This window comes from Pleuronectes platessa, chromosome 15 (assembly GCF_947347685.1).
Source record: "Pleuronectes platessa chromosome 15, fPlePla1.1, whole genome shotgun sequence".
Lineage (NCBI taxonomy): Eukaryota > Metazoa > Chordata > Actinopteri > Pleuronectiformes > Pleuronectidae > Pleuronectes > Pleuronectes platessa.
Genome location: NC_070640.1, coordinates 24,321,970 through 24,610,327, shown reverse-complemented (window position 1 = coordinate 24,610,327; position 288,358 = coordinate 24,321,970). Strand labels below are relative to the sequence as shown.

The 288,358-nt window shown below is 41.7% G+C and overlaps 6 protein-coding genes and 1 pseudogene across 11 annotated transcripts; 2 read left to right on the top strand and 5 right to left on the bottom strand.

Moving 5' to 3' along the window:
* Window positions 1-811: 811 nt before the first annotated feature.
* On the bottom strand, window positions 812-3,983 carry LOC128456657 (uncharacterized; annotated as a pseudogene).
* A 28,910-nt stretch (window positions 3,984-32,893) lies between these two features.
* Window positions 32,894-74,236, bottom strand: LOC128456687 (RAC-beta serine/threonine-protein kinase). 3 transcript variants are annotated; one of them, XM_053440963.1, is made up of 14 exons: window positions 74,092-74,236; window positions 71,911-72,075; window positions 70,858-70,986; window positions 70,023-70,134; window positions 69,667-69,817; window positions 68,541-68,672; window positions 66,604-66,669; window positions 57,307-57,375; window positions 57,056-57,178; window positions 45,869-45,997; window positions 44,576-44,790; window positions 44,405-44,492; window positions 35,714-35,816; window positions 32,894-35,606 (listed from the first exon to the last, which is right to left on the bottom strand). In XM_053440963.1, exons 2-14 carry the CDS (start codon window positions 71,954-71,956, stop codon window positions 35,527-35,529), a joined length of 1,443 nt encoding a protein of 480 aa, XP_053296938.1. In that variant the 5' UTR covers window positions 71,957-72,075; window positions 74,092-74,236; the 3' UTR covers window positions 32,894-35,526. The 3 variants fall into 3 exon arrangements, 2 of the variants coding, with proteins under 2 accessions (XP_053296938.1, XP_053296939.1); XM_053440964.1 differs by having other exon boundaries at window positions 71,911-72,072; XR_008341879.1 differs by lacking the exon at window positions 32,894-35,606 and adding an exon at window positions 37,514-38,954 and having other exon boundaries at window positions 35,710-35,816.
* A 40,448-nt stretch (window positions 74,237-114,684) lies between these two features.
* Window positions 114,685-117,499, bottom strand: zgc:171929 (uncharacterized protein LOC100124596 homolog). Its single transcript, XM_053442118.1, has 4 exons — window positions 117,400-117,499; window positions 117,025-117,251; window positions 115,310-115,493; window positions 114,685-115,007 (listed from the first exon to the last, which is right to left on the bottom strand). The coding sequence occupies exons 1-4, from the start codon at window positions 117,497-117,499 to the stop codon at window positions 114,685-114,687; spliced, it is 834 nt and encodes a 277-aa protein (XP_053298093.1).
* A 9,321-nt stretch (window positions 117,500-126,820) lies between these two features.
* LOC128456656 (myotonin-protein kinase) lies at window positions 126,821-170,090 on the bottom strand. Its single transcript, XM_053440912.1, has 14 exons — window positions 169,349-170,090; window positions 145,260-145,351; window positions 139,322-139,405; window positions 139,046-139,141; window positions 138,757-138,905; window positions 138,409-138,499; window positions 138,066-138,263; window positions 134,019-134,267; window positions 133,450-133,535; window positions 133,263-133,353; window positions 132,934-133,094; window positions 130,022-130,094; window positions 129,297-129,371; window positions 126,821-128,737 (listed from the first exon to the last, which is right to left on the bottom strand). The coding sequence occupies exons 1-14, from the start codon at window positions 169,512-169,514 to the stop codon at window positions 128,636-128,638; spliced, it is 1,713 nt and encodes a 570-aa protein (XP_053296887.1). The 5' UTR covers window positions 169,515-170,090; the 3' UTR covers window positions 126,821-128,635.
* A 2,921-nt stretch (window positions 170,091-173,011) lies between these two features.
* On the top strand, window positions 173,012-178,958 carry LOC128457220 (protein LBH). The gene is made up of 4 exons (XM_053441818.1): window positions 173,012-173,166; window positions 175,819-175,897; window positions 177,378-177,631; window positions 177,922-178,958. Exons 1-4 carry the CDS (start codon window positions 173,141-173,143, stop codon window positions 178,037-178,039), a joined length of 477 nt encoding a protein of 158 aa, XP_053297793.1. The 5' UTR covers window positions 173,012-173,140; the 3' UTR covers window positions 178,040-178,958.
* A 9,459-nt stretch (window positions 178,959-188,417) lies between these two features.
* Window positions 188,418-194,214, top strand: LOC128457216 (protein LBH). The gene is made up of 4 exons (XM_053441815.1): window positions 188,418-188,572; window positions 191,069-191,147; window positions 192,634-192,887; window positions 193,178-194,214. The coding sequence occupies exons 1-4, from the start codon at window positions 188,547-188,549 to the stop codon at window positions 193,293-193,295; spliced, it is 477 nt and encodes a 158-aa protein (XP_053297790.1). The 5' UTR covers window positions 188,418-188,546; the 3' UTR covers window positions 193,296-194,214.
* Window positions 194,215-201,174: 6,960 nt separating this feature from the next.
* Window positions 201,175-283,848, bottom strand: LOC128456600 (dapper homolog 3). 4 transcript variants are annotated; one of them, XM_053440819.1, is made up of 9 exons: window positions 283,749-283,848; window positions 283,504-283,557; window positions 282,856-283,086; window positions 280,337-282,234; window positions 228,481-228,516; window positions 228,313-228,380; window positions 226,886-227,000; window positions 206,538-206,661; window positions 201,175-204,879 (listed from the first exon to the last, which is right to left on the bottom strand). In XM_053440819.1, exons 2-9 carry the CDS (start codon window positions 283,526-283,528, stop codon window positions 203,237-203,239), a joined length of 4,140 nt encoding a protein of 1,379 aa, XP_053296794.1. In that variant the 5' UTR covers window positions 283,529-283,557; window positions 283,749-283,848; the 3' UTR covers window positions 201,175-203,236. The 4 variants fall into 4 exon arrangements, with proteins under 4 accessions (XP_053296794.1, XP_053296796.1, XP_053296798.1 ...); XM_053440821.1 differs by lacking the exon at window positions 228,481-228,516; XM_053440823.1 differs by lacking the exons at window positions 226,886-227,000; window positions 228,313-228,380; window positions 228,481-228,516; ... (2 more) ...; window positions 283,504-283,557; window positions 283,749-283,848 and adding exons at window positions 225,053-225,357; window positions 225,470-225,752.
* Between the last annotated feature and the right edge of the window lie 4,510 nt (window positions 283,849-288,358).

Sequence of the window (288,358 nt, the reverse complement as noted above, 5' to 3'; positions counted from 1 at the left end):
TTTGTTGCACTTTTTTGTTTGATGGAATGTGTGGTGGGAGGCTTTGAATAATGAAAAATATTTCTCCCTAACTAATCTTGTCATTTTTTGCTGAACATAAATCATTAACTGCTCTTAAGAATACAAGTATTAACAATATAGGTTAGGTTTAAGTTAAGAATTAGTTGAATACCATTGTAATCAAAATTTCAATCCACCTACCTAGGTCAAATCTTAAACACAGGTCTATTAGTTAGGCTATATTGTGGTACATAGACAGTCATTGAGGCACAACAATAGTTTTCTGGGTGAATGTTCAGCTTAAGTCTAGAAGGCCCTACAAGTCATGATCAGATGAACATGAATCAGAATCAATTCAGGTATTGCACATCTTTAGCATACTACCCAAAAATCCCAGAATGCAGGAAATAACAACTACTTAAACCAAAATTTCCTGGCGCCGCGCATTGCGGCCACGGTGTTGCGCTCTCTCGTTCTTTTCATGTTTTTGTCTATTTGTACGGTCTTCAGCACTCCCTCTACGATTACTTTTTCTAGAGAAGAACTTATGAATGTCCGACGTTCCATTCCGCGGACCCTTTCACCGGACTTTACATACCCAGACACTTTTTTGGAGATTTTGGTCGGAGGAGCCGCAGCTCTCTGTGGAGCTTGGAGGAGACGTAGGCGAGGGAAGCGCGCTGGAGTGCTGATTAGACTGCGAAAGCGGGGGTTCCAGACTCCGCTCCCGGCTTTACACCTGGCAAACGTCCGCTCTCTGCCCAACAAAATGGATGAACTGCTGCTCCTAAAGAAGATAAACAGGGATTTTTCAGGACTTTCTGCCCTGTGCTTCACTGAAACCTGGCTTGGTGAGTGCATCCCTGACAGCATCCTTCATCTGCCGGGCTTCCAACTCCACCGCGCGGACCGCGTTACGGAACTAACGGGGAAAACGAGGGGAGGAGGAATCTGCTTTTTCATCAACGAAAGTTGGTGTATGGATGCCACAGTGCTATGGAAAATATGCACTCCTCAGCTAGAAGCCATTTCCATAAACTGCAAACCATTTTACTCACCGCGGGAGTTTTCCTCCTTTATTCTGGTCGGCGTGTACATACCACCTCAAGCCTGCGTTAGTGAGGCACAGTGGCACCTGGCTGACCAGATAACCAGCACGGAGAGAAAACACCCGGACTCTATTCTGATTATTCTTTGGAATTTCAACCAAGCAAATCTCAGCCTTGAACTGCCAAAATACAGGCAGCACATTAAGTGTCCCACCAGGGAAAAAAACACACTGGACCATTGCTACACAATACTGAAGAATGCATATCGCTGTGTCACCCGTGCAGCTTTGGGACTCTCCGATCACTGCCTGCTTCATCTCCTTCCAAGCTACAGGCAGAAGTTAAAATCTGCAAAGCCTGTGGTGAAAACTGTGAGGAAATGGACCAATGAGTCAAAGCTGAAGCTACAGGCCTGCTTTGACTGCACAGACTGTTTTTGAGGCTGCATCTACATCACTGGACGAACTCACGGACACTGTGACGTCATATAACAGTTTTTGTGAAGGCATGTGCATACCCACCAAAACGTACTGCATCTTTAATAACAATAAACCGTGGTTCTCAGCAAAGCTCAAGCGGCTTCGTCAAGCCAAAGAGGAGGCCTTCAGGAGCGGGGACAGGATCCTGTTCAGCCAGGCCAGAAACACACTGACTAAGGAGATCAGATTGGCAAAGAGGAACTTGAGGTTAAGGAGTTAACCCCCGTTCTCTGAAACATGAGTGAGGTATCTCTCTATGGGACACGCCCTCCGCGCTGTCCCCCAGAAGCAATTTTACACTCCGCCAGTCGTAACTGGCAGGCGGACGTGACGTCTGTCACTAGAGGAGGGACCTCCTACTCTATATAAGACCGGATGTCACGTCATCGCCTTTAGTCTAAAAAATAAGCACACCTCTTCCTCGCTCCAGGCAAGGAGGGTGATCTGGTGAGATACCTCACTCATGTTTCAGAGAACGGGGGTTAACTCCTTAACCTCAAGTTCTCTTTCAACATTCGTTTCGGTATCTCACTATGGGATATAGCGACTCCCGTATTGCCAGATAAGCTTATCTCAAAGACCAATAACCAACGAAACAATCCGTCAGTCAGACAGGGACATTTGAGACTGACCCCACGCTCAGAACTGTATGAGACCATGTAGGTACAGTGACATCCAGATTATAGAATCTGGTGAAGGTATGAGGTGTTGCCCAGTTGGCCGCCTCACATATCTCTTCAACAGGCACACCCTGGAACAGTGCCCATGACGCAGCCATTCCCCGAGTGGAATGAGCGCGCAGACCTATGGGGGGCTGTAATCCCCTGCAATGATAGGCTGTGGCAATTGCCTCCACAATCCAGCATGACAAACGCTGCTTCGTAAGAGGCTTCCCCAAGTGTGACGTAGCCCAGGACACAAACAGCTGCTCTGATTTCCTGAAGCCAGATGTGTGGTCCACATAAGCGCGTAATGCGCGCACCGGGCAGAGCGCATTCAGCCGTCCCTGCTCCAGTGTGGAGAACGGTGGAGGATGGAACGCCGACAGTTCAATAGGGCGATATGCTAACCTTTGGCACAAACGCGGGATTTGGTTTGAGAAAAACCTTTAAATCCCCCCTAAAAAAACGCATGCATGACGGATTCACTGACAGTGCATGAATGTCGCTTATGCGCTTTGCAGATGTCAGCGCCAGTAAGAGAGCCATTTTAAACAAGAGCATTTTAAGCTCTACCTGCTGCAGTGGCTCGAAAGGTGCGCCAGATAGCGCTTCGAGCACTAGTGTGAAATCCCACGGTGGGGTTAAGCTCCTTGACACCGGCCGCTTCCGCCGTGCGCCCTTCATGAACTGGCAAACGAGAGGATGCTGTCCTGCCGTTTGGCCACCAAAGCCTATGTGACATGCTGAAATAGCGGCTAAGTACACTTTGACCGTGGAGAAAGCCAGACCCTTGTCCAAAAGTTCCTGTAGGAATGTCAAAATGCCAGCCGTAGGGCTCTGAAAAGCCTCCACACCTGCTTTTGTGCACCAATCCTCAAATGCACGCCATTTGCCATCATATGCAATGCGTGTAGAAGGGGCCCTGGCGCTCTGAATGGTTTTGATGACACTCTGTGGAAGTCCAGCTGTGGTCAGATTCAGCCTCTCACGGCCCAAGCCCATAGAGCCATGCGCTCTGGATGAGGGTGAAAAATCTCCCCGTGAGCCTGTGACAGGAGATCCCTCCGTAGAGGCAGCGGCCACGGCCGAGCGCACAACAGCTGGTATATCTCCGCTAGCCAGTATTTTCCCTGCCAGCGGGGAGCTATAAGGATTAAGGCATGACCCCTCTCCCGCATTCTGGCCAGAGTAGGTGTGATCAGCTCTAACGGGGGGAAAGCGTACAGTAGAACCTGTGGCCACTCGTGAGCTATCGCATCCCCCCCCACCGGGGCGTTCTGGCCGGTCAGGGAGTAGAACATGGGACACTGTGCGTTTTCTTCTGATGCGAAGAGATCTACCTGAGCCCGGCCAAATTTTCTCCATATCTGCGTTACCACCTCACCGTGGAGTTTCCAAACCTTGTAGCGAGGGCTGACCCTGGAGAGCAAATCCGCTCCCCAGTTCCGTGTGCCCGGCACATGTGTTGCCCTGAGGGACAACAGGTGAGAACTGCTCCACACTATCAGTCTGTGTGCCAATGTGTGAAGATGACGCGAGCGCAGCCCCCCCTGTCTGTTGATATATGCCACCACCGTGGTATTGTCCGTTCTGACCAGAACATGTTGCCCTCTGAGAAGGGGCAGAAAATGTGTCAGTGCCAAAGATACAGCCAACAGTTCCAGACAATTTATGTGCGCAAACTGCATTAGTAAACTCCAAGTTCCGCTCACTGTTCTCCCCTCGTGCGTGGCCCCCGAGCCCGCAAGAGAGGCATCTGTTGTAATCACCCTCCGTGCAATGACCGTTCCCATGGCAACGCCCTTGGTCAGAAAACCTTGTGCATCTCCATGGGTGCAGGGCGTGGACGCAGGCCATGGATACTAGTCTCATGTGTAAACGACCTAGTGAAATGACCACCAGAGCTGAGGCCATCAGCCCTAAAAGTCTGAGGCATGACCTGAATTTTAGCAACGCCCCCCTGCAAAAAAGTGCCAGACAAGCTTGGAAAGCTTTTATCCTTTCCGCGGACAGACGCGCTCTGAACGTGACTGAATCGAGGAACAGTCCTATGAATGTGATTCTCTGAGTTGGAATCAGAACACTCTTTTCCCAATTTATCGCAAAACCCAGTGCCGCCAGATGCGATATAAGCTGACTGGTGTGGGCCTGAGTTTGCTGGGGCGACTGTGCCGCTATGAGCCAGTCGTCTATATACAGTGCCTTGCATAAGTATTCACCCCCCTTGGACTTTTTCCCATTATGTACTGTTACTAACTGGAATTCAAATAGACTTAAATAAACTTTTTCCCATTTGATCAACAAAACATGCATAGTACTTTGGAGGTGCAAAATAAATTTTATTGTGACACAAACAATAATGAGAACAAAAAAGTTGACATCTGTTGGGTGCATGAGTATTCACCCCCCTGTGTCAATACTTGGTAGAACCCCCTTTCGCTGCAATTACAGCTGCAAGTCTTTTGGGGTATGTCTCTACCAGCTTTGCACATCTAGAGATGGAAAGGTTTGTCCATTCTTCTTGGCAAAAAAGATGAAGCTCAGTCAGATTGGATGGAGACCGTCTGTGAACCGCAATCTTCAAGTCTTGCCATAGATTCTCTATTTGATTGAGATCTGGGCTTTGACTGGGCCATTTTAAGACATTAACATTCTTTAATCCAAACCATTCCTTTGTAGCTCTGGCTGTATGTTTAGGGTCATTGTCCTGCTGGAAGATGAACCTCTGCCCCAGTCTCAAGTCTTTTGCAGACTGCATCAGATTTTCTTCAAGGATTTCCCTGTATTTGGCTCCATCCATCTTTCCCTCTATTCTGACCAGTTTCCCTGTACCTGCTGAAGAGAAGCATCCCCACAGCATGATGCTACCACCACCATGTTTCACTGTTGGGATGGTGTGCTCAGGGTGATGGGCAGTGTTGGGTTTTCGCCACACATAGCGTTTTGCATTGAGGCCAAAAAGTTAAATTTTGGTCTTATTTGACCAGAGCACCTTCTTCCACATGTTTGCTGTGTCTCCCACATGGCTTCTGGCAAACTCCAAACGGGATTTTTTATGGATCCCTTTCAACAATGGCTTTCTTCTTGCCACTCTTCCATAAAGGCCAGATTTGTGGAGTAGACGACTAATAGTTGTCCTGTGGACAGATTCTCCCACCTCAGCTGTGGATCTCTGCAACTCCTCCAGAGTAACCATGGGCCTCCTGGTTGCTTCTCTGATTAATTTTCTCCTTGTCCGACTCTTCAGTTTGGGTGGACGGCCTCCTCTTGGTAGGTTTGCGGTTGTGCCATATTCTTTCCATTTTTCTTATGATGGATTTTATGGTGCTCAGAGAGATTTTCAAAGCTCTGGATATTTTTTTATAACCTAACCCTGCTTCATATTTCTCCACAACTTTATCCCTGACCTGTTTGGTGAGCTCCTTGGTCTTCATGATGCTGTTTGTTCAGTAATGATCTCCAACAAACTCTGAGTCCGTCACAGAACAGGTGTATTTATACTGAGATTAAATTGCAGACAGGTGGACCCTATTTACTAATTATGTGACTTGCAAATGTGACTTGTGAATGCAATTGGTCGCACCAGATCTTTGTTAGGGGTTTCACAGTAAAGGGGGTGAATACATATGCACTCAACACTTTTCAGATTTTTATTTGTAAATAATTGTGAAATCCATGTAATATTTCCCCCCACTTCCAAATTATGCACTATTTTGTGTTGTTCCATTACATAAACTCACGATGAAATAAATTTTAATCTGTGGTTATACCATGACAAAATGTAGAAAAGTCCAAAGGGGGTGAATACTTATGCAAGGCACTGTACATCGCTATACATATACCCCCCTCCCTCAGGGGCGCCACCGCTGCCTCGGTGCATTTCACAAACACCCGTGGGCTTAATGAAAGACCGAACGGGAGCACTCGGTATTCGTATGTAATGCCCTGGAAGGCAAACCTGAGATATATCCTGTGAGGAGGGTAAATAGGGATGTGAAAATATGCGTATTTTAGACAAGCTGTAGAGTCTTTAACGACTTACTGCTGGAGCCTGATAATAATGAATTACAATAGTCCAGTCTCGATGTAACAAAGGCGTGGACTAGTTTTTCTGCATCTTTTTGTGAAAGGACATGTCTAATTTTTGAAATATTACGCAAGTGGAAAAAAGCGGTCCTAGAAATTTGTTTTAAGTGACTATTAAAGGATAAATCAGGATCGAAGATCACTCCCAAGTTCCTGACTGTTTCATTGGAAGCAAGGGCAATGTCGTCTAGTGCAGCTATATCATTAGATAGTGTATCTCTAAGGTGTTTGGGTCCATGCTGGAAGCCGGTGGGCCGCATGAACCATCCTCGGACGCCAGCCTCGCGGCTGGTGGGGTGAACACGGATTCCACGTCCACCTCGTCGTCCTTGGAGACGAGGCTGATAGACTGCAGTGAGTCGGAGTCACCTCAGATAGCTCCGCCCTGACCAGACATTAGGTCGATCTCGGGCTCGTCGGAGTCATGTAGCGGTGCCACAGCCTCAAGCTGATCGCCCCAGCTGGCACCCACGGGAAAGGTGTTTCCCTGGGTGTCCTCCGCACTATCCTGTGTACTGGGGACGGTTACCCCAATCACATGATCCACCTCTGACAGACTAGCTTGGCGCGCTAGCCTGCGTCGGCGGGTTTTCATTGATAGGCGTGCACAGTGCTCACAGGTTACCGGGGATGTTAGCGATTCTCGGGCGTGTTCCAGCCCGAGGCACGCCGAACATACAGAGTGGGTATCTGCCCCCGCTATCTTGCTTCCACACGTGCACAACCTAGGTGGTACCTTGCTCTTGCCCATGGTGAGGACAGGAGCCGGGTCCATGGTTGCCGTCTCTTCCTTTAAATTGGAAGCGGCGAGTAGATAATATGGTGACAATCTACTAGCCCCAGCCAGCTATAGTGTTTAAGGTAGCGCTCGTCGACCGAGTCGTTAGCTCACCCTGTGAACAATTTTGTTAGCCTTTTCAGCTACACCGTCTGAGGTAATGCTTTCTAGGAGTGAGAAGAGTTTTTAGACTAAAGGCGATGACGTGACATCCGGTCTTATATAGAGTATGAGGTCCCTCCTCTAGTGACAGACGTCACGTCCACCGGCCAGTAACGACTGGCGGAGTGTAAAATTGCTTCTGGGGGACAGCGCGGAGGGCGTGTCCCATAGTGAGATACTACTCTGAAAAGCTGAAAAACAGGTTTTCAGCTAACGAGCCTGCATCAGTGTGGAGAGGCCTGCAGGACATCACTGACTACAGGAAAACCTCCCCCCGCCCCATGGAGAACCCTAAACTGGCTGAGGATCTGAATGTGTTCTACTGCAGGTTTGATCACCCAACATTAACACCTCTCACCCGCTCCAACTCAGACTTCACACATTCATCTTCACCCCCTGTTATCACCTCCCCCCTCCCCCCTGACTCCCCATCAGCACTGACGGTCCTTGAAGAGGATGTGTGCCAGCTCTTTCAGAGACAGAAGACAAGGAAGGCACCAGGCCCAGACGGTGTGTCGCCCTCCTGTCTGAAAGCCTGCGCAGATCAGCTCCCATCTTCACACGGATATTCAACAGATCTCTGGAGCTGTGTGAAGTCCCCTCCTGCTTCAAACGCTCCACCATCCTCCCAGTCCCTAAGAAACACTGCATCACTGGACTGAATGACTACAGACCCGTCGCCCTGACGTCTGTGGTCATGAAATCATTTGAAAGACTCGTGTTGACCCATCTGAAGGACATCACAGCCCCCCTGCTGTACCCCATGCAGTTTGCCTACCGGGCTAACAGGTCAGTGGATGATGCTGTCAACATGGGGCTGCACTTCATCCTGCAACACCTCGACTCCTCAGGGACCTATGCAAGGATGCTGTTCGTGGACTTCAGCTCGGCGTTCAACACCATCATCCCAGAAGTCCTCCTCACCAAACTCATTCAGCTCACTGTGCCTGCCTCCACCCGTCAGTGGATCAAAAACTTCCTGACAGACAGGAAGCAGCAGGTGAGGCTGGGTGAAATAACATCAAGCACCCGGTCAGTCAGCACTGGTGCACCTCAGGGATGCGTGCTCTCCCCACTGCTCTTCTCCCTCTACACCAACGACTGCACCTCAGGAGACCCATCTGTTAAAATCCTCAAATTTGCAGACGACACATCAGTCATCGGCCTCATCCAGGATAATGATGAGTCTGCATATAGGCGGGAGGTCAAACAGCTGGTCCTGTGGTGCGGTCGCAACAACCTAGAGCTGAACACGCTTAAAACCGTGGAGATGACAGTGGACTTCAGGAGGAGCCCCCCAGCACTGAACCCCCTCACCATACTCAACAGTACTGTGTTGGCTGTGGAATCATTCAGGTTTCTGGGATCCACAATCTCCCGGAACCTGAAGTGGGAACCCAACAAAAAATACAGTCATCAAGAAGGCCCAGCAGAGGTTGTACTTCCTGCGCCAGCTTAGGAAGCACAACCTGCCTCAGGAGCTGCTGATCCTGTTTTACACTGCAGTCATCGAGTCTGTTCTCTGCACATCAATAACTGTCTGGTTTGGATCGGCCACTGAATTGGATAAAAATAGACTCCAACGGACAGTCAGGTCTGCAGGAAAGATCATCGGTGCCAACCTGCCCACCATCCAGGACCTGTACACATCCAGAGTCAGGAAACGGGCAGGAAAGATCACTGCAGACCCCTCTCACCCTGGACACAACCTTTTCCAACTCCTCCCCTCTGGTAGGCGCTACAGATCTCTGTTCACCAAAACCACCAGACACAAAAACAGTTTTGTCCCCCTCGCCGTCTCACTACTGAACAGCCAACCTACTCTGGCACTGTGCAATAACTCTGGATCCTTATAATAACCAACAGTTACTCCCGAAATTATATTATATTATATATAATATATATTATAATTATATTTAATTATGTTGACTTATTTCACCCTCACTGGAGAATTGTAATATGCACACCTGCACTTCTTTACTTAGACCGTCGCACTGTTCGGACTGTTTGTATTGTTTTGATTTGCTTTGTTTTGTTTTGTTATGTTTGTTTTTGTGATGTGTATTCTGTGTAAGCACCTGAGAGCCAATTTAAGTCAAATTCCCTGTTTGTGCAAACTTACTTGGCCAATAAACCTGATTCTGATTCTGATTTATGTCTTTGCTTCACAGAATGTAACCGATGTCGTCCATCCACGGTAGGCCGCCCCTATCAACGACTTTGGGCCCCATAAACCACCAGAATGCAGGGCATAAAATGGGTACAACGCCAAATTCATTCCAATTCCCTGATATTTGAGCCATCAACGTGTGTGGCTGCGTTCGCGGCAAAATTGTGGTCACCCCCGACAGAACTCACTCCAAGGTTTTTTTCTGCTGCATCGTGGAGGGATACAAGGAAGAAATTGTTCCATGCACATTCCTTCTAAGAACGTTACTGTTCGAGACCAGCGGTTACGCACTATTTTTCTTCTGATGTGCCGTGTCGGTGTGCTATAGGTGCTCTGACGATATACCTCCTCACACCCCCATCGCAAAAACTCTGGCTCATTTGGCCATCCCGCCAAATGACTATTCAAATTGCAGAAATCTGTTCTTGGTGGCTTAAATCTCAGGTGCAATATAACATGATTGAGGAGGATTTAGCTGCTTTGATTTCGGTCACAATTTATTAAGATTTGATCATGGCCACGATACGACTGAGAAAGCTCCTCCAATGCCTCTTTTCAGGCTCTACTAGTGACATTTCCTGCCTGTCTATAGTCTCCCCCTTTCTGAGACACAATCACTTTGATCAAATTATAATCTTTTAGAGAAAACTATTTGCAGCAAAAACAAAACACTCCTCCAAAGCTAGCACCACCGCCAGTAGCTCTCGTTCTCTAGTTACCTTTATCCTAATTCTGTTCAGCTAGAGATAGAAAATTTGAAAAACAGGCGCAGGGGTGTAACTTGCCATCTCCCGAAGAGAGTATAGAGAGGATGGCCCCCAACCCGGTATCCGAGGCATCAACCTCCTCCACGAACTGTAGAGGATGGTCTCGGTGAACAAGAACTGGAGCAGTGGAGAACAGAGTTTTGAGTCTTTTAAAAGCTTTATCAGTGTCAGGAAACCAGGTGAAAGGTACCGTAGAGGAGGTGAGTCTTTTGAGAGGTGTGGCCACCTTACTGTTATCTCTGATGATTCTACTGTAGAAGTTTCTAAATCCCAGGAAACATTGTAAATGTTTCCTGGTCTCGGGAATGGGCCATCACAGCCTGCACCTTGGTGGGGTCTACTCTGACTTGACCCCCTTCCAAGCTGTAGCAAAGAAAAGTGACAGACAGAGCATTTTTCGGCATTGACACACTTGGTTTTCCAACAGTTGCAACAAAAGCATTAACCTGGCGTGTTGTTGATGTTCTTGCACACTCCTGGAGAAGATGCGGATATCATCTTAGTACACAAATCCAGGATAATGTTCTCTACCGTCGGCGTGATGAACAGGCGGAACGTCGAGGCTATGTCACTGGCGCGTGCATCGTGGGACCGGGCTAGAGCCGCATCAAGGGTGGAGGAGGAGCAGCGGCTCCCCTATCGGCCGTGCGCCTGCAATGCCCATATTATTTCCCCGTTTCTTGACTGGAAGGTGTCTCTTTCCACGAGTCCAGTGGGGGTGGCGGTGCGGCCGTGGTCTTGTCCCTCTTCTTCTTCGTCCAAGGATGACAAATCAGCAGAAGCATCACCCACTGGGTCGTAGTCCTTGTTGTCTCTGTTGTCTTTTACCTCATCATCATAGTTGTCCTCCATGTCGTCCTCAAAGTCGTCTCTGTCTTCCTCCCGGTCTGCTACTCCATCTGGTTGTCCGTCTGGCTCTTTTGCGTCCTTTCGGGCTCAGAGGAGGAATCCTTGGAGAATAGTTGTTTCAATGGTGCAAACGCGCCGACGTGATATCGTGGCATGGTCAGGGAGGGCTGGCACACGGTGAATGTGGCATCTAGCAAAGCTCTGGACATAAGGTCGGACATAATTCGATTTGTGGAAGAAGAAGTGACGAGATGCAGGAAGGGTTGATAGAAGGTGAAAAGTTGGATGATGGTGACTTCTTTGATGATCAAGGTGTTGTATTGATGCTCCTTGCCTTGCAGTGGAATGCCACAAATTTGAATTCCATTTGGCAGGAATTCAAAAGATTTGTTTGGGACAACGAAAATAAGCCAGATCTTATGTGTTCAAGAAACTTGGGTGAAACCATGTTTGGATAATGGAATTCCAGGATGTGTTTGAGTACGAAATGATAGATCTGACAGACCAGGTGGTGGATATGCAACTTTTATTTGATCAGAAACTCAGTGTAGAATAGTAACAGCTGATGATCATCTAGAATGTTTGGTCATTGAGGGTGGGAGTTCTCAAGGGAGAATATCTTTCATGAACTTCTTCCCTGTTGTGGGGTAAACCAGATGAGGGATAGTAATGGATCTGTTTTTGAGGAAATGTTAGATTGATGGAACATTGTAGTCATAAATGATGCTCATTCATGATGGTGATGCTGAGGCAGAATTGAATAAGGAAATAGCTTTTTAAAGATTATTGTCAACGTGTGAAAGGAGTTCCATACCCTAAATCTCAGGGGAGAAGGCAAATGGTTTTAAGAGATGAGCAAGGAAATTATGCCATGAGGAGGTAAATAACTGTTAACCCCAAGCCCAAGATGGAATAAAGTATGAATTAATCAAACATTTAGATCACATTGTTTAAGAAGAATTGTGACCTTGTTTAATTACAGTTAGGACAAGGGTAAGTTACAGATAAAATTGAAACATCCAGTCGTGATTGTGAAGCCAAGAAAAGATGCAGTTGTACCATTTTCCTATCGCCCAATAGCTTTGACATCAGTAATGTGTAAAAAAATGGAAAGGTTTCAGATGGTTTCTTGAAACAAATGTTTTTTTGTTCAGTACCAAAAGGGATGTAGGAACGGAAGTAGCACTATGGATTCTGTTACCATAAAAGACCAGGTAATTAAGAAGGCCATGATTTGTACGGAGGTAGTAATAGGGGTGTTTTTAGTAATAGAAAAGGATATGACAGTGTGCACGGATGGACTTCTTATTAAACTCTATGATGCAGGTATTAGAGGGAGAAAGTTTATTGGATTAAGGATTTTTTAAATAATTGATCCATTCAGGTCAAGGTAGTCTCTTCTAATGCTCATGTTCAAATTGAAAATGGTACCCCTCCAGGATCAGTTATTAGTTCTATCTTGTTTGATATAATGGTAAATTACATATTTAGTAATTGTCACCATGGATACGGATTGTCTTTATTTGCAGATCATGGTCATTTGGAGGAGGGGTAAAACTATTTCTAAACTGGCTGTACAAATTCAAAGGGCTTTGTATCTTGTGGTGGACTAGGGAAAGCCATAGACTATGGCTGTGTTGTGTGCTGTGACAGCTAAATCTGTCCTCTGTTAACTGGATAGGATTCAGGCTAAGGCCATTATATTGTGTGGAGATGCTTTCAGAATGACTCCCAACCCTGCTTTTCTGGTGGAAATGGGAGAACCCCCCTTAAGAATATGGAGAATTAGATTGGGTCAACATTATTGGTTTAAGTTAAGCAGTTTCGAGCCTGTGCATGGCGCGTGGCTCTCAGTCTCTCTGGCCAGACTGGGTGCATGCTCCAACGAGTGGACACTGAGAATATATGATCATAGATAACGATGTTACACATTAGTATCCCTGCGGACAGAGTGGTTGTGACAACGACAAGTTTGCCGTGTGTGGCGCTGCTGGCGGCAGTGAACTTTTTCATTCATCACAAGTACGGATATTGATATATTTTACTCAGACAGTACTCATGCTTGTAAAAGTTCATTATCCCTACATGATACTAATTTCATCCAAGTATTCGGCTCAACCCTAGTAGGTATCAGTTCAAAGTGTAAATTTGTTACTTCGAACTTGAAGTTCAGTCCTGCTCCATCTCTCCACCAGTTTGGGGGTCCTTGGCCTAAACAACGTTGAAGACCCCTGGTTTAGAAGATAATCCTCTCACCATAATTATCAACAACCCTGCCAGCAAATTGATCATGTCAGCCTATCATGTCAGTGAATGCAGCCCTGCTGTCATCTTTGTGACCCTTGACCAAGGGCAAGTTTTGGTTGGTTGCGTGACAAGGCAGTGACAGTAGTCTGACTAAGTCTGCTGCTGCAATGGGGAGACTGCAACGGTGATGTTCACAGTGATGATGTCAATTTGACACCGACATGTCACAGCTGTCCTCATTAAAACCTTCTGAATTTTAAGCAGACCTTACAGCTGGCTCTGCTGCGTGATCACATCATTAAATAAGGGATGCATCATTTCAATACAAGGGGTCGCAGAAACAGAGATCAGTGTTCAGGAACACTGATGACGACACTATGCAAATACAAAAGGAACAATATTAGCTTGCCAGTAGTAACAAAGGAAATATTACCAATCACTATTTTTGAATATTGTATGATGTATACAGAGAAAATGGAACAAAAATAAACTCAAACTCACCTGTACTTAAAATTTAGGTCTCCAATGACCCGTTCTATTAGGTCCTCGCTATCGCTACTCTGTGCGACTGGTGTCTTAGGGCAGCTGGGAATGAGCGCCTCTGCACTCGCCGATGAAGTTGAATCTATGCTACTCTGCAAGGCCACAGGACTATGAAATTGTAAGGATTATTCTGAGCATAGTGAATGGGCTTTTTGAGGGCTTCAACGTGCTCAAAAAGTTTCTAAACTTTGCAGTAAATTAGAGAGTGGTGAAAATGTATGTATTCTTGAGTATTTGGAAATGGGCGTGGCAAAATGGCTCAACAGCCCTTAGGTTTCCCCTTGACCGATCCTCACCAAAATCTGGACAATCGCACTGTGTGAAGAGGCACCAGCTCTGAAGGTGTAGTGGTAGAAGTCTGGCCTTATTCGACGGTGTAGTGAATATTGAAGGTGATGAAAGCCTCAACATTGAGGTAACAACATATTTGTTTGCCTCTTCCACCAAAACCTCCAATTCCATGGCATTACATTTTGTGGTCACTCTGCTCTCCATAAGGCTCCATGGCAGAAAACATTACTACTTAAATACTTCTGCCTCTAACATGTTTGCAACTGCCATTATTTACGCAATTATTTTTAGTAGATCACCTGCAAAGGGCCACAAACCAAACGTGCAATCTGTTATAATGCAAACGCAATTAAGCACTCTTTATTTGGAATCTTAGTAGATCAGGCCCTTATTGTATAATTTCAGGTAATGGTCGCTCCAGTATTGAAGCACCTAGTATTGAAGCACCTAGTATTGAAGAAAAAAATCGTATAATCCTGATTTAGGAGGCTCCCAGGCCTGTAATTAAACTTTGCAGTAAATTAGAGAGTGGTGAAAATGTATGTATTCTGGAGTATTTGGAAATGGGCGTGGCAAAATGGCTCAACAGCCCTTAGGTTTCCCCTTGACCGATCTTCACCAAAATCTGGACAAAGGTGTATCGTGACCAGTCATGAAAAAAAGTTTATGAAAAAGGCAACAGGAAGCCCGCCATTTTGGATTTAGTGGTCATTTTGGCCATTTTGGCGTTTTTTACTTTGACGTACTTGTCCCAGGGCTTTCATCAGATCAACTTCAAATTCTTCTGAGTGTCATCACAACAAGATGGTGTGACCGTGGCTTGGCATCACAGTTTGATTAAACGCCATCAAAACACGAGGTTCTGTATCTCGGACATACAGTGGATATAAAAAGTCTACACACCGTTGTTAAAATGCAGGGTTTTTGTTATGTAAACAAATGAGACAAAGATAAATCCTGTCTGAACTTTTTCCATCTTTAATGTGACCTATAACGTGAACAATTCGATTGAAAAAAACAAACTGAAATCTTTTAGGGGGGAAACTAAAAATAAAAAAATAAAATAATGTGGTTGCGTAAGTGTGCACACCCTCTTATAACTGGGGATGTGTCTGTATTCAAAATTAACCAATCACATTCAAACTCATGTTAAATAGTAGTCACTACACACCTGCCATCATTTAAGATTAAGATTAAGATACATTTATTTGTCCCAAACACATGCACAGACATGCACAGGCACACTCATGCAGGTAGGGAAATTTAACCTCTGCTTTTAACCCATTTGGTGAAGGACACAGAGCAGTGAGCAGCCATATACGGCACACGGGGAGCAGATGTTGGGGGAGTAAGGTGCCTTGCTCAGGGGCACTAGACAGGGTAGGGAGAATCCTCTTAGATTTTTGGAAAGATCAATCCAGGTTCGTCTTTCTGTTGTTTCTCCGTGGAGTCCAACCAGAGACCTTTTCTGCCCATAGTCCAAGTTTCTGCCACTAGTCCACCGCCGCTCCCCTTTTGTGTCTTGTTCAGTGGTGATCGGGTTTCAACCTTCCTCACCTTTGCCATGTCTCTGAACACTGAGCACCTTGTACTTCTTTTTTTCTCAACACATTTCAAATACACATCACCTCATATACTTAAATCCAATAGGCCTTCAAGTTTATACAGCTTGGAGTTGGAAAATATGCATAAAAATTATAATATGGTAAAAATACTCACTTGCCTAATAATTGTGCACACAGTGTATACATCTCAAAAGAGCTCAGTCAAGTCATTGGATCATGGTCAGAATTGTGACATTTCCTCAAACCATGTAATAATTGAGGTGCGCCAAAGGATCATCCTTCGCCAAAGGACACGATGTTGTAGTGACTCCACTATGCATTGTCCTATCACTACTGAACTTCTGTCTCATGATCAGAGTACAAGCCTGAACAGCTCTGTGTCAATATTTCCTCAGTGTCATAGCATGTAAATCCACTGCACTCTTCACTCTATATAAAAATACTAGTTCAGGGTCATAGCGCCACCTACTGTGTGAAAATTAAGTTGTGATAACAGTGTCCAATTGACACAATATTGCTCATGCTACATCATAGCGCCTACGTGAACAGATCTATATGTCTGTGCATAATAATAGTGATGGCGCCACCTACAGGCAACAGGAAGTAAGCTTTGTTTTACAACTATCATTTGATTTACATAAAATTTCCCCAGTGTGATGTGCAATTGATAGCGTGGACCTTAATGAGCAATAAGCAGGCAAGAATCGCCATCGCGTGACGGACCCTGGAACTGAAGCGTTTATCCTCGCCGCAGAGCGCAAAACGCATGCAACGTGGAGACGTGCGCTTGGTCATCGATCGCTCTCTCCACCGACTGCTACAGCCTTCAACATGCGGGTGCTCGGGCCCGCCAGTGCTACAAGGTAGCCCTAGTTTAATCTAGGCAAATGGAACTTTACTTTTTAATGTGCATTATTACAAAGAAATAAATTATTTGATCTATTTCCGGTTTCAAAATGAAATTACTATGGCTTACACGTCTGTGTTAAACCTGACCTTTTTTTTTTTTACTGTGAATAACTGAATAGCTGCTACAACAGGTCACAAATCTATCAGTTAATCATTTAAATATTACAATTCATCAATAAATAATTAACAGCAACCCCAGAAGGCCATAAACGCAACAGATAGGTGACAAAGAAAGAAAATCTACCAATGCTTGTTTTTAGATCCATTTTCAGAAGTTTTTAATTTTTAAAATTGTTAGTTTAAACTTTTATTCAATTTATAGTCATAAGAGATGTGTTTTTAGTTTGCGGTGGAAGATATACAGACTTTCTGCTGTCCTGATGTCCATGGGGAGCTCGTGAAGGTAGCGGAGGAGCGGAGTAGTGTGAGTGGATTTAGGTTGGTTAAAGACTAGTCGATCTGCTGCATTCTGAATGAGCTGCAGAGGTCGGATGGCACTAGCAGGTAGACCTGTCAGGAGGGAGTTACAATAGTATAGGCGTGAGATGACCAGAGCCTGGACCAGAACCTGCACCGTACGTCACAAACACACACACACACACACACACTTCTCCTGAAGAAGAAAACCAAAACTTCTCATTCACTATTATCTAAATGGTGTCATGAAATGCTGTACTTTTTGTTTACCAGTCTACAAAAAGCTGAAGCATTCATTTTTTCTGTGGGGAAAAACAATAGATTAATGAAAATTGCTGTCTATGAGAAATTCAAGTAGCCAGTGACAAAGAAAGAAGGCTAAAAGCTAACATACTTTCCTTGTCTCCAGCTAAGTTGTATAAACATCACATGCGATAGTGTATGTGTTCTATGGATGTGACTTAAGTCCAAGATCTACTTTAATATAACCGAATTTCACTTTATCTCAAGTGTTAGCAGTAACCTTTCCATTTCCCATTGTTGGTAAATGTGTATTTAATCTGGTTCGGGAACTCTGTGAAGTCATACAACCAAATTATCATTCCAGGGAGGATGCAGAGGCTCCCAAAGCTGGTTAAGCCCAACTCTCGGTCCTCATCCCGCACTGGCAGCTCTCGCTCTTCCCAGTCTATGATACGCAACATGGGGCCCCGAGGCCCACATCGCTGTGTTCCTGCTGTGGCGGCCATCAAGGAAGATTGCCAAACCTCCACCTTCCCTCACTCTCCACCTGGCTACAATCTGACAGTTCACAAGACTCCTGAATCCTGTACACCGACCTCTATTTCAACCTTCAACTCCAACCCCAACAATCCCCCTAAACTGCACAGGGGACAACTCCAACCCCAACAATCCCCCTAAACTGCACAGGGGAGCTGACCCACAAGGGGGCCCAAGCTGTTAATGTCCTTCTTCAAACCAAGGCCTACCAAACTGTGTAGAAGTTGCAGACATTAAACTGTATTCACACAGAGGTAAAGCCTGCTGCTGCCTCAGGACATGGCAACCACCTAAACTATTCACTCTTTGTTTCATTGCAGCCATTTGCTAAAATCAAAAAATGTATTAAAAAAGAAAAACTTAAATATCACATGGTCATAAGTATTCAGACCCTTTGCTCTGTATTGAGTAGAAGCACTCTTTTGAGCTAGTACAGCCATGAGTCTTCTTGGGAATGATTCAACAAGTTTTTCACACCTGGATTTGTGGATCCTCTGCCATTTTTCCTTGCAGATCCTCTCCAGTTCCGTCAGGTTGGATGGTGAACGTTGGTGGACAGCCATTTTCAGGTCTCTCCAGGGATGCTCAATTGGGTTTAGGTCAGGGCTCTGGCTGGGCCAGTCAAGAATGGTCACAGAGTTGTTCCGAAGCCACTCCTTTGTTATTTTTTAGGTCCAGAGCACTCTGGAAGAGGTTTTCTTCCAGGATATCTCTGTACTTGGCAGCATCTTTCCTTCAATTGCAACCAGTCGTTCTGTCCCTGCAGCTGAAAAAGACCCCCATAGCATGATGCTGCCACCACCATGTTTCACTGTTGGGATTGCAAAGGGCAGGTGATGAGCAGTGCCTGGTTTTCTCCACACATACCGCTTAGAATTAACGGCAAAAAGTTCAATCTTGGTCTCATCAGACCAGATAATCTTATTTCTCATAGTCTGGGAGTCCTTCATGTGTTTTTTGGCAAACTCTATGCAGGCTTTCATATGTCTTTCACTGAGGAGAGGCTTCCGTCGGGCAACTCTGCCATAAAGCCCTGACTGGTTGAGGGCTGCAGTGATAGTTGACTTTGTGGAACTTTCTCCCATCAAACCAAATCAAATCAAAGTTTATTGTCACATGCACCAATGACAGCGTCATCGGAGCAGTGAAATTCTTGTGACATGGCAGGCAACATCTACGCAGTAGACGACTTTACAAAATAGAAAAATAACATACTATATAACATACAACATATAACATATAACATTGTAACATTGTAACATCTTACATAGTCAAATGAAGCAGCAGTTTATAGAGTGAAGGAGTGGGGAATATTAAATTAAATAATATGAATATATGTATAACATAGTCAAATGAAGCAGCAGTTTACAGGGTGAAGGAGTGGGGAATATTAAATTAAATAATATGAATATATGTGAAGTAAGTGTATCTGTATGAGTGGGGGAGCAGAATGTACATGGTGACTGTTCAGAGGGTCAGTGTTGATTGTTCAGAAGCCTTACGGCCTGGGGGAAGAAGCTGTTTTTGAGTCTGGTAGTCCGTGCTCAGATGCTCCGGAAACGTCTGCCAGACGGCAGCACTGTGAGAAGTCCACAGCTTGGGTGGCTGTGGTCCTTGATGATCTTCCGTGCTTTTCTCAGGCATCTTGTGTTGTAGATGCCTTGCACGGAAGGAAGATGGCAGCCGATAATGCGCCCCGCTGTCTTCACCACCCTCGGCAGGGCCTTGCGATCAGCAGCGGAGCAGCTACCATACCAGGCAGTAAGGGAGCCTGAGAGGATGCTCTCGATGGTGGACCTGTAAAAGTTTGTAAAGGTTTTTGCAGCAATGCCAAACTTGTTGAGTCTCCTCAGGAAGTATAGGCGCTTTTGTGCAGTTTTTACCACAGAGTGCGCTTGTTTGGACCAGGTCAGGTCATCTGTGATGAACACGAGGAACTTGAACTCGGAGACTCTCTCCACTACAGCTCCATCGATTTGTATCGGACCGTGACCCCCCCTCTGCAGCTTCCTGAAGTCCACGATCATCTCCTTGGTCTTGCAGACATTAAGAGACAGGTTGTTCTCTTGGCACCATGTTTCCAAGCCTCTAACCTCATCTCTATAGGCGGTCTCATCGTTGTTAGAGATGAGGCCCAGGATGGTAGTGTCGTCTCCAAATTTCAGGATGGTGTTTGAACCGTGTGTTGCCACACAGTCCTGCGTGTAGAGGGAGTACAGGGAGTACGCAGCACTGAGGGGCCCCGGTACTCAGGGTCAGTGAGGAGGAGGTGTGGTTACCCATTCTCACCACCTGGGGTCTGCACTTTAGGAAGTCCAAGATCCAGTTGCACATGGGGATTTTAAGACCCAGGCTCCTAAGCTTGGGGACAAACTTGGCAGGCACAATAGTGTTGAACGCGGAGCTGTAGTCCACAAACAGCATCCTCACATATGTGTTGGCCTTTTCCACGTGGGAGAGGGTAGTGTGTGTTGTCAGGGCGATGGCATTGTCCGTGGATCGGTTAGGGTGGTATGCAAACTGAAAGGGAACAAGGGTGTTCGGAAGGGTCGAGCAGATGTGGGTTTTGACCAGCCGCTCGAAGAACTTCATGATGGTGGATATGAGTGCTATAGGGCGGAAGTCGTTTAAGCAGGTGATGGATGATTTTTTAGGTATGGGGATGATGGTGGCCTGCTTGAAGCAGGTGGGGACTGTTGAAAGATGTAGGGAGAGGTTGAATATGGAGGTGAAGACCTCCGCTAGCTGGTCGGCGCACCCCCTGAGGACGCAGCCTGGAACTGACTTCACTTCGAGGCTTCACTTTTTGAAGCTCTCGCCTCACGTCAGCCACGGTCAGGGACAGAGTGCAGAAGGTGTTGAGGTCATCAGGTAGGGAGGCGGCATGCTGAGCATCACTGCTATTTCTCCCTTTATAGCCAGTGATGTGTTGCAGGCCACCCCACAAGCGTCAGGGGTGAGAGCTGAGGTAGTTGGATTCCTGCTTGTCCCTGAAGTCTCTTTTTCCATCTCTGATGGCCCTCCGCATGTCACATCTTGACTTCCTCAAAGCCTCCGGGTCACCAGAGTTATAGGCAGAGGACTGTGCTCTGAGCTTAGCACGAACAGTACCATTTACCCAGGGCTTTTGGTTAGGGAAAGTCCTGACACTGACCCTAGGGACGACATCATCGATGCATTTGGAGATATATGAAGAGACAGTGTCTGTGTATTCGTTTATGTCCCCATCAGCTGCAACACAGAACATCCGCCAATCTGTTGTTTCAAAGCAGTCCTGGAGAGTGCTAACGGATTCAGCACTCCAGCGTTGAACTGCCCGAAAAACCGATTTTTCCTGTTTTAGGTCTGTAGGTTGGGATGAGCATATTGGAAGCGTGATCCGACTTCCCAAAAGCAAGGTGGGGGAGGGGTTTGTAGCTGTTCAGTATTTGCGACTAACAATGGTCAAAGGTCTGGTCACCCCGGGTGGGAAAGTTTATGTGTTGCTGATATTTCGGCAAAACTTTCCTCATATTAGCCCTTTTGATGTCACCAACAACAATAGAGACTGCATCAGGGTTTGCATCCTCAAGTCCATTAATAACTCCGTACAGATCGTCTAACGCACACGTTTTGTCTGCCTGTGGCGGAATGTACACATCTCTGGAGCTCAGCCACAGTGATCTTTGGGTTCTTCTCACCAAGGCTCTTCTCACTGTGAGCTGTAAGGTATTATATAGACAGGTGTGTGCCTTTCCTAATCAAGTCCAATCAGTTTAATTAAACACAGCTGGACTGTTAAATATGAGTTTCACAGCAAAGGGTACTTAAGACATGATATTTCAGTTTTTCTTTTTTAATAAATTTGCAAACATTTCTACATTTCAGTTTTTTTTCTGTCAAGATGGGGTGCTGAGTGTAAAATAATGAGAAATAAAATGAACTTTTTTGATTTTAGCAAATGGCTGCAATGAAACAATGAGTGAAAAATGTAAAGGGGTCTGAATACTTTCCGTACCCACTGTATATATTAGGGCTGTCAATAGATTTAGAAAAATTAACTGATTTATCTCACATTTTGGAACTCATTAATCTAGATTAATCGCGATTAAAGTTGTTTTTCTTGTTAACATTAAATCTTGTAAATTAACGAGTAATCACTTCAGAAAGCGTTTATTTAGCCACTGTTGTTTAATTATATATTTTTTTAAATATAAAACTACATACATAGCTGGGTTTTCAAAGAGGCTAAGGCCTATAAATCATACCTCTAAAGTGGCGGCCAGGTATTAAAATATCATGTGTGATAATTGTGTAAAAAAAATATATGCCCAATGTCCTTCGAAACAAAAACACTGCTTCATTCTTCAGTGAAACATCCAGATTAGTAAAAAAAAAAGGTGTATTTGAGACACCATTGGTACTGTCATCTTTAACATTGAACAACACATGGCCTTGGTAAACTGAACTGACATTCAAATCTGTCGAGTTAAGGTGCAAAAACTTAAAGTGCAAACAAACATGAAAATTAAAACAGGAAGACCTCTGCTACTTTAACTGAATTGTGCCTAATCATCTTTGACTTTCAGCCAATTGTGAGTGTGAGAACAGCTGCTTACAGGGTACTGTGGTAGCTGTTTTTTTGCTATTCCTGCAAGCTTCTCACGTGTGTGCTGCCTTCCTGACCACCAATGTAGTGTACAATCCCCCATCTGCAATTTTAGCTCCGCTTTGTAAAGGTCCAGAGCTTTGTCAATGGACTCTTCCTCTTCTTCCTCTGAATCTGCATCAGAGGAGGCCAACAAGAAGGAAGACATCCTCTGCTTTTTTTGATCCTCTGTCTCTCTTCTCACAGTTGTAGAACGCATCCCATCTTTGTCCTCTAGCATCAGGTTGCGCAGTAAAGCCCACACCTCACCTCTTTCCTCTTTCAGGAGGCACTTCAAGTCCTTAAACCTGGGGTCACACAGTGTCGCAATCTTCAACATCTTCAGATTGGATGGGATCATCATCAGATGACTCCGTCATCCTGGACAGGTGGCACAAGGCTGGTAAGACCAATGAACAGGAAACATACTGCTCTCCACCCAGTAGTTCAGTCACATGTCTGCAATAAAAGTTGCAGGCATGTTTTAATTAGGGCCTTAAAACAATCACTCTCACACACATGCACACACACACAGTACGGGGAAATAGAAAAAAAGGAAATACTAGCAGAGTGGAAGCATAAGTGGAGAGAAGAGAGGGAGCATAGAGTAGAATATAGGCCTCATTCAAAGACACACACACGAAGAGGCTTCATGAACTTGCCTGCATGGTTCAAGTAGCTGCTCCAACTTCTACAGTTTAGCCAGCTCTGGTTCAGTCAACATCGAGATGTTGGTCTTGTGCTGAGCCAGGGTGGCAGCAAGAGGACCCTTGTTTCCAAGGCAGAATTCCACCGGGTGGCAACATCTTGAACTAGCGACTCTTCCTACTGTCCTTCTGCAGTTTGCTGTGCTCTCAACTCTCGATCATTTGACGGGCTGTGTTGTGCCCAACAATCTTCCGACATTGTGCCACTGTCCTTTCGGGCAACAGTGATGGTCCTTTGCAGACTGTGTCGGCAACCCAAAACTGCTAAAGCGTTGGTAACCTTTTCACGGACTGGTCTAGTTATTTTTCTAGAGAAGTCGTGGACTGTGGGTTTGGCGACCATCTAACCTGGGCCTGCTTTCTGTAGGGTGCTTTGCATTAAGGTGATACGTTAAAGAGCTGCTTCTGTGATAGCTAAATTCAGCTTGACAAATACTATATACAACTTTTGTTTAGACGATTGTTCTGTCATTTTGCCTCTTAAATAGAAACTTTCCGCCCAACAATCCCTCAGCTCGCTCCATATTCAACTCGGTCTCTCCAAGCTAACTGACTGCAGGCAAGCGGCGGGGTCAACGCACACCGGAAGTAAACAAAGTTGTGTTAACTGCGTTTAAAATATTTTATTGCATTAATCTCGGCCACAATAACCGAATAGATTAACGTGTTTACTTTGACAGCCCTAAATATTAGGGCCTGAGCACTGAATGGTGAGAGGCCGTATTGAAATTGAAAGGATTATTAGGGCCCGAGCACCGAATGGTGAGAGGCCCTATTGAAATTGAAAGGATTATTTCTCTCTTAAATGAATTGGCTTTTTGAGGGCTTTAACATGCTCAAAAAGTTTCTAAACTTTGCAGTAAATTAGAAAGTGGTGAAAATGTACGTATTCTGGAGTATTTGGAAATGGCTCAACAGCGCCACCTACGGAAAAGCCCCTCATTTAGCATTCACGGATCCTCTAGAAAATGAGGACAATTGTGTATCATGACCAGATGCACAAAAAAGCCTCAAGGAGCATTATGAAAAATGCAACAGGAAGCCCGCCATTTTGGATTTAATGGCCATTTTGGTCATATTCAATATTTTTACTTTGATGGACGAGTCGTAGAGCTTTCATCAGATCAACTTAAAATTTAGACGAGTGTGATCACAACAAACTGGAGATAACAATGATTTAGGGATTTATTTTTCGTCACTCTGTGTGACCGTGGCGTGGCGTCAAAGTTTGGTTACACGCCATCTAAACACGAGCATCTGTATCTCGAACATACATGGTCCAATCAAGTCCAAACTAGACATGTAAGACAAGAGTCCCGGCCTGATGACATCTACACAGAAATTATGACTTGAAATCACAGCGCCCCCTGGTGGCACCAGGACATGTCTTGTTTTTTGTTTGTCTTACACTTGGATGTATTCCTCCTCATCCACTGACCTCAACCATGTCAAACTGTATCAAATGGGTCTCAAGACATTGATAATGAAGGCATAAGATAACTGTGACTTTTCGTCAAACGCCATATTAATGGCGTGGCATTAAAGTTCATCAACTCGCCGCGAAACACGAAATTGCTGTAACTTCAGTGTTCATGGTTCTATCTCACTCAAACTACATGTGTGTAGCAACATCCCCCCCCCCTGAAGATATTCATATGGTTTTAAGGAATGGACGTGGCAAAATAATCAATCAATCAATCAATCAAATTTTATTTGTATAGCCCATATTCACAAATTACAATTCGTCTCATAGGGCTTTAACAGGATGTGACATCCTCTGTCCTTAACCCTCAGCAAGAGTAAGGAAAAACTACTAAAAACCCTTTTAACAGGGTAAAAATACGTAGAAACCTCAGAGAGAGCCCCATGTGAGGGATCCCTCTCCCAGGACGGACAGAAGTGCAATAGATGCCACGTGCAGGAAAACATCATCAAGATTAAAGTCTTCCAGATTAAAGATTAAAGTCTCTAGCAGCCTTTGATGAGGGTAAGCATCCCGAAGGACAACCCCAACATGACATGCCAAGCAGTCCCGCTGCAATCACAGTCCATGGTCAGCAACCAGCAGGACCACGATCCACCATCCAGACCAGATCGCCACTCCAGTCCTCAGTCACCGTCCACCGCCACCCACCACGAGCCGCCGCTGCGGTCCTGGTCCAATGCCCGTACCCGATGCCAACGCGACACAGGGTCCGCCACCACCACCACGATCAGCCCACACAACACAGAATCCGCCCCACTGGATCCACCCTCGTGACCCCCGGTGCGCGATCAACAAACCGCAATCCATGGTGCGGCCACAGAGGCCCTGGATCTGCGGGTGATAAAGCAAAGGGATTCCGGGGAAGGGGGATAGGGATGGAGAAGAGGAAGGAGAAGCTGGAAAAAGAAGCTCCATGTGTCATGTGTCATAAAATAGAACAAGTAACGTTCTGCCGCACTAATTAGCTCTAACTATAAGCTTTATCAAAAAGGAAGGTTTTGAGCCTACTCTTAAACGAACAGATGGTGTCTGCCTCCCGAACTGAAAGTGGTAGTTTATTCCACAGCAGAGGAGCTTGATGGCTAAAAGCTCTGGCTCCTACTCTACTTTTAAAGACTTTAGGGACGACAAGTAGACCTAAATTCTGGGAGCGGAGTGCTCTAGTGGGTTTATAAGGTACTAACAGCTCTTTAAGGTAAAATGGTGCCATATTATTAAGGGCCTTGAAGGTGAGGAGGAGAATTTTAAATTCTATTCTAGATTTAACTGGAAGCCAGTGTAGCGATGATACCGGAGAAATGTGCTCTCTTTTCTTTGTTCTCGTCAGGACACGTGCTGCGGCATTTTGGACAAGCTGTAGAGTCTTTAACGACTTACTGCTGGAGCCTAATAATAATGAATTACAATAGTCCAGTCTCGATGTAACAAAGGCGTGGACTAGTTTTTCTGCATCTTTTTGCGAAAGGACATGTCTGATTTTTGAGATATTATGCAAGTGGAAAAAGGCGGTTCTAGAAATTTGTTTTAAGTGACTATTAAAGGAGAAATCTGGATCGAAGATCACTCCCAAGTTCCTGACGGTTTTGTTGGAAGTAAGGGCATTGTCGTCTAGCGCAGCTATATCATTAGATATTGTATCTCTAAGGTGTTTGGGGCCAAGTATTATAACCTCTGTTTTGTCTGAGTTTAATAAGAGAAAATTGCGGGTCATCCAGGTTTTTATGTCCTTGAGACATGCTCGAAGTTTAGTTAATTGATTACTTTGTTCAGGTTTTATTGATAAGTATAACTGGGTGTCATCCGCATAGCAGTGGAAATTTACCGAGTGTGTCCTGATAATGTTTCCTAGTGGAAGCATATATAATGAGAATAAAATTGGGCCGAGCACAGAGCCCTGTGGAGCACCATGGTTAACGTTGGTGCGCACAGATGACTCATCATTCATTTGCACGAATTGGGAGCGATCAGAAAAGTACGATTTAAACCAGTTAAGGGCGGTTCCATTAATGTTAATTAACTGTTTGAGTCTTTGTAATAGAATTTGATGGTCAATTGTGTCGAATGCTGCACTGAGATCTAACAGAACGACGACAGACACAAGTCCCTGATCTGAGGCTATTAAAAGGCCATTAGTGACTTTTGCCAAGGCTGTCTCTGTACTGTGATTGGCTCTAAACCCCGACTGAAAGTTTTCATATATATTATTTTCCTGGAGAAATTCACACAGCTGATTGGCTACCACTTTTTCTAAGATTTTAGACATGAAGGGGAGATTAGATATTGGTCTGTAATTGGCTAAAACCTCTGGGTCTAGAGTGGGTTTTTTGAGAAGGGGTTTGATAACTGCTATTTTAAAAGACTGTGGTACATAACCTGATGATAATGACAGATTGATTGTATTAAGTAACGAACTATCAATTAGGGGCAGAATTTCTTTAAGTAATTTTGTAGGAATGGGATCTAAGATACAGGTTGTTGGTTTAGAACCTGAGATTAATTTGGTAAGCTGATCACAGGTGATCAGAGAGAAGCTGTCTAAGTAATTGGTAGGATTCTCAGCCGTTTCTGAGATCTCTGTTGTTGGGAGGGTATTAGTGCCAATTGAGGGCACGAGATGGTTGATTTTATTTCTAATAGTTAGAATTTTATCATTAAAAAAGGTCATAAAGATATTGCTATTTAGGGATCGAGGAATACTGGGTTCGGTGGAGGTGTGACTCTCTGTCAGCCTGGCTAAAGTGCTGAAGAGAAACCTGGGGTTGTTTTTATTCTCTTCTATTAGTTTTGAATAGCGGCTCTTGCTTTGTGGAGAGCCTTTTTATATTCTTTAACACTATTCTTCCAGTCTGAGGTTTTCAACATGGTTGCTGGAGCGCCACTTCCTTTCTAGTTTTCTTGATAATTGTTTTAACTCATTTGTCTGGGAATTATACCACGGAGCTAATTTACTATGTTTGGCATTTTTCTTTTTTAGAGGCGCTATTGAATCTAATGTTAATCGTAATGAGTCTGCAGAGCTATCGACGAGGTGGTCGATCTCAATGGAGCTTGGCTTTTTAAAGAATTTGTTCTTTATATCTACGGATAATACGGGTTTAAATGTAATTGGAATTATTTCCTTAAATTTAGCTACAGCACTATCAGGTAGACATCTAGAAAATGAGTTTTTTATTATTGGGATATATTCAGTTATTGAAAAATCGAAGGTTATTAAATTATGGTCTGATAGAGCTGGATTGAGCGGAAGTACTGTTAAATGTTCGATTCCGACACCGTACGATAATATAAGGTCAATTGTGTGGTTACAACAATGAGTAGGTTGGTGTACACACTGACTGAAACCAATTGAGTCTAGTATTGAACTAAATGCTACGGCAATCTTTATTATTGTCAACATGTATATTAAAGTCACCAACAATAATAATTTTATCGGTCTTTAGGACTAAGTTTGATAAAAACTCAGGGAATTCCGTTAAGAATTCAGTATAAGCCCTGGGAGCACGGTAAACTACAGCAAATATGATTGGCTGTTGGTGTTTCCTGGATTGGCGTGGAAGACTAAGAACCAGACATTCAAATGATTTGTAGCTGGGTTTAGGATTAATTGATAGACTGGAGTTAAAAATAGCAGCAACTCCACCTCCTCGTCCAAATTCTCTGGGAACCTGTGAATTTATATGACTGGGGGGAGTAGATTAATTTAGACTGACATATTCATCAGGATGCAGCCACGTCTCAGTGAGGGATAATAAATCTATGTTGTAATCGGAGACTATTTCATCTCATCGTCATCCGCTTATCCGGGGTCGGGTCGCGGGGGGAGCAGCTCAAGCAGGGGGCCCCAGACTTCCCTTTCCCGGGCCACATTGACCAGCTCTGACGGGGGGATCCCGAGGCGTTCCCAGGCCAGTGTTGAGATATAATCTCTCCACCTAGTCCTGGGTCTTCCCCGAGGTCTCCTCCCCACTGGACGTGCCTGAAACACCTCCCAAGGGAGGCGCCCAGTGGGCATCCTTACCAGATGCCCGAACCACCTCAGCTGACTCCTTTCTAAGTAAAGGAGCAGCGGCTCTAATCCGAGTCCCTCACGGATGACTGAGCTTCTCACCCTATCTCTAAGGGAGACGCCAGCCACCCTTCTGAGAAAACTCATCTCGGCCGCTTGTACCCGCGATCTCGTCCTTTCGGTCATCACCCAGCACTCATGACCATAGGTGAGGATAGGAACGAAGATCGACCGGTAGATCGAGAGCTTTGCCTTGCGGCTCAGCTCTCTTTTCGTTACAACGGTGCGGTAAAGCGAACGCAATACCGCCCCCGCTGCTCCGATTCTCCGGCCAATCTCACGCTCCATAGTACCCTCACTCGCGAACAAGACCCCGAGGTACTTGAACTCCTTCACTTGGGCTAAGGACTCATTTCCTACCCGGAGTAAGCAATCCATCGGTTTCCTGCTAAGAGTCATGGCCTCAGATTTAGCGGTGCTGATCCTCATCCCAGCCGCTTCACACTCGGCCGCCAGCCGATCCAGTGAGTGCTGAAGGTCACAAGCCGATGATCCAATGAGGACCACATCATCCGCAAAAAGCAGTGACGAGATCCTCAGACCACCGAACTGCAACCCCTCCCCACCACGACTACGCCTCGATATCCTGTCCATGTATATCACAAACAGGATTGGTGACAAGGCGCAGCCCTGGCGGAGACCAGCACCCACTGAGAACGAAACTGACTGGCTGCCGAGGACCCGAACACAGCTCTCGCTTTGGGAGTACAGGGATTGGATGGCCCTGAGGAGAGACCCCCTTACCCCATACTCCCGCAGCACCTCCCACAGTTTCTCCCGGGGGACCCGGTCATACGCCTTCTCCAGATCCACAAAACACAAGTGGACCGGATGGGCATACTCCCAGGCCCCCTCCAGGATCCTTGCGAGAGTGAAGAGCTGGTCCGTAGTTCCACGTCCGGGGCGAAAACCGCATTGTTCCTCTTCAATCTGAGGTTCGACGATCAGCCGAACCCTCCTTTCCAGCACCTTGGAGTAGACTTTACCAGGGAGGCTGGTAAAGTCTACTAATGAAATAAGTAATGACTATTTCATTAACTAAAATAGCTTTTGATGACAGTGATCTAATGTTTAAAAGACCAATTTAAAAGTTTTAGTTCCCTGTGTTGTTTCAGAGGTTGTTTTAATTTGAATTAGATTATTGTGTGGAGTTCTCGCTCTGTTATTGTTTAATTTCAATAATTTAATCGGACGGTGGACAGACACTATCTCTATGGGGTTTTGTGACTGATCCAGAGGGAGCGCAGAGAAGTGTTTAGCACTGCAGCTCTGCTTCCTGGTCCCAACTATGGGTTGTCATGTTATAGACTTAGTAATATTCCTAGATAAGAGAGCTGCTCCAACCCAAGTGGGATGAACGCCGTCTCTCATAACAAGACCAGGTTTTCTCAAAAAAGTTAGCCAATTATCTACAAAGCCCATGCCGTTTACAGGACACCACCTCGACAGCCAGCGGTTAAAAGACAACATGCGGCTAAACATGTCATCACCTGTTGTATTAGGGAGCGCCCCCTAAAGTGCAGCCCCGGCACTACGATTGGCCGACATGTACAAAAATCGATTTGGGCATGTGTCTTTTCATGACAAACAAATAAGTCTCTTGGATACATACAGTGGATATAAAAAGTCTACACACCCCTGTTCAATTTCAAGGTTTTTTTTATGTAAACAAATGAGACAAAGATAAATCCTGTCCAAACTTTTTCCACCTTTAACGTGACCTATAACGTTAACAATTCAGCTGAAAAACAATCTGAAACCTTTTAGGAGGAAAAATTAAAAATTAAAAAATTAGAATAACCTGGTTGCATAAGTGTGGACACCCTTGACCTAACACTTTGTTGAAGCACCTTTTGATTTTATTACAGCACTCAGTCTTTTGGGGTAGGAGTCTAATAGCATGGCACATCTTGACTTGGCAATATTTTCCTTCTCCTCTTTGCAAAAGGCTCCAAATCTTTCATCTTGCGAGGGCATCTCCTGTGCACAGCCCTCTTCAGATCACCCCACAGATGTTCAATTGGAATCAGGTCTGGGGTCTGGCTGGACCATTCCAAAACATGAATCTTCTTCTGGTGAAGCTATGCTTTTGTTGATTTGGATGTATGCTTTGGGTCGTTATCATGCTGATAGGTGAAATTCCTCTTCATCTTCAGCTTTCTAACGGAAGCCTGAAGATTATGTGCCAAAACTGACTGGTGTTTTTTAACTGTTCATAATTCCCTCCACCTTGACTGAGGCCCCTGTTCCAGCTGAAGTAAAACAGCCCCAAAGCATGATGCTGCCACCACCACGCTTCACTGTGGTTATGGTGTTCTTTGGGTGAATGTGCAGTGTTGTTTTTGTGCCAAACATATCTTTTGGAATTATGGCCAAAAAGTTCAACCTCGGATTCATCAGACCATAACACATTTTCCCACATGCTTTTTGGAGACTTCATGTATGTTTTTGCAAAATGTAGCCGAGCTTGGATGTTTTTCTTGGTAAGAAAAGGCTTCTGTATGCCACCCTACCCCATAGCCCAAACATACGAATAATACGGAAGATTGTTGTCACATGTAGTACACAGCCAGTCCTTACCAGTAATTCCTCCAGCTCATTTAATGTTGCTGTCGGCCTCTCGGAAGCCTCCCTGACCAGTTTTCTTCTTGTCTTTTCATCAATTTTGGAGGGATGTCCAGTTCTTTGTAATGTCACAGTTGTGCCATATTTTCTCCACTTGATGATGGCTGTCTTCACTGTGGTCCGTGGTATATCTAATACCTTGGAAATTATTTTGTACCCTTCTCCTGACCGATACCTTTCAACAATGACATCCCTCTGATGCTTAGGAAGCTCTCTGCGGATCATGGCTCTTGCTGTAAGTTGCAACTAAGAGAATGTCAGGAAAATCCTACTAGAACAGCTGAACTTTATTTAGGATTAATCAGAGTCACTGTAAATGATGGCAGGTGTGTACTGACTACTTTTTAACATGAGTTTGAATGTGATTGGTTAACTTTGAATACAGCCACATCCACAGTTATAAGAGGGTGTGCACACTTATGCAACCACATTGTTTTATTTTTTTATTTTTATTTTTCCCTCTAAAAGATTTCAGTTTGTTTTTTCAATTGAATTGTTCACGTTAAAGGTCACATTAAAGGTGGAAAAAGTTCAGACAGGATTTATCTTGTCTCATTTGTTTACATCACAAAAACCTTGCATTTTAACAGGGGTGTGTAGACTTTTTATATCCACTGTATGCTAGACCAAACAAGAAGCCCGCCATTCTGGATTTAGAGGCCATTTTAGCCATATTCCACATTTTTACTTTGATGTACTTGTCGTAGAGCTTTCATCAGATCAACTTCAAATTCAGATGAGTGTCATCACAAACAGATTGAGATAAAAATTGATTTAGGGATTTATTTTCCGTCACACTGTGGCGTGACGTCAAAGTTTGGTTACACGCCATCAAAACACGAGCATCTGTATCTCGTACATACATGGTTCAATCAAGTCAAAACTAGACATGTAAGACACGAGTTCCGGCCTGATGACATCTACTGAGAAATTATGACTTGAAATCACAGCGCCCCCTGGTGGCAACATGAAGTGATATGTTTTATATTTTGATGAACTGCTCCTGGCTGCTTCACGATATACAGCTCAAATGAGCTCAGTCAAGTCATTGGATCAAGGTGAGATTTGTGACATTTCCTCAAACCATATAAACATTGAGGTGCGGCGAAGGATTATCCTTCGCCAAAGGGCACGATGTTGTCATAACTCCACTGTGCATTGTCCTATCACTACCAAACTTCTGTCACATGATTAGAGTACAAGGCTGAACAGCTCTATGTGTCAATATTTCCTCAGTGTCATAGCGCCCCCTACTGATTCGCCAGGACCCAGGAAGTACTTTGCTAATCCACTCTGCATTATCCGACCGGCTCCAAACCACTGACCTATGATCACAATCCTGATCTGAATAGCTCCATGTATAAATATTAGTTCAGAGTCATAGCGCCACCTACTGAGCAGTGTGAAAATGAAGTTGTGGTAACATTGGCCAATTGACACAAAATTGCTCACGCTACATCAGAGCAGCTACTTGAACAGATCTATATGTCTATATATCAGAAACCTTCCTGTTTGAAGGTGAACTGCTGTTAAACTGACACCACTCTGATAAACTGTAAACTGACTAGTGCTTGGTACCTGTTTTGCTAATGACACCAAGTGGAGAAACAGAGCAGAGATGAGAAGAATCAAAACACAAACACAAGGGTTTATTAAGACAGTTAAACAGGTGTATTGGATCCTTGTCTTTCAGAATTACATTCATAGACAAATAGTAAATAACTGTTTGATACAATAATGTCACTGAAAAACATACATTTGTGACAATGATTATCAACTTCCTTAAAGGGATAGTTCACAAAAAAATGTAAATTCACTCATCTACTGACCGCTATGATAATGGTTGGGTGGGTGAAGTGTTTGAGTCCACAAAACACTTAATTAGTTTCCGGGTTAAACAGCGTTGCAGCCAAATCCAAAACAATTGAAGTAAATGGTGATCCATTTTTCAAACGCCCCAAAAAATACACAATAGTGGGTGACACCACACGAACAGTACAGTGGCATCCATACTGCTTGTGTTGTGTCATCCAAGTGTCAGGAAGCCCCAACATACAAATTTGACTGGAAACAAGGAGATATACACCATGTTTTTAGCCCAAATGTCCTCTGATATTTACCAGAAACATCACACATACTGCTCACAAGCTTTCGCCAAAGGGCATGCGGGGGTGCACGTTTACATCACTACATTTGCTTGCATCGCTACTTCCCGTAGCAGGCATGGTGCCGTTTCAAGTCAGATTTGAATGTTTGAATTTGAATTCTATTGTTTTATTACGTTTGAAGGAGTCATGATAGACTTCAATTGTATCGGACTTGGCTGCAAAATTGTTTATCCCTGAAACTCTAAAAGTGTTTTGTGGACTCAACACACTCCTCCATCGGCATAGTGATGAGTAGATTAGTAAATTAAAACATTTCTGTGAACTATCCCTTTAATATGAGTAGGCTCAGGGAAGAGGGAGGATGAGGGAGAACAGCAAGTGGACAAGTAAAACGAGAAGATAAGAAACAAAAATAACGGATATGATGCCAGAACAGCTTGTGTTGGTAGAAGGCTCTGAGAGTAACAGGAAGCTGAGCAGGTTTTCTGCCCCAGCCTTTTATCATGACTGACACATAAACTGTACATGAAAATGAATCTAACATTGTGTAACACCCAATATTGCAAATCTCTGCCAGCCTCCTGATAACCACTTCATGTTGTTAATAACACATGGGAAGAACTGAAAAACACAAAAGACGTCCCCTGCAAGTCCACATTGCACTAAAAAACGAAATCTCACCATGGACCATGTTCATGTTCATATCAACAGCTCACTGATATCACTGGATGTTTTTTTATAGCCCTCAAGTTATTACAAGTCCAATCCAATCTAGTGGCACATTCATGTCTGAACAATAGCAGCAGCAGTTCGGATGCACTGGAAAAATTTTAAATATATCTAATTTAGACATGACTGAGAATGTTACAGCGCAAGCTTTGGAAGCCAAGAGATAATGATGTTCCAATTATGAACATGTATTCTGAAAGTGCTAATAATTCAGTTTGGTGCTGGGGTTGGTTATACTATACATATATATATATAAAGAAGGTTGTTGAAATGAAATAATCTAAAAAAGGCCAAATGCAAAAACCTCATGCATACTAAAGTAAATGGGACAATTTGATGCCAACTCTCAGTATCTGACAGTTTTTGACATTTATGATACATAGGTGATATAGGCAAGCATAGAATCCACTAAGCTGTCAGCTTACTTATGAACATAGCACATCAGACAGAAATAATGTCTTCTTTAAACCAGTAAGTGCTTAATGAGCCTCTTAAATAACATGGCTGCTATGTATTTATCCGATCAATAAAGATCAAAAATGTGTCCAAAAAACAAAAACGTTTAAATAACATATACACCTTGTGCATTAAGTTATCCCAATTCCCAACAATTTTGGTGCCACTGACAGACCTTCTACCAAAGATCACGTCTGAGGTGAGAGCGAACTCATGTGCGAGTTATTTCTTTCCATTGCATACAATATATAAATTACCGTCCCTGTTATTTTTCACTTTGTCAAAACTGTTCTCCATGTCACTTTGATCCTTGTTTGTTTTCCATTCACATGTTGCTCCTTATACACAGTGGGCAAGTGTTCTAAAAAAACACACAATCTGTATTTGAAGCCCTTATTTTCTCAAAAACAAAACAGACACCCGAACAGACGGACAGACTGAGACCAAACAAACAGCCACACTTTTTCCTCCCTCAAAGATGCACCTGACTTATCACCAGTGGTAGGAGCTAGTTGTGAAGAGCACTTTGAAACATCACAAAAGAGCTGTATGACTTCTCATCACACCACAGAACAGAGAGCGTTAAAAAAAAAAAAGACATTTCGGCCCGAAAAGCATCAGCAGTTGTTTACAGGCCATCCGAAGGTGCTACAGACTGAGTCTTGAGTGTGTTGTTGACTTGTGCTGACGACTATGTGAGGTACTGAAGTTACAGTGCTGCCAGTGTGGCCAGGGTTTGTCGTGTTGATAGAGAAGGTTCTACAGAGCAATAAGGCTGCCAGCTGAGGCAATAACATGTAGATCTAGCTGAGACCAAAAGATGGAGGTTCTGGTCATTTTATAGCTGTAAGTGATATGGCAAAGGTGTTCATGACTCTTCTGTGGTTGTGTGTGTGTGGTTGTGTGTGTGTGTGTGTGTGTGTGTGTGTGTGTGTGTGTGTGTGTGTGTGTGTGTGTCAGAGATGCTATCACTCTCTTATGCTAGCAGAATAGGAGAACTGGGGGAAGTGTGCTTGTTGGCCCGGATCCTCACAGTCCAGACTGTTATCTGTAAGAAGACAGAAGTCCATCGTCACATTCGAACCATGAAACCAGAAGATGATCATGAATCAGATTGTGTAGATGCACTGCACCCCTGAGGCTAAGGATACTTACACTTGTCTGGAGGAGTGAGTGTGATGGTCTGTGCCGTGAATTCTTCATCAAAATACCGGGTGTCTGTCTCTGACGTCACTTGTGGTCTGAAGAGTGGGGTAAGCTGAAGCAGAAAGGGGAGAAGAGTAAACAGTTGGCTACATGCTGGATTTTAAACAATGGTCATCTGAACTGCATTGTTCATAGAGTACATCAACTAGGGGGATATGTACCATACTATCTCTTACAAACTGAAATATCTTGCTTGAGAACTTTTTCATATGACAACGTCATGGAATTAAATACAGTTTGTATTTAATAAGTATGTTGAGCATTCATTCAAAGTTGAGCACGTAGAAGAATAGCAGGTGAACAGCGTTTCTCATTAACGCAAGTGAATCAAACATACAAAAAGTAAACTTAAGGTAAACTGTTCAGGTTCTCAAACTGTTTGATTAGGGTTCGTGTATATTGTGAGTAAGGGTAAGTGAGAAGGCTAGCAGGGGAGTGGAGAGGGAGGACAACATGACAGCTCTTATCCTGAAGCAGCAGCAGTAACAATGAACGGGATGGCAACCCTGTATTCCCAATTTTTTTTGCCACTGTTCCAAAACAAATTCGACATACTACCTTGTTCATGAACTGCGCTCTCCTTTCTCATCTCGTTTAAACCCAGTGTTTTCACTTTATCTCATCTCTGGATCATTTGCTGTTTGGCCCGATCACAAGGATGGGAAAAATCAGATTTATTGAGTGACTCAAAGAGACAAAGAGAGAGAGAAAGAGCGACAGAGGTAGAGATTACTATTAATTGCAGGGGTCACTAATAGGTGGACTGTGGCTCGGGTCCAGACCCAGTCGCTGTAGAATCCAGAGCCTGACCGGGAGCAGGATGAATGGGCAGTGAGAACTAAGAAATATAACCTTACATGGTGCACTCTCAAAAGAGAAAAGACAGCGAAAAGAGAGTTTTCAAATCTCTCAAATGTTCAGCTAAAATACAGTGTAACTGTTTTCAGATATGAACTCCATAGGCACAAAGCAGCGGGACATTCTCTGCTCAGATGTGTTCACAACAACAGAGCATTGAGGTTAGGGGTGGTGCACCATGCATAGGTAGGACGTAATCTATATTTCTGCTGCAGAGCACGTTGATCCCCATCACCAAAGGCTCTCTTGACATCTTTGGTGGTGATGTCATCGTGGTCATCAACACCCCCACTTGCCTGTGGTGAACCCTGTGAAGGATCTCCTGCTATTTTCTCACATCAGCTCTTCCAGACTTTCTGCAGACTTTAAACTAGGGGGCCAGAAGGAGAAAGGCTGCAGAAACACCAGTGGCTCTCACTGGCACATGTGCATTCACACATACAGCCCCTGCAGAGAGGGTTTAGAGGATCTCCGGAGTTCGGTGCATGTCTCATATGTTTAGTATTCCAGCTAAGATTTAAAATCCTGACAGGCCAAGCTAGAAGTCACTTCTCTCTTTAAACAAGAGAAGTGGGGGTTGGATATAAGAGATGAAAAGCAAGTGTTGAAGCTGTTCAATTAAGATGTGTAGAAATTTATTCAGACAGTTTTATATTTCTTTTAAGTGGGAAACTTATCTAAAATGGCGCCGCGGACGGCTGCCTCGGCGATTTGGTGCGCGATGTTTTGTCCTGTATTTTTAGTTAATTCAGTTTTCTGCTTAAAAAAAGGGAGCTCTTTCACAAGAGAGATGCTCATGAACATCAGGGACATAACTCCGGATAATTTATATCTGAGTTTCATTGCCTCATCTGTCGAAATTTTGGACATTCTGGTCAAAGGTGCGCTCACCTTTGTTCAGACGGTGAAGCGGTGGAGGAGAGGTAATCGAGCTGGTTCGCTTGTGCGTCTTCACCGGCGGGGACTTCGCACACCGCTTCCATGAATATTCCTCTCCAACGTGCGCTCATTGTGCAACAAACTTGACGAACTCCAGCTACTAGCTAGTGGAAACAGAGACTTCTCCTCTTCTTCCGTTCTGTGCAGTTTACCAAAATAATCTCAGGTTCTAAATCTTAGATCCCATTCCTACAAAATTACTTAAAGAAATTCTGCCCCTAATTAATAGTTCGTTACTTAACACAATCAATCTGTCATTATCATCAGGTCATGTACCACATTCTTTTAAAATAGCACTAATCAAACCCCTTCTCAAAAAACCCACCCTAGACCCAGAGGTTCTAGCCAATTACAGACCAATATCTAATCTCCCCTTCATGTCTAAAATCTTAGAAAAAGTTGTAGTCAATCAGCTGTGTGAGTTTCTCCAGGAAAATAATATATATAAAGACTTTCAGTCTGGGTTCAGAGCCAATCACAGCACAGAGACAGCCTTGGCAATAGTCACTAATGACCTTTTAATAGCCTCAGATCAGGGACTTGTGTCTGTCCTCGTTCTGTTAGATCTCAGTGCAGCATTCGACACAATTGACCATCAAATTTTATTACAAAGACTTAAACAGTTAATTAACATTAATGGAACCGCCCTTAACTGGTTTACATCTTATTTTTCTGATCGCTCCCAATTCGTGCAAATTAATCATGAGTCATCTGTGCGCAGCAAAGTTAACCATGGTGTTCCTTGACAAGACTGAAATACTTTTCCTTCCAGGGAAAGACTCTCCCATCCACGACTTGACTATTTACTTTGACAACTCTGTGTTAACCCCCACTCAGACTGCTAGGAACCTGGGTGTGACACTCGATAGCCAACTCTCCCTTACTGCCAACATTAATGCAACAACACGGTCCTGTAGATTCATACTGTACAACATCAGGAGAATACGCCCCCTTGTCACTCAGAAGGCAGTGCAGGTTCTGGTCCAGGCTCTGGTCATCTCACGCCTAGATTACTGTAACTCCCTCCTGGCAGGTCTACCTGCTACTGCCATCCGACCTTTGCAGCTCATCCAGAATGCAGCAGCTCGACTGGTTTTTAACCAACCGAAATTCACTCACACTACTCCGCTCCTCCGCTCCCTTCACTGGTTACCAGTGGCCGCTCGCATCCGGTTCAAAACACTAGTACTTGCGTACCATGCTGTGAATGGATCAGGTCCAGTCTACATCCAGGACATGGTCAAACGTTACACCCCAGCTCGTTCACTCCGCTCTGCTTCGGCTAATCGGCTCGTTGCTCCCTCACTGCAAGCTAAACACTTATCAAAATCACGACTGTTTGCAGTCCTGGCTCCTAGATGGTGGAATGAGCTCCCCATCGACATCCGGACATCTGTCAAACAAACAAAAAAACAAAAAAAACTAACAACTCTTTGAAACTAACACTTTTAGTAGCACTTAAATGGCACTTACTTATAGCACTTTGTAGTTTTGTCTTATTTTGAAGAAATTGTACTTTCTTGATTCTTGTTGTTCTGGGTCTGTACCCTCGGAGTTGATGCACTTATTGTAAGTCGCTTTGGATAAAAGCGTCAGCTAAATGAAATGTAATGTAATGTAATGTTCCACAGGGCTCTGTGCTCGGCCCAATTTTATTCTCATTATATATGCTTCCACTAGGAATCATTATCAGGACACACTCTGTAAATTTCCACTGCTATGCGGATGACACCCAGTTATACTTTTCAATAAAACCTGAACAAAGTAATCAATTAACTAAACGCCGAGCATGTCTCAAGGACATAAAAACCTGGATGACATGCAATTTTCTCTTATTAAACTTCTCTAGATAAAACAGAGGTTATAATACTTGGCCCTAAACACCTTAGAGATACAATATCTAATGATATAGCTGCGCTAGACGACATTGCCCCTGCTTCCAATGAAACAGTCAGGAACTTGGGAGTGATCTTCGATCCTGATTTATCCTTTAATATTCACTTAAAACAAATTTCTAGGACCGCCTTTTTCCACTTGCGTAACATCTCAAAAATCAGACATGTCCTTTCGCAAAAAGAAGCAGAAAAACTAGTCCACGCCTTTGTTACATCGAGACTGGACTATTGTAATTCATTATTATCAGGCTCCAGCAGTAAGTCGTCAAAGACTCTACAGCTTGTCCAAAATGCCGCAGCACGTTTCCTGACGTGAACCAAGAAAAGAGAGCACATTTCTCCAGTATTAGCATCGCTACACTGGCTTCCAGTTAAATCTAGAATAGAATTTAAAATTCTCCTCCTCACATTCAAGGCCCTTAATAATATAGCGCCTTTTTACCTTAAAGAGCTGTTAGTACCTTATCAACCCACTAGAGCACTCCACTCCCAGAATTCAGGCCTACTTGTCGTCCCTTAAGTCTCTAAAAGTAGAGTAGGAGCCAGAGCTTTTAGCCATCAAGCCCCTCTGCTGTGGAATAATCTACCACTTTCAATTCCTGGAGAGGGACGTCAACAGACTCTTCAGGAGACAGAACCACTGTGCTGATCAGCTGTCTCCGGTGTTTACTGAAATTTTTAACACCTCACTGGAGACATGTCACGTACCAGCCTGCTTCAAGACCTCCACCATCATCCCTGTCCCCAAAAAAACAAAGATCGCTGGATTCAATGATTACAGACCCGTCGCCCTGACCTCTGTGGTGATGAAGGCTTTATTTTTATGTCTAAATAAAGGTTACAAATAATATAAAAAGTGAGTAAATAAGAAGTAAATAGTGAGTAAATATGTATTGTTTATTTTTATTGCTTTTCTTATGTGTGCTGTATTTATTGTGTTTTTATGTTTCTATGTTCATTCTATGCACCAATAACCAGAGCAAACTCCTTGTAGGTGTAAACCTACTTGGCAATAAATACTTTCTGATTCTGATTAAAAAGAACGATGAAAACTTTATATTCACCTTTATTTAATTTATTTTCAAAAATTAAGAACTTTTAAAAGATTAACATTAAAAAAAGCTTTGATAAGTATTTTAGATTTTACTTGACTTAAAATCATTGTTTATTAGTTTAGATTATTTATAACCCCTTCACTTAAATGTGAAAACTGAAAATAAATATTATTTTTGTGTGAAAGGAAGAGGTATGGGCCAGGGAACGACATTTTGGTGCAGATCTGGACCATGGGGTGGATCCAGGATTGTTTCCCCATTTTCCCTTTCTTCTTTCTACTCTCCCCTTCATTGAAAAAAAATTGAACACTGTAGAGTACTGATATCTATTAACAGTTTTTTGTGCATTTTGTGCAGCTCTGGATGATAATCATGATTTTGTTAATAAAAATGTGTACTTTTAGGGGGTTATCTTTATTCAGTGTCTGTACACCAACAAATTAAATCAATCACATTAAAATTATATCAGATAAAGGATATTTTTCCTGCTTTTATGTTATTAGTTTGAAGAAAACTGCGGTGTAGACGGTACATGATGAAATACATTTAAATGCAATATGGTCATTAAGTGGCCCATCACTTTGCACTCTCAGAGTTCCCTTCTCCTTGCATTGATTTGATCAGTTTTTGTTTACCTCAGATTTAGGTTTTAGAATATAGGACTAAATGGTGAATGTCCCTTGTACGGTTGAAGATCATCTATACAATTGAAGTTACCTACTAAAAGTAGATGTTAGCAGGTGTCTGCGGCTACCAGCGAATGTTAGGGACATAACTTAAGTTGTGTGCCAAAGCGTCATCAAGGTTTTTGGCATTGTAATCAATTATACCTTGAGACTAGGGATGGGCGTTCGATTAAATTGTCTTCGTCGATCGTCGGGACAGTTAATGACGAATTTTAGATTAATCATTAATATTTTCAAGTTAAAAAATTCACTATTTATAAGCTACATTAAAATGCAGTGGAAAAAAAAAGCGTGTTTCCCCATTGAGATCTTTATTACAAGATGAACAAAATATGCGCTGCCGTAATCTTAAGCAGCGGAGCCGACAGCTAGAAGCCGGTGCTACTAAACACAACTGACCCTCGTTTTTTTTTCCTCCAAAATAAAATAATAATAATATAAAAAAACATAATGTTAAACAACAACTACAAATATATAATACTTAGGTCTGACAGGTTTTGCAAAATGTAACTCAAAACTATCAAACAAGGTACTGAGTCGAGACAGCTTCATAAAAATAACCAGTAACTCACATACAACTTCAGCACCAGCCTACGGATTTGTGTTGAGAAAGATGAGCATGTTAAACTGCTCTGGGGTCAGACGCGAACGCAGCCTGGTGACCGTCAGTCCAGCCGCCGAAAAACCGGCTCTGAGGGGACTGATGTCGCCGTGATACACAGGTAGCTCCGTGCTAACTTAGCTAGCCTGGCCGCGGCTCCGGTGTTTGCGTTCCCCTCGTCCGTGTCAGACAATGCAGGCTCCTCGTCTCCCCCAGTCTCTGGGATAGCTTCGCAGTGTTGGCAGTGAACCAAGTCATTTTTTAACTCAAAATGGTCCCATGCAACACTTCGCCGTGACCTCTTCATGTTTACTCTGGAAATGGAACTACAAGGTAACTCGCAGCCAGTCGCAGGTAACTGAGAAGGACTGTGGCTTTTTTTTCAAACACTGCCCCCCGTGGTCAAATTTGTAATTAGCGAATTCCTCGATGAAAAAATTATTTCATCGAGGAAATTCTTAATGATCAATTAATCGATCGTCGATTAATTATGCCCATCCCTACTTGAGACAGACTTATTTTACAACCTGAGAGGATGTGCCTGAGAGTAGCTGAAGTTGAGCATAGTGGGCAGGATGGATCTTCGTTCAGCCACTTCAGCAGGTTTTTGGCTGAGGGAAGGACATCATAGGTAACTCTCAGCAGTAAGCTTATCCTGCTTGCTTCCGTTCCCCACATGTTCTTCCAGCTTATCTACCTTTTGCTATAATCTCCCATTTCAACCACTGCCCCTTGAACCTCTTGCTGCCTTTTTCAGAGACCAGATTTAAAGGACTTCCAATTCTTGCCGCTCTGCAGGATTTGCATGGTTCCATGTAGGGCTGTGCTCAAAAAATCGATATGGCGATATATCGTGACGTCGTCATGCCGATGCACGCATCGATGCAGATGCTACTGTATCAATACGGCATCAAATGCTTTGACGGCCTTCTTGAAAACGAAACTTCACCTATGGTGCAGTGCACAATAATGCCAAAGGGGGCAGCATAAGCAAAAACAGCACACGTTTCAACTCAAAACAAGCAAGGAGGAAACACCGGAAAAACTGGCAGAGTTACTGCTCGTGAAATGCTTTGCACGCAGTCTGAATTTGGCCGCTCAACGTGGGTTCGAGACGCCCACTGTTTCTTACCTATTCTCCACTGAGGTGTGGAAGAATGCCAAGGAGCTGTGGACCTTAACTGAAGCGGACCTGGCCTGTAGTGAAGATGAGGCTAAAGCCCTGAAGCCGCTAAAAGCTGCAACACTCGTAATGTCCGAAGAACATTATAGCCACGCTGCATGCCCAGATGTGCAACTGCGCTCATGTTCAAGCAACAGACTCTGCACTTACGAGGGAAATTAAAAACATCGTATCCGGGGATCTTGGGAGGAGATGCGTGAGCGACAGATCCTTTCTGTGCACTGCCTTTTTTTGGGGAGGGATTAGAATGATAATTATTTTATTTTACTTTTAAGATCTTTTAATGGCCAGAATTTTAAGTATTTTGAGTGATGCGATCCCTAAGACTTCGCCTTTGCTGTTATATGGAATAATAAAGAACAACTGTTGTAGTCAATTTTGTGCAGGACATGGTCATTATTCAAAAGCAACGTGTATCGTGATAGTATCGTATCGTGGCCTCTGTATCGTGATACGTATCGTATCGTGAGGTTGTAGGCAATACCCAGCCCTAGTTCCATGGGAACTGACCCAGGCCTAAACCTCTTCTTCCCTGCTGAAAGTGGCCCACAATGTCAGCATGATGGGATGCTGCTTTTCTCTGTTGAGTAGCTTCTTTTGTTGTCCATTTCCGTCCTGTTGTCAGTGATGGCCCAGCAACCCGTATAGATATGTCTAGGACTTTGAGAGGGTCATCTCCAGTCTTGTCTCGGTGCATTTAAACTCCTCTAAATCAATTACCTGCCCAAACTGATGTTATTTGGGCATAGGGTTGCAAAGGGGCAGAACATTTTCTGAAACTTTCCATGGGAAGTTAAGCTTGGGAAATTTGGGGGAAAAAAGAAAAAAAAATACGCAAATGAAACGCTGAGCAATAAAAACATCATTCAAAACTCTATTTTAAAGATGTATGGAATGCAGCACACGCTGCACGTTGAATTCCAACACTGCACTGTGCATTCTTTCATCACATGCACAGATAATTCCCAGCATCCTGCACACAACAGCAGGGCTTTTGAGGCCTGGCATATTTTTGTCTTATTGCATTGCTATCCAACCCAGAAAACCAATAGCATTTTCCAATGTAATTGTGGCTCAATTGGCTGGCTATAACTACTTACTCTTGAGAATGCAGTATTTTTTGGGAAGCGGTAATGCAAATGGCACACATCTATTGAGAAGCCTGTATACTGGGTAAGCTTTCCTAGTGGTGATATATCATAACAAATCTGTGCATTTACTCATTCAATACTGATTGAGTAACGGGAAAAAATTCAATCAAAGAATTTTAGCCACATGTGACTGAGTGAAAGATAGAGTTGATAATGTTTTAACCCCGGTGAAAGAGTCGGAAATCAGAGTCAATGATGACTAAACAGGAGTTTGTGTCTGTGACAAAGAAAAAAACATTAGTTCCACTCCCTCCAGCTACAGAGTCTCGTACCTTCTTCTGCACTGCATCTTGCCAGTTGATGGAGCTGAAAAATTTGTGACTCATTACTTCTTTGGCATCATTAGGACCTCCACCTAACCTGTCAGTCCAAACAAGATCATGTAAGAATTAAGAGGGTATATCCAGAAGGAATGAACACACAGGATGAGTGTGGTAAGACACCTCTGTTTGGGGTCCTTCTTGAGCAGTCCAGCCAGTAGGGACTTGGCCTCAGGCGACAGGTTCCTGGGGAAGCGAATCTCCTCCATGAGGATAAGCTCAAACAAACGTTCATGGTCCTGGTTGTAGAAAGGCAGACGTCCACACATCATCTCATACATGACTACACCAAGACCCCACCAGTCAACTGCCCGGCCGTAGTCATTATCCTCTAGGACCTGAGGGAGAACAGACATTAGCCACAATAATGTTCACATCAAGGATTTGTTGCGGATGCTAACAGTTCTTAGCGGACAGTCGCACCGCTGCGGTGTTCTTGTGTGAAAGGCAACCTCTGGAGAAAGTCCAGACTCAATTCTCCAAATTTCCTCAACAGGTCCTGTCCTAAAAATGCCTTGTATAATTTCATCATATCCAACAAAATAAAAACTTAAGATCATATCTGCGTCTTCAGTATTTGATGTGATATTGAAGTGGAGGGCTATCCATCCAATTTTGCTTGAGATTTCCAGGATTAACACAAAATTAATATTTAACAGATTTTTTCCTAAGTGCATGTCTAGGCGTTTTCCACAAAGGCCCCTTTGTAACCATGGTAACCATCCAGGCTAAAAAGGCAAATTTTACACTCAAAATCATACTTTTATATAAAGGAGACAAAACCGGTCATATTGGCTCATTGGCTATTGTAGGCTGTGGACAGCCCATGCCAGCTCCGATTGGGTCAAGTTTAGATTGACAACTCACTTAACCCGATAGGAGCTGCTAGTCACCATTTTGAGATCTTTGTTTACATGCACACAGAGTTAGGAGTGAGAGTACGTCACAGTTTACACGGAGGAGGTGGCTGCGCTGAGATTACGCAACAGCTGACAGTGGCCACTCTTTGATGTAATACGGTGTTTTGGACTGATTATGTTACTGGATTGGATCGTCTGGACCTTTGGCAATGTACCAAGACCGTTTTTGTTGGAATGTTATCAATGTTATCGGATTAATATGAAGCTTCTTAGGTGAGTGACTTCGACTTTGTTAAACTTTTTTCTATCGGCTGTGGTGATCGGATCTTGAAAAAGGTTTACATCAGTGGAATCAGAAGAATCTTAGCTTTCTAACGATATGTTTCATTAGTACCTAGCTGTACGATACAGTTCTGTAAATAACAATGTTTGACGCTGATCTGTAAAACGGAGCACCTGGACGGCGCCCCCGGGGGGGGGGGGGGTTTGCGATCAGGATAAAATATCACAATATTTGATATCTTTGTCTTACTGTTTATCATTTTCAGTGTCCTACCTCAGGTGCAAGATATTCAGGAGTTCCACAGAAGGTTTTCATGGTAGCATCTGGAGTAATACCCTCCTTACAAAGGCCAAAATCAGTGATTTTGATGTGGCCGTCTTTGTCCAGCATCAGATTCTCCAGCTGAGACAGAACAAAATAAAAAACATTAAAAATCAAGCTGTAGAAAACCTAATGCTCAAATCACATTCATAATTTCATAATTTTATTAGACTGTGTTGTTGTTTCTACTGTAAACAAAAATACCTGAATTTAACGATCGTAAACATGATAGATTCATTTAATTATTTTGGAACAACAGTCTACATGTGCTGACTCAGGTGCTGTTTCACAAAAAGTGAAGTGGGTGGTGAGAAGTTACATTCATTGCATTACATGTACTTCACTTTAGTTTTATTGTAGCATAATATTTTACGAAAATGTGTTCCAGATTTTAAAGAATTCCCTGGAGATTTTTCCTGAGCTATTACATTCACAAGAGTGAGAGGTCACAGTGACCTTTGACCATAAAATTCTATTCAGGTTACGAAACATTCAGTCCAAGTGAATGTTCGTGCAAGATGTAATACAATTTCCTTCTGCCATTCCTGATATATTGCATTCAAAATAAAGTAAGGTCACATGACCTTGACCTTTGTCAACCAAAATCCAATCAGCACATACGCAAATGGGACGGATAGACAGAAGAACAACCCAGAAACACATTATGCCTTCAGCCATTGACTGTCGTTGTGGCAGAAACATTTTACAGTTTTAAATTTATAATCATTCATCATGATGCATAAAGTCAGACTACTTGTTTGATCTAAAGTTTATTTATTTTTTACAGTTTTGAGCTGTCAGTAATTTATTGCTCCTCTCTGTGCCTCTATTATTCGCGCACCCCGACATCTCAATACATTGAATAAGTTAACAGTTGTTTTTACCCAGACTGAGTTTACACATGTGTCTGATCACACTGTGAGTGTGTGTGTGTGTGTGTGAGAGAGAGACAGAGAGAGAACGAGAGGGAAAAAGCTTGAACAGGCTAATGAGTGCGCTGCTCTGAATAAAGATTTAACTCATTAGGAAAAGTATATTATGTGATGATCAGGGTTGATATTCTGACGTCATTTCAAAACTATAGCGATTCAGAGACGTCAGCGGAGTCTGAGAGAGAGAGACAGAGACACAAACACAAAGAGAGAGCAGTGGAGCGTTGATGTGTGTGTATTACATTTCCCTCCAATTGTGAGAATATAATAAATAAGCTACTAAATAATTTTATATAATCAACCTCACAGTGATGAATTTGATCCGGGACAAAAGTGATCACTAGGAGTTTCCATATTAGAATTTAGTTGGAGAAGGAGGATTAAGATTTGTTTTCTCTCTTTTCTCTTCTTATTGTCTTGCTTTCTAACAATGATTCATTGATGGAAAAACCTGTAAAGATCTGAATATCTTAAATGTTGTGTCTAGGTCAGGATGGCGCCATCTTATTAGTCATATACACTCACCGGCCACTTTATTAGGTACACCTTGCTGATACCGTGTTGGACCCCCTTTGCATTCAGAACTGCCTTAATTCGTCGTAGCATAAGATTCAACAAGCTGTAGCGTTTAAACAATGCTCAATTGGTACTAAGGGGCCCAAAGTGTGCCAAGAAAATATCCCCCACACCATTATACCACCACCAGCAGCCTGAACCGTTGATACAAGGTGGGTTGGATACAATCCATGCTTTCATGTTGTTTACGCCAAATTCTGACCCTACTGTGGTCTTCTGCTGCTCTAGCCCATCTGCTTCAAGGTTCGATGTGTTGTGCGTTCAGAGATGGTATTCTGCATACCTCGGTTATTTGAGTTACTATTGCTTTTCTATCATCTCAAACCACTCTGCCAATTCTCCTCGGACCTCTGACATCAACAAGGCATTTTCGTCCACACAACTGCCACTCACTGGATATTTTCTCTTTTTTGGAACATTCTCTGTAAACCCTAGAGATGATTGTGCGTGAAAATCCAAGTAGATCAGCAGTTTTTGAAATAGTCAGACCAACCCGTCTTGCACCAACAACCATGCCACTGTAGTGAATAGGGGACTTACATAATTCACCCTCGGCACACTGTGGTTTACTTAATGTGTCGGCGTCAGTCTCCTACGAGGGCGATGACGTCGACCCCGGGGCATGCCGGGTGACGTGATGACGTCAGGATCCCAAATGCATGATGGGAACGTAATGACGTCTGAGACCCCAGGGCATGCTGGGATGTTAAAAGCCATCTTGTTTGTTATTGTTTTGATGCTAATAAACGGAGCACAAATTGTGTGTCCAACTTGATGGAAGTTGCCTTTTGTGTTTCATCGCAATTTCCACACTGGTGACCTTGACGTTCGTTTGTTGACGTGTTTAACGAACGGGACCCGACCATGGCCGTGCACGCTGTGGCCCTCAAACTCCCCGAATTCTGTGAATCTTCAGCGGCGGCGTGGTTTGCCCAGACGGAGGCGCAGTTCGCATTGCGGGACATAACAGCTGATACGACTCGGTACTACTACGTTGTGTCAGCTCTGGGAAGCTCAACAGCGTCGCGGGTGGTGAGTCTCCTGAAATACCCTCCAGCTACGGACAAGTATGCAGCACTCAAAGCCCACCTGTTGAAGACTTTTGAACTGTCAGACGCTGAGAGAGCCAGCAGGCTGTTCTCCCTCCAAGGACTGGGTGATAGCAAACCGTCTGAGCTCATGGACCATATCGTGGATCTCCTGGGGGAGCACAGCCCCCATTTTCTTTTCACCCAGCTTTTCCTGCCTCAGCTGCCTTCCCAAGTCAGAGCTGCGTTGGCCAACACCACAATCACCGACTTTTGACAACTGGCTGAAGAGGCTGATCAATTTTTTTTGGCAAGTCAAGAGCGCTATGGCATGGCCGCGTTGCTGGCCACGCACGGCGCTCCGGTGACAATGGAGGATTCCACACTCATCGCGGCAACCTCTTCTCGTCGGCAGCAGTCTTCAGGTCGGCAGCAACCTTCAGGCCCCCAGCAGTCTTCTTCAGGCTTGTGCTTTTACCACGATAAGTTTGGACTGAAGGCTTATAAATGTCGGCCGCCCTGCAGTTTCGGCGGGTTGGGAAACGCCAGGGCCGGCGCTCAGTAGTGGCCATGAGTGTCGGCCACGTCGGCAGGCTGCTGTTTATCCGGGACAACATCTCCGGACGACGTTTCCTATGCGACACGGGGGCACAGAGGAGCGTCCTGCCTGCCTCCCGTTTGGATATGGTGACCGACAGCCACGGGCCCCCTATGGAAGCGGCTAATGGGACGCCCATCCGCACGTATGGACTGAGGTATGTTGAGTTGTGTTTCGGAGAACATCGGTTTGGCTGGGATTTTGTCACGGCAAAAGTCGCCGTTCCCCTCCTGGGCAGTGGCGTCACTAGGCTGTTTTATTCGGGGCTAAAGCCCCGGATCTAATTTGATTAGCCCCGAATCTAATTTTTTGGTAAAAAAAAAAAAAAAAAAAAAAAATCGACTTTCCGACGGTCCTTGAACGCCCCTCATTTACCGCACGAGAACAGAGCAACAAGTGCGTCAGTACACTTCAGCAGCCAGTCTCTCACTGTTTACAACAGGTGAGTAGTGAGCACAAGCCCTAGATTTCACAATGTCTTTATTATATGTCAGTAATTAAAATGTCTGTAAACGTTTTGAAAACCTTACTTATGGTAAATGTATATAATGTTATAATTGAATGCAAATGTATATCATGTACTTTGTCTGCAGCTAGAATGCTCTAGCTAGCTAACGTTAATGACTAGTAGTGTGATGGACCAGAGGCATTAAGCCTGCTACTATATCTATTATTTTCGTCTGTAGTCTAAATGACCGCTTTGTACATGAAAGTTGATGACAATAATATGAAGATATGATATGAAATTAAAAGAATAACAGTTAGAAATATTTATGTTAATACATGATTCTCATGGCAACAGGGAATGAGACCGGCTGCATAAGTGTACTGACTCATTTATGTTTGTTAACAGAGAATTATAACGACATCTGCTGTAGAGTCCCAACCCCCTGGGACCTGCAAACAACAATGTCACAAAGAAGGATTTCAATGTTTTTTGCTCCAAAAGTGGTTGGCAGCCAGGAGGTAATGGGAATAGAAGGTTTTTTTGTTGTTCTTGTTGAACTCTTTAAGCATATAATGGCACATCCTTCATTTTCAGGTATGATAGCAGATAAGGATGCAGTCAGGGTTCATGCAGGAGACCAAAGGGAGGAGAGTGCAAGTTCAGGTACCTGTAGGCTATGTTAAGAGTGTCTATGTAACAAAGTCGACCTGGTGAATTCCCTCTCAGTATAAAAAGAGGTAAAGACCTCCCACTTGCTCCAAAAAATAGGTCGTTTTGTCCTTGGCATAACTAATAGCACACACGTTTATTTGGTGGTCAATTGTGGTCGCAAATCAGAGGACCTGGTTTCGAGACCAATGAAGGCAAACTAGCAGGAGGAAGCAATACTGACGAGCAACACAATGACACCACTTACATGTAGTATTTAACATATTTTAGTAACCTAATTATAATGTTTGAAATTAAAATTTCTAAATGCAATAATTTGATAGAATATTGATCTTAAGTTTACAGTAGGCTACAGCTTAACTTTTTTTTATTTATTCTTTTATACATTTTCAGAGATAAGGGCAGAGTCAGCATACATAGATGCAGCTGCCAGTGATGCTGCTGACCAGAGTGAGGACAGTGCAAGTGCAAGTGCAGGTACCTGTAGGCTATGTGAGGAGTATCTATACCAATATCTCTAGTCCAGAATTGTATAATATTCAGCAGTGTATCCCAGTATACATCCTTGCCAGTGCCCATTAATTGCAAGTTGTGGATAGCAGAGTTTTATTTAATCATGTTTAAAAAAGGGGGGAGAAGGAGGCCATAGCTTTATTTCGCTTTTTTCCCCTTTTTGGAAATACAGGTGGCTCAGGGTCAGGGAGCACAGGGAACCTGTTAGGAAAGAATGATTTAGGGACACGAGAAACAGGCCCAAAGCAACCCAGACGGGACCAGTACCCCTCCACTAGTTTTGGAAAGCAGCAACGGTCTTTCCAGTACAAATGGTTTGAATCTTTTGACTGGCTGGAGTATTCTTTGAGCAGAAACTCTTCACACTGTTTCTCATGCAAGCTCTTTGGGAAACACAACCCTACAGCCAGCAAAGATGCCCTCCTCAGCACTGAGGGCTTTAATAACTGGAAAAGGGCCTTGGATAGCTACCGAGAGCATGAGGCAAGTGCTGTCCACAAGTCATCTATCCTGGCCTGGAAGAATTACAGAGCTACGCTAACAGAAGGCGATGTTGTCGACCAAATGAATGTTGGAAATTCCAGTCAGATTAGTGAAAGGAGAGAATACCTGCGGCGCATTGTGGCCGTCACTAGCCTTTTAGGGAAACAAGGCATTGCTTTCCGTGGTCATGATGAAACCAGCTCCTCCCTGAATCAGGGAAACTTGTAATGAAGCTCCTTGAAACCTTTGACCCCTTCCTCCAGAACTACCAGGCCCCTTCTCATTCAACATATCTATCTCCTGCCTCGCAGAACAGCATGATCGAATGTTGTGCTGATGAAGTGACTGCAACCATCGTAGAAGAGATCAAGGCATCGGAAATGTATGCAGTGATGGCTGATGAGGCAAGAGATGGCCACGTTGAACAGCTTGCTGTTTGTGTGCGCTATGTTACAGCTGACGGCGGAGTCAAAGAGCGTCTCCTTGAACTTGTCACCCTTAAGGGATTGAATTCACAGTGCATCACTGACGCAATTGAAAATGTATTGGAGTCGAATGGCCTTAATGATCTCCTGTGTGTCGCTCAGGCTTATGATGGAGCTTCCGTTATGAGTGGTTCAGTAAGTGGAGTTCAAGCTCGCTTTCGTGAGAAACACCCAGAAGCAGTGTACGTACACTGCTATGCTCATGAGCTGAACCTGGTTCTCTGCCAGACGTGCAGGGCTGTTCCAGAAGCCAGTGACCTGTTTGAGACATTGGAGAGTGTCTACTGTTTCTTCAGTGTATCAATCGTAAACCATCAGAGATTCTCTGATGTCCAGATGCTCCTGGGCTTGAAGAAGAGTGAGCTTGTCCAGCTGTCAAAAACCCGATGGGCATGTCAGGTGAAGTCTGTGAGAGCAATGCTCAACAATCTGCCAGCTGTTTTAAAGTGCCTGGAAGAGAGTGCAACACCTCTGGCAGTCGGATTACTGTCAAAGCTGTCCAGGTTTTCAAATGTCTACCTGCTGGTCATGTTCCGGAGTATGCTGTCAACTACAGAGGGGCTGCACCTGTACCTTCAGAAGGATTCTGTGGACTTGGCCCAAGCAACACTCTTTAAAGATGCAGTCCTTGACACACTGAAATCCATCCGAACCAATGAAATGGCAGACAAGCTTTACAATGAAGCAAAACACATCTATGATGCCAACAACATATGTGAGAGTCACAGTGGTCGCAGGCACAAGCAGAGGGTGATGGAGGACTTTACAATAGAGTCCACCTTGGGTACAAGGGCTCATCTGGGCACAGAAGACCAGCTGAAACAAACTCTGTTGTACCCATGTCTTGACCGTATGGTAACTGAGCTAAACAGCAGATTTTCTGATGTGGGGGCAGAGCTAATGCGAGGCATTCAAGCTTGCAACCCAGCGGCCGTTGATTTCTTCTGTGAGGATTCCCTAGAGCTGATTGCAACACATTATAAAATGTCATTGAAAAAAGAGGAGATCCTGGTGGCAAAGCAGTTCCTTTCTAGAAGAAAGAGAGAAGGTGCCGTTTCTGACATGGGCAGTGTTTACAAGCTACTTCACCCAGACATGTTCCCAACCTTGAGCTCAGTTGTCCAAGCAGCCTTGACAATACCTGTCAGCAGTTGCACGTGTGAGCGGTCGTTCAGTGTACTGCGCCGTGTCCACACCTGGCTGAGGAGAACCATGGGCCAGGAGAGGCTACATCATTTGGCTATTATGGCAGTGGAGAAGGATGCGCTTTGTGGCTTAGACCATGGTGAAGTCATTGACCGGTTCGCCCAAGTCAAACCGAGGAGATACCCACTTGTGCTCAAAGGACAAAGGTCCAAAGAAAGGAGCAAGAAACAGTGAAACGAGTGAAAATAAAAAGTTCACTACAAACAAGAAATGAACAAAGAAAGACAATACATGTAGAGTAACAGTTAATAATACACAGACAAATGTACAAGTATACACAATATGGAAAGTGTAAAGTAAAGACAGATATACTGTAGAAGAAAAGAAATGAACAAAGACAAACGCATGACTACAGAAAGATAAGATGTTTAAAAGGCTCTTGCCTTTTAAACATCTTATCTTTCTGCATTTCTGCATTGTATACTTTTTCAGACATTGTTTACTATTGTGAAACTAATAAAAATATGTGAAGAATACATATATGACTATGTGACTCATTTATTATCTAAATGTTTAATGTTGGTGCTTATGAATGAGGCACTTTTTTGTTAAGACAAAGGGAAGTTTGTGAAAATCTATATTTTTACCATTGGTATTAATAAACTGCATACATAGTTTATTTTGTTATTTGTTATTATTTTCAAAAATTGCATGCGCAGTTACGTTTTGGCCCTGGGCTAAGCCCCGGATCTTTCAGAAACCTAGAAACGCCCCTGCTCCTGGGTGCAGATTTTTTGTGTGCGCATGGACTGTTGGTGGATATAAAGAACCACCGTTTGATCGACGCCATCACGTTCTGTTCTTATACGTGCACATTCAGCGGGTTTGACTCCATACGACTGTCTAGCATGCTGTCCACATCGGATGACTTCCACCGGTTACTGGCTAGTTTTCCAGCACTCACTCAGCCCATTTTCTCCGCGTCGGCCGTGAAACATGGTGTGGAGCACCACATCGCCACCACTGGTCCACCTGTCTACGCCCGTGCTCGACGCCTCGACCCGACCAAACTTGCCGTTGCTAAGGCAGAGTTTTCCAACATGGAACGCCTGGGAATAATCCGCCGATCTGACAGCCCGTGGGCGTCACCCCTTCACATCGTCCACAAACCTGGTGGCGGCTGGCGCCCATGTGGCGACTACAGGCGACTTAATGAGGCAACGACACCTGACCGATACCCAGTCCCGAACATACAGGATTTTTCAGCACACTAGACATTCCAAAAACAGCGGTGATTACGCCGTTCGGTCTTTTTGAATTCTTAAGGATGCCGTTCGGACTTAAAAACTTTTCAACGCCTCATGGACTTTGTTTTACGTGACCTGCCTTTTCTTTTTGTATATTTGGAAGACATTCTGGTAGCAAGCACGTCCGAATCTCAGCACCTGTCGCACCTCCGAACACTTTTCAAGCGGCTCAACCAACATGGCCTGATTGTAAACCCTGCCAAGTGCCAGTTTGGTCGCTCCACCATAGATTTCCTGGGACACAGAGTCACTAAGGACGGCGCAGTCCCTCTCCCATCAAAGGTGGAGGCGGTCACACGTTTTCCACGCCCACTCACCGTGAAAGCCCTGCAGGAATTCCTTGGCATGGAGAACTTTTATCATCGTTTCATCCCTCGAGCCGCTCAGCTCATGCAGCCCCTGCACAAGGCTTTGAAAGGTAAGCCCACGCACGCTGTGGACTGGACTGAGGGCAGGGACAAAGCTTTTGCTGAGACTAAGGCAGCCCTTGCGCACGCCGCTATGCTGGCACATCCTTCTGCCATAGCCTCCATCGCCATCACCTCAGACGCCTCGGATTACGCTGTCGGTGCCGTCTACGAGCAGTGGGTGGGCGGGGCCTGGCAGCCGCTTGCTTTCTTCAGCCGCCAACTGCGACCCAACGAGCGGAAATACAGTACTTTCGACCGGGAGCTGCTGGGTCTCTACCTCGCCATCAGACACTTCCGTTTCCTGCTGGAAGGTCGACACTTCACCGCTTTTGTCGACCTCAAGCCGCTGGTTTTCGCCATGGCCAAGGTGGCCGAGCCGTGGTCCGCCCGCCAGCAACGTCATCTGTCCTACATCTCCGAGTTCACCACGGATTTACAGCATGTGGCCGGTAAGGACAACCAGGTGGCGGACTGCCTGTCATGGGCTGTGGCAGGAGCAGTCCATCTTGGCCTGGATTACGGCAGCATGGCAGTGGACCAGACCACAGACCCAGACGTACACGGCCTGAGGACCTCGACTACAGGTTTGAGGATAGAGGACGTCGTGTTTGGGGAGGCTGACACCACGCTCCTGTGTGACGTCTCCACAGGCAGTCCTCGGCCGCTCATGCCCAAGGGATGGAGACGCCGCGTTTTTGATGCCATCCATGGCCTCTCCCATCCTGGTTCAAAAGCGTTGCAGAGGCTGGTGGCGGCTAAGTTTGTTTGGCACGGCCTCAAAAAGGACGTTAGAGACTGGGCTACCACTTGTCTGGAGTGCCAACGTGCCAAGGTACATCGACACACTAAAGCCCCGTTAGAGTTGTTCCAGGTGCCAGAGAGGCGGTTTGACCATGTCAACGTAGATCTGGTTGGCCCTCTGCCCTCCTCTCAGGGTTTCACCTACCTGTTCACCATGGTTGACAGGACCACCCGTTGGCCTGAGGCTGTGCCACTGACATCGTTGACATCCGTTGAGATGACACAGGCATTTATCGGCACCTGGGTTGCCCGGTTCGGCACCCCTTCGGACATATCCTCTGACCAGGGCGCACAGTTGACGTCTGAGCCGTGGAACACGGTTGCCCAGAGCCTCGGAGTAAAGCTCCACCGCACAACTGCATATCATCCGCAGGCTAACGGACTCTGTGAGCGGTTCCATAGGTCGATGAAGGCTTCTCTTCGTGCTGGCCTCAAAGACTGCAACTGGGTCGACAAGCTCCTGTGGGTGATGCTGGGCATCAGGACTGCACCAAAGGAAGACCTACAATCCTCATCCGCGGAGCTTGTCTATGGCCAGCCGCTGCGGGTTCCAGGGGGGATTCCTACCTCCACCGTTCCTTGGTCTGCGGTTCCCCAGCAGGCCACGCTACTGGACAATGCGCGGCTTTTCGCACCTGTCCCTACTTCCCGGCATGGCCTCTCTCAGTCGCACATCCCCGCTGGGCTTCGGAAGGCTGGATACGTTTTTGTTCGCCACGATGCTCACAGAGGACCGCTACGGCCGCCCTACGAGGGCCCATTTCGCGTGTTGGAGATGGGGGACAAACATTTCACGGTGGACATGGGAGGCAAACCGGAGCGACTCTCCATTGACCGCCTCAAACCCGCCCATTTGGACGTGGCTAGGCCCGTTGAGGTGGCCCAGCCCCCACGACGCGGGCGTCCTCCAGTTCTGCACCCACCCCCTGCTCCTTTGCCTATCAAACCTGCCACGGTAGTGTCTTCTCCACCCCCTGTAAAACACAGCCGTTTTGGCCGGTTACTACGACCACCTCTCCGGTGAAATTTTTTGTTGTTATGGTGAATTCTGGGGGGAGTTGTGTAGTGAATAGGGGACTTACATAATTCACCCTCGCCACACTATGGTTTACTTAATGTGTCGGCGTCAGTCTTCTACGAGGGCGATGACGTCAACCCCGGGGCATGCCGGGTGACGTGATGACGTCAGGATCCCAAATGCATGATGGGAACGTAATGACGTCCGAGACCCCAGGGCATGCTGGGATGTTAAAAGCCATCTTGTTTGTTATTGTTTTGATGCTAATAAACAGAGCACAAATTGTGTGTCCAACTTGATGGAAGTTGCCTTTTGTGTTTCATCGCAATTTCCACACCACGTTCAAAGTCACTTAAATCCGCTTTCTTCCCCATTTTGATTCTCGGTTTGAAATTCAGCAAGTCGTCTTCATCACGTCTAGATGCCTAAATGCATTGAGTTTCTGCCATTTGATTGGCTGATTAGCTATTTGTGTTAACAAGCAATTGAACAGGTGTGCCTAATAAAGTGGCCGGTGAATGTATACTTACATGCAGAGCGTGAATACATGGCGCATGGAAAAGTTCAAGCAGTCTCTTGCGATAGCATGTTGATAAAACGATTACGATACATTTTCGATATATTGTTCCGCCCTCATACACATACCAATCAATCATCTCTGAACTCATGATTCAAACTGTGTATGGATATTGTATTTCATATAGAAGGATCTAATGAGTACTCACCTTAAGATCACGGTATACGACATCACGTGAATGCAGGTACTCGAGTGCTGACACAATCTCAGCACCATAGAAGCGTGCCCGGTCTTCTGTGAATACTCGTTCTCGTGACAGGTGGAAGAAGAGCTAAAACAAGAGCAGCTGGAATCAAACACTTACCCTTTCCATAAAATCTGAGTGTGCACAGCAAGTTTTTGACAACACATGACACATAAATAGATCTCCATAAGACATGTGTGCATGTGAGGACTTACCTCGCCTCCATTTGCATATTCCATTACAAAACAGAGCCGATCGTTGGTTTGAAATGCATACTTCAGTGTCTGCAGGAAAAAATAAAAAGATGTTAGTCACCATGACTTTTACCAATGACCACTGAAATTTAATCAGAGAGAAATAGTTCTTTGAATCCAGATAACTAGTTCAAATTTAAGAAATTCCATAGATATAGATAGATATCTTGTTCAAGAGGCCATACATTTTCGTGTGAGGCCAAATTCGCAAAGAAAGCTCTCGAGGCGTTAACACGGGCATAATGTTATCAGGGGCATAGAAGGGTTTTGTGGTGTCAGGGTGACCTTGACCGTTGACCACAAAATTCTAAACGGGGTTCAAAATTCCTTGAGTCAAAGTGAATGTTTGCGCCAGATGTAAACACATAACCCAATAAACCCAATTGGAATATTTGGACTAAATTAGTGACTAAGATTTGACTGTAGTTCGGGTACCACCCTAAAAACAAATAACAAATAAATCAACAAATATTGATAATATATCTAGTATTATATCTTCCAATTCACAATTCAACGCGTTTGGTTTAAAAAAAAAAAAAAAATTAAATTACAAAACACATACACAGTAAGCAACTATGTATCAAGGTAAAGTCTGCAGTAGGGCTGCTGCGATTAGTTGACGTCATCGATGACGTCGACGCTGAAAATCGGAACATCTTTTGTTTTGTTTTATGAATTTACCTTTTCGATTTCTAAAACGTTTTATTTCAATTCATTATAACAAATGTTCTTCTTCAATATAACTACGTGACGCCTGGTTTACACCGGACGCCGAAGCGCTGTGCCGCGCTATTCTCAAGCGTGCTGGCCCTAACCCTAACCCTAACCCGCGATTCTGTTTTCTCCGCTTGTTGTTGTATGTAACCTGTTCAATGTACTGGTTTGGGAGTAAATGATGATGGCCTTCATAGCCTAATAGGAAGCCCCTTTGTTGGTATGCTGTGGACCAATAGGATGAGGCAATGAATCTGGGGGGCGGGGTCAGACACGGAAGTGAGGATCCGAATAAAGATGTCAACATTAGTACACAGTCTGTCTCACGCACATTATTAAAGGGGACATATTATGAAAATTCCACTTTTGTAGTGCTTCTACACGTTAATTTGGGTGTCTGGCATGTCTACCGTCCCAAAAACTCTGGTTTTATTGTGGCAGTAGAAATTGCAAAATCACCCCGGCCCTTTACCGAGGGGGAATTTGTCAAAAACTGCATGATTAAAGTTTGCGACGCCGTGTGCCCAGAAAAAAGGCAAGCATTTTTAAACGTGAGCCTAAGCCAAACACCGTAGCTGACCGTGTGCGTCACCTTGCTGCAAATCTCCAACAACAGCTTGTGGGAAAGGGAAAAGATTTCATCGCATACTCCCTTGCTGTGGATGAGAGCACCGACACTTCTGATACTGCCCAGCTGTCAATTTTCATCCGTGGAGTGGACTCAAGCCTGTGCGTAACAGAAGAGTTTTTGGGATTACACCCAATGCATGGCAGAACTACGGGAAAAAGATCTCTTTGAAGAGGCGTCCAGATGTGTAGATAAAATGGGGCAGCCGTGGGATAAACCTGCGGGACTGACAACAGATGGAGCGCCTGCGATCTGCGGTCAAAAGAGTGGATTGGTGGGGAGGATCCGAGAAAAGATGAAGGAGGAAAACGTCACAAGTGAGTTGACAGCTTATCACTGCATCATACAACAGGAGTCGTTGTGGGGCAAAAAAAGCCTTGAAAATGGAACATGTGATGAGCATCATAACATTAGCGGTTAACTTTATCAAAGCCAAAGGTTTAAATCACCGCCAGTTCAAGTCTTTTCTGGAGGAGTTCAGTTCAGAATATGGTGACTTGCCCTATCACACAGAGGTGCGATGGCTAAGCCAGGGAAAGGTGCTGGAAAGATTTTTCCCGTTGCGTGAGGAGATCTGTGAGTTTATGGAAAGCAAAGGGAAAGGCACAACAGAGCTCCGAAATAAAACGTTTGTGTGAAATCACGAGCCACCTGAATGCGCTCAACCTGCAGCTTCAGGGGCGGGGCCGTGTAATCACTAACATGTAGGCTACAGTGAGGGCTTTTAAAACCAAGCTGCAGCTGTGGGAGACGCAGATACTGCAGATAGAGCCATAAGCAGTTAATGAACGTGATTTTATAACTTTTATATTTATTTATGTATTATTTATATTTCATTTATTTCATAATTAATGTTGTTTTATCAGCAATACTCTATATTAGTTCCAGGTTCAATATGTGCACTAAGGCTCTTTTAATAAGATTTCAATAAACGTTGAACCCATCTGGCCCTTGACTTGTAGCAATTTTTTTATTTCAGCCCACTTTGAGTTTGACACCCCTGCTCTAGATGAAAAGTCAGAGGATCACTGATATTATTACGGATCATCCTGAGAGAAACATGAATGTCTGAACCAAATTGTGTATCAAGAAGACATTCTCAACACCACCCCCACCACCAGTCTGGAAAGTGTCAATGTCAAATGTATTTATATAGCACATTTGAAACAACTTTGTGGACCAAAGTGCCTTACAAAGTGAAATGTACGACAAGAAAACAGCAACACTTAATGCCTTAAACGACTAATGATAATACAATTATATTAAATCTGCTGTGATATAAACTTTCTCAACTCGAAAAAAAAGGCCACAGAGAAGAGATGTGTCTTAACAATGATTGAAGGATGCAAGAGAGGGGGATAATCCAATATGGAGTGGTAAACTGTTGGACACATTTTTGAGGGCTACTGCAAAGACTCGATCACCTCTGATTATGACCCTCATTTCAGGCAAATCCAGAAGCATCTGAGGGGATGACCTCAGCTCTCTAACTAGAATGTGAACATGAAGGAGTTCAGCTAAGTAAGGCGGTGCAAGTCCATTTAGAGATTTAAAAGCTAACAGCTCAATTTAGAATCGATCCTGTAATGATCAGGACGCCAGTGGAGGGGACGCAGCACAGTTGTAATATGGTCCCTGTTTTTCTTTCCTGTCAAGAGGCGAGGAGCAGCATTTTGGACGAGCTGCAGGTGTCGAATGGATGACTGGTCCAAGCCCATATACAAAGAATTACGGTAGTCAAGTTGAGAAGTTATGAAGACATGGATCACCCTCTTGAGATCTTTGGATGGGAGACAGGCCTTTACCTTGGCTATAAATCTTCTTTTCATTTAGGTTAAGAAAGTTTAAGCTCATCCATGATTTATTTGTCATTTAGACAATCAAGCAGGGGCTGCAGTGAACTCTTCTGCACTCTTGTCAATCTTAATAAAGTCAATGTCAAGTAGATTTTTACATTTTCCAAAAAGCTGTGGAGAGAGATATCATATTTCTCAAAAATTTACTCTAGGGGAAGCATATATAAGGAGAATAGGATGGGGCCTAAAACAGAACCTTGAGGGACACCACAGGTACAGTAAGTGTGCTTACAATTCAGGTTGGAATGGTGTCAGATGTATGTCAAACAACTGTACATAGGAGTTACGCGAGTATAATTGTGTGTATGGCTGATAATATCTGTGCATGAGAACAGGGCTCTCATTTTTAAAACAGTGCATAGGATTCATACTTAAAGTGTACGTACGCACAAAAGCCAGAACAGGCGTAAGCCAAAGAAAATTCGGATTTATAAAACCGTGCGCAAGCACACCTGAAAGCAATGTTAGCTTTATAAATCACAGTCCACCTGGAAACGTTCACACGTGGATCTGCCTCCAAATCCGCCCTCAAAACGCCCACTTTGAACCATAAATGGTCAATGCAAAGCACGACATGAATAATAAATGATGCTGCTGACCAATGGGTTTCCACCGTGAGTCCTGACGGAGTCATGGCATCAAGCTATGAGAAGAGGAAGTGAAACTTTCTGACACTGACATCGAGGTGTTTGTTAGAGGGGTGGAGGTAAAGAGCTATTTAATGGGACAGCAGTGAAGACACTAATAAAGAAAATACACTAATACTCTGCCGCTTCTGTGGATAACACAATGTGTGAGAGTGAAGAAGATAGAAATAACGGAGCCTGAAGTAAAAAAAAGATCGCAGATCACAGATCACTATAACTCTATATCAGCTGATCAGACATCGCTGAACCCTCTATTCTTCCATTCGCATGCCATGCACACATCACGCAGAATCCCGCACCAGTGTCACTGCAGTATTTATTTATTTAGAGCATCGGACCGATTCCCTCACATAAGTGATCTCCTGTGTGCTCTGTGCGCCTGAGGGCACAGTCACGTTCACTGCAGTGATTTGATGATACAGGCAGTGTTGGAAGACATTATTAAAACCTATTAATGACTCGGCTCTGTAACTCCGCTGTTAAATGGAATTTGCTGCAAGTAATTTTATATATTTTTCAATTAAAAGGTTTGTGTGGAACAGATATGTCGCACGAGCAAAACTAAGCTGTTGGTTTTAATGTAAATGATGAATTGGATCAAGAATCTGATTCAGTTCACCACCTCATGTCAGCGTCGCCACTTTCCCGTCTCCAAAACGTTTGTAGGCATGGGTCAGAGTTTGCGTGGAAATACGTACATTTTCCCGTCAATTTTGTTTTTATAAATCCTAACGTTTGCGTGAGAAGTGGCGTATGCACGTTTCAGGCCCCGTCAATGAGATTACTTGTTTTCATTATTCTTGTGTTTTACTGCACTCTAAGCTTCAAATCCCACATCAAATCTGTCACCAAATACGGCTTCTTTCACCTAAAAAATAGCACTAGAATTCGGCCTTCACACCCTGACTCCGTTGCAGAAACCCTCACCCGTGCCTTTATCATCTCCCGCCTGGATTACTGCAATGGAGTCCGGTTTGGGGTACCTGGCAACATCCTGAAACATCTCCAATATGTACAGACCTCCGCTGCCAGGGTTCTCACCCGCACTAAGCCCTGGCAACACATCACGCCGACCCTAATTCACCTCCACTCGCATCGACCACAAATTCCTCCTGCTCACCTACAAATCCCTCCATGCTCTAGCCCCACCATATTTAACTGACTTCCTCCAACCCTACACTGCACTCAGAAGGCTACGGTCCTCAAAGTTCAGTTTGCTCTACATCCCCAAAACCAAATTAAGAACTTTTGGAGACAGAGCCTTCTGTGTCGCAACCCCCGACCTCTGGAACTCTTTCCATGCTGAATTACGCAACGCTGAATCTCCCGACATTTTCAAAAAACTTCACAAGCACCACCTCTTCACGAAGGCCTTTGGCCTCTGTTAATGCTCCACCCTGCTGCTTAATCATATCCTGTTCTGTACTTGTATTATTACTTTTTTCTTTTCTCTACTGTGTTGTCCTTACGAACATATGTAAAGCGTCCTTGGGTCCTGGGAAAGGCATTATATATATATAAACATAAGCCGCTATTATTATTATTATAGTTTGATATGAACAAAAACTGAAGCACCTGACCTGTATCTGCATGATATTATGCATGGCACTGTTGCCAGGGGATTTGCTTATTTAAAAATGATATAATTACATATTCTGCAGATAGACTCCAGGGCTGCAGGATCTAGATCAGGGGTTCCCAGACTTTTCAGCCCGCGACCCCCAAAATAACAGTGCCAGATACTGGCGTCCCCCACCGATCCTGGATGTGTTATAGAATATTGCACACAGCCACGCACTATTAGGCCTATGCAAACACAGGCATTAATACAACCCAAAAGAACAGCAGCCTTAAAGCCATGATATTATTTTATAGCAATTTAAGAAATAGAATATAACCAGAATACAGGGAAACTCCCTGTATAAACAGCAGGGCTGAGTGAGCATATACTTTAAGTATAAAAAAGTGCGCAGGTGGTGTCTGTGTGCGTCTGTGTGCATAACGAGCAGCAGACACCTTATTGCTGCCATGTGCAAAAACGTTGGGGTTATTTATTTTAGCCTAAACATTACTTTCATTTCTTAAACTCACTTAAGCAGAGCACGTCAATTCTCGCTCATTCCTCTAATCCGTGACGTAATAACCTCATGGGCCAACAGAGAAAAAGGTCAAATCTGATGAAATTGTTTTTATGGTTTTATTCTCATATCTATGTATATACGAGTTAAAATATGGCAAACAGCACCATCATACTCTGAATTTCTGGGGAGAGGCCTGCTAGGGGTACCCAGAATGCCTTGCAAATCACCGGCAAGTTTGGAAAGAGACCCACAAATGTTTCTCAATTAATAAGGATTTAAAAATTACGATATAGATTGTAATATCTTAGTTTGATGTAATTTCAATGTAATATGGACACTTTTTTTTACAACAACCGTAAAACAAAAGATCGCGACCGTGCTATCATTAGCATGACAGCAATCTTTTTTTGCATGATAGTCCTGTATTTTCACATAATTTCATTTTGCATCCCCAAAACAAGGGGTAGGGGTGGGGCCAAAGGTTGAAATGGGATTTGGCCACCCTGTGAACGGTACCCAACCATAATCAGTATTGACCAGGGGTCTCATTTATAACCATTACTTACACAAAAAACGGGGCCTGAAACATACGTACAGTGCCTTGCATAAGTATTCACCCCCCTTGGACTTTTTCCCATTATGTACTGTTACTAACTGGAATTCAAATAGACTTAAATAAACTTGTTCCCGTTTGATCAACAAAACATGCACAGTACTTTGGAGGTGCAAAATAAATTTTTATTGTAACACAAACAATAATGAGAACAAAAAAGTTGACATCTGTTGGGTGCATAAGTATTCACCCCCCTGTGTCAATACTTGGTAGAACCCCCTTTCGCTGCAATTACAGCTGCAAGTCTTTTGGGGTATGTCTCTACCAGCTTTGCACATCTAGAGATGGAAAGGTTTGTCCATTCTTCTTGGCAAAAAAGATGAAGCTCAGTCAGATTAGATGGAGACAGTCTGTGAACCGCAATCTTCAAGTCTTGCCATAGATTCTCTATTGGATTGAGGTCTGGGCTTTGACTGGGCCATTTTAAGACATTAACATTCTTTAATCCAAACCATTCCTTTGTAGCTCTGGCTGTATGTTTAGGGTCAGTGTCCTGCTGGAAGATGAACCTCCGCCCCAGTCTCAAGTCTTTTGCAGACTGCATAAGATTTTCTTCAAGGATTTCCCTGTATTTGGCTCCATCCATCTTTCCCTCTATTCTGACCAGTTTCCCTGTACCTGCTGAAGAGAAGCATCCCCACAGCATGATGCTACCACCACCATGTTTCACTGTTGGGATGGTGTGCTCAGGGTGATGGGCAGTGTTGGGTTTTCGCCACACATAGCGTTTTGCATTGAGGCCAAAAAGTTCAATTTTGGTCTCATCTGACCAGAGCACCTTCTTCCACATGTTTGCTGTGTCTCCCACATGGCTTCTGGCAAACTCCAAACGGGATTTTTTATGGATCCCTTTCAACAATGGCTTTCTTCTTGCCACTCTTCCATAAAGGCCAGATTTGTGGAGTAGACGACTAATAGTTGTCCTGTGGACAGATTCTCCCACCTCAGCTGTGGATCTCTGCAACTCCTCCAGAGTAACCATGGGCCTCCTGGTTGCTTCTCTGATTAATTTTCTCCTTGTCCGACTCTTCAGTTTGGGTGGACGGCCTCCTCTTGGTAGGTTTGCGGTTGTGCCATATTCTTTCCATTTTCTTATGATGGATTTTATGGTGCTCAGAGAGATGTTCAAAGCTCTGGATATTTTGTTATAACCTAACTGTCACAACCTAGGGTGGAAATGACATACAAAACACGGACGTGGTACCAGGTAATACTAAGGTTTTATTGCAGATTTCGTTCCGTACAATTGTTCAGCCCAAGTCAAGTTAACAAAAACGTCTGCAACCAATCAATACACGACGCACAGGTACGAAACAAAAGATTAACACAACACCCCCCGCTGCTGGGCCAAGACCAGCCTCCAGCCGTCTCTGCTGCAGGTCCAACAACCCCGACGGAGGAGGAGCCAGAGCCTTTTAACCAGTCCGGGACCTGCGCGCCGGGTGCACCCAGTTACAGCTCATCAGCCAAAACAGCCAATCTGCATACAGCGATCAGAGGGCACAAACAGGGGGTTAGATACAATACCGGCACAGGCCAGCAGGCCGTCTCATCTGACCAGAGCACCTTCTTCCACATGTTTGCTGTGTCTCCCACATGGCTTCTGGCAAACTCCAAACGGGATTTTTTATGGATCCCTTTCAACAATGGCTTTCTTCTTGCCACTCTTCCATAAAGGCCAGATTTGTGGAGTAGACGACTAATAGTTGTCCTGTGGACAGATTCTCCCACCTCAGCTGTGGATCTCTGCAACTCCTCCAGAGTAACCATGGGCCTCCTGGTTGCTTCTCTGATTAATTTTCTCCTTGTCCGACTCTTCAGTTTGGGTGGACGGCCTCCTCTTGGTAGGTTTGCGGTTGTGCCATATTCTTTCCATTTTCTTATGATGGATTTTATGGTGCTCAGAGAGATGTTCAAAGCTCTGGATATTTTGTTATAACCTAACCCTGCTTCATATTTCTCCACAGCTTTATCCCTGACCTGTTTGGTGAGCTCCTTGGTCTTCATGATGCTGTTTGTTCAGTAATGATCTCCAACAAACTGAGTCCGTCACAGAACAGGTGTATTTATACTGAGATTAAATTGCAGACAGGTGGACCCTATTTACTAATTATGTGACTTGCAAATGTGACTTGTGAATGCAATTGGTCGCACCAGATCTTTGTTAGGGGTTTCACAGTAAAGGGGGTGAATACATATGCACTCAACACTTTTCAGATTTTTATTTGTAAATAATTGTGAAATCCATGTAATATTTCCCCCCACTTCCAAATGATGCACTATTGTGTTGGTCCATTACATAAACTCACGATGAAATAAATTTTAATCTGTGGTTATACCATGACAAAATGTAGAAAAGTCCAAAGGGGGTGAATACTTATGCAAGGCACTGTACGGCATTTCTCATGCAGACGTTGGGATTTTTTTAAACAAACCACGAACATTTTTGAGACGTGAGGTGGAGAACTGAAGCCAGATTATTGATTAATTTCAGCATTTACATTAAAAACCAACAGCTTTAGTTGTGCTCGCGCGACTAATCTGCTCCACACAAACCTTACGACATTTCCGTTTTTTTGCACACTCTCAGAATGAATCACATGCATTGTTTTATCAATGAGACCCCTGATGATCAAATCTTGTTAAAAAGAAGAAAGTTCCACACTTTGAAAAGAAAAAATGCCGTCAAAACAAGTGGGTAATATGCAAGTATTCTCACCGTGAGGAAGGGATGTCGTGTGTTTTGTAACACTCTGCTCTCCGTTACTGTGTGGGCCACTTCGTCCTGCCAACAAACAAATTACCATCAAGAAGACTGACAAAATGATACATAAAACATACTTAAATAGGAAACAGCTATCAATTAGCTGTTTTCAGACATGAACTTCAGTAAATGTCCACACAATTAGGTCCAGACTTTCTCCGGAGTTTGCCTTTCACACACTAAAAATACAGCAGGAGATCCTCAGCTCAGAGGTGTTCACAACACAAATCTCTGGAGTTTTCAGGTGATGGGCGGTGCAGCAGGTGTGAGCTAGAACCCATGAATGTGCCTCCGAAATCCTTGTTTAGTACAAATGTAATCAAAATGTCACAACAATACAATGCAATGCAATGCCATGAAGAGAGGAGCAGTGTTAATTTCGTTGACGAAAACTATGACGAAAAATATTCGTTAACGATCTTTTTTCCATGATGAAGACGAGACGAAGACGTAACGAAAATGGATCTTTGAAAATAAAAACTATGACTAAATCTATTTTAACTTTCGTTGACGAGACGAGACGAAAATGTTGGTGGTTGACTAAGTCACATAATTTTTTTAAACATCATCGTGTCAGGCCGTCATGAAGTATCAGGAGCGGGCGAGTGAGTGTGTCTGTGTGTGTGTGTGTGTGTGTGTGTGTGTGCGCCCCAGATAGCGCACCGGTCCCGAGGCTCCGACACCCGCCCCGCTCACTCGCTCAGAGAGACAAGATCAGAGCTCGTTCACATGACTCACCGGCTGCTTTTTAACTATGGAAACAGTGAAAACACAGAGTTTCTCTGGTCTCAGCTGCTCAGAGATCAGCGCCTCAACTTCTTGATCAGAGCAGAAGCCGCAGGTGGTTTGTACCGAGTTTCAGTTTCTGTGTTCAGCCTGACCTGCTCTCACTTTTTGTTTTCACATTTAAAACTAAATATATATTTTAAGCTATTAGGCTACAGCTATATGTTTTTAGTTATTTCAAAATAGGGTACTTCTTATTTCATACATTTTCCACAAATATGGGGAGGACTCAAATAGCCCTACAAAGTTCTGTGTTTAATTTTATTTAATTTACTCTTTTGAAAGTAATGGTTGCCGACACCTGTTATAGACTTATGCTGGTAGGGATATCTAATGGACAACCTAAGTACTGCAAGCTAGACTATTATGCAGTTTTAGACACAACACAGGGTCCCTGGGCCTGAGAAGGGAAGAAAAACTAGACTAAAATGTAATTTGTTTTCGTCGACTAAAACTAGACTAAAATGTAATTTGTTTTCGTCGACTAAAACTAAACTAAAACTAAGAAGGATAAAAATTACTAAATGTGACTAAAACTGATATGCATTTTTGTCAAAAGACTAAGACTAAGACTAAATCAGCTGCCAAAATTAACACTGGAGAGGAGGTACAGTAACATTCCAGGACAGTCTGATAATGGACACCAAGAAGCAAGCAGCAGGAATGAATGAAAATAAACTTATTTACTTCATGTACTGTTCTGTATTTATTGTCTAATTCAGGCATGACCAAAAGGTTGTTGCGGACAGAGCAGAACAAGAATATCAAGTCTACCTTCACTGACATTTTAAAAACAACATGGTTGTCCAACATGGTTAAAGAATGAATTTGTGTGATTTTTCATAATGTGGGTAATACCAGTCTCAGCCTCAGTTCACCAGAGGTAATCCACCATATTCTGTGACCTGATGTGTTTGCCTACAGGTAATCTTCAGTGCATTGGGGCTGATATTAACTGAATGATGAAGCAGAATTAATATAATTTATTTATTTATTATTCTATTTTAGCTTCTTTGGCCTATGATATTTAATTTATATATATATCTATTGAACTATATATCTATATCTATATATAGATATATAATCTCACACACAACACCTCTTACCTTGGCTATTATGACCTCTTTGCGCAGTATTTTCATGGCATAGTGAACTCCAGTGGACTTCTCTTTGACCAGAATCACCTTCCCAAATGTCCCTTTGCCAAGCAGCTTCAGGTACTCAAAGTCACACATTGTCTGTGGAGGACATGACGTTGAGCTGTTTAACTAATTTATATAATAAAAATAATTAAACAAAAACAAAAACTCTTCAAGCAGAAAACCATTCGTTCTATTGTTGTTGGTGTGTTTCTCTTTTACATGCAAGAATAACTTGTAGCAATAGATTGGTTCTTTACCTGCCACATTTACAAATTTTGACAATTATGAGCTGTGCAGACCTGTCATCATGTATAGATCATTAGTTTCCCTCACAAGGGGGAAAACCAATTTTTTGACTTCAGAATTGTATTATAAATGAATCTAGAGTTGTAAGTTACCTCAATCTTTGGTAATGAAACTGGCCCACAAAAGGAGATAAATATGTTATTCAGCAGAGACCTGGGGGCTGTATGGTATAAGAGATTGTAGGTCATGTCAGAAATCATAGGTGCAGCGGGACTGCTTGGCATATCATGTTGGGGTTGTCCTTCGGGATGTCTACCCTCATCAAATGCTGCTAGAGACTTTGATTATTGATGATGTTCTCCTACACGTGGCATCTATTGCACTTCTGTCCGTCCTGGGAGAGGGATCCCTCACATGTGACTCTCTCTGAGGTTTCTACGTATTTTTACCCTGTTAAAAGGGTTTTTAGTAGTTTTTCCTTACTCTTGCTGAGGGTTAAGGACAGAGGATGTCACACCCTGTTAAAGCCCTATGAGATGAATTGTAATTTGTGAATATGGGCTATACAAATAAAATTTGATTGATTGATTGATTAATTGATAGGTGCTATTGGAAAGAAGCAAACAGCTTTTGATTGTGTTTGGGTGGCTTTGTGGTTGAATGCCTGCAGGGTAAATGTTTCTCTGGGTCTGGAGGCAGAATGCTAATTAATTGATAATTACTAATATTGAAATTATACAGCAAAAAGCAAATTTAAACAGAATATAGTAAATATTATATTGTACACAAGTGGCAGAAAAGATCAACTCAAAATAAGACTTCATCTTTTACAACTGATCCTCACCACTTTGGAGTTACACTTGGACATAGCCACCTCCATCTCCTCCAGGCTGCTTTCACTGGGTGAGCCAAACAAATCCATTGGTTCCTCCTCCTCCTGGTCTCGCATTTTCAAACCGTTTGCCACAGACTGGATAGCACGCATCCACTCCTCTCTGAGAAGCAGAAGTCCAAGTAATGATCAGGCATTATTATGTCCCTGAGGCATCAAACAAATACATTGAGTACTGGAGAGCTTCTTACAAAGAAAGGCCTTTGCATGCCATTTGAATATCATTCAGAATGTTGCTGGCATAGTTTTTGACACAATCCTGTTGAAAGTGGAAGCTTGTCTAAAAATATATTTTGCCCTGTTCTTACCTCTCCTCATTGCTGTCCACATGAAAAGTGCGTTCAATAACCGTGGTCCACTGTAGGCAACGAATGACAAAAGTGTTGGGCCGGGGTCTTTCTGTCTTCATCAGCTGGCATTCTGTGAAATACACAGTTAACATGGATGTTTACAGCTAAAAAATGTTAAACTGAGGCCAAGATTCACTACATCTTAGGATAAATTTTGGAAACAGACAGCAGTAATTTTCCAGATAAAGCCAGGCTCTAATACTTGCTGCACACTAGATGATTATCGGCCCGATTTCTGGTCCGATTGAGCCCTCCGGACAATCGCAGGGGTGGTACCGATTTGAGGCTGATCTGAACTGATTATGTGGCCAAATTATCTTGTATTGTGAGGGGTTTACAAACATAATCTTAATGTCACAGCCTTAATATGAGTTTCGCACAATATGGAAGGTACAGCGGCTGGGCAAGTAAGCAGAAACAGGAAATTGCCAATGAAAGCGAGCCGACTAGGAGGCATTGCCAAATGGATGTTGCGTACTTATTTTAAAAAACGAAGAATTGCGGCTAAAGCGTAAATAAGACTTTAGTTTCCTAAAAAAAGGACGACAAACTTGTGGAATTGTGGCAACAGTGTGAGAGCTTGTTTAATGTGTCCTGTATTATGCTGAAGTCACGTTTGATCATACAAGCGTCGGGGAGTTTCCAAGTCTCTGGAATAGCCACACAAAAAATTAGTATGTGTGGTCTAGTGTGTGCGTTCTCGAGATTTAAAGATTACAAAATCTGTTCCATCTGTTATTATGTCCTAGTGTGCAGCAAGTATTAGTCATATTTTACCATGTGGAGGACTAACCTGCCACTGAGAAGTTATTGAGCGGAGGTGAAATCTGGTCATTTAGATCAGGCTTCTCCTTGTAGCCAATGAAGGAACCGTCACTCTTCAGGAGGAAATATCTGGGCCTCCATGTTTTAATGTATTCACCTGGGTGAGAAAAAAAGATGAAATTTAAAGTACAGTCAGTCAACTGAAATGCAACTGGCTTTTTAACATAAACCCTTTAGCAACAATTCTGTGTTAGAACCTAAGGATTATGGCTGCACGATATTAGGAAAACATGCGATATGCGTCGAGAGAAGGCGCACAGCCCGGTCACAGCGCCAGCAACAGGGAGCAATGCACAGCTCCACTACATCCCCTTACAGTGATTATTTGGGTCATTTATGCATATTTGGACAGTGAAGTTATTTTTTCAGAGTTTTAAGCGGCTCCGTCAGTAGTTCACTGCTACTCTCTGCTTCCTTCACTCGTGCTGTGCGCTGCGCCAACCGCTTCAAACCGAGAAGAGCAAGATACCATCTCATCCAGCTATAGTTCAAAAAGTCTGTTGATTCTACCGTCGTTGAATTAGAGGGCAAGGAAGAGAGACAGGGAGGGAGAGGGAGAGAGGAAAGGAGCGAGCAGGACGACTGATGAATGCACTTCTAAAAGAAAGATTTGAAATCCTTAATAAAGTATCAGTCCTTATGTGATAATTGGTGTTGATATTGTGGTGTCAAACAAATCTACTTCTAAACTGTAGCAAGTCAGAGACGTCAGTAGAGAGAGAAAGAGAGACTCGTCAAATCTCTGTTCTCTCTCTTCCTATTCTCTTCTTCCAACAATGATTCATTGACCCCTCAATAATCTGAATGTCTTTAATCTATCATCTAGGGCAGCAGGGCTCCATCCGAATGGCCAAATATATTGACATGCAGAGCGTGAATGAGTGGCGCATGGGACACCAATTATCGCAGTCTTTGCTTTTCTTGCACGTTAATATCGTGATGATAGATTTTCCATATATTGCAGCCCTACTTAAAACTTCCATCGATTTAAGGACAAGCCTTTGTCATCATAACACCTCACCTCTTTTGTGGAGCCAGCCCTCTCTGATAATATTAACTTCATTCATAGCGAGAGTTTTGTTTCAGAGAGGGTCAGGAGAGGGAAGTTGGGGGATGGGAGGAGCAGTGGACTTCTCTTTTGGCCTGTTGCAGTCTCAGTCACCGCTTCAAATCTGAACAGCACCTGCTGAATGAAACAGGCAGGATGAATGAAATATGATCATCTTAACATACAAAAACAGTCTCAATGAGTAACAGAGTAGGTTAAACAGTCAGCAGTGATTAAAGAGGGTAAATTCAGTTCACTCTACTTCCGTACTAAAGGTTTCAAGTTTTATCAAGTTAAATTTAACATGACAGCATGCAAGGCAGCAACAAAGTCTTGTTTACATTAGGGCTACACGATATGCAATATCATGATTGTAAATGGTTTTGTATTTATATAGCGCTTTTCTAGTCTTGATGACCACTCAAAGCTCTTTACAGTAGTTTTGCAGTCACCGATCCAAACACACATTCATACAGTGCATCTATTAGCATCACTTTGTTGTTCTTTGAAAGAGCCATTCAGGGTTCAGCATCTTGCCCAAGGACACTTTGACATGCATATGGGGGACTGGGGATCGAACTGCCGACCTTCAGGTTGGAGGACAACCGCTCTACCCCTCAGCCACAGCCGCCTCACGATTGTGATATAATAAAGTCCTTGTATGTTAGGCATGATTACTTAGATATCAAAGAAATATAAAAATGTAAACATGTAATCGCTTCTAGAAATCTACTCCCAGTTTTTATTTATTTGAATTTCAGCTTTTTGTGGTTATATAATTGTACAGGCTAACATTGTGATTGCGATTAGCTTAATCGTGTAGCACTAATTTGTTATTACCTCCACCCAGGAGGTTATGTCTTAATCTGTAAACAAAAATAAGAACCCATTAAACTTTGGTACTGATCCAGTTATATTTTTTCACTTTCTTTAACATTGTAAGGTAGGGTTATTTTTTGTGTGCCCGGCAAGGAAGTGGTATGGGTCAGGGAAATGCAAATCTGGATCAGTGGGAATATCATTAGATGACAAGTTTCTATCTTTGCCCAGAATACAAATAAATCACCTGATGTGTGGCCAGATTTGAACAGCACATAAACATGGCATCAATGGTACCATTCCACAGGGTCTTAAGATCAGGATTAGGGTCAACAAATAGCAGTGTACAGATTAAGAATACACAACATTCAACAAATCTGAAACTAAGTTATTGCTTTCCCTATGAAGTCCACTCACATGGACAAGATGTGTCCATCTTGGCAAACTCTGTATTAACTAACAATTTTTTGCTGTTGATCTGCTAAGTTTAGCCGCACCTGTGAGTAATCAGTCACTTGTGATTACACATCTCGTTGGGTCAAACATGAAACGTTTTAGAAAGCAGTAAACAAGGCAACATTTGGCGAGGAGCAGCTCAGGTTGCTGCAACTGTTCACAAATACACGCTCGACGGTGATTTCAAACAGTGGGAGTCATGACGTGATCTAGAATCATTACTGAAGTCAAGGGGAAGCTGAAATGAGCAGGGAACACTTAGACAGTAAAACAAAATGTTCTACATTTCCATATAGTTCATTTCCAGGAGGCATGTACCTTAACCGAGAGTTTAGTGTGTGATCTGACTGTCTAACAGAGAAAGCTACTGCTGGGAAGAAGGGCTATATTTATAACTTATATCTAAAGCTAACGTTGACACATAATGGAAAATATGAATATGTTAGCGATAAATCAAATGGATTATTCGTTACTGTAATTCAGTTTCAGTGTCCTTGCTTACCACGAGAATCACGATATTAAACTAACCTGTCGCAAATCTTGCTGTTAGCTGGGCAGTCGTTTAAAGTTACTTCGCTAACGCAGATAACTTTCAGCGCCGATAATTCCGACTAATAATGCGTTAAATCCAAGCAGATGTTATATAAGTTACAACTAACTGGACTATATAAAGCTTATTATCACATTTTAGTCAGTGTTTTACGGCTAAAACGCACACTGATAACTTCCATACTCTGTTTTTCATTTGCAAACGTTGTCTTGCATTAGCGATCATATGCCTTCTTGTAGATGTAGCTAGCAGCAAAGTCGTCGACAAACAATTCTAACAAGCGACAGCCCCCTCAAGTAATGACGTAGTCCGATGCAGTTTGCACTTACTTATATAACAATAGTTAATCAACATTTACGACTTTATCCCACGTCGTTCTCGTTTCAGTGCAGCTTTGACAGGCTGGATCCAGGGTGGGCCATCCACCACTGCAGTAAAGTGAGCCGTCATGTGGGAAGCCAGCCGCTACTCGGGTTTTTGTTGTGCGTCTACTTGTGCCTCATACGGTAAAGCGGTATAGATAGTCGGAGCGCCTAAAAAGAACAAAAACACAACTATATTTTAGTTATAGTCTCCCATTTGATTTTTTTTTTTTGTATCTTCATGGCGTATCTGTTCATGTAAATTATGTATTTTTACTGCAAATTGACGGGCACGTCTGTAAAAAAGGACCAATGTATTCCTAATGTAACCATATTTAGATGCTGATTAAAAATATTACTTGACACGTTATAAGTGACTTGGAGTGGATTCCTGTTCATGGTGTCTCTGACTATGCTCATACACATTTTCGTGTATTTCTACTGCAGAATAACTAAGAAAATTAAAGAGCAAATCTGTGAAAGTGGCCCAAAGCATTCATAATGTAACCATATTTGGATGCTGGTTAAAAATATTCCTTGAAAGGTTAAAAGTGACTTATAGTGGATTCCTGTTCATGGTGTCTCTGACTATGGTGAGATATGGTTATATGGAATAATATGGTTACATTATTAATACATTGGTCCTTTTTTACAGATTTGCCCTTTAATTTTCTCAGTTATTCTGCAGTAAAAATACACAAAAATGTATCTCAGCATAGTCAGAAACACCATGAACAGGAATCCACTCGAAGTCACATATAACCTATTAATGAATATTTTTAATCAGCTTCCAAATATGGTTAAATTATGTATACATTGTTTTTTTACAGACTTGCCCTTTAATTTGAAGTAAAAATACATGATAACTGACATGAGCAGACACGCCATAAAGATTAAAATAATAAAATAATAATAATGTTGTGTTTTTCGTAATTTTTGGCCGTTTCAGCAAACCATGCTGTTTTAGCGTAAAGCCACAAGTAGACGCGCAAACAAAAAACTCGGGGGCGGCTGGCTTCCCACATGACGGTTCACTTTACTGCAGTAATCCACCCAGGAAAACACCGTGGACTTTCTTCTTCTTCCCATCCCGCAGACGCATGAATGCACACTATCACCACCTCTAGGCAAGCTGCCGCAAAGTCAACTCCAATCTGTTGCACTTCATTCAGGGCTGGAGAGGGAGAAAAACGTTTAGAAAAAAAACATATATGATAAAATGTGAAAAATACGGTCGCATCCTGGAAAATATGTTTCATATCATCATATATTATATATTCCTTTTTTCGCAGAGAAAGCTGTCAGATCTCTATACTGGCAGCTGATATTAGGGCAACGATCAGAAGGGATAGATGTGTGGCTAAACTTTACGTATTCTCGGGAAAGACTCATAGGGAAACAGTTTTTTTTAATTCAATGAAACATTTCCTAGTTCCTGCCCCAATACCGGGGTAGGGTCCCTGGCTGTAAGCACTTGCCTGGCTGTACAGGTGACCTCAAACCCTGATTCAGCAGGGATAGCAGGAGGAGGTGGTGGTTTTGCTTTGCAATTTTTCAAGCATCCACTCTATGGCACATTCAAACTTTGATCCATTCTCTTGACAGTTGTTTGCGGCTGTGTCCCTTCAGTCAACTGAACTCAGAATCTATTAAAATGAGCTCCTGCAACATAGGAAGCTTGAGACATGTTTATAAGGGACAGCACCAGGGATAAAAAAATATATATTTATAGATCAAATATTAAGTGCAAACTACTACTAATTCATAATATTTCAGATAATTGTTACATTATCACATTTAAATGCATCTTACATGTTGATAAATTGCTGATTCAAAAGGAGGTTTATTCCTTGTTGTAAAATAGGCTGTATGAGTAAAGAGAGGTGGAAGAAATAATAAGCAGATAGTGTGGTGATGAAAAATATTGAACTTAGATATATTTCAGACAAAAATATAAAACAGAAATTTATGGTCAACTGAGATCATCAATCAATCAAATTTTATTTGTATAGCCCAAATTCACAAATCACAATTTGTCTCATAGGGCTTAACAACATCCTCTGTCCTTAACCCTTAACAAGAGAATAGAAAAACTACCAAAAAACCCTATTAACATGGGAAAAAATAGCCCGTTGGGGAATAATCTACCTCGTAAATGTGGTTTTCCTTAGTTACGCATCAAGGTTGCACAAACTTTTGATATGCAACAATAGCCTTCGGCAGCAAGTAGATATATATATAAGCATTGAAGGTACAGCAAACTGTCTGATATGCAGCAAAAGCATAAGGCAGCCAAGCGGTTCAGGGACTCGTGATCTTTTGAGTAATGGCTTTCTTATGGAGCCTGATGTATCACAGATAAGCAGAGGATGACCAGTAGCCCAATAATCAGGTGTTGAAGTAGACTGATGAAGAGCTGCAGTTGTAGTTGTGCGACTTCTTATATATATGATGGGGTCAGGTGGAGAACCATTCTTGTAAGACTCCAAAAGAGAGTGGAGGTGAAAGAGGTTAAGAACATATGGTATATAAAGAGACAGTGTTTTATGTAACAACACATCAAGTGTTTAATAAAACCTGCTTCCAAAGCTACCCATCACCTCTCTCCCTCATGCTGACAAACAAATTACTGTTTGCATAGATTAATGGTAATGTTTGGTTCTAGTATTCTGGATCCTTTTTTCATTCACAGGCGACTCCTGGTATATTCATGGATGATACTGCTCACACAGTGTCCTCTGTGTGTGTGAATGGAAGTTTGACTGAGCACTGATTGGTGTGGCATGGATTGTATGTGTGAATTTGTCTGTGATTGATTTAGCAGGTATGGGCATCCTGTCCACCTGTTTCCCTGCTGATTACTACGTCCATGACAGAGATCCCCAGTATCAGTAAAAGATAAAATCATCATTAAAACCTTTTATTATACTGTCATTCATTTCCCACAGCCCGTTCAGCCTCCCCATCGCTGCGGGGTATCTGGGGCTGCTGGTCACATGTGTGAAGTCATAATCTCATGCAAACTGAGGGAATTCATGACAGGATAATTGTGGACCATTGTAGGTGACAAGGACTTCAGGATCCATTCCTAGCCAATGCAGCTTTAAACCTTGCAACTGTCCGTTTTGCTGATTTTGAAAGACCCTCTGTCGGCGTCTTCTTAGGAGGTCAGAAGCCCAACTGGGCTTCATGTGCACAAATCTCAAATCTATCAACCTTACCTTTACCTGTACTGTTATGCCTGGTCTCCAGACTGCTTCTGTTGCCCTAGCAAGGCATTTGTTGATACCTTGATGGCCCTGATGAAGTTTCTGCAGAATGTCTGGTCTCATAAATCTTTCCCCTTTCATGAGCACTGACCACTCAGGCCAGTAGGAAAGCATCAGGTCATGCACGTCTCGCATGTGTCCGGGCAAGCCAAGTAAGCACAGACCACGACGACAGACTGGATCACTCTGTGCAGTCTGTAGTCGTGGTCTGTGCATACTTTTCTTATTACATGGATATCATAGCATTGCAGAGGATTCCTTATATCCCATCAATGAGCTGAGAGATCATGTTTTGTAAAACCTCTGGGGCAGACGAGATCCGGAACGGGAATCTCTTAAAGGGGACATATTATGCCAATTTTACCGCAAGTTGAAATGGTTCCTTGGCACTTAATGCAATGTCTGTAGGCTACAACTTTTGCGGCGAAATGCACTTAAAAACCCGGGTATGAGTTTATTTTAAAGCGATTGACGGAGGCGGCTACAAGCTGCTGGTGACCGGCACCGGTTCGGGCAGCTCGGGGCGCGTGGAGCAAATCTGTACGGGCCACAAAAGTTATAAGGCACAGCTCTCTCCCCCCCTCCTCCTGCTCCTCCGCTTCGCCGCCCGGGCCTTGCAGGAGACCGGGAGGGGGGGGGGGGGGGGGGGGGGGGGGTGCTATTCCGGTGCTATTTTCTAACAAAGCTCCACAAAAACAGCTGTTTTCTATTTATACCTGCTGCTTCAACCGGGGCGACACACATACACAAAAGGTAGCGTTAGCTTGCTGCTGCTACCCGTAAGGCATCTACTTGGCCGCAGCGGCAGAGAGACCTTCCTCTCACCGGCACGTCCGGCAGCTCCCAACAAACAGCTGTTTTCTATTTATACCTGCTGCTTCAACCGGGGCGACATACACACACAGAAACTAGCGTTAGCTCGCTGCTGCTACCTGTAAGGCATCTAAATGGCCGCAGCGGCAGAGACACGGTCCCCTTACCGGCACGTCCCTGGAGCAAACACCGGCACGTCCCCGGAGCAAACACCGGCACGTCCCCGGAGCAAACACCGGCACCTCCACGGAGCAAACACGACAAGTTTTTTCCAGAGTTTTTGGGACGGTAGACATGCCAGATACCCAAATTAACGTGTTGAGGCACTACAAAAGTGGTATTTTCATAACATGTCCCCTTTAAAGTAGTAGCAGCCTTTTGGTGCGATAAAGGTAGCCAACAACAGTGTTGTGCCTGTTCACACTTAAAATGAACTTGTTCAAATTGAAGATGAAAATTTAACTTCATTTTCATAGTTCATTAAAATAAACTTAGTTTATGGTTCCAATAATGAAGTAGTTCATTTGATCCATTTTTTATTGGGATGATTTGTATTAATCGATGGTGTCAGATCATGAATCATTGTCACTCAGGTCACTGTAGTAGAAAAATGAACTAAGCACGGTTGACAAACTATATTGTATTTAGATAGTAAGCGTTTGAAGCCTACTGTTTTATGGTCGGAACTGTTTATGACGTGAATACGGTGAGACCATTTGTGACTTAATTACCCATCAAAGGAAGGAGTGTATGTCTTCTTATCACCTAAGGAAACACATGTAAATCAACTGCTAATGTTTAGATTCCTCTCCTTCCCTCTCTTATGGAACCAGTCTGGATTGGTTCAGAGGGACAGCCCTAAGTCCTCCTATATAAGATCTGTGATTTTGACTGTTCTTCATCATCACTTTGAGATCCTTGTGACTCCCTGTGTTGATCCTTTCTGCAGAAAGCCCCTTATTAAATATATGTAGATAACTTTGTTGTTTCCAGCCTCTTGTATCTCCAGATTTCTCTCATAATTTGGTGTCAGAAGCGGGATCGCACGACTGGACGGATCTGGACTCGGCGTCAGCGGTTGACTGATCCTCTTGGAAGAATAGTTTCCAACCTCAACCTCCCCATTACGACGGGTGAGACGGAGGGACCAAGACCTGAGTCCCGGATCGTCTCAGCGCTGCGATCTATTTGGTGAGCAGTGGCGATTTTAGCCTGAAATTTCTGGTGGGGCAATTTTGTATGACGTCATGTCACCGTCACAAAAATAGAGGTAGCTGATTAATTATAAGCAGTAGGCCTATATAGACCAGTAAGATATACTATGGGCTGCATTTTGAGTGCCAGCAGGGAGCAGAAATCCTATTTCATATACATTTCACATGCTTTAGCGCTCAGCGCGACACAAAGATGTTGCCTATAATACAGCATTAAAGTAAAATGATTGCAACAAAGTAAAAAGGTTAGACAGACACATAGCTTCACATCAACGTCAACATCAATACTCTGAATAAAGAGCTTTAGGAGACGTAATGCTACTTTAAACAGCTGCTCTTAAAATGCAGATGTGACTTTAAATACTCACGTTGATCACAGTAAATCTGTTTCTGCAGAATAATAATCTGTGAAATGTAGTCAAGTGAAATGGGTTGGCGAGTGAAACAACTTTACATACCATTAGATATCTTAAGTGGTGGAGCTTATTCTCCAAACACACTCATCCTCTTCAACTCTAAAGGCTAAAGTTTGCTTCTCCGAGTCCGTTACGCGCGGACGGACGGACGGATCAGATGGACTGTTTTTCATTTATGGTTCTAGGAGCTGTTTGTGCTGAAAACAATTCACCGCCAGAACAGTAGGTGGCGCAACGGAAGACCAGCTTAGAGAAGCCTACCTCATGAGGTATGTAGAAAAAGTCCACGCTTGTTTATTTACGTCCGGCTTTCCTCACACACAGTGAATGATGGCAACTAACAGAAAAAGGCTTTTGATGACACGTAGAAAGAACAGTTTTTGCTGATATAAAGTGACACCCAGCGAGTCAAAATGCTTATGTTATCGTTTCGTAGCACAGCGGTTCCCCGATCTTGTTTCCAAACTGCGTTGCTAATTCAACAGCATGAAGCTACACAGAGGCAGCTAGATTGCCCTCCAGCTTTCACACACAGTCAGCAGGGACTCCCGATAGTAACTACTACCAAATGTTTGCTTTTAACCTGATTTGAGAAACAGTGTCATGATAGATGTGGAATTAAAGTCGTGACAGCAGGTTTTTGCGCTGTTACCACCGCAGTTAGCATGGTGGCTAGCCCGCTAGCGCCGTTATGACAGGGCGTTATAACCGTATTTGACCGTACACACATGCCGTTAGTGCTCTACAGGGGCGCCGCTAGGGATTTTGGGCCCCATGAAAAGAATCTTTACAGGGCCCCCAACACAGCGGCAACATTTTTTGATGCTATTTTACATACAATTATGCATTTTAATGGTATTTTTGACTATCATTACCATATTTGTGAAAGAAGAACAGCATGACAGTTGACATGTACAGTAGGGGAAGAACTGAGCACTCTGAATACAATGGAATTCATTTTGAGTCATTTATTTGCTGCACCACTGATTCTTAAATTGGAAATAAACTCTTCCATGAAAAAATAGCAATTATAATCAGTGGAGAGAAAAAAATCTCAGCAAAAACAAAAACGCCATCAGAATACAAAATGGCCATATATGATTTCTCATCATTTAAGTAGAACTTAATATATGAAAGAATGGCAAATATATATATAATATAACGTTGCCGACTGAGTCAAGCTTCCTTTTGCAACCTTTCAATCACTGGTCCTTGCTCAACTCTTCTCACCAAAAGCCCAACGCCGAGCCTTCTCATGTGCAAAATCACTTATCAGGTCTTTGAAGTCCAGCTTTCTAGCCAACTGACTCTCAATTGACAGCATGGCAAGACTGCAAAGTCTTTCCTGAGACATTGTGGACCTCAAATAGTTTTTTATCATTTTTAGTTTACTGAACGCTCTCTCACCACCAGCAACAGTAACTGGCAGGGTGCAAAATATGCGCAAGGCGATGCACACTTCTCCAATGTATTGTACATTCGACGCCACTTCACATCACACATTTTATACCCATTTTGACTGGTCAGTGCACTAGTGGAAGGCTTTTTCTGTACATGGCAGAAAAGCACACATGGTATGCAATAAAGTGAATTATTACTTTGACTAAAAGTCAGCCAGTCTCTGTTTACCTTTTCTCTTTTATTTGCTGCCTTTGTATAATTCAGGTAGTCAGGGAATGGCTTCCCCTTTGAATCACATGGCATTTCTACTTCTTTCTCTCATGGCCAATTTCCTTACTATCTTCTCCCTATCCTGATCAGTTAAAGCTGCTGGCCAGAAACCAGGGTCATCAGTCAAATGATCTTCTTCCCTTTCAAAGACCTGAACATCAGCTTGTTGTTCTTCCTGCCTCTCTGTTGTCTTTCTGGCTCTTTCTGTATTCAGTCCATCCTCCTCTGAATTCCTTTCAACTTCTTCGCCCTCACTCTCTGTCGCCTGTGTTTCTGCACTCTCACTGTCATCTGTACCCTCTTCCATCTCTTCCTCCACTTCCTCCACATCCCTCCCTGACAAACCAGAAGAGGGTCCTGGACCTGGCTCTGTAGAGTGTACATGACATACATTAATTATATAGGATTTCCTATAATATAACTATTTGTAATAGCATAGTCACCAACATGTAAACTTCTCTGATTGGACTGAGAGCAGTCACCCCAGTCTGCTGCACACACCACAGATGTTCTCCTCTGTTCTTACTGCACGTCTTCTATTTCATTTTTTAAAAGGGTTTATGCTTTTTAAACCATTAAAATTGTTCAAAATGCCTTTTATTTAATTCATTTTAATTAATGAATTACCTTCATCTTTGTATTGTTTTGAGACTGTAGTAAAATGTATTATATTTTGTATTATATTATGTATTATTATTATTATTATTATTTCAACACACACAGCTGCTCACCTCCTTCCTCATGTGGGGGCACTGGGGCTGATTCAGGGGCAGGGGGAGTTGGGGGCTGACAGACAGCTGCTGCAGCTTCTGGTGCACTTGACTCTGTTCAGAATGAGGCATCATTTTGACAGAGGGGAGATCAACTATTATTGAATAAGAACAGCTTGATAAATGTTTGACTGGATTGATTATTTAACTAATATAGCAGTAAAATGTAAAAATCCAGAGTTTTCTTGAGCTAACATGGTGAGAAAAGTGAGCTAGCTTATAGACCACAGACAGGGACAAAGTTAATATCCATAACTTTCCACCACAACAAACCCACCTTTTTTTTGGAAATACTGGGTGACATATTGTCGACCCTTCAACTCCTTCTCCTCTCTTAATTTATTTTCCTTTCTTTTTTGGCTGCCTGATTTTTGAGGCATACTGCTGTCTCCTCCGCTTTGCCCGCTGTGGCGCGCTGTCTGTGACAAATCGCCGGTGCGCTACCGGCTGCAGCTGATCCAGTCGGACTGAAACATTTTACGTAAATAGAGGGGGGGAAGGGGGGGCCCTGCAGGGGTTGATGCTTCCAAAACAAATAAAGGAATTGTTACCAGGACATGGAAAATAAAACATGTGTGATTATATGTTAGTTAATAACTTAGTGTCATTATTTTTTCTGTATTATAATTTCATCATCATTAGGGGCCTCTCTTGGCCCCCCTCCATCATGGGCCCCTAGAATCCGTCTCCTTTACCCCCCCTTTTCGGCGCCCCTGGTGCTCTAACCAACCACCGTCAGCCGGACAACTCCGGTGGCTTAACACACTTGTCTCATTAATCCTAGAGTCGTAGTTGTGTTTTGGGTTTATTGTGCTATACGGCATGAAACAGGACGTTTGAAGTCCGGAAATTATGTCGTTGTAATGTTCTGTAATTTTAGTTTGTTGATTTCAGTCTTTGTGTTTTCTGTTTCCTGTTTTATTTTGTAGTCTCTGTTCCTTGTGTGTTGTTGCTGTCTTAAATTCCTGTTGTGGATTGTCGTCCCAATCCTAATGTGTTTCACCTGTGTTTAATTGCCCTTGCCTTCCCTGTGTATTTAGGCCTCTGTGTTTCCTTTGTCCTCTGTCGGATTGTTTGTTCTTACTGGTTGTTCTTGTCGCTCCATGGTGGTGTTCTGTCTTGCGTTCCTGTCCTAACCTGTCCTGTTCTCCTGAGCCTTGTGTAAGCTTCCTCTGTGCTTTTGTTTAGTTAGAGTTTAGTTTAGTTTGTTAAAAGTACTAGTTTAATTAAAATCACCTTTTGTTTTAAAACTCTGCATGTGGGTCCATCTCCTTTCCTCAAACCGTGACAGTACAAACCGACCACATTATAGACCCAGCGGAGATGAATTTATTTTACCGAAAAGTTTTTTATTTTGATACTTTGGTTGAGAAGCTGTGTGATCCAGGCACCCGGCACCAAGCTAAAACTCTTGAGGATATTTCAGTGGTGGAGGCATGGCTGAAGGAACGGCCGTGGGTGAGCCATTATGTCCCGTACCTCGTGGAGGTGCGGGACTGACTAGAAAAATACCGCAACTGTTAAGCGTGTTCGTTTATCCTAAATATGAGAAGATGAGCCAAACTCGGTTTGTTCAATCAAGTATTTATTTAGAAAGCAATGAAAGGTAACAATCAGCAAAGCAATGGGCATCCAACAAGTCGCATCAGAACACGAGACCCATCAGAACGCATCAAACAGCCGGCGCATGTCTATTTTATAACAGTAGATCTTAAGCGAATGAGAGAGGGCGGAGCCCCGGGGCCTGTGTCTGTGTGTTGTCTGGACACACACACACACACTCGCTCGCACAACACTGTACAGGGAGCCGCTGCAGAGCCGCGGGTTGCCGACCCCTGGCTACGGCGAAAGAACGATTTGTTTACAGTTCCACCGTTAAAGAGATGCGGACGTCAAAAGTTTTGACTCAAAACATTAGTTCCGCCTCACATTTCCCCTCCCGGTTGCGCGCCCCACCACCACATTATTAAGTATGATGAGAGGCTATTGGAGGGGGAGAAAACATAAAAACCAGAAACGCACACATAAGTACAATGTTAGATTTATAAATAACTTGTCCATGTGTAAAACAATAGTTTAATTAAAAAAAAAAAAAAATCCCAATAATTAATTGGGGGGTTTTAGGGGGGCTTCAGCCCCCCTAAAACAGGCCTAACGTCGCCCCTGGTGCCACAACATCCAGAAAAAAGCCCAGCCTTTCTAAAGAGTCCCATTCAGCGGCCAGGCCCACAGGCGCTGACCTAGAACTGAATAATTCCTGATCGCTCCCCCTGCCTGTCCTTGAGCCCACTGGCCCACTGCAAGCAGGGCCGGCCCTAGCACATTTGGCACTCTAGCGAAGCTCACTCCTGGCGCCCCCCCCAATTTTTTTTTTTAAATGATTTTCTACGAAAACATATTATAAAATTATTTTTACCTACGTCGAAGTTGCTTCGACACACAAACTCTAACCATAAGCCTCAATGTTCTAGCATGTTCTGACAACACCAAGGAGGTACGTACCCCTTCCGTTTAAAATTTTTGGGTCATTTTACCCAGTTACCAAGTTAGATTTTTTTTTATGTCAAAATAGTTTCTAAGTTTTTAACAGTCTAAGTAGATAATCAAAATGACACCAATATGTCTCAATGACACTCGTGGTGATCAAGCAAAGCTTTAGGAGCTAACGTAGGTGACTCTCAACCACTACTAAGCTGTAGAATACAGGATGAATGCAGCAGCAATGACGACACGGACCATTCAGTTCCTCATCCAGACTGAATCTGGCATGTTGGGCGGACGTTACCCCCAAAGAGACAGTACGGGGTGCAACTGCTCCCGTGCCAAACGTTCGAACTGAGTGCTGCGGTCATTTACTGATTTCTCTAATGAAACATAAACCCACGTGACTATCACGTATATCATTATGAACAATCTTAAATTACTGTTAAAGTAATTAAATACAATATTTTTGGGCCTACCACATACAGAAGGGGGCGCAGTTTTTGGCGCCCCCCTCTGAGTGGCGCCCTAGGCAACCGCCTATGTCGCCTGTAGGAAAGACCGGCCCTGGGTAAGATGATGTATACTTCTTATGAATATAATCCAATCAATTTCATTGTCAATTGTGTTCTTCCGCTAACTTCGCTTCTGGTTCTAGGGCATTTGAAGGCGTTAACTATAAATGTCAGTATATGGGTGCAGTAGAATTTCAGTGTCGGATGATATGACTACAAACAAAGAGGGTCAGCTGGCTTGACACCAACATATTCTTCCTGGAATGCTCCAGTGACACATAAGTGACACATTATCTTCCTTGCATCCATCAACACTGCAGTGTTTCTTCGACTGTTGTTTGTTGCGGTAAGATTGTCGTCAGCAACATGTTAGCTTGAACCACAGGGCTAGATAGGGGGTCTAAAGATTGGTTGAGTAGAGTCTTGTTTCAACATGAAAAAGGAGTGCAACATATATTCATGGGACTTTTTTATTGTTTAACAGCGATAAACAAGCTTTACACAAATTACAAGATCTGTTGTTGAAATTTTACACTATTTCTTGATTCATAGTATGTTAAACAGTATAGTTTATTTAGCGTCATAACATTTTAGGACTCTTGAAGATTTGGTCAAAAGAAAGGAATTATTTCTTTTGCTTAAAAGGTGCACTGGGCCTCATTCACTAACGTGTGTGCAGAAAAGTTCTTACACTCTGCAGAAAATAAGTAAATATACAATCTCAACTGGTATAGTTGAAGATTTTAATAATGATAATAGATGATGTGGATGAAAGGGTGTCAATTTCATGGTAATTTAATACATTTGGTCAATGTGTAGTGGTCAAAAGGTTGGGTTGACAGTTGAATGCCATCGGGTTCACCACATATATCCAGAATAAACGAGATGGGAGGCTGATGATTCCAGAAATAGACAATTTATCGGATTTAAAATGTTTTAATCAAACAGCACAGGATTATGTGCAAAGTATGGAGTACTGGCCTGTACTTGATATAAATAACAGAATAAAGAGAGAAGTTAAAGGCTCAAGACCCAATTTAACAAAGCTAAAATATCATGCATAAAACAAGCACAGCACACTCTAAGAACCCTAACTCTGGTGTGATTGCACCAGTGGATTATCACTTCAAGCCAGTGTTAATTTTGGCAGCTATTTTTGATTTAGTCTTAGTCTTAGTCTTTTGACGAAAATGCATTCTAGTTTTAGTCACATTTAGTAGCCACATTAAACTCCTTTTCTTCCCTTCTCAGGCCCAGGGAGCCTGTGTTGTGTCTAAAACTGCATAATAGTCTAGCTTGCAGTACTTAGGTTGTCCATTAGATATCCCTACCAGCATAAGTCTATAGCAGGGGTCGGCAACATTTACTATCAAAAGAGTAATTTTGCCCCCTCTTCCCCCAAATAAAATTTGTCTCGAGCAGCAAAACATATTTGATAACAAAGCTAATAAAGTTTAATACAAAGTTATACTATACTAAACTATAGTTTGTTGCATTTACGAAATTATAGAAAGAAAACTCTTGACATTTTATTGCCATTTGTACCTGTTACAACAAAGGAAAACACAGAACGCTTATGATGAGAAGAAAATACACAGGCAAGTGTCTGCCTACTTTGAAATAGATTAAACACAGAACTTTGTAGGGCTATTTGAGTCCTCCCCATATTTGTGGGAAATGTATGAAATGAGAAGTACGCTATTTTGAAATAAATAAAAACATATAGCTGCAGCCTAATAGCTTTAAAATATATATTTAGTTTTAAATGTGAAAACAAAAAGTGAGAGCAGGTCAGACTGGAGGGGAACACAGAAACTGAAGCTCGGTACAAACCAGCTGCAGCTTCTGCTCTGATCAAGAAGCTGCTGCGCTGATCTCTGAGCAGCTGAGACCAGAGAAACTCTGTATTTTCACTGTTTGCGTAGTTAAGAAGCAGTCAGTGACGAGCTCCTTCACGTGAACGAGCTCTGATTTTGTGTCTCTGAGCGAGTGAGCGGGGCAGGGGGCGGAGCCTCGGGACCGGTCCGCTATCTGGGGCACACACACACACACACATTCACTCGCCCGCTCCTGATACTTTATAACGGCCTGATACGATGATGTTTAAAAAAATGATTGTGACTTAGTCAACCACCAACATTTTCGTCTCGTCTTGTCTCGTCAACGAAAGTTAAAAAAGATTTAGTCATAGTTTTTATTTTCAAAGATCCGTTTTCGTTACGTCTTCGTCTCGTCTTCGTCATGGAAAAAAGATCGTTAACGAATATTTTTCGTCATAGTTTTCGTCAACGAAATTAACACTGCTTCAAGCAAAATTATACAATGAAATAACAGAAGAGGTTCTCTAGTTTACGGAGCCAATAACTCACGAATGTTCAAGCCACTACACCAGGATTGCACAGTACTCGTCAGCCATATTGGGCTCTGTGCAAAGAAATGCGCTTAATGTTTACGTAACATTTCCTGCAAGATCTCTTACTTTAAAGTGACTTTCAGTTAATAAAACTTACCGCAACAAACAATTGGCGTCCACTCCTGCTGCACTCACGCTACACTTCCTTACAGGACCGGCAGTGGTGAGAGAGAGAAAGAGAGAGGGCTACTACAGTGTCCCTAAATAAACTTCACCGACTCCCCTCATCCTATAGGCATCGCCGTTCTGTCAGCTAAATTAGAGCTGTGATTTTATATCTACAATGACATATAAGTGTAGCCAGAGGCGCGCTCCCTTCCCTGCCGCTGCGAGCGCTGTACCTGTTCTAATGGCGCGCTGGTCGCTAGGCGACATCAGGCGCCCTGTATTTAGGGAAACGGCCGTGCTTGGCACGCCCTACTTCCGTTTCCGCTCCTCTCCGGTGGGTCTTTGAGTTAGCGTGGAAGAGGTACTTTTGTTGCCGCGGCGGAGTTTGCCGTTTTGGTACAGCAGCCAGCGCGGGTGATGGCGAGATGAAGCTTCATGAAGCATAGACGCTTTCAGTCCAATTGGTTCACTCATTGGCCGAAGCTTCATGGTGCTTCATTTGCTCTACTGCTCCATCAAGTGGACAATAAATGTAAAACAGGCACAGTGATTATAATGACACCATGGCTTTGGTGTATGAAGCTTTGAATTGAATAAATGAATGAATGATGTTTGTGATGCCAATACATAAATTATGAATTTATTAATATGGTGTCTGTCTTAATTATACAATGGCAGGGTCAAAGGGAAGGTGAAATCAAATTGGGCAGAGGGTTGTGATCTGAATGTGCTTGTGTTAGGGGAGAGCGGGGTAATGTGAGACATTTTTTACATTTGCTCCCCTCTAGGCGAGCTAAAATTATATATCAGTAAAATGTACACATTTCCCATTAATTCAGGATGTTTCCTAGCAATAGAAATTATCAGAATGTCTTCAGCACAAATGGCAGTGAAATATGATTGTTTTAAAAAAGTGGTCTTGTGTCTCACTTTACCCCAGCTTGAGAAATCAAGGGGGTAAAGTGATCCACTTCTCGGGGATTGGTCAATTAAGCACCTTTATGATTATTATGATTCATGTGATCTCTTGCACACCCTAGCTTACCTGCACATTACTTCTCTGTTACATAATTACCACAGCACCAGCACCAACTTCTCCTTCATGGCAAGGGGGGAATGGGAGGGGCTTGAAATCATAATGGTCACATGACCACAAATGTGTACCGTTGCCTAGATACAGGCGGTGTCTCACATTACCCGATGTCTCACATTACCCCGCTCTCCCTTACCAGGGATAATATTTAACACGTAAAATATGGACAACATTTTCTTCATTTTTATTTAAAAATTACAACTTTTCTACAGTGCTGGGTTCCAGGCAGCTTTTTGCTGCCCCTTATATTTCTAATTGCCCGCCAAACTCGCGAACCATTTCCTGACTCAATCGCGTGTAGTGATGAGTCCTTCCAGGTTGAGGCTTCGAAGCGTGTGTCGAGTAATCCAGGAAGATTTTTGTGAAGCGCGTATCGAGGCTTGTGTTGATGACGTATGTGGTGACGTTCAAAGCCTCGCGAGCCGGCTGTACCACGTGACTGAGTCAGGAAATGGTTTGCGGGTTTATGAACAGTTGCGGCTGATAAAGGCACGGTTCGAACAGTTAAAGACTGCCTGGCCCGTACCGAGAGGGTGTGTCGTTTTAGAGTATTGTCTTGTTCACTGTGTCTCGTTCACTGTGGCTCTCCACACTACACCTCCACGGCACGTGGAGTGACCGCCTCGGAGGGACGCCTAGCTTTTAGTAGCTTTTAATCTTATTCACCTTGGTTATATTGGTTGTATTTTTGTTGTTTTGTATGTGTGGTTTGTTTATTTCGTATGAAGTTAACACTGACATGTTTTAATTATCTTTTTATTGTTGGTCAGGTGCTGTGGCCTCAGACGACAACCCAACCCGTTTTGTTTGGTTTGCAGTGTCAATGGTGGTTAGTTTTGTTGGGGTAGAGAACCAGAGGGCTGACCACCACACAATGGGTCGTAAAAACTGAGGCCTGTAGGCCATGTTGAGACCAGCTCTAAAGTTTTTCACTCTGAAGCCAGCATGGAGCTCTCCACTGAGTGTGGGAGCATTCTCCAGTAGGCCCAGGAGCACCCCCCACTGTCTTCCTGGCCGCTCCCTGAGAGTTGAACTCTGACATTCAATTGGCTGATAGCCAGCATTACCCCATGACCCCTCCTCAAGGGGGCAGACACCTCTAAGGTGATATACAGTGCCTTGCATAAGTATTCACCCCCTTTGGACTTTTCTACATTTTGTCATGGTATAACCACAGATTAAAATTTATTTCATCGTGAGTTTATGTAATGGACCAACACAAAATAGTGCATCATTTGGAAGTGGGGGGAAATATTACATGGATTTCACAATTATTTACAAATAAAAATCTGAAAAGTGTTGAGTGCATATGTATTCACCCCCTTTACTGTGAAACCCCTAACAAAGATCTGGTGCGACCAATTGCATTCACAAGTCACATTTGCAAGTCACATAATTAGTAAATAGGGTCCACCTGTCTGCAATTTAATCTCAGTATAAATACACCTGTTCTGTGACGGACTCAGAGTTTGTTGGAGATCATTACTGAACAAACAGCATCATGAAGACCAAGGAGCTCACCAAACAGGTCAGGGATAAAGTTGTGGAGAAATATGAAGCAGGGTTAGGTTATAAAAAAATATCCAGAGCTTTGAACATTTCTCTGAGCACCATAAAATCCATCATAAGAAAATGGAAAGAACATGGCACAACCGCAAACCTACCAAGAGGAGGCCGTCCACCCAAACTGAAGAGTCGGACAAGGAGAAAATTAATCAGAGAAGCAACCAGGAGGCCCATGGTTACTCTGGAGGAGTTGCAGAGATCCACAGCTGAGGTGGGAGAATCTGTCCACAGGACAACTATTAGTCGTCTACTCCACAAATCTGGCCTTTATGGAAGAGTGGCAAGAAGAAGGCCATTGTTGAAAGGGATCCATAAAAAATCCCGTTTGGAGTTTGCCAGAAGCCATGTGGAAGACACAGCAAACATGTGAAAGAAGGTGCTCTGGTCAGATGAGACCAAAATTGAACTTTTTGGCCTCAATGCAAAACGCTATGTGTGGCGAAAACCCAACACTGCCCATCACCCTGAGCACACCAACCCAACAGTGAAACATGGTGGTGGTAGCATCATGCTGTGGGGATGCTTCTCTTCAGCAGGTACAGGGAAACTGGTCAGAATAGAGGGAAAGTTGGATGGAGCCAAATACAGGGAAATCCTTGAAGAAAATCTGATGCAGTCTGCAAAAGACTTGAGACTGGGGCGGAGGTTCATCTTCCAGCAGGACAATGACCCTAAACATACAGCCAGAGCTACAAAGGAATGGTTTGGATTAAAGAATGTTAATGTCTTAAAATGGCCCAGTCAAAGCCCAGACCTCAATCCAATAGGGAATCTATGGCAAGACTTGAAGATTGCGGTTCACAGATTGCGCTTCACAGACGATCCATCCAATCTGACTGAGCTTCATCTTTTTTGCCAAGAAGAATGGACAAACCTTTCCATCTCTAGATGTGCAAAGCTGGTAGATACATACCCCAAAAGACTTGCAGCTGTAATTGCAGCGAAAGGGGGTTCTACCAAGTATTGACACAGGGGGGTGAATACTTATGCACCCAACAGATGTCAACTTTTTTGTTCTCATTATTGTTTGTGTCACAATAAAATTTATTTTGCACCTCCAAAGTACTATGCATGTTTTGTTGATCAAACGGGAAAAAGTTTATTTAAGTCTATTTGAATTCCAGTTAGTAACAGTACATAATGGGAAAAAGTCCAAGGGGGGTGAATACTTATGCAAGGCACTGTATATACAGAAAAGCTCACAGAGCTTGTTGCTTTTCCCCCATCCACCGAAGATAGAGCTGACCTCTCCAGTTTAGCTCTAGATGATCCGGCAGCCCTAAGGGAGCGAATTCAACAGACGTTTGTTCTTTCTAGTTTATCTTTAAACTTATCTTTTTCTAGTTCATCTTTTTATTTTGAAGAGCGCGCGGCAGACGTCACCTCACTCGCTGGCCGAGCACAGAGACATTTCTTTCCACACGATCTACAAACAACTCCGCCACAGTTGTCATCTCTGCAGAAGGGCGAAGTTTCATTCTGTCAGAGAAGGATGAAGTTTCATTCCGTCAAAGTAGCACGAGAAAATCCGCTCCTTTTACCGGCCCAGCACGACGCCCGCTGCCACAGACGAACCAGCGCAGCAGAGCTTAAGAGGCCACGAACATTCACTTGTTTCCCGGAATCCGCCGATCGTGCATGTATCCTGAGGCTCAACAAACAAGTAGGAGGCTTTATTGTCTGGGCAGAGACTAGTTCTAAAACTTAGCGTGTTATTTATTTGAGTGTATGTTGTTTAAAGATCGCTGTATCTAAGTGAGACCGCTGTGTCGAATTTATTTTAAAAAACGCACGGTAACGAGCCGGCATTTCCTGTTTTTCTTGTTACCGTCAGAAATATTGTGCGGAGATTTGCATCTGTAAATGATACATCTCACGTAGCTGGTTTGCCCGCTTCACCGTAAGATCGTCTCTGACGGTGTTTGAGCTTTTCTGATCATTCCTGGCATGTTTATCTTTCTCTCTCTCTCTCTCTCTCTCTCTCTTCCCTCCATCTTGACTTACGCCTCATGGCGTCGCTAAAGTAAACCTCCATTTTGAAATACATGAACGTAACATCATCTTGAATTCGGCTATACTACGTCACCACATGACCGCGTCATTACGCCATTGCCACTCCCCCTCTCTCTCACACATAGAGACACAGACAGACAGGCAGACACACACACACATTGATATACCCTCAGTATTACATGTGTTCTAAATTGTGATAAGTGCTGCTGCTGTTGTTATCTTTGAAATATTGGAGTTTGTTAAATGAAGAATCATTGAATAAAATTAACTTTATTTCCCTCTTTAATAAATCCTTTTGTAATTAAAGTATCTGTATCTTGTGATTTATTTGTACATATGTATGTGAATACAGCTGGATAACTATAGTCTGTGCTCGGACTTAAAACCCTTCATTGTTTATTATATAATCATTCATATTAAATATTGAGATTATTAATTTAACTTTTATAAACTGAGACTGATCTTTACAGATTGACTTTTTGGTCCCTGTAAGCAGGGTGGTTCCCCGCGTCGATAAATAATAATTACAGATTGTATTATTCTTAATTGATAATTTTATTGTTTTCATTAATTATTTTACTATTCTTAATTGATAACCGTATCATTTCTAATTAATTATTTTACTATTCTTAATTGATAGCTTTATCCTTTTTATTATTTTTAATAGATCATTTTTATTATTTTAATAATCATATTTCATGATTATTAATAATTAGCCAACGTCAAGTCTACTACTATTGCACAACAGTTTTCTAATCCCTCCCCTTTTTCTTTGGTTCTTATCACCGTGGTAAGTCCCAGCCCTGTCCCTCTGAGAAGCCTGTTAAAGAAGTCCACAGGCTTCTCTTTCAAGTCAGGGTGTTTGGTGTCGAGGTGCCATTTTAATTTGCATGGCTTCATGCTGTCATTTGCCAGCACCTCGGCACACAAAACCCACTGAGGACGTTGCTCAGTCGTGCCAGAGACGGTAAAACTAAACTGCAAATAGCTCTCGTCATATTTGCGAAGCTTTGGCTTCTTCGAACTGACGCATCGGTTGCTTGACTTTTACGAATCAGAAACTTGTCCATGGTTGTGTTTGTTTGCTGATACAGTGTATGTGATGTTAATAAAGTTGTAATTGCAACGTTGTGGTCTTGTCAGTGTGTTTTTATGTGTGGCTGTGAGCGACTTGCACACACGAATAATGAATAAGGCTGTGCTAGGCAATGGTTCCTAACAAAACGAACAGTACACAATGTAGACAGAAACAGCACAGAATGGAAAGGAAGGAGTGAGTCTTTGAAAAGACTGTTTATAAAGCAATGAATATCTGAATAATAGAGGAAACAAGAGCAATCACACAAGCTCTGCAGGGTGTTGTTTCAGTGAGGGTGAGAGCTGATCATGCCTGCAGTTATTTTTTTATTTTTTTTCACCTCTGACATCGCGCCCCCCCTGGAGAGTGTGCGTGCCCCCCACTTTGAGAACCACTGCCTTAACACATTACTTATTATAACACAAATTAATTACCAAGTCTGACCACAACCTCCTCCCATACTCCTCCAGCGCGGATGTTTACCTGCCTGGGGCAAAGAACTGAACTGATGAGTGAGGAGACGGACCTAGGTGTGCTCAAAGGCAAATTTCCATTTAGAAATCTCTTGAATGGGAGTTTAGATAAAACCTAATTGTGTTCATACTGCAGTGATGAACTGCCTTTTCCCTGAAGCACAACATGTCTAAAGTACCATCTTTGCTAACACAGTTGCTACACTGAGACGGGATCAAGACACACCCGTCAAACTACACTGGCGGAGTGCAGAAAAGCCGGATCTGTCAACAAAACGACAACAACTAAGCTAACTAATGCAATCGCTTAATGGGTCACAAAAGACTGCAGATCCAAAAACAAAGTTGAAGTAGAGGGGTTTATTACGTCGTCCAGATCGCCTCAGGTAATCCATCCTACAATACACCTTCGAGGAGAACTATTGTCGCAAGAATCCATGAACTGTATGGTAGTGAAAAGGCAACGAAAGTGGAGCAGCTGGCCCCAGCTACATGTATTACTCTGAGAGGAGACAACTGGACATGAGTAAGCAACTATAACTGTTTTGGTATAACAGCACATCTAATTGAGGATAATTGGCAGCTGCACCCGTTTGCGTTAGGTGTAGGGAAAACACAGGAAATGCATTTCAACGAAGCATGCGCTCGCCAGTTTCTTGACATTGGAAGAGTGGGGATAACGGAAAAGTTCATCACTATTGGAACAGATAGTGCTCGTAATATGGTAGTGGCATCAAAGAGTCTACCATTCAAGCATATGCCTTGTGTAGCACACATTATACAGTGGACTAATAAAGTGTATAAGTGACAGCAGGTTTTTTATGGGACTTTAGCGAAGTGCCTTAAAATAGTCAGAAATTTTAAACACAGCCCTGCAAACACAGCAGAGCTGAAAGTTAAAAAACATTCTCATGGATAGACGGAGGAGTCACTCATCCAGGATCTACCCACACTTAACCCTTGAGATGATGGTGGTCCTGCCTGCACTCTTCAACCTTGTGCGTATAATGGAGATTTCAGATGTTGACCCTGCCTATATAGTGCGCTTCAGGGCTGCATTCACAGAGGACCTCAACACACGACAGGAGAATACAAACCTGTCATGGTTAAAGGTAGCAATAGCTCTAGACCCCCGGTAGAAGGACCTCAGGTGCCTGCCCAAAGCAGAGAGGGAGAAAGTGTTGCAAAAGCTGAGTAGATGCTGAAGGACAGAGAAAATGCATCACAGCCCTGCAGCGAGGAAATGGAACCAGAGCCACCAAAGAGGAACACAGCTCTCATTCTGATGGGCTCAGAGTCTGTGTCTGATGAGGAGGCACTTTCCACGGACAAAACTCTGGATTGCCCAGTGTCAGCATCGACACATGTCTCCCAGAGTGGTGGTCAACAGCACACATTGGTGCCGATGTAGGCTGGCACAAAACTACCTGGCAGGGCCGGCCCTGGCTATGTTGGAGCCCTAGGCGAGATTAGAAACACGCACACACAAAGAATCTAGGATCTCCATGGCGGTCATGATGGTTGATGGTAGGTCTTGGAAACTTTTCATTTCCAGGTTATGTTTTTTTCCATCTATGTCTGACTGTCCACTTTAACTTAAAGTGCTGCTCTGTGCTTCACATTTCGGCTCCATCTCTGCCTTTTTCATATTGGAGAAATTCACAAGCACACAAAACAACTCCTGAACCTCATCCAAGGTCTTGAACCTCTCCTGCAGAGACCCTATGGCGACATCAACCACAACATCAAAAAATGTAGCCTCCATCCTCCTCAGTGCATGACTGATGGGCCCATCTGGACATTCATATGTGAATTGTTTGCATCCACATTCATGTCCTCACACATCTCTCTAGCTGAAACCTGAGCGAAGCAAAGCCGGTGAGTCTGTAATTTATTAAGAATGTTTTTGCTTTTCCAACCAAATCCAATAGGACACCCAGTTGCATAAAGGCAGACTCACTCTTAAAATGCTACTGAGAATATCGTACCAGACAACTGAGCAGAGGGAGAAGTGAAAGGATCCAATTTCCTCAGCTAACGACGGGGCCTCAATCTTACTGCAGGATCTGTTGCATTCTCTTTGACCTCCAGCAGAGCTTCTCGCAATTGTGGGGCCTGGTACCTTACTGCCTCCACTCTGTTAAAACAGCTCTCCCACCTAGTCTCCATCCATGGGTTATTTTTTAAGATGGATCATCTCTGGGTGGTTACTGAAAATAGAGTGAACATCTTATGTAAATAGCCAATTTAACCAATCGCCTCTGGTGAGCTTTGTGCAGCTTCTGCCAACATCAGCGTTAATGTGCGAGCTGCACATGGCACAAATAAAGCTCTGGGGTTGATTGCCAGTAATCTGGCATGTACATCTTTCCTTTGACCCTTCATATTTGCACTATTATCATATGACTGCCCTGCAGTAATCAAAAGGTATGCTCAGCTATTCCAGCCTCTTCAAGATGGGAGCCGATAGCTCTTCTCCTGTGAAAGCTTCAGCTTCAAGAAAGCCCATGAAGAGCTCCTTCACCTGTGCTTACACAAACTCATACTGATGATAACTGAGAGTTGCTCTGTATGGCTTATGTCTGGGGTGCAATCCAGTATTATTGAAAAATAATTGCTGAGTTTGATCTCCCCTAAAAATTGCCTCCATGATCTTCCCACTAAGGGCACTTCAATCATTTTGTATGTTTTTTCCGAGGTAAGTTGCCATGCTCCCTACTCCACTCTTAAGCATCTGTAAATGCTGTTTTAAAACTGGATCAAATTTGGCAATTATGTCCACTTCTTTCAAGAAGTTGCCATTGTAATGCTATTAGAGTGTGTCCGGTATCCTCCCAGGGTCATATTTCTCTCGGCAAGGGACTGTATTATCGCCACTATCCTTTTCAGCACTTTATGCCTGGTTGTTTATCGCTTGTCCATTTTCAAGGTGAATCTCAAAATCTTTCCACACCCTCTGGTGATCTAAATCCGCAGCCATGGTCCACTTCAGTACTAGTAAAAGTGGAAGTAGCCAGAGAGCTTCGTGTTTCATCAGTATCGAATTGCGAAGAGGTAGATGGAAAGGTCCGGGTAAATGATGATTGTCTTCAAAGGTGACTGACCTACACAAGCCCATACAACACACCCCCCCAAAAGAGATTGTATTCTTGTGTGTCTGTTTTTTTAGACAAAACTGAGAAATGTGTTGACTAAGTAAATATTTAAAGATGCGGAAATTGAAACACTGTTTAAAAAATAGAACAGACCCAGAAACCGCCGCTGCAGATCGCGAGCCAGCAGTGGCGCTTCCCGGTGTTTTGCTGCTGGTGTGAACAGCCCAATTGATTAACATGGGCGCGGAAAAGAAGGCTGACAGCTTTTTGTGGTGCTTCACAGCACTTCTGCCTCCGGTTTGTCCCCGGTGTTAGAGGATGATAGTGTGACGTTACTGCATTGGTTAACATTTCATATATCAGGTAATGATAAATCAGCATCTTGTGGCGCCCGCTCGGCATTTTGCACCCTAGGCAACCGCCTTTGTCGCCTATGCCAGGAGCCGCCTGTGGTACCTGGCCACACCATCCTCAACAGTGCCATGTCAGAGTCTATATACTTTGGAACAGGGCCTGAATTGGCGTACGCCACTTCTCACACAAACGTTGGGATTTATAAAAACAAACTTGACGGGAAAATCTGCGTATTTCTACGCAAACTCTGACCCATGCGTATGTTGGGCCAGAGCCCAGCGGGGGGGCCAGCAGACACTGGAGCCGAGAGGAACAAAGGGTTGTTAAACTTTGGGCGGGAAAACATCCTCCTGCAGGCTCAAGAATCTCCCCCTGGTGGTGGAAAAATGTCCTTGGGTTTTCCCAGAAACCCCTGCTCAGTTCCAAGCCCCGCCCACTCAGATCCATTTCTGACACTCAATTGGCTTAAAGCCAGCATCATCCTATGACCAACTCCTCAAGGAGGAGGACCTCTCAGGTAGAACAAAACCACTGAGACATCAAACATTGCAGCCATTTTACCCTGCACTGAAGAAAACACCAGGCCCCTTTGGGGCCTCCCAGCTGATTTAGTTGCTAAAGGGGGCAACCAGAGTTATTTTCTTTCATTTCTTTCATTGTCTTTTATCTCAGTCGACGTTTTTATTTTCAAAAGGACTTTTGCTCTTTTAACTTGAAAAGACCAAACAGGAAATTGCACGCGGAACAATCTGTACAAAGACTGTTTCACTTTCCCCACGGACTTTTCTTTTCCCAACGATCTACAAACGGCTTCCACAGCCGTCCCCTGCAGAAGCGCAAGATTCATTCCGCTGAGGAGCACGAGCTCCACATCCCTGAAGAGGAAGGACGACGTTCATCCCGTCGAGGCAGCACGAGAAAATCCGCTGTTTGTCCGGTCCAGCGGCCGAAGACCGCTTGAGAGACCACGTGATTCACTGGCCCGACGCGCACGCACACCGCGAGGGTGGTACAGTAAGAGGCTTTATTGTCTGGGCAGATGTTAATCTAATACGTAGCGTATTGTTTTAATACTTGAATGTATTTGTTTTGTATGAGACCGCCGAGTCTCTAGTCTTTAGCGGCGATTCGCCACTTCCGGTTTCCGGTTACGGCCTTGTGCCACAGTTTTTAAGCGCCGTGAGCAGCGTCTCCAGCTCATTGTGACCGTTTGAACAACTTTAAAGAGACTTTACCGGTCAAACCTCAGCACACAACGCCACTTGGGTGCTGAGTGGTAAAGTAAATGTAACTTGTCTCTGACGGTGCTTTTAAGAGCTTTGCTCTCTCCTTGTATGCTCTCTCTCTCTCTCTCTCTCCTTCTAAACCGACCTATACACACATCCGATCTGTATTTAGAATACAGTTCATGTAACATAGTTAAATCTATATTCAGAGAGGCTGGACACATCTGGAAGCCATGCGGCCCAACGCCAAAGCAGAGACAAAGAATTCTCTTTGTCTGAAAATCCCTTGGTGTAATTCATGTGACGACCACCAGTGTGAGCTCCGGCCACATGGTGTCATTAACATAGACTCCATTTTGAATAACGCAAGTTAAACCACCATTTTGAATCTATTATTGCCACGCCTCCTCTCTCCCTCTCCTCCCATTCTGGCTCTAAATTCATAACGGCTCCGCCATCTTGTTTTGTAGTCAATCCGCCATTTTGAGAGTTTTTAGGCCTTGATTCCACGAATCATGATCGGCCGCCATCTTAGATGTGACGTCACCACGTGACTGCGTCATCGCCACACCCCCTTCTTTTTCTCTCTCTCTCTCGCTCTCTCACACACCCACACACACACACAAACACACCCACACAGACACAGAGACACATTGATAGACACAGACAGATACACACACACAGATACACATAGATGAATACATGTGTTTTTCTAAATTCTGATAAGCGGCTGCTGTTGTTATCTTTGAAATATGGGAGTTTGTTAAAATGATGAATCATTAAATAACACTAACTTTATTTCACATGCATACACATAGACACACACACACAGAGAGACACTTTGACACAGACACACACACACACACCGAGACAGACATACATAGGTAGACCGCCGGTTTTACATGTATTTTCTGAATTGTGATAAGTGCTGCTGCTGTGTTTATCTTTGAAATATCGGAGCTTGTTAAAATGATGAATCATTGAATAACATTATAACTTTATTTCCCCTTTTTAATAAATGCTTTTGTAATTAAAGTATCTGTAGTCTGTGATTATTTGTGCATATGTATGTGATTGCAGCTGGATTATGATTGCCTGTGCTCGAACTTAGAAGCCTTCACTGTTAATTAAATAATTATTAATATTAAATATTGAGATTATTGATTTGACATTTATCATTATGAGACTGATATTTATAGATTGACTCGTTGGTCCCTGTAACCAGGGTGGTGCCCCGCGACAATAAGCAATGATTACAGATTTGTATTATTCTTAATTGATAATTTTATTGTTTTCATTAATTATTTTAACTATTATTAATGGATAACCGTATCATTTATAATTAAATGTGTTACATTTCGTAATTAATAGCTTTATCATTTTTGATTATTTTTAAGAAATAATTGTTATTTTAATAATCATATTTCATGATTATTAATAATTAGCCAACGTCAATTCTACTCCTACTATTGCACAACACGTACAAACGTTTTAGAGACGGGAAAGTGGCGACGCAGACGTGAGGTGGTGAACTGAAGCAGATTATTGATCCAATTCATCATTAACATTAAAACCAACATCTTAGTTTTGCTCACACGACATATCTGCTCCACACAAGCCTTTCAATTTAAAAATATATAAAACAACTTAAAGCAAATTACGTTCAGATTCGATTTAACAGCGGAGTTACAGAGCCTAGTCATTAATAGGTTTTAATAATATCTGTGCATGTATCATCAAATCACTGCAGTGAACGTGACTGTGCCATCAGGCGCACAGAGAACCCAGTGTACAGAGCACAAAGAGCGCCCAGGAGATCCCTTACAAGAAATGAAGAAACTTTCCAAATGATATCCCAGAGTGGAGGTCAGGATCCACTGATGTGAGGGAATCGGTCCGATGCTCTAAATAAATAAATACTGCCGTGACAGTGGTGCAGGGATTTGCTCGATGTGTGCATGCGAATGGAAGGACGAGGAGGAAGCGAGGGTTAAGCGATTACTGATCTCACACATTGTGTTATCCACAGCAGCGGCAGAGTGTCAGTGTATTTTCTTTATTAGTGACATCACTGCTCTCCCATAAAATTGTTCTTCACCTCCACCTCATTAACAAACACCTCGATGTCAGTGTCAGAAAATTTCACTTCCTCTTCTCATCGCTTGATGCCGTGACTCCGTCAGGACTCACGGTGGAAACGCATTGGTCAGCAGCACAATTTGATATTCATGCCATGCTTTGCCATTTATGGTTGAAAGTGGGCGTGTGAAGGGCGGATTTGGAGGCAGATCCACGTACGAACGTTTCCAGGTGGACTGTGATTTATAAAGCGAACATTGCGTTCAGGTGTACGTGCGCACAGTTTTATAAAAAGAAAAGTAGACTATTGTCATGGCAATTTCTACAATTCCTATACCAACGAGGAAACGAGACACAAATTTCTCTTACAGTATTCTCACCTTTAATGCTCGAGCATGGTGCATACCACAGAGTTTAGTTTGTAATATGCACCCAGATAGAAAACAGTTCTTTGTTCTTATACATTTGGCTAACCCCTCCCACTCTGGAGGAGGTTTGTTAAACAGTCAAAGGTTGGGATTCTCTGTTCACATGAATACAAACAATGCCTAGTTAAGGCAATCAGGTCAATTTCATTCAGCGGTACATGAAAACAGCATGATCAAGGTTACATTGTTAGAGTTTCAAACATGCTCATTTAAAGGGGAAATAAACATGATTATATTATGGTCACATGTTACATTTCCCTTACACTATGAATTGGTTGACTAAAGTCATGTCACACTACACATTTACACACAGTTTTAAGGAATGTTATTCACTTGAATCTTATTCAAGAGTGTGAAAAGAACTGTTCCCTTTTTTTAAGACACTTATGACATTCAGTTTATTATTCAGCTTTCAGCCCACTCAGTGTAAGGTTGTATTTACTTGGGTGAAATGTTACTTTACAATTTACAAACAAGCCAATTATTTTTACTTTGTAGCAGAAGTTATGAAATGCCAAGCACTCCCTGGGACCTTTTAATTTAGTTTTAGTTATACTAATGATGAGGCACTTTAACCAGTTAATCACAGATCCTGTGATTGGGGTAACCATCCCCAGTACACAGGATAGTGCGGAGGACACCCAGGGAAACACCTTTCCCGTGGGGGCCAGCTGGGGCGATCAGCTTGATGCCGTGGCACCGCTACATGACTCCGATGAGCCCGAGATCGACCTAATGTCTGGTCAGGGCGGAGCTATCGGAGGTGACTCCGACTCACTGCAGTCTATCAGCCTCGGCTCCGAGGACAACGAGGTGGACGTGGAATCCGTGTTCACCCCACCAGCCGCGAGGCTGGCGTCCGAGGATGGTTCATGCGGCCCACCCGCTTCCAGCAAGGACCTGCACGAAGTCTGTAAAAAAGCAGCGATTAAATTGGGAATTGCATGGCCTGAAGCCCTCACAGAGACCAACCTTGTCCCGCTATGAGGGTAAAAGGCTGCCCAGAGCAAAAGCTGCCACCAAGCAGTTTTTGCCTGTGTTTCCCGAGTGCCTGGAGGAGGCGACACGGTCCTGGAGTAATCCACTCTCCACCAAGAGCCCCGTCCAGGGAGGGGCGATGTTGGATTGGGCTGATATGGAAGGGAAAGGTTTCTCCCACCTGCCCCCGGTCGAACCTTTACTGGCGACTCACCTCCACCCGACACGGAGGTCCACCATGACCTCAGCTGGCCCCACCCTGCCCTCTAAGGCAGATTGCTTCCGGTTGTCGCTGACGGAGAAGAGCTACAAGGCGGTGGCCACATCAGTGAAAGCTCTTGACGCCTCTTCGCTGTTGCTCGCCTACCAGACGGAGTTGGAGGATGACATGGTGGCGTCACCGGTGTGGGACGAGCTGTGCGTGGTTACGGACCTCTGCCTGCGTCTGCACAGATGCGCTGTCCAGGCGTCGGGAAGAGCCATGGCCGTGATGATCACTCAGGAGAGAGCCTGGTGGCTAAATTTATCGAGCCTCTCCCAAAAAGAAAAAGCCCAGCTCCTCGATGTTCCCGTGGACCCGAAAGGCTTATTCGGACCGGCGTTAGCTACCATGCAAAAACGCTGGGGGGAGAAAAAGAGAGAGGGGGAGCGCTCCAACTGTGTCTCCCTGGGAAGATGCCGGCCGCTTCCCCAGCCGTACACCGGCAAAAATTCACCCAAGCAGTGACACGGCCAGGTTCCCAATTCCCGAAACGTCAGACGCACCCTCAGGTGGGCGGTCGGGGCCAGACCAAAACACCGGAGCTCAAGGGCGCCTGGGCAAAGAAACCTTTCGCTCCCAGCGTGACAGCAGGAGATCCAGCTGCCCAACCTGCCACTCTGGGGGCCAAGAAGAAGAGGTGCGTTACCTAGCGCACCTCCACTAGTCGGGGGGGACAGGTTCAGCCAGACGCCTGCTTCCCTCCCGTCGGAACCGGTTCTGCTCTGAGGAGCTTGTCCCAGAACCCACAAAAGGCGTGCAGAGGCCATGTCGGCACTCATAGTTCACGTAAAAATCAAAGAAAGGAAAGATCGGCGCTGCTCTGAGAGCTCTGTGGAGCCGCAGCCGAGTGTTTCCAAAAGCACACTGTGCGCAAGCACAAATCCTTGCCCAAACAAACACAACATTCCTTTCCCCTCTGTAAAATGTTCAATAAATGTCATATGTGGTGCGCACCCAGGCCGAATGCCGAGGGCGCAGCCTCACTTGTTCATAGAAAACTATCAAAATGATAGAAGAGCTGTACAGGGGGGGGCTTGCATACCACCACAAGGGGGCGGTATGGCTCCACCTATGGCACAGCGACCCAGCCGGCCTGTTGCAAAGGGCAATGTGGGCGCTGTAACCACACGGCTCGTGTTAACCTCCGCCGCTCAGGCACTAGGGCCGTTGGCGGCCCGAACCCGACAGTGGCGAACCTGTGGGGTATCGGAGTGGGTAATGAAGACTGTGACCAGGGGTTACAGTCTTCAGTTTGCGTCCACTCCTCCCCGTTTCAATGGCATATCTTGCAGAACGAAATCACGGCAGAACAAGGGGGCTGTTCAGGTGGTTCCACGAGAACAGAGCCAGAGTGGCTTCTATTCAAGGTACTTTCTGATCCCGAAAAAGGACGGAAGTTTACGCCCGATAGTAGACCTGCGGGCACTAAACACATACATGAGATGGTACAAATTCAGAATGCTGACTCATTCAGCGCTGATCCGTTTTGTGCGTCCAGGCGACTGGTTCACAGCCATAGACCTAAAAGACGCATATTTTCAACTCCCTATTTACCCTCCTCACAGGAAATATCTCAGGTTTGCCTTCCAGGGCATTACATACGAATACCGAGTGCTCCCGTTCGGTCTTTCATTAAGCCCACGGGTGTTTGTGAAATGCACCGAGGCAGCGGTGGCGCCCCTGAGGGAGGGGGGTATACGTATAGCGATGTATATAGACGACTGGCTCATAGCGGCACAGTCGCCCCAGCAAACTCAGGCCCACACCAGTAAGCTTATATCGCATCTGGCGGCACTGGGTTTTGCGATAAATTGGGAAAAGTGTTCTGATTCCAACTCAGAGAATCACATTCATAGGACTGTTCCTCGATTCAGTCACGTTCAGAGCGCTTCTGTCCGCGGAAATGATAAAAGCTTTCCAAGCTTGTCTGGCACTTTTTCGCAGGAGGGCGTTGCTAAAATTCAGGTCGTGCCTCAGACTTTTAGGGCTGATGGCCTCAGCTCTGGTGGTCATTTCACTAGGTCGTTTACACATGAGACCAGTTCAGCGCTGGGTAGCGTCGCTCAAACTGAACCCGACGCACCACCACCATCGCCAGGTATTAGTATCCATGGCCTGCGTCCACGCCCTGCGCCCATGGAGATGCACGGGTTTTCTGACCAAGGGCGTTGCCATGGGAACGGTCATGGCACGGAGGGTGATTACAACAGATGCCTCTCTTGCGGGCTGGGGGGCCACGCACGAGGGGAGGATAGTGAGCGGAACTTGGAGTTTACTAATGCAGTTTGCGCACATAAATTGTCTGGAACTGTTGGCTGCATCTTTGGCACTGAAACATTTTCTGCCCCTTCTCAGAGGGCGACATGTTCTGTTCAGAACGGAAAATACCACGGTGGTGGCATATATCAACAGACAGGGGGGGCTGCACTCGCGTCATCTTCACACATTGGCACACAGACTGATAGTGTGGAGCAGTTCTCACCTGTTGTCCCTCAGGGCAACACATGTGCCGGGCACACGGAACTGGGGAGCGGATTTGCTCTCCAGGGTCAGCCCTCGCTACAAGGATTGGAAACTCCACGGTGAGGTGGTAACGCAGATATGGAGAAAATTTGGCCGGGCTCAGGTAGATCTCTTCGCATCAGAAGAAAACGCACAGTGTCCCATGTTCTACTCCCTGACCGGCCAGAACGCCCCGATGGGGGGGGATGCGATAGCGCACGAGTGGCCACAGGTTCTACTGTACGCTTTCCCCCCGTTAGAGCTGATCACACCTACTCTGGCCAGAGTGCGGGAGAGGGGTCATGCCTTAATCCTTACAGCTCCCCGCTGGCAGGGAAAATACTGGCTACCGGAGATATACCAGCTGTTGTGCGCTCGGCCGTGGCCGTTGCCTCTACGGAGGGATCTCCTGTCACAGGCTCACGGGGAGATTTTTCACCCTCATCCAGAGCGCATGGCTCTATGGGCTTGGGCCGTGAGAGGCTGAATCTGACCACAGCTGGACTTCCACAGAGTGTCATCAAAACCATTCAGAGCGCCAGGGCCCCTTCTACACGCATTGCATATGATGGCAAATGGCGTGCGTTTGAGGATTGGTGCGCAAAAGCAGGTGTGGAGGCTTTTCAGAGGAACTTTTGGACCAGGGTCTGGCTTTCTCCACGGTCAAAGTGTACTTAGCTGCTATTTCAGCATGTCACATAGGCTTTGGTGGCCAAACGGCAGGACAGCATCCTCTCGTTTGCCAGTTCATGAAGGGCGCACGGCGGAAGCGGCCGGTGTCAAGGAGCTTAACCCCACCGTGGGATTTGACACTAGTGCTCGAAGCGCTATCTGGCGCAGCTTTCGAGCCACTGCAGCAGGTAGAGCTTAAAATGCTCTCGTTTAAAATGGCTCTCTTACTGGCACTGACATCTGCAAAGCGCATAAGCGACATTCATGCACTGTCAGTGAATCCGTCATGCATGCGTTTTTTTAGGGGGGATTTGAAGGTTTTTCTCAAACCAAATCCCGCGTTTGTGCCAACGGTTTTTAACTCGCCATTAGCATATCGCCCTATTGAACTGTCGGCGTTCCATCCTCCACTGTTCTCCACGCTGGAGCAGGGACGGCTGAATGCGCTCTGCCTGGTGCGCACATTACGTGCTTATGTGGACCGCACATCTGGCTTCAGGAAATCAGAGCAGCTGTTTGTGTCCTGGGCTATGTCACACTTGGGGAAGCCTCTTACGAAGCAGCGTTTTTCATGCTGGATCGTGGAGGCAATTGCCACAGCCTATCATTGCAGGGGATACAGCCCCCCATAGGTCTGCGAGCTCATTCCACTCGGGGAATGGCTGCGTCATGGGCACTGTTCCAGGGTGTGCCTGTTGAAGAGATACACTCCTGATCAAAATCTTAAGACCAGTTAAAAAATTGCATGAATTTGCATTTTGCACTGTTGGATCTTAGGAAGGTTCTAAGTAGAGCTTCAAAATGCAAAAAGAAGAAATTGGAACAAGAGACCAAAAGTTGTGAGCAGGCAATTTATTGAAAACAACAATTTAACTCAAATAGGCTGTTCATCAGCTGATCAAAAGTTTAAGACCACAGCCTTTAAAAGCCAAAATCTGTGCAAAAATTTGGATTCCATGTCATTTCCTGTCAAGTAATCACATTGTGAAGATCTCTTGATGGCAAAGGCAAAAAAGCTCACCGTCTTTGAACGTGGTAGGATTGTTGAACTGCATAAACAAGGCCTCTCACAACGTGCCATCGCTGCTGAGGTTGGACGCAGTAAGACAGTCATTTTGCATTTCTTAAAAGATCTACAGGGTAATGGAACAAAAAAATCAAGTGGTAGACCCAAAAAACCTCACCGGCGCTGAGCCGGAGGATCCGAATGGCTGTCCGTCAAGACTATCCTCGTCGATCCTCGTCCCAAATTAAGGCCATTACTGGTGCTGACTGCAGCCCAATAACCATCAGACGGCATCTGCGAAGGAAGGGCTTCAAAAACAAGAAACGTCTTCAAAGGCCACGTCTCCTTCAACGCCACAAAATTGCCCGTATAGACTTTGCAAGGGAGCACCAAACATGGGACATTCAAAGGTGGAAGAAAGTTTTATTCTCTGACGAGAAAAAATTTAACCTTGATGGTCCTGATGGCTTCCAACGAGATGCCACCTGAGATGTTTTCTATGCGGCACAGTGGAGGGGGCGCCATCATGATCTGGGGTGCTTTTTCCTTCAATGGAACAATACACAGGCAAGTGTACGCCTACTTTGAAATAAATTAAACACAGAACTTTGTAGGGCTATTTGAATAAGACGTACCCTATTTTGAAATAAATAAAAACATATAGCTGCAGCCTAATAGCTTAAAAATATGTATTTAGTTTTAAATGTGAAAACAAAAAGTGAGAGCTGGTTAGACTGGAGGCGGACACAGAAACTGAAGCTCGGTACAAACCACCTGCAGCTTCTGCTCTGATCAAGAAGCTGCTGCGCTGATCTCTGATCAGCTGAGAACAGAGAAACTCTGTGTTTTCACTGTTTCCATAGTTAAGAAGCTGCTTCACATGGACAAGCTCAGATCTTGTGTCTCTGAGCGAGTGAGCGGGGCGGGGGCGGAGCCTCGGGACCGGTGCGCTATCTAGGGCGCACACACACAGACACACACAGACACACACAGACACACACAGACACACACAGACACACTCACTTGCCCTCTCCTGATACTTCATGACGGCCTGATGCGATGATGTTTAAACAAATTATGTGACTTAGTCAACCACCAACATTTTCGTCTCGTCTCGTCTCGTCCACGAAAGTTAAAACAGATTTAGTCATAGTTTTTATTTTCAAAGAATCGTTTTCGTTGCGTCTTCGTCTCGTCTTCGTCATGGAAAAAAGATCGTCTCTCCACCAATTCTCCCAGATCCAACTGGGACCAGTGTCAGGCTGAATTATTGTTGTGTTGCGTATGTATGAAATTAGAAAAACTTAGTGTGGTAGCCCTGTAGGAGGGAGAAGCCATTTTCTTTTAGCTTTTTTTTCTCCTGTGTTTCTGGTTTAGGAGTTAGGTAAGCTTTTGTCTTTTTGTTAAAAAAATGTTGGTTTGTAGAGGGAAGGTAGGGAAATAGATTGTTTTGTTTGTTGTGTTGGCCTTCTCTTCCTCTGAGGTTAAAATAAAAGCTACCCCTAAACAAGAATACCTTGTGACACTGGCCTGCTTGGGAGTGGGAGAATGGGAGAAGCACCACATGTTATGTCTTTGGTTTCCCCTAGACCAGGGGCGTAACAGTCAGTCCTGTACGTGTCCTAATAACTTGTGATCAGTGATGATTTTTATTGTTAAATTGAGAGCAGGTCAGAGGTGCTGTGAGGAGGAGAGAGACTCGGACAGACACTCTGACACAGGTCTGCCGGACCTTTAATGAGCATCTGTTCTGAAGCAGCTTGTGTAATTATTCAGAGTCTGCGTTGTGATGCATCTAATAATCAAACAATTTCCTCAGCTCTAGTGCTCACGAATGTGCCTGAGACGTGGAGGTAGAGACTAAATCTAATCTCCCGACCTGATATTTAGATTTTTTATTTAATCAATATATTTGTTGACAGGGAAGCTGTGCACAATCAGGAATATAATATTAATTTGTTAGAAAAAAATAAATAAAGAAGCACTCCAGAAAAGGGGCAATTTCTCTTGAGTAAGAAAATGGTCTGGTGCTCAAGCCCCCTTTGATGTATATATGTGCAGGTATATGCATGTAGCCTTTCAAATATGCACAACACAGCGGGAAGTTCTTTGTTCACAACAGCATCAAATCCTCTGCATTTTTTAGGCGGGAGTTGGAGCAGACAGGTGCCTCAGACAGAGACAGGAAGCTACGTATTCATTACCATTATCTTGCATTATTGTTAAAGTAAAGATCACATGTCCCTTAAATTGACTATGTTAAACAAGCATATTTTTGTATATTCTGTATATTCTGTATATTTATTAAATTTATTCTGTGTAGAATATTACAGTATGTTATTTTACAGTTATTCTATTTCCTTAATTATTTATAAAAGGCCTGCCTGAGTGCAGTGTGCAGTGTACCGTGCTGGAGTTTCCTGTGTCGTGCTGACCTGCCCTCCATTTAACTAATAAACACCAACACTCATCCCAAGCTATCAGGACATGATCAGTACATGAAGTTTACTTTGTGTTTGTTTGTTTGGCTCCAGAGTTTGTGAGGCTGCATTTAATCATTTTGTGCGGACATAGTACAACACGAGACGTGACGCTCACAGTCAAGACTCAGTGGAGGATCCAGATTCATGATCTGACACTATCCATAATGACTAAAAACATGATCTTAGGTTTTCTATCTAAATCATAACCATCCCAATAAAAAAAAGGAACAAATTAACGTTGACTAGTTCATTTTTGGAGCCGTGAATTTACACAAAGCTGTACAAAGATATGTTAATTCAAAGTTCAGAGGAGCTTGACTCAGTATGCAGAATCCCAAAATGGACAATCTGTTGATGATGTTGTCGTGAACGCACTCTAGTCATGATCGACATCACTTGTTTCAATTGATTTTCATGTGACATTTGTAATTAATTGCACTGAGATTTGTCATTTATAACATTTATTTATAACTCTCATCCATTGATATACAGCTTGTTTAGCTTGTTATTTTCTTTATTTCATTGTGCACCTCACCCAAACTTTTAATCATCTTATAAATCGGGACCCGTTTTCCCCCTAACCCATTGACTTTCATCTTGTTCAATGCTGTTTAAAATTGCTTTTGTGAATGTTTTGGCACTACTACACAGCCCTAAATAACAGTTTAAAATTATGATATAACCAAGGGTTCCCCAACTTTAGTAAGACATTGTATTTTTCTCTAACATGGTTACCAGCCATTAAGGGTACTGTTGGATCTTAGGAAGGTTCTAAGTAGAACTTCAAAATGCAAAAAGAAGAAATGGGAACAAGAGACCAAAAGTTGTGAGGAGGCAATTTATTGAAAACAACAATTTAACTCAAATAGGCTGTTCATCAGCTGATCAAAAGTTTAAGACCACAGCCTTTAAAAGCCTAAATCTGTGCAAAAATGTGGATTCCATGTCATTTCCTGTCAAGTTATCACACTGTGAAGATCTCTTGATGGCAAAGGCAAAAAAGCATTATCTTTTTTAAACGTGGTAGGATTGTTGAACTGCATAAACAAGGCCTCTCACAACGTGCCATCGCTGCTGAGGTTGGACGCAGTAAGACAGTCATTTTGCATTTCTCAAAAGATCCTCAGGGTTATGGAACAAAAAAATCAAGTGGTAGACCCAAAAAAATCTCACCGGCGCTGAGCCGGAGGATCCGAATGGCTGTCCGTCAAGACACAGGACGATCCTCGTCCCAAATTAAGGCCATTACTGGTGCTGACTGCAGCCCAATAACCATCAGACGGCATCTGCGAAGGAAGGGCTTCAGAAACAAGAAACGTCTTCAAAGGCCACGTCTCCTTCAACGCCACAAAATTGCCCGTTTAGACTTTGCAAGGGAGCACCAAACATGGGACATTCAAAGGTGGAAGAAAGTATTATTCTCTGACGAGAAAAAATTTAACCTTGATGGTCCTGATGGCTTCCAACGTTACTAGCATGACAAGGAGATGCCACCTGAGATGTTTTCTACGCGGCACAGTGGAGGGGGCGCCATCATGATCTGGGGTGCTTTTTCCTTCAATGGAACAATGGAGCTCCAGGTTGTGCAGGGGCGTCAAACAGCAGCTGGCTATGTGGAGATGTTGCAGCGGGCATCCCTCATGACTGAGGGCCCTCGTCTGTGTGGTAACGACTGGGTTTTTCAGCAGGACAACGCTCCAATTCACAATGCCCGTCTGACCAAGACTTTTTCCAGGAGAATAACATCACTCTTTTGGACCATCCTGCGTGTTCCCCTGATCTTAATCCAATTGAGAACATTTGGGGATGGATGGCAAGGGAAGTTTACAAAAATGGACTTCAGTTCCAGACAGTGGATGCCCTTCGTGAAGCCATCTTCACCACTTGGCGCAACATTCCCACTAGCCTTTTGGAAACACTTGCATCAAGCATGCCAAAACGAATTTTTGAAGTGATCAACAATAATGGTGGAGCTACTCATTACTGAGTCAGTTTTTGACACTTTAATTTCTGTTTTAGGTTTTTTTTTTTTTTTTTTTGAGCTGTGGTCTTAAACTTTTGATCAGCTGATGAACAGCCTACTTCAGTTAAATTGTTGTTTTCAATAAATTGCCTGCTCACAACTTTTGGGCTCTTGTTCCCATTTCTTCTTTTTGCATTTTGAAACTCTACTTAGAACCTTCCTAAGATTCAACAGTGCAAAATGCAAATTCATGCAATTTTTTAACTGGTCTTAAGATTTTGATCAGGAGTGTATGTGAGGCGACCAACTGGGCAACGCCCCATACCTTCACCAGATTCTACAATCTTGATATCACTGTACCTACATGGTCTCATACAGTTCTGAGCGTGGGGTCAGTCTCAATTGTCCCTGTCTGACTGACGGATTTTTTTCGTTGGTTATTGGTCTTTGAGATAAGTTTATCTGGCAATACGGGAGTCGCTATATCCCATAGTGAGATACCGAAACGAATGTTGAAAGAGAACTTGAGGTTAAGGAGTTAACCCCCGTTCTCTGAAACATGAGTGAGGTATCTCACCAGATCACCCTCCTTGCCTGGAGCGAGGAAGAGGTGTGCTTATTTTTTAGACTAAAGGCGATGACGTGACATCCGGTCTTATATAGAGTAGGAGGTCCCTCCTCTAGTGACAGACGTCACGTCCCCCTGCCAGTCACGACTGGCGGAGTGTTGGCGGAGAAATTGCTTCTGGGGGACAGCGTGGAGGGCGTGTCCCATAGTGAGATACCTCACTCATGTTTCAGAGAACGGGGGTTAACTCCTTAACCTCAAGATCCCTTTACCAAGATGGACAGAAGTAAAATAGATGCCACATTTAACTGAGAACATCAGCAAAATAACAGAATTTACAACATTGATAAGAAGAAACAGTAAGTAACATAATGGAAAGTGTGTAAATATGTATTTGTACAAATTAAAATGTCTGATAGAGATGAAGGGAGCAGAAAAAGTCTGTCCAAACTAACTGACTGTCTGCCATTAATGAGTGGCTGATCAAGAATTTCATAAAAAACAAGATAAAAGTGAGATCTTCCTAGTTGCCCCAAAACATTTGGCCTCACAGACACAACCACACGTAAAACCATTTTAGTTTTCCAATACATAGTTCACCATTTTGTAGTGCTGTCCGTATGTTTAGTGACATTTTTTATACCCTATATGTTTCCCATGATAGATTGTTAAAAGTAGTGTACAACCGATGGTCACTAACAGAGCAATATATACCATCATGCATTGCGCTCGCGGCAGAGATGAAAGGAAAGAGGGAAGCAGGAACCACCTAACCTGATACAACATTACAAATTTACTGTTGGATTATCCACCGACCAATGTTGTTATTGTTGTACGTCATTATCCTGGGACAATGATTACCAGCGCAGACAAAATGTGCCAAATAGTGTCCCACAAAGTGGTCTCAATACAGAGTAAAACAGTGGCAGGCGATGAAAAAGTACCAGCTTGGCTCAATGGTAATGTTAGACTTTGATGAGGGAGATGTTTGGAGTCTAGTTGATTGCTGCATGAAGAATTGGGCCTTAAAAAACATAGAGATCTTTCAAAGCAGCCACTGATTGTGCTGTTGAATGGATAGCTCAGGAGAGAGTTATTTAGCTCCGTGCAGAAAAAGTAGAAGTCTTTTATCTTGGCATGGTGGCAGATTTTTTCTTGGGCTTTTCATGGAGTTCTGGTAAAATGCTATTATTTGTATTGTTATAGCACGTGGCATATGTCATGAATAAAATATTTTGCAGAGTTTCTCTCTCTTTTACCCTATTTTACGTCCCTACAATGCCTTGGGCATGAGGTACAAATAATTAAAACAATTATTTTATTTAATAAATGTAGGGTGAACACAAAACGCCCTTCCCAAAACGGAAGAGGAATTAAGAAACCCAGCAAACCCCGAACTGAAAACAATATCCATGAAAAGAAGATGAGCCATGGAAACAAAACACCAGGGAACATCAACTACTGCACACTGGAAGTCCACACACAGTTTCTCACACTGCCGCTTGTCCCACCGGTGACAGCTGACTCTCTTCTCAGGGTTTTATTTGCCACTCCTTGATTGGCTTCAGCTGTGCCAGCGGAGGTGCTTCAAGAGCTCCCACCTGGATTAGATTTGAGAAAGAGAAAGAAACAAAAACACAACACGTAACACCTAACCTTCTTGAACTTGGTGTCTGTGTTAAGCATCCAGGAGAGGTCTGTAGTAATGAGCATGCAAAGGAATCTGAAGCTTCTTACCCTCTTAATTTTAGAATGATCAATTTGGAAGGGGGAGTCCACCTCCCTGCTTTCTTCTGTAATCCACAATCATCTTGTTTGTCTTGCTGACATTGAGAAATTAACTTTAACCGTGTTGTTTCTGTGCTGTGATGGACTATGGCTCTATAATTAGATAAATAAATTTGTCTCAAGAGTGAGCTTTTTAAGTAAATGGATAAGTACCTTATACCTTAAAAGTATGTAGCCAGTTAATAGAGATATATGAAAATGATTTAAAATGGAACTACCAATTAGACGAAGTACACTAAAAGGGTGTAATCGACAAGTTGATTGTTTAGAGGAGTCTAGTAAGGTCATCTCAGAAAAATCAATTGAAGAAACATGAAGTAAATATAAATATGGTGCTTTTGCTGGTTCTGATTCTAAGGTTTAGGATCGTGTTTCTGTGCTGTTCATAGGAGAGAGGTGGTGAACCTTTCCCCCCTTTTCCCTATATATATATATATATATATATATATACTGATTTTGTATGCTTTATACTACACTTTTTACTACACTACACAGGTCCTGTGGTAGCCAAAACTTTAAGAACCCACATTAACTCTTGTTTGGCCGACACCCCACACCTGGAAGTACATGTATTTAGACAGAAATTAACCAAATATAAATTGAAATGCTCGCAGACGCTTACAGTCAACCAGGTGCATTGTACAAGTAAACTATTATTATCTAATTAAATTGTGTTTAACATGTTTATTTAGACTTTTTTGACTCAGGATGTTGGAGGGGGCGGCACCCAAGCCACCCATATTGAAAAGGTGTCACTGGTTTTATGTAACTTTAAAAATAGTTATTTATTTTATTCATTTCAGCCATTTTCAGCTATGGTCTAGGTCTGGAACTTGCGAATGCATCGGTCCAAATTGGTGGTTGTGGGACTTGCGAAAACAAAAGTCTAAAAAGGAGGGGTTTTGCGGATGTGTACGCCTAAAACGGTGGAGCGCAGGGCCACTCGAGTTCTGCAGGTGGAGGATATTGGTCAAACCTGCCATTACCAAGGAAATAACAGGGGAAAGGGTTTTTAAATAGCTGACATTTTGTATAATTTTAAGTCTGTATATTTGCAATTTTTTTATTAAAAGACATATAACAATGAAAAATATGTGCTATGTAATGATGGAATGAATGCATTAACAATACATTTTTATCCTTTCCTTTTATTAAAGTCATGGACACATCTTGAAAACTTACAACTAAAAAAAATAAGTATTATTGATGGCTTGTGGTTCAGCTTCAGTACAATCAAATTTATAATCATAAGCATAATGAACTCTACATGTAGTATGCAGGGGTTGAGTACTGCAAATAGGTACTGAGTTTACAGTCTGTTGATGCAAAGCTGCTGTTGTCATGGGACTGGCGGCGGTAGTACCTGCGTAAGGCGGGACTACCAGGGTGGCACTGTCTCACATGAAGGAAATACTCATCAGGGCGGCTTGAGGTGTAACCACAATCCTCACAGACAAAAATCTTGGAGCGTCTCTGGCGATAGGCATACTGTTGGTGAACGCTGTGAATCTTCCTCATATGGGACTCCAGAGAGCAGCGCTGAGTGAAGGCTTTCTCACACAACTCACACTTGTAGGGACGAATACCTGCAGCAGTGAATAACAAAAACCTTTTTTCTCTTGGCAGATTTGTATGGATGCACTTCAGAGTGGTTTTGCAGATCGGTGACAAATCTCGCAAAAATATTTCACTTTAGTTCTAAATTCACGTTTGTCTAAATCTATTTACAGTCATATTATAGGGGCCATCTTTATCTGACAAAAAGCAGGTCCCCATAACATAAACCATTACATTTTAAGCTGAAAACAGGATGTTGATATAAGTCAATATAATATCCTCTGAATTTCTGTATGTGTGTCTGTGTGTGTGTATAATGCTGATTACCGACCTGTGTGTGTTCGCATATGCCTTTTGAGGTCGAAGGTATCGTTGAATCCTTTGCCACAGAATCGACAAGGGTGTTTCTTCACCAAGCTGTGGCACTTTTGGTGGCGGGTTAACATGCGCTGCAGAGGGAATATCTTGTGGCACAATGAGCACACAAAGTCGCCTGAGCCTGGGGAAGGATGGGGCTGATAGGGAAAGATAAAAACGTAATCAATACAATACGGAACCAGAGCCATCCTACCAAGATACTTTATTGTGCACTGGCAAAATGAGAGGACTAATTACAGATGTTAGTAATCCTCTTTATGATGATGAGAACACTGGCTTCAGGAGGATGTGGCACACTAATTTCACCCAGCAGGTATTTCTGAACTTAAATACAGATGAGCTGACCACCAAAATTCTAAATCTGAACAGCTGTGTAGCCTACTCTGACAAAAGGTAGGGTGAAATGAAACACTGCATTGAATGTTTAACTGTGTATGTAAACAACATGTTAATTGGTGTTATGCTATTTGAAATTACATTTTTTTTGAGTATTGTGAGCATGTGTACATTTTCAAAATCAAATTTTAAATAAAGAGAATTTGAATTTTAGTACATTGAACTTGCCATGTTACTCCCAATCCTTTCTACAAGGAAATTTCACTAAAATTAATAAGTTTCTCTAATATATAATCCGAGTTTATTATCAAATTTAGTAAATAAAATGTGTTGCCTCACATTTCAACATGTCAACATGTCAACTTGTTAATAGTGTTTGATTAAATAAAATTGTGTTTCCATTATTATTAATCTTTTTTCCTATTTGAATCAACTAAAGTTATCCCGACTGCATTATCACAATTGCTAATTGCCTCCATGTTAATTCATTTATGACTTGATTTACTTTTCAAAAAAACAAACAAACTACAACACACGTGTGAAGTTGCTCAAATCCTTCTGTGCTGCAAAAACATAAAACAAAGCAACAGATTATATGCCTCCTTCATAAAGTTAATTGCATCATCTCTCTCCCATTTATCATACATCTCCTTGCCAAATCTCTGTGATTCTGGTTTTGTCTGGAATGACATCACTTTCCTCATTTTGAGCTGTATCCTCCAACTCATTGCAGTTTTCACAGCTGCTGCTCACATGCATATATTTTAAAATCATATCTAATACCTGTAATAATATGTAATATATAATGCTGTTAACAGCTTTATCTGTGTTCTGTCTACAAGCCACCACTAATCTGGAATTATAATATACCAAAGGCAAAGAAAACACACACTTTTCAAATCATTTATCATCTCTGACGTGTGTAAAATCATTCATTTGATTTATTTTCCTGAAGACAAGAATGACAACAGGACGTTTTGTAATGTAAGGATCAATGGTAGGATCTAAGGATTGTTTTAAAATGAGTTGGCTCCCCCACATGTCATTTAAAAAAAGGGAGGAATTCCATCAGTTCCTCATATTTAAACATGAACGTTAATTGGGTTGATCAATTTGTCCTCAGAAATCTCTGGAGAAAATGTTCATTTTACATTCTATAGTAAAATCGCAAGTCTCAAATGTCAGATAAACGTACCAAGTGTGCTTGGGACCTAAAGCCTATTTGAATCCTCTGTCCTTTATTTGCTCTGCTCTATAAGCTATTTAGGGGGGAAATGACAATATTTAAGGGTTATATTGAAAATACTTGGAAAAAAAAAATCGTGACCTTACCTTTGCACTGCTGACTGGTGGCAGTATACTGTGATGGTAGAAAGGGCCCGGAAGCATCAGTGTGGGCCAGTCCAGCCTGGCATCAGCCCCTGGCCCTCCTGATCCTGCCAAAGGCACTGGCAGGATCATTCTTGATGCTACCCCTAAAGTGGCTACTGACTGAGGCACAGTGGAAGGATGTTGGGGGCCAGGATTGCAGGGTATCTGCTCATTCATGTTTTGACTCACTGCAATGGAATAAAACATCTGTTCATTAGTACATTTAGTAAATATCAGGTTAAATAAATAATACACACTAACAGGGTTGACCCACCATGTATGTTACTGCTCTCCTTTGACAGCTGAAAATAGACTATAGATTCTTGAAAATCTTACCTTCTATTCTGTCTTCTTCCCACCCATGCTGTTCTGGCTCTTTCCATTGCCATGCTCCACATGTCCCACGTTTCTTTTTAACAAGGAAAGACTTCGGCATCATAAAGATTCTATCTGTCCTTTTCTACTTCTTCAGTCCTATCTACTTGATCTTTCCTCTGTGATGAACTCCTAGAACTGTGTATTGTGGGAGGTTAGAGGCAGTCAGTGTTTTGACTGGAGTACACCTGTGTTGACTATGCGCATGTGCCATTTTAACTGGCCCGCCACTGGTTTTGCATGTCAGGTAGTGAGAATCCGGGGAGCTTCACATTCAAGTGGTCCTTGACATGCAAAGTTTGGCCCCAGACCAAGCCCTGGCCCCACACAAAGGGATCGGTCTGAGTAACAGGAGCAAACACAGAGGAGCCACAGCTTTAACTGCTAGGTAAATCCGACCTGTCTCTTTCTCCTCTGTTCTGTCTGTTGCAATTGTGGGACTACAGAGCTTCTAGAAATACATACAAAGGTCATTGACTGTGATGTTGACATAATTGCACATACATGATGGCACTTTCGATCCTGTGTGGTTCCCAGCCACTCACACAGCGCATGCTGGGATCGACAGCATGCACTCGGCCCCTGCCACTTCAAATGGAAAAAGCTTGTATAGAGAATGAATGAGGGAATTAAAATATCCAAAACTATTAACTGACTTATGTATTACTTTAATGACGAGAAATCCTGCTCATTGAGAATGACAAATTGTGAAAGTAAACTGCTTATCCTTTTCCAAATGTTTGCACAGTCAGTTATACTAGAGACGAATGAACTGCAGGCATCTCCATCTTATTTCTCTGGATCTGCATGGCAAAAACAAATGTGGCCCGGGACTAAAGCCCATCATGCAAATATCGCTAGAGGTCACTCCAAGAACATAAGGAGGATAATGTAGTACAAACTGTACAACAGTTTAAACCCACCTTAGCCCTTTATTATAACTGCATTAATTGACTAACATGCTGAATTCCGTGTGAAGAACTTAGTTGTTGTTTTACTGAGGGAGGATACGATTTACAATAATTCTTATAGCCATTGTATTCATTTGTATAAAGTGTAAATGTTCGACCACAAATCCCTTTAAACACAATTTTTTTTTTTAAATGGAAGTGTTAAATCAAAATAGTGTTAGCCTTAGCTGGAGTCTCCTGACTGTACTGTGTGTTGTTGCTATTCGGACCTGCGCTCTAACTGTATGCAAAACAAGGGCTAGAGTGCAGTGGCATGAAAATGAAATGGTAAAAAAGGTAGCTCCAATTTGTAAATGACAACGAATTTCCTTCAATGACTTGTGACTAAATTCAGAACCTTTATCCGATGACTGCAGTTTAAGACACATCGACTAACGCAGGCTATAGATAAATCACAGAGGTTGTGTATTTAATGAAGGGAGGGCTTCTTTTCAATACAGCTTATGATAACACTGGCAAGTAAAATCTTATATCCTTTTATTTCCCAGTAAGAAAACAAACAACCACATCATGCATCATTATCATTGCCAAAGCATGTTAATTTGTTTCTTTTTGTCTATAAGTAAATGACTAGTCTAAACATGAACACACAGAAGTCCATGTTTAACCGGTATGCCACACCCTTGCCCCTCTTATACTAATACTTTGCTCTAGCACTAATACCTTTCAAACACAATCCTATTTCCCCAAAATAAAGAAAAATAGAGTCAATGTGAAGGATTCCAAGACTTGACGGTTTGTCACATGCAACAACAATATGTATAGTGACAAGCAATGAAGCCTGCTGTTACAGTTGAGTTTAAAGACTAGTGGAAAATATAAATATAATATACAGAATTAAAAAATATACATTTGGTTGATTCTTTGGATAGGGTTGGATGTATGCCTTGGATGTGTATATTGTGGTTAGTATTCATTGTTTGATTTGTATTTGTATTAATACCATGTGTGTTTGTATCGGATTGCAGATGGAGAGTTGTTTGTAGCTAAACCTGCTTCATAGAGATGAATGTTTTGTATAGGGGTGGAGTTAAAACTCAAACTCCTCACCACCACCGGCTCCCTTAGAACCGCAGCAGCAGAGAAAGCCTGCAACACAGTCCCAAGAACCACTGCAGTTTGGTGATGGTATAACAGTGGTGCTTGTATGGTGCCCCTGTCTCATTCCTTCTTCTCAGCTAAAACCAAGAGCTCACCTTCTCAGCTTCTTCAGAGAGCTCCCTGATGAATTTGTGTTGCTCTTTGCCCCTCAGCCTTTGAGTGGGTGTGACGTTGAATTACCGGCAAATCCTCTTGTGCCAACTTCTGCTGGGCAGCGCCTTGTGCACTTCGCAGCCAAGACCACTGTTTCATCTTATTTCTCTCTCGTAGGCTGCCTCCAACCACCAGGAGCTTTTGCATGCAGGTCATAACTGGTTCAAAGATTCACATTAAATGTCCCACACATCCACACAGTGCTCAAGTCTCTGTTGTGAGTGAATGAATACACTGACCCGCCTGGATCCCCTGACTATAAAGCATTTATGAATGTTTAGTCACTTAAAAACAACAACTTTTTTGTGCCTATAGGCTAAATTATAGGTGATTAATGATACATCAAGAAATTATATACTAATAATATCTCCATGATTAACCAATATGTACAGAGAAACTTATACTTCTATACATTCAAAAAGAAAGTGATAACACTTTAGATTATAGCCCAGTGGTGGCATAAAAACATGACCAAGTTGAATTTTGGTGATGGGACACATGCAATAAAAGCAATAAAAAATATGCAAACATGGACAAAAATGTGGACAATGCACAATTCTGAGCCCCGAAATTGTTTTCATAAAGCTTCCACTGCATCATCCACTTATTTAAATCAATATAAGCAAATGTCATAAATCAGATGCTTCATAGAGCACTGGCCATCTTGCATGAAAGTCTTGAATCATGGGATGTATCACGTACATCTTAATATCTCTTATATGCAAACATCTTTTATAAGAAGGGGGACAGTAGTTCACTTCGAACCGAAACCGTGAGGAGAGTATGTCAGTGTCAACACAGTACTAGACATGGATGAGGATTCTTCAAGAACATGAGCGGTAGCTGAGGTGGAGAAGCTATAAGCAAACTGGGGAGTTGAGGCCTCTGTTATGGGTATTTACTCTGATAGCCCCTCTATCCTGTGCTTCATCCATTGAAGTGAGATTCATAAATATAGATTCACTTCCAAATAGTGCATCGATAAATTGAAGTCTGAAGTTGGATTCAAGACTATATTGTCTTCGTACCTCGCTTACCAATTCTTTAATGGGTCCAGGAAGTCCATTTTGGAAAGTCAACCTTTGGCTGCTGTTGTCACCCATGATTACTTCGCATTACTTTGAATGGCGGGGAAATAAATCCTTTTACGTCGTGGTTTTTGAATTGGAAGAAAAATATTACATTTTAAAAGGTTGTTGCATATTGTTTTATCATATCAAGACATACTTTGCCTTATGTTAAAACATACAGATTCTACTTTAACACCTCATAAAATGGTGACTCAGACTTTTTAAGGTCCTAAATTGTTACTAAATTATTTATTACTGTTTGATATTTTTAATATCCGGCAGACCCCCTGTGATAAAATCCATCAGTGATGTTTTTAAGTTCAACCTGCAAAGTAGAATTATCAATCTGTTAAGGTTGAGTGAAGCAGACACGATCAAGTTGTTGGTGGGTAAATGAACAGAGTTTATTTGCAGGAGAGGTAGATGAAGGCTGGGTGCTGGCTGGCTTGGAGATCCTGATTTAGAAGAGGATGAGGAGCCGAGCGGAGAGGCACACGAAGGTTCTGGGTTGAAGGAAAGCACAAAGGTTAGAAGATATCCAAAGGACACAAGGGTCGAGAGGGTCGAGAGTTTCTGCAGCGCAACAGCTACCATAGTAGACGGAATAATCTGGCACTGAAGTGGTGAGTAGACCAGGCTTTTATGAAGGGGTTGATTAGATGGATTGGGAGCAGGTGTGCCTCGTCCTGCTGCAGCCACGAGCCAGCCACGCCCCACTGCCACACACAGGGAGAAAACAGAAGGGAAGGAGGAGACACAGCAAAACAACACAACACCAAACACAAACCCCACACAATCAATCCATCAAACCATCAAATTTTATTTGTATAGCCCATATTTACAAATCACAATTCTCTGGCTCTTACTCTACTTTTAGAGACTTTAGGGACGACAAGTAAGCCTGAATTCTGGGAGCACAGTGCTCTAGTGGGCTGATAAGGTACCATGAGTTCTTTGAGGTATAATGGTGCCATATTATTAAGGGCCTTGAATGTGAGGAGGATTTGGACAAGCTGCAGAGTCTTTAACAACTTACTGCTGGAGCCTGATAATAATGAATTACAATAATCAAGTCTGGATGTAACAAAGGTGTGGTCTAGTTTTTCTGCATCTTTTTGAAAAAAGGACATGTCCGATTTTTTTGATATTACGCAAGTTGAAGAGGGCGGTCCTAGAAATTTGTTTTAGGTGAGAATTCAAGGACATATCGGGATCGAATATCACTCCCAAGTTTCTGACTGTATCATTGGAAGCAAGGGCAATGTCGTCTAGTGCAGATATATCATTAGATAATGTATCTCTAAGGTGTTTGGGGCCAAGTATTATAACCTCTGTTTTATCCGAGTTTAATAAGAGAAAATTGGAGGTCATCCAAGTTTTTATGTCCTTGAGACATTAAAAGAGTTTAGTTAACTGATTACATTGTTCAGGTTTTATTGACAAGTATAACTGGGTGATTGAGAAGGGGTTTGATTACAGCTATTTTAAAGGACTGTGGTACATATCCTGACGATAATGATAGATAGATTGTGTTCAGTAACGTACTATCAATTAGGGGCAGAATTTCTTTAAGTAATTTTGTGGGAATGGGATCTAAGATACAAGTTGTTGGTTTAGAACATGAGATTATTTTGGTCAGCTGATCAAAGGTGATCAGGGAGAAGCTGTCTAAATAATTGGTAGATTCTCAGCAGTTTCTGAGATTTCTGTTCTTGATGGTGTATTAGTGCCAATTGAGGGCAGGAGATGGTTGATTTTATTTTTAACAGTTAGAATTGTATCATTAAGGAAGAATATAAAGAAATTGCTATTCAGGGATCGAAGAGTACTGGGTTCGGTGGAGGTGTGACTCTCTGTGATCCTGGCTACAGTGCTGAAGAGAAACCTGGGGTTGTTTTTATTTTTCTTCTATTGGTGTGTAGTAGGTAGCTCTTGCTTTGCGGAGGGCCTTCTTATATGCTTTAACACTATTCTTCCAGGCTAGGAGATATTCAACACGGTTGCTGGAGCGTAACTTCCTTCTAGTTTTTTTTATTCTTGTTTTAATTCATGTGTGTTGGAATTATACCAGGGAGCTAATTTACAATGTTTTACAATTTAGCTTTTTGAGGCGCTATTGAGTTTAATGTTAATCGTAATGACTTAACAGAGCTATCAACAATATGGTCAAACTCAGTGGAGCTAGAGTTTTTAAAGAATTTAATGGTTATATTGTGGCGTGCACTCAGGGGTGTGTCCTCTCACCCAGTGGGTTGATGGGTAATGTTAGAGGCTGTAGCTATATATACTTCCCGTATGGGGAACATGTGCCAGTTCTTCCTTGCTACTGAATAAACCACAGTAAACAGTACCTGCGTCTCTGCCTTTCCTTGTCTTGCCACATTGGTGACCCCGTTTTTTGGACATGTTCGAGGTAGAGGAGGATAGTGTCCCTTCCTCATCGGGGGAAGACGTATTTTCTTCCCCGGCGCCCGTGGACCGTGTCTCCACAACGACCATGGCGCCGCAGCTTCCGCGACCGACCAGCTCCGCGGAGCACGTTAAACTGCCGGAGTTTTGGCAGAACGACCCCGCGCCGTGGTTTCTGCACGTCGAGGCTCTTTTCCATCTGCGACGAGTAACGGCAGACGACTCCAGGTATTTTTTGGTGGTCGCGGCTTTGGACCAGCAATCCACCCGGCGCGTGATGCAGCTCCTGCGAGCCCCGCCGCTGCGCGGAAAGTACGCCGCCCTCAAGCAGTTTCTCCTCCGGCGCTACAGCTTGTCAGCCGCGGAGAGAGCGGACAAGCTACTGTCGCTTCCCGGTTTGGGCGATGGTTCGACAGTGGACCTGATGGACGAGATGCTGTCGTTGCTGGGCTCCGAGAATGATGGTTTCCTGTTCCCGCACATCTTTCTGGCGATGGATGTAGCTAATCGCAGGCTCATTGATGCTGTGTCTTTTGCGTCTTTTCCGTGTCAGACAGGGGGACCCGGGCCGTTAACACACGCTAATTTCGCGGCATCAAAGGATGTCTTCCAGCGCTTACTGGCGGATTTCCTTCGCTGACAACGCCCGCATTTTCTGCCGCGGTTACTAAACACGGCGTGGAACATTTCATTCCCACTGCGGGTACGCCCGTTTTCGCACGTTCGCGTCGCCTCGACACCGTGAAGTTAGCCACCGCGAAGGAGGAGTTTGCTACCATGGAGCGTTTGGGGATCGTTAGGCGGTCCAACAGCCCGTGGGCTTCGCCGCTCCACATGGTGCCCAAGGCGGACGGGTCTTGGCGGCCGTGCGGTGACTTCCGCTGTTTAAATAACATTACGGCCCATGACCGTTATCCCATTCCGCATGTTCAGGATTTTTCGATTCGTCTGGCGGGCATGACAATTTTTTCTAAAATCGATTTGGTGCGAGGTTATCATCAGGTGCCTGTGCGGGCAGAGGACGTGCCCAAGACTGAAGTCATTACACCGTTTGGGCTTTTCGAGTTCCTGCGAATGCCGTTCGGCCTTAAAGGCGCAGCGCAGACGTTTCAGCGCTTGATGGACTCGGTGTTACATGACCTCGCGTTTGTTTTCGTCTATTTGGACGACATCTTGGTGGCCAGCCCGTCGGTTGATGAGCATTTGTCGCACCTTAGGCAGGTTTTCCAGCGCCTTGATGGACATGGTCTCATTGTAAACACAGCCAAGTGCCAGTTTGGGCTGTCTGTCATAGACTTTTTGGGCCATCGCATTTCGTCGCAGGGTGCGGTTCCTTTGCCCTCGAAGGTGCATGCAGTTGCGGATTTTCCCCATCCGGTCTCGGTCAGGTCGCTACAGGAGTTTTTGGGCATGGTAAACTTTTACAATCGTTTCTTGCCTCGTGCGGCCCAACTCCTGCAACCATTGTATGGTGCTTTGAAGCTTAAGAAAGCCAAGGACCAGGTTGACTGGACCCCTGTGAGGATCCAGGCTTTTGAGGGGGCTAAGGCTGCCCTGGCTAACGCGGCGCTTCTGGCGCACCCCGCGTCTCGGGCGCCCATCGCCCTCACGACCGATGCTTCGGATGTGGCTGTCGGGGCAGTTGTTGAACAGCGTGTTGCGGGTGCGTGGCAGCCCCTTGCATTTTTTAGCCGCGGTTTGCGAGACAGTGAGCGAAAATACAGCGTGTTTGACCGGGAACTGTTAGCGTTGTACCTGGCTACGCGTCATTTCCGTTTCCTGCTGGAAGGCCGCCCTTTCACAGCCTATGTTGACCACAAACCATTGACGTTTGCTATGGCGAAGGTGACAGAGCCATGGTCTGCTCGCCAGCAGCGCCATCTAGCGGCGATCTCCGAATTCACAACGGACATCCAACATGTGGCGGGTAAAGCGAACCCGGTGGCAGACTGCCTGTCGCGGATGCTGGTGTGCCCTGTGCATCTTGGGGTTGATTTTTCAGCACTGGCTGCCGATCAACCTGGGGACCCGGGTATCGTTGCACTGAGAGCTGCGAGTACCGGTCTGGAGCTGGAGGAGGCAGTGGTGCAAAATGGTGGGCCTGCCCTCCTTTGCGACGTCTCCACGGGCCGCCCCCGCCCGGTGGTGCCGGTTGCTTGGCGCCGTCGGGTCTTTGATATGGTGCACTCTCTTTCTCATCCGGGTGTCCGGGCGTCGGTGAAGTTGGTGTCTTCGAAGTTTGTGTGGCCTGGCCTTCGCAAAGAGGTCAAAGAGTGGGCGGCCACATGTGTGGCGTGTCAGCGCGCAAAAGTTCACCAGCACACTAGGGCGCCCCTCGAGCCATTTTTGATTCCGGCCAAGCGTTTTGATCATGTGCATATCGACCTTGTGGGGCCTCTTCCCCCTTCCCAGGGTTTTACACATCTCCTTACCATGGTAGATCGGACCACTAGGTGGCCAGAGGCGGTTCCTCTGTCTTCCACGACATCTGCGGTCGTGGCACGCGCTTTTCTTTCAGCTTGGGTCTCACGTTTTGGTGCACCGTCTGATATCACCTCTGACAGAGGCCCGCAGTTCATTTCGGATCTCTGGTCGGCGCTAGCAAAGTCTTTGGGCACACAGGTTCACCGTACCACTGCCTACCACCCCCAGGCTAACGGTTTGTGTGAACGTTTTCACCGGTCGCTTAAGGCGTCATTGCGGGCTGCGCTCTCAGACGCGAACTGGTTGGATCGGTTGCCATGGGTGATGCTCGGGTTGCGCTCGGCTCCTAAGGCTGACCTGGATGCCTCGCCTGCAGAGTTGGTGCTCGGTCAGCCGCTCCGCGTCCCAGGGGAGTTTCTGCCTCAGAGCTCGGCCCCCTTTCCGGTTCCTGTTGCGCGTCCTGCGTCACAGGCCGCTTGTGCACCGGTGCCCGTGCATCATTTTTCTCCTCGGTCTTTCGTGCCAACGGATCTCGCGACCACTCGGTTTGTTTTCGTGCGTCACGATGCTCACCGGTTTCCCCTCCAGCCCCCGTATGACGGCCCGTTTAGAGTGTTAGAGGCGGGTTCTAAAAGTTTCATTCTGGACATGGGCGGGCGCAGGGAGCGCGTTTCGTTAGACAGGCTTAAGCCAGCTCATCTGTTGGCCGGCGAAGAGGTGCTACCGGCCCGGGTTCCCCGTCGTGGTCGCCCCCCTTCTAAGACCCCTGTGTTGTTTTCTCCAGTTGTGCCTCCTGATCCTGTGCCTGTTGTAAATGATGTCCCTTCTGCCTGTTCCACCCCTGCGTTTGCGGACGGGGGTCGGCGTAGCCGTTATGGTCGCCTCGTTAAACCCCCTGAGAGGTACTGACTTTTGTCCCATTTTTTTTTCCCTCTGGGTGTTCGGGGGGGGACTGTGTGGCGTGCACTCAGGGGTGTGTCCTCTCACCCAATGGGTTGATGGGTAATGTTAGAGGCTGTAGCTATATATACTTCCCGTATGGGGAACATGTGCCAGTTCTTCCTTGCTACTGAATAAACCACAGTAAACAGTACCTGCGTCTCTGCCTTTCCTTGTCTTGCCACAATATCAACGGATAATACAGGTTCAAATGTTATTGGAATTATTTCCTTAAATTTAGCTTCAGCACTATCAGGTAGATACGGAAGCGTATTGAATTCACTTGAAAAAATAAATATCTCAGAAATTCCGAGATAATTATCTAAAATTCTCTTTTTTTTTTTATTTCAATTTTTTACACTGTTTGATGATCCAATGTCAAGTGTGTGGTTACAACAATAAGTAGGTTGGTGTTCACACTGACTGAAACCAATTGAGTCTAGAACTGAAATAAATGCTACGCTGAGGCTATCATCATTATTGTCAACATGAATAGTAAAGTCACCAACAATAATAATTTTACTCCCCCCAGTTTTTATATGACTGGGGGGAGTAGATTCCTTTAGGCTGACATATTCATCGGGATGCAGCCAGGTCTCAGTGAGAGACAATAAATCAATGTTGGGATCTGAGACTAGTTCATTACCTAAAAAAGACTTTGATGATAATGATCTCCTGTTTAAAAGTTCACATTTAAAAGTCTTACTGTATTTACGTTTAATTTTGCCAGCAGCCTCAGTTTGGCCCCCGGCATGCAATTGACTATGGTCACTGGTGTCGCTAACCTCTCGTTTCTCAGGATCGAGTGGCCAATGACCAGAGTTTACTTCTCAATGGGTGCGTCGTTGAGTGGAGAGAATCAGTTTGAAACGTTTAGTCAAATTATGGCAAAAAAAATAAAATAAATGTAAAAAATTGTCTTATCAACCAAACATTTCGCGACCCCCCTGCAGTACCCCGCGGACCCCCTAGGGATCGCCAACCCCCTGTTGAAGACCACTGGTGTAAAGCATATATGAACTCTGAATTTAGGTTAATGTATTCATCAGTGTGAAGAAGAGTACACTATGTACACTAATTGCTGTACATTTGTACAATGTTCTTACTTTCACATCATCCCTGTGGACAGAGTTGATGTTGACTGACTTTTTTAGCAACTTGTCAAAAAGGTAAAATTTGCCCTGGAAGTGGGTATTATTAGGATTGCCTCAGGGAGAGCATCATTCTAGTCTGTTAAAGTATTTATCCAGTTCTGTTTAAAAATCTTACATACAAATAAATAACATGGCATGTTTTTTTTGTAACCTAAGTTAAGGTGGTCTTCTAATTTTGACCAGTCTGCATCTGCCATTATGCCATTATGACACAAAATGGCATAAATAATATGTTAATCCTGCTACAGCAGAGACTTCATGTTCTCTGCCATTTGCTGGAAAATGTTAATATATCTGTACCGGCATTGGCAATCTGACAAAATTTGTTATGATATAGGCATCGGATAACTAAAAAATATAATACCATGCATCCCAAAGAAATACAAATCAGAAAAACCTAATACAGACATTTATCCAAGCATTGTTTTGAGCTGTATAAAACAGGTCACCTAATTTAAGCACCCTGATACAATCAAGCTAAAGATGCAGCACACTTGTTTAAACTAAATGAATGTGGAGAGCCCTGACCGCTGCTATAGACTTACTGTTGTTACTGATTTTTCAACTAAAAACCTTTAAACGCACATGAAACAACAGTAACAGTCTAAAATACTCTTTAAGCACAAATCATGAGACTAGTGAAGATGCACAATGTGCTAGGAACCAAGTGTATCTCAATCGGGATTTTCAGTCTGGATAGACAGGCAAGGTACTTAAGAGAAAGTCCATGTCATTTCTTCCTCATAAGCTCCTAGCGTTGCCTCTCACATCACGTCACTTGGAAAAATCTATCATGAAAAGTTCTTACTCTAAATACATGCTCGGAGAATCTCGTAAGAAGCTTTTAGTCCTTCATTTTCCTTCTGGTCTACTTGAAGTTTGGGAAGAGTGGGGAAGGGAATGAGCATTGAGCAGGTGCTTAGTACTTTGTGCCGTTCGAATGGGGGAAGTCAGTATGTGACACCTCACTGTGCACTCAGGAGACCTCAGTGTAACAGTGTCTCTCCCAGGCCTCAACCTCCCCCCATTCGGCACAAACTAGCACGTATGACTGACTTGTCACATGTGGCAGGTGAACCTGTAGGGCAAAACAAAAAAACACAATAAAAACAAAACAGACAATAATACCTTTGTGTCTTTATATTTGATTCAAAATAAATAAAATAAGGTTGATTTCGGTCATTTGATTAAAGCATGCAAACAAATGATTATGGTAACGCTAGAATTGCAATAATACAGTTATTATTAAGTAAGTAAGTAAAGTTTTTTTAATATAGCACCTTCCACAGAACAGTCACAAAGTACATTTCAAAGAGATGATCACAAGCACTAGACTTAACAAGGTGACACAAAGGCAAGTTTTGAAAGATGAGTCTTCAACTGCTTTTTAAAGGCGTCACCAGAGACTGCAGAACGTATGTCCATAGGAAGACCAATATTAATATATCGTAGTAATGATGGTAATAAAATAGATGTTAATGTCAACACAATTTCAAAGGGTTTTCCACCATGATGATTACAATTTAAAATGTTAAGTCTTATAAAATAAAAATGGTCAAATTGAAATATATTCTAAATACAGATGGTATAGAATCTGTATCTTTTCACTTAAATCAATATTTCAGTTTTGTTTGTACCCTGTGGAACAGGAGCAGGTGACGGTGGAGAGGAATCACCAGCGGGTACTGGCAGTCTGGGGGCGCTCTTCTCCTCTGTAACACATACAAGTCAGACCAGTGAGCAGACAGCCGCTACTGTATGTAGGAACATGGAAAAAATCTTGGCCTGGTTTACACATTTCATATATAAACTCTCTGTTTGCCCGACATCAAATCTGGTCTTTGTTACTTATGCAAAGGTTAAAAAGAATTCGACCGTCACACCAAGTTACATGCTAAGTTAAAACAGTTTTGTTCTGTTATTCTGCCTCCCATTTATGTTGTTCTTAAAAGACGCTGGACAGTAAAGTAGTACTTGGGTTTAATGGATGTCTCTGTCATTGGGTAATGTTACCGAAATACTCGACATTCTCAAGATACGTGTTTTATGATTGTTTTTATAAACTGGGTTGCATTTAAAGCCACTATTTCCTTTATATTCTCCTTTGGATTTCATTGCTTATCTAGGTTAATCGATATTTGAAAGTTACTTCTATATGTATATATATATATATATATATGTATATATATATATATATATATATATATATATATATACATACATATATATATATATGTACTTATATTGAATGACTGTGGCTGTGGTTGTCATGTTGTGATTTTGGGCGATACAAAATGAATTGAATTGTATTGAATATGATTGAACTGAATAACATTTTTCCCTTGCCTGTTTCCTTGGAGACTTTCCAGTCTGGCATTTCCCATTTCAATCTCTGCATTTCTTTCTCCAACTCACAGTGTGCTTCCTGTAACCTGCTGGTGGATGAAGAAGTAAAGACTGTGAGTTTTATAATTCACCTATACCTCTAATTTCTCCAGTTGAGGAATGTTTAGTTAAAGTGAATAACAGATCCCAGCAATGTCATAAAAACCTCAGTTCCAGCCCATTGCAGTGCATTATAGTCTGTATCTCTATATTACTGCATCCAGGAAATAAGACCATATCAGACTTGGTTTCCTTCAAAATAATTTTTTTAATTAATTTGAACCTTTTATTATTAAGTCAAGGTTAGTCATCAGTAGTGATAAAGCCTTGGCAGTCAGGAGCCCCGGAGGCTTGCAAAGAATTACATTTTCATGTCCGATAATAGGTACTTAAGGCCAATGTATGCTTCTGCGTTTTGACGGACACGGACAGATAGGACCGCCCTCTCCAACGTGGAACGCCCTCTCCGTGCCTCTCTGAGGCTCCTCGGAGAGCTTTTCATGCAGCTCTCATTTTTCTAACTACACGTCGAAATGACGGACAGCCCACGGATAGCACTTGGCTGTGATTGGTCCGCTAACGCCAGCATTTCGGAATGGAAACTTCCTGTTCCATTCCCTACATCACAATAAACCAAAATCACAACTACGACTCTATGATTAATGTGACAAGTGTGTCCGGCTGACGGTGGCTGGTTAGAGCACTTACAGCATGTGTGTACGGTCACATACGGTTATAACGAACTTTGATAACGGGGGTAGCGGGCTAGCCACCATGCTAACTGCGGTGGGAACAGCGCAAAAACCCGCTGACTTTAATCCCACGGCTCTCATGACACTGTTTCTCAAACACCGTCAGGTTAGAAGCAAACACTTGGTAGTAGTTAGTATCGGGAGTCCCTGCTGACTGTGTGTGGAAGCTGGGGGGAAGCTAGCTGCCTCCGTGTAGCTTCAAGCTGTTGCAGCTGTTGAATTAGCAACGCAGTTTGGAAACAAGACCGGGGAACCGCTGCGCTAAGACACGGTAACAAAAGCATTTTGACCCGCTGGGTGTCACTTTATTCAGCAAAAACTGTCGCGTCATCAACATCCTTTTTCTGTTAGTTGCCATCGTTCACTGTGTGTGAGGAGCCGGGAGGACGTAAATAAACCAGCGTGGACTTCTTCTATATACCTCATGAGGTAGGCTTGTCTAAGCTCGACTTCCGTTTCGCCATCTACTGTTCTGGCGGTGAATTGTTTTCACAACAAAAAGGCTCGTAGAACTATAAATCAAAAAGGGTCCGTCCGATCCGTCCGTCCGTCAGTCCGCAATGGACTCGGAGAAGCATACTGAGGCCTTTAGTGTTCTACAACATGTTTCCAGATGTTCTTCAAATAAACTGAGATCTATTTAGACCTCACTCAGACCAGCACCACGTTCTTTACATTGAATGATGCCATCTTACTTCTTTATATACATACATATATATGTACTTATATTGAATGACTGTGGCTGTGGCTGTCAAGTTGTAAAATGATATTCCTATGATTCCGTGGTACAATAGAGTGCAATAGGGAAGAGCAACCGCAGTAAGTAGTGGGATAAATACATTGATGATGAAGATGATGATGATGTAATCTCTGCATATATATTGTAACCAATATTAACTAGTGCTGCTCTACGGTGGCCCTGAAAGCTCAACGAACGGCAACTTAAGAAAACACATGCAAGTTGACAAAACACCAGCAAAGTAAAAAAACATCTTCATCAATTTCACAACACAACACAACAGCAACGCGCTGAAAAAAAAGGGAAAAGCGCTGCAAATACCGGAACGAGCTGCAAATAGAGAAACGCGCAGCAAATACCGGAACGCGTTGCAAATACCGGAACGTGTTGCAAAAAGCCAAACGCGCAGCAAGAAGAGGCCACAACACAACGGAAGTGTTTCCAGGGGACAGCTAAAAGTGATGGACACTGCTGCCACAAAAACGTCCAATACACCATAGAAATTCGGTTCCACACAGGGTTCGGCCACCCGCGGCTCTGGAGCCGAACACGGCTCTTCAGCCCCTCTGCAGTGGCTGTACAGTACAATGTTGTGCATATGTTTCGCGAACGCTGAACTTAACGAGTCAGTTTACATATTATTAACGTGAACGTAACGATGAACGTGAGTGAACGTCACGTACATTTTTTAAATCATCACCGTATCAGGCCATCATGAAATACCAGGAGCGGGCGAGTGTGTGTGTGTTTGTGTCTGTGTCTGTGTCTGTGTGTGTGTGTGTGTGTGTGTGTGTGTGTGTGTGTGTGTGTGTGTGTGTGTGGCGAGTGCTCCGGTCCCGGGCATAGACTGTATATAGGTCCCGGGGCTCCGACCCCGCCCACTCGCTCTTTTGATAGTAAAGGTTTCGTACCCCTGCACACTATGGACAATATATTGCCTCACAAACAGGGGCTTGGTTGTTAGCGCTGTTTATTCAGTTTAACAGGAGAAGACGACATGTCTCTAGATCGGACCATCTTCCGTGATTAGATGGGTCTCTCCAGGTGAGTGGGCGGGGTCGGAGCGCCGGGGGACACACGCACACAAACACACACACACACAGACACACACACACACACACACACTCGCCCGCTCCTGAGAGTAACCCCCCCCCCCTCCCCCTTCCTCCCAACTTCACGAGAGACAAGCACCCAGATGTTTTGCTATTCATTACCTCTGTAGAAATATGGCTACTGGAGACGATGATACAATCTTGCAACCATATCGTTTTGAACCAGAGTCAGGTGGGCCAGAGCCTGCCTGCAACAGCCCCAGCGCCCCAGTGCAGCCCCTCAGTGGGAGCAGTGGGAGCTGGAGCTGGCGCAGCAGCAGGATCCTTCCACACTGTATGATAGCGCTGAAAGTCTTCTTCAAGATCTGATATTTTGTCAGTATCCCCCTCCTCCTCCTCAGTGGTGGTTTGGGTGGACACAGTACGACTTTGCTTTGCAGTGAGTGGGAGCTTCAGCAATGCAGGCATGTTGTCTGGCAGAGCATCGGTGAGATGCAACAGCTGGCTCTGAATTTGAAACAGAGGTAGATTAATTACAAAATCACAAGGAATCAAGCTAAACAATATTTGTTATCATTACATGAATATATGTCTTGTCGAAATGGAATACATAGGAACTGAAATAAATAGTGTAAGATAACACTTTATATAGTCTCTAAGGTAATTATGTCTCACCACTTTCTCTTGTGTGTACAGTCTCTCACGCTCCTTGAGCCTTGTGTGGTCAATCTGCATCATAATGTTTTGACTGTGGTCAATGGCACCCTTATGATTATAAAAGAGAGAAAAATAAAACAACACCCTGGAAGACCCCATACGGACGTCAGTTAGAGTTGCATATAAAATATTTGTCATAAATTAAGTCCACCTGGTAGCTGTGTAAGAATATCCGACAAAAGCCAAGTGTACTCCCTTTGGTGCTCTTTTCATTACATCAGAGAGTGTCTCCTGCAGATTATAACAGATATCAATTTGCATACCAATTGTACGCAAGCAATTGGACTCTCAAAGAGGATTCTAAAATTGTATTGTTGTATTAAACATGCAGTGGGTCATTGGATTTTTTTTTTTTGAAACACAGACAAACCCAGCTGTATATGTATCGATCAATCAATCGAATTTTATTGGTATAGCCCATATTTACAAAATTACAATTTGTCTCATAGGGCTTTACAAGGTGTGACATCCTCTGCCCTTAACCCTCAACAAGAGTAAGGACAAACTACACTTTACATATGCACATACTATGCACCTTTGATTGCTTTTTTGCACTTCTGGTTAGATGCTAAACAGCGTTTCGTTGTCTAACTACTTGTACTTTGTGCAATGACGATAAAGTTGAATCTAATCTAACCTATTGTATACTCCTTAACATACCATGACCTTCACAGATATGCATGACATGGAGACTAACATTCTCTAAAGATATACCATTTCGCTAAGAGAGTCATCTAGAATGTCAAAGTTGGAAGTGTCTGTAGCATTAGATACATCAGGCAGGAATGGTGCAGAGAGTTGATTCAGGGAATTCCAGTCTATTCCACAGAAGAATGGATGGCTCCTGAAGTCACTGGAGCGTTTCCTCCCCAGACGGATTTCCCTCTCACAGATTAGCCCAGGGATGAATGAATGAGCCTTATCTGAAATCTCCAGCCCAGCGAGAGGGAACACAAAATACTCCTGGAGTTTTTTAGAAAAAAATTACATTATACAACACAACTATTGTTATTATTTATATACAATTGAACTATAAATATTCCCCCAAAAACCCTATTCCTGGTTCGAGGCTCCATCTAGTAGTCCATCCTGTTAAATAAGTTAATTTCTGTGGTAAGTGGTTGCTATTTTGGGTTGTGAATAAATTATATACATTAGCCTATATAGAATTTCCTCTACAGACTCTTGTCTATTGTTCCTGAATAAGAAGGTCCCCTTCACCCTACTGGTGATCGTTTTCTTACTATGAATAGTATTTGGACCAACTATACCCTTAACCAGAGCTTCTCTTTAAATTAGACATACAATTACAATTCTCCTGGAACCGTCACCTTATCGTGGTGGAGAGGTTTGCGTGTCCCTGTGAACCTGAGGGCTGTGTTGTCTGGAGCCTTGTGCTCCTGGTAGGGTCTCTCATGGCAGAGTGGTCTCAGGTGAGGGGCCAAAAAAAACCCTCAATGAATATCGACGGAAGAGGAGATGTGACCCGGCCCGGAGGAAGCCCGGGGCCCCCGTCTGGAGCTAGGCCCAGACGGAGGGCTCGATGGCGAGCGCCTGGTGGCCGGGTTTGCCACGGAGCCCGGTCGGGCACAGCCCGAACAAACTACGTGGCACCCCCCCTCTCTTCATCTCATGGGCCCACCACCTGTGGGAAGACCCGTTGGGGTCGGGTGCGCAGCCACATGGGTGGCAGCGAAGGTCAGGGGTCTCGACGGACCAGACCCGGGCGGCAGAAGCTGGCTCTGGGGACGTGGAACGTCACCTCGCTGTGGGGAAAGGAACCGGAGCTTGTGAGGGAGGTGGAGCGCTACCAGTTAGATCTGGTGGGGCTTACCTCCACGCACAGTCTCGGCTCTGGTACCGTACTCCTGGATAAGGGTTGGACTCTATTCTTCTCCGGAGTTGCCAAGGGCGTGAGGCGCCGGGCGGGTGTGGGGATACTCATAAATCCCCGGCTGAGCGCCGCGGTGTTGGAGTTTACCCCGGTAGACGAGAGGGTCGCCTCCCTGCCCCTAAGGGTTGTAGGGGGGAAAACTCTGACTGTTGTTTGTGCGTATGCACCAAACAGCAGCTCAGAGTACTCGGCCTTCTTGGAGACCCTGAATGGAGTCCTGCATGGGGCTCCAGTAGGGGACTCCGTAGTTCTGCTGGGTGACTTCAACGCCCACGTGGGCAACGATGGAGATACCTGGAGAGGCGTGGTGGGGAGGAACGGCCTCCCTGATCTGAACCCGAGCGGTCGTTTGTTATTGGACTTCTGTGCTAGTCATGGATTATCCATAACAAACACCATGTTCAAACATAAGGGTGCTCATAAGTGTACCTGGTACCAGAGTACCCTAGGCCGAAGATCAATGATCGATTTTGTGATCGTGTCATCTGATCTGAGGCCGCATGTTTTGGACACTCGGGTAAAGAGAGGGGCGGAACTGTCAACCGACCACCATCTGGTTGTGAGTTGGATCAGGGAATGGGGGAAATTTCCGGATAGACCTGGTAAGCCCAAACGAGTAGTGCGGGTGAACTGGGAACGTCTGGAGGAGGCCCCCGTCCTAGGTATCTTCAACTCACACCTCCGGCGGAGTTTTTCTGGCATTCCTGTGGAGGTTGGGGACATTGAGCCGGAGTGGGCAGTGTTCAAAGCCTCCATTGCTGAAGCTGCGGCGGCTAGCTGTGGCCTCAGGGTCTTAGGTTCCTCAAGGGGCGGTAACCCTCGGACACCGTGGTGGACACCGGTGGTCAGGGAAGCCGTCCGATTGAAGAAGGAGGCCTTCCGGGATATGATATCCTGGAGGACTCCTGACTCGGTTGCAGGGTACCGACAGGCCCGAAGGGCTGCAGCTGCTGCCGTGTCGGAGGCTAAGCAGGGTGTGGGAGAAGTTCGGAGAGGTCATGGAGAAGGACTTTCGGTCGGCACCAAAGTGTTTCTGGAAGACTATCCGGCACCTCAGGAGGGGGAAACGGGGAACCATCCAAGCTGTGTACAGTAAGGATGGGACTCTGTTGACCTCAACTGAGGAGGTCGTCGGACGTTGGAAGGAACACTTTGAGGAACTCCTGAATCCGAATAACACGCCCTCTATGTTGGAGGCAGAGCTCGAGGTTGATGGTGTTTCGTCGTCAATTTCCCTGGTGGAGGTCACTGAGGTAGTCAAACATCTCCGCAGTGGCAAAGCCCCAGGGATTGATGAGATCCAGCCAGAAATGCTAAAGGCTCTGGGTGTTGAGGGGCTGTCATGGTTGACACGCCTATTCAACATCGCGTGGGAGTCGGGTACAGTGCCAAAGGAGTGGCAAACCGGGGTGGTGGTTCCCCTGTTCAAAAAGGGGGACCAGAGAGTGTGTACCAATTATCGGGGTATCACACTTCTCAGCCTCCCTGGTAAAGTCTACTCCAAGGTGCTGGAAAGGAGGGTTCGGCCGATCGTCGAACCTCAGATTGAAGAGGAACAATGCGGTTTTCGCCCCGGACGTGGAACTACGGACCAGCTCTTCACTCTCGCAAGGATCCTGGAGGGGGCCTGGGAGTATGCCCATCCGGTCCACTTGTGTTTTGTGGATCTGGAGAAGGCGTATGACCGGGTCCCCCGGGAGAAACTGTGGGAGGTGCTGCTGGAGTATGGGGTAAGGGGGTCTCTCCTCAGGGCCATCCAATCTCTGTACTCCCAAAGCGAGAGCTGTGTTCGGGTCCTCGGCAGCCAGTCAGTTTCGTTCTCAGTGGGTGCTGGTCTCCGCCAGGGCTGCGCCTTGTCACCAATCCTGTTTGTGATATACATGGACAGGATATCGAGGCGTAGTCGTGGTGGGGAGGGGTTGCAGTTCGGTGGTCTGAGGATCTCGTCACTGCTTTTTGCGGATGATGTGGTCCTCATTGGATCATCGGCTTGTGACCTTCAGCACTCACTGGATCGGCTGGCGGCCGAGTGTGAAGCGGCTGGGATGAGGATCAGCACCGCTAAATCTGAGGCCATGACTCTTAGCAGGAAACCGATGGATTGCTTACTCCGGGTAGGAAATGAGTCCTTAGCCCAAGTGAAGGAGTTCAAGTACCTCGGGGTCTTGTTCGCGAGTGAGGGTACTATGGAGCGTGAGATTGGCCGGAGAATCGGAGCAGCGGGGGCGGTATTGCGTTCGCTTTACCGCACCGTTGTAACGAAAAGAGAGCTGAGCGGCAAGGCAAAGCTCTCGATCTACCGGTCGATCTTCGTTCCTATCCTCACCTATGGTCATGAGGGCTGGGTGATGACCGAAAGGACGAGATCGCGGGTACAAGCGGCCGAGATGAGTTTTCTCAGAAGGGTGGCTGGCGTCTCCCTTAGGGATAGGGTGAGAAGCTCAGTCATCCGTGAGGGACTCGGATTAGAGCCGCTGCTCCTTTACTTAGAAAGGAGTCAGCTGAGGTGGTTCGGGCATCTGGTAAGGATGCCCACTGGGCGCCTCCCTTGGGAGGTGTTTCAGGCACGTCCAGTGGGGAGGAGACCTCGGGGAAGACCCAGGACTAGGTGGAGAGATTATATCTCAACTCTGGCCTGGGAACGCCTCGGGATCCCCCCGTCAGAGCTGGTCAATGTGGCCCGGGAAAGGGAAGTCTGGGGCCCCCTGCTTGAGCTGCTCCCCCCGCGACCCGACCCCGGATAAGCGGATGACGATGAGATGAGATGAGACAATTACAAAGTTCGATTCTAGATAGACTGGCAGATGGACAGATGGACAGACGGACAGATAGATAGATAGATGTGTGTTGATGTGTTTTTTTTGTACCTTGAAATTTATAATCTTGGCATATGTTTCAGAGGTGGACTCTGCGTAGAAGGGTGTGGTCCCAAGCAGCATTTCATAGGCACAAATACCCAAAGCCCACCAATCACATTCAGGACCATAACCTCCACCTCCCTCTACTGCCCTTAAAATCTCCGGGGACAAATAGTTAGGGGTCCCGACTGCTAGGGAAGAGTGAACCTGCAATGAAAACAACGAAGACAAAAGTGGTCATGACCCATATTTCCAAAGTGATTGCGATTAAATTTTGCTGACATGAAACAATTATTTGCTAGCAGTTAGTATCTTTGAAATTGAAACTTTTTATGTAAATGCTAACTCTCACCATCCCATCTAAGCGTCTGTGACAGGAGCCAAAGTCCCCAAGTCTGATGTGTCCATCAGCTGTCAGCAGGATGTTGTCAGGTTTGATGTCTCTTTGTAATGAACACAGTAAAACGGCAAATGGTTTAATTAAATAACACATCGAGCATGTTTACAATGTTTTTTCTCCCCCGCATGTTAACCTCCTGAGGAGAATTTATGGTGTGATTTACAATGAGCTTATTACTCAGAAAAATAATTTGAACCATGTTAAATTTTTTTTTGCTGTTTATTTATGATTTCTATGCACTGCATCGGATCGAAAACAATGTGTAACTCAAAGTGATATAAGTGAGGAAGAATTATCTACCTGTGCACATAACCCAGTTTGTGGACAGATTCAATGGCCATGACCATCTCTGCCAGGTAGAACTGAGCCATGTCCTCAGGGATCCTGTCTCCAAATTTACTGAGCAGAGACAGCAGGTCCCCTCCTACGTAATAATCCAATACCAGGTACTGAGAGGTTGGATGGGTAAGGGAAATGGCTGTTGGATATAAGTTAAAAACAGTATGCACTACTACACAGTGAACAAGACAGGAGTATTGCATACAATAAGTTAACTTGACATTTCTGGTTTGGGCGCGTTCATACATACCAGATAGTTGTCATCCTGAAAGGCATAGTGCAATTCTGTGATCCAGCTTCTGTCATCCCTCAGTAAAACCTCCCTCTCTTCCTGGTAACATGCTGTCTGTATAAGACACAAAACCCGGGATATAAGACACAAATAGGAACAGATACATCTTAAATCAAACAGCATATATCTCCATTACTTTCCTTCCTTTGTCTTCCTTATCAGTGCTGCATATGCCCTGAGAGAACTGCCGATGTTTTTAGTCCTGTGTATGGTAGTGCAGATTTGTTTGTGTACCTCTCCTCGCCTCAGCATGTCCCACTTATTCATAATCTTCACAGCGTACACTTGTTGTGTGTTTTGCTTCCTTGCTACAGCAACCTGCAACAGTGACAACACAGAATACCCACATCAAGCACAGAATGGTTGCACACTTTACCTCAAACAGTAGATCCATTCAGTCCTAAAGCTCGGTGACAGTGACTCATTTGAAATAGTTAAATTCAGTGCAGTGGTGGTAACATACTCTCTGGCAGTACAGTTGCCAGACAGTTTTTGTAATTTTATTTACAGTACTGGCATTGTACTGTAGTGTAATTCATAGTAAAAAGCTCATCATTGATTTAGTCACAAAAATTCATAATAACCAGTGGAAGATCCTTAACTGACAGGTCGGTGAAACTCAACATGACTGAAACAGAAATGCACAAAGCTGAAACCTGTTAGCCATAGTACTGAGAGAGATAGACAGAGAGCACACACGTAAAGCACTTTATGTTGTCATCTAAACTAGTAAAAGGGTATATAAATACTGACCATTTAGAAGAACAATTGTGTTAAATTTCAACTTATCACCTTGGCAGGGATACTATCCCATCGGTGTAAAGACAAATGGACCTCAAATGTAGACTAAAACAATGATTATTATTTATTACATTATTATTTACCTCTACAATCACTGTAGAGACTGGTTCTCCTGGGACTGTTCCATGCAATTAATTAATTAATATTCAAAAGGCTCACATAGAACAAAACCTCATAGCCAATCTCTCTAACCCGGTCTGTTTTGGGTCTGGAAACATTTAGAAAATCAATCACAATGTATCAAATGGTCTAAATTTGGTGTTCAGTATCTTGCCCAAGGACATTTCAGCATGCAGATGTGGAAGACTGGGATCGAATAGCCAACATGGTCAGAGGATGACCGCTCTACCCCCTTAGCCACAGCCGCCGCCACATCCATGTTTTATTTCTCCATTCTGTATTGAACCACTTCCTGATAGTGCCTTTGCTGAAATTATTTAGAAAATATATAATTTTCATCATCTTATTAGAACATTCATAGAAAATCATAATTTCCATCACACCACAAAATATGTTTTTCAAACAAAAAATGTTGGTATTACTTGTGTTTTCAAAAATTCTAATGAATTTTTCTCACAAGGATGCTCCCAAATGTATTTTCATAATTTTTTTTCACTAAAGTCATAAAATCTATTTCTTATATGGCATAATAATGACTTTTACAATTCTATAACTTAATTGTAAATATATAACTGAACAATTTTGAAAACTACAATATATTATTAGTGGGAATTCTTCAAAATTCATTAAAAATATGTGTCGTGACGGGATTACATTGTGTGGTGGAAAAGACAGCATTTGTTGGATCACATGTAACAACAGCATTGATGAACAATATTCACTATTATTATTCTTGAAACCAAATAACATAAAACAACTTCCTCATTAAGACTTGTGTCATCAATGCACATTAAATCGAATTGAATAAAATTGCTTATTTGCTGCTCTTTTTGTGCTGAAACCTACAAACAAGTTGCAAAGATTTGACTTGCCTGAAAAAGGTAAAAGAATAAAGAAAAAGTCTTAAGCTTTTTCTCTCAGAAAGATAATAGAAGATAGATATTTTCAGTATGTGGGCTTTCCTCAGCAGAAACTAGAGGAGCGAGGGTAGGAGAACCAAAACAACAGCAAGTTCTGCAGATAAACCTTCAACAGCATTCTACTTTCTGTTTGGAGACCGAAGCATCTTAAAAGATGGGGCTCTGAGCAATAGAATTCGCCAAGAAATCTCTCCTGGTCTTGCAGAGACAATCTAGAGGGGCTAATGTATTCAATTCACACATGCTACAGAGGATGTTTTACATCTATCAAATCCCCTTTGAATAACAATGATAATGTGGTTCTGGGGAATGAAAAAGATTGGCATGTATTTTACAGAGGGATTTGTCTCTGATTGTTGGATTAAAAAATCTGGTTGCTTCAGGATGCTCCATCCTAAATTACTGGTGTAGTGTTCTCATCGAGATAACCAAGAGGTGATTTTGCATTCTTTCCTACTGACAAGAAATGTTATTTTTTCCCTCACTTCCAAGGGCATTTTTTGTTTGGTTGCAATTGAAAAAGCAGAGTTCTTAAATCATTTGATCTCTGTCTACTCTGTTGTTTGGTCTTGAGCTTTGGTGAATCAACCGTCTGTTCTTTTCAAGTCTGTAACATCTTTTCTTGTATTTTTCAACCTTATGGCATCTTCAGGCTTTGTACTAGTTGCGTTAAGATCTCTGACGACCTTTGCCCTATTCTTTGCAACGCTTTTCCTCTCTTGTCTTTACAGACTGCTGGGATGTTTCAGATAGTTCAAAAGAGCTTGAATAGTCAGTCTCCCTCTGACAATTATGACACAGATTTTCTGCTTTCTCTGTCTTTACTGAGGAGCTCCTCATAATTAAGTGGTTGTGATTTAATCCTTTCACTGTATGCTTGTGACCTCTCTGCTCTGGTCTTTCGTGCCATCTTAAAGAACAAGAGATGGTGGAGAAATTCTAATCTGTCGTTGACCAACAGTGCTTGCAATTTTTTTTTACTTAAAAACCATATAAATTAATTAGGTGAAAAAGTGTTTTCTTTAGGTGTTAAATTAAATATAGAATATTTTGGGTTAAATAAGTCAACTGAATGCATATATAACACTAGCATTGTCATTTCAATCACAATATTTTTTTCCATCACAATAAACAAAGTGACATAAATTACAGTTGTGAAAATGACATTTTGTCACAATTTAAAATAAATATCATGCTATACAAGCATACTAATGTCAGTTTTAGATTAAGCATTACAGGGGCAAAAAAATAGCTATAGTTGAAGAATCATCCTGTTATTAACAATAGTTAAAAGCCTAATATGCAGGAAATACCCTGTATATAGTTAAGTCTATAGTCAGATGGCAATTAAACACACTGACAAATATTTATGATGATTGAGAATGAATTGAATGGTGATTAAATGAGAATCTATTCATACAAACATTTTTGCAGAGTGTTTTAAGTAATGTAAAAAGCAAATCATGAAGATATTTCAATTGGAAAGGGCTGTATAAATAAACTTGTTAGCAAACAAGACTAGCATTTTATCAATTATTTTTTGTTTAAAATATATTGTTAGAGTATTTATTTTCACAGAAAAATCCCAATTTGTAATCTATAATATACTGTATTCTACAATATAAAGTCACAAGGTTTGCAAAGGAAATCTCGGGAAAGGAGAAAGCTACATAAGTTACCTAAATCTGCAACACAACACTACGAAAACATTGTGCTTAAAATATTATAACCACATGATAAAAGTTTGCATGAAAAACACAATAAACCACACTTACCAAACTTCCAAGAATCCAGTGCTTCTCCTTTTCCAGTTAATAAATCTGGTAAGGAACTTCAAAAAATACACTGTGGTGTTCGGGTTGATGTGACTTCAGGTGTGACAATTGAGCCAGGGCATATTACACTCAGGGTTACCCCAAGCCAAAGATACAATGTATAGCAGGGGTCTTCAACGTTTTTCAGGCCAAGGACCCCCCAAACTGGGCAAGAGATGGAGCAGGGACCCCCTACTATATATATATATATATACAGTAGGGGAGAGCGGCGTAATGTGGGAAAAAAAAGTGGTATTGTGTCCCACTTTAGCCCAGCTACTGGGTAAAGTGGTCCACTTACTTTTTCCACTTTAAAACTACCATAACAACACATGTTGTAATAGTTAAAATCCCGACAGCTAGATTGACAACCACTAATATTGGACTAGTAATAGAATCATGGGGATTGGTCAATTAAGCACATTTATGATTATTATGATTCATGTGATCTCTTGCACACCCTAGCTTGCCTGCACATTGTTTCTCTGTCCAATTGGCAAGGACAGGGATATTATTTTTTCTCTGCGTAATCAAATGCCAGTTCACGGCACTTAACTGGAGCAAGGCCATGGAACTGGTCAGCTAGTTGTTTCAAGTGTTTGGCCAGCTCCTCCTCCATTTCATCTGTGAATATTCTCTTTACCACAGCTACTGCACCCCAGGCTACTGATTTTACTTTCCCTTTCTCTTTTTTCTTTATGAATCTTTTGAGGGTTGTCTTGTCAATATTTCTTTCCCTTCCAGCTTTTCTTAAGGACTTCTTTCCTTGCATGACCTCAGCGGCTGCACTCTACATCTCTGCGAGAGGTGTTTGGCCCCAGGTTGTCTTCCTGGTGTATAGTTTCTTGGCATGATGGCTTTTCTACAATGTTTATGACATTAAAAATAAAACATATATAATGTAATATAACACTAGAATATGTTTAAGACTAAACTTAACTTGGGCTTCATGGTGGGGTAAAGTGAGACAGTGTCCCACTTTACCCCACATCATTTGTCCCACTTTACCCCGAAGCCACAATTTTTGAAAAACAACATCTCTTATCAATTCAGGCTAATCTTCAGCTAGCATCAATCACATGGTTTTATATGTTGATAGTTCACCAACATGTATGATATAAGTTTTTCTACCTGATTCAATTAGGTTCAAAGCAAGAAAATTTACTTTTACATGCAAAAAAATGTTTTGGGTGAAAAAACATACTTTCCACAGCACCAGCACCAACTTCTCCTTCGTAGCAAGGGGGAAATGGGAGGGGCTTGAAAACATATTGGTCAAATGACCACAAATGTGTTCCGTTGCCTAGATACAGGGGGTTTCTCACATTACCTGATGTCCAACATTACCCCGCTCTCCCCTATAAAATTGTGTTTTATATTAAACTGGGACTAGTGCCTTGTATAAACATAGCTACCCTGTTATTGTGCAATCAATACTAAGCTTATCAAATATTACAAGGGTTCATTTATTCATGTTTTTAATTTAAACATGTGCAAGGTACAGGTTGGCCATGCCACTGCCATTTATAAACATACATCTTGCATACAACACTGAGCTATTAAAGTAATTCACAGATTCATGTTTTATTTGAAACATCCATGTAGAAGAGACAGTGAATCCTCAAGCCATCTGTGGATGGCACACATACGCCCACATTAGTGAGATGTCGGACCCTGATGGGTAGCACATAACTTATCTAATCTTGGACGGATGGGGGTTGTCAGGCAGAGGGTCAAATCAGCCTCACAATATGTTGGATGAATGTAAATGTGTATTTAAAGACATTTAAGATTTGGGGAAAAAATTGGTTTTTCGAAGAAAAAAAAAAAAGAAAAACAAATTATAAAAAATTAAAGAAATTGTCTAATCAATCAAAGATTTCGCGACCCCCCTGCAGTACCTCCGCGGACCCCCTAGGGGTCGCGGACCCCCTGTTGAAGACCTCTGATGTATAGTATACCCACCTAGTATTCCCACCTTACAAAAAGTACTCAAAATGGAATACATTCAAAGGTGTTTTACTATGAGAGGGATGGAGTATACAGTAGGGTTTTTTGTTCTTCAAAATATATAGCATTCATTTTTGTCTACTGTTAAAATACCATCTAAATTTATCCTGCACGTTCTTCAGTATTTCATAGGGATATTGGAAAACTGAGCTGCATGGAGCTACAGGTTCATATTGTACAATGTAATACTCATTCTCACACATCAAGTGAGCAGAATGTTGCAAACATCTGTCACTATAATGCAGCCTCTGAATAACTGAATCACCTTTATTGTTGATGTGAAAACTGATGGTGAAGATGAAAAGTTGTAACTTTTCAAATATGTTATTAAGAGGGGGAACAATGTAAACAGCTTTAGTTGAAAAACAACTGCTGAAAATAGAAAGAATTAGTGCAAATGTAAAAGTAATCGTCTAAAAACATCTGAATTAATATTTTAAAATGCATTTGTAATCAATACTTTGTCAATATTAAAAAGTGTTGAATTCCTGCTCCACACATGCTCACCTCACTGAATGTGCCATGACCAATCACTCTCAGGATGTGAAAGTCTTCTCTTTTGATGCGAGTCTTCTTCACCTGCCTCACCAGAGGCTCAGCTGTAATGGAGGCGAGAGAGAGAGATTGTGACTCATTGTTGTAGCCACACACTTGACCTTGTATTATCATACAGTGTTAAATTTGAGAATCTAACATTACTTCCACATAATCTGATTCTATCAGACAATTATTTAATAACCTTCAATTTCTCATTATTACACTACATTCGCTCCCTAATACAACAGGTGACGACATGTTTAGCCGCATGTTATCTTTTAACCACTGGCTGTCGAGGTGGTGTCCTGTAAACGGTGTGGGCTTTATAGATAATTGGCTAACTTTTTTGAGAAAACCTGGTCTTGTTAAGAGAGACGGCGTTCATCCCACTTGGGATGGAGCAGCTCTCTTATCTAGGAATATTACAAAAACAGAGCGAGAACTCCACACAAAAATCTAATACAAATTAAAACAACCTCTGAAACAACACAGGAAACCCAGACTTTTAAACATTAGATCACTGTCAAAAAAGGCTCTTTTAGTTAATGAAATAGTCTCCGATTACAACATAGATTTATTGTCCCTTACTGAGACGTGGCTGCATCCTGATGAATATGAATAAATTAATCTACTCCCCCCAGTCATATAAATTCACAGGTTCCCAGAGAAATTGGGCGAGGAGGTGGAGTTGCTGCCATTTTTAACTCCAGTCTATCAATTAATCCTAAACCTAAACTCAGCTACAAATCATTTGAATGTCTGGTTCTTAGTCTTCCACGCCAATCTAGGAACCACCAACAGCCAATCATATTTGCTGTAGTTTACCGTGCTCCGGTGGCTTATTCTGAATTTTTAAAGGAATTCCCTGAGTTTTTATCAAACTTAGTCTTAATGACCGATAAAATGATTATTGTTGGTGACTTTAATATTCATGTTGACAATAATAAAGATTGCCTTAGCGTAGCATTTATTTCAATACTAGACTCTACTGGTTTCAGTCAGTGTGTGCACAAACCTACTCATTGTTGTAACCACACACTTGACTTGGTATTATCGTACGGTGTCGGAATTGAAAATTTAACAGTACTTCCGTGCAATCCAGTTCTATGAGACCATAATTTAATAACCTTTGATTTTTCAATAACTGAATATATGCCACTAATAAAAAAATTATTTTCTAGATGTCTACCTGATAGTGCTGTAGCTAAATTTAAGGAAATAATTCCAATTACATTTAAACCCGTATTAGCAGTAGATATAAACAACAATTCTTTAAAAACCTGAGCTCCATTGAGATCGACCACCTCGTTGATAGCTCTGCAGACTCATTACGATTAACATTAGACTCAATAGCGCCTCAAAAAAAGAAAAATGTCAAACATAGTAAATTAGCTCCGTGGTATAATTCCTAGACAAATGAGTTAAAACAATTATCAAGAAAACTAGAAAGGAAGTGGTGCTCCAGCAACCATGTTGAAAATCTAATAGATTGGAAGAATAGTGTTAAAGAATATAAAAATGCTCTCCACAAAGCAAGAGCCGCCTACTATTCAAAACTAATAGAAGAGAATAGAAACAACCCCAGGTTTCTCTTCAGCACTGTAGCCAGGCTGACAGAGAGTCACACCTCCACCGAACCCAGTATTCCTCCATCCCTAAATAGCAATATCTTTATGACCTTTTTTAATGATAAAATTCAAACTATTAGAAATAAAATCAACCATCTCCTGCCCTCAATTGGCACTAATACCCTCCCAACAACAGAGATCTCAGAAACGGCTGAGAATCCTACCCATTACTTAGACAGCTTCTCTCTGATCACCCGTGATCAGTTTACCAAAATAATCTCAGGTTCTAAACCAACAACCTGTATCTTAGATCCCATTCCTACAAAATTACTTAAAGAAATTCTGCCCCTAATTGATAGTTCGTTACTTAACATTATCAATCTGTCATTACCCTCAGGTTATGTACCACAGTCTTTTAAAATAGCTGTCATCAAACCCCTACTCAAAAAACCCACTCTAGACCCAGAGGTTTTAGCCAATTACAGGCCAATATCTAATCTCCCCTTCATGTCTAAAATCTTAGAAAAAGTTGTAGCCAATCAGCTGTGTGAGTTTCTCCAGGAAAATAATATATATGAAGACTTTCAGTCGGGGTTCAGAGCCAATCATAGTACAGAGACAGCCTCGGCAAAAGTCACTAATGACCTTTTAATAGCCTCAGATCAGGGACTTGTGTCTGTCCTCGTTCTGTTAGATCTCAGTGCAGCATTCGACACAATTGACCATCAAATTTTATTACAAAGACTCAAACAGTTAATTAACATTAATGGAACCGCCCTTAACTGGTTTAAATCGTATTTTTCTGATCGCTCCCAATTCGTGCAAAGTAATGATGAGTCATCTGTGCGCACCAAAGTTAACCATGGTGTTCCACAGGGCTCTGTGCTCGGCCCAATTTTATTCTCATTATATATGCTTCCACTAGGAAACATTATCAGGACACACTCGGTAAATCTCAACTGCTATGCGGATGACACCCAGTTATATTTGTCAATAAAACCTGAACAAAGTAATCAATTAACTAAACTTCGAACATGTCTCAAGGACATAAAAACCTGGATGACCCGCAATTTTCTCTTATTAAACTCAGACAAAACAGAGGTTATAATACTTGGCCCCAAACACCTTAGAGATACATTATCTAATGATATAGCTGCGCTAGACAACATTGCCCTTGCTTCCAATGAAACAGTCAGGAACTTGGGAGTGATCTTCGATCCTGATTTATCCTTTAATAGTCACTTAAAACAAATTTCTAGAACCGCTTTTTTCCACTTGCGTAATATTTCAAAAATTTGACATGTCCTTTCACAAAAAGATGCAGAAAAACTAGTCCACGCCTTTGTTACATCGAGACTGGACTATTGTAATTCATTATTATCAGGCTCCAGCAGTAAGTCGTTAAAGACTCTACAGCTTGTCCAAAATGCCGCAGCACGTGTCCTGACGAGAACAAAGAGAAGAAAGCACATTTCTCCAGTATTAGCATCGCTACACTGGCTTCCAGTTAAATCTAGAATAGAATTTAAAATTCTTCTCCTCACCTTCAAGGCCCTTAATAATATAGCGCCTTTTTACCTTAAAGAGCTGTTAGTACCATTTATAAACCCACTAGAGCACTCCGCTCCCAGAATTCAAGCCTACTTGTCGTCCCTAAAGTCTCTAAAAGTAGAGTAGGAGCCAGAGCTTTCAGCCATCAAGCCCCTCGGCTGTGGAATCATCTACCACTTTCAGTTCGGGAGGCAGATACCATCTTTTCATTTAAGAGTAGGCTCAAAACCTTCCTTTTTGATAAAGCTTATAGTTAGAGCTAATTAGTGCGGAAGAACGTAACTTTTTCTATTTTATGACACATGACACACGGAGCTTCTCTTTCCAGCTTCTCCATCCCTATCCCCCTTCCCCGAAATCCCTTTGCTTTATCACCCGCAGATCCAGGGACTCTGTGGCTGCACCATGGATTGCGGTTTGTGGATCGTGCACCGGGGGTCGCAGTGTTGGATCCAGTGTGGCGGATTCTGAGTTATGTGGGCTGATCGTGGTGCTGGTGGCGGACCCTGTGTCGCGTTGGCATTGGGCATGGGCGGTGGACCAGGACCGCGGTGGTGGCTCGTGAGTGGCGTCTGGTCTGGATGGTGGATCGTGGTCTAGATGGTTGCTGACCATGGACTGTGATTGCAGCGGGACTGCTTGGCATGTCATGTTGGGGTTGTCCTTCGGGATGTCTACCCTCATCAAATGCTGCTAGAGACTTTAATCTTTAATCTTGAAGACTTTAATCTTGATGATGTTTTCCTGCACGTGGCATCTATTGCACTTCTGTCCGTCCTGGGAGAGGGATCCCTCACATGTGGCTCTCTCTGAGGTTTCTGCGTATTTTGGTGCTCGAACAACTGTGTAAAATATTAGAGATGAGCCGGATACTCGGCTGAAACGAGTATCCGGTACGGATAAAGCACTTTTGCCGAGCACGAGTATTATACGAGTAATACGAGTCAATATCTGTGCTTGGACTGAATGAAAATCCTCACACAGCGTCACAGCGCTCCTCCCCTTCACACACCGCTCTGCTCACTCACTCACTCACAGAACAGCTCTCTGTCTCTGAGTTACTCAGGTTCGCGGGTCTTTTCCGTTAACGTTTAGTGTTTCTTCAGCTTGAAGTTTGTTTTTATTTCAGTTTGTACTTACTTATTAACCAGTAGAGTTCTGTTAAACGTGGGTTCGTTCAGACGTGGTGCTGGTAGAAAGCGACTCGCGTTGCGTCTCTGCCTCTCTGCCTTTTTTTTTTTAAACAGTTTTTTTTTTTTACTTCACGTATTGAGTGTCTGACTACTCTCTCTCTCTCTGTCTCTCTCTTACTCAAGGCCTCAGTATGATTCTCCGAGTCCGTTGCGGACTGACGGATCGGACGGACCCTTTTTGATTTATAGTTCTACGAGCCTTTTTGTTGTGAAAACAATTCACCGCCAGAACAGTAGATGGCGCAACTGAAGTCGAGCATAGAGAAGCCTACCTCATGAGGTATATAGAAGAAGTCCACGCTGGTTTATTTACGTCCTCCCGGCTCCTCACACACAGTGAACGATGGCAACTAACTGAAAAAGGATGTTGATGACGCGACAGTTTTTGCTGAATAAAGTGACACCCAGCGGGTCAAAATGTTTTTGTTATCGTGTCTTAACGCAGCGGTTCCCCGGTCTTGTTTCCAAACTGCGTTGCTAATTCAACAGCTGCAACAGCTTGAAGCTACACGGAGGCAGCTAGCTTCCCCCCAGCTTCCACACACAGTCAGCAGGGACAGCCGATACTAGCTACTACCAAGTGTTTGCTTCTAACCTGACGGTGTTTGAGAAACAGTGTCATGAGAGCCGTGGGATTAAAGTCAGCGGGTTTTTGCGCTGTTCCCACCGCAGTTAGCATGGTGGCTAGCCCGCTAGCCCCGTTATCAAAGTTCGTTATAACCGTATGTGACCGTACACACATGCCGTAAGTGCTCTAACCAGCCACCGTCAGCCGGACAACGCCGCTGGCTTAACACACTTGTCACATTAATCATAGAGTCGTAGTTGTGATTTTGGTTTATTGTGATGTAGGGAATGGAACAGGAAGTTTCCATTCCGAAAGGCTGGCGTTAGCGGACCAATCACAGCCAAGTGCTATCCGTGGGCTGTCCGTCATTTCGACGTGTAGTTAGAAAAATGAGAGCTGCACGAAAAGCTCTCCGAGGAGCCTCGGAGAGGCACGGAGAGGGCGTTCCACGTTGGAGAGGGCGGTCCTATCTGTCCGTGTCCGTCAAAACGGAGAAGCATACATTGGCCTTCACTCATACACACACTCACACACACACTCACACACACACACACACACACACACACACACACACACACACACACACACACACACACACACACCTGGTGTGGAAATAAATTTAAGTTAAGAAAGAAAGTTATGTTCAGTATGAAAACACTTTTATTACATTTCACTTCATAATTGCAACAGCATGTGTTGTATTCATTGTTGCAAAACTTGTTTTGTAAATAGTTCGTTTGCTATTGTGATCAAAATCATTGATCTGAAGCTCAATGCTGATGCTGTCCTGTAATAGTTTTCTAATCAGCAATAAATATAAAAATTTCTGATCAACCCATATCAATTGCTTGCTTAAAATAACATACTGGTTAAAGCCCCGCCCGTTTCAAGACAACCCGGCCTACTTCCGGGTTAAATCCAGTCCACTTCCGGGTTAAATCACACCCACTTCCGGGTTAGGCACCGCCCACTATGAGTACGGATACGGATACAGATAATTCATATGGTTAACAGATACAGATACAGATAATGCTGTACTCGCTCATCCCTATAAAATATATCCTAGCCTGGAAAGATAGTGTTAAAGCATATAAGAAGGCCCTCCACAAAGCAAGAACTGCGTACTACTCCACACCAATAGAATAAAATAAAAACAACCCCAGGTTTCTCTTCAGCACTGTAGCCAGGCTGACAGGGTTAGCCTCCATCTCCACCGAACCCAGTATTCCTCGATCCCTAAATATAGCAATATCTTTATGAACTTATGAACTTCTTTATGATAAAACTATAAGAAATAAAATCAATCATCTCCTGTCCTCATTTGGCAGTTTTGTTGTGCAAGTTCACACCTCTCATGAACTTGTTCAAAGTTCAGTTCATACAAGTAAACATAAATAGTTCATGTTCATAGTTCACCATTTATATTCTGACCTAGTTCATAGTTCAGTTCATTTAATAGTTTAAAGGTGGAAAGTGAGAATGAAAGACATAACTTGTTTTTTAAAGAAAATGTTGTCCATCACTACCCCTTGCCTTAAACTGTACTTCATATGTATCAATTCTTAAAATATATATATTTTTTTATTATTGCTAATTTCGCCTGCTTATTTATACAGACCCTGCAAACAAAATGCACAACAAGTCATAGTGCTCTGCCTTGTTATGAAACCAATTACTAGGCTAGACCTTAAATTCTATCATTTAAATTTATAAAACAAATGATTGTGTGCGCTGTGCGGGAGCTCGGACACACACACACACACAGACGCCCGCTCCTGGTATTTTATGCTGGCCTGATACGATGATGATTTAACAAATTAACATTCATGACGCATGACGTTCCCTCACATGCACGTTCAACATATGAAAACTGCTTTGTAAAGTTCCCTGTTCGCGAAAAATATGCACGACATGCACAACACTGCACAAGGAGCCACTGCAGAGGGGCTGAAGAGCCACATGTGTTTCCAGAGCCGCGGGTTGCCGACCCTTGGCTAAAGTGAAAGAGAGATTTGTTGACTGCTCCGCTGATAAAGAGATGCGGACGTCAGTACATCAGCTTGGCTATAATATTAGTTCCGCCTCGCATTTCCCCCTCCCGGTCGCGCGCCCCTATGCCTGTTACGCCGGGTTCACGCCGGGTTCACACCGGACGCGTAAGCGACTACGAAGCATGGCGTAAGCGCAGCTCCCATCCACTCCCTAGCGCCGTGAAGCAATCGTTTCGGCGTCGAGTCTATTTTTCCGCTTGACGCGAGCGTATCGCGACAGGAAACACACTGGAAAATGATTTTAAACGATATTTTATATGATATAAATTATCAAATATGCATCCCATACTTTGTATTCACATTCTGTTGTCTTGGAGTTTTAATATTAACACTTTTACCAACCACATTATTAAATGTCCCCCTCTGCCCATCCACTACAGCCACACAAGCAGTCATAAAGATAAAAAGAGACAGGGAGGGGCTACATATTCTCCACATAAGCTCGAGTGGAGAATACGTAATTTACCCTCGACACCCGACATTTAACGGAGCAAACAGCGGAGAAGTTCTTCAACATGGATGACATTAAATTAATAATTGAAGTGGAGAAGAACAGTGAGTTGTATGATCCTCGGAACATGTTGTATAAAGACAACATCAAAAAAGACAAATGTCGGGACGCTGTTGCTTAATTTGGAGCAACAAATATGCTTTTTTACTACTGGATCAACAGGTGATATTATTAGCGCTGCCCTGCGCTTCAGCGTGGCTTCCGCATCCGGTGTGAACAGCCAAGCGCCAGCGCGCTAGGGATTAGCGCTTACACCACGCTTCGGCGTCGCTTCCGCGTCCGGTGTGAACCCAGCGTTACGCCCCATCGGAGGGGCGCACCACACACTTTGAGAATCACGGGGCTACATCGCGGAAATGTTACGGGCACTGAGCAACGATATGGTGCAAGCATTTGATTTAGACAGCGTCTCTCCTCAGGAGAAGGAAAACATTCCGTAACGTTTTAGCTAGACCTCAGATAATATGAACGTGTTCACCGTTCTAATTCATTATTTGTCATGAAGCTGCGTTCAGTTCATCCTGTTCAGTGTTCAAAGAACGCCTTCATTTGAACTCGTTCATGCACAACACTGACTAAAACACCATCAAGAACAAAAATCTCAGAAACAGCTGAGAATCTACCAATTATTTAGACAGCTTCTCTGATCACCGTTGATCAGCTGCCAAAAATAATCTCATGTTCAAATAGTCCTTGAAGGGAAAATGGAGGCAGGTAACACACATGGATAAAATCCAAGCTCATTAAAAACAAAGATGCATCTAAAGTCTGAAAGTCTGAAAACTGCTCTTATGCTCCCCAGGTGTACTAACCCCTGCACCCCTCTTTCTTAGACAGGTTAGTACACTCTGTGGTACCCAGTGTAATTTGTCCCAGAAGAAATTTTACATGATTAAACACACTTTTTGTAAAAGACCAGAAGGTTGGTTCTATACACTTTAGTTTGTCACAGAGGGTTGATGCTACCAGGTTCTTGATAATTAGTACTCTTCCTATATATGACATTTGAGGTAGTAGCCACTTCCACTTGGCCAACCTCCCTTCCACATTCTCTACCACTCCCTACCAGTTCTTCTTTACTGTGCCATTGTCTCCTAAATGAACCCCCAGGTACTTTAGGCCTCCTCTCTTCCAGCTAAGCCCTCCTGGCAGCTGAGAGAGACCTGCAGACCAATTCCTGCTACAGCCTCGCTTTTTGTTGATTTCACCTTAGCAGCTGAGACTTTCTTAAAGGTTTTAACAATTTCTCCTAACCTGTTTTCATCTTTTGTTTTTTGATACAAATAACAAAATATCATCTGCATAAACAGACACATTTAAACGTGTGCTCAAAACAGGTAAAAATAGACAATAAAAGAACAAATATTGTGTAACATTGGTTCGATGGAAAGTGCATAGAGCATAACGGACATCGAGCAGCCTTATCTTATACCCGAGTCACATTAAAAGGTTTATACAAACAACATTTTCAGTACACTCTCAATGTCCTCCTACATCACCTTAATCTTGGCGATAAGTCCAGGGCTGTAGCTAAACCTTTGGAACACTTTCCAAAGGTAACGGTGCTCAGCCCGGTCAATTGCCTTTTCCTGGACCAAAGAAACCAGACCAGCATCTAAGCCCAGTGAACCAGAGGGTTCCAAAAGATCTCCAATCCGTGACACATTGTCAACCATGGACCTGCTTGGCACACAGTAGGTTTGGATCCAGTGAATGATCTGGTCCATCACATTTCTCAGCCTGTTTGCCAGGACCTTTGAGAGCAGTTTATAATCTGTGCACAGTAGAGAGACTGGTCACCAGTTGCTTATTTTTTGAAGTTCTTCCTTTTTAGGCAGCAGGGTCAGGGGTCTCATTTATAACTGTTGCTTACGCACAAAACGAGGCCTGAAACTTGCTGACGCCACTTCTCACACAAACATTGGGATTCATTAAAACGAACTTTACGGGAAAATTTGCGTATTTCCACACAAACTCTGACCCATGCATAAGAACGTTTTGGAAACGGGAAAGTAGCGACGCAGACGTGAGGTGGTGAACTGAAGCCAGATTATTGATCCAAATAATAATTTACATTAAAACCAACAGTTTAGTTTTGCTTGCGCGACATATCTGTTCTACAGGAACCTTTTAATAAAAAAATATACAAAACCACTTACAGCTAATTAAGTTTAGATTCCAATTAACAGCGGAGTTACGGAGCAGAGTCATTAATAGGTGTTAATAATATCTTCTACCACTGTGCGTGCATCATCAAATCGCTTAAGTGAACGTGACTGTGCCATCAGGCGCACAAAGCGCTTACAAGTGTTGTGCAATAGTGCTTAAAAGTGTTACCATAGATTGGTCTGCCTTTAGGCACTCAATAAATTTGGTTATCAAAGTAAAATATAAAACGTTAATATTTAACCCTTGTGTTGTCCCAGGGTCTGGTTGACCCAGCATGTGTTTGTGTGCGTGTGACAGTCTCCCGTCTTCGCGTGTGCAGCAATACAAATTATTTTTTTTAAAAGACTAAAACGTGTGCCACCGCATTTTCTTCTTCTTCTTCTTCTTCTTCTTCTTCTTCTTCTTCTTCTTCTTATAGTTATTATTTGTATTATCACTGAGCAAGAACAGGCTCCAGCACACAACACTGGCAGCCGGGGATGCTCGCGGCCCTTGCACTCGGGGACCCCGAACGACAAGAGACGTGCCCTACGTCTTTGCATGTGTCTTGTGCAGCTATACAAAAATAAAATAAAAAAGAATTCATTTTTTCTTTATTATTATTACTGAGCTGGAGTCGTCGTCTTCTTCTTCTTCGTTGGTGGAGGTGTAGTTGTGAAGAGAGGAGGTGAAGGAAAGCGCGTTCAAACTTTTTCAGGTTTATATATGTTTATTGTATGATCATTGTTTTGTAGTGTTTGTGTACGTGTAGTGTAGTTTTCTGTGTGTTGTGCGTGTCTCGTGGCGGGGATGGCATCCGCAGGGACGCCGCCGATGTCCCTGAGACATGGCGTCAGGCTGGTGCCTCAGCTCAGCTCCACAGTGGAGCAGGTGCTGCTGGCCGTGGGGGAGCAGGTGGGTCACGGGAACATCACCTACGCTTCCAGGATGAACAAGGCGCTGGTAATCTTCTTTAAGGATCCAGACTCGGTCACTAAGCTCATTGAAAGCGGGGTTACAGTAGAGGAGGAGTTCATTCAGGTGTCCCCGTTAGCGGTAGCTTCCACCCGGATCACCGTGTCAGGTGTCCCTCCGTTCATCCCCAATGAGGCGGTGGAGCGAGAGCTGCGGCGCTTCGGGAAGTTCGCGAGTGGGTTCCGCGCGGTGGGTCTGGGCTGCAAAGACCTGAAGCTGAAGCACGTCCAGTCTCTGCGGAGGCAAGCTTTCATGTTTTTAGATAATGAGTCGCACACACTGGACGTGTCTTTCCGGGTTCGATATGAAGAACAGTTCTATATGGTGTACGCGAGCTCGGGAAGCATGAAGTGTTTTCAGTGTGGAAAAGTGGGACACAAGAAAGTGACGTGCCCGCACGGGAGACGGGCGGAGGAGGGGAGGGCAGCGCCGGGGGGACTAAGCCTGCATGGGGACGGTCGGCCGGTGTTCCAGTTTAACTGGCGGGCATGGCTTCTGGCGACATTCCAGATGTTGAGGCTGTTTTTTAAGAGCCGGTGGCAGATTCGTCATTTTCACAAAGCGCCTGTGTGTGAAGTGCGGTGATCTACTGAAGGTCTTGCTGAAATAAAAATCCTACAAAAACCCTTCACGAGTTCATGTGTCCGTGTCAGCATCACGTTGAGACCGCAATATACATTTAAATGGTAAAAAAAAAAAAAAGTAAAAAATCCTTGATCGGGATTCGAAACAACAAGCTAAACACTATGAGCTTCTAGCCTGATGACGATCTCACTACGCCACCGAGTCGCTGAAATGTACACCGCGCGTTAGATAAATGTCTCGTTCTTTGCTTTGTCAGATGTATATCACCAGATGTGCTTTAAGGTAACGCCCATGTCATCTGGTGATAGTCCGAACACAGAATAAACGCTTTAAACGTAATACCAGGCTTTACAAATCTGACGCTCCTCTTCATAGGAGACACAGGGAGCATTGAAGAACACACACGCGTCACCAGCTCCACTCGAAGTGCTTTTGTTTGTCGCTGGTGATCACTACAAAGCGCACACACCAAACAACAGGTACATGTAAACATCCCTCACATCAACAAGGCGGAAGCTCGAGCGGTGTTTTCATGAGTTAAGTTGGTGAACGTGCTTCTAATGGACGTGTGGAGCCTCACGTGTCCTCCTGTGGCTGCTGGTTAAAGTCAGCGGACGGGATTTTAAAAGATGTTCTCGTTGTTGTCGATGATCAGGTTCTGCCATCGGAGAATGAAAACAACCCAACCGCTCATCACAGAACGGGGGTGTTGGTTTGTCGTAGCTTCTGTAAGTCAAGTGTTGTTTATCTGTGTGAAATCAACAGATGATCTGTCCGAAGTGTGTCGAGTGTGTTGTCAACATGACACATGTGTGACGAGGCTAAATATAAATGTGAAAAAATCCCACCACGGGAATCGTTCTGCTGTGGTCCACATAAAAATAAACGTAGTGACAATGGCACTGTCCACTGTACCACTGATCAGAGTGATAAATAGATTCACCTGTATGCTTTTATCACTGTGAAGCCTGTGCACAACTTAACATGAGTTGTTGTTTCAGGGAACACGCCCAGGTTAACTTGTGACAGTCAAAATGTAACCGTAAACTCAGAGTTATCGGTCACACGTCACACATTTGGACACCGCTGCGCCCGTGTGCTTAGCACACGCACGGAATCATGAAAAACGGCTGTATCCTGCACTCATACAAAGCAGAAGCCACAAAAGAGTTTGCGTGCTTACTATAAGTCTGCGTTTCATGTGCTTCACACATCACAAACATTTTAATTTAATACAAATGCCATCCATTTCAGTGGCGGTTTGGGGCACGGGCGAAACGGGCAGCCGCCCGCGGCGGCACATTCATCATCTGGCCCGCTTCGCGGTTCTCTCTGGCCCGCGAAGCGGTTCTCTATTATCTATCATATGATATGATAGATATCAGTGGCCCCAAACCGCCACTGAAATGGATGGCATTTGCATTAAATTAAAATGTTTGTGATGTGCTAATATGTTAACTGGTGAACATAAGCTGGGGAGCCTTTATAAAACCTCTTGGCCATGTATTCCTTACTTACAGTTTAATTTAATAGTATTTGTATTGTGTTGGAATTTCCACCTGTGTCTGATGAGGAAACGGAGATAAGTAACAGATGACCCAAACAAATCTTAAAAGGTGTGGCTATTACTTACCATAAAGGTTATCTGGACATACATGGGTAGTCTCTACAGCGACTTTTGAAGTGCCATGGTAGTTTGAACTTCGTGAAGATGAAGTGCGCAGATGTCTATGTGTTGCATTTAGACACTCAATAAAAGACCTTACCCCAAACCATGATACTAGTATTTTTTCCCGACTACAAGCTCTTACGAGCCTCTCATTACTCGTGTTTGTATACTTGCTTCATACCAACCATGATATCAACGAGCACATGAAACGCAGACTTATAGTAAGCACGCAAACTCTTTTGTGGCTTCTGCTTTGTATGAGTGCAGGATACAGCCGTTTTTCATGATTCCGTGCGTGTGCTAAGCACACGGGCGCAGCGGTGTCCAAATGTGTGACGTGTGACCGATAACTCTGAGTTTACGGTTACATTTTGACTGTCACAAGTTAACCTGGGCGTGTTCCCTGAAACAACAACTCATGTTAAGTTGTGCACAGGCTTCACAGTGATAAAAGCATACAGGTGAATCTATTTATCACTCTGATCAGTGGTACAGTGGACAGTGCCATTGTCACTACGTTTATTTTTATGTGGACCACAGCAGAACGATTCCCGTGGTGGGATTTTTTCACATTTATATTTAGCCTCGTCACACATGTGTCATGTTGACAACACACTCGACACACTTCGGACAGATCATCTGTTGATTTCACACAGATAAACAACACTTGACTTACAGAAGCTACGACAAACCAACACCCCCGTTCTGTGATGAGCGGTTGGGTTGTTTTCATTCTCCGATGGCAGAACCTGATCATCGACAACAACGAGAACATCTTTTAAAATCCCGTCCGCTGACTTTAACCAGCAGCCACAGGAGGACACGTGAGGCTCCACACGTCCATTAGAAGCACGTTCACCAACTTAACTCATGAAAACACCGCTCGAGCTTCCGCCTTGTTGATGTGAGGGATGTTTACATGTACCTGTTGTTTGGTGTGTGCGCTTTGTAGTGATCACCAGCGACAAACAAAAGCACTTCGAGTGGAGCTGGTGACGCGTGTGTGTTCTTCAATGCTCCCTGTGTCTCCTATGAAGAGGAGCGTCAGATTTGTAAAGCCTGGTATTACGTTTAAAGCGTTTATTCTGTGTTCGGACTATCACCAGATGACATGGGCGTTACCTTAAAGCACATCTGGTGATATACATCTGACAAAGCAAAGAACGAGACATTTATCTAACGCGCGGTGTACATTTCAGCGACTCGGTGGCGTAGTGAGATCGTCATCAGGCTAGAAGCTCATAGTGTTTAGCTTGTTGTTTCGAATCCCGATCAAGGATTTTTTACTTTTTTTTTTTTTTACCATTTAAATGTATATTGCGGTCTCAACGTGATGCTGACACGGACACATGAACTCGTGAAGGGTTTTTGTAGGATTTTTATTTCAGCAAGACCTTCAGTAGATCACCGCACTTCACACACAGGCGCTTTGTGAAAATGACGAATCTGCCACCGGCTCTTAAAAAACAGCCTCAACATCTGGAATGTCGCCAGAAGCCATGCCCGCCAGTTAAACTGGAACACCGGTGCTGCTGAGTCCTCTGAGGCTGCGGGTTCTGATGCAGCGGTTCCGTCTTCGCGTGTGTGTGTGCCGGTGGCTGCGGCGCCGGCTGCGGTGGTGCCGGTGGCGGCGGTGGTTCTGGTGGATTCCGGGCCGGGTGCGGTCGGTCCGGTGGGTCCTGCTGAAGGTCCAGCTGTTGTGAGGTTCCCTCTGCTGCGCCTGTTTCTGAGTCCTTGGCGAGGCAAGAGGAGAGAAGTGAGGAACAGGTCGTAATAGGAAAGGTGTTGGTTGCCAACCCGGAGCAGGGGATGCAGTGTGGTCCTGCTCAGCAGGCTGAACAGATACAGGCTGAATTAGACAGCAGTCAGGTTAGTGAGATGGACGTGAAGGAGGACTATGAATCGGACAATGTGTCTCTGGCTGACAGCGTTTCAATTAGCACAGATTTATATTCATTAAAGGAGGTCAATGAGTTTTTAGATGAATCCTTTGGCAAAGCAGTGGAGCTAGCAGAGTACTTCCCAGACATTAAGAAGTTCATCCAGACAGTCAGTACCCTCCAGAAAGAGGTAGGGATGTCCTGGATGAGAAACGCAGATATAGGCTCAGGAAACATGTGACTGCAGCAAAAAAAGGTCTTCCATGTAAAATACGGTCCAAGAGAAGGAAAAATTGTAAATAAAATTGATCATGACCGTTCATCACTGGGTGTTTTCATTCTGCTGTGTTTACCTGTTTGTCCTTTTACTCTCTATTTTTTATCCTCTCATGGCATTAAAGGTAGCCTCATTAAACATGAACGGGGGTAGAAGTGCTAATAAAAGGTTTTTAGTATCAGAACTTTTTAAAGTAAAAAAGCTGGATGTCCTCTTTTTACAGGAGACTCACAGTGATTCACTGAATGAAACAGACTGGGGAGTATGATGGGGGGGTCAGCACGTACTAAGCCAAGGCTCTAACCTGAGCGCTGGAGTCGCTGTTTTATTTTCTCCCTCATTAAAAAGGACTTTTTTATCCAGCACAGAGATCGTGGGAGGCAGGGCTCTGAGTATAAGAGTGGAAATACACAGTATTATTTTTAATCTAATCAACGTTTATGCACCAAACCACGGTCCTGAACGTGTTACTCTTTTTAAATTATTAAAAAACAAGTTGGACAGTGTGGGTCAAGGGGAGTGTATAATAATGGGGGGGGATTGGAACTGCTGCACAGACGTCACTTTAGACCGGACAGGACAGGAGCTCCATCCTCAGTCCTCCTCGGTTCTGGGCCAGACAGTCATGGAGGCGGATCTAGTGGACGTGTGGAGGAGGAAACATCCTTCAACCAGGCAGTATACCTGGATAAAAATAACAGATGGCAGGGTCAGTGGGGCCCGGCTGGACAGATTTTACATATCAGCTCCTTTTATCACACGTGTGACCAACTGTCAAATCCACCCGGTTGGTTTCACAGACCATCATTTGGTTTTAGTAGAGCTACTTTTATCTCCTGTTAGAAAGCCTGGATCCTTCTGGCATTTTAATGTTAAGCTTTTAAATGATTTAAATTTCTGTGAGAATTTTAAACTGTTTTGGGCCAACTGGTGTTCCAGGAAAGACTCGTTTCCCTCCCTGGGTCAGTGGTGGGAGGTTGGCAAGGGTCAAATTAAGGTCTTCTGCCAGCAGTACACTGCATACGCTACAAGAAACATTAAAAGAGCGATGGAGCAGTTGGAGGAAGACATTAAGGAGCTGGAGAGCGTACCTACCAACACAGAGAAATTAAAAGGTAAAAGACAACAACTGAATTCCTTTCTCCAGGAGAAGGCCAAAGGAGCTCTGGTCCGAGCTCGGTTCCAGGAATTAAAAGACATAGATGCACCTACCACGTTCTTTTTTAACCTGGAGAGATCCGTGGCCCAGGGGAAGCAGATGGTGGGTCTCCGGCTGCCGGATGGGAATATTACATCTGAACCAGCAGAGATGAGGAGACACGCGGTGGACTTTTATACCGACCTGTTTGGGGCAGAGGAGTGTGACGGGGAAGCTGTGGCCGAGCTGCTGCAGGACCTCCCACAGCTGAGTCCAGGTGAGCGAGACACCCTGAGCGCCGACATCACGCTGGAGGAGCTGACCACTGCTGTATCTCAGATGGCTGCAGGCAAGTCACCAGGGTTGGATGGATTACCAGCAGATTTTTAAAAACATTTCTGGAACAGTATGGGACAGGATCTGCTGGATGTCTTGAAGGAGGCATTTGCTAAAGGTCTTCTTCCAGCCTCCTGCAGACGGGCAGTAATATCACTGCTACCGAAGAAAGGAGATCCGTCTCTCTTTTATGCAGTGACTATAAGGTTTTATCTAAGGTTTTAGCAAATAGACTCAAGGTTTTTATGGAAGTATTTATTAGTGCTGACCAATCTTATTGTGTACCAGGAAGGTCAATCCAGGATAATTTGTTTTTAATGAGAGACATTTTTGATGTGTGTGCAGCATTAATATTGGCATTATTTCCATCGATCAAGAAAAAGCCTTTGATCGTGTCGATTGGTCATTCTTGTTTGCCACACTGCAGGCTTTTGGTGTCGGGGAGCACTTTCTGTCCTGGGTGAAGTTATTATATAATGATACATGTTGTGTGGTGAAGGTGGGGGGAGGGCTGAGCAGACAGGTACCAGTCCAAAGAGGGATCAGGCAGGGATGTCCAATATCAGGCCAGCTCTACAGCGTGGCCATCGAACCTCTCCTGTGTCGGCTCAGGACTCGGCTGAAAGGCCTGCGTCTGCCAGAGCTGCCTCAAAGTCCCCCTATAATAATATCAGCTTATGCTGATGACGTAAACATTCTTGTCCGGGATCAGGGGGACATACAGGAATTAGAGGGCAGTCTGGCATTGTATGCAAAGGCTACGACAGCCAAGGTGAACTGGGAAAAGAGCGAGGCATGTGTGATTGGTCAGTGGGACGCAGGGAGAGTACCCCGTCTCCCTGGGAACCTGACATGGGGAGTAAAAGGGTTAAAAGTCCTCGGTTTGTTTTTAGGCAGTGAGGAGATAGAGAGGCAGAACTGGGAGGGAGTGCTGGGGAAGGTGCAGCTCAAGTTGTCTAAATGGAAATGGTTGCTACCCCAGCTGTCCTACAGGGGAAAAACTCTGATTGTCAATAACCTGGTTGCAGCGTCCCTGTGGCACAGACTCCAGGTGCTGACTCCTCCACCGGGACTCCTGCAACAACTACAGAGGCTGCTGGTGGACTTCTTCTGCTCGGGCCATCATTGGGTGCGGGCGTCCGTACTGTACCTCCCTGTGGCAGAGGGGGGCCATGGACTGACCGACATCATATCCAGGACTGCTGCTTTCAGACTGCAGGCAGCCCAGAGGCTGCTGTACGGCTCCACACGGTGCTGGTCGGCTGTGGCCCGCCTGCTGCTCTGGAGAGCCGGGGGCCTCGGGTACGACAAACAACTATTCCTGTTAAACTCTCCTCTACACAGACTGACTGGGCTCAGTAATTTTTATACCTCTGTGATAGATGCCTGGAGGACTCTCACCATCACAAGGCCTCCTGACCCCACGCCTGGGATGTGGCTCTTTGAGGAGCCACTGTTTAACAAAAACGGTCCTGACATCCACATCCTCATCAACGACAATACAAAACAAGTTCAGGGAGGCAGGAATAGGGAAGCTGGGCCACCTGACACGGACATCACTGGAGAGGCTGGCGGAGATGACAGGTATAAGATCTACCAGGATGGTGCGGAGCCTCGTGGATGAGGTGTGGCAGTCACTGCCCCAGCCTGTTCGGACCTTCTCCCAGAGCCAAAGCCAGGCTGACCAGTGGACAAAAACAGAAGAATACCAGTTTCCTATCCTGAATGTGAGTCCTGCAGTGGGGGAGTGGAGAGAAGAGAGCGGCCGACTGCTAACCATCAGGACTCCAGCACTGGGCACCTTCAACACCTCTGCAGGGAAACAGCTCTACTGCAGCTGTGTGAAGGTCCTGAACTGTCGCTCTCTTGAAGGAGTCAGGGAGTCGAAATGGACGGAGGTTTTTGGCTCAGATTATTCCCCTAGTGGCAGCTGGCGGGTCCTGTATAAACCTCCTGTGGAGAAACGGATGGCAGACATCCAGTGGAGAATTATACACGGAGCTCTAGCTACAAACAGATACAGAGCTCACCTGGACCCAAGCACTGAGGGGGGGTGTCCTTTCTGCTCGCTGCCAGAGACCCTGGAGCACTTAGTAGTGTCGTGTCCCAGGCTAGCTGACACTTTTAAACAGCTACAGGAGTGGGTGGGGGGTTTAGGAGAGGCCTTCTCGCTACCACTCTTTGTTTTTGGACCAAAGTACGTTGCCAGGAAAAAACATACTATGGTTTTAATGAATTTTATTTTTGCTAATGCCAAGATAGCAATCTGGGTTAGTAGAAAAAACAAAATGGCGGGGGGAGGCTGGAAAGATCCACTGCTCTGCCTGAGGGGTTTGGTGGCAGCTAGGCTCAGAATTGAACATATTTTACACTTAGGGACAATCTGGAGGGTTTCAGGGCTGTGTGGGGGGGTGGGACAGGTCCTTTGCTCACTGGGGGACAACCGGTCTCTGGTTTTAAAATTTTAACAGAACATCTGGAAATTTTATCGTTGGTGTATGATGTATGTGTGCCTGGAATGTTTTTAACATTTTCTGTGACACATAATTTTGAATAATTAAGGATTTCTTTTGACAATGTGACTTAAATAAAGTTATTCAAAAGTCAAAGTCAAAGTCTTCTTCTTCTTCTTCTTCTTCTTCTTCTTCTTCTTCTTCTTCTTCTTCGCATCACCGAGCAAAATCAGGCTCAGGTACGGAACGCGGGCGGCCGGGCGGGCCCGTCGTCGTGAGTATCAGGGTCACGGAGACCCCGAACGACAAGAGACGGGGGCCATACGTCTTCGCGCGTGTCGTGTGCAGCTATACAAAAATAAAATAAAAATGAGTTTCCTTCTTGCTCTTGTTCGTCTCGTCTTCTTTTTCTTATTCTTCGCATCACCGAGCAAGAACAGGCTCGAGTACGCAACGTGGGCGGCCAGAGATTACAAAAAAAAAAGCTTTGCCATTTGTATCGTAGTTTTTTCATTTTCAACGGTCGCTGAGCAACAACAGGCTCGGGTGCACGAAGCGGGGAGCCCGGACCGGCCCTGCGTCGCAAGTCTCGGGGTCACTGGGACCCCGACCGACAAGCGACAGGGCCCACGACACACCTACCCTACGTCTTTGCGTGTGTCGTTCGGCTATAAGAGAAATAATACAAATTAGTTTCTTTTTTTATTATTATTACTGCGCAAGAGTCTTCTTTTTCTTCTCCTTCTCCTTCTCCTTCTTCTCCTCATCGAGCAAGAACAGGCTCGGGTACACGACACTGGCAGCCAGGAAGGCCCCGCGTCGCGAGTCTCGGGGTCACGGAGACCCCCAATCGGAGAGACGATTCCTCATCGTGCACATCTTCGGAAGAAGAAGAAGAAGAAGAAGAAGAAGAAGAAGAAGAAGAAGAAGAAGAAGAAGAAGAAGAAGAAGAAGAAGATGATGGAGTAGGAGGAGGAGGAGAAGGACTCGTGCAAAGAGAGACCTTCCTGTCCAAAAACGGAGAAATAACATGGTCCTCGACGCTGTACGTCTCAATAGATTCTATTGATCTGTGATCTGTGATCTTTTCTTTATTTCAGGCTCCGTTCCTTCTATCGTCTTCACTCTCACACATTGTGTTATCCACAGAAACGGCAATTTTCTTTTGCTTACGCCATATCCGGCTTTTGTACGTACGTACACTTTTAGTATGAATCCTACACACTCTTTTATAAATGAGACCCCTGAACTGCTCTCATGCAGCTCTGAGGCAGAGATGAGTTGTTGAACCCTGTGAAGACCTCTAAAACATTGTCTCCCATTTCAGGCCAGAAGGCTTTGTAAACTTCAATTTTTTTTTAAAACCCCACACTTGAACAGTAAGACAACAAATTCAGTTTAATTTTAATTAAAGATAATCTTGGCAGGATGAACCCTTTTTACTGTAATGTGTTATTTGCATAATTTAATACATTTTTAAAATAATAATGAAAACTAAATTTATCACTATCATCTTTTTTCCTTTTTTCTTTTTTCTTTTGGAGGGCGGCGATGGAGTACTTTCATTACAGAATGAAGATACTGCAATTAAAGACAGAAAAATGTGTAAATGGGACAACAGTGAGAAACAGATATGAATAGTTGACTTCTTAGTGTTGTTTGAATAATCTGAATACAGTTTTTTGGACAGGCTGTAATTTATGTAAATGCTATTGGCCCGGGCAGATGAAAAAGAAAATAAGTGAAGCAAACAAAGGGAAATTAAGGCATGAATAAAAAACTTTAGGTTTCTCCTGGATTTAAACTGCTGCAGTAACTATCTGCAGTCTTTGGGAGTTTCAGGGGTAAACAGTATTGTGGCCAAATCTAATCAAATTTAAGTAAATGGCAACCACTTCTTCAAACTTAAAAAAAACTTGTGAGTATCACAATAACTTGAATTACCTGCAGTTACTGCAGCAGTGACTAACAAGAGGATAACAGTGGAAATTTAGGCTAAAGACCTGATGTAGATGATGCCGTTTCTAAGTCAAAATTGAATGTGGGGGCTTATGGACACTTGGATGAGACCAAAGGAGCAGTATGAAGGCATTTTATGTTTTGCTTCTGTTGTTCTTTTACGTTTGGTGTCCTCCAAGCACCAACATTCAGATTCAAATTTGACATGAAACAGGGTTATTTACATTGGGTTTTGTCCACTGTAAATGCTAATCTAGCAGACGTAACAACATAAAGGTGTGTCCGGGGGTCCGTGAACGGAACGCACCTCGTAGGAATATATGAACAAACATTTGGGCTTAAAATACAGTGTAAATGACTCTGTTGTATCGGATTCTGCTGCAACAAAGTTTACCGCTGAGACTCTAGAAGTGTTGTGTGGACTCAAACAATTTACCCACTCCTCCATCGGCATAGGGGTAGATAATAAGTGAATTTACATTTTTCAGTGAACTATCCCTTTAGAGTTAGACTTAGAATGTTCTTTTTTGATACAGCTTATAGTTTGGGCTGGATCAGGTGAGTCTTGAACCATCCCTTAGTTATGATGCTATGGGCCTAGACTTCTGGGGGAATTCTCATCATGCACTCAGCACTTTCTCTCTCTTCCTCTCTCTGTCTCTTTCTACCCTTATTTTACTACATGTCACTAATTTTGTGTTTCTTTCCTCTCTCCCTCTCCCTCTCATATTCTGCAGGTATGTCTGACTCCAGAGCTGAAGGATCCAGATGACAATAACTATTATTATTATAATTATTATTAATATAATTATTATTAATCATCATCATGTTTGTTATTATCATTATATTAACTGGTGCTGCTATAATTTAAAACATATTTACATCTATAATTATCACACTTATTATTCTCATTATTACAACCAGTCCGACAGAGCAGAAACATGATGGGTAAACAAATGTTCTCTCTCCCCCCCTCTCCTCTCCCCTCTCTAATAGATCTCCCCTTTCTTCCCCATTTTTCTCCACTCACACCAACCGGTCGAGGCAGATGGCTGCCCACATTGGGTCTGGTTCTGCTCAAGGTTTCTTCTAGTTAATGAGGGAGTTTTTTTTTCTTCATATTTTGAAAATAACATAAACGGATTATTAGGCATCATGTTTTGGTCGAGACATTGAGTCTGGTTCTGTTAAAGGTTTGCGCAAGAGAGGACAGTGAAAAGATTGTTTAAGCTCATGGGTAGTGCGGTCGTCCTCCAACCTGAAGGTTTGCAGTTCGATACCCAGTCTTCCCTGAAGTATCCTTGGGCAAGATGCTGAACCCTGAATTGCCCCTCATAGAACAGCAAAAGTGCTGCTAATAGATGCGCTGTATGAATGTGTGTGTTTGTGTAAAACTGTACTGTAAAGAGCTTTGAGTGGTTATCATGACCAGAAAAGCGTAATATAAATACAAAACCATTTACCATGTCACAAGTTCAGCTGTGGACAGCAACATGAGCCCAATTTTTTTTTTAAAGTTATTGGAAAATTAAGGGTTTACTATTGGATTACCCTGTATTACTTTGATACAGTATTTAATAATTCCTATTCCTATCCCAGCATATACATACAGGTATTTACACAACTAAAACGTTTTCTTGTAAAAATATGTTGAAAAAAAAACTCATAGTGATTACATTCAATCATATTATACAACAATCTCCCAAGTATATTTACTGCACATAACATCAGTTCTACTCCAATTCATAAAACTCATAAAGAAAGTGCCCAAACTGGCAAATTGTGTGTATTTAAAATACAGCACAGAAGAAAACTAACTAAATTTCAGAGTTGTGATGTCTTTGTTGACATTTACGGAAACTACGGAGGTTGTGGAACTGTTTTCAATGAAAGTTTGGTTAACAGAGTTTGATAAGATCTCTTGGGAAAATGTTGATATTGCAAATGGCGTCACCTTTTCCTTTCTGATATGCCTTTGTATTTCCTTCAGTACTTTACTCACCTGCTAGCTTGCTATATTGTTTCAGAGAGTTGGATGAACAAAGTAAAGAGGAGGATGATGGACGGATCAAGGAAACATCAGGCTACTGGTAATATTCTGCACTTCATCAATAGTCAATATTTTAACCATAACCATGATCATTCTCTATGTAATTATTTTATCCCAAACATTAGCTAGAGCTGTGTCAGCTTAGAAACCAGGTATACTTTTGCAGTAGCATTTTGTAAAGGTTTTGAAAGCCATAGACAAATTATGTTCTGCTGATGGGCTCATCAGATTATAAAAGGAAAAACCACTTCCTGCAATGACCCTGAACACTTGGTACTGAATATAAACAGTGAACTTTTGGATATGCTATTGGACCTGTTTTAGTTGCTAAAATGCTAAAATGAATGGACAAAAAATGAGACTTTTGGAAACAATGATACAGTCACTGTTTCCTACCTTGTTGAATCTCATTAAATCATCACTGAATACAAAGTGTTGCTAACACTAATTTAAAGTTCGACATCATTCTCATGCTAAGAAAATGAATCCATGCTCTTACTTTTTACCATCGCTGTTGCTCTTTCGCAGTGCATTAGTGTATTAGTGTGGGAGTATAGTCTTGTTCTTAAGACAGTGGGCTGTTCAAAATGTACAGCCTTCAGTAGCTAGTAGATCTAATGTCACACTAACAGTCAGACTTCAGATGAACATCAAATTTTATCTGTAACACAATGCTCTGAAGGCCTTATCACTTATTCTTACTCATCACCAGTGGCGTAGTGCACATCAGGACTGCAGGGACATTTCCCTGTGGCCTGGTCTTTTCGGCCTTGAATTGATAACTTGACCAGCAATAATGTAGAAAACAGGAATGATTTGTCAGACATTTAGAATCCACTTATCTGGCAACCGACGAAACTGACAGCAGTACAGGACTGCAGTCAAGGCTTCACTCTTTATAATGAATCTGTTTCGTCAGATTAATTTCTTTTTTCCAATTTCACCACCTCAGCTTGTCACCCAGACAATCACATTCTATCTGGGTAGAATTATTCTTATGGCACTTGACAATAAGGAAATCACTGAAAAGATAGCAGAGTGTGGTGAGTTACAGCGCCGCTTACTTGGTGTTAACTGTTGTGGCTGAGGGGTAGAGCGGTCGTCCTCCAACCAGAAGGTCGACATACAAATAAGAGAAAACACTCACCCCATTGAAGGAAACGAGATACATACTTCTCCCTTGCAAAGAGTGAGGAGTAGAACTCCTGATAGACCCCTACTAGTAGGTCCAACAGGGTCTGGAGTCCAACAGGTCCAGTGGTCTGTGAGCTCCCGTTCTGGTCAGGTGAACCAAGGCCAGGGCTAGTCGACATGATGCCCAATGGGTGAGGTGCGTGCTGGTTTAAAATAGCAGTGAAACCCTGATGTCCAGTTGTTGAATTTGCATGAATTTAAGGTGGAACATATTTTTCCTCTTCCTTAACAGTTTCTCTATTTGGTTTCTTGAGAATACAGTAACAGTCCAATCTCTCTCTGGCTTCACCTCTGCCAAACAGACAGTTGCTTTTTGGGATCTCTTTCTGTATCAAAACCTAAACCTTCTGCTTACCCCGCCTATCGTTTTTACTCTTTACCTGCTAAGCTTGATCACTTGTGTTGTTTCTATGCAAACATCCTCTTTCAACAGGTCATGTTCCCTCTCACGTTTTTCCTCTCTCTGTTTTGTCTTTGTAAGTCAGATCCCTCCTCTCTTTGTCTGTCTGTCCTCTGCCCTCGTTCTTGTCTTCCTGTTGCTTTCCATGGTTGTGCCACAACTGTCAAACCTGCAGTTTCTCTAGCTCTGACTCAATACCTTTTTTGGTGCTTGAATCTCCCTCTCGGTCTCTACCCACTCCCTCTATTCAAAGTACTACCCTTTTTTCTACTACAACAGTTAAACCTTATAGAGAAGTGCGTGAATGCTCTAAAACAATTCCTCTTTTTTTTTACCTGCCCTTGATTGCTCTTCTTCTGTTTTTTCTTTCCCCTGTGACAAATATGAACCACTGACCTGAATCTGAGCTTTTACTTTTCACTCATGTCATGTTTTGAATAGTGCAACTTTATTTATTTGCAAAAAATAAAATTGTTGTATCCCTTAATTATTTTGTATCTCTATTGTCTCACCACCTCTCCCCTTTGTCACCCCACGTATCCTCCCTATTTAATCTGCCACCCCACACTCAATCTTATTTCAGCAGCCGAGATAATATCTTCTCGCCAAACTGAGTGGTTTTGTAAGTCAACTGTTTGTCTTTTAATCCACCCTTTCATCCATAATTTATCTCCTGCAGTAGTGTCTGTAGATCTGTGTCTGTGCTCTTTTCCACTCACTCTCTTTCTCTTCTGCTCAACTTCTGTTCAGACTTTACGATTGAATGGCGTCCTTCCTATTCTCTTTTTAGAAATACACCACACTGCCTTAAACTTGTAATAGTTTAATTTCATAGTTGTTTAAACTGCTTTTTGTTTCAAACTGAATGGCCTCACAACCACATTAAAGTGATTATGATTTGAAGCCTCCGTGCTGGCAATAGCTAGTGGCCTGAGGCATTATGTTTTGGGGTTGTTGTCCGTCCGTCTGTCCCATTCTATTGAAACAATATTTCAAGTGTGCCTTGAGTTTCGTCACATTTGGTACAAACATTTTGTATCACTTGGACTCAATGATGAACTGATTCGATTTTGGTGGTCAAAGGTCAAGGCCCCTTAAGGGTATCTGCTCACATTTTGCACAAACATTAACTTGAATCAAAGAATTTTAACTGATTTGATGTGGACAAAGATCATGGTCATGCTGGCCTGTTTTTCTTGAACATTACAGCTTGAGAAACTCAACAAATTTGATTGAATAGCATAGCAAAAAGATTGGTGCCTATTTTTCTTGAGGTTGCTTGTGTATCAAACATCCCTAAGAACCGATGTGTCACATTTTACCAATGCCACAGCTTCTCTAAAACCTTTAAAAATTACAGACCTGGAGGTGATAATTGACAAGTTGATGACAACCACTGCATCACAGTAGATAATCCTCATGAATGATTTATTCATGACACCATGACTTGATGCCATTGCCCACATTTCTCTTACTTTTTTCATTCAAGGAAAATTTAGCATGGACAATGTTCAGCCAACACTTGCCTCTGGAAGACAATTTCTGACATCAGACTCTTCAATCCTTCTCTTTCTCTCACGAGCATTTCAGTGCAGCTCTTCATATTGATTTTATGTACACCCAGAGCCTCTTGCTTTTCCTCTAGAATACTGACCAGTTTCAGGATGTTTTCCTGGTTTTGTTCCAATCGGATGATTTTGTGGTTCATGTCTTGACTCATCCTGGCATCAAGCTCTTGATGTCTTATTCTCATGGATTCAATGTATTTCATTTTATCAATTTGCTTGTTTTCTCTCTTTTTCAAGTCAGACCATTGTTCTTCCATTCTTTCCTTTTCAATCAAAAGCAGTTCTCTCTCTTTTTCTACTTCATCTGAATAAAGTCTTCTTTCTCTTGACTGATGGTTTTCATGGCAGCTTCAACCTCAAGATTCTTATTGTTGAGATCCATCCTCAAAACATCCAGTTCTTCTCTTTCTTCCAAAATAATGTTCTTCTGGGTTTGTAGTTCTTGAATTTGTCTCCTGATGTCACTGTCCTTTACGTCATGCTCTCTTTGCTTCAAGGCGATCATTTTTGTCCCAATCCGAAGCTTCTTTCTCTGTGTGTGAACCTGAAGGGTCAGAATTCTAATGTTGCTTTTCTCTTGATTTACGTCATCCAACAGCCTGTCGACATGTTCCTTCTTCTGTTGTAGTTCAGTCTTTGTGAGTCTACATTTGACTATTTCCTCTTTTATATCTTGCTCATCTTGTTGTAATAGGTCACATTGTTTCTGGTTTTCAGATCTGATCAGATGCTTTTCTCTCGGTTTATGTCATCCAACAGACTGTCGACATGTTCCTTCTTCTGTTGTAGTTCAGTCTTTGTGAGTTTCAATTTTTCTTTTTCTTCTTTTATATCTTGCTCATCTTGTTGTAATAGGTCACAATCCTGCCCTTAAACCTGCCCATCCAGCATTTTATCTTAGTCTACATTATGACAATGTCGCAATAGTATACAGATTATTTAGTTACACAGTGTAATTGCATATAATATACTGTATATTACATAAATGGTATTCCCTATTAATCCTAAAAGATGTATGTGATAATTATTAAAAAATAAAGGGACAGATTACAGTTATAGAACACTGGGAAATTTATCATCTATCAAACTAGGTCAGGCAAATTTAATGTTCATGGAGAATACTCCAGCCCCACATACATTAGCATCTCCTACTGGTTCTAAATTGACTTGGCGAGCTACAGCAGGGGAACTTCACTAGACAGCTGGATGAATTTATCTGAGGTAATATTATAGGAACACTATACTAATTAAATCTCCTCTGTGTTCACCTCATATTATTGAACAAGTAAAGAAGGAAATAAAGACATGCTAACTTAAAGAAATGTGTTAATATCCTTTCCACGATAGTTTTAGTGGAAAAGCCTCTTGCATTAATCATAAAGTAAAATAATGTCCAACATGTGATGAATGAGTGCAGCCCATCAGCAGGAGAACAATATGAGGCACAGTATTGCTGCACACTCACATGTTACATCAAGGCTTTACTTGTAATCAAACGTGACGCTAAAGCCTGTCAGCTTGTAAAGCTGGTTTATGTGCGTCAGTGTGCAAGCCATTGGAGGAAATTAAGGAAGAGGAGGATAAGAGGAAGGAGGGGCCGGGTTTAGGGAAGACAGCTTGAAAGTGTCACTGTCAGGAAAAAGTCAAAAAAAGTGACGGACAATTCAGAGTGACCAACTTTCAATAGGAATAGTTTGTCAGCGGTAAAAAGAAGACATTGGAAATACTTTCTTGATTTCAACCCCAAATTATTTTAATCCTTTAAATACCTGTAAAGATGAGCTGTATCCCTGTCTCACACAGGTAAGATACATGACAAAAACATTCTAAATACTTAAAACATGAGGTATCTACCTGCCCATGCTACCACAGCTGTGAGAAATGGTGTTTTGTGTTATATTCTTAAATCGGAGGGTACCATAAATTCAACAAGATCATACCTGAGACTAAATTTATTGGGACCATGAAATGGAAATTGACTGCCTGGAATGAAATCATATATCAAATTCATGACAGTAGCATCACTGTCTCTATTCAGAAATATAAATTCAGAAATAAAGCATTGTGATTAGAGACATTTACTCACATATTTTGTCCCTCTAGATTTTAAATACTCTGTGCTTATATGTCAGTGTGTTTATACACATATAACTAGAAATATGAACTCATGCCTTGGTTACAAAAACATAAATGTTTGCAATGTCAATGTTACCTTACAGGATAATCACTCCATTATACAACTATTCAACTTTGCCCTTAATTCCTTAATAATTATAACCCTATATGTCAGGCTGTCTTTTTTGTTTCCCACCTTTTCTCACCCTTCCCCCATCTTTGCAGCTGACAAGTCAGTTGTTGTTCAAGCCTGTTATTTCATTAAGTGCTTACCTGCAGATTAACTCAGAGGAAAATAACATCTTACTTTGCCAGCTCCCTCCTCAGCCCTGAAGTATTTTTCAATACAGTATTTTTGTCCCACTGAAACCTATGATAAAGCACTCCTCCATCTCAAACAGTCTGTGAAAATGAGTTAAGTTAAATGAAATAAAATGTTCCACATTTGGTTGTTTAGCTTACCTGCGTCTCTGCCTTTCCTGGTCTTGCCACAATACGATAAAAAAAAAATTCTGACTACGTCTTGATTCTATTTGGATGTATATTTTCTATGATGTTGTAGTTATTGCCAAATAGAGCTTTTCTTCCAACATGAAACAGTCGTTTTTAAAATGTTCCAGTTTAACTGGTGATCAGGTTAACAGGTGGTATTCGTGTACGTTTTAGTCTATCTGAATGAATATGTTTTAACTCACATTATGTAATAACCCTAAACATTTGTACTATTCTCTCCAATTTCTTTTTAATTTTTAACAATGTGAATGCGATAAAATGAAATACAATGAATATAGAGCAATGATTAGCAATTTGAAACTCTCATAACGAAAAGCCCCAAATGTTAGCCAGATGTCTTGGAAGGTGTGAGTTGAGCTGTTTGAAATCGTAAACCTTATTTGACACAAATACGCTGAGGTTGTCATTGAGTCAAACCAAAGCAAAGCCCCTGTCAATGCTGTTTGTGTTCCGACAACATGGCAGTGTGCTTTCTGTGGCTACCATTCATGTACACACCCAAAACAGGCGAAAAAATACCACAGTTCCATGTGTCTAAATCAGTGGTTCTCAAACTTTTTCTCTCATGCCCCACTTTGGAGCTCGAATATTTTTCATGCCCCACCAGCGGGTGGCATTCGGGAGCACCCCTGCCCCAACAAAATGATGACAAAATGGGCCAAGTTTAACATGTGTATTTAGATAACATACACATGAACATTAATTCCACATTACTTTCAGGAATTTCTGATGTACAAATAAAAAACCTTTAAAAAGCATATTTTTGTAACATTTGTCACTTTTTCAAAAAATAGTGCCATAAATTTGCTTAAATTTAACTTAATGGAAGTACTTGAGGTGACATTTATCACTACATTCCTCCACCGGTCTGTACTTTTTCAATAATAGAGAAAAAATAAATTCAATTATATCACTTTGTTACTAAGATGATAAAGCTCAACCAAAAAGAACATGTGCATGTGACTGGGGTGTAAAGTTTCTAAGTGTCTTCTTAATTTGTTGGGTCTCATAGAGTTTTCAGACATGAAATACACACTGGTCTCTCCTCATGTCCTTCCACATTGACTGTGAACCCAAGAGCAAGATAGACTTCATCGTTATTTCTTTTCAACTTGTTTTTTGAACACTGTCTCTTGTTTGTCCCTGACCGGCTGCTTCACGTGAATGAGCTCTGATCTCGTGTGTGTGTCTCTGAGCGAGTGAGTGTGTGCGGGGCGGAGCCCCGGGGCCTGAGTGTGTGCACTGTCCGTTCGCGAAAAATATGCGCGACATGCATAACACTGTAGAGGAAGCCACTGCAGAGGGGCTGAAGCCGCGGTTTGACGACCCCTGGCTACGGAGAAAGAGCGATTTGTTTACTGCTCCGCCTTCAAAGAGATGCGGACTTCAAAACATTAGTTCGACTATAATATTAGTTCCACCTCACATTTCCTCACGTTTCCCCCACCTGTTATGCCTCCTTGCCCCACACAGTTTGAGAATCACTGGTCTAAATAGACTAAAACCCTCGTTAATGTGATTGGAACTCTGTGAGGTTGATGTGAATTAGATTAGATTAGATTAGATTTCTTTATTTATCCACACAATGGGGAAATTCACTTGTTACAGCAATAATAGAAAAACAGAATTAAAGTAACAGTGCCGAAGCACAATAAAAAAAAAAAGGATCACAATATGTACACTACTAAAACTACACATAATGTCATTGCATTGTAGACTTGGGGCAAAGAAGGCATTGTGCTGTGTTGATGAAATGCAGACCTTTGCTAGTGTAAATGCTTCAGGCAAAATTGACCTTAATTAAACAATGTGTTGTGCTTTTTGCAGTATGAGCACCATTCTCAGTCAAGTAGAATCTCAGATGGAGGACAGTTCAGTGGAGCGAAGAGGCAGCAGAGCCTACCAGGTACAACTGACATACTTGCCTGCCTTAGTGGCCCTTGATTAAATTGCATCACTTGTTTTCAGATCCACATTTTTGATTAGTTTTAATAGTGTTATCTCTATTATACCTATCTCAAACCAGCATTTGGGTTATGGAAATAACCCAGCATTTTTAGTGTGTAGATTAGGCTGAACCATATAACATGACTAGACTGTGCAAAGTTGAGGATGTAGCTAAAAACTGGTTTGACTGATAACAGCTTGAATCTAAAGTCGGTAAATGTTGCTTGGGGATTTAATACAATAAATGTACATATTTATGAAGATCTCACATCATCTTTATATTCTGCTTGCCCTCCCCTTTCTTTCTCTGATTGCCTTTCTGCTGTCTGTGATCACATATACAGATATACAGACATATACATATAAAGCTTTTATTCATTGACATGTTTTTCTGCTTCTGTATCAGACAATGGAACGTGTGTGAACCAGTGACCCGTTGTTAACAGTTTAGGACAGGCAGGCGCTACATTCAAGACATTTCCAGCTTCTGCTCTCTTCTGCTATTTATGATTTTATAAAATTGTTTGACAAAATCCCTAGACACATCTGTTATTCTAGCGATTGCAGTGATTTCTGCAAGTTAAAAAGTGAAATGATCCCTCTGTCACTCAGGTCTGTATGTTCGGCTACCATGTGATCGAATGATTTTTGTGAACTTTTTCTTAAAAAGACAACATACCCATTAAGCTGTTGACCTGGTAAATTTAGATTATTATACATTTAATATTCCCATTTACACGTAGCCATGAATAGTCCTGAAAAACGATCCATCCATCCATCTCAACTAATGACTTGTTCAACTGTGTGAAGCCTACTCTTGTGTTTGAACTTTTTTTGCATATATCTCAAGCCTAAGCTTGCAAACTGTTGTGTAGTTGGTTTGTGGACAACACAACAGGCAAGAGGCTGTGCTTTGCAAACTGCAATAACTGAGACATTTTATAAACGTGCTGTAAGCATGTCTAAAGAATTATTCTAAATTCTGAAAAAGATTAGTACATACAGTGCATCGTGTTTTTTGTTCAAACATGCTTAATACTAAATATACAATGTTAAACTCACTGTGGATGGGGAAGTCCATCCTTGTGTTGGGAATTGGGGAATTTTCTACGGAAAGTACCTGTAGGGATTTGTCTAAAAACATTGGATTGCCAACACGGCCTGTCCTGAGATATTAGAAACCAATTTATTTTGAAAGAGCAACAGTACTTGGCTGATCCATTGTGAAGCTTGATAACTCCATCACTCAATCTGTCGGTAACATTTGCATGCAAGAGTGGTGATTCAGCAGTTACTTGGAAGGTCTGAGGGTTAATATTCTAAGATGTATCCTCAGATGGTTTTAAACACCTTAAAAGTTTGGAATAACCGAAATAATTAGCATAACTTTAGATTTTTTTAAGGAAAATGAATACAAATCATATATCTCCCTGGTCCAGATCTTTCCAGAAGCCGACAAAAATGAAGACTCTGATTCCAGTTCTTACCCGGATGACTTTCTGTATAGGAGGGAGCGTCTCCCCTCTATTGTTGTGGAGCCCACTGAGCTCAGTGAGTTGGAGAGTGTGGCGTATCACTGGCCTCGTCAATGCCAAATGAGCCACAATGTGGGTGAAGAGGAGGAAAGCTCTGGTGATAACACAGAGGCCTCTGTGGATGGAGATCAGCAGGAGGAGATGGGGATGGAAGAAAGGTGAGGACACTGCAGTTGTATATTATTTGATCCTGCCTTTCAAACACATTTGACCTGTGTTCTTTTTATCCCTGCACAAAGACAATTAAGTTAAGTCCAGCGGAGGATATCAGAGTACATTTAGGCTAAATGTATGGTGTAAATGATGGCGATTGAAGTCGAATTTTAATGTTGTATCATCACTGAAATAAAAACTTGTCCTATTCAGTGAATTAAATACAATATGATGGATAATATCCTCTGTATCCTTTGTAACATATGACAGTTTCTTTACATTTTCATTGTTGCAGCTCAGTTGGCAGGAAGTTTTCTATTGGACCGTCCCAGAGTCAACTCTCCCTCTCCCGTCTGACTCCGCCTGCCTCCCCCACCCACCTTGAAGCTGCCCCACCATGTCAGAAGAGTTGAACTAGTACAACCAGTATGGACTGACACCATTGCAGTTTACCTGAATTGTGTATATATATTGTGTTTATATATAAATGTATAACCAGTTCATGAGTACTATACCAATAAATGATAATCCTATTGGGAAGGGTGAGTAAAGTGAAGATGCAAGATCCATTTCAGATAACTAATATTAAGGTGATCCAGTATTGCTATATCCAGTTTAGAATTATCTGTGGTTAACTGCTGCACTTACTGTTTCTGACTTGTGGACTGAAGTAATGAGACTGTAGCGACAACCTCCAGTACTTCTGAGGGTGAATTTATTCCTTTGCAACACCAGTCTCATTCTACAGCACGCATGTGATGAATTATCCAGTTTACTAAAGCATGAAGGCCCAGACCCCAAATGTCTGTTATGGCTGTTACCATAGCAATGTGAGCTACAACTGTGGCATGGAATAACTTCGTCATGGCATTAGTGGACCCACAGAATGGAGGGCACCTCCATCATGTCAAAATAATTGACCAGTATGTATGAGGTTTTCACAGATATGAATATTGAATTAAATTGCCTAATAATTAAACTGTATATGTCAAGGAGTAAAATCATCTTTGATGGAATTAAGACCATGTTGGGACATTACAGCTATTACCCCCATCTATTGACCTACATACAAGTGTACAGTCCCTTCGAAATGTATGGTTTTTTTTTTAAGTCAGAGTATAGAAGTCATAGTAATGTCACCAACTGTAGTATGGAACATTTGTATAACAGTTACAGTAATAAGGCCACGTTCATGTTTACAATGCTCACTATATCAACACCTTCATATAATTCTGTAGGTTCAGCCACATTTGAGAATACAATAGATGGCGACTGTTGAGATCATCAATGTTATTGTTTTTTATAGCCACAGATTTTGGGTGAACTGCTCTTTCCGCCATCTTGTAAGAAAAACTGTTGATAAAATCTGAAAATACAATTTCACAACTACATGTGTCCTGCATCATTCATGATTGAGGAATGAAACATGAAACATCACACACCTGTCATTTCTAAACTGCCAGTGTGGGTGGCTAATATGCCCCTATACAATTGTACATTTTCTTAAGGATATAAATATTCATTATGTCAATGCCTCTACACTTACAAGAGTAGAATATGTATAGGTTGTTTGGGCTAGGAGAACCACACACACTGGAATCAATCAAATGTAAGACACAGTTTTTACTGTTGCTAAAATTGTAGTTTCCTAGCAGATTGAGGATCATATAGGTTTCAATAGTCCAATTTCAATTCAAATTGACCGGTTTCACAGACAGCCCATCAAGTTACATCAGTGAGCTTGTGTCTACAGATTCTGACCTCTAGAGGGAACTAGAGCAACACATCTCACTGGTTGAGTCTAAAAAAAACTTTGTGGCAACTCAATTTCAGCAGAGAACTATCTGAAAAGAATAGTGGTTGATTTGATGCAAAACTCTGACAGCCACTTTTTTTGAATATCAAAGTTGGAGCATATAGTCTCTGCATAAAGATGTCTGAGCATTTCTTAGTTGACCATTTTAGATTTAGAATGTGTTAAAGAACCCTTCATCAGTCAGCTGACCAGGCATACAAGTTTAAATGAGATAAACACTGAAAATATTGTCTATTGGTGCAGTCCAAAGCCATAAAAGAATTTAGACCCGTGAACTACCAGTCACATAGCTGATGACAGGCACTCACATGTCATGCTGACCCAGTCCAGTTGTTGTTGTGGTGAAACCATTCATCAGGAGAAAAAGAGGGACTGGCCATTGTCAGGGCAGGAAAGTGTTAAGGCCTACATTATAAGACTTTCATAAAATGTAGTCATTTTCTTTCTTTCTTAAAAATGAACCAAAATGCAGAGAAGACTTTATAGCCTTAAGGAAATTAATTTTCAAAAGACAAATATGGTCAGAATTCTGAACTCTGCTTGAAATTTCTTTCTTTGTGTTTCTCTGTGGACCTACATATATAAAATACATCTCCACAGTCTACATGACAAACACTACCTACACACACTATACAGAGAGACTGTGTGGATGTGTTTTGATAAATCTTCAGATAGACTTGACACAATGGGACAGTCTGACATTTTACTATATGAACCAATAATACTGTGGATAGTGTGGCCTACTTTCAGTCTAAAATGTGCTAATGTTTCATAAATGCTGGGCCGCTGCTGTGGTGTTCTTGGACTTCTCTTGCTCTCCCTCACATTCATCAGAGCTGAAAATAAACCTTGGGGGGAGGGGGCTCTGGAAAGAAACAGAGGTTGGTTGACATTGCCTAGGGATTTTGAGAAATTATGCTGACATTGAGCGACACAAATGTTTTGTCTTATTTATACATTCACTCTTTGTCGGCTCTGATGGTTCTAAAATCCCCCCTGGTTCTTTTTACTTTGATTCTTAACTAAACATTAGACTCAACTGTTGTGGTCTTCAATACTAAATAATTGTGGCTGTTGAGACACAGGCCCCGGAAGAACCAAGATTAGATATATTTTCAAACTTTGGGCTTCAAATGTATTCATTCCTAGCTAATATAAATGTATCAAATAAATCCAAATACCAGAGGGAGCAGCAAGGGAGCACTGTGAACCCCAAATAGCCCAGAGTGGGTTTGAGTGACAAATGGTCCCACATTGTTTGTTAGGGAAAAAGACAATACATGGTAGAAGAAAATCTCTAGCACCAGCCGAGCCCGGGGACCCACTCGAAAGCCCCACCCTGAGTGCTCGAAAATGCCTAGAAATGGCTCACTCTTTGTGTTAGATAAAAAACAAAACAAAAACACAAAGTGCTGTACAGAGATGCACTGTATGAATATGGCTGTGATTTGGCCAATGGAAAAAGCATGAATGCTTTGAGTGGTCATCAAGAGCAGAAAAGCACCACATACCGTAAATGCAGATGACTTACCATTTACAGTGTGCAGAAGAAGGTGGAGTAACCATTGCTGGCTAACTGGCATTCTTAATTGACAAAATCTAGCAGTTACAAAGCTTTTGAGAGCATCTTTAAATCTTCCCACCCGACTTATTCACTGACCCTGAGGATATCTCAGTACTTATTCAACACAGTGTACTCAGCTAGTAACGACATCTCGATCAGCACTACCGGCGCTGCTGCAGCTGAGGCGGGCAGCAGCAACAGACCAACTGACGGATACCACAGAAAATTACAAAAAAAAAAAATTAAAAATAATTGATAAAATTTAAATTAAAAAATATATTCTCCCCTTATCAACGGCGGGCCAGTTGTGACGTGCAGTCGGCCAGGTCCGGCCCGCGGGCTGTAACCCTGGCATCCCTGGTTTAGAGCGTTGGCTCTTTTTAATTGGAACAGAGTGGAGCCTGCAGCTTCACTGTTTTGGCTCCTGGAAGAGCCTCTGATCCACGGGGCTGGATGATCAGCACAACAGCAGACCTGGTCCCACCCAACGTTTACATTCAGCCAGGACAGTGAAGCTGAAACTATAAGTGTTTGTAGCAGGTCCACGACTTCACAACACGAAGCAGAAGCTTCTCTACTGAGCCTGAAGTCAAGCCAACACACCAGAAACTTTTTAAAAGAATGGATTAAAAGACTGAGAAAGGAGGAAATGGAGATGCTGCTGGATAAATGGACAGGAGCAGAGACACCAGACGAACTGGGATTAGAAATTAACCAAGCAGGCTTCACGGGACCTTTGCTGATGAATAAAACTGCTGCAGCTACAGACCGGTACATGATGAATGAGACAAATTTATACAAACACTGTGTTCGGGTGAAAATTACCCAAACACGTGCCTATTGAAAAAAACAGGGATGGGAGCAGGAAAACTACTCTACCTTATATGATATCAGTGAGCAGCATGAAGCTACCTAGGGACCCACGCCACTCAGACAGCAGCAACACAATGGATATGGTAAAAAACACCCGACGTTAGTGTTCTAGGTTTAAAAACCTTTAAAACTGCAATGAGTGTTGGTCAGAAACTGCTTTTATTTTTGGTGCGGGGTGTGAGAAAGAAAATGCAAAAAGTGGCAGAAGTTACATTTTGTAATGGGTCAACAGTACACTGTCAGGACTGTAAATAGACTATATTTATATAGCACTTTGAAAAACCAATCAAGTCCCATTCATACATTCATATAAAGCTTCCATATGACTCATATAATCAGGGTCATTGGGCATTCAGTGTCTTGCCCACTCTTCTTCCTGAACCACAACCGATCCAAAGCAAAATGCGAACACCGAACGAAGGTTATTCCTACCACAGCTCGCCCGATCCTTACAGACTCTCATAAAGTGATTTTAAGCTGATTAAAGTGATGCGGTCAGGTGTGCCCACATCTGTGCAAATGATTTAACCTTTTGGAACTGTGAAACTAAACTGTGCCTCCTCGCTCTTCTTTTCTCAGATGTGGTCAAATCAGACCAGCCTCTTTGAAACATGTAGTTGGTTTGATGCTCCCTGTATCCTTCAGCTGAACAGAAGACTGTTTGCCATAGAGGGAGTTCCTTCTCAGCACAGCAACTGTCTGAATAACAGTCACTCTGCTTTGCTAAAAATAGCGGCAATCATTTATGAATTGAGTCAAGTTTTCCAGTCATATATTTCTATTTTCATTCCCCTTCTCCACACTCACTGAAAGGAATGCAGTCATAGGCACCCTGCCGTGTTTTGTTTTAAAATTGGCAAAGAGAGAAACTTCAAGAACACACATTAGTGTAGCTACCGAGCTACAGGTTTCCTGGAACATCAGGCCACTGCATGCATGGTATCTCTGGGTGGGCCTAGCCTTGTGATCTGTGCTGCGTCACAGCCTTCTAAATTTGTGATGCTAGAGTTTGCATTGAAACAAAGTGATCAACATTTAAACGTAATACAGATCACTAACATTTGTACAGATTAAGTCTCAGGTGATGGCAGTTAAACTGTATTTTTCGACCTATCAATCAATCAATCAAATTTTATTTGTATAGCCCATATTCACAAATCACAGTTCGTCTTCTAGGGCTTTAACATGGTGTGACATCCTCTGTCCTTAACCCTCAGCAAGAGTAAGGAAAAACTACTAAAAACCCTTTTACAGGGTAAAAATACGTAGAAACCTCAGAGAGAGCCACATGTGAGGGATCCCTCTCCCAGGACGGACAGAAGTGCAATAGATGCCACGTGTAGGAAAACATCATCAAGATTAAAGTTTTTAGCAGTATTGATTTATTATATATTATATGATGCCAACGCGACACAGGATCCGCCATTACCATTATGCTCAGCCCACACGATATAGAATCCGCCATACTGGATCCACCATTGCGACCTCTGATGCGCGATCAACAAATCGGAATCCATGGTGCGGCCACAGAGGCCCTGGATCTGCGGGCAATAAAGCAAAGGGATTCCGAGGAAGGAGGATAGGGATGGAGAAGAGGAAGGAGAAGCTGGAAAGAGAAGCTCCGTGTGTCATGTGTCATAAATTCCCTTTGCTCCTTAGCGTCATCAGGGGTTTTTGCCCTGTAATCAATGATACAATGATAGAGGCCGAACTTGAGGCTGATGGGTAGTGCGGTCGTCCTCCAACCTGAAGGTTTGCAGTTCGATACCCAGTCTTCCCTGAAGTATCCTTGGGCAAGATGCTGAACCCTGAATTGCCCCTCATAGAACAGCAAAAGTGCTGCTAATAGATGCGCTGTATGAATGTGTGTGTTTGTGTAAAACTGTACTGTAAAGAGCTTTGAGTGGTTATCATGACCAGAAAAGCGTAATATAAATACAAAACCATTTACCATGTCACAAGTTCAGCTGTGGACAGCAACATGAGGCCAATTGAATTTTTTTTTTTAAGTTATTGGAAAATTAAGGGTTTACTATTGGATTACCCTGTATTACTTTGATACAGTATTTAATAATTCCTATTCCTATCCCAGCATATACATACAGGTATTTACACAACTAAAACGTTTTCTTGTAAAAATATGTTGAAAAAAAACCTCATAGTGATTACATTCAATCATATTATACAACAATTTCCCAAGTATATTTACTGCACATAACATCAGTTCTACTCCAATTCATAAAACTCATAAAGAAAGTGCCCAAACTGGGAAATTGTGTGTATTTAGAATACAGCACAGAAGAAAACTAACTAAATTTCAGAGTTGTGATGTCTTTGTTGACATTTACGGAAACTACGGAGGTTGTGGAACTGTTTTCAATGAAAGTTGGGTTAATAGAGTTTGATAAGATCTCTTGGGAAAATGTTGATATTGCCAATGGCCTCACCTTTTCCTTTCTGATATGCCTTTGTATTTCCTTCAGTACTTTACTCACCTGCTAGCTTGCTATATTGTTTCACAGAGTTGGATGAACAAAGTAAAGAGGAGGAGGTCAGGGAAGATGGACGGATCAAGGAAACATCAGGCTACTGGTAATATTCTGCACTTCAACAATAGTCAATATTTTAACCATGACCATGATCATTCTCTATGTAATTATTTTATCCCAAACATTAGCTAGAGCTGTGTCAGCTTAGAAACCAGGTATACTTTTGCAGTAGCATTTTGTAAAGGTTTTGAAAGCCATAGACAAATTATGTTCTGCTGATGGGCTCATCAGATTATAAAAGGAAAAACCACTTCCTGCAATGACCCTGAACACTTGGTACTGAATATAAACAGTGAACTTTTGGATATGCTATTGGACCTGTTTTAGTTGCTAAAATGCTAAAATGAATGGACAAAAAATGAGACTTTTGGAAACAATGATACAGTCACTGTTTCCTACCTTGTTGAATCTCATTAAATCATCACTGAATACAAAGTGTTGCTAACACTAATTTAAAGTTCGACATCATTCTCATGCTAAGAAAATGAATCCATGCTCTTACTTTTTACCATCGCTGTTGCTCTTTCGCAGTGCATTAGTGTATTAGTGTGGGTGTATAGTCTTGTTCTTAAGACAGTGGGCTGTTCAAAATGTACAGCCTTCAGTAGCTAGTAGATCTAATGTCACACTAACAATCAGACTTCAGATGAACATCAAATTTTATCTGTAACACAATGCTCTGAAGGCCTTATCACTTATTCTTACTCATCACCAGTGGCGTAGTGCACATCAGGACTGCAGGGACATTTCCCTGTGGCCTGGTCTTTTCGGCCTTGAATTGATAACTTGACCAGCAATAATGTAGAAAACAGGAATGATTTGTCAGACATTTAGAATCCACTTATCTGGCAACCGACGAAACTGACAGCAGTACAGGACTGCAGTCAAGGCTTCACTCTTTATAATGAATCTGTTTCGTCAGATTAATTTCTTTTTTCCAATTTCACCACCTCAGCTTGTCACCCAGACAATCACATTCTATCTGGGTAGAATTATAAAGTAAAAGCCCTTGGAAGTATCACATTCTCACTGTTTTGTTTGCAACAGAGAAAGAGATTCTTATGGCACTTGACTATAAGGAAATCACTGAAAAGATAGCAGAGTGCGGTGAGTTACAGTGCCGTCTACTTGGTGTTAACTGTTGTGGCTGAGGGGTAGAGCGGTCGTCCTCCAACCAGAAGGTCGACATACAAATAAGAGAAAACACTGACACAATTGAAGGAAATGAGATACATTCTTCTCCCTTGCAAATAGTGAGGAATAGAACTCCTGATAGACCCCTACTAGTAGGTCCAACAGGGTCTGGAGTCCAACAGGTCCAGTGGTCTGTGCGCTCCCGTTCTGGTCAGGTCAAGGCCAGGGCTAGTCGACATGATGCCCAATGGGTGAGGTGCGTGCTGGTTTAAAATAGCAGTGAAACCCTGATGTCCAGTTGTTGAATTTGCATGAATTTAAGGTGGAACATATTTTTCCTCTTCCTTAACAGTTTCTCTATTTGGTTTCTTGAGAATACAGTAACAGTCCAATCTCTCTCTGGCTTCACCTCTGCCAAACAGACAGTCGCTTTTTGGGATCTCTTTCTGTATCACAACCTAAGCCTTCCCCTTACCCCGCTTATCGTTTTTACTCTTTACCTGCTAAGCTTAATCACTGTTCAAGATTGTGTTGTTTCTATGCAAACATCCTCTTTCAATAGGTCATGTTCCCTCTCACGTTTTTCCTCTCTCTGTTTATCTTTGTAAGTCAGATCCCTCCTCTCTTTGTCTGTCTGTCCTCTGCCCTTGTTCTTCTCTTCCTGTGGCTTTCCATGGTTGTGCCACATCTGTCAAACCTGCAGTTTCTCTAGCTCTGACTCAATACCTTTTATGGTGCTTGAATCTCCCTCTCGGTCTCTACCCACTCCCTCTATTCAAAGTACTATCCTTTTTTCTACTACAACAGTTAAACCTTATAGAGAAGTGCGTGAATGCTCTAAAACAATTCCCCCTTTTTTTTTTTACCTGCCCTTGATTGCTCTTCTTCTGTTTTTTCTTTCCCTGCGATAAATATGAACCACTGACATGAATCTGAGCTTTTAGTTTTCATTCATGTCATGTTTTGAATAGTGCAAATTTATTTATTTGCAAAAAAAAATTTAAAAAAATTGTTGTATCCCTTAATTATTTTGTATCTCTATTCTCTCACCACCTCTCCCCTTTGTCACCCCACGTATCCTCCCTATTTAATCTGCCACCCCACACTCAATCTTATTTCAGCAGCCGAGATAATATCTTCTCGCCAAACTGAGTGGTTTTGTAAATCAACTGTTTGTCTTTTAATCCACCCTTTCAATCCATAATTTATCTCCTGCAGTAGTGTCTGTAGATCTGTGTCTGTGCTCTTTTCCACTCACTCTCTTTCTCTTCTGCTCAACTTCTGTTCAGACTTTACGATTGAATGGCGTCCTTCCTATTCTCTTTTTAGAAATACACCACACTGCCTTAAACTTGTAATAGTTTAATTTCATAGTTGTTTAAACTGCTTTTTGTTTCAAACTGAATGGCCTCACAACCACATTAAAGTGATTATGATTTGAAGCCTCCGTGCTGGCAATAGCTAGTGGCCTGAGGCATTATGTTTTGGGGTTGTCGTCCGTCCGTCTGTCCCATTCTATTGAAACAATATTTCAAGTGTGCCTTGAGTTTCGTCACATTTGGTACAAACATTTTGTATCACTTGGACTCAATGATGAACTGATTCGATTTTGGTGGTCAAAGGTCAAGGCCCCTTAAGGGTATCTGCTCACATTTGGCACAAACATTAACTTGAATCAAAGAATTTTAACTGATTTGATGTGGACAAAGATCATGGTCATGCTGGCCTGTTCTTCTTGAACATTACAGTTTGAGAAACTCAACAAATTTGATTGAATAGCATAGCAAAAAGATGGGTGCCTATTTTTCTTGAGGTTGCTTGTGTATCAAACATCCCTAAGAACCGATGTGTCACATTTTACCAATGCCACAGCTTCTCTAAAACCTTTAAAAATTACAGACCTGGAGGTGATAATTGACAAGATGATGACAACCACTGCATTACAGAAGATAATCCTCATGAATTATTTATTCATGACACCATGACTTGATGCCATTGCCCACATTTCTCTTACTTTTTTCATTCAAGGAAAATTTTGCATGGACAATGTTCAGCCAACACTTTGAAAATCCTGCCCTTAAACCCGCCCATCCAGCATTTTATCTTAGTCTACATTATGACAATGTCGCAATAATATACAGATTATTTAGTTACACAGTGTAATTGCATATAATATACTGTATATTACATAAATGGTATTCCCTATTAATCCTAAAAGATGTATGTGATAATTATTAAAAAATAAAGGGACAGATTACAGTTATAGAACACTGGGAAATTTATCATCTATCAAACTAGGTCAGGCAAATTTAATGTTCATGGAGAATACTCCAGCCCCACATACATTAGCACCTCCTACTGGTTCTAAATTGACTTGGCGAGCTGCAGCAGGGGAACTTCACTTGACAGCTGGATGAATTTATTTGAGGTAATATTATAGGAACACTATTCTAATTAACTCTCCTCTGTGTTCACCTCATATTATTGAACAAGTAAAGAAGGAAATAAAGACATGCTAACTTAAAGAAATGTGTTAATATCCTTTCCACGATAGTTTTAGTGGAAAAGCCTCTTGCATTAATCATAAAGTAAAATAATGTCCAACATGTGATGAATGAGTGCAGCCCATCAGCAGGAGAACAATATGAGGCACAGTATTGCTGCACACTCACATGTTACATCAAGGCTTTACTTGTAATCAAAAGTGACGCTAAAGCCTGTCAGCTTGTAAAGCTGGTTTATGTGCGTCAGTGTGCAAGCCATTGGAGGAAATTAAGGAAGAGGAGGATAAGAGGAAGGAGGGGCCGGGTTTAGTGAAGACAGCTTGAAAGTGTCACTGTCAGGAAAAAGTCAAAAAAAGTGACGGACAATTCAGAGTGACCAACTTTCAATAGGGATAGTTTGTCAGCGGTAAAAAGAAGACATTGGAAATACTTTCTTGATTTCAACCCCAAAATATTTTAATCCTTTAAATACCTGTAAAGATGAGCTGTATCCCTGTCTCACACAGGTAAGAAACATGACAAAAACATTCTAAATACTTAGAACATGATGTATCTACCTGCCCATGCTACCACAGCTGTGAGAAATGGTGTTTTGTGTTATATTCTTAAATAAGAGGGTACCATAAATTCAACAAGATCATACCTGAGACTAAATTTATTGGGACCATGAAATGGAAATTGACTGCCTGGAATGAAATCATATATCAAATTCATGACAGTAGCATCACTGTCTCTATTCAGAAATATAAATTCAGAAATAAAGCATTGTGATTAGAGACATTTACTCACATATTTTGTCCCTCTAGATTTTAAATACTCTGTGCTTATATGTCAGTGTGTTTATACACATATAACTAGAAATATGAACTCATGCCTTGGTTACAAAAACATAAATGTTTGCAATGTCAATGTTACCTTACAGGATAATCACTCCATTATACAACTATTCAACTTTGCCCTTAATTCCTTAATAATTATAACCCTATATGTCAGGCTGTCTTTTTTGTTTCCCACCTTTTCTCACCCTTCCCCCATCTTTGCAGCTGACAAGTCAGTTGTTGTTCAAGCCTGTTATTTCATTAAGTGCTTACCTGCAGATTAACTCAGAGGAAAATAACATCTTACTTTGCCAGCTCCCTCCTCAGCCCTGAAGTATTTTTCAATACAGTATTTTTGTCCCACTGAAACCTATGATAAAGCACTCCTCCATCTCAAACAGTCTGTGAAAATGAGTTAAGTTAAATGAAATAAAATGTTCCACATTTGGTTGTTTAGCTTACCTGCGTCTCTGCCTTTCCTGGTCTTGCCACAATACGATAAAAAAAAAATTCTGACTACGTCTTGATTCTATTTGGATGTATATTTTCTATGATGTTGTAGTTATTGCCAAATAGAGCTTTTCTTCCAACATGAAACAGTCGTTTTTAAAATGTTCCAGTTTAACTGGTGATCAGGTTAACAGGTGGTATTCGTGTACGTTTTAGTCTATCTGAATGAATATGTTTTAACTCACATTATATTATGTAATAACCCTAAACATTTGTACTATTCTCTCAAATTTCTTTTTAATTTTTAACAATGTGAATGCGATAAAATGAAATACAATGAATATAGAGCAATGATTAGCAATTTGAAACTCTCATAACGAAAAGCCCCAAATGTTAGCCAGATGTCTTGGAAGGTGTGAGTTGAGCTGTTTGAAATCGTAAACCTTATTTGACACAAATACGCTGAGGTTGTCATTGAGTCAAACCAAAGCAAAGCCCCTGTCAATGCTGTTTGTGTTCCGACAACATGGCAGTGTGCAATTTCTGCGGCTACCATTCATGTACACACCCAAAAAAATACCACAGTTCCATGTGTCTAAATCAGTGGTTCTCAAACTTTTTCTCTCATGCCCCACTTTGGAGCTCGAATATTTTTCATGCCCCACCAGCGGGTGGCATTCGGGAGCACCCCTGCCCCAACAAAATGATGACAAAATGGGCCAAGTTTAACATGTGTATTTAGATAACATACACATGAACATTAATTCCACATTACTTTCAGGAATTTCTGATGTACAAATAAAAAACCTTTAAAAAGCATATTTTTGTAACATTTGTCACTTTTTCAAAAAATAGTGCCATAAATTTGCTTAAATTTAACTTAATGGAAGTACTTGAGGTGACATTTATCACTACATTCCTCCACCGGTCTGTACTTTTTCAATAATAGAGAAAAAATAAATTCAATTATATCACTTTGTTACTAAGACGATAAAGCTCAACCAAAAAGAACATGTGCATGTGACTGGGGTGTAATGTTTCTAAGTGTCTTCTTAATTTGTTGGGTCTCATAGAGTTTTCAGACATGAAATACACACTGGTCTCTCCTCATGTCCTTCCACATTGACTGTGAACCCAAGAGCAAGATAGACTTCATCGTTATTTCTTTTCAACTTGTTTTTTGAACACTGTCTCTTGTTTGTCCCTGACCGGCTGCTTCACGTGAACGAGCTCTGATCTCGTGTGTGTGTCTCTGAGCGAGTGAGTGTGTGCGGGGCGGAGCCCCGGGGCCTGAGTGTGTGCACTCTCCGTTCGCGAAAAATATGCGCGACATGCATAACACTGTAGAGGAAGCCACTGCAGAGGGGCTGAAGCCGCGGTTTGCCGACCCCTGGCTACGGAGAAAGAGCGATTTGTTTACTGCTCCGCCTTCAAAGAGATGCAGACTTCAAAACATTAGTTCGGCTATAATATTAGTTCCACCTCACATTTCCTCACGTTTCCCCCACCTGTTATGCCTCCTTGCCCCACACAGTTTGAGAATCACTGGTCTAAATAGACTAAAACCCTTGTTAATGTGATTGGAACTCTGTGAGGTTGATGTGAAAGGTCATTGCATTGTAGACTTGGGGCAAAGAAGGCATTGTGCTGTGTTGATGAAATGCAGACCTTTGCTAGTGTAAATGCTTCAGGCAAAATTGACCTTAATTAAACAATGTGTTGTGCTTTTTGCAGTATGAGCACCATTCTCAGTCAAGTAGAATCTCAGATGGAGGACAGTTCAGTGGAGCGAAGAGGCAGCAGAGCCTACCAGGTACAACTGACATACTTGCCCGCCTTAGTGTCCCTTGATTAAATTGCATCACTTGTTTTCAGATCCACATTTTTGATTAGTTTTAATAGTGTTATCTCTATTATACCTATCTCAAACCAGCATTTGGGTTATGGAAATAACCCAGCATTTTTAGTGTGTAGATTAGGCTGAACCATATAACATGACTAGACTGTGCAAAGTTGAGGATGTAGCTAAAAACTGGTTTGACTGATAACAGCTTGAATCTAAAGTCGGTAAATGTTGCTTGGGGAATTAATACAATAAATGTACATATTTATGAAGATCTCACATCATCTTTATATTCTGCTTGCCCTCCCCTTTCTTTCTCTGATTGCCTCTCTGCTGTCTGTGATCACATATACAGTATTTTAATGACGCTGAATCCAAAGTAAAGCTTTTATTCATTGACATGTTTTTCTGCTTCTGTATCAGACAATGGAACGTGTGTGAACCAGTGACCCGTTGTTAACAGTTTAGGACAGGCAGGCGCTACATTCAAGACATTTCCAGCTTCTGCTCTCTTCTGCTATTTATGATTTTATAAAATTGTTTGACAAAATCCCTAGACACATCTGTTATTCTAGCGATTGCAGTGATTTCTGCAAGTTAAAAAGTGAAATGATCCCTCTGTCACTCAGGTCTGTATGTTCGGCTACCATGTGATCGAATGATTTTTGTGAACTTTTTCTTAAAAAGACAACATACCCATTAAGCTGTTGACCTGGTAAATTTAGATTATTATACATTTAATATTCCCATTTACACGTAGCCATGAATAGTCCTGAAAAACGATCCATCCATCCATCTCAACTAATGACTTGTTCAACTGTGTGAAGCCTACTCTTGTGTTTGAACTTTTTTTGCATATATCTCAAGCCTAAGCTTGCAAACTGTTGTGTAGTTGGTTTGTGGACAACACAACAGGCAAGAGGCTGTGCTTTGCAAACTGCAATAACTGAGACATTTTATAAACGTGCTGTAAGCATGTCTAAAGAATTATTCTAAATTCTGAAAAAGATTAGTACATACAGTGCATCGTGTTTTTTGTTCAAACATGCTTAATACTAAATATACAATGTTAAACTCACTGTGGATGGGGAAGTCCATCCTTGTGTTGGGAATTGGGGAATTTTCTACGGAAAGTACCTGTAGGGATTTGTCTAAAAACATTGGATTGCCAACACGGCCTGTCCTGAGATATTAGAAACCAATTTATTTTGAAAGAGCAACAGTACTTGGCTGATCCATTGTGAAGCTTGATAACTCCATCACTCAATCTGTCGGTAACATTTGCATGCAAGAGTGGTGATTCAGCAGTTACTTGGAAGGTCTGAGGGTTAATATTCTAAGATGTATCCTCAGATGGTTTTAAACACCTTAAAAGTTTGGAATAACCGAAATAATTAGCATAACTTTAGATTTTTTTAAGGAAAATGAATACAAATCATATATCTCCCTGGTCCAGATCTTTCCAGAAGCCGACAAAAATGAAGACTCTGATTCCAGTTCTTACCCGGATGACTTTCTGTATAGGAGGGAGCGTCTCCCCTCTATTGTTGTGGAGCCCACTGAGCTCAGTGAGTTGGAGAGTGTGGCGTATCACTGGCCTCGTCAATGCCAAATGAGCCACAATGTGGGTGAAGAGGAGGAAAGCTCTGGTGATAACACAGAGGCCTCTGTGGATGGAGATCAGCAGGAGGAGATGGGGATGGAAGAAAGGTGAGGACACTGCAGTTGTATATTATTTGATCCTGCCTTTCAAACACATTTGACCTGTGTTCTTTTTATCCCTGCACAAAGACAATTAAGTTAAGTCCAGCGGAGGATATCAGAGTACATTTAGGCTAAATGTATGGTGTAAATGATGGCGATTGAAGTCGAATTTTAATGTTGTATCATCACTGAAATAAAAACTTGTCCTATTCAGTGAATTAAATACAATATGATGGATAATATCCTCTGTATCCTTTGTAACATATGACAGTTTCTTTACATTTTCATTGTTGCAGCTCAGTTGGCAGGAAGTTTTCTATTGGACCGTCCCAGAGTCAACTCTCCCTCTCCCGTCTGACTCCGCCTGCCTCCCCCACCCACCTTGAAGCTGCCCCACCATGTCAGAAGAGTTGAACTAGTACAACCAGTATGGACTGACACCATTGCAGTTTACCTGAATTGTGTATATATATTGTGTTTATATATAAATGTATAACCAGTTCATGAGTACTATACCAATAAATGATAATCCTATTGGGAAGGGTGAGTAAAGTGAAGATGCAAGATCCATTTCAGATAACTAATATTAAGGTGATCCAGTATTGCTATATCCAGTTTAGAATTATCTGTGGTTAACTGCTGCACTTACTGTTTCTGACTTGTGGACTGAAGTAATGAGACTGTAGCGACAACCTCCAGTACTTCTGAGGGTGAATTTATTCCTTTGCAACACCAGTCTCATTCTACAGCACGCATGTGATGAATTATCCAGTTTACTAAAGCATGAAGGCCCAGACCCCAAATGTCTGTTATGGCTGTTACCATAGCAATGTGAGCTACAACTGTGGCATGGAATAACTTCGTCATGGCATTAGTGGACCCACAGAATGGAGGGCACCTCCATCATGTCAAAATAATTGACCAGTATGTATGAGGTTTTCACAGATATGAATATTGAATTAAATTGCCTAATAATTAAACTGTATATGTCAAGGAGTAAAATCATCTTTGATGGAATTAAGACCATGTTGGGACATTACAGCTATTACCCCCATCTATTGACCTACATACAAGTGTACAGTCCCTTCGAAATGTATGTTTTTTTTTTTAAGTCAGAGTATAGAAGTCATAGTAATGTCACCAACTGTAGTATGGAACATTTGTATAACAGTTACAGTAATAAGGCCACGTTCATGTTTACAATGCTCACTATATCAACACCTTCATATAATTCTGTAGGTTCAGCCACATTTGAGAATACAATAGATGGCGACTGTTGAGATCATCAATGTTATTGTTTTTTATAGCCACAGATTTTGGGTGAACTGCTCTTTCCGCCATCTTGTAAGAAAAACTGTTGATAAAATCTGAAAATACAATTTCACAACTACATGTGTCCTGCATCATTCATGATTGAGGAATGAAACATGAAACATCACACACCTGTCATTTCTAAACTGCCAGTGTGGGTGGCTAATATGCCCCTATACAATTGTACATTTTCTTAAGGATATAAATATTCATTATGTCAATGCCTCTACACTTACAAGAGTAGAATATGTATAGGTTGTTTGGGCTAGGAGAACCACACACACTGGAATCAATCAAATGTAAGACACAGTTTTTACTGTTGCTAAAATTGTAGTTTCCTAGCAGATTGAGGATCATATAGGTTTCAATAGTCCAATTTCAATTCAAATTGACCGGTTTCACAGACAGCCCATCAAGTTACATCAGTGAGCTTGTGTCTACAGATTCTGACCTCTAGAGGGAACTAGAGCAACACATCTCACTGGTTGAGTCTAAAAAAAACTTTGTGGCAACTCAATTTCAGCAGAGAACTATCTGAAAAGAATAGTGGTTGATTTGATGCAAAACTCTGACAGCCACTTTTTTTGAATATCAAAGTTGGAGCATATAGTCTCTGCATAAAGATGTCTGAGCATTTCTTAGTTGACCATTTTAGATTTAGAATGTGTTAAAGAACCCTTCATCAGTCAGCTGACCAGGCATACAAGTTTAAATGAGATAAACACTGAAAATATTGTCTATTGGTGCAGTCCAAAGCCATAAAAGAATTTAGACCCGTGAACTACCAGTCACATAGCTGATGACAGGCACTCACATGTCATGCTGACCCAGTCCAGTTGTTGTTGTGGTGAAACCATTCATCAGGAGAAAAAGAGGGACTGGCCATTGTCAGGGCAGGAAAGTGTTAAGGCCTACATTATAAGACTTTCATAAAATGTAGTCATTTTCTTTCTTTCTTAAAAATGAACCAAAATGCAGAGAAGACTTTATAGCCTTAAGGAAATTAAGTTTCAAAAGACAAATATGGTCAGAATTCTGAACTCTGCTTGAAATTTCTTTCTTTGTGTTTCTCTGTGGACCTACATATATAAAATACATCTCCACAGTCTACATGACAAACACTACCTACACACACTATACAGAGAGACTGTGTGGATGTGTTTTGATAAATCTTCAGATAGACTTGACACAATGGGACAGTCTGACATTTTACTATATGAACCAATAATACTGTGTATAGTGTGGCCTACTTTCAGTCTAAAATGTGCTAATGTTTCATAAATGCTGGGCCGCTGCTGTGGTGTTCTTGGACTTCTCTTGCTCTCCCTCACATTCATCAGAGCTGAAAATAAACCTTGGGGGGAGGGGGCTCTGGAAAGAAACAGAGGTTGGTTGACATTGCCTAGGGATTTTGAGAAATTATGCTGACATTGAGCGACACAAATGTTTTGTCTTATTTATACATTCACTCTTTGTCGGCTCTGATGGTTCTAAAATCCCCCCTGGTTCTTTTTACTTTGATTCTTAACTAAACATTAGACTCAACTGTTGTGGTCTTCAATACTAAATAATTGTGGCTGTTGAGATACAGGCCCCGGAAGAACCAAGATTAGATATATTTTCAAACTTTGGGCTTCAAATGTATTCATTCCTAGCTAATATAAATGTATCAAATAAATCCAAATACCAGAGGGAGCAGCAAGGGAGCACTGTGAACCCCAAATAGCCCAGAGTGGGTTTGAGTGACAAATGGTCCCACATTGTTTGTTAGGGAAAAAGACAATACATGGTAGAAGAAAATCTCTAGCACCAGCCGAGCCCGGGGACCCACTCGAAAGCCCCACCCTGAGTGCTCGAAAATGCCTAGAAATGGCTCACTCTTTGTGTTAGATAAAAAACAAAACAAAAACACAAAGTGCTGTACAGAGATGCACTGTATGAATGTGGCTGTGATTTGGCCAATGGAAAAAGCATGAATGCTTTGAGTGGTCATCAAGAGCAGAAAAGCACCACATACCGTAAATGCAGATGACTTACCATTTACAGTGTGCAGAAGAAGGTGGAGTAACCATTGCTGGCTAACTGGCATTCTTAATTGACAAAATCTAGCAGTTACAAAGCTTTTGAGAGCATCTTTAAATTTGTGTCTTAATCAATTCAGAAAAATATCTTGAAATTACATATTTTTTAGTGGCCATCATTCCTTCTCTTCATTACTTCTAAAAGACCTCAGCAGACCTGTTGAGGCATGCACTCCTCAAGTTTTTTGATCATTTGTCGATGTTACGTGCTGTGTTTTGTCTCTCTCCCCCTCTCTCGTCTGCACCAGGTGGGAGCTCCAGAAGCATCTCCAATGGCACATCTGAGGCCACTCTGGCATCAGGGTGTGGCCAATAAAGACCCTCAGCTGTGCCGGTGAGCAAGGCAGCAGTTAGGGAGCAGACGTAGAGAGGAGTCGGGCTGGGTGGACGTGCCATGTGGGCTTGCTGTGTCATAGTATTGGTTGTTGGTTGGTGTTTTTCTTTTTCCCCTTCCGCCATAGGAAGGGTGTTTTCTGTTAACTGAAAGATTAGTTAATAAATCCTTATTTCCTTGTTAACCCCAAATCTTCTGGCTTCCTTGTTTAGGATCCGGTTTTATTTTCTAATTGTTTGTTCCTGTACCCTAGATAGCTTGGGGGACGTAACAGTCGTCCACAACCTCAAGCCAATGTGTTTTTTTTAGGGCTGTGAAATGATTAAAATTTTTAATCAAATTAATCACAGGTTTCTATGGATTAATCATGATTAATCACATTACCGATTTTCTCGGAATATTTTTGTGAAAACAAGATTTATGACATTTAACTTTTCTTTTGTGCTGCAACTCAGCAGTTCTTCAGCAGTTATCATTGCTTTTCCATATGGAACATTAATATAATCTTCATCCTAAACAATATTCGGGCTCCTTAGCCATTGTGTGGTTGGATAAAACTTTTTTTTTTTTAAATCAAACAGAAATTATTTGAGCTTCTTAGCCATAGGATGGTTGACATTTTTTATATTTTTTGTCACACAACCATTAACCACACCATGATACAATCTAATGCCTCTAAAGGCCCTCTTAGCTACTCGGTCTTTAGCCAGTTGGTGAGGCAAACTAACTTGTTCAAATTCTCTGACAGTAAAGCTGACCGCTTCTTTTGCACAATGTGTCCTGCGAGTGAGTCTGGTTTGGCGCATTCCACTTGAACGCCCCTCGCCTCACTTCTCGCAGAGTGTGCATATCACCTTGGTTTTACTGAATGTTCGATCTTTGTTTTTTTGGAACACGATCTTCCCGTCCAGAAGGTCCTCAGGTTCATCAGAATTATCCATGTTGTTTGTTTGTTTGAATGGCAGCTGCCGTCTGACTGCATTAGAGCGGCAACTAGTGCAGAGGCGGCGGAATTGGAAGGTCCTTCTGCGCATGCGTTAAATGCGTTTAAAAAAAAAAAAACGAATTAATCCTGTAATTTAATCATAACGCGTTAACGCGTTATTTTTCACAGCTCTAGTTTTTTTTCCCTCTTTAGACTATGTCAACTATCGCCATTGTTCCTGTAACAAATACTGAAGCCAGCAGAGGTTGCTAAAACGCGTTGATGGGATATATTTAAGGTGTTGTTCACTCAAAAATTTAAAAGCAATCATCAACCATTGGCCACTAGAGTTTAAGGGGTAAACTTTGTTGCAGCAGAATCCGAAGTACATTTCAGACGTAATAAAACAACATAAAAAACATGAAATGCCTCCATGCTGCTTGTGTGGTGTCAAGTGTCTGCAAGCCCCGACATTCATATTCGGCTCAAAACGGTGTTGATTACACCATGTTTTAAACTTAATTGTAGGTCGCAATTGACTTCAATTGTATTGGATTCGGCTGCAACAAAGTTTACCCCTTAAACTCCAGAAGTGTTTTGTGAACTCAAAACACTTCACCCATCCCTCCATGGGCATCGTGGTGAGTATACAATGAGTGAATTTAAAGCTTTCCCTTCAAAGTACCGCACAGACTATAGGGGGTAATTTTTCAGGGATGAATGAACCGGGTAGAAGGAAAAAGGAACAATAATACAAGGATGGAAGAGATAAAAAAAAAATAGGTAAATCACACTGAATCTCTTAAAGTTCCAAAAATAATAGCCCCTCTGTCTCCTCTCTCACCATCACCCTCTCTGTCTGGCTAATCAAAGCCAGATGTATACACATGAGGCCCTCATTTCCCACCCCCCCATCTCTCACTGTCTCTCTGTTTCACTTTCTCAGTGTGGGTTTCCTCCTCAGGCTCAGTGCCTCACTGTTCCTTCTCCTCCCTTCTTGCCCCCACCCCCTCCCCAGACTCTCTGGCAATACAGGAAATACTCCATGTTCCTGGCCCTGAAGGAAGCACATTTCTTCTAACCACTAACAGATGGAGGGATGAAGGATTGGAAGAGAAGGACATCAGCATGAAAGGATGGCGACTGGGAAAAAGTCCCAAATACTGAGATAGATTAAATGATAAAGAGCTTCAGATGTAGCAGAAGTGAGAGGGTCTGTTGTTTCCCATTGGAGCATTGGTGGCTTATATGAGCAGTTCTAATTCTTATTTCCTGTCTTTTCCACTTTAATGAACATAAGCAGCTATAGCTGAATCCGAATGTCATAAAACAACCCAGTTAATATAAATCCCCTTGTGCTCGCTTCATACACACACACACATACATATGTTTTTATATATATCTTGGTGAGAACGATCCTTGGCAAAATGCATTTCCTAACCCTCCATCCCAACCTTAAACATCACACTTATACAGTGCCTTGCATAAGTATTCACCCCCTTTGGACTTTTCTACATTTTGTCATGGTATAACCACAGATTAAAATGTATTTCATCGTGAGTTTATGTAATGGACCAACACAAAATAGTGCATCATTTGGAAGTGGGGGGAAATATTACATGGATTTCACAATTATTTACAAATAAAAATCTGAAAAGTGTTGAGTGCATATGTATTCACCCCCTTTACTGTGAAACCCCTAACAAAGATCTGGTGCGACCAATTGCATTCACAAGTCACATTTGCAAGTCACATAATTAGTAAATAGGGTCCACCTGTCTGCAATTTAATCTCAGTATAAATACACCTGTTCTGTGACGGACTCAGTTTGTTGGAGATCATTACTGAACAAACAGCATCATGAAGACCAAGGAGCTCACCAAACAGGTCAGGGATAAAGTTGTGGAGAAATATGAAGCAGGGTTAGGTTATAAAAAAATATCCAGAGCTTTGAACATCTCTCTGAGCACCATAAAATCCATCATAAGAAAATGGAAAGAATATGGCACAACCGCAAACCTACCAAGAGGAGGCCGTCCACCCAAACTGAAGAGTCGGACAAGGAGAAAATTAATCAGAGAAGCAACCAGGAGGCCCATGGTTACTCTGGAGGAGTTGCCGAGATCCACAGCTGAGGTGGAAGAATCTGTCCACAGGACAACTATTAGTCGTCTACTCCACAAATCTGGCCTTTATGGAAGAGTGGCAAGAAGAAAGCCATTGTTGAAAGGGATCCATAAAAAATCCTGTTTGGAGTTTGCCAGAAGCCATGTGGGAGACACAGCAAACATGTGGAAGAAGGTGCTCTGGTCAGATGAGACCAAAATTGAACTTTTTGGCCTCAATGCAAAACGCTATGTGTGGCGAAAACCCAACACTGCCCATCACCCTGAGCACACCATCCCAACAGTGAAACATGGTGGTGGTAGCATCATGCTGTGGGGATGCTTCTCTTCAGCAGGTACAAGGAAACTGGTCAGAATAGAGGGAAAGATGGATGGAGCCAAATACAGGGAAATCCTTGAAGAAAATCTGATGCAGTCTGCAAAAGACTTGAGACTGGGGCGGAGGTTCATCTTCCAGCAGAACAATGACCCTAAACATACAGCCAGAGCTACAAAGGAATGGTTTGGATTAAAGAATGTTAATGTCTTAAAATGGCCCATTCAAAGCCCAGACCTCAATCCAATAGAGAATCTATGGCAAGACTTGAAGATTACGGTTCACAGACGGTCTCCATCCAATCTGACTGAGCTTCATCTTTTTTGCCAAGAAGAATGGACAAACCTTTCCATCTCTAGATGTGCAAAGCTGGTAGAGACATACCCCAAAAGACTTGCAGCTGTAATTGCAGCGAAAGGGGGTTCTACCAAGTATTGACACAGGGGGGTGAATACTTATGCACCCAACAGATGTCAACTTTTTTGTTCTCATTATTGTTTGTGTCACAATAAAATTTATTTTGCACCTCCAAAGTACTATGCATGTTTTGTTGATCAAACGGGAAAAAGTTTATTTAAGTCTATTTGAATTCCAGTTAGTAACAGTACATAATGGGAAAAAGTCCAAGGGGGGTGAATACTTATGCAAGGCACTGTAGCCTCACTCAAATCTTTACCCTAACTCTAACCTAAACCTAATTCTTACCCTAACCCTCAAACCAACAAGGTTACAAAGTGCTTCACAAATTAATTCCATTGCAAAAAATGAAAACGAAGGTTGTATGCTCAAACTGGTCCTCACAAAGATATATGTAAAAGCACACACACTTGTTGTAGGAGTCACGTGCCATAGTCTGCTATAACTCAGTTTAGGTAAATGCATCTATAATATTTCTATCTTTAAATTGAATTTTTTTCTGTTACTCATGTCTTGTATAATGGCCATGCAAGTGCACAGTTCCTTTGTGCAGCAAAAAAGTGCAGTTGGTACAGTCCAGCCAGAGAAAACGTGGAGGATCTCCTGAGTCCAGTGCGTGTGAGAACAACTATTCTATTCGATCGCTTGTGTGCTGTGTGTGTTTTCTATGCCTGTGTCAGGATGCTTGGTCTGAATATACATATAGTGAGGCAGTGAACAAGCGTCAACTGATGAAACTAGTGGTTATTGTTTTTCTTCTAGAATATTTAAGAAACACAAATGTTATCTTTTGATATATCTTTATTTTCTAAAACATATTGTATATACCGCATTACAATTTTTATTCAAAAGGAACCTCATAGTGAGTTGGGTAGTGCATGTAAAATGATAATACTGTCAAATACTGAAAGTGACATTGTAACATTAAATACATTCTTGTGCAGGCAACCATGTAATTATTATTAATATTAAAACGTTAGAATTGAAAAATGGATAGCATTCAGCACCCTTCAATAGGGTATATATAATAGCACACAGTTGCTCTGTAAGTGAGACATAATCCCACCAACATTTTCTAAAGATAATTTAAAGATACTGTTGTATCTTACTGTTTTTCGTGTGCTGCTATAAAAAATTACAATAATTAACTCATCCGCAAATTCAGAGGCCCTTTGTATTGTAATAACCTGTACCTCCTCCAGAACCACTCCTTTTCAGTTTCATATTTGGCCATGTCTGACAGATATATTTAATAACATCAATAATAATGCACACAATGTGCACATGTAAAAGTTTGTTGAGAGTGGATAAAGATGATGGATAAATAGGAGTTAAACTTGCATGGGAAAGTGGGAGACAATGGATCCTTCTTTTAAAATTAAGGCTGACTTCATGGCAATGAAAACATACTCTTTAAACATGCAGCAGTTTTCACCTGTCTAGAAAAATAACTAGGCCTCTTTCTACATGGGGAAAACACCTGTCGTGTAAATGCAACTTCCCTAAATACCAAAATTCATTTATAAAAAAACGACAGAATTAGAGAAGGTGGATACATTTTTTTAAGAGTCACATTCAATAAGAGCTGAGGATCACTACCTGTCTCTGACCATTTTACACAGGGTAGTTTCATAAAGTTTACGACGACCTGGATTCACTTTCAAGTTACTGTTATTGATGGCTGATGACAACCACCAACCTCCCCAGCCAACATCTGGAGCCATCAGTGGCAGTAAATACTCAGAATTGAACATAAATTACATAGGGTGCTTGTGATTTTATGTTTCTTTTTTACGGCAAACATGTACTGGTCGAACCATTGCCTTCCTTAGAGAGTGTAAAGCTAATGTTAATGTCTGCCACCCACCAATTGCTGATGCTTTTTTTGCCTCAAGTTACAATTCTAAATCAGTACTCACCAGCCCGTAGCCTGAGATCTTCTAATAAGGTGATGTTAGATATTCCTTGTTCAAAACCGTAGCTGACCGGGGCTTTGCTGTCAAGGTCCAAACCCTCTGGAAAAGTTTGCCTGGGAAACTCAGTAAAGGCTCCAGTCAGAACTGCTGACTGGAGCCTTTAAGTGACTTTTTAAGTGAACATCCTCTGTTGTACCCAACAGTTAAACATCGCCACCGGTACACTATTCTCTCATGACTCTCACATAGCCTAGCCCACCTCCCACCTAAATCATGAACTGCTTTGTTTTAATCAATTCTTTTATCTGCATAATAACATTCCCTCTTAAAGGGGAGTGTAGAGGTTATGTTAATGATCAGACAGTTACTCATTAAAAGGTTAAAGTTAAAGGTCTGATGTAACTGACTTAGATCACTCATACATACAATCCACACAAAAAGGAAAACAAGAATAAAAATAACAAAATTTGCATTAAAATATAAAAATGGCATTGCATGAGAACCAACAGCTCATAAAAACACTTATATATTGAACATTTATCTGAGTATGGCTGAAAGCTAAAACCATGAAATACTGTGACTTCCAAGACATTCGGGTTGACATGTGCTTTGATCAGGCTATCCTTTGACAAAGCATGAGTCATCCAAACTTCCATCCAAACTATTACACTTCATAACGATTTTACATACAACATGTTAAACAAATAACTGATATGGTGATAGCCATTTCTTTCATTGCTTGTTGAGGGTGATCTAAAGCCATCCGATCAATTCAGTCAGAGAAGGTCAGACTACTTCCATGTAGAAATAGATTTTCATATCATACCTAATTAACATTTTTGTTGTGTTCACAGTTTGTGTTCTGTCATGCTACTACATAGTCCAAAGCTTGACAGCTCATATTACTTTATTTCGGCCATTATTCCACATCATACAGTGGTCATTACTTTCAGCGAACCAGTGCGGAAGCGCAAGATCTTCTTCTTAAGGGCATGTGAGGCCTTAATCTTGACAAAAGCTTTGGGCTGCATTGGGGCTCCAGGTGGGGCCGGAGGTGATGGGAGGGAAAGTTGAGGGGGGAGTTGTTGGGGCCAAACCAGACCACCACTTTCATCTGAGTCACTGGATAAAGAGCTGGAGTCTGGAGAGTCAGCCTCGCTCATGCTTGACTCAGACTCACCCTGATCTTGATGAAGGTAGTTCTCACTTGGCTTACACAGTGGCACTTGATCCCTCTCTAACTGGTACTCCATAGGTTGATGATGGTGTGAGTGTTGGAGGAGATTATGGTTGCGGTGTGGAGAGACATATGATGCATGTGTACGAGATTTGCGTGTGCGCCTAGGACAAGGCTCCCTTTGGTTTGCCACATGTGCTGGTACGGGCAGCTGGTCAGCTTCATCTTGGCTGAGCTCAAGACTGGACTGCCAGCGCCGACAGCTACCACTTCCTTGCTGCTGTTTCTTGCTCCTGGATTGACTATTCCGGCTTCCCCTTCCACCACTCCCACTTTCTCCACCATCCCTCTCTACCGTATTGTACTTGCGCTCTGGAGCCCTTTGCAAGCTGTTTTCTGACTGAGACCTACACGCCTTCTTCCCTAGCCTCTTTGTGGCACCACTTCTCTCTTCATTCAAACGGCACTTCTTTGGGCCCCCCCGACATCTGGAGGGCTGGACCTGAGAAGCTGTTGGCTGCTGCTCTTCATGATGATGGTTTCCTTCTGGAGAAAACATGCTTCTGCTAGGTTTAAGTATCCCAGAGCCCTTCTGGGGATTGGAGTGATACTGGGCATAAGCTCTGGTGTAGGCTCGACAGGGCTGGGCTGGAATATACTCTGCATTGACCAACTGCCCATCAGGAGAAGGTGGATAGTGAGACTTTGACACAGCTGGAGCTGGCTGGTAGTTGTGAATCAGGGTTGAATCGGTTTCACTATTGCTGGAGTCTTGTTTGGCTGGCTGCACACTGCAAGATAGATAATCTGGCAAGGTTGAGCTGGATGTGTGAACCATAGAGGCCTGCCTTGGCTTGTGATAAAATCCTGGTTGATACGGGACACTTTGGAGGAGGTGGTTGTGGTAAAAGGGTGAGGCCTCTTCATTAAACTCGGTCCCTAGATGACATTTCTGATCCACATTTTGGCAAGCCTGTGAGGCAGCTCCCTCTGAACACTGGGACAGAGTTGAGATCTGTTGAACAGACACCTGCTTTAGTGAATCTTGTTCTTCCTTACGGCACAAACTACTCTGCCTCACAACATTGACAACTCGGGCATCATGTGAGAGGCTGGTGCGGGGCTTGGAGGGGCGCATGGGTAAAACTCTGCGTTGGATAAGACCGAATATGTAATTCTCTACTTTTTGTGCTTGTTGATAATCTTCCTGAATGGGATCATCATTCCACATCACCCCGAAGGCATCAGTAACCGTGGCTTGTCTCGTCGTATCTGATTGCCATGATTCTCCTATCTCTGTCTCTTGTGTACCCTCAGGGACTAAGAGGGAACTTGGGATCACAGGTTGATTATTTGATTCAGGAGATCCATTTTTCTGCGTTACAAGGACATCTCCTGACAAACAAAGAAAACACCACATAAATGATCAGTATTATTTTTGGTATTACAACTACAGTATCCTGACCATTGCAAATGGAGGACAAAGAAAGGTATTAATGTAACACTCCTATCTGTATTGTATATTATAAAGTATGTTGTGGACGGATGAGAAGCTACCAGGAGCTTAACACTTTTAAAATATATATATTTACATAAACATATATATATAATATATATTACCATCATCACATAATCATATATTTTCTTTTTGATACTTTATCTTGTAATTACATACCTACTAATTCAACAAACATTTCTGTATGTGTAGGTCATGTCTCGAAAACCATTCATCTCATTGGCTTCAAATTTGGTATACGTATATCTAAGGGTTTGTTCAATAAGTGCCAATGTCAGTTGGGGCAGGGCTAAAGACACAATGGTCCTCAAAGCCTGTGGGCCAAAACATAGCTGACATGCTATGTGTGAATAAATTACACCAGTTCATCAAATCATTCAAACTTATATAAAGGCCAAACACTTGAACAGTGATAAAGCAAATACTGTTTCATTTAATGAACATAAACTTTACTCTGCATTATTGCCTGAATGTTTGCTTCGGGTCCTGTCATGGCTCCACCAACAAAATAAACAAACACATAAGTAAACACAGAGCAGACAGATGTGAAAACCTCCAGGAGGAGGTAAAACCACAACCCTACACTACTTCAGTCAGAAACACTTTGTCATGATGTAATTATTTATTGCACAAATGGGAATTCAGTTATGCTTGGCGAGGATGGCTTTTTGGATGTACCCTGGATTAGCCATGCAGCATGCTAAGATAAAAAAGGGAATACATGCAAAAAAAACTTTGGGGTGTAAGCTGATACATTTTGTTCAAGATGAATACTATTTACCACAAACATGTTTGGACTCTAAAAGTTGGAGGCAAGTTGCCGGCAGCAGAGCCTGAGAGGAAGCGTAGCTGAGCAGGAATCAGAGACGAGGAGGTCATATTTAAATGGACCACTTTGTTGAGGAAAAAGGCTATGATTGGTGGGTGACTGCACGTGACCACAAACCTCAGTAGCTTATGACAGCTGAACACATGAATCCATGTCCTGCATGAACTAATGCAAATCTTCAATTATAGGATTGTGAGCTAAATGGTAAACATTCACATCTGTAAAATCCCCACATACTAATTTAATTAAAACCATTTCAGTTCCATAAATAATCTCAGAAATTAGCCACAACAATACAACTGTAACTCATTTTCTTTGTGTTCTCAAACATATTTCAGTCCAGTTTTGGTCTGACGAGATACCCATGTAGTTTAATTATGATGTGTAACAAGGATCATTAGGTTAGCATTAAGTGCTTCTATCGTTCATATGACTGGATGTTATGTCATTTAAAATCCCTGTGTTTCAGCTATTGTGTTAGTGTAAGAAAAAACAATAGTGTGACATTTATTCATTGAATTCCTTTCATTATCATCCTCACAGGGAGGATATTTGTTAAAAATGTGTATTCTGCACAAAGGCACACAGTACACTTAAGTACTGAAATCACAGCCTTCTGGGATTGAGAATGAACTGATACTGTGTTAACCTTCATGTTCCGTGTACTTTGCAGTGCAATTTAGTTTTTGACAGAGTTGATGCTTTTACCTGAACTGGGTCTGTTATCCCCCAGATAAGGTTTTGTTGTATTGACCTGCGAGTTCACCTTCAGTTCCGCCACCTGTTGTTCTAAAGAGAACTTTAAACCCCATGGAGTGCACTGGAGACGTCTCTGAAACACACAGAAAAAGACAGAGTGCAAGTCAAGAGTTTGTTCTTTAGTGTGAAAACTCTCAATCAAGCATCATTAAAATGAACATGGACACAATAATATGTAAATGTTACTTAATTCGAAAGGAGGTAAGTCATACATTAGTTTTGACAATTTGTAAATGTGTTTGTCTGTCCATGTATTTAGATTTTCTTGACAAATTAAGTTACCATAAGTTCAGGAGCAGGATCACAACTCAACCACACCTCAAATAGCCTGTCAAGCCTATATATACAGGGTCAATTTATCATGCTATGTTTGTCTCAGACTCTTCAGAGAGATCAATGTTCACTTGTACATGAATGCTCACATTTAATCAACAATAACTGATCATAGATCCTAAACTGCGGATCAACTTCCCTAATATAGAGGATGATCTCTACGACAAGCGGTTTGAAACTGGCTATCCTTCAGTCATCCTCAGTAGACACAGATCACAACCAACTTCACAGGCGAGCCACTTGAGCCTGGTTGCTAACATACATAGGCCTCAGCAGAATCTCTGCTCCAGCTCGCAAAACAAGATTTGTCCTGGAGGCCCCTCTCCTTCGTCAACAACCACCAATCCTTTTCTGGTTTTCAGGCTCTTTCCGGTGCATCCACCAGATAATCTACTCCCCGCGCCACTTGTCTTACCTTTTGATTCAACCATCTTCACATTTACAAACATAGCTTATTGTTATAGACTCGACCGTCGTGCAGGATTCACATAACTCCCTTGCACCAACATCCTTCCATTCTATCACCCCTCTCTCTACTCATTCTCCATCGACTTAAAACTTTTTCAGCAGCACAAGAACCCTATCTAGCCAACATAAGGGCACAATCTCAGGCTAATAAAGTTATTTACTCATCTACTTCATGTAGCCCACCTCCTTCAGCAATCCTTTATTTACAATATAAAGCCCAGTGAAATTCAAAAGAATGTTGGTGTAGTCAAGCACTGCCATCTTTTATCTTCAAGGTCAAAGGACTTAACTCTCACAGACCTCACCCTCTCTTTCCACCACAAAGAGCCGAGCTAAACAGTGATCTTCCCATCAAACGAAATCAATCAATCAATCAAATTTTATTTGTATAGCCCATATTCACAAATTACAATTCATCTCATAGGGCTTTAACAGGGTGTGGCATCCTCTGTCCTTAACCCTCAGCAAGAGTAAGGAAAAACTACTAAAAACCCTTTTAACAGGGTAAAAATATGTAGAAACCTCAGAGAGAGCCACATGTGAGGGATCCCTCTCCCAGGACGGACAGAAGTGCAATAGATGCCACGTGCAGGAGAACATCATCAATAATCAAAGTCTCTAGCAGCATTTGATGAGGGTAGACATCCCGAAAGACAACCCCAACATGACATGCCAAGCAGTCCCGCTGCAAGCACAGTCCATGGTCAGCAACCATCTAGACCACGATCCACCATCCAGACCAGACGCCACTCCAGTCCTCAGTCACCGTCCACCGCCACCCACCAGGACCCATCACGAGCCACCACCGCGGTCCTGGTCCACCGCCCGTGCCCAATGCCAACGCGACACAGGGTCCGCCACCAGCACCACGATCAGCCCACATGACTCAGAATCCGCCACAATGGATCCACCACCGCGACCCCCGGTGCACGATCCACAAACCGCAATCCATGGTGCGGCCACAGAGGCCCTGGATCTGCGGGTGATAAAGCAAAGGGATTCCGGGGAAAGGGGATAGGGATGGAGAAGAGGAAGGAGAAGCTGGAAAGAGAAGCTCCGTGTGTCATGTGTCATAAAATAGAACAAGTAACGTTCTGGCGCACTAATTAGCTCTAACTATAAGCTTTATCAAAAAGGAAGGTTTTGAGTCTACTCTTAAATGAAAAGATGGTATCTGCCTCCCGAACTGAAAGTGGTAGATTATTCCACAGCCGAGGGGCTTGATGGCTAAAAGCTCTGGCTCCTACTCTACTTTTAGAGAATTTAGGGACGACAAGTAGGCTTGAATTCTGGGAGCGGAGTGCTCTAGCGGGTTTATAAGGTACTAACAGCTCTTTAAGGTAAAAAGGCGCCATATTATTAAGGGCCTTGAAGGTGAGGAGGAGAATTTTAAATTCTATTCTAGATTTAACTGGAAGCCAGTGTAGCGACGCTAATACTGGAGAAATGTGCTCTCTTCTCTTTGTTCTCGTCAGGACACGTGCTGCAGCATTTTGGACAAGCTGTAGAGTCTTTAACGACTTACTGCTGGAGCCTGATAATAATGAATTACAATAGTCCAGTCTCGATGTAACAAAGGCGTGGACTAGTTTTTCTGCATCTTTTTGGGAAAGGACATGTCTAATTTTGGAAATATTACGCAAGTGGAAAAAAGCGGTCCTAGAAATTTGTTTTAAGTGACTATTAAAGGATAAATCTGGGTCGAAGATCACTCCCAAGTTCCTGACTGTTTCATTGGAAGCAAGGGCAATGTCGTCTAGCGCAGCTATATCATTAGATAATGCATCTCTAAGGTGTTTGGGGCCAAGTATTATAACCTCTGTTTTGTCTGAGTTTAATAAGAGAAAATTGCGGGTCATCCAGGTTTTTATGTCCTTGAGACATGTTCGAAGTTTAGTTAATTGATTACTTTGTTCAGGTTTTATTGACAAATATAACTGGGTGTCATCCGCATAGCAGTTGAGATTTACCGAGTGTGTCCTGATAATGTTTCCTAGTGGAAGCATATATAATGAGAATAAAATTGGGCCGAGCACAGAGCCCTGTGGAACACCATGGTTAACTTTGGTGCGCACAGATGACTCATCATTAATTTGCACAAATTGGGAGCGATCAGAAAAATACGATTTAAACCAGTTAAGGGCGGTTCCATTAATGTTAATTAACTGTTTGAGTCTTTGTAATAAAATTTGATGGTCAATTGTGTCGAATGCTGCACTGAGATCTAACAGAACGAGGACAGACACAAGTCCCTGATCTGAGGCTATTAAAAGGTCATTAGTGACTTTTGCCAAGGCTGTCTCTGTACTGTGATTGGCTCTAAACCCCGATTGAAAGTCTTCATATATATTATTTTCCCGGAGAAACTCACACAGCTGATTGGCAACAACTTTTTCTAAGATTTTAGAGATGAAGGGGAGATTAGATATTGGTCTGTAATTGGCTAGAACCTCTGGGTCTAGGGTGGGTTTTTTGAGTAGGGGTTTGATGACAGCTATTTTAAAAGACTGTGGTACATAACCTGATGATAATGACAGATTGATAATGTTAAGTAACGAACTATCAATTAGGGGCAGAATTTCTTTAAGTAATTTGGTAGGAATGGGATCTAAGATACAGGTTGTTGGTTTAGAACCTGAGATTAATTTGGTAAACTGATCACGGGTGATCAGAGAGAAGCTGTCTAAGTAATGGGTAGGATTCTCAGCCATTTCTGAGATCTCTGTTGTTGGGAGGGTATTAGTGCCAATTGAGGGCAGGAGATGGTTGATTTTATTTCTAATAGTTTGAATTTTATCATTAAAAAAGGTCATAAAGATATTGCTATTTAGGGATGGAGGAATACTGGGTTCGGTGGAGGTGTGACTCTCTGTCAGCCTGGCTACAGTGCTGAAGAGAAACCTGGGGTTGTTTTTATTCTCTTCTATAAGTTTTGAATAGTAGGCGGCTCTTGCTTTGTGGAGAGCCTTTTTATATTCTTTAACACTATTCTTCCAGTCTATTAGATTTTCAACATTGTTGCTGGAGCGCCACTTCCTTTCTAGTTTTCTTGATAATTGTTTTAACTCATTTGTCTGGGAATTATACCACAGAGCTAATTTACTATGTTTGACATTTTTCTTTTTTAGAGGCGCTATTGAGTCTAATGTTAATCGTAATGAGTCTGCAGAGCTATCGACGAGGTGGTCGATCTCAATGGAGCTCAGGGTTTTAAAGAATTTGTTGTTTATATCTACTGCTAATACGGGTTTAAATGTAATTGGGATTATTTCCTTAAATTTAGCTACAGCACTATCAGGTAGACATCTAGAGAATGATTTTTTTATTAGTGGCATATATTCAGTTATTGAAAAATCAAAGGTTATTAAATTATGGTCTGATAGAACTGGATTGCGCGGAAGTACTGTTAAATTTTCAATTCCGACACCGTACGATAATACAAGGTCAAGTGTGTGGTTACCACAATGAGTAGGTTTGTGCACACACTGACTGAAACCAATAGAGTCTAGTATTGAAATAAATGCTATGCTAAGGCAATCTTTATTATTATCAACATGAATATTAAAGTCACCAACAATAATAATTTTATCGGTCTTTAGGACTAAGTTTGATAAAAACTCAGGGAATTCCTTTAAAAATTCAGTATAAGTCCTGGGAGCACGGTAAACTACGGCAAATATGATTGGCTGTTGGTGGTTCCTGGATTGGCGTGGAAGACTAAGAACCAGACATTCAAATGATTTGTAGCTGAGTTTAAGTTTAGGTTTAATTGATAGACTGGAGTTAAAAATAGCAGCAACTCCACCTCCTCGCCCAGTTTCTCTAGGAACCTGTGAATTGATATGACTGGGGGGAGTAGATTCATTTAGACTGACATATTCATCAGGATGCAGCCACGTCTCAGTGAGGGACAATAAATCTATGTTGTAATCGGAGACTATTTCATTAACTAAAAGAGCCTTTTTTTCCAGTGATCTAATGTTTAAAAGACCACATTTAAAAGTCTGGGTTTCCTGTATTGTTTCAGAGGTTGTTTTTATTTGTATTAAATTTTTGTGTGGAGTTCTCGCTCTGTTATTGTTTAATTTCAATAATTTAATCGGACGGTGAACAGACACAATCTCTATGGGGTTGTGTGACTGATCCAGAGGGAGGGCAGAGAAGTGTTTAGCACTGCAGCTCTGCTTCCTGGTCCCAACTATGGGTTGTCATGTAATAGACTGAGTAATATTCCTAGATAAGAGAGCTGCTCCATCCCAAGTGGGATGAACGCCGTCTCTCCTAACAAGACCAGGTTTTCTAAAAAAAAGTTAGCCAATTATCTATAAAGCCCACACCGTTTACAGGACACCACTTCGACAGCCAGCGGTTAAAAGATAACATGCGGCTAAACATGTCGTCACCTGTTGTGTTAGGGAGCGGGCCAGAGAAAACTACTTTGTCCGACATCGTTTTAGCAAAAGCACACACGGACTCAACATTAACTTTAGTGATCTCCGACATGCGAAGCCGGGAGTCGTTGCTGCCGACGTGAATTACGATTTTATTGTATTTACCTTTTTTAGTTTTAGCCATTAACTTAAGTTTAGATTCGATGTCGCCGGCTCTGGCCCCTGGGATACAATTAACTATAGTCGCTGGTGTCGCTAACCTGACGTTTCTCAGAACCGAGTCGCCAATAATCAGAGTTTGTTTATCAGCGGGTGCCTCGCTGAGTGGAGCGAATCTATTTGAAACGTGAGCTGGTGGCTCTTTAATCGTGGGCTTTTTAAGTCTAGCACTATGCCCCCTCTGGGTTATCACCCAGCTGCCCTGGGCTCCCGGCTGCACGGGACTAGTCTGGGGACTGCTAGTTAAGGCCACTTGATAAGCTAGGTGGCTCCGCGGCTAGCGGGAGCCGGCTAACTACAGCTAACGGAGTTTCTAAGCTGCTGAGCCGAGCTTCTAAGTCGCTAAGCCTCGCCTCCATCGCTACCAACACACTACATTTATTACATGTACCACTACTGTTAAGGGAGGCAGAGGAGTAAGTAAACATAAGACACTCGGAGCAAGAGAGAGCAGTGGAGCAACAGGGAGAGAGAGAAGACATCGCTGCTATAGAGCTGCGAGGGTGAGCTCAGACAGAACACAGAATCACTAAGCACGATAGAGTAAGGGTTGGTATGTGCGAGTGTTTAACTACAGACCGTTGATTTTAGCCGTAGTGCTACAGATAAACAGTTGTGTTTTAGCAGCGGAGCTAATTCGCAGAGCGACCACCACCAGTGGCAAGAAAACAGGAAATGACGCAGCACGCTTACCGTAATGACGTCAGGAAGCCTTGCATTTTTGAGGGACAGGTTTTTACAGCTACTAAGTACTTTTAGCTTCCTAGGCAGCTTGCCAGAAACAGCAATTTAACCAGGGATCATACAAGGGCACCCTAAGTCTTCTTTCTCACGCACCACCCAGTCTGTGGTGGGGGGCAGGATATTGTGCAAAAACGTCAACCACCTGGGCTGCGTTCTTTCGAACTACCCCCTGCAGGTATGCTCCTTCTGTGGAGGCTATCATTGCATAAAAATAAAGGCCTTGCTTGCCACTGCTCTCATAAATGGCTTCACGAATAGGTTCCAACCAAGTATAGAAGCACTTTCCTATACTTCCCACACCTACAACCAACAGTCCACTCTCAATACTCAACCAACGATCACACAATCATTTTCCGTTGTCTTATCTTTGGCTGCAGACCAAGAAATACAAACTTTCTTATCATCACTCCAGCTTCATAACCTAACTTTACTTTTACCCTCAAACAAGCCCTCTTGGAACTAAATGTCCATCTTTCCTAAGAAGAAATCTTCAGAGCCTATCGCACTAATATCAAGTTAGAAGATATGGAGTTACCCTGGACTCCCTGAATTTCCTTTCAAGCATCTCCGCCATCGGATAAATTCAACACACCTTAAATTCAATCTGTTAGACTCTCTCCTGGCAGTTAGATCAGCCGAAAGGTAGTTTCTATCATATTCTGGCTGCCCCATGAATGCCATCCACATTATTCCTCAAGTCAAATTCATCCTGTCAAGCCTTTTAATAAAAGCTGCATCAGTCCCCTCTCTCCTTCATAGTTTTTCTGGACCATGAAAATGTAAATTTATATATGGAAACATTTCTTATCCTATCCTGGAATGATATTTCTTTCTTCTATGATGACTTCATAACTCAACCAGAACAAATTTAACATTACACAGACATGGCTCCTTTCATAGGTTTCAGTGAACAGGGGCAGACTGGGACAATAATTCAGTCTGGGACTTCAGATTCTTTGGGGGCACTAATGGTTTCTGTAGTTTTTAATCATTCAAACTGACAACACTGCAGGCGTTGAGATCATATAAAGGGTCAGATTTCTTTCCTCAGCAATTACACAGTTTCAGCACAGTTCAGCATTGAACTAGGCCATATTCCTTGCTAACACAACAACATAGCTATTTATTAATTATTAATTATGTGTATTGTTTCTCTTTCCAGAAATTAAAGCACTTAGGTACGAAATCAAACAGTCCCGCTGTTGTTCAGCTACAATATTCAGTTAAGTCACTAGCTGGGAAACCTCTTTCACACACTCACAAGCAGTCCTCATCTACATCCAGCCTCAAGTACAATCTGCTGTCAATACTGAGTGGACCTGTTCTGATGCTTATACGGCAACTATCAGCTTTACCATCTTACACAAGTCCTTTGGTTTCAGACATATTTTCAGAACATTATTCAGGGGGACTGACAAAATCCTTGGTCTCTGGTCTTTCTAACATATTGCTCCTATATCAAACAATCTTAGTGACTTTCTTCAAGCGTGCACTAAAATTAACTACAATTAATTCACACCTTTTGGTGAAATGATGGCTGAGACAAAACCTTCCAACTGAGTCTCACCCATCCCAGACACCAGTTCATCATTCACTCATTGTCCAATCGTCTTTCTTCGATATCAAATATTTAAATTTCCATTCAAACCCTTTAACCACTTGTTAACTAGTTACCTTATGTTCAGGAGCTTGGTCACACCTCAACAAAGTTGTGTTGAACCAACACTGCACTATTAATCAGCCAGTATCCCTTTTCTGACCAAACACTGACATTGTAAAAGGACAGTCGTGAAATTACACTTTTGCTTGGAGTGCACTTATCAAGGATGAGATGTGGAGACACAGAGACCATCAACCTTCACATTCACAGACAGTTATGACCCCTTGAACTTTTTATCAAAACACTGGAACAATAACACCCCCTCACACACACAAACACGCACACCGCTCCGCCCCTACCGGGTCTGAGGCACCTTGATGTAAGCTAAGGGATGGAAACAAAGTTGAAGCTGTCATGAGAGAGAGAGAGAAAAAGAAGCAGACTCAACTGCACTGACAAGAAAACTGGCATTCATAACAATCTGCATGAACTCAGAAGTTTATTCACTTGACAAAAACAACTTGAGTAATTTGTGGCACAATGACATCAGATAACCGCTGAGACACAGAAGCTGATCATCTTATTTCTATGGATGCCATCACATGTTTAACCAAACCCACATGTTTCCTATTTGAGGCAATAGTTAGAAGAATGTTTAGGGTCATTGTCCTCTTGGAAAATAAATCCAGGCCCAATAAGACGACTCCCAGATGGTACTCCGTGCCTCACCAGAATGTTGTGGTATACTTTCTTATGCATTGTGCCATCAATTTTCACTAAGTCATCGGTTCCTGAGGCTGAAATGGCACCCCACACCATAATACTACCCCCTCCGTGTCTAACTGGTGGCAAGAGACACTCATTTGTATATCTTTCCCCCACCCACCGTCGAACATACACTCTTCGCTTGTTGCCAAACTGTTCAACTTCGACTCATCAGTCCACAACACTTTATACCAATCGTCCTTTGTCCATTTCTTGTGTTCTTTTGCAAATTTCAGGTGCTACACTCCATTTTTCTCTCTCAGTAATGGTTTCTTTAGTGCTATTCTGCCAACAAGTCCTTCTTCTCCCAGCTTCCGTGGCACAGTTTTTGAAGACACTGCTGCAACATCATTCATTGTGGTGTTGATGTCATCACGCAGTTCTCGTGAGGTCTTTCTTCGGTCCCAAAGACTGAGAATTTTGAGATGCTTCACTTGTCTGTCAGAAAGTTTCTTTTTTATACCTCTCCCCTTTAGTTCTGGTGTGAATTGGTGGCATCAGGCTCTACGGCGGTAACTCCAGCCAGCATCAAAAAGGGCCTTAATTCAAGCCCGTTGCTCCTTCTTCACCTTAGCCATGTTCAAAGAGCAACATGTGCTTCAAGACTACTTCTAGAGGCTTTGAATTTATACCAATTGGTGATGTGCCCTCTGTGACCAAGTGTTCTAATAATTTTGGCCAACACTGTATATACAGTATAAAAGTTTCACAAAAGGCCAGGTATTTCACAACTGCCCCTTGGGTGTGTCAGTGAAGCTGAGTAGTTTTTGGATTGTAGTCCTAAAATCCTAAAATGGATGTTTATTTTCTTATGTTCAGCATCCACCTCAATTTGGACTGCTTGCACACATACAGTATGTGGCGTATCCAGTTGTTGTGTTTTTTTTTTGGACGTAGAGCTGGGGTCCCCTTACCGAGGACATAATAGTTTTCTTGTGATTTATGTGCCTTACATAAATATATCATATCTATGATTGTAGATTTAGTTTTTCCTCGCACATAATCACTTCTGACTATTGGCTTCAGAAAATGAATAGCCATGACTGCAGGAAAGTTTCAATAAATGGTAGCTGAGATGCTGCTCTAATCCCCTGATCCAGTCCAATTTTCCAAACATCTCTAGTACAGGGAGATAAATTGTTTGGCAGAATAAAGTTGGAAGACTGGATAAAATATATGTCCGGAGAGCCATAATGTTTTCACTGGCTCCCAAGCTCTTTTGTAACATTTTACTTACAATAAGCCATCAGTATGTTGGGCAAGAGTCCCTACTGAACTAACCATGTGGTGGGGTCCACACAATAGGTTATAAAAGTGAGGCCTGTGAGCCAAGATGAAGCCAGCTAAAGTTTTCCCTCTAAGATCAAGCATGGAGATTGTATCTTCTGGTGGTAACTTAATCCCTGGGGTTTCCCCAGAAACCCCTGCTCTGCTCCTGGCCGTTCCCACTCTGATCTGACCTCTGACACTCAATTGGCTCAAAGCCAGCATCATCCCATGACCACACCTCAAGGAGGCTGGCCCTCCTCAGGTTAATAAGAAGGGCTGCTCATCAAAAATCGCAGCCATTCTCCCTATTAAGGACTTCGACCAGGGCCCTTCCGGGTCTCTCAGATGTTCCAGCTCTAAAGGGGGCAACTTTAACAAAAGTTTGTTTTATTTTTCATCTCTAGCTTCTATTTTCTTTTATCTTAAGTCAACACTTATTTTGAAAGACTATTTTTGTTTTTAACTTGAAAAGGCCGCGCAACAGGAAGCTCATTCGCCGGCCGAGACAAAGACTTTCCTTTTCCACGATCTCCAAAACAACTGTGCCACCGCTGTTCATCACTGCAGAAGAACGACGTCATCCCGTTGAGGAGCAAGAAGAATCCGCTCCTATTCGGCCAAGCCGACGCCGCTGCAACAGAGGAACCAGCGCCACCGAGCTTGAGCGGCCACGATTATTCACTGGACTTCCGGAATATCCGCGCGACACGCGCATGCAACACCGTGAAGGTCACAGTAAGAGGCTTATTAATTGTCTGGGCAGAGAACTAGTTTAAATACTTAGCGTGTCATTTATTTGATTGTATGTTTGTTTGAAGATTGCGGATCTATTTTTCAGTCCGTGTTTGAACGCGGCGAAACGATACGTCACTTCCGGTTCCTTTGTACCCTGTTGAAATGTTTTAAAGTGCTTCGTGCCGCTATGGAGAGTCTACGGCAGCACTGTTATCGTCTGACTGGGTTTGCAGAGACTTTGCCGATAAAAAGTTCGGTACACAACTCCAATTTGAGTACCGAGTGGTAAAGTTTCTGTAACCTTGTCTCTGACGATGTTTTGAGAGCTTTCCTGATCTCTCTGTATCTCTCCCTCTCTCTCTCTCTTTTCTCCTAAACCTGTTTTTACACATGTCCCGACCTACACTTATACATTTCATGTTACACAGCTAAATCTTGACTAAAAGAGCCTAAATTCATCTCGACGCTGTTCGGCGCCAGAACCAGGAGATAAGAAATCTCTTTGTCTAGAAATATTTCTTTGTGTAACTGGCGACCGACCGCCATCTTGTCTTCGACCTCATGTCGTCACAGAGGTCATAAACCTCCATCTTGAGATTACTTGAACGTAACATCTTGATTTCGGCCAGACGACGTCACCACGTGATCTCGTCATTACGCCATAGCCACTCCCCTTTCTCTTTCTTACACACACACACACATAGAGACAGAGACAGGCAGACACACACGACCACACACACATAGATACTCAGTATTACATGTGTGACAATTGTGATAAGTGCTGCTACTGCTGTTGTCATCTTTGAAATATTGGATTTTGTTAATTAAAGAATCATTGAATGACATTAACTTTATTTCCCTTTTAATAAATACTTTTGTAATTAAAGTATTTGTATTTCTGTGATTATTTGTACATATGTATGTGAATACAGCTGGATTACTATAGCCTGTGCTCGAACTTAAAACCCTTCATTGTTTATTATATAATCTTTGATATTAAATATTGAGATTATTAATATAACTTATATCATTTGAGACTGATATTTAAAGATTGACTCGTTGGTCCCTGTAAACAGGGTGGTGCCCCGCAACGATAAGCAATGATTACAGACGGTATTATTCTTAATTGACAATTTTATTGTTTTCATTAATTATTTAACTATTATTAATGGATAACCGTATAATTTCTAATTAATTATTTTACTATTCTCAATTAATAGCTTTATAATTTTTTATTATTTAGGTAGGTAGATCTGGTCGAGTGTTCATGTATTTACACAGAATATTACATCCCATTATATTTCAAGACTTTTGCTGGGGGCTGTGTTTCCTGTTTAGAGGAAAATGACGTGCTTTTAAGTCCAAGTCTGTCACAGCCTATGTCAAAAAGACAGATTGCCTTTATTGGCAACTTTCAAGATGTAAGTCTTTCAGGTCTCTGTCTGCTAGCAATTCATTGAAATCACATGGCAGTTGAAGACACTTCTTTGATACAATTAAATTATAGGATTAATAGTAAAAACCTTTAACAAACAATATCAAAGTAATTATGTGGTCATATCAATAATTAAGGTGACCCAAATGTTGTTAAGGAATATGGTTCAAAAGGCGAAAGTTAGAAAATCTGAGGCAGACTTCGATTGGGAAAGTGGAATGGTGACAGGTCAGAAGACTCAACACTGACTCTCAGTTATGGACACTTCAGTCTGGCATTTGAAGACGAGCAACACAGGAATTTGTGGGAGCTGCTGAGTGGGTGAAGAAAATAATTGGTCATTCAGTATTTAAGAATTTCTCATCCACATGCATAGCAATGATAGGAACATTGCATTTTCAAAAATATGGATAAAGCATAAGCAGCGTGCAGGGCCTGACATTGAACCTTGGGGTCAACAGAATAAAAAAAGGCAGAAGAGGATGAAAAATGACCATAAGTGATTTATGATTTAACAGAACTGAAACTGATCAAAGTGTCATGTAGGAAACAAACAGAAACAAACTATTCTAAGTTTGACGGATTTTACAGGGTCAGAACTTGGCCTGATTATATTTTCCACCGAGTTCCGTGTAACATGTCTTTGTCAAGATAAAGCTTAACTCTCCTCATTGTATGTACATCTTTCTGACAATCACCATATTTTATGATGCTGTGTTAGTCCACTACAGGGACATATAATGTCTGGGTTTATGTTCATTCATTGTATGGATCATCAAGGGGCAGTCTTCTGTATCTATTGAGGCATTTAACCCAAACACAATTAGTTGATTAGGAGAGCTGTTATATTACCAACATCAGAGCTGAAAAGGGTGATTGAAATAGGTCAGAGAACATAATAGCACCATAGGAGTGAACCAACAGAGTGTTTTAACATCTTATAATAATTCACTTCTCATTACAAACAGCTTTAAGATGTTGGAATCAAATCAATATAATGAAGCTGTATCTTTCATAATTCACATGAAGAAACAGTAGCCACAAATAGGACCATCCCTACTTCATGCCATGCTTTCTACAGTGTGAGTCTGTGAGCATGCAAAATGAAGAAGGCATGTACTTTCCAAAAAGGTTGTGTGTGGGTTTAAACAGCTACTTATGTTTGACCACACTGACTCAATGGCTGCCTTTCTTTCCTACTTGAGTGCACATTCACGCACACATACTTATGCCTTTGCATAGACTGACATGCAATTATCCATGAATGAGCGCACTCATGCATGCACACATGCGCACAATTTGTAATACCATTGAAGTCTTGAACTTTGAATTTAATTAGTTTTCTATCCTCCCTATAATAAGTGTAATTTTGTTGAAAATAGGGTAACTCTGGTCAGTCTGGCTTGATGCTCTTATAATAATATGAATCATTGGCCTAAAATGAACAAAACATTAACATTTCTGACTCTGGCAACACATTTGATTTGCTGTCTACTACTATAATGTAATCATCCACAGTTTCATAGGGATTAGTTGCAAAGACTGGTTAGGCTAAGTAAGACAATTTAGAGTTATCACTGGCTCCTGTTATATGGGTTGGATAAGAAATGTATATTGAGACATAAGGTTACTTTATTTCTAAACGTAGGTAGATTTGTTTTGCAGCAACAAAAAGAGAAGGATTCCATCCAAAACAGTACAAAATTATAAACAAACAGACAGAAGACAAGCTCACATGAACCATTAAGAAACCAGATAAATAGCTAAAATGTGTGCACCAGTGTGTTTATGGGTTTCTTTTTCAATGGAAGGTAATTCCATGGATTTGCAGTTATAATGCATTATGTAAGTAGGTACCAGACAAAAATAAAAGTAAGAAATGATTAAAAGCAAGTACTGTTACCATGGTAACAAATAGCTAAAAAATTGAAAGATAAAGATCAGGATGAAAAAAGAGAATCTATTTAAGTAAGAGGGTTAGAGCAACACAAGTAAAATAACACAGACGGGGACTGGAAACATGGATAAATAATGTAAGTCATGTTTTAAATAAGAGAAACAAACAAAGACAGAAAACAGTCTGTCATCATGCACATAAATAGAAGAAACACAGTTTACACTGTTTACATGCAGGAGAGTAATTGATCACTGTGCCTTCATCTTATATTTTGCAGTAACAATAGATGGGACTCAGGGACAATGTGAGATCTCCTTTAGTCTTTTATCTTATTTTGTGATCCCAGGGAAATTCCATTTTATTCTGTCTGAAAAATTGTTGTATTTCTGGTAAAATGACAATATAGTCTGATTTGATTTGATAACAAATTTAAATGTGAGTTGTCTGACTGAAATATAATCAATCAATATAATATCTAAGTTTCATGTAAAAAAAAACTGAATGGTTTTTGAGTTCTTCTGTGGAAATGAAATGATCACAGAGGAATATATTTAGAGATGACAATATCCCCCTGCATTATATTATTGATAAAGGCCTTCCAATGTCATTTTGCCATGCTTGCCAGAGAGCCAGGCAAGCTTTGTCTCAACCAGATGTGAAGGCACTATGACACTGGGCCAACTGTGTGTGCACTGTGTTCCACATCAATCACTGGTATTATGAGAGCAGATGAGACACACGTAAGGACAGTGTATAGGACAGAAAAGACACGGCTGTGGTCCTTTTACAAAACAACCATGACATGAAACCTCCTAGGGGGCCGCTGAGGTTGATACAGTTGGAAATTGTTGTGCCCTATACAGTCAAAAGCATGAGATGAATCAGACAGTGTGTTAGAATGTGGAGGACTAGTATCAGGAACAACACTGCTGCCCATGATCTATTCAGTGCCTGTGTCTTTCAGCTGATTTTATCAACGTCAGATGGAGCCGTCTAAGGGATATTTCCTTCCTATATCCAAAGAGATAAGTTTATCCCTGTATTGATTGCCACAGGAAATCCCATTCAGTGTCTTGGAGACATCATGTCAATTTGCTGATTGGTTCATTTAATCCAGACCGTGAACACAAAGTGCGGCTTGCTTTAATTTCACTGTATTTTAGTTGAATTAGGGAAAATGGATTGAGTTGTCCACCAAGGATGTTATGTTTTCCTCCCTGTCCATTAGTTGGTTAGTTTGTATGTAAGTATGATTACACAGACTACTGGATGGATTATCCTTCAACTTGACTCAGGGAAGAACCTATCAAGGCATTATTTTTCACTTCCTTTAACATTGAGAGATAGGCATTGACATTTTATCTCATTCCCAGGGAATAATTTCATTGATCTTAATGAAAAAATCGGACATTTAGTTCAATTTGGTTCAGTTTTATTGAATTAAAGGGAAAATTACTCTACTGAGGGCAATTCTAGTTTGTTATGTTACTAGATTTACCTCTGATGTTTTCTGATAGTCTGTGCTTTGATTTGGATGTATTTAAAGAAGATGTTTCACATAGTCAATATCTGAAAATTCTGAAAATTCTGCTTAACCCCAATGGTTTGCGCTGACCCATTTGCCAGGCAAGCAGCGTCCTTCAAGCACTGCTCCACAGTGAATGATCTTTTTTCCAAATTTTCTGAGTGGAGTGTTCTCCACATTCCTCTTGGTAACACCTGTTAAACATAGCAAGATGTTGAAGCTTTAAGATAAAAAGTAAGAGTTACAGTAAGGATGACAGTATGTTGGAAGTACAAACGCATCCACACTGACATACCATATCTGAATGCCTTGGTCAAGGATTCAAAAGCAGCTGCTAAGGAAGGGAGAGTGTCTGGTTACTTTCCACATAATGTTTTATCAGCTGCTCTAAACCCACAGGCCTGTGCCTGCATTATCACTTCACCATTACTGCAACTTCACTCATGATCAACATGTCTGAATTCCTTTAAAATGTATAATTTGTACCCAATTCTCTTTTTCAGATCAACTTACTATGATAATCTTTAACTCTCAAAAATTGCTAGGAAAGACTTCTCACTCTTACCGTGCTTTGTGAACAACATTATGAGGATGAGAAAATTAATGGACAGTCAGATGCAGCCTGAACACATTTATGTGTGTGAACGTCTAGTGTTTGGATAAACTATTTATGTACGAGTATCGAACTCTGAGTTATCTGAATGCATTTATGAACTTATCACTCACTAATAGCTATTGATATAGAGTTTGAAGACATGATATAAGGGTTTGCTGTGATATTACTGCGTTATCTTACGGTATGAGATTATATGAAATGACATGTACTGTATGTGTCATATATTGTGCCATATGCTGTTGGGATTTTCGATCATACACAGACAGTCTTCAGTTTACTCTGTAGATTTGACTTTACAAGGATGAAATTGGAATTGTTGCACATCAGTCTACAATCAAGAATGCAGAGCACACAAACACACTCACAGACACTTACAGACACTCACAGACACACACCACGTTTCGAGTCAACCATTCAAAGTATCCCCTGACTAGTCCCTTGACATACAGGAGGCCACAGTGAAGGTTGTGCTCTGTCTCCAGCTGCTGTCAGCTGTCACATGGCTGTCAGCAGCTCCTGCTGAGGATTAAATACACCTACTCTGTCATCTCACATGCCCACCCCCCCACCCCACACACACACACAAACACACAGGTTTGTTGACCTTTCCTAAGATGCAGCGTGATACAGTGTTAAACAAAAGTTAAATAAAAGCCAAATAATTTCCACCTGAAAATGAACTGTTCTATTAACAATTGATTAACATTGATGTCATCAACAAATTATAGAAGAAAGAATAAAGGTTGCAATCCTTAATATATAAATAAAACATGTAGGTGCTGGATATGCCTTGCTGCTACTATTGCTATCTCACAGGACGTCATACCCACAATCATTTTCACAGTGCTCTAAATGCTTATAGCTGAAGACTACAACTAACTCAAAGAAGATAACAAAATAACAAAATGGGGATCACCTGTGTTAACATTTGTGAGGCATCTTAACAGTTGAGAACACAGAGGGTTGAAAAGAAGAAGGGAAGAAAAGGTTGCTCGGTATCTGCTTGACAGGTAGGACATTTAGATTTTCTATTGCTCACATTTGGTTCGAATTGGTTCTGTGAACAAATAACCAATACAGCCGTTTTGGAGGATGTCTGCAGACTAAGAATTGGGTACTTTCTGTGGAGGTTGCCTTTACACATGAAAAACGCAGCAGGAGATTCTCCATTCAGATGTGTTCAGAGCAACACAGAATTGTCTGGATTGTACGGGTGGGGGATGGGGCAGCATGCAGGAGGCAGGAGCTAACTTAATAATTCTGCCGCAGAGATCACATGTTTTTGTTCCCAGCACCGACAGCCAGCCCTTATGACTAAACTCACTCTTCGATGCTGTCTTCCACATGTATGGCAATGCTTTTTCATCCTGAGATGTTGTTTTTTCTTTGTGTTTGTTAGAAATGACATCAATACCTGAATCCTGCGGAGGGTTGCTGTGTTCTCACATCAGCTCCTCCTGGCTCCCAGTGGACTTTATACTAGGGGGCCAGCTGGAGAATGTGCGGAGACTCTCTGTCTGACATTTCCGTTCAAACAATACAGTCCAACCGGAGGATCTAGACAGTCTGATAGCAGCTTAAGTCAGTATAAGTCAGTATTGTGTAGCTCCATTTGGTAATGTTTGTGGTGGCTGATTCCACTCACATGAATGTGGTGGGCGGAGCCTTTGAAAGCGGGGTGAAGTGAGGGGAGGGGTGTCTTTTTTTGTCTTACTGTGAGCTTACCCCACCTTTAATATCTACAGTATAAGTACAACATTATAAAAATAAAGTTTGCTACATTTAATTTTTGTAATTAAAATGAATCGAGGTCAATAGTCTGCAATTTCGCATGACTGTCCTTAACTGCCGATGGCTGTGGACCGTGAATCATGCATAAATGTATTACATGCTTAATATTTGTTAGTTTCGTGGAAAATGTTAACCCCTGTATATATCTTGAAGCCTGCGTTCCATGTTTAGTATCTTCTGCTTGTGACACAACGCAGATGGAAAACATAGGTATTGAAGCTCCTATTAATAGATTACTTTACCCTTCCCAAATAGAAAACTGTTAATCCAGAACCACTGATATTGATTTTGAAATAAATTCCCAAACGGTTCAATGTAATCGGCGAAAGGAGTCTTCAGCAATAACAACAATAACTTTATTGGAATAAAGTCAAAGACTGGAAATCGTTTCATCCCCTGGTAAATGTATGTTTCGTAACTGCTAGTACTTTCCCCACTATGCCTACAGCAAAAATAACGGGCCAAGTCAAATCTTAAAACAAAAACTTTGAAGCCTAATAAAGCAGCAGGGTCTTTTACAAGGGTCACATCACGGGGCCACTCCTGTGTACAGGTTTGGAAACAGATCCCATTGCGCACGACCTGAATCGACTGTCCTTTATATCAGCAAACTACGAAGAGAGGTGTCGTATTTTACGAACTTCTACACCAATGTCTTATCAACAGAGAAACTTACAGTCTGAATCCCGAGGCCATTTTCCTTCGACGCGTTGCCGTCTGGTGCGTCCAGGGCGCAACGGGCCGACCGTAGAGCTCCCCACGGCGGACCCACAGGAACACGAGAGTCCCCGAGGCAGAGGGCGCTGAGCACTCGGCATTCTTGCCTCTGTTTGAGCAGCTCAAGCTCACACAACCCGGCCAGACTGGCCTCCAACAGCTCCTTATTCCGACTGCGCTCCGCTTCCATGGGCAGAGATAGTGTTGGGAGCACGACTTCAAAAGTGCCTTGCAAAGACATATAGCCCCCCGTTGTCTTCTCACCTATCCCAACGAAAGGAAGCTAAATAAATCCACCGAATGCTTGACCTACGGTTCTTATTATCTGGTTAGCCACAGTAAATCAGCATCTGCGGGCTGTGGCTGCTGAACTCACTGCTTTCAACCTCGGACCCATTCCCCCGCCCCAGTCTGCGCTCTGCTGGGCAGTCTCACTCAGACAGCTGTTGGCGGAGCCTGTGAAAGCACGCAGCCTTTTGTTGGTTCTGTCAGACACCCACAATCGACACAGGCCACTGTAGACGTATTCTTCAGTCAAAACGAAACAAAACAAACTGCCATCTATTCCAGGAAAGAGGTACAACATGCAACAGGCTGTGTTTTTGGTATTCACAGTTATTTATTTCATTAATTTGAGCAGCAACAGTAAACCAATTGAGCAGCAACAGTAAACCAATGTTATCAAGAGTGCATTTATAGCCACTACATACTGACTCATGTGGTGTGATGCAACAAAGTACATTTACTTAGTTACTGTACGTTTTTCATGTACCTGTACTCAACTACACTATCACAATGTATTGAAATATGTGCTCAGTTGTTCACACAACTTTTTTTCAAAGAAATCAATAACTAAGGATTCAGGAACTGGTCCTCTGATTAATATCAGAGCGGGCAGGTAACGTGAGACCCAGCCTCCTGCAGCAGCACCACTCACTAACACCTCCAATGGATTCAGAAGAGGCCACTGCAGAGACTCCATATGATGTATTACACTGCATTGGGGGATAAAGCAAGTACTCTGAATTTTAATACTTTGAATATATTTAAAAACAATAAGTTCCTTACCTTTATACAAAAATAAAAGTTAATGTGGTACTTTTAGTGTATTAATACTTTTACTTGAGTGCATTTTGCCTCTTTATTTACTTTTACTCAGGTTAAATGTTTGAGTTCTTTCTCCGCCATTGCCCACACTTTAGTGCAGTGCATGCTGAGTGCACACTGTATAAAGATGTTTTAGTCCACCATCTACATACAGACGTTCTGTAATCTGCATCTGTATCTCTACATACAGAATCTATTGCAAATGTTTTATAAGAACTTACTGTACATACAGAGTATTTAGGCTAATGTTAATAAAGAACATACTGTAGGTGTGCCACGAGTGTGAATATTATATGCAGATGTTCAACAAGCACATGCTGTACATGCTGTAGATGTTCTATAACTATATAATGTGCATACGGAACATACATCTTTTTGTATTTTTACAGAAGATAAGCAGATGTTTTGTATAGGCATTATGTACATTCACAACATAATGCCGATGTTCTACAACTGGATACGTTTCTTACAGAAAACCCTGCAGGTGTTCTGCAACTACATACTGTACATACTCAACTACTCTTTGGCAAATTATGAATACTTGAAATTATGGTAAATTTGACCAGTTATGGACAATAAACAGCACAACTCATCTTAAGATTTGAGTAAGTCCTTTTTCAGAGGCCTGAGAAGTTTTAAAGGGATAGTTCACTGAAAAATGTAAATCCACTCATTATCTACTCACCACTATACCAATGGAGGGGTGGCGGAAGTGTCTGACCACAAAACACTTTTGGAGTTTCAGGGTTAAACGGCGTTGCAGCCAAATCCAATACAATTGAAGTAAATGGCGACCACTTCTTCAAAAGTAAAAAACAACAGAAAAAGAAGAACAAAAATCTCCATAGCAAATGAATGGAAACAGATATGGCTTGTATTTGTATAGTGCTTTACTTTGGGAAATGGGGAAGACTTAGCCTGACGTTGTCATACTCATAATTCTAGTCAGAATATGAGTCTGATACCGCTCCATTGGGCTGTGATTATAGGGCGTGTTTCGATCGAACCAGGAAAAAAATGTCGGTGATGTATAATTTAAGGATACACGGAGAACTTACCAACACGATCAGCATTTTTGCTCGGAGGCGACGGAGGGGAATTCAAAGTATTGGATGCATTTTGATCATTTATATCATATAAAATATGTCATCAATATCGTTTAAAATCATTTTTCAATGTGTTTCCTGGTGCGATACGCTCGTGTCAAGCGCGAAAAATAGACTCGACGCCAAAACGATCGCTGCAAAGCGCTAGGCAGCCTTGGCGCAGCGCGGCGCCTCAGCCTCCGGTGTGATCCACACAAAGGTTTAACATGGGAGCCAGCTGTTATTTAAGGCTTGGCGCTGCGCTTACGCGTCGCTTTGGCGTCGCTTCAGCGTCCGGTGTGAACCTGGCGTAAAGGTGAATGCACGTACGAACAAGTTCTCCGTTTAGGATTACAACTCCACAACATATCAAACAAATCGTATCGCATTTGTCGGTCCTGTAAGAACTTAATAACACGGTTGGAACGAAGGAGACCAGGCTGAAGAAGCGTGTTCATCTGAGGCATCAGAGAAAAGAGACCGGGGCCTAAGCGCTCTTTGGTGACGTGGTTGATTACGTAACTGTTGATCATCTGTCCATCATCGTAAAAAGCCCGCCCTGACAACTTGATTGGTCCGAACAGCTTCTGTCCGGGCAAAGTTTCTCCCCAACGGAGCGATTCCAGACCGAACTTCCCGACCTCAAATGTTGTGGGCAGGAATAAGTTCGTCTGGCATCCAGGCTAGGGAAGACTGGGATGCAACCGTTGACTTTTTGGTTAAAGGATGACCCGCTCTACCCTCTGTGCCACTAATGCTCCTCATCCAAACAACCATTTGGGGATTTAACATGAACAGCAAAGACAGCTTCTTAAGAACGACCAGATTAAAATAAACACACAAATCATATTCATGGGAAAACATCACATAACAGAATGAAGACAGTGGATATAACAAATTAACTTACATTGTAAAAGGCTTATTTTCTGTTGTCAAACCGAGTCATAGAGAAGGTGGTCATGTCAGAGAGAAGGGTAAAACTCAACAACAATGTATTGAATCAATAAAATAAACAAACGACACATACTTGCCACAGGGTGCCGGCATTACCTCGCAGGAAAACTCAAGCATTTGTGATCTCCTATCATGGATCCGCTATATTCAGATCAAACAAAGCCAATATATCATGTAAAACATACAAAATGTTATTCCCTGTTCATTTAAATGTTATAATTGCATTAACAGATGCACTTACAGTTACAGCAGAGTCCACATGAATAGTTCCTGAGTTCTATATAGACATTTGAACAGATAAATAATTATTCAGTTCTGCCCTTGTCATCTAAATTTGATCCTTGATAAATAGGTTTGTAACCACAAGTTTAATTTGCCTGCTCATAGTCTGTTTTTAATGCTGTATTAAACTGAATTATTTCTTACTTATCAGTCATCATAGTCACATTGTTTGTAAATCACTGAAACTTTGATCCTTCTCTTATTATTTTTATGTGTATTGTATATAGAAAGATATAGGAAGCTCACTGAACGGCTGAACCTTTCATGACTTGCATGACTTGCATTCCTCCTCTCTGGTTAATTTGAATTCAAACATCATTCCCTCATTGTTAGAGATGGTAAATTGCCCCCCTTTTATGATGTGGTCAACAAAGTACCCAGATCCTTAGATTCAATGATGTGAGAATACCCATTATACAAAAAACATTAAGTCCTTCAAAATAACAACATACACTATCGTTCAAAAGTTTGGGGTCACCCAGACATTTTCGTGTTTTCAATGAAAAGTCACACTTTTATTTATTGAATGAGTTACAAAATGAACAGAAAATATAGTCAAGACATTGACAAGGTTAGAAATAATTATTTTTATTTGAAATATTAAATTTGTTCTTCAAACTTTGCTTTCATCAAAGACTGCTCCATGTGCAGCAATTACAGCATTGCAGACCTTTGGCATTCTAGCTGTTAATTTGTTGAGGTAATCTGTAGAAATTTCACCCCACGCTTCCTAAAGAACCACCCACAAGTTGTATTGGCTTGATGGGCACTTCTTTCATACCATATGGTCAAGCTGCTCCCACTACAGCTCAATGTGGTTAAGATGTGGTGACTGTGCTAGCCACTCCATTACAGACAGCTTACCAGCTGCCTGCTTCTTCCCTAAATAGCTCTTGCATAATTGGGAGGTGTGCGCTGGGTCATTGTCCTGTTGTAGGAGGAGCCATCACTTCCTTGTAATAAGGAAGTGATGGCCTTCCTTATTTAAAATCCCTTTTACCTTGTACAAATCTCCCACTTTACCAGCACCAAAGCAGCCACAGACCATCACATTACCTCCACCCTGCTTGACAGATGGCGTCAGGACTCTTCCAGCATCTTTTCACCTGTTCTGCATCTCACAAATGTTCTTCTGTTTGATCCAAACACCTCAAACTTTGATTTGTCTGTTCATAACACTTATTTCAAATCTTCCTCTGTCCAATGTCTGTGTTCTTTTGCCCATATCAATCTTTTATTTTTATTGGCCAGTCTCAGAAATGGCTTTTCTTTGCCACTCTGCCTAGACCATTTAAAGAAGCTGCCAGTTGAGGACCTGTGTCTATTTCTCAAACTAAAGACTCTAATATACTTGTCTTCTTCCTGAGTTGTACACCGGGGCCTCCCACTTATCTTTCTACTCTGGTTAGAGCCGTTTGTGATGTTCTCTGAAGGGAGTAGTACACACTGTTGTAGGAAATTATCAGTTTCTTCGCAATTTCTCGCATGGAATAGCCTTAATTTCTAAGAACAAGAATAGACTGGGGAGTTTCACATGAAAGTTCTCTTTTTCTGGCCATTTTGAGAGTATAATGGAACCCACAAATGTGATGCTCCAGATACTCAACTAGCTCAAAGGAAGGCCGGTTTTATAGCTTCTCTCACCAGCTAAACAGTTTTCGGCTGTGCTTACATAATTGCAGAAGGGCTTCAAAGGTTTTCTAATCATCCATTAGTCTTTTAAGGCGATTAGCAAACACAATGTACCATTAGAACACTGGAGTGATAGTTGCTGGAAATGGGCCTCTATACACCTATGTAGATATTTCATTAAAAAACAGATGTTTCCACCTAGAATAGTCATTTACCACATTAACAATGTATAGAGTGTATTTCTGATTAATTTAATGTTATCTTAATTGAAAAAAACAGTGCTTTTCTTTGAAAAATAAGGAAATTTCTACTAAGTGACCGCAAACTTTGGAATGGTAGTGTACATTTTAGCTGAAAATTTGAGCATGATGTAAAGCAAAATTACTGGTTTGGTCCCTCTGTCTGATTTATTAAATACGACATTATTAGATAATTAATACTGCAGTGATATATGACTAATATTTCATTGTTGTTTGAACTAAATCGTTTTATAGACAGAGACACAAGACAAATCTGAGGGACCATCAGATTATTAATTGGAGAAAACAAGGAAAAAAACAAGTTGTTTCACAGATATGCTTTCGGTTCTGTTTCTATATTCCCGAAGGGAAATATTATTGTTACAATCTGCTGAAACCCAAAACAAGCTTCACCTAATGTAGCTGGTAGGACATATGTAGTGCCACAGCCTCAACATACACACTCAGATGGTGCTTCTATATGCGATTCTTTTCTATCACACATTTCATTCTCACTCAGTTGAGGCAATTTAGCCTTCAGTGTCTTGTTTAAGGACTCATCAGCATGAGCAGTGGAGGAGCCACGGATGAAACCACCATGAGCCACAAAATTTGTGCAGAAAATGGAAGAACTCATGAAAGTAAAAAAAAATTAATTTATTAGATTACCCAAAACAATGTTATTTTTGAAAAAGAAAGAACAGACGATACGTGGACCAGGCAGCTGTTATGGTGAGATGCAGTAATGTATTTGTTATTTCATTGTCGGCTGCAAAACAGCATACATGCAAGTTGTGATTAGGGAATGCCATTTCAGATGGATGTGAGCAGACTTTGGGAGGGAACGTTGGAATTGGAGGAAACTATATTATCTGAAACATAACTTAGTAACATGGTTGCAGATGAAAAAAAAATTAACAGGTGAGATTCTAGTTTGTAGTGTCATTCTACAGTTACTACCTGAAAGTTGCTTATTTGTTGTGGAGAACCCAGCTACGCCCCCCCCCCCCCCCCCCCCCTATTGTCTAGACACACTGAAAGGTAAACAACAGATGTATGAATTAGAACATAATCTCTTACCATATCTTAATTTATGGCTTGAATAGTCATATTCCTTTTTTTATGTAAAAAAAAGATTATCAGTTAAGAATTCAGGAAACAGTAAGAGCAGGAAATGTAACAAGTACAATGGTAGTGTATGGAGAGAGACAAACAGTTCAGGCTAATATCAGTATTGTTTGTAGCAATGAAAAGCACCTTGAGACATAAGTAAATAAATATGCTGAAAAGAAATTGTTGTAATAATGTGGAACATTTTATTAGAAGTACGGTTTGCTTTAACAAATAAATAATTTCACCAAAACATTCATTACTTTAAAAGAAGAGCAAGAAAAACAAACCAGCAACAACAACGAATAAAACGTTACTTGACAGAGGCAGTTCTCAAGTATTTTAAATGATTACTGTTAGTATTCTTACATCTAATACATTATACTTCAAAGCATTCTTATAACACTACTAAATCTTATTCTGCTGTGTAAGAAAAACATACAAAGAAATACAAAGAAATATGGTGTAAAAGTCATAAAATAATTCACTTAAGCTAATATGAATTTGGAAACCAAACATAATTCATTTTCAGTTTTCAGGTATCTAGACTGTCCCATCCGAACCCTTGCCTGGTACTGTGAATCAGGCCCAACGAGCTAAAACACAAGCCGTTTCAAAATGTCCAGGTGTTATCTTTGTATTTTAAGTACAAAACGTGTTGAAAGGTACTTTAGATTCCTGCCAGAACATTAAAACATTCAAATTAAAAACTGCAGAGACATGAACCTGTCTCTCATCTCTCCTATGTTCTCCCTTGCGTACAGCAGGCACAACAGGGGCAGCAGTGACAGCAGTAATGCCGGAGCTGACTGAGGAGTCCACTGGATGTTTCTGAAGAGGCTTCTGTTTGCACCATTTGCTCTTGTTGTGTTTTGGTAGAACCTTCATTTCCTATGGTTATATCCAACTGTAATGTTTGATTAGCTTTGTCACAAGTCTTCGGTGTCCTATTTTCTGTTTCTTTCGTGTGGAGTTTGTCAATTTCGCTCAGAATCCGAAACTTAAGTTGTTTGAGCTCTGAATATTTTTCATTAAGTATTTTGCTGTCTCTCGCCCCGTCCCTTTCAGATGTTGTGTTCTTACTTATTCTTTCTCCCAGTTTTGTCTTATCCTGTAGCTCCCTGTAACATGTTCTTTTAACAAACTGATTGATAACCTTCAGTCTTTTCTCCAGATTATTTCTTATTTCATGACCCCTGGATTTCATACTATCAATCTCCTTACGTTGAAATGTAGTACTCTTCCAGATCTTTTGCAAACAATCACTTTTTGACATTTTCTCAGCTGTAAAATCATTTTGCTGTTTTTCCAGCTTGAACAATGTTGCAAGATTCTGTTTCTGTTCATTTTCCATTTCTTCCATAACAATTAGCAGACATTTCCTCTTGGTTAACAAGTGTTTACTTTCTCGTTCAAGATCCACTTTATCTCCTGACAACTTCCACTGATGTTTAAATTCTTCAGTCTGGATCATGACATCTGAGTGCAGGTCAGAGTCATATTCAAAGTCTTTATGTTTCTTAAAATCCTGTTTCTTGACATCGTGCTCTTGCAGTGATTCTTTTGGTGAGGCCTCAGTCTGTACCGCCTTGTCAAAGTTTACTGTCACCAAATGTTTTATCTCTCTTTGTATCAAATCCTGAAAACCAGATGTTATATTTTTATGGAGTTCATATCTCATTAGATTCAAAAGTAGTTTTTCTTGGTCCATTCTCTCAGACAGTTTTTCTAGATCTTCTCTCTTCTTAATCAGTTCTGCTTTTAGTTTCAAGAGATCTTTCTTTTTCGACGAAGCCTCTGGCTTCAGTTGATTTTCCATGTTTTGCCTCTGGAAGACAATTTCTGACATCAGACTCTTCAATCCTTCTCTTTCTCTCACGAGCATCTCAGTGCAGCTCTTCATATGGATTTTATGTACACCCAGAGCCTCTTGCTTTTCCTCTAGAATACTAACCAGTTTCAAGATGTCTTCCTTGTTTTGTTCCAATCTGATGATTTTGTGGTTCATGTCTTGACTCATCCTGGCATCAAGCTCTTGATGTCTTATTCTCAGGAATTCAATGTATTTCATTTGATCAATTTGCTTGTTTTCTCTCTTTTTCAAGTCAGACCATTGTTCTTCCATTCTTTCCTTTTCAATCAAAAGCAGTTCTCGCTCTTTTTCTACTTCAACCTTCATCTGAATAAAGTCTTCTTTCTCTTGACTGATGGTTTTCATGGCAGCTTCAACCTCAAGATTCGTATTGTTGAGATCCATCCTCAAAACATCCAGTTCCTCTCTTTCTTCCAAAATACTGTTCTTCTGGGTTTGTAGTTCTTGAATTTGTCTCCTGATGTCACTGTCCTTTACTTCTTGCTCTCTTTGCTTCAAGGCGATCATGTTCGTCCCATTCTGAAGCTTCTTTCTCTGTGTGTGAACCTGAAGGGTCAGAATTCTAATGTTGCTTTTCTCTCGGTTTATGTCATCCAACAGACTGTCGACATGTTCCTTCTTCTGTTGTAGTTCAGTCTTTGTGAGTTTCAATTTTTCTTTTTCCTCTTTTATATCTTGCTCATCTTGTTGTAATAGTTCACATTGTTTGATGTTTTCAGATCTCATCAGATTCAAGACCAGTTTTTCTTGGTCCATCATCTCACACAGTTTTGCCAGATCTTCTCTCTTCTCATCCAGTTCTGCTTTCAGTTTCAAGAGATCTTTCTTGTCCGACAAAGTCTCTACCTTCAGTTGATTTTCCATGTCTTGTCTCTGGAAGACAATTTCTGACATTACACTCTTCAATCCTTCTCTTTCTCTCACGAGCATCTCAGTGCAGCTCTTCATATTGATTTTATGTACACCCAGAGCCTCTTGCTTTTCCTCTAGAATACTAACCAGTTTCAAGATGTCTTCCTTGTTTTGTTCCAATCTGATGATTTTGTGGTTCATGTCTTGACTCATCCTGGCATCAAGTTCTTGATGTCTTATTCTCAGGAATTCAATGTATTTCATTTGATCAATTTGCTTGTTTTCTCTCTTTTTCAAGTCAGACCATTGTTCTTCCATTCTTTCCTTTTCAATCAAAAGCAGTTCTAGCTCTTTTTCTACTTCAACCTTCATCTGAATAAAGTCTTCTTTCTCTTGACTGATGGTTTTCATGGCAGCTTCAACCTCAAGATTCGTATTGTTGAGATCCATCCTCAAAACATCCAGTTCCTCTCTTTCTTCCAAAATACTGTTCTTCTGGGTTTGTAGTTCTTGAATTTGTCTCCTGATGTCACTGTCCTTGACTTCTTGCTCTCTTTGCTTCAAGGCGATCATGTTCGTCCCATTCTGAAGCTTCTTTCTCTGTGTGTGAACCTGAAGGGTCAGAATTCTAATGTTGCTTTTCTCTCGGTTTATGTCATCCAACAGACTGTCGACATGTTCCTTCTTCTGTTGTAGTTCAGTCTTTGTGAGTTTCAATTTTTCTTTTTCCTCTTTTATATCTTGCTCATCTTGTTGTAATAGTTCACATTGTTTGATGTTTTCAGATCTCATCAGATTCAAGACCAGTTTTTCTTGGTCCATCATCTCACACAGTTTTGCCAGATCTTCTCTCTTCTCATCCAGTTCTGCTTTCAGTTTCAAGAGATCTTTCTTGTCCGACAAAGTCTCTACCTTCAGTTGATTTTCCATGTCTTGTCTCTGGAAGACAATTTCTGACATCAGACTCTTCAATCCTTCTCTTTCTCTCACGAGCATCTCAGTGCAGCTCTTCATATTGATTTTATGTACACCCAGAGCCTCTTGCTTTTCCTCTAGAATACTGACCAGTTTCAGGATGTCTTCCTGGTTTTGTTCCAATCGGATGATTTTGTGGTTCATGTCTTGACTCATCCTGGCATCAAGCTCTTGATGTCTTATTCTCAGGGATTCAATGTATTTCATTTTATTAATTTGCTTGTTTTCTCTCTTTTTCAAGTCAGACCATTGTTCTTCCATTCTTTCCTTTTCAATCAAAAGCAGTTCTCTCTCTTTTTCTACTTCAACCTTCATCTGAATAAAGTCTTCTTTCTCTTGACTGATGGTTTTCATGGCAGCTTCGACCTCAAGATTCGTATTGTTGAGATCCATCCTCAAAACATCCAGTTCCTCTCTTTCTTCCAAAATACTGTTCTTCTGGGTTTGTAGTTCTTGAATTTGTCTCCTGATGTCACTGTCCTTTACTTCTTGCTCTCTTTGCTTCAAGGCGATCATGTTCGTCCCATTCTGAAGCTTCTTTCTCTGTGTGTGAACCTGAAGGGTCAGAATTCTAATGTTGCTTTTCTCTCGGTTTATGTCATCCAACAGACTGTCGACATGTTCCTTCTTCTGTTGTAGTTCAGTCTTTGTGAGTTTCAATTTTTCTTTTTCCTCTTGTATATCTTGCTCATCTTGTTGTAATAGTTCACATTGTTTGATGTTTTCAGATCTCATCAGATTCAAGACCAGTTTTTCTTGGTCCATCTTCTCAGACAGTCTTTCCAGATCTTCTCTCTTCTGATCAAGTTCTGCTTTTAGTTTCAAGAGATCTTTCTTTTCCGACAAAGTCTCTGCCTTCAGCTGATTTTCCATGTCTTGCCTCTGGAAGACAATTTCTGACATCAGACTCTTCAATCCTTCTCTTTCTCTCACGAGCATCTCAGTGCAGCTCTTCATATTGATTTTATGTACACCCAGAGCCTCTTGCTTTTCCTCTAGAATACTGACCAGTTTCAGGATGTCTTCCTGGTTTTGTTCCAATCGGATGATTTTGTGGTTCATGTCTTGACTCATCCTGGCATCAAGCTCTTGATGTCTTATTCTCAGGGATTCAATGTATTTCATTTTATCAATTTGCTTGTTTTCTCTCTTTTTCAAGTCAGACCATTGTTCTTCCATTCTTTCCTTTTCAATCAAAAGCAGTTCTCTCTCTTTTTCTACTTCAACCTTCAACTGAATAAAGTCTTCTTTCTCTTGACTGATGGTTTTCATGGCAGCTTCAACCTCAAGATTCTTATTGTTGAGATCCATCCTCAAAACATCCAGTTCTTCTCTTTCTTCCAAAATAATGTTCTTCTGGGTTTGTAGTTCTTGAATTTGTCTCCTGATGTCACTGTCCTTTACGTCATGCTCTCTTTGCTTCAAGGCGATCATTTTTGTCCCAATCCGAAGCTTCCTTCTCTGTGTGTGAATCTGAAGGGTCAGAATTCTAATGTTGCTTTTCTCTTGATTTACGTCATCCAACAGCCTGTCGACATGTTCCTTCTTCTGTTGTAGTTCAGTCTTTGTGAGTTTCAATTTTTCTTTTTCCTCTTTTATATCTTGCTCATCTTGTTGTAATAGTTCACATTGTTTGATGTTTTCAGATCTCATCAGATTCAAGACCAGTTTTTCTTGGTCCATCATCTCACACAGTTTTTCCAGATCTTCTCTCTTCTCATCCAGTTCTGCTTTCAGTTTCAAGAGATCTTTCTTGTCCGACAAAGTCTCTGCCTTCAGTTGATTTTCCATGTCTTGTCTCTTGAAGACAATTTCTGACATTACACTCTTCAATCCTTCTCTTTTTCTCAAGAGCATCTCAGTGCAGCTCTTCATATTGATTTTAAGTACACCCAGAGCCTCTTGCTTTTCCTCTAGAATACTGACCAGTTTCAGGATGTCTTCCTTGTTTTGTTCCAATCTGATGATTTTGTGGTTCATGTCTTGACTCATCCTGGCATCAAGCTCTTGATGTCTTATTCTCAGGGATTCAATGTATTTCATTTTATCAATTTGCTTGTGTTCTCTCTTTTTCAAGTCAGACCATTGTCCTTCCATTTTTTCCTTTTCAATCAAAAGCAGTTCTCTCTCTTTTTCTACTTCAACCTTCATCTTAGTAAAGTCTTCTTTCTCTTGACTGATGGTTTTCATGGCAGCTTCAACCTCAAGATTCTTATTGTTGAGATCCATCCTCAAAACATCCAGTTCCTCTCTTTCTTCCAAAATACTGTTCTTCTGGGTTTGTAGTTCTTGAATTTGTCTCCTGATGTCACTGTCCTTTACTTCTTGCTCTCTTTGCTTCAAGGCGATCATGTTCGTCCCATTCTGAAGCTTCTTTCTCTGTGTGTGAACCTGAAGGGTCAGAATTCTAATGTTGCTTTTCTCTCGGTTTATGTCATCCAACAGACTGTCGACATGTTCCTTCTTCTGTTGTAGTTCAGTCTTTGTGAGTTTAAATTTGTCTTTTTCCTCTTTTATATCTTGCTCATCTTGTTGTAATAGGTCACATTTTTTCTGGTTTTCAGATCTGATCAGATTCAAGACCAGTTTTTCTTGGTCCATCTTCTCAGAGAGTTTTTCCAGATCTTCTCTCTTCTCATCCAATTCTGCTTTCAGTTTCAAGACATCTTTCTTTTCCGACAAAGTCTCTGCCTTCAGTTGATTTTCCATGTCTTGCCTCTGGAAGACAATTTCTGACATCAGACTCTTCAATCCTTCTCTTTCTCTCACGAGCATCTCAGTGCAGCTCTTCATATTGCTTTTATGTACACCCAGAGCCTCTTGCTTTTCCTCTAGAATACTGACCAGTTTCAGGATGTCTTCCTGGTTTTGTTCCAATCTGATGATTTTGTGGTTCATGTCTTGACTCATCCTGGCATCAAGCTCTTGATGTCTTATTCTCAGGGATTCAATGTATTTAATTTTATCAATTTGCTTGTTTTCTCTCTTTTTCAAGTCAGACCATTGTTCTTCCATTCTTTCCTTTTCAATCAAAAGCAGTTCTCTCTCTTTTTCTACTTCAACCTTCATCTGAATAAAGTCTTCTTTCTCTTGACTGATGGTTTTCATGGCAGCTTCAACCTCAAGATTCTTATTGTTGAGATCCATCCTCAAAACATCCAGTTCTTCTCTTTCTTCCAAAATAATGTTCTTCTGGGTTTGTAGTTTTTGAATTTGTCTCCTGATGTCACTGTCCTTTACTTCTTGCTCTCTTTGCTTCAAGGCGATCATGTTCGTCCCATTCTGAAGCTTCTTTCTCTGTGTGTGAACATGAAGGGTCAGAATTCTAATGTTGCTTTTCTCTCGGTTTATGTCATCGAACAGACTGTCGACATGTTCCTTCTTCTGTTGTAGGTCAGTCTTTGTGAGTTTCAATTTGTCTTTTTCCTCTTTTATATCTTGCTCATCTTGTTGTAATAGGTCACATTGTTTCTGGTTTTCAGATCTGATCAGATTCAAGACCAGTTTTTCTTGGTCCATCATCTCACACAGTTTTGCCAGATCTTCTCTCTTCTCATCCAGTTCTGCTTTCAGTTTCAAGAGATCTTTCTTGTCCGACAAAGTCTCTACCTTCAGTTGATTTTCCATGTCTTGTCTCTGGAAGACAATTTCTGACATTACACTCTTCAATCCTTCTCTTTCTCTCACGAGCATCTCAGTGCAGCTCTTCATATTGATTTTATGTACACCCAGAGCCTCTTGCTTTTCCTCTAGAATACTAACCAGTTTCAAGATGTCTTCCTTGTTTTGTTCCAATCTGATGATTTTGTGGTTCATGTCTTGACTCATCCTGGCATCAAGTTCTTGATGTCTTATTCTCAGGAATTCAATGTATTTCATTTGATCAATTTGCTTGTTTTCTCTCTTTTTCAAGTCAGACCATTGTTCTTCCATTCTTTCCTTTTCAATCAAAAGCAGTTCTAGCTCTTTTTCTACTTCAACCTTCATCTGAATAAAGTCTTCTTTCTCTTGACTGATGGTTTTCATGGCAGCTTCAACCTCAAGATTCGTATTGTTGAGATCCATCCTCAAAACATCCAGTTCCTCTCTTTCTTCCAAAATACTGTTCTTCTGGGTTTGTAGTTCTTGAATTTGTCTCCTGATGTCACTGTCCTTGACTTCTTGCTCTCTTTGCTTCAAGGCGATCATGTTCGTCCCATTCTGAAGCTTCTTTCTCTGTGTGTGAACCTGAAGGGTCAGAATTCTAATGTTGCTTTTCTCTCGGTTTATGTCATCCAACAGACTGTCGACATGTTCCTTCTTCTGTTGTAGTTCAGTCTTTGTGAGTTTCAATTTTTCTTTTTCCTCTTTTATATCTTGCTCATCTTGTTGTAATAGTTCACATTGTTTGATGTTTTCAGATCTCATCAGATTCAAGACCAGTTTTTCTTGGTCCATCATCTCACACAGTTTTGCCAGATCTTCTCTCTTCTCATCCAGTTCTGCTTTCAGTTTCAAGAGATCTTTCTTGTCCGACAAAGTCTCTACCTTCAGTTGATTTTCCATGTCTTGTCTCTGGAAGACAATTTCTGACATCAGACTCTTCAATCCTTCTCTTTCTCTCACGAGCATCTCAGTGCAGCTCTTCATATTGATTTTATGTACACCCAGAGCCTCTTGCTTTTCCTCTAGAATACTGACCAGTTTCAGGATGTCTTCCTGGTTTTGTTCCAATCGGATGATTTTGTGGTTCATGTCTTGACTCATCCTGGCATCAAGCTCTTGATGTCTTATTCTCAGGGATTCAATGTATTTCATTTTATTAATTTGCTTGTTTTCTCTCTTTTTCAAGTCAGACCATTGTTCTTCCATTCTTTCCTTTTCAATCAAAAGCAGTTCTCTCTCTTTTTCTACTTCAACCTTCATCTGAATAAAGTCTTCTTTCTCTTGACTGATGGTTTTCATGGCAGCTTCGACCTCAAGATTCGTATTGTTGAGATCCATCCTCAAAACATCCAGTTCCTCTCTTTCTTCCAAAATACTGTTCTTCTGGGTTTGTAGTTCTTGAATTTGTCTCCTGATGTCACTGTCCTTTACTTCTTGCTCTCTTTGCTTCAAGGCGATCATGTTCGTCCCATTCTGAAGCTTCTTTCTCTGTGTGTGAACCTGAAGGGTCAGAATTCTAATGTTGCTTTTCTCTCGGTTTATGTCATCCAACAGACTGTCGACATGTTCCTTCTTCTGTTGTAGTTCAGTCTTTGTGAGTTTCAATTTTTCTTTTTCCTCTTGTATATCTTGCTCATCTTGTTGTAATAGTTCACATTGTTTGATGTTTTCAGATCTCATCAGATTCAAGACCAGTTTTTCTTGGTCCATCTTCTCAGACAGTCTTTCCAGATCTTCTCTCTTCTGATCAAGTTCTGCTTTTAGTTTCAAGAGATCTTTCTTTTCCGACAAAGTCTCTGCCTTCAGCTGATTTTCCATGTCTTGCCTCTGGAAGACAATTTCTGACATCAGACTCTTCAATCCTTCTCTTTCTCTCACGAGCATCTCAGTGCAGCTCTTCATATTGATTTTATGTACACCCAGAGCCTCTTGCTTTTCCTCTAGAATACTGACCAGTTTCAGGATGTCTTCCTGGTTTTGTTCCAATCGGATGATTTTGTGGTTCATGTCTTGACTCATCCTGGCATCAAGCTCTTGATGTCTTATTCTCAGGGATTCAATGTATTTCATTTTATCAATTTGCTTGTTTTCTCTCTTTTTCAAGTCAGACCATTGTTCTTCCATTCTTTCCTTTTCAATCAAAAGCAGTTCTCTCTCTTTTTCTACTTCAACCTTCAACTGAATAAAGTCTTCTTTCTCTTGACTGATGGTTTTCATGGCAGCTTCAACCTCAAGATTCTTATTGTTGAGATCCATCCTCAAAACATCCAGTTCTTCTCTTTCTTCCAAAATAATGTTCTTCTGGGTTTGTAGTTCTTGAATTTGTCTCCTGATGTCACTGTCCTTTACGTCATGCTCTCTTTGCTTCAAGGCGATCATTTTTGTCCCAATCCGAAGCTTCCTTCTCTGTGTGTGAATCTGAAGGGTCAGAATTCTAATGTTGCTTTTCTCTTGATTTACGTCATCCAACAGCCTGTCGACATGTTCCTTCTTCTGTTGTAGTTCAGTCTTTGTGAGTTTCAATTTTTCTTTTTCCTCTTTTATATCTTGCTCATCTTGTTGTAATAGTTCACATTGTTTGATGTTTTCAGATCTCATCAGATTCAAGACCAGTTTTTCTTGGTCCATCATCTCACACAGTTTTTCCAGATCTTCTCTCTTCTCATCCAGTTCTGCTTTCAGTTTCAAGAGATCTTTCTTGTCCGACAAAGTCTCTGCCTTCAGTTGATTTTCCATGTCTTGTCTCTTGAAGACAATTTCTGACATTACACTCTTCAATCCTTCTCTTTTTCTCAAGAGCATCTCAGTGCAGCTCTTCATATTGATTTTAAGTACACCCAGAGCCTCTTGCTTTTCCTCTAGAATACTGACCAGTTTCAGGATGTCTTCCTTGTTTTGTTCCAATCTGATGATTTTGTGGTTCATGTCTTGACTCATCCTGGCATCAAGCTCTTGATGTCTTATTCTCAGGGATTCAATGTATTTCATTTTATCAATTTGCTTGTGTTCTCTCTTTTTCAAGTCAGACCATTGTCCTTCCATTTTTTCCTTTTCAATCAAAAGCAGTTCTCTCTCTTTTTCTACTTCAACCTTCATCTTAGTAAAGTCTTCTTTCTCTTGACTGATGGTTTTCATGGCAGCTTCAACCTCAAGATTCTTATTGTTGAGATCCATCCTCAAAACATCCAGTTCCTCTCTTTCTTCCAAAATACTGTTCTTCTGGGTTTGTAGTTCTTGAATTTGTCTCCTGATGTCACTGTCCTTTACTTCTTGCTCTCTTTGCTTCAAGGCGATCATGTTCGTCCCATTCTGAAGCTTCTTTCTCTGTGTGTGAACCTGAAGGGTCAGAATTCTAATGTTGCTTTTCTCTCGGTTTATGTCATCCAACAGACTGTCGACATGTTCCTTCTTCTGTTGTAGTTCAGTCTTTGTGAGTTTAAATTTGTCTTTTTCCTCTTTTATATCTTGCTCATCTTGTTGTAATAGGTCACATTTTTTCTGGTTTTCAGATCTGATCAGATTCAAGACCAGTTTTTCTTGGTCCATCTTCTCAGAGAGTTTTTCCAGATCTTCTCTCTTCTCATCCAATTCTGCTTTCAGTTTCAAGACATCTTTCTTTTCCGACAAAGTCTCTGCCTTCAGTTGATTTTCCATGTCTTGCCTCTGGAAGACAATTTCTGACATCAGACTCTTCAATCCTTCTCTTTCTCTCACGAGCATCTCAGTGCAGCTCTTCATATTGCTTTTATGTACACCCAGAGCCTCTTGCTTTTCCTCTAGAATACTGACCAGTTTCAGGATGTCTTCCTGGTTTTGTTCCAATCTGATGATTTTGTGGTTCATGTCTTGACTCATCCTGGCATCAAGCTCTTGATGTCTTATTCTCAGGGATTCAATGTATTTAATTTTATCAATTTGCTTGTTTTCTCTCTTTTTCAAGTCAGACCATTGTTCTTCCATTCTTTCCTTTTCAATCAAAAGCAGTTCTCTCTCTTTTTCTACTTCAACCTTCATCTGAATAAAGTCTTCTTTCTCTTGACTGATGGTTTTCATGGCAGCTTCAACCTCAAGATTCTTATTGTTGAGATCCATCCTCAAAACATCCAGTTCTTCTCTTTCTTCCAAAATAATGTTCTTCTGGGTTTGTAGTTTTTGAATTTGTCTCCTGATGTCACTGTCCTTTACTTCTTGCTCTCTTTGCTTCAAGGCGATCATGTTCGTCCCATTCTGAAGCTTCTTTCTCTGTGTGTGAACATGAAGGGTCAGAATTCTAATGTTGCTTTTCTCTCGGTTTATGTCATCGAACAGACTGTCGACATGTTCCTTCTTCTGTTGTAGGTCAGTCTTTGTGAGTTTCAATTTGTCTTTTTCCTCTTTTATATCTTGCTCATCTTGTTGTAATAGGTCACATTGTTTCTGGTTTTCAGATCTGATCAGATTCAAGACCAGTTTTTCTTGGTCCATCATCTCAGACAGTTTTTCCAGATCTTCTCTCTTCTCATCCAATTCTGCTTTCAGTTTCAAGAGATCTTTCTTGTCCGACAAAGTCTCTACCTTCAGTTGATTTTCCATGTCTTGTCTCTGGAAGACAATTTCTGACATTACACTCTTCAATCCTTCTCTTTCTCTCACGAGCATCTCAGTGCAGCTCTTCATATTGATTTTATGTACACCCAGAGCCTCTTGCTTTTCCTCTAGAATACTAACCAGTTTCAAGATGTCTTCCTTGTTTTGTTCCAATCTGATGATTTTGTGGTTCATGTCTTGACTCATCCTGGCATCAAGCTCTTGATGTCTTATTCTCAGGAATTCAATGTATTTCATTTGATCAATTTGCTTGTTTTCTCTCTTTTTCAAGTCAGACCATTGTTCTTCCATTCTTTCCTTTTCAATCAAAAGCAGTTCTCGCTCTTTTTCTACTTCAACCTTCATCTGAATAAAGTCTTCTTTCTCTTGACTGATGGTTTTCATGGCAGCTTCAACCTCAAGATTCGTATTGTTGAGATCCATCCTCAAAACATCCAGTTCCTCTCTTTCTTCCAAAATACTGTTCTTCTGGGTTTGTAGTTCTTGAATTTGTCTCCTGATGTCACTGTCCTTTACTTCTTGCTCTCTTTGCTTCAAGGCGATCATGTTCGTCCCATTCTGAAGCTTCTTTCTCTGTGTGTGAACCTGAAGGGTCAGAATTCTAATGTTGCTTTTCTCTCGGTTTATGTCATCCAACAGACTGTCGACATGTTCCTTCTTCTGTTGTAGTTCAGTCTTTGTGAGTTTCAATTTTTCTTTTTCCTCTTTTATATCTTGCTCATCTTGTTGTAATAGTTCACATTGTTTGATGTTTTCAGATCTCATCAGATTCAAGACCAGTTTTTCTTGGTCCATCATCTCACACAGTTTTTCCAGATCTTCTCTCTTCTCATCCAGTTCTGCTTTCAGTTTCAAGAGATCTTTCTTGTCCGACAAAGTCTCTGCCTTCAGTTGATTTTCCATGTCTTGTCTCTTGAAGACAATTTCTGACATTACACTCTTCAATCCTTCTCTTTTTCTCAAGAGCATCTCAGTGCAGCTCTTCATATTGATTTTAAGTACACCCAGAGCCTCTTGCTTTTCCTCTAGAATACTGACCAGTTTCAGGATGTCTTCCTTGTTTTGTTCCAATCTGATGATTTTGTGGTTCATGTCTTGACTCATCCTGGCATCAAGCTCTTGATGTCTTATTCTCAGGGATTCAATGTATTTCATTTTATCAATTTGCTTGTGTTCTCTCTTTTTCAAGTCAGACCATTGTCCTTCCATTTTTTCCTTTTCAATCAAAAGCAGTTCTCTCTCTTTTTCTACTTCAACCTTCATCTTAGTAAAGTCTTCTTTCCCTTGACTGATGGTTTTCATGGCAGCTTCAACCTCAAGATTCTTATTGTTGAGATCCATCCTCAAAACATCCAGTTCCTCTCTTTCTTCCAAAATACTGTTCTTCTGGGTTTGTAGTTCTTGAATTTGTCTCCTGATGTCACTGTCCTTTACTTCTTGCTCTCTTTGCTTCAAGGCGATCATGTTCGTCCCATTCTGAAGCTTCTTTCTCTGTGTGTGAACCTGAAGGGTCAGAATTCTAATGTTGCTTTTCTCTCGGTTTATGTCATCCAACAGACTGTCGACATGTTCCTTCTTCTGTTGTAGTTCAGTCTTTGTGAGTTTAAATTTGTCTTTTTCCTCTTTTATATCTTGCTCATCTTGTTGTAATAGGTCACATTTTTTCTGGTTTTCAGATCTGATCAGATTCAAGACCAGTTTTTCTTGGTCCATCTTCTCAGAGAGTTTTTCCAGATCTTCTCTCTTCTCATCCAATTCTGCTTTCAGTTTCAAGACATCTTTCTTTTCCGACAAAGTCTCTGCCTTCAGTTGATTTTCCATGTCTTGCCTCTGGAAGACAATTTCTGACATCAGACTCTTCAATCCTTCTCTTTCTCTCACGAGCATCTCAGTGCAGCTCTTCATATTGCTTTTATGTACACCCAGAGCCTCTTGCTTTTCCTCTAGAATACTGACCAGTTTCAGGATGTCTTCCTGGTTTTGTTCCAATCTGATGATTTTGTGGTTCATGTCTTGACTCATCCTGGCATCAAGCTCTTGATGTCTTATTCTCAGGGATTCAATGTATTTAATTTTATCAATTTGCTTGTTTTCTCTCTTTTTCAAGTCAGACCATTGTTCTTCCATTCTTTCCTTTTCAATCAAAAGCAGTTCTCTCTCTTTTTCTACTTCAACCTTCATCTGAATAAAGTCTTCTTTCTCTTGACTGATGGTTTTCATGGCAGCTTCAACCTCAAGATTCTTATTGTTGAGATCCATCCTCAAAACATCCAGTTCTTCTCTTTCTTCCAAAATAATGTTCTTCTGGGTTTGTAGTTTTTGAATTTGTCTCCTGATGTCACTGTCCTTTACTTCTTGCTCTCTTTGCTTCAAGGCGATCATGTTCGTCCCATTCTGAAGCTTCTTTCTCTGTGTGTGAACATGAAGGGTCAGAATTCTAATGTTGCTTTTCTCTCGGTTTATGTCATCGAACAGACTGTCGACATGTTCCTTCTTCTGTTGTAGGTCAGTCTTTGTGAGTTTCAATTTGTCTTTTTCCTCTTTTATATCTTGCTCATCTTGTTGTAATAGGTCACATTGTTTCTGGTTTTCAGATCTGATCAGATTCAAGACCAGTTTTTCTTGGTCCATCATCTCAGACAGTTTTTCCAGATCTTCTCTCTTCTCATCCAATTCTGCTTTCAGTTTCAAGAGATCTTTCTTGTCCGACAAAGTCTCTACCTTCAGTTGATTTTCCATGTCTTGTCTCTGGAAGACAATTTCTGACATTACACTCTTCAATCCTTCTCTTTCTCTCACGAGCATCTCAGTGCAGCTCTTCATATTGATTTTATGTACACCCAGAGCCTCTTGCTTTTCCTCTAGAATACTAACCAGTTTCAAGATGTCTTCCTTGTTTTGTTCCAATCTGATGATTTTGTGGTTCATGTCTTGACTCATCCTGGCATCAAGCTCTTGATGTCTTATTCTCAGGAATTCAATGTATTTCATTTGATCAATTTGCTTGTTTTCTCTCTTTTTCAAGTCAGACCATTGTTCTTCCATTCTTTCCTTTTCAATCAAAAGCAGTTCTCGCTCTTTTTCTACTTCAACCTTCATCTGAATAAAGTCTTCTTTCTCTTGACTGATGGTTTTCATGGCAGCTTCAACCTCAAGATTCGTATTGTTGAGATCCATCCTCAAAACATCCAGTTCCTCTCTTTCTTCCAAAATACTGTTCTTCTGGGTTTGTAGTTCTTGAATTTGTCTCCTGATGTCACTGTCCTTTACTTCTTGCTCTCTTTGCTTCAAGGCGATCATGTTCGTCCCATTCTGAAGCTTCTTTCTCTGTGTGTGAACCTGAAGGGTCAGAATTCTAATGTTGCTTTTCTCTCGGTTTATGTCATCCAACAGACTGTCGACATGTTCCTTCTTCTGTTGTAGTTCAGTCTTTGTGAGTTTCAATTTTTCTTTTTCCTCTTTTATATCTTGCTCATCTTGTTGTAATAGTTCACATTGTTTGATGTTTTCAGATCTCATCAGATTCAAGACCAGTTTTTCTTGTTCCATCATCTCACACAGTTTTTCCAGATCTTCTCTCTTCTCATCCAGTTCTGCTTTCAGTTTCAAGAGCTCTTTCTTGTCCGACAAAGTCTCTGCCTTCAGTTGATTTTCCATGTCTTGTCTCTGGAAGACAATTTCTGACAGTAGACTCTTCAATCCTTCTCTTTTTCTCAAGAGCATCTCAGTGCAGCTCTTCATATTGATTTTAAGTACACCCAGAGCCTCTTGCTTTTCCTCTAGAATACTGACCAGTTTCAAGATGTCTTCCTTGTTTTGTTCCAATCTGATGATTTTGTGGTTCATGTCTTGACTCATCCTGGCATCAAGCTCTTGATGTCTTATTCTCAGGGATTCAATGTATTTCATTTTATCAATTTGCTTGTGTTCTCTCTTTTTCAAGTCAGACCATTGTCCTTCCATTTTTTCCTTTTCAATCAAATGCAGTTCTCTCTCTTTTTCTACTTCAACCTTCATCTTAGTAAAGTCTTCTTTCTCTTGACTGATGGTTTTCATGGCAGCTTCAACCTCAAGATTCTTATTGTTGAGATCCATCCTCAAAACATCCAGTTCCTCTCTTTCTTCCAAAATACTGTTCTTCTGGGTTTGTAGTTCTTGAATTTGTCTCCTGATGTCACTGTCCTTTACTTCTTGCTCTCTTTGCTTCAAGGCGATCATGTTCGTCCCATTCTGAAGCTTCTTTCTCTGTGTGTGAACCTGAAGGGTCAGAATTCTAATGTTGCTTTTCTCTCGGTTTATGTCATCCAACAGACTGTCGACATGTTCCTTCTTCTGTTGTAGTTCAGTCTTTGTGAGTTTCAATTTTTCTTTTTCCTCTTTTATATCTTGCTCATCTTGTTGTAATAGGTCACATTGTTTCTGGTTTTCAGATCTGATCAGATTCAAGACCAGTTTTTCTTGGTCCATCATCTCAGACAGTTTTTCCAGATCTTCTCTCTTCTCATCCAATTCTGCTTTCAGTTTCAAGAGATCTTTCTTTTCCGACAAAGTCTCTACCTTCAGTTGATTTTCCATGTCTTGTCTCTGGAAGACAATTTCTGACATTACACTCTTCAATCCTTCTCTTTCTCTCACGAGCATCTCAGTGCAGCTCTTCATATTGATTTTATGTACACCCAGAGCCTCTTGCTTTTCCTCTAGAATACTAACCAGTTTCAAGATGTCTTCCTTGTTTTGTTCCAATCTGATGATTTTGTGGTTCATGTCTTGACTCATCCTGGCATCAAGCTCTTGATGTCTTATTCTCAGGAATTCAATGTATTTCATTTGATCAATTTGCTTGTTTTCTCTCTTTTTCAAGTCAGACCATTGTTCTTCCATTCTTTCCTTTTCAATCAAAAGCAGTTCTCGCTCTTTTTCTACTTCAACCTTCATCTGAATAAAGTCTTCTTTCTCTTGACTGATGGTTTTCATGGCAGCTTCAACCTCAAGATTCGTATTGTTGAGATCCATCCTCAAAACATCCAGTTCCTCTCTTTCTTCCAAAATACTGTTCTTCTGGGTTTGTAGTTCTTGAATTTGTCTCCTGATGTCACTGTCCTTTACTTCTTTCTCTCTTTGCTTCAAGGCGATCATGTTCGTCCCATTCTGAAGCTTCTTTCTCTGTGTGTGAACCTGAAGGGTCAGAATTCTAATGTTGCTTTTCTCTCGGTTTATGTCATCCAACAGACTGTCGACATGTTCCTTCTTCTGTTGTAGTTCAGTCTTTGTGAGTTTCAATTTTTCTTTTTCCTCTTTTATATCTTGCTCATCTTGTTGTAATAGTTCACATTGTTTGATGTTTTCAGATCTCATCAGATTCAAGACCAGTTTTTCTTGTTCCATCATCTCACACAGTTTTTCCAGATCTTCTCTCTTCTCATCCAGTTCTGCTTTCAGTTTCAAGAGCTCTTTCTTGTCCGACAAAGTCTCTGCCTTCAGTTGATTTTCCATGTCTTGTCTCTGGAAGACAATTTCTGACAGTAGACTCTTCAATCCTTCTCTTTTTCTCAAGAGCATCTCAGTGCAGCTCTTCATATTGATTTTAAGTACACCCAGAGCCTCTTGCTTTTCCTCTAGAATACTGACCAGTTTCAAGATGTCTTCCTTGTTTTGTTCCAATCTGATGATTTTGTGGTTCATGTCTTGACTCATCCTGGCATCAAGCTCTTGATGTCTTATTCTCAGGGATTCAATGTATTTCATTTTATCAATTTGCTTGTGTTCTCTCTTTTTCAAGTCAGACCATTGTCCTTCCATTTTTTCCTTTTCAATCAAATGCAGTTCTCTCTCTTTTTCTACTTCAACCTTCATCTTAGTAAAGTCTTCTTTCTCTTGACTGATGGTTTTCATGGCAGCTTCAACCTCAAGATTCTTATTGTTGAGATCCATCCTCAAAACATCCAGTTCCTCTCTTTCTTCCAAAATACTGTTCTTCTGGGTTTGTAGTTCTTGAATTTGTCTCCTGATGTCACTGTCCTTTACTTCTTGCTCTCTTTGCTTCAAGGCGATCATGTTCGTCCCATTCTGAAGCTTCTTTCTCTGTGTGTGAACCTGAAGGGTCAGAATTCTAATGTTGCTTTTCTCTCGGTTTATGTCATCCAACAGACTGTCGACATGTTCCTTCTTCTGTTGTAGTTCAGTCTTTGTGAGTTTCAATTTTTCTTTTTCCTCTTTTATATCTTGCTCATCTTGTTGTAATAGGTCACATTTTTTCTGGTTTTCAGATCTCATCAGATTCAAGACCAGTTTTTCTTGGTCCATCTTCTCAGACAGTCTTTCCAGATCTTCTCTCTTCTGATCAAGTTCTGCTTTTAGTTTCAAGAGATCTTTCTTTTCCGACAAAGTCTCTGCCTTCAGCTGATTTTCCATGTCTTTTCTCTGGAAGACAATTTCTGACATCAGACTCTTCAATCCTTCTCTTTCTCTCACGAGCATCTCAGTGCAGCTCTTCATATTGATTTTATGTACACCCAGAGCCTCTTGCTTTTCCTCTAGAATACTGACCAGTTTCAGGATGTCTTCCTGGTTTTGTTCCAATCGGATGATTTTGTGGTTCATGTCTTGACTCATCCTGGCATCAAGCTCTTGATGTCTTATTCTCAGGGATTCAATGTATTTCATTTTATCAATTTGCTTGTTTTCTCTCTTTTTCAAGTCAGACCATTGTTCTTCCATTCTTTCCTTTTCAATCAAAAGCAGTTCTCTCTCTTTTTCTACTTCAACCTTCAACTGAATAAAGTCTTCTTTCTCTTGACTGATGGTTTTCATGGCAGCTTCAACCTCAAGATTCTTATTGTTGAGATCCATCCTCAAAACATCCAGTTCTTCTCTTTCTTCCAAAATAATGTTCTTCTGGGTTTGTAGTTCTTGAATTTGTCTCCTGATGTCACTGTCCTTTACGTCATGCTCTCTTTGCTTCAAGGCGATCATTTTTGTCCCAATCCGAAGCTTCCTTCTCTGTGTGTGAATCTGAAGGGTCAGAATTCTAATGTTGCTTTTCTCTTGATTTACGTCATCCAACAGCCTGTCGACATGTTCCTTCTTCTGTTGTAGTTCAGTCTTTGTGAGTTTCAATTTTTCTTTTTCCTCTTTTATATCTTGCTCATCTTGTTGTAATAGTTCACATTGTTTGATGTTTTCAGATCTCATCAGATTCAAGACCAGTTTTTCTTGGTCCATCATCTCACACAGTTTTTCCAGATCTTCTCTCTTCTCATCCAGTTCTGCTTTCAGTTTCAAGAGATCTTTCTTGTCCGACAAAGTCTCTGCCTTCAGTTGATTTTCCATGTCTTGTCTCTTGAAGACAATTTCTGACATTACACTCTTCAATCCTTCTCTTTTTCTCAAGAGCATCTCAGTGCAGCTCTTCATATTGATTTTAAGTACACCCAGAGCCTCTTGCTTTTCCTCTAGAATACTGACCAGTTTCAGGATGTCTTCCTTGTTTTGTTCCAATCTGATGATTTTGTGGTTCATGTCTTGACTCATCCTGGCATCAAGCTCTTGATGTCTTATTCTCAGGGATTCAATGTATTTCATTTTATCAATTTGCTTGTGTTCTCTCTTTTTCAAGTCAGACCATTGTCCTTCCATTTTTTCCTTTTCAATCAAAAGCAGTTCTCTCTCTTTTTCTACTTCAACCTTCATCTTAGTAAAGTCTTCTTTCTCTTGACTGATGGTTTTCATGGCAGCTTCAACCTCAAGATTCTTATTGTTGAGATCCATCCTCAAAACATCCAGTTCCTCTCTTTCTTCCAAAATACTGTTCTTCTGGGTTTGTAGTTCTTGAATTTGTCTCCTGATGTCACTGTCCTTTACTTCTTGCTCTCTTTGCTTCAAGGCGATCATGTTCGTCCCATTCTGAAGCTTCTTTCTCTGTGTGTGAACCTGAAGGGTCAGAATTCTAATGTTGCTTTTCTCTCGGTTTATGTCATCCAACAGACTGTCGACATGTTCCTTCTTCTGTTGTAGTTCAGTCTTTGTGAGTTTCAATTTTTCTTTTTCCTCTTTTATATCTTGCTCATCTTGTTGTAATAGGTCACATTTTTTCTGGTTTTCAGATCTGATCAGATTCAAGACCAGTTTTTCTTGGTCCATCTTCTCAGAGAGTTTTTCCAGATCTTCTCTCTTCTCATCCAATTCTGCTTTCAGTTTCAAGAGATCTTTCTTTTCCGACAAAGTCTCTGCCTTCAGTTGATTTTCCATGTCTTGCCTCTGGAAGACAATTTCTGACATCAGACTCTTCAATCCTTCTCTTTCTCTCACGAGCATCTCAGTGCAGCTCTTCATATTGCTTTTATGTACACCCAGAGCCTCTTGCTTTTCCTCTAGAATACTGACCAGTTTCAGGATGTCTTCCTGGTTTTGTTCCAATCTGATGATTTTGTGGTTCATGTCTTGACTCATCCTGGCATCAAGCTCTTGATGTCTTATTCTCAGGGATTCAATGTATTTAATTTTATCAATTTGCTTGTTTTTTCTCTTTTTCAAGTCAGACCATTGTTCTTCCATTCTTTCCTTTTCAATCAAAAGCAGTTCTCTCTCTTTTTCTACTTCAACCTTCATCTGAATAAAGTCTTCTTTCTCTTGACTGATGGTTTTCATGGCAGCTTCAACCTCAAGATTCTTATTGTTGAGATCCATCCTCAAAACATCCAGTTCTTCTCTTTCTTCCAAAATACTGTTCTTCTGGGTTTGTAGTTCTTGAATTTGTCTCCTGACGTCACTGTCCTTGACTTCTTGCTCTCTTTGCTTCAGGGCGATCATGTTCGTCCCATTCTGAAGGTTCTTTCTCTGTGTGTGAACCTGAAGGGTCAGAATTCTAATGTTGCTTTTCTCTCGATTTATGTCATCCAACAGACTGTCGACATGTTCCTTCTTCTGTTGTAGTTCATACTTTGTGAGTTTCAATTTTTCTTTTTCCTCTTTTATATCTTGCTCATCTTGTTGTAATAGTTCACATTGTTTGATGTTTTCAGATCTCATCAGATTCAAGACCAGTTTTTCGTGGTCCATCATCTCACACAGTTTTTCCAGATCTTCTCTCTTCTCATCCAGTTCTGCTTTCAGTTTCAAGAGATCTTTCTTGTCCGACAAAGTCTCTGCCTTCAGTTGATTTTCCATGTCTTGCCTCTGGAAGACAATTTCTGACATCAGACTCTTCAATCCTTCTCTTTCTCTCACGAGCATCTCAGTGCAGCTCTTCATATTGCTTTTATGTACACCCAGAGCCTCTTGCTTTTCCTCTAGAATACTGACCAGTTTCAGGATGTCTTCCTGGTTTTGTTCCAATCTGATGATTTTGTGGTTCATGTCTTGACTCATCCTGGCATCAAGCTCTTGATGTCTTATTCTCAGGGATTCAATGTATTTAATTTTATCAATTTGCTTGTTTTCTCTCTTTTTCAAGTCAGACCATTGTTCTTCCATTCTTTCCTTTTCAATCAAAAGCAGTTCTCTCTCTTTTTCTACTTCAACCTTCATCTGAATAAAGTCTTCTTTCTCTTGACTGATGGTTTTCATGGCAGCTTCAACCTCAAGATTCTTATTGTTGAGATCCATCCTCAAAACATCCAGTTCTTCTCTTTCTTCCAAAATACTGTTCTTCTGGGTTTGTAGTTCTTGAATTTGTCTCCTGACGTCACTGTCCTTGACTTCTTGCTCTCTTTGCTTCAGGGCGATCATGTTCGTCCCATTCTGAAGCTTCTTTCTCTGTGTGTGAACCTGAAGGGTCAGAATTCTAATGTTGCTTTTCTCTCGATTTATGTCATCCAACAGACTGTCGACATGTTCCTTCTTCTGTTGTAGTTCAGTCTTTGTGAGTTTCAATTTTTCTTTTTCCTCTTTTATATCTTGCTCATCTTGTTGTAATAGTTCACATTGTTTGATGTTTTCAGATCTCATCAGATTCAAGACCAGTTTTTCGTGGTCCATCATCTCACACAGTTTTTCCAGATCTTCTCTCTTCTCATCCAGTTCTGCTTTCAGTTTCAAGAGATCTTTCTTGTCCGACAAAGTCTCTGCCTTCAGTTGATTTTCCATGTCTTGTCTCTGGAAGACAATTTCTGACATTACACTCTTCAATCCGTGTCTTTTTCTCAAGAGCATCTCAGTGCAGCTCTTCATATTGATTTTAAGTACACCCAGAGCCTCTTGCTTTTCCTCTAGAATACTGACCAGTTTCAGGATGTCTTCCTTGTTTTGTTCCAATCTGATGATTTTGTGGTTCATGTCTTGACTCATCCTGGCATCAAGCTCTTGATGTCTTATTCTCAGGGATTCAATGTATTTCATTTTATCAATTTGCTTGTGTTCTCTCTTTTTCAAGTCAGACCATTGTCCTTCCATTTTTTCCTTTTCAATCAAAAGCAGTTCTCTCTCTTTTTCTACTTCAACCTTCATCTTAGTAAAGTCTTCTTTCTCTTGACTGATGGTTTTCATGGCAGCTTCAACCTCAAGATTCTTATTGTTGAGATCCATCCTCAAAACATCCAGTTCCTCTCTTTCTTCCAAAATAATGTTCTTCTGGGTTTGTAGTTCTTGAATTTGTCTCCTGATGTCACTGTCCTTTACTTCTTGCTCTCTTTGCTTCAAGGCGATCATTTTTGTCCCAATCCGAAGCTTCCTTCTCTGTGTGTGAACCTGAAGGGTCAGAATTCTAATGTTGCTTTTCTCTCGGTTTATGTCATCCAACAGACTGTCGACATGTTCCTTCTTCTGTTGTAGTTCAGTCTTTGTGAGTTTAAATTTTTCTTTTTCCTCTTTTATATCTTGCTCATCTTGTTGTAATAGGTCACATTTTTTCTGGTTTTCAGATCTGATCAGATTCAAGACCAGTTTTTCTTGGTCCATCTTCTCAGAGAGTTTTTCCAGATCTTCTCTCTTCTCATCCAATTCTGCTTTCAGTTTCAAGAGATCTTTCTTTTCCGACAAAGTCTCTGCCTTCAGTTGATTTTCCATGTCTTGCCTCTGGAAGACAATTTCTGACATCAGACTCTTCAATCCTTCTCTTTCTCTCACGAGCATCTCAGTGCAGCTCTTCATATTGCTTTTATGTACACCCAGAGCCTCTTGCTTTTCCTCTAGAATACTGACCAGTTTCAGGATGTCTTCCTGGTTTTGTTCCAATCTGATGATTTTGTGGTTCATGTCTTGACTCATCCTGGCATCAAGCTCTTGATGTCTTATTCTCAGGGATTCAATGTATTTAATTTTATCAATTTGCTTGTTTTCTCTCTTTTTCAAGTCAGACCATTGTTCTTCCATTCTTTCCTTTTCAATCAAAAGCAGTTCTCTCTCTTTTTCTACTTCAACCTTCATCTGAATAAAGTCTTCTTTCTCTTGACTGATGGTTTTCATGGCAGCTTCAACCTCAAGATTCTTATTGTTGAGATCCATCCTCAAAACATCCAGTTCTTCTCTTTCTTCCAAAATACTGTTCTTCTGGGTTTGTAGTTCTTGAATTTGTCTCCTGACGTCACTGTCCTTGACTTCTTGCTCTCTTTGCTTCAGGGCGATCATGTTCGTCCCATTCTGAAGCTTCTTTCTCTGTGTGTGAACCTGAAGGGTCAGAATTCTAATGTTGCTTTTCTCTCGATTTATGTCATCCAACAGACTGTCGACATGTTCCTTCTTCTGTTGTAGTTCAATCTTTGTGAGTTTCAATTTTTCTTTTTCCTCTTTTATATCTTGCTCATCTTGTTGTAATAGTTCACATTGTTTGATGTTTTCAGATCTCATCAGATTCAAGACCAGTTTTTCGTGGTCCATCATCTCAAACAGTTTTTCCAGATCTTCTCTCTTCTGAACAAGTTCTGCTTTTAGTTTCAAGAGATCTTTCTTTTCCGACAAGGTCTCTGCCTTCAGCTGCTTTTCCATGTCTTGTCTCTGGAAGACAATTTCTGACATTACACTCTTCAATCCTTCTCTTTCTCTCACGAGCATCTCAGTGCAGCTCTTCATATTGATTTTAAGTACACCCAGAGCCTTTTGCTTTTCCTCTAGAATACTGACCAGTTTCAAGATGTCTTCCTTGTTTTGTTCCAATCTGATGATTTTGTGGTTCATGTCTTGACTCATCCTGGCATCAAGCTCTTGATGTCTTATTCTCAGGGATTCAATGTATTTCATTTTATCAATTTGCTTGTGTTCTCTCTTTTTCAAGTCAGACCATTGTCCTTCCATTTTTTCCTTTTCAATCAAAAGCAGTTCTCTCTCTTTTTCTACTTCAACCTTCATCTTAGTAAAGTCTTCTTTCTCTTGACTGATGGTTTTCATGGCAGCTTCAACCTCAAGATTCTTATTGTTGAGATCCATCCTCAAAACATCCAGTTCCTCTCTTTCTTCCAAAATACTGTTCTTCTGGGTTTGTAGTTCTTGAATTTGTCTCCTGATGTCACTGTCCTTTACTTCTTGCTCTCTTTGCTTCAAGGCGATCATGTTCGTCCCATTCTGAAGCTTCTTTCTCTGTGTGTGAACCTGAAGGGTCAGAATTCTAATGTTGCTTTTCTCTCGGTTTATGTCATCCAACAGACTGTCGACATGTTCCTTCTTCTGTTGTAGTTCAGTCTTTGTGAGTTTCAATTTTTCTTTTTCCTCTTTTATATCTTGCTCATCTTGTTGTAATAGTTCACATTGTTTGATGTTTTCAGATCTCATCAGATTCAAGACCAGTTTTTCTTGGTCCATCATCTCACACAGTTTTTCCAGATCTTCTCTCTTCTCATCCAGTTCTGCTTTCAGTTTCAAGAGATCTTTCTTGTCCGACAAAGTCTCTGCCTTCAGTTGATTTTCCATGTCTTGTCTCTGGAAGACAATTTCCGACATCAGACTCTTCAATCCTTCTCTTTTTCTCAAGAGCATCTCAGTGCAGCTCTTCATATTGATTTTATGTACACCCAGAGCCTCTTGCTTTTCCTCTAGAATACTGACCAGTTTCAGGATGTCTTCCTTGTTTTGTTCCAATCTGATGATTTTGTGGTTCATGTCTTGACTCATCCTGGCATCAAGCTCTTGATGTCTTATTCTCAGGGATTCAATGTATTTCATTTTATCAATTTGCTTGTTTTCTCTCTTTTTCAAGTCATACCATTGTCCTTCCATTCTTTCCTTTTCAATCAAAAGCAGTTCTCTCTCTTTTTCTACTTCAACCTTCATCTGAATAAAGCCTTCTTTCTCTTGACTGATGGTTTTCATGGCAGCTTCAACCTCAAGATTCTTATTGTTGAGATCCATCCTCAAAACATCCAGTTCCTCTCTTTCTTCCAAAATACTGTTCTTCTGGGTTTTTAGTTCTTGAATTTGTCTCCTGACGTCACTGTCCTTGACTTCTTGCTCTCTTTGCTTCAGGGCGATCATTTTTGTCCCAATCTGAAGCTTCTTTCTCTGTGTGTGAACCTGAAGGGTCAGAATTCTAATGTTGCTTTTCTCTCGATTTATGTCATCCAACAGACTGTCGACATGTTCCTTCTTCTGTTGTAGTTCAGTCTTTTTGAGTTTCAATTTTTCTTTTTCCTCTGTTATATCTTGCTCATCTTGTTGTAATAGTTCACATTGTTTGATGTTTTCAGATCTCATCAGATTCAAGACCAGTTTTTCTTGGTCCATCATCTCACACAGTTTTTCCAGATCTTCTCTCTTCTCATCCAATTCTGCTTTCAGTTTCAAGAGATCTTTCTTTTCCGACAAAGTCTCTGCCTTCAGTTGATTTTCCATGTCTTGTCTCTGGAAGACAATTTCTGACATCAGACTCTTCAATCCGTCTCTTTTTCTCAAGAGCATCTCAGTGCAGCTCTTCATATTGATTTTAAGTACACCCAGAGCCTCTTGCTTTTCCTCTAGAATACTGACCAGTTTCAGGATGTCTTCCTTGTTTTGTTCCAATCTGATGATTTTGTGGTTCATGTCTTGACTCATCCTGGCATCAAGCTCTTGATGTCTTATTCTCAGGGATTCAATGTATTTCATTTTATCAATTTGCTTGTGTTCTCTCTTTTTCAAGTCAGACCATTGTCCTTCCATTTTTTCCTTTTCAATCAAAAGCAGTTCTCTCTCTTTTTCTACTTCAACCTTCATCTTAATAAAGTCTTCTTTCTCTTGACTGATGGTTTTCATGGCAGCTTCAACCTCAAGATTCTTATTGTTGAGATCCATCCTCAAAACATCCAGTTCCTCTCTTTCTTCCAAAATACTGTTCTTCTGGGTTTGTAGTTCTTGAATTTGTCTCCTGATGTCACTGTCCTTTACTTCTTGCTCTCTTTGCTTCAAGGCGATCATGTTCGTCCCATTCTGAAGCTTCTTTCTCTGTGTGTGAACCTGAAGGGTCAGAATTCTAATGTTGCTTTTCTCTCGGTTTATGTCATCCAACAGACTGTCGACATGTTCCTTCTTCTGTTGTAGTTCAGTCTTTGTGAGTTTATATTTTTCTTTTTCCTCTTTTATATCTTGCTCATCTTGTTGTAATATGTCACATTGTTTCTGGTTTTCAGATCTGATCAGATTCAAGACCAGTTTTTCTTGGTCCATCATCTCAGACAGTTTTTCCAGATCTTCTCTCTTCTCATCCAATTCTGCTTTCAGTTTCAAGAGATCTTTCTTTTCCGACAAAGTCTCTGCCTTCAGTTGATTTTCCATGTCTTGTCTCTGGAAGACAATTTCTGACATCAGACTCTTCAATCCTTCTCTTTTTCTCAAGAGCATCTCAGTGCAGCTCTTCATATTGATTTTAAGTACACCCAGAGCCTCTTGCTTTTCCTCTAGAATACTGACCAGTTTCAGGATGTCTTCCTTGTTTTGTTCCAATCTGATGATTTTGTGGTTCATGTCTTGACTCATCCTGGCATCAAGCTCTTGATGTCTTATTCTCAGGGATTCAATGTATTCCATTTTATCAATTTGCTTGTTTTCTCTCTTTTTCAAGTCATACCATTGTCCTTCCATTCTTTCCTTTTCAATCAAAAGCAGTTCTCTCTCTTTTTCTACTTCAACCTTCATCTGAATAAAGCCTTCTTTCTCTTGACTGATGGTTTTCATGGCAGCTTCAACCTCAAGATTCTTATTGTTGAGATCCATCCTCAAAACATCCAGTTCCTCTCTTTCTTCCAAAATACTGTTCTTCTGGGTTTGTAGTTCTTGAATTTGTCTCCTGACGTCACTGTCCTTGACTTCTTGCTCTCTTTGCTTCAGGGCGATCATGTTCGTCCCAATCTGAAGCTTCTTTCTCTGTGTGTGAACCTGAAGGGTCAGAATTCTAATGTTGCTTTTCTCTCGGTTTATGTCATCCAACAGACTGTCGACATGTTCCTTCTTCTGTTGTAGTTCAGTCTTTTTGAGTTTCAATTTTTCTTTTTCCTCTTTTATATGTTGCTCATCTTGTTGTAATAGTTCACATTGTTTGATGTTTTCAGATCTCATCAGATTCAAGACCAGTTTTTCTTGGTCCATCATCTCACACAGTTTTTCCAGATCTTCTCTCTTCTCATCCAGTTCTGCTTTCAGTTTCAAGAGATCTTTCTTGTCCGACAAAGTCTCTGCCTTCAGTTGATTTTCCATGTCTTGTCTCTGGAAGACAATTTCTGACATTACACTCTTCAATCCGTCTCTTTTTCTCAAGAGCATCTCAGTGCAGCTCTTCATATTGATTTTATGTACACCCAGAGCCTCTTGCTTTTCCTCTAGAATACTGACCAGTTTCAGGATGTCTTCTTGGTTTTGTTCCAATCTGATGATTTTGTGGTTCATGTCTTGACTCATCCTGGCATCGAGCTCTTGATGTCTTATTCTCAGGGATTCAATGTATTTCATTTTATCAATTTGCTTGTTTTCTCTCTTTTTCAAGTCAGACCATTGTCCTTCCATTCTTTCCTTTTCAATCAAAAGCAGTTCTCTCTCTTTTTCTACTTCAACCTTCATCTTAATAAAGTCTTCTTTCTCTTGACTGATGGTTTTCAGGGCAGCTTCAACCTCAAGATACTTATTGTTGAGATCCATCCTCAAAACATCCAGTTCCTCTCTTTCTTCCAAAATACTGTTCTTCTGGGTTTGTAGTTCTTGAATTTGTCTCCTGATGTCACTGTCCTTTACTTCTTGCTCTCTTTGCTTCAAGGCGATCATGTTTGTCACATTCTGAAGCTTCTTTCTCTGTGTGTGAACCTGAAGGGTCAGAATTCTAATGTTGCATTTCTCTTGATTTACGTCATCCAACAGCCTTTCGACATGTTCCTTCTTCTGTTGTAGTTCAGTCTTTGTGGGTTTCAATTTGTCTTTTTCCTCTTTTATATCTTGCTCATCTTGTTGTAATAGGTCACATTTTTTCTGGTTTTCAGATCTCATCAGATTCAAGACCAGTTTTTCTTGGTCCATCTTCTCAGACAGTCTTTCCAGATCTTCTCTCTTCTGATCCAGTTCTGCTTTTAGTTTCAAGAGAGCTGTCTTTTCCGACAAGGTCTCTGCCTTCAGTTGATTTTCCATGTCTTGCCTCTGGAAGACAATTTCTGACATCAGACTCTTCAATCCTTCTCTTTCTCTCACGAGCATCTCAGTGCAGCTCTTCATATTGATTTTATGTACATCCAGAGCCTCTTGCTTTTCCTCTAGAATACTGACCATTTTCAGGATGTCTTCCTTGTTTTGTTCCAATGTGATGATTTTGTGGTTCATGTTTTGACTCATCCTGGCATCAAGCTCTTCATGTCTTATTCTCAGGGATTCAATGTATTTCATTTTATCAATTTGCTTGTTTTCTCTCTTTTTCAAGTCAGACCATTGTTCTTCCATTCTTTCCTTTTCAATCAAAAGCAGTTCTCTCTCTTTTTCTACTTCAACCTTCAACTGAATAAAGTCTTCTTTCTCTTGACTGATGGTTTTCATGGCAGCTTCAACCTCAAGATTCTTATTGTTGAGATCCATCCTCAAAACATCCAGTTCTTCTCTTTCTTCCAAAATAATGTTCTTCTGGGTTTGTAGTTCTTGAATTTGTCTCCTGATGTCACTGTCCTTTACGTCATGCTCTCTTTGCTTCAAGGCGATAATTTTTGTCCCAATCCGAAGCTTCCTTCTCTGTGTGTGAATCTGAAGGGTCAGAATTCTAATGTTGCTTTTCTCTTGATTTACGTCATCCAACAGCCTGTCGACATGTTCCTTCTTCTGTTGTAGTTCAGTCTTTGTGAGTTTCAATTTTTCTTTTTCCTCTTTTATATCTTGCTCATCTTGTTGTAATAGTTCACATTGTTTGATGTTTTCAGATCTCATCAGATTCAAGACCAGTTTTTCTTGGTCCATCATCTCACACAGTTTTTCCAGATCTTCTCTCTTCTCATCCAGTTCTGCTTTCAGTTTCAAGAGATCTTTCTTGTCCGACAAAGTCTCTGCCTTCAGTTGATTTTCCATGTCTTGTCTCTTGAAGACAATTTCTGACATTACACTCTTCAATCCTTCTCTTTTTCTCAAGAGCATCTCAGTGCAGCTCTTCATATTGATTTTAAGTACACCCAGAGCCTCTTGCTTTTCCTCTAGAATACTGACCAGTTTCAGGATGTCTTCCTTGTTTTGTTCCAATCTGATGATTTTGTGGTTCATGTCTTGACTCATCCTGGCATCAAGCTCTTGATGTCTTATTCTCAGGGATTCAATGTATTTCATTTTATCAATTTGCTTGTGTTCTCTCTTTTTCAAGTCAGACCATTGTCCTTCCATTTTTTCCTTTTCAATCAAAAGCAGTTCTCTCTCTTTTTCTACTTCAACCTTCATCTTAGTAAAGTCTTCTTTCTCTTGACTGATGGTTTTCATGGCAGCTTCAACCTCAAGATTCTTATTGTTGAGATCCATCCTCAAAACATCCAGTTCCTCTCTTTCTTCCAAAATACTGTTCTTCTGGGTTTGTAGTTCTTGAATTTGTCTCCTGATGTCACTGTCCTTTACTTCTTGCTCTCTTTGCTTCAAGGCGATCATGTTCGTCCCATTCTGAAGCTTCTTTCTCTGTGTGTGAACCTGAAGGGTCAGAATTCTAATGTTGCTTTTCTCTCGGTTTATGTCATCCAACAGACTGTCGACATGTTCCTTCTTCTGTTGTAGTTCAGTCTTTGTGAGTTTCAATTTTTCTTTTTCCTCTTTTATATCTTGCTCATCTTGTTGTAATAGGTCACATTTTTTCTGGTTTTCAGATCTGATCAGATTCAAGACCAGTTTTTCTTGGTCCATCTTCTCAGAGAGTTTTTCCAGATCTTCTCTCTTCTCATCCAATTCTGCTTTCAGTTTCAAGAGATCTTTCTTTTCCGACAAAGTCTCTGCCTTCAGTTGATTTTCCATGTCTTGCCTCTGGAAGACAATTTCTGACATCAGACTCTTCAATCCTTCTCTTTCTCTCACGAGCATCTCAGTGCAGCTCTTCATATTGCTTTTATGTACACCCAGAGCCTCTTGCTTTTCCTCTAGAATACTGACCAGTTTCAGGATGTCTTCCTGGTTTTGTTCCAATCTGATGATTTTGTGGTTCATGTCTTGACTCATCCTGGCATCAAGCTCTTGATGTCTTATTCTCAGGGATTCAATGTATTTAATTTTATCAATTTGCTTGTTTTTTCTCTTTTTCAAGTCAGACCATTGTTCTTCCATTCTTTCCTTTTCAATCAAAAGCAGTTCTCTCTCTTTTTCTACTTCAACCTTCATCTGAATAAAGTCTTCTTTCTCTTGACTGATGGTTTTCATGGCAGCTTCAACCTCAAGATTCTTATTGTTGAGATCCATCCTCAAAACATCCAGTTCTTCTCTTTCTTCCAAAATACTGTTCTTCTGGGTTTGTAGTTCTTGAATTTGTCTCCTGACGTCACTGTCCTTGACTTCTTGCTCTCTTTGCTTCAGGGCGATCATGTTCGTCCCATTCTGAAGGTTCTTTCTCTGTGTGTGAACCTGAAGGGTCAGAATTCTAATGTTGCTTTTCTCTCGATTTATGTCATCCAACAGACTGTCGACATGTTCCTTCTTCTGTTGTAGTTCATACTTTGTGAGTTTCAATTTTTCTTTTTCCTCTTTTATATCTTGCTCATCTTGTTGTAATAGTTCACATTGTTTGATGTTTTCAGATCTCATCAGATTCAAGACCAGTTTTTCGTGGTCCATCATCTCACACAGTTTTTCCAGATCTTCTCTCTTCTCATCCAGTTCTGCTTTCAGTTTCAAGAGATCTTTCTTGTCCGACAAAGTCTCTGCCTTCAGTTGATTTTCCATGTCTTGCCTCTGGAAGACAATTTCTGACATCAGACTCTTCAATCCTTCTCTTTCTCTCACGAGCATCTCAGTGCAGCTCTTCATATTGCTTTTATGTACACCCAGAGCCTCTTGCTTTTCCTCTAGAATACTGACCAGTTTCAGGATGTCTTCCTGGTTTTGTTCCAATCTGATGATTTTGTGGTTCATGTCTTGACTCATCCTGGCATCAAGCTCTTGATGTCTTATTCTCAGGGATTCAATGTATTTAATTTTATCAATTTGCTTGTTTTCTCTCTTTTTCAAGTCAGACCATTGTTCTTCCATTCTTTCCTTTTCAATCAAAAGCAGTTCTCTCTCTTTTTCTACTTCAACCTTCATCTGAATAAAATCTTCTTTCTCTTGACTGATGGTTTTCATGGCAGCTTCAACCTCAAGATTCTTATTGTTGAGATCCATCCTCAAAACATCCAGTTCTTCTCTTTCTTCCAAAATACTGTTCTTCTGGGTTTGTAGTTCTTGAATTTGTCTCCTGACGTCACTGTCCTTGACTTCTTGCTCTCTTTGCTTCAGGGCGATCATGTTCGTCCCATTCTGAAGCTTCTTTCTCTGTGTGTGAACCTGAAGGGTCAGAATTCTAATGTTGCTTTTCTCTCGATTTATGTCATCCAACAGACTGTCGACATGTTCCTTCTTCTGTTGTAGTTCAGTCTTTGTGAGTTTCAATTTTTCTTTTTCCTCTTTTATATCTTGCTCATCTTGTTGTAATAGTTCACATTGTTTGATGTTTTCAGATCTCATCAGATTCAAGACCAGTTTTTCGTGGTCCATCATCTCACACAGTTTTTCCAGATCTTCTCTCTTCTCATCCAGTTCTGCTTTCAGTTTCAAGAGATCTTTCTTGTCCGACAAAGTCTCTGCCTTCAGTTGATTTTCCATGTCTTGTCTCTGGAAGACAATTTCTGACATTACACTCTTCAATCCGTGTCTTTTTCTCAAGAGCATCTCAGTGCAGCTCTTCATATTGATTTTAAGTACACCCAGAGCCTCTTGCTTTTCCTCTAGAATACTGACCAGTTTCAGGATGTCTTCCTTGTTTTGTTCCAATCTGATGATTTTGTGGTTCATGTCTTGACTCATCCTGGCATCAAGCTCTTGATGTCTTATTCTCAGGGATTCAATGTATTTCATTTTATCAATTTGCTTGTGTTCTCTCTTTTTCAAGTCAGACCATTGTCCTTCCATTTTTTCCTTTTCAATCAAAAGCAGTTCTCTCTCTTTTTCTACTTCAACCTTCATCTTAGTAAAGTCTTCTTTCTCTTGACTGATGGTTTTCATGGCAGCTTCAACCTCAAGATTCTTATTGTTGAGATCCATCCTCAAAACATCCAGTTCCTCTCTTTCTTCCAAAATAATGTTCTTCTGGGTTTGTAGTTCTTGAATTTGTCTCCTGATGTCACTGTCCTTTACTTCTTGCTCTCTTTGCTTCAAGGCGATCATTTTTGTCCCAATCCGAAGCTTCCTTCTCTGTGTGTGAACCTGAAGGGTCAGAATTCTAATGTTGCTTTTCTCTCGGTTTATGTCATCCAACAGACTGTCGACATGTTCCTTCTTCTGTTGTAGTTCAGTCTTTGTGAGTTTAAATTTTTCTTTTTCCTCTTTTATATCTTGCTCATCTTGTTGTAATAGGTCACATTTTTTCTGGTTTTCAGATCTGATCAGATTCAAGACCAGTTTTTCTTGGTCCATCTTCTCAGAGAGTTTTTCCAGATCTTCTCTCTTCTCATCCAATTCTGCTTTCAGTTTCAAGAGATCTTTCTTTTCCGACAAAGTCTCTGCCTTCAGTTGATTTTCCATGTCTTGCCTCTGGAAGACAATTTCTGACATCAGACTCTTCAATCCTTCTCTTTCTCTCACGAGCATCTCAGTGCAGCTCTTCATATTGCTTTTATGTACACCCAGAGCCTCTTGCTTTTCCTCTAGAATACTGACCAGTTTCAGGATGTCTTCCTGGTTTTGTTCCAATCTGATGATTTTGTGGTTCATGTCTTGACTCATCCTGGCATCAAGCTCTTGATGTCTTATTCTCAGGGATTCAATGTATTTAATTTTATCAATTTGCTTGTTTTCTCTCTTTTTCAAGTCAGACCATTGTTCTTCCATTCTTTCCTTTTCAATCAAAAGCAGTTCTCTCTCTTTTTCTACTTCAACCTTCATCTGAATAAAGTCTTCTTTCTCTTGACTGATGGTTTTCATGGCAGCTTCAACCTCAAGATTCTTATTGTTGAGATCCATCCTCAAAACATCCAGTTCTTCTCTTTCTTCCAAAATACTGTTCTTCTGGGTTTGTAGTTCTTGAATTTGTCTCCTGACGTCACTGTCCTTGACTTCTTGCTCTCTTTGCTTCAGGGCGATCATGTTCGTCCCATTCTGAAGCTTCTTTCTCTGTGTGTGAACCTGAAGGGTCAGAATTCTAATGTTGCTTTTCTCTCGATTTATGTCATCCAACAGACTGTCGACATGTTCCTTCTTCTGTTGTAGTTCAGTCTTTGTGAGTTTCAATTTTTCTTTTTCCTCTTTTATATCTTGCTCATCTTGTTGTAATAGTTCACATTGTTTGATGTTTTCAGATCTCATCAGATTCAAGACCAGTTTTTCGTGGTCCATCATCTCAAACAGTTTTTCGAGATCTTCTCTCTTCTGAACAAGTTCTGCTTTTAGTTTCAAGAGATCTTTCTTTTCCGACAAGGTCTCTGCCTTCAGCTGCTTTTCCATGTCTTGTCTCTGGAAGACAATTTCTGACATTACACTCTTCAATCCTTCTCTTTCTCTCACGAGCATCTCAGTGCAGCTCTTCATATTGATTTTAAGTACACCCAGAGCCTTTTGCTTTTCCTCTAGAATACTGACCAGTTTCAAGATGTCTTCCTTGTTTTGTTCCAATCTGATGATTTTGTGGTTCATGTCTTGACTCATCCTGGCATCAAGCTCTTGATGTCTTATTCTCAGGGATTCAATGTATTTCATTTTATCAATTTGCTTGTGTTCTCTCTTTTTCAAGTCAGACCATTGTCCTTCCATTTTTTCCTTTTCAATCAAAAGCAGTTCTCTCTCTTTTTCTACTTCAACCTTCATCTTAGTAAAGTCTTCTTTCTCTTGACTGATGGTTTTCATGGCAGCTTCAACCTCAAGATTCTTATTGTTGAGATCCATCCTCAAAACATCCAGTTCCTCTCTTTCTTCCAAAATACTGTTCTTCTGGGTTTGTAGTTCTTGAATTTGTCTCCTGATGTCACTGTCCTTTACTTCTTGCTCTCTTTGCTTCAAGGCGATCATGTTCGTCCCATTCTGAAGCTTCTTTCTCTGTGTGTGAACCTGAAGGGTCAGAATTCTAATGTTGCTTTTCTCTCGGTTTATGTCATCCAACAGACTGTCGACATGTTCCTTCTTCTGTTGTAGTTCAGTCTTTGTGAGTTTCAATTTTTCTTTTTCCTCTTTTATATCTTGCTCATCTTGTTGTAATAGTTCACATTGTTTGATGTTTTCAGATCTCATCAGATTCAAGACCAGTTTTTCTTGGTCCATCATCTCACACAGTTTTTCCAGATCTTCTCTCTTCTCATCCAGTTCTGCTTTCAGTTTCAAGAGATCTTTCTTGTCCGACAAAGTCTCTGCCTTCAGTTGATTTTCCATGTCTTGTCTCTGGAAGACAATTTCCGACATCAGACTCTTCAATCCTTCTCTTTTTCTCAAGAGCATCTCAGTGCAGCTCTTCATATTGATTTTATGTACACCCAGAGCCTCTTGCTTTTCCTCTAGAATACTGACCAGTTTCAGGATGTCTTCCTTGTTTTGTTCCAATCTGATGATTTTGTGGTTCATGTCTTGACTCATCCTGGCATCAAGCTCTTGATGTCTTATTCTCAGGGATTCAATGTATTTCATTTTATCAATTTGCTTGTGTTCTCTCTTTTTCAAGTCAGACCATTGTCCTTCCATTTTTTCCTTTTCAATCAAAAGCAGTTCTCTCTCTTTTTCTACTTCAACCTTCATCTTAGTAAAGTCTTCTTTCTCTTGACTGATGGTTTTCATGGCAGCTTCAACCTCAAGATTCTTATTGTTGAGATCCATCCTCAAAACATCCAGTTCCTCTCTTTCTTCCAAAATACTGTTCTTCTGGGTTTGTAGTTCTTGAATTTGTCTCCTGATGTCACTGTCCTTTACTTCTTGCTCTCTTTGCTTCAAGGCGATCATGTTCGTCCCATTCTGAAGCTTCTTTCTCTGTGTGTGAACCTGAAGGGTCAGAATTCTAATGTTGCTTTTCTCTCGGTTTATGTCATCCAACAGACTGTCGACATGTTCCTTCTTCTGTTGTAGTTCAGTCTTTGTGAGTTTCAATTTTTCTTTTTCCTCTTTTATATCTTGCTCATCTTGTTGTAATAGGTCACATTTTTTCTGGTTTTCAGATCTGATCAGATTCAAGACCAGTTTTTCTTGGTCCATCTTCTCAGAGAGTTTTTCCAGATCTTCTCTCTTCTCATCCAATTCTGCTTTCAGTTTCAAGAGATCTTTCTTTTCCGACAAAGTCTCTGCCTTCAGTTGATTTTCCATGTCTTGCCTCTGGAAGACAATTTCTGACATCAGACTCTTCAATCCTTCTCTTTCTCTCACGAGCATCTCAGTGCAGCTCTTCATATTGCTTTTATGTACACCCAGAGCCTCTTGCTTTTCCTCTAGAATACTGACCAGTTTCAGGATGTCTTCCTGGTTTTGTTCCAATCTGATGATTTTGTGGTTCATGTCTTGACTCATCCTGGCATCAAGCTCTTGATGTCTTATTCTCAGGGATTCAATGTATTTAATTTTATCAATTTGCTTGTTTTTTCTCTTTTTCAAGTCAGACCATTGTTCTTCCATTCTTTCCTTTTCAATCAAAAGCAGTTCTCTCTCTTTTTCTACTTCAACCTTCATCTGAATAAAGTCTTCTTTCTCTTGACTGATGGTTTTCATGGCAGCTTCAACCTCAAGATTCTTATTGTTGAGATCCATCCTCAAAACATCCAGTTCTTCTCTTTCTTCCAAAATACTGTTCTTCTGGGTTTGTAGTTCTTGAATTTGTCTCCTGACGTCACTGTCCTTGACTTCTTGCTCTCTTTGCTTCAGGGCGATCATGTTCGTCCCATTCTGAAGGTTCTTTCTCTGTGTGTGAACCTGAAGGGTCAGAATTCTAATGTTGCTTTTCTCTCGATTTATGTCATCCAACAGACTGTCGACATGTTCCTTCTTCTGTTGTAGTTCATACTTTGTGAGTTTCAATTTTTCTTTTTCCTCTTTTATATCTTGCTCATCTTGTTGTAATAGTTCACATTGTTTGATGTTTTCAGATCTCATCAGATTCAAGACCAGTTTTTCGTGGTCCATCATCTCACACAGTTTTTCCAGATCTTCTCTCTTCTCATCCAGTTCTGCTTTCAGTTTCAAGAGATCTTTCTTGTCCGACAAAGTCTCTGCCTTCAGTTGATTTTCCATGTCTTGCCTCTGGAAGACAATTTCTGACATCAGACTCTTCAATCCTTCTCTTTCTCTCACGAGCATCTCAGTGCAGCTCTTCATATTGCTTTTATGTACACCCAGAGCCTCTTGCTTTTCCTCTAGAATACTGACCAGTTTCAGGATGTCTTCCTGGTTTTGTTCCAATCTGATGATTTTGTGGTTCATGTCTTGACTCATCCTGGCATCAAGCTCTTGATGTCTTATTCTCAGGGATTCAATGTATTTAATTTTATCAATTTGCTTGTTTTCTCTCTTTTTCAAGTCAGACCATTGTTCTTCCATTCTTTCCTTTTCAATCAAAAGCAGTTCTCTCTCTTTTTCTACTTCAACCTTCATCTGAATAAAATCTTCTTTCTCTTGACTGATGGTTTTCATGGCAGCTTCAACCTCAAGATTCTTATTGTTGAGATCCATCCTCAAAACATCCAGTTCTTCTCTTTCTTCCAAAATACTGTTCTTCTGGGTTTGTAGTTCTTGAATTTGTCTCCTGACGTCACTGTCCTTGACTTCTTGCTCTCTTTGCTTCAGGGCGATCATGTTCGTCCCATTCTGAAGCTTCTTTCTCTGTGTGTGAACCTGAAGGGTCAGAATTCTAATGTTGCTTTTCTCTCGATTTATGTCATCCAACAGACTGTCGACATGTTCCTTCTTCTGTTGTAGTTCAGTCTTTGTGAGTTTCAATTTTTCTTTTTCCTCTTTTATATCTTGCTCATCTTGTTGTAATAGTTCACATTGTTTGATGTTTTCAGATCTCATCAGATTCAAGACCAGTTTTTCGTGGTCCATCATCTCACACAGTTTTTCCAGATCTTCTCTCTTCTCATCCAGTTCTGCTTTCAGTTTCAAGAGATCTTTCTTGTCCGACAAAGTCTCTGCCTTCAGTTGATTTTCCATGTCTTGTCTCTGGAAGACAATTTCTGACATTACACTCTTCAATCCGTGTCTTTTTCTCAAGAGCATCTCAGTGCAGCTCTTCATATTGATTTTAAGTACACCCAGAGCCTCTTGCTTTTCCTCTAGAATACTGACCAGTTTCAGGATGTCTTCCTTGTTTTGTTCCAATCTGATGATTTTGTGGTTCATGTCTTGACTCATCCTGGCATCAAGCTCTTGATGTCTTATTCTCAGGGATTCAATGTATTTCATTTTATCAATTTGCTTGTGTTCTCTCTTTTTCAAGTCAGACCATTGTCCTTCCATTTTTTCCTTTTCAATCAAAAGCAGTTCTCTCTCTTTTTCTACTTCAACCTTCATCTTAGTAAAGTCTTCTTTCTCTTGACTGATGGTTTTCATGGCAGCTTCAACCTCAAGATTCTTATTGTTGAGATCCATCCTCAAAACATCCAGTTCCTCTCTTTCTTCCAAAATAATGTTCTTCTGGGTTTGTAGTTCTTGAATTTGTCTCCTGATGTCACTGTCCTTTACTTCTTGCTCTCTTTGCTTCAAGGCGATCATTTTTGTCCCAATCCGAAGCTTCCTTCTCTGTGTGTGAACCTGAAGGGTCAGAATTCTAATGTTGCTTTTCTCTCGGTTTATGTCATCCAACAGACTGTCGACATGTTCCTTCTTCTGTTGTAGTTCAGTCTTTGTGAGTTTAAATTTTTCTTTTTCCTCTTTTATATCTTGCTCATCTTGTTGTAATAGGTCACATTTTTTCTGGTTTTCAGATCTGATCAGATTCAAGACCAGTTTTTCTTGGTCCATCTTCTCAGAGAGTTTTTCCAGATCTTCTCTCTTCTCATCCAATTCTGCTTTCAGTTTCAAGAGATCTTTCTTTTCCGACAAAGTCTCTGCCTTCAGTTGATTTTCCATGTCTTGCCTCTGGAAGACAATTTCTGACATCAGACTCTTCAATCCTTCTCTTTCTCTCACGAGCATCTCAGTGCAGCTCTTCATATTGCTTTTATGTACACCCAGAGCCTCTTGCTTTTCCTCTAGAATACTGACCAGTTTCAGGATGTCTTCCTGGTTTTGTTCCAATCTGATGATTTTGTGGTTCATGTCTTGACTCATCCTGGCATCAAGCTCTTGATGTCTTATTCTCAGGGATTCAATGTATTTAATTTTATCAATTTGCTTGTTTTCTCTCTTTTTCAAGTCAGACCATTGTTCTTCCATTCTTTCCTTTTCAATCAAAAGCAGTTCTCTCTCTTTTTCTACTTCAACCTTCATCTGAATAAAGTCTTCTTTCTCTTGACTGATGGTTTTCATGGCAGCTTCAACCTCAAGATTCTTATTGTTGAGATCCATCCTCAAAACATCCAGTTCTTCTCTTTCTTCCAAAATACTGTTCTTCTGGGTTTGTAGTTCTTGAATTTGTCTCCTGACGTCACTGTCCTTGACTTCTTGCTCTCTTTGCTTCAGGGCGATCATGTTCGTCCCATTCTGAAGCTTCTTTCTCTGTGTGTGAACCTGAAGGGTCAGAATTCTAATGTTGCTTTTCTCTCGATTTATGTCATCCAACAGACTGTCGACATGTTCCTTCTTCTGTTGTAGTTCAGTCTTTGTGAGTTTCAATTTTTCTTTTTCCTCTTTTATATCTTGCTCATCTTGTTGTAATAGTTCACATTGTTTGATGTTTTCAGATCTCATCAGATTCAAGACCAGTTTTTCGTGGTCCATCATCTCAAACAGTTTTTCCAGATCTTCTCTCTTCTGAACAAGTTCTGCTTTTAGTTTCAAGAGATCTTTCTTTTCCGACAAGGTCTCTGCCTTCAGCTGCTTTTCCATGTCTTGTCTCTGGAAGACAATTTCTGACATTACACTCTTCAATCCTTCTCTTTCTCTCACGAGCATCTCAGTGCAGCTCTTCATATTGATTTTAAGTACACCCAGAGCCTTTTGCTTTTCCTCTAGAATACTGACCAGTTTCAAGATGTCTTCCTTGTTTTGTTCCAATCTGATGATTTTGTGGTTCATGTCTTGACTCATCCTGGCATCAAGCTCTTGATGTCTTATTCTCAGGGATTCAATGTATTTCATTTTATCAATTTGCTTGTGTTCTCTCTTTTTCAAGTCAGACCATTGTCCTTCCATTTTTTCCTTTTCAATCAAAAGCAGTTCTCTCTCTTTTTCTACTTCAACCTTCATCTTAGTAAAGTCTTCTTTCTCTTGACTGATGGTTTTCATGGCAGCTTCAACCTCAAGATTCTTATTGTTGAGATCCATCCTCAAAACATCCAGTTCCTCTCTTTCTTCCAAAATACTGTTCTTCTGGGTTTGTAGTTCTTGAATTTGTCTCCTGATGTCACTGTCCTTTACTTCTTGCTCTCTTTGCTTCAAGGCGATCATGTTCGTCCCATTCTGAAGCTTCTTTCTCTGTGTGTGAACCTGAAGGGTCAGAATTCTAATGTTGCTTTTCTCTCGGTTTATGTCATCCAACAGACTGTCGACATGTTCCTTCTTCTGTTGTAGTTCAGTCTTTGTGAGTTTCAATTTTTCTTTTTCCTCTTTTATATCTTGCTCATCTTGTTGTAATAGTTCACATTGTTTGATGTTTTCAGATCTCATCAGATTCAAGACCAGTTTTTCTTGGTCCATCATCTCACACAGTTTTTCCAGATCTTCTCTCTTCTCATCCAGTTCTGCTTTCAGTTTCAAGAGATCTTTCTTGTCCGACAAAGTCTCTGCCTTCAGTTGATTTTCCATGTCTTGTCTCTGGAAGACAATTTCCGACATCAGACTCTTCAATCCTTCTCTTTTTCTCAAGAGCATCTCAGTGCAGCTCTTCATATTGATTTTATGTACACCCAGAGCCTCTTGCTTTTCCTCTAGAATACTGACCAGTTTCAGGATGTCTTCCTTGTTTTGTTCCAATCTGATGATTTTGTGGTTCATGTCTTGACTCATCCTGGCATCAAGCTCTTGATGTCTTATTCTCAGGGATTCAATGTATTTCATTTTATCAATTTGCTTGTTTTCTCTCTTTTTCAAGTCATACCATTGTCCTTCCATTCTTTCCTTTTCAATCAAAAGCAGTTCTCTCTCTTTTTCTACTTCAACCTTCATCTGAATAAAGCCTTCTTTCTCTTGACTGATGGTTTTCATGGCAGCTTCAACCTCAAGATTCTTATTGTTGAGATCCATCCTCAAAACATCCAGTTCCTCTCTTTCTTCCAAAATACTGTTCTTCTGGGTTTTTAGTTCTTGAATTTGTCTCCTGACGTCACTGTCCTTGACTTCTTGCTCTCTTTGCTTCAGGGCGATCATTTTTGTCCCAATCTGAAGCTTCTTTCTCTGTGTGTGAACCTGAAGGGTCAGAATTCTAATGTTGCTTTTCTCTCGATTTATGTCATCCAACAGACTGTCGACATGTTCCTTCTTCTGTTGTAGTTCAGTCTTTTTGAGTTTCAATTTTTCTTTTTCCTCTGTTATATCTTGCTCATCTTGTTGTAATAGTTCACATTGTTTGATGTTTTCAGATCTCATCAGATTCAAGACCAGTTTTTCTTGGTCCATCATCTCACACAGTTTTTCCAGATCTTCTCTCTTCTCATCCAATTCTGCTTTCAGTTTCAAGAGATCTTTCTTTTCCGACAAAGTCTCTGCCTTCAGTTGATTTTCCATGTCTTGTCTCTGGAAGACAATTTCTGACATCAGACTCTTCAATCCGTCTCTTTTTCTCAAGAGCATCTCAGTGCAGCTCTTCATATTGATTTTAAGTACACCCAGAGCCTCTTGCTTTTCCTCTAGAATACTGACCAGTTTCAGGATGTCTTCCTTGTTTTGTTCCAATCTGATGATTTTGTGGTTCATGTCTTGACTCATCCTGGCATCAAGCTCTTGATGTCTTATTCTCAGGGATTCAATGTATTTCATTTTATCAATTTGCTTGTGTTCTCTCTTTTTCAGGTCAGACCATTGTCCTTCCATTTTTTCCTTTTCAATCAAAAGCAGTTCTCTCTCTTTTTCTACTTCAACCTTCATCTTAATAAAGTCTTCTTTCTCTTGACTGATGGTTTTCATGGCAGCTTCAACCTCAAGATTCTTATTGTTGAGATCCATCCTCAAAACATCCAGTTCCTCTCTTTCTTCCAAAATACTGTTCTTCTGGGTTTGTAGTTCTTGAATTTGTCTCCTGATGTCACTGTCCTTTACTTCTTGCTCTCTTTGCTTCAAGGCGATCATGTTCGTCCCATTCTGAAGCTTCTTTCTCTGTGTGTGAACCTGAAGGGTCAGAATTCTAATGTTGCTTTTCTCTCGGTTTATGTCATCCAACAGACTGTCGACATGTTCCTTCTTCTGTTGTAGTTCAGTCTTTGTGAGTTTCAATTTTTCTTTTTCCTCTTTTATATCTTGCTCATCTTGTTGTAATAGGTCACATTTTTTCTGGTTTTCAGATCTCATCAGATTCAAGACCAGTTTTTCTTGGTCCATCTTCTCAGACAGTCTTTCCAGATCTTCTCTCTTCTGATCAAGTTCTGCTTTTAGTTTCAAGAGATCTTTCTTTTCCGACAAGGTCTCTGCCTTCAGCTGATTTTCCATGTCTTGCCTCTGGAAGACAATTACTGACATCAGACTCTTCAATCCTTCTCTTTCTCTCACGAGCATCTCAGTGCAGCTCTTCATATTGATTTTATGTACACCCAGAGCCTCTTGCTTTTCCTCTAGAATACTGACCAGTTTCAGGATGTCTTCTTGGTTTTGTTCCAATCGGATGATTTTGTGGTTCATGTCTTGACTCATCCTGGCATCAAGCTCTTGATGTCTTATTCTCAGGGATTCAATGTATTTCATTTTATCAATTTGCTTGTTTTCTCTCTTTTTCAAGTCAGACCATTGTTCTTCCATTCTTTCCTTTTCAATCAAAAGCAGTTCTCTCTCTTTTTCTACTTCAACCTTCATCTGAATAAAGTCTTCTTTCTCTTGACTGATGGTTTTCATGGCAGCTTCAACCTCAAGATTCTTATTGTTGAGATCCATCCTCAAAACATCCAGTTCTTCTCTTTCTTCCAAAATAATGTTCTTCTGGGTTTGTAGTTCTTGAATTTGTCTCCTGATGTCACTGTCCTTTACGTCATGCTCTCTTTGCTTCAAGGCGATCATTTTTGTCCCAATCCGAAGCTTCCTTCTCTGTGTGTGAACCTGAAGGGTCAGAATTCTAATGTTGCTTTTCTCTTGATTTACGTCATCCAACAGCCTGTCGACATGTTCCTTCTTCTGTTGTAGTTCAGTCTTTTTGAGTTTCAATTTTTCTTTTTCCTCTTTTATATGTTGCTCATCTTGTTGTAATAGTTCACATTGTTTGATGTTTTCAGATCTCATCAGATTCAAGACCAGTTTTTCTTGGTCCATCATCTCACACAGTTTTTCCAGATCTTCTCTCTTCTCATCCAGTTCTGCTTTCAGTTTCAAGAGATCTTTCTTGTCCGACAAAGTCTCTGCCTTCAGTTGATTTTCCATGTCTTGTCTCTGGAAGAAAATTTCTGACATTACACTCTTCAATCCGTCTCTTTTTCTCAAGAGCATCTCAGTGCAGCTCTTCATATTGATTTTATGTACACCCAGAGCCTCTTGCTTTTCCTCTAGAATACTGACCAGTTTCAGGATGTCTTCTTGGTTTTGTTCCAATCTGATGATTTTGTGGTTCATGTCTTGACTCATCCTGGCATCGAGCTCTTGATGTCTTATTCTCAGGGATTCAATGTATTTCATTTTATCAATTTGCTTGTTTTCTCTCTTTTTCAAGTCAGACCATTGTCCTTCCATTCTTTCCTTTTCAATCAAAAGCAGTTCTCTCTCTTTTTCTACTTCAACCTTCATCTTAATAAAGTCTTCTTTCTCTTGACTGATGGTTTTCAGGGCAGCTTCAACCTCAAGATACTTATTGTTGAGATCCATCCTCAAAACATCCAGTTCCTCTCTTTCTTCCAAAATACTGTTCTTCTGGGTTTGTAGTTCTTGAATTTGTCTCCTGATGTCACTGTCCTTTACTTCTTGCTCTCTTTGCTTCAAGGCGATCATGTTTGTCACATTCTGAAGCTTCTTTCTCTGTGTGTGAACCTGAAGGGTCAGAATTCTAATGTTGCATTTCTCTTGATTTACGTCATCCAACAGCCTTTCGACATGTTCCTTCTTCTGTTGTAGTTCAGTCTTTGTGGGTTTCAATTTGTCTTTTTCCTCTTTTATATCTTGCTCATCTTGTTGTAATAGGTCACATTTTTTCTGGTTTTCAGATCTCATCAGATTCAAGACCAGTTTTTCTTGGTCCATCTTCTCAGACAGTCTTTCCAGATCTTCTCTCTTCTGATCCAGTTCTGCTTTTAGTTTCAAGAGAGCTGTCTTTTCCGACAAGGTCTCTGCCTTCAGTTGATTTTCCATGTCTTGCCTCTGGAAGACAATTTCTGACATCAGACTCTTCAATCCTTCTCTTTCTCTCACGAGCATCTCAGTGCAGCTCTTCATATTGATTTTATGTACATCCAGAGCCTCTTGCTTTTCCTCTAGAATACTGACCATTTTCAGGATGTCTTCCTTGTTTTGTTCCAATGTGATGATTTTGTGGTTCATGTTTTGACTCATCCTGGCATCAAGCTCTTCATGTCTTATTCTCAGGGATTCAATACATTTCATTTTAACAATTTGCTTGTTTTCTCTCTTTTTCAAGTCAGACCATTGTCCTTCCATTCTTTCCTTTTCAATCAAAAGCAGTTCTCTCTCTTTTTCTACTTCAACCTTCATCTGAATAAAGCCTTCTTTCTCTTGACTGATGGTTTTCATGGCAGCTTCAACCTCAAGATTCTTATTGTTGAGATCCATCCTCAAAACATCCAGTTCTCTTTCTTCCAAAATACTGTTCTTCTGGGTTTGTAGTTCTTGAATTTGTCTCCTGATGTCAATGTCCTTTACTTCTTGCTCTCTTTGCTTCAAGGCGATCATGTTCGTCCCAATCTGAAGCTTCTTTCTCTGTGTGTGAACCTGAAGGGTCAGAATTCTAATGTTGCTTTTCTCTTGGTTTATGTCATCCAACAGACTGTCGACATGTTCCTTCTTCTGTTGTAGTTCATTCTTTGTGAGTTTCAATTTTTCTTTTTCCTCTTTTATATCTTGCTCATCTATTTGAATTTGCATAATTTTACTTTTCGTTTCTAGACTTTCTGATTCCTTTTCACCGTCACTGCTGATCAGCAGTCTCTTCATTTTTCTCTGAGTTTTGTTTTGTTTCTGTTGTTGAACTTTGAGAATCAACCTTTGAGATTTAAGAAACTTCCTTCCTTTAAAGACTTCCTCTTCTGATTTCTCTACACCTTTCTCCTTGTCTTCTTCTATTGCTTTACTTTCTTTATTGAAATTAATCTCCACTTCCTCCGAATTTCTTTGCCTTTGCTGAATGCTCTTTAATAGACACATCATCTTGTCCTTTTGTCTTTTCATTTCCGCAATGTTAATTTCAAATTCTTCCCTTGCCTGGATAAGAATTTCTGCCTGGCCCTTGAATTGTCGATATTCATTTTGTATCTCTTCATGCAAACCTTCACTGTGTTTCTTAATGTGTTTACACTTCTCCATACATATGTTAATTAGTTCCCAGTGCTTTTGAATTTGATTTGCAATATTTGTTGATGCTGATGCCTTCTGCTGCTCTGCCAAACATTTGCTGTCTTTATTTTCTCTTTGCAGCTTCATAATTTCTAATTCATCTCTCTCTCTGATAATCCTCTCCAACTGCTGGTCGAGCTCTTTCTTCCTCCTTCGTGCCTCCCTCTTGAGGATAACTTTTTCTTCTTTTACCGCTGTCCACAGTTGTCTAGCTTCCTGATCTCTTCGAATGCCTTTTCGGATCATTTTTAGATTTTCTCTTTTTTTGAAGTCCACCTCAGTGTTGAACACTTCCATCTCTCTTCCTTCTCTTTTAACTTTCTCTAGTCCCATATCAAGGTTATATTTTAGTTTTTGCACATCATCCCTCATTTGGCCAATTTGATTTATCTCTGCCTCCGTTTGTAAAAACAGTTTTCCAAAGGCCAGCTTTATCTGAGATCTTACTCTGACCATGTTATCTCTTAAGTTTCTGTTCTCACCATGCAATTCTTTGAGCCCTTCTCTTTGTTTCCCTAAGTGAACATTGACATTTTCCAGAATTCCCCTTTCCCTTCCAATTATTTCCATGAGAAAGTGAATCTTTTGTCTCATGGTTTGTAGGTCAAGGGTCTCTGATGCTTGATGTATCATTTCAGCTTTCTCCTTTTTGCTTCTCACCTGCTTCTCCACAGCAAGCTCTTCCCTTTGTTTTTGCAGTTTTATCCTTAGCACTTCCAATTCATCTCTCTCTCTAATGGTTTTCTCAAGGTTTTGGTCTAATTCTCTTCTTTTCTTTTTTGTCTCCCTCCTCAGTAATTCCTTTTCTTTTTGCAATTCATTCAACATGTTTTCACTCTGTTCTTTTTTTCTCATGCTTTTTCTTAGCATCTGTTCACATTCTTTTCTCTTTATTTCCAGTTCTGACTTCAAAAGCTCCATTTCTCGTATTTCTCTTTTCGCTATTTGTGCTCTGTCTTCAAGCTCCTGTGTCTGTCTTTTGATTGACTCCCTTAAACCGTTCATCTCATGTATTTCTACCTCAGCTTTCTGTTTTGCTTTCTTCATATTCTCCCATTCTACTTGATTTTGTAGTTTTAGCATCTCATCTTGACTAATTGAATTTTTAGGTTCTTCAGTTCCACTGTTCCTCAGATCCATACAGTCCAGGATCAGTGTTATGTGCGTCTCTGGTTTTTCCATATCTGATTGGAGTCCTAAGATTTCATTTTCCATTTCTTCCATGTCTTTTCGCATTCTGATCTTTGTCAATTTGTCTCTTTCTGTGTTGATTTTAGCGCTATCCAACCCCTTGCTATGTGTCAGTGGATCTGTTTTTGACTCCCGATTTTCTTTTTCCTTCCCAATATCCAGTCTCATTATATCCGACTCATCAGTTGCTTCTTGTCTCATTTCATAACTATTCACGTCTTTTTGCTCTTGGAGTTCATATGTCATCATCTCATGTTTGAAAACATTGGTGTTTAGCCACAGATGGTATCTCTGCTCTGTTTCTTGAAGAGGACCCTCCACATGTCCATTTCCCCTGAATGTCACTGGCAATCCGGTTTCTGGTGTCTGGCTCTGCAGTTCATATATATCCATAATGAGCCTTTCAATCTCTTGCTTGTTTTTCTCCATGTTCCCCATAGCATAGTGTATTTGTTCTTTGATTCTCTCCTCTCTCTCCTTGAGTTCGGAAATCTGCTTGTCCATTTCTTCCACTCTTCTGCCATTTATTAACAATCCTGGGAACTCATTATCTGTTAATGTTTCTTCATGTTTTTCAGTCTGAATGAAATTTTCCAATGAAAATAACTGTTTCTGTTCCTGTTCTTTAATTTCTTCATTTTGATGCTGGTCTTCTAATGTAGGACACTTTTGCAAAGACATGGCTCCTTGTGTAACTTCACCTGCAGCTCTTTCTTCAGCTTGTGGGATTTCCAGTGTTTGATCTTGGAGGGAATCTCTGTGAGCTTCTTTATGGGGTTCTTGGAGTTTGGACGAATTTGCTGAAAAAGTATTTCCGATTGCAGATTCTGTCAGTATCTGTCTACTGACACAGGTGTTCAAGGAACTCAGCTTGTCCTTAACAAAAAGAAAGAATTATTTTGTTTTTGTTTACGTTGAGTTTTAATGTAACTACCTTTTTATTATTATTATTATTATTATTATATTATTATGATTATGATTATGATTATTATTATTATTATTATTATCCTTTCTTTTCCTGATGAAATTATACATCCCAAAATCATTTAACTCAGTGGCAGGCCCATTGAGCAACCCCAGTTAACATTCACAGATTTGAAGTCAAAATAGGGCTGTATAATGTATTAATACATTTAATATTAATAGACACAAATGGAAACTGTTTAATAAGGTGACATTTTACTTATCATTAATTTTAAGCGAGGACTTGACATTAAACAAAAGTATGCAAGAAGATCTATTGCAAGCACTAGGACTAGTACTATGTGTGTTTGTGTGGTGGGCAGCAAGGGAAAGACAGTAAATCCAGATGTAAAGTGCTATGGATTGGAATGTAAACACCATTAATGTAAACATTTAAATGGGTTTAGGTGCACGATGTAACGTTAGATCTGGCTGTTCTCTAACTCCTACTCCCATCTGGTGGATTTAAGACAAAACAAAACAACACAACAGACCAGTTTGAGACGACTACAGCTGCCACACGATAGGCTGAGTGGATAATTGTACGAATTGAATTGAATGAAATTAATTATTTAATGATTTTGAGATTTTACTGATCACTTTTGAGGCCCTTCATGGCCTCACTCCCTGCTACATCGCACGTTGAGATCCTCAACAAGAGTTCTCTTGTCTGTTCCAGAGGCCTGGCTGAAAACTAAGGGGGAAAAAGCATTTGCAGTCCGGGTCAGCTCAGCCGAGTTCAGTGAACTCTCTTAAGTCCAATCCTTAAAACTTACTTTTATCGGAGAGCCTTTCCTGATTTTACCTGAGTCTTAACTTTCTTTATGTAGTAGTAGATTTTATTTGGACATGGACATGACAATGTCATTGGACGAACCAGATGCATTGTTTACAGTGTATTAGCATAAATGCTAGTTTACAACACCTGTCCACAGGTTATAACAGTCTTTTAATTATTTTACTGAGCATTTTACATGGCACTTGTATTTATACCTAAAATTAGTTTACCTGCTTTCTTCTAAACCTGATGTTTTATGACCTGCCTGTTTTTAACTAGCTGCCTTTGTAAAGCACTTTCTGACACATATGTTTGGAAAAGTGCTCAAGAAATAAAGATTACTATTATTATTATCATTACAGAATCTACTAATAAAGCAGAGTAAATACTAGATGAGTTTTAATGTAAACTATGAAGTAGGCCTTTTTCACATCAAACATACATAGCAGAGCACTTGTGTCACTGATAAAAATGTCAATTCAGGTCCATTTAAACATCACATAACTGAACCTTGTAACTGGTGAAGTACAAAAAGAAAGCAGTAATGTCTCAGTTTATTCTATAGACCTCAAAAAAATTCTGCTGGGAAAACCCCTATTACAATCTGAGTCAAGATTACAAAGAACAAGGCACTTACCATGTATTTTCTGACATTTTCCTTGTCCTTTTCCATCTGTCTTTGGGTTTTGAGCATTTCCAGTTGGATGTTGGTAATCTCTGTCACAGCTTTTTCTATATTAGCTTTCATCTCACCCATAGCCAGAATTGTAGTTATTGTATCTTGAAGTTTACGTTGAACCTCTTCTCTTTGTCCCTGTATCTGTAGCTTGATGATTTCTAACTCATCCCTCTCTTTTAGGATCTTCTCAAGCCATTGGTCCATCTTCCTCCTCTTTTTTTTCTCTTGAAAATTCCTCCATATGATTTCCTCTGTAAAGATTTTTTTCCCTTTCTTTGTATCTTCTCTCATCATACGCAGCATCTTCTTTGTTTCTTGTACTTCGAAAATCATTCCCTCCATGCCTTTCTCGTTGTTCTTTGTGCTCATCTCCATGTTGTCTCCAATGTCTTCAACCTGATTTCCTTTATGTTTCATTACATCTACCTGTTGAATATTCTGATTAAGTGTCTTCTCCATGTTTACCTCCAGCCCCTGCTCTGACCTGTGTCCCACCATCACATTCTGTCCATCCTCCAAGTCTTGGGTTGCATGCTCAGTTTTTTTCTTCATCTCGCTTATCTGTTTTTTTCTTCTGCTCATTCTTATCGTTTTTAGCAGGTCCTTTTTCTTTATTTCAATCTCAGAGTTCATCACTTCCAATTCCCTTATTTCTCTCTTTGTCCTTTGTAACTTGTCGTCGAGTTCCTGTCTTTGCCTTTCGTTACTCTCCCTCATACACTTCAGTGCATCCATTTCTGCTTTAGCCGACTGCCTCTCTCTCTCGATATTTTTTCTCTCTGCCTGGATTCTAGTGTTGATTCTTTCTATTTCATGTTTTTCCCACTGAATCTGTCTCAGGTTGTTCTCTATGTCTTGTTTTTGCCTCTGAATATCAGTCTTAATCAAAGTTTCGCAGTGTGTTACTTTCATGTGTGTATCGGTGTCTTGTCTTAGCTGTTGAGAGTTAGATTTCACATTTTCCATTTGAATGCTCTGTGTATGAACCTCCCGCTTCTCTCTCACAGTCACATCCAGTTGTTGTTGACTGTCTTCCAGCACGTCCCAAACTTTCTCTATCTCTTGTCGGATTCTGCTGAGTTTTTCCTTCACACTTTGAGAAGTGTCTGTTCCTTCCTGCTTTCCGTCCCTCCTTCCTGTCTCTGGAACTGTCACTCTCTGTATTTCAGTGTCTCTTTGAAACTCTATCCACCTTTGCTTCACCTTGTTGATATTTATACTCAAACTATGTTTGATTTGCTCAATTTGATCTCTTTGTTGTGATATGTCCTTTTTATTTCTATCTAACTCTTCTTTTACATCCTCTAAGTTTTTCTCAATTTGTTGCTTTGCCTGTTTAGCTGTAAGCATTATTTTCTTGTTTTTGTTCATTGCACTCAGCAGACTGTCCATTATCTCCTGGACTTCCTTACTCTCAAATTTTGACCTATCAAATTTGATCATTTCAAACTTGCATTGCTCATTGATGATCTCATTATGTCTTCTGTCCAGAGTTGTCCTCTCTTGGTAGATCTCGGCTTGCAATGTCAGAGGCTGCATTTTTTCTTGAGTGGCTTCATTTTTATTCTTCTGAGGTTTCTCGATAACATCTATCACCTTTACTCCCGGTGCTTTTATTACCAAGTACTGATTGTGTTTTTCAGCGGTCAGTCTGTCAATGTCCTTCTGTTGTTGCTCTGTTTTTGTCTTAAGGCATCTTATTTCGTTTCTTTCTCTTTCCCAGTGTTGCTCAATCTCGTCCATCAGTTGAAAGGTCAGTGGTCTTTTCCTTTGAATGGTCTCCCAATTGGTTTTCATGTTGACTTGTGTTGATTTTTCTTCTAATTGCTTGATGTTTGAGCTGTTGTGCCTTTGCTCTAATGGTCAAGAAAAAGGACAGTATGTCTCTTGTTTAAAAAATTATGAAGACATCAGACCATTGCTGAACATCTTATCTGCATCTCATGTGGTGTTTTTACAGAGTCTAAGGTTTCCTGTCAAATTAATGACATTTTTTTTCTGGTTTTCTTTAATTTCATATAAATGATGGCTTATTACTCTAAAATAAAAGTATAGCCCTAAATTGTCAAATTGTACATAACAAGAGTACTTGAGCAAAGTATTTACTCATTGTCCAGGTGGCTCGGCTGTCTTTACCTGTCAATACCTGAACCATAGTAAAGGCCCCTTTAACCTTAAGAGTTTTGAGATGCTAAACCTTATATAAACGTACATTAAGTCATGCTTTAGTTAGAGTTATGAAGATAATGTAGAGAAACTTTCATTCAGTTATAAACTTGTGTGTTGTTTAACATTTTTCATACAATTTTTTTTCAGTAATGTACAGTGTTTCCAAAGAGACTGCCATTTAACGTTTTGGAGTAACAGGCAGGCTTCTCATCCACCGTCACAATACTTTTTCTTTGTTATATCTTAGTAGCACTATGCTGATGTTTCAAATATGTAAGACTGTACAATTTCCAACAAATTTGTCTTACCTAAATCAGCTGAAAGCTCTTTTTCCTCCTGTGTGAGTATGTGGTAGACACTATCTTTGGACTGTGACGTTACTTCCTGCCCAGTGTGAAACAGCACCCTCTTCTGTTCCTCCAGTGTCACATTTTCAGGGATGGGCCTATGCTGCTGTGACATACAGGCCTCTGTGGTGGCTCCAGGTGATGTCACACCAGCAGTGAGCTGCTCCCTCAACTCCTCCAGGAAAGACTCCACTACAAATACATTTGGTTGTAAATTGTCTTGTTGGGGTTTGATATTGCTTCAATTAGAGACATTAACAATCAGAAATATGTTACAAGTAGTATTTTTACTTGAGCATTGCACACTTCACTGTTGTACGCATTAAATACATAAAAAATTTCAAATAAAGCAGATACTGTTTAGTTAAACAGTTTGAACATGTCTCAAAATCTCAATGAAACAGATTTCTTTAATTTAGGTGTTAAAGACCTGCTATTGGAAAAATATATTTGCAATAACCGTATACCCAGTGGTAGTGGAAGTCACATCAATGTATAAATCTGGAAGCATGTTTACCATATAATGATCTTACATAGGAATGCACCCACAGTATGTTTGTCTGCTGTTGAGAATACAATCATTTGGAGGAATAAGACAGAAATACTCACCATGTTCTCTTGATTTGGCCATCATTCCATGTAACAAACTCACAACTGCTATTCCTACAGCCCCCAAAAAATAGACACATCAATACTTCAATCACTTTAATTAGAACAATGAAATTTGTACAAATTTGTGAAAGTGATTTTTATGTATGATAAACAATGATCAATTTATTTACTTATGAATGAACTATTAATTAATTTCTAATTTATCAGGAATTCTTATTAATTTTCTATTACTTTTGTCTTACCTGAGGTTTCGTTAGACTTCAGATTTCAGAGGTGGTCTGCTTTGGTGTGAAGCTGTAGACATCTGTGGAGAGGAGGCAGGCTTCAAAACATTTAAAAAATGTTATATCTCCTCACTCCACATGTTGTTGACCACCAGGTCTGCTTGACAGATATGTGACACCCCTGTGCGTATGACTGGGCGATGTTTGGGTGTAAAACTTGTTCTGAGTCTGGTTACAGCTGATAAGGGTGATGCTCCATGTTGGGCCTAGTGTCCAAGGCTTTACTCCTGGTGTACTCACACACTGAATGTGGACTCTTAAACATACGCTCAGTACCATCCATCAGTCTTACTAAATGATTAATGTCAGATCACAACGTAGCGTTATTGTCTCTCACTGAGACCTGGCTGCATCCTAAATAATATATTTACCCCCCCTAGTAATAAAAATACTAACATTCCTATAGGCTCTTGTCGAGGATAACTAGAGTTTATCAATTAATCCCAAACCTATAACTACATATAACACATTTGAAAGCCTTTTATTTGGCTTATTACATTACATTACATTATTACATCCATCCTGGAAAGCATTAAAGATACTTCTATTAGTTTTAGTCTACCATTGCCCTGGGGATTCATCTGAATTTTAAGAAATGTGGAATTCTCATTGATAAAAAAAAATGTATTGTGATGTGATAAACTCCTCATTTTGTTTTTTAGAGGGTCCCATACACATATTCCCAGAAAAGTACAGCAGACAGTAATATAAAAAACCATCGAGAGCAAAGTAAGGACAAAAAAACACCTTATACCAGACACAAACATAAGAGAGAGAAAAATATTAATATATGAGTTACTCAGGAATGAAGGAAATCAAGTAAATCATTGAAAAATAACACCATTACTGAAAACATTAGCAATTTGGTTTAAGATGAGAAAACAAAACATTTTGAAGGGGCGGTTATTTAAAGGTAATTATTCCAATCAGAAGGACTCCAAAACATACAGCTATTTTTTACCAACTTCCTTAGATACAAAGGGGACAATAAAGAGGGTCTGATCAGAGCATAGGTGAATAATTATTATGTATAATCAAATAGGTTGATTGATAAGGAAAAGGTATGGTTTGTCTAAATTATGGTAGATGGACTAGGTTAGATGCACACAGAGCGAACACCTCAGCACTAGACGTAACCTTATAGAGGAATGTAGAGGAGATGTGTGAGTGGGATCTATCAGAAGAACCAACAGTCGGCAGCAGGCATGTGCACAGACATTTTGGGGGGCAGGTGCTCAAACCCCAAAAAAGGGCACCCATCGCCAAAATTATTTATGAAATTTAAAATAATAATAATAAATAAATAAAAAACACAGAAGGATATTTTCAACTTATATATTTATTTTTGTAAACATACTAACTCAAATGATCAATTTGAATAAATAAATTAATAACTGGTAAAAACAGACAAAACAAGGCCATATTGAATAACCAAAAAATATATGTTAGGGTTAGGGTTAGGTTTAGTGATGTGATGGGCTCCTCTGGACCAGGTAGGGTTACTGATTCTCTCTCATCTGTTTTACAAGTTGATGGCCTGATCCAAGATAAAAGAGAGCTGCTACCATGAGCTGCTTGCTGCAGTTCCCTGTCTGCTTTTGGAGTTTCTCTTTTCTTGGCATTATGCTGCAAATTAAAATGTAAATGAGATAAATCAATGTTGGCGCGGGGGGGCGGGGCTTGTGAGCGCAGCGGAGCATGTCGGGGCGAAATTCTCACAAGAACTCAAATAAATGCCCGGTCAGATATCAAAACACATTTGGGGGGAATTGATGACAGAGAGAGTAATTTTCATTCTTAAAAATAAATGAAGACAAAATTGGGCTCCAGCAGAAGGGCACTTTTCTCATCCAGGGCAAAAGGGCCAGTGCTTGAGCACCACTAGGGGTCTATCTGTGCACGTGCCTGGTCAGCAGTTATCACTTTGTGAAGGAGGGGTCCCTGGAACCCCTCCTTCACAAAGTCCGTTCAGGTGTTCAAGGTTTGTTTTTACCTGGTTGTAATAGAAATTAGGTTTTATCCCCCTATGCTGATGATATTGTTGTTTGTGGGTGTGGAGATGGGGCTGCGCGTCCCATTGGGCAAGTCGGGCAGTTGCCCAGGGCAATAAATCACTTGTCAATAAATCACTTGTCATTGCAAATGCATGTGACTGGAATGTAATGTTTCTAAGTGTCTTCTTAATTTGTTGGGTCTCATACAAATCAGCTGCCAGAGTTTTCAGACCTAAAATACACACAAGCTCTGATCTCACTTTGTGTCTCTGAGCGAATGAGAGAGGGCGGAGCCAGAACTGCCCCTGGAGATGGCTCAGAGAACCTCCAGGTGAACCAAGGAGACTTTTCTGTACAATATTTCTAATACAAATACTAAATAAAACTGGACTGAGGCTCTGCATGATCCTGGTCTAAAAACTCCTTTTTAGTACAATTAAAATCCCTTCCTAAAAAAATATAATCAACTGAGCCGTAACCATTTAATTTATCATACATTTTTAAAAAGAATAACTTCATTCCTGCACTGTTGTTAGGATCATAAACATAAAAACTATAGAAAATGGTTGAAACAAGCTTTGACTACAAGACACCTCCCTTGTGCATGTTGAACCTCCAATGATGGAGTGAGGAAGCACACCCCTGTACTCAGTGGTGATATGACTTAAGATGGCCTCCCCTTCCCACTCTCTGTACCAGTCTGCTCCATTATTAAAGTGTTTCTCTTGAAAAATAAAACATCCATAGGTTTAAGTTCAGCTGTTTCAAATAATACTGCTCTTTTCACTGTCTCCCTAGCCCCCCTTAGGCTTAGTCTCCCGACTCTAAAGATACTCATTGTTGAGAGATTAAAAACTATATTAAAGCCACTCAATATATAAAATACTAATTAGTTCCTTACTCATTATTATTAACAAAGTAACCTTCAGCATGACTTTCTTAAACCTGAATGTCTCTTAGTCAGTGAACTGATTGGTTTCTAATGTGGACTCTGGCTGTGCTATAGAGCACTTCAACATTTTATCTTGAAAAAGGTAATTGTTATCAGTCACCAAGGCCTCACTGTCTCGGCTCTCCTGGATGTCTGCCTCCCTGAGTGTCTGTTGACTTTAGCTGCTTTAGCCACATTTCTCCTGCTGTGGTGCTTCAGTGTCACAGGTCTAAGCACCGGTTCATGTTCCATCTTCACCACAGTTTCACCAGCAACACTCACTTTACCTGTCAGCTATCTCAGCTGACTTAGTTGTCTCTTTTCCCTTGCTACCAACTACCTCACTCACCTTATCCCTCTCACCCCTCCCTCTCACCTCATCTACCTGAGCCCCTGCTGCCTCAGCTAATCCACCTTCTCCCCCCTGCTTATTACCTGGCCCACCTACCTGCTTCTGAGCCCCTTCGCCTGTCTCACCACTCTGTTCACCACACACTGCACCTGTCTCACAGTTTCCACCTGTCTGTTTATCACTCCCACTAGCTCTCATTGCCTCACCCCACACGCAGCTGGACCACCCGCAACGAAGCTTTGGCTGATCTGCAGCGGAGCGCTGCTTTTCAGGTTCATGCTGCTCCCCAAGGCCAGGCGAAGGTGGGCCTGCTCAGTCAGGGAAATTATGACCCGACTTTCCCCACCACAGCCAAAACCTTTCATCCTAGAAGTAGTGGCGTTGGACAAGGCAACTGGCTATATTCTAGCAAGCGGTAAAAACACGCCAAACAACCACAATCTGAAATAAACTAAAATACTACAGTACCAAAAAACTATAGTAACAACATCAAAGAGAAATACAGAAAAAAAGTTTGAAAATTCAATCAAACATCTTAAGCTCTTCCACTTTCATTATTCTGACACAGAAGAAGACGAAGACTTTGAATTTTTTGAATAACTTTATTTAAGACACATTGTCAAAGAAAAAGCTTAATTATTCAATTATGTGGAAAAGAAAAGGTTAAAACATTCCTTGCACACACATCTTACGTCAACCCTAAAATTACAAGATGTTCTGTTAAAATTTTAAAACCAGAGACTGGTTGTCCCCCAGTGAGCACAGGACCTGTCCAACACCCCACACAGCCCTGAAACCCTCCAAATTGCCCGTCAGTGTAAAATAAGCATGTTCAATCTTCAGCCGAGCTGCCACCAAACCCCTCAGACAGCGCAGTGGATCAGTCCAGCCTCCCCCAGCCATTTTATTTTTTCGACTTATCCAGGTCGCTATCTTTGCATTAGAAAAGTGAAAATTCATTAAAACCATAGTGTGTTTTTTCCTTGCCATGTATTTGGGTCCAAAAACAAAGAGTGGCATAGAGAAGACCTCTACTAAACCCCCCACCCACTCTTGCAGTTGTTTAAAAGTGTTAGCTAATCTGGGACAGGACACTGCTAAGTGTTCTAGGGTCTCTGGCAGTGAGCAGAAAGGACAACCCCCCTCAGTGCTTGGGTCCAGGTGAGCTCTGTATCTGTTCGTAGCTAGAGGTTTATACAGGAGCCGCCGGCTGCCACTAGGGCAGACATGGGCAAAGTACGGCCTGTACTTTTTAATCCGGCCCGCCGAACTAATAACAGTAATATATGTA

Coding starts and splice junctions, on each gene's coding strand:
- LOC128457216 (XM_053441815.1), top strand. CDS start 188,547: ATGAGCTGTATCCCTGTCTCACACAG. Junction 191,148..192,633: donor GAGGCAGCAGAGCCTACCAG/GTACAACTGACA, acceptor TCCCTGGTCCAG/ATCTTTCCAGAAGCCGACAA. Junction 192,888..193,177: donor GAGATGGGGATGGAAGAAAG/GTGAGGACACTG, acceptor TCATTGTTGCAG/CTCAGTTGGCAGGAAGTTTT.
- LOC128456656 (XM_053440912.1), bottom strand. CDS start 169,514: ATGTCGACTAGCCCTGGCCTTGGTTCACCTGACCAGAACGGGAGCTCA. Junction 133,095..133,262: donor TGTACACACAAGAGAAAGTG/GTGAGACATAAT, acceptor TTTCAAATTCAG/AGCCAGCTGTTGCATCTCAC. Junction 129,372..130,021: donor GGGAAATGCCAGACTGGAAA/GTCTCCAAGGAA, acceptor TATGTGTTACAG/AGGAGAAGAGCGCCCCCAGA.
- LOC128457220 (XM_053441818.1), top strand. CDS start 173,141: ATGAGCTGTATCCCTGTCTCACACAG. Junction 173,167..175,818: donor TGTATCCCTGTCTCACACAG/GTAAGATACATG, acceptor TGCTTTTTGCAG/TATGAGCACCATTCTCAGTC. Junction 177,632..177,921: donor GAGATGGGGATGGAAGAAAG/GTGAGGACACTG, acceptor TCATTGTTGCAG/CTCAGTTGGCAGGAAGTTTT.
- LOC128456600 (XM_053440819.1), bottom strand. CDS start 283,528: ATGATGGCCAAATCAAGAGAACATG. Junction 283,087..283,503: donor GGCCAAATCAAGAGAACATG/GTGAGTATTTCT, acceptor ATGTATTTGTAG/TGGAGTCTTTCCTGGAGGAG. Junction 228,517..280,336: donor AAAATGTCAGAAAATACATG/GTAAGTGCCTTG, acceptor ATGTCTATATAG/AACTCAGGAACTATTCATGT.
- zgc:171929 (XM_053442118.1), bottom strand. CDS start 117,499: ATGCCGAAGTCTTTCCTTGTTAAAAAGAAACGTGGGACATGTGGAGCA. Junction 117,252..117,399: donor GGAAGAAGACAGAATAGAAG/GTAAGATTTTCA, acceptor ATTCCATTGCAG/TGAGTCAAAACATGAATGAG. Junction 115,008..115,309: donor GCATATGCGAACACACACAG/GTCGGTAATCAG, acceptor TCACTGCTGCAG/GTATTCGTCCCTACAAGTGT.
- LOC128456687 (XM_053440963.1), bottom strand. CDS start 71,956: ATGAATGAAGTTAATATTATCAGAGAGGGCTGGCTCCACAAAAGAG. Junction 57,376..66,603: donor CACGACATCCCTTCCTCACG/GTGAGAATACTT, acceptor TTTTTCCTGCAG/ACACTGAAGTATGCATTTCA. Junction 35,817..44,404: donor AAGATGCAGTGCAGAAGAAG/GTACGAGACTCT, acceptor TTTCTGCTTCAG/CTTACCCCACTCTTCAGACC.